The sequence below is a fragment of the Rhinichthys klamathensis genome, unplaced genomic scaffold, assembly GCF_029890125.1.
Source record: "Rhinichthys klamathensis goyatoka isolate OS25496 unplaced genomic scaffold, OSU_Roscu_1.1 h1tg000127l_1, whole genome shotgun sequence".
NCBI lineage: Eukaryota > Metazoa > Chordata > Actinopteri > Cypriniformes > Leuciscidae > Rhinichthys > Rhinichthys klamathensis.
Genome location: NW_026606664.1, coordinates 1,004,271 through 1,292,628, shown reverse-complemented (window position 1 = coordinate 1,292,628; position 288,358 = coordinate 1,004,271). Strand labels below are relative to the sequence as shown.

The 288,358-nt window shown below is 38.4% G+C and overlaps 2 protein-coding genes across 15 annotated transcripts; one reads left to right on the top strand and one right to left on the bottom strand.

Moving 5' to 3' along the window:
- Positions 1-23,120: 23,120 nt before the first annotated feature.
- On the top strand, positions 23,121-35,617 carry rgmd (RGM domain family, member D). The gene is made up of 5 exons (XM_056256427.1): positions 23,121-23,224; positions 28,824-28,861; positions 29,555-29,703; positions 31,416-31,927; positions 34,148-35,617. Exons 1-5 carry the CDS (start codon positions 23,174-23,176, stop codon positions 34,835-34,837), a joined length of 1,440 nt encoding a protein of 479 aa, XP_056112402.1. The 5' UTR covers positions 23,121-23,173; the 3' UTR covers positions 34,838-35,617.
- Positions 35,618-46,759: 11,142 nt separating this feature from the next.
- Positions 46,760-286,216, bottom strand: celf5a (cugbp, Elav-like family member 5a). 14 transcript variants are annotated; one of them, XM_056256413.1, is made up of 13 exons: positions 285,754-286,216; positions 271,199-271,281; positions 138,871-138,919; positions 89,756-89,881; positions 88,159-88,238; positions 78,569-78,742; positions 69,155-69,320; positions 53,985-54,197; positions 51,636-51,725; positions 50,935-50,961; positions 50,590-50,733; positions 48,993-49,159; positions 46,760-48,218 (listed from the first exon to the last, which is right to left on the bottom strand). In XM_056256413.1, the coding sequence occupies exons 1-12, from the start codon at positions 286,109-286,111 to the stop codon at positions 49,032-49,034; spliced, it is 1,638 nt and encodes a 545-aa protein (XP_056112388.1). In that variant the 5' UTR covers positions 286,112-286,216; the 3' UTR covers positions 46,760-48,218; positions 48,993-49,031. The 14 variants fall into 14 exon arrangements, with proteins under 14 accessions (XP_056112388.1, XP_056112394.1, XP_056112397.1 ...); XM_056256419.1 differs by having other exon boundaries at positions 78,569-78,715; XM_056256422.1 differs by having other exon boundaries at positions 69,176-69,320; positions 78,569-78,715.
- Positions 286,217-288,358: the final 2,142 nt, after the last annotated feature.

The window sequence follows — 288,358 nt, the reverse complement described above, 5'->3', positions numbered from 1 at the left end:
TTCATACATTTATGCATGAAGGCGCACGGTGTCACACGCTCACACACACACACACACACACACAGGCACTCGAACCTTTCTTGGGCAACCTGTTGTTTTCCTAAAGATGACCCTGACATTTTTTAGACTGCACTGCATTTGCAATTGCCTTTGGACTTGCAGAGTGAGCAGGTGTGAACTGATTTAAAGGTTATGTTTATACTGTTTTTTTTTTTATGTTTTTTTTTTTATTTATTTATTTATTTTGCTAGATAGCCTATTCTCCGAGTAGCCACACACAAATTAAACATATAGGATACGTTTTAACATGAAACTGTCGTTTAAAAAAGCATACTGACCTTTTCAGGCTGATATTTCCTCGAATATCCACTTTATTAATCGCTGACAGGATTGGCATTTTAAGCTCGCCCCCTACTGACGAGAATAACAAAACATTAAAAAGCGTTTCCATGCCGAGTTCACTTCTTAAACGGATAGTTAACCCTAAATATTAAGATATTTAGAAAAATATCTCAATATATGATAGCAGTCAATGGTCACCAATGTTATTTGGTTACTAATGTTCTCAAAAATATATTTTATGTTTCACAGAGCAAAGAAAGTCACACGGGTTTTGGAAGGACATGAGTAAATAATGGCAGACCATCACTATAAAAGAATGATGATGTAAACAACAAAGTTTTACGATTTATGGAACAGTTTTTTTAAAGGGAAAAATATTACAATATATGTGTATATTAATACAATAATATTTTAATTAAATAAAATCTTTTAAAAGTTAAAGACTACGTTTTTAAAATAAAGTAGATTTTGTGGATTTGAAAGTTTCCATGGATGTCAAAGGTTCTTTATGGAACCATCAATGCTAATAAACCATCAATGCCTTTATTTTAAGAGTGTATGCGTACAGCAAGAATGGTCAGTGATAAGAGGAACCTTCAGTACTGCAAATAGCCATTGCCGAAAATGGCAATTTTTGTAAAAACGTAAATGATCAGATCGCCAACTTGTTTGCAGATGGCATGGCACCAGGGGCGGATCTACCGGGGTGGCATAGGGTGGCAAATGCCACCCTAAAAGAAAGCCTTGCCACCCCTGCTGCCACCCCAGTTGGCGGCAACGAATTAAAAGTTATGGCCAATTTGACAATTTACGAACGCGAATCTCCAATGTCCGACTGCAGTGAATTCGCTCCGTGCATAATATGACGACCGTTGACGTTCGTACTTTATTGTGTGGGCAAATACTTCCGGTGATCTGACCGCGAGAGCGGGAGACAGCGAGAGCAAGAGACAACAGCGACCGAGTTCCATTACCAGAGAGATAAGTTTTCAACCCGACCAAATTTTTAAATGCATATCATTTTCAGTGTATTTCACCTGTGCGTTTCTATGCTTTATATTACTGCATTTATTTTGTGCAAGTGAGATGAGTAAAGAACATCTGTTTCATATATCATTATCTGTCTGGTGTTTATAAGCAGTAGCCTACAGTATTTTACTACGTGTAAAATATACACAAACTTAGCTATATTAAGTTGTTTGTGTACAGTTAAAAATATAAATGTAAAATATGTGATAATAATATTGATCGAGCAATTGATGTAAGTAAGTAAAAATACATGCGCAGAATTAAGAAAATATTATTTAATATTTATGGAGATAAATTGTAGCCTATGATAAAGCAAACGTGTGAATGTTCACAGGGTATTTTATTTAATATTATAACTATTATTATATAGTAGTGTAATGTAGACAGACACTATATCACAACTAAAAAGAGTTTTGAGGTTTTTTTTTGTTCAATTTGCACACTGAATATGGGTTGGAGCTCTTTATTTTGAACTCTCAAAGTGCACCAGATTGATGAATTTAACATTAAAAAGCACAAAATTTTCTTACGGGGGAGCATGCCCCCGAACCCCCAAAGAGGGACAGAGGTGCACTCTGCACTCACCACAGATTTCTATGGGAAAAAACGGTATGCAGCTTATAGCTTGTTTTAGGATTCATCACTGTGGAGTATAGTTCAACTGAGTATAGTTCAACTTTTAGTATAGTTCAACTCCCAACCCCCCCCCGCCCCCCCCCCCCCCCCACACACACACACAAAACAGATACAAATAATGCCCTTTTGTAGTGTGTTACACATACGATTTCTCATCAAACTGTGTTAACTGTGATTAAATTCAGTATATATACGTCTGCCATGTTGCCACCCCTCAAAAATTCCTGCCCCCCTCTTGCCACCCCATAAATATTTTCCTAGATCCGCCCCTGCATGGCACGTATATCCTCCATCTCAGCTGTGGCTTTGATGGCGGCACAGTAGCAGGGTAATCTCTCTGCACAGTAGCTACTGTTCCCCTCCATCCACCCCTCATGCCCCGCGCTCCCCCAGCCCTGGTCTCCTTCACAGCTTGCTGTGACCCATCTTGCACCTCCCGGAGTCCACAACAGACGCTTGGTGTGTGAAGAGGGTCAGGAGTTCAGTGCACGACTCTAGCCGCCCCCCCTCTCTTGGGGTGCAGTGAGCGCTCACGAGGTTTATAATTGTCTGCTGTTGGCATCCAGGGCAGGTTCAAGTGCAGTGCAGTGTCACTGATTAGATGCAACTAATTGACAGGGCCTTGTTTTTACTCTCCTTTTCCCAGCTATAGCTCCCTTCCTGACCGACATACACACACCTCCCGCTCTTCAATGTGCCCTTTTTATTCATTCTTTCTTCCTGGCATTAAAACGCTCGAAGCTGCTGAACTGTCAAATCTAAGTTTTTTTTTTCATTTATTGTTCACGCAAGTTTTTGTAATTTATATTATATATAAATTATATGTAATATATATATATATATATATATATATACACTCACCTAAAGGATTATTAGGAACACCTGTTCAATTTCTCATTAATGCAATTATCTAATCAACCAATCACATGGCAGTTGCTTCAATGCATTTAGGGGTGTGGTCCTGGTCAAGACAATCTCCTGAACTCCAAACTGAATGTCAGAATGGGAAATAAAGGTGATTTAAGCAATTTTGAGCATGGCATGGTTGTTGGTGCCAGACAGGCCGGTCTGAGTATTTCACAATCTGCTCAGTTACTGGAATTTTCACGCACAACCATTTCTAGTGTTTACAAAGAATGGTGTGAAAAGGGAAAAACATCCAGTATGCGGCAGTCCTGTGGGCGAAAATGCCTTGTTGATGCTAGAGGTCAGAGGAGAATGGGCCGACTGATTCAAGCTGATAGAAGAGCAACTTTGACTGAAATAACCACTCGTTACAACCGAGGTATGCAGCAAAGCATTTGTGAAGCCACAACACGCACAACCTTGAGGTGGATGGGCTACAACAGCAGAAGACCCCACCGGGTACCACTCATCTCCACTACAAAAAAGAGGCTACAATTTGCAAGAGCTCACCAAAATTGGACAGTTGAAGACTGGAAAAATGTTGCCTGGTCTGATGAGTCTCGATTTCTGTTGAGACATTCAGATGGTAGAGTCAGAATTTGGCGTAAACAGAATGAGAACATGGATCCATCATGCCGTGTTACCACTGTGCATGCTGGTGGTGGTGGTGTAATGGTGTGGGGGATGTTTTCTTGGCACACTTTAGGCCCCTTAGTGCCAATTGGGCATCGTTTAAATGCCACGGCCTACCTGAGCATTGTTTCTGACCATGTCCATCCCTTTATGGCCACCATGTACCCATCCTCTGATGGCTACTTCCAGCAGGATATGCACCATGTCACAAAGCTCGAATCATTTCAAATTGGTTTCTTGAACATGATAATGAGTTCACTGTACTAAAATGGCCCCCACAGTCACCAGATCTCAACCCAATAGAGCATCTTTGGGATGTGGTGGAACGGGAGCTTCGTGCCCTGGAAGTGCATTCCACAAATATCCATCAACTGCAAGATGCTATCCTATCAATATGGGCCAACATTTCTAAAGAATGCTTTCAGCACCTTGTTGAATCAATGCCACGTAGAATTAAGGAATTTCTGAAGGCGAAAGGGGGTCAAACATAGTATTAGTGTGGTGTTCCTAATAATCCTTTAGGTGAGTGTATATATATATATATGATTAATCGCATCCAAATAACAAATGCAAATATTTCTTAAATATATACATGCACATGCGTGTATTTATAAATACAAAATAATTATACACAGTACACACATGTATATATTATGTAAACTCAAACTTTTATGGATGCGATTATATATATATATATATTAATATATATATATTATATATATTGACCATTCTATATTTTTATGACATGGGGTACTTTCCATAAGATCATCTCTCAATGCAAATCAAACCAGCTATAAGGCTAACTGAAATAAAACCATGCCAATCTCTAGGTATGGTGAAGGGTATGTGATGATGTGGGGCTATTTTAATTCCAAAGGCCAAGGGAACTTTATCAGGATGCATAGTATCCTGGATCCATGAAATAACTGGCCTTTAAAAATAAAAATCTGCCTGCCTCTATGGGAATTTAACATAGGGGTGTCCTGACTTATGCACCCTGTATTTTAAGGAAGAACATTTATTTATTTATTATACATAATTCATTCACAAAGAAAATTGGTGTCCTTAAAGGTTGGAGTTTTCCTCATTTTTTAAAATTAAGGCATTAAGATCAATTTCAAAAAGATGATTTTTTTATTCCTATTTTTAGTCAACTTTAGCATGGATGTATTCACTTATGCTAAGCACTGTATATACATTATTTGTAAAAAAAAAAAAAAAAAAAAAATAGTTAAGTAATTATTTTGGATTTGTAGTAATAAATTCAACTTCCTGTTATTCCAGTTTAACTTCCTATGACCTTGGCCTCTTAATTTCAAATTCCAACATCTCTGAGTAAAATCTGAGTATTATTGGGTTAATTGATATCAACATTATTAATCAGCCACATGAGCACCAATGCTGTGTTAACCCCCTGGCTCTAATACATGTGACCATAACAATTAGTTTAAAGTAAATCTCTATTTTGTATACAAGTGTTAGGGAATTTCATTTTAAAATGTTAATTTAAAAAAAAAGACTATTTATGGAAAGTAAAGTATTAGTGGCTTACAGCTTCTAATAATATATACAGTACTGTGCAAAAGTCTTAGGGTGTATTCACACCTGCCTTGTTTGGTTCGATTGAATCGAACTCCAGTTCGTTTCCCCCCTTGGTGCGGACCTTTTGGGCAGGTGTGAATACAGCAATCGAACTCGGGTGCGGACCAAACAACCGAACCGAGACCCAGCTGAAGAGGTGGTCTCGGTACGGTTCCAAACGAACTCTTGTACGGTTAGTTTACGGTGTGAACATGAACCGACCCAATTGCAAGAAAGCACTGCGCCTTTGAGTTAACAGGCTTCCGTAGTCGGAGTTGCGTTATGGGTAAGTGATCTGTTGTAGCCTACTACATTACATATGTTGCGCGTCTTTCTGCGTGTCGTGTGTGTGCATCATTGGAATGGAATGAATGAATGAGTGTGTGCATCAGGACATTCACATACAGAGCGTTCTCTTTAGTCTAATCGTGCATAGATGCAAAAAAAAAAAACATTTGCAGTTCATATAATGTAACGATAGTTACAATACAAGGATGATGCTGCGTTAATTTACGTTAAGCCTTTTTTGCACTTCCTGATTTCCCTACTTGAGAATCCTTAGCACACGTGTGGTTTTGTTTACAAATTTTGGTTCACTTGCAAAAAGAGCAGTGTGAAAGCGAACCGTACCAAAAAAAAAAAAAAAAAAAATGTATTTGGTCCGGACCAAAGCAAGTGAACTATCGGAATTTCCTGGCGTGAATACACCCTTAGGCACGTTAGTATTTTCACACAAATAAAAAATGGTTTTAACCCAGTTATTTATATATTTGCTGTAGTGTATCAGTAGGAAATATCAGTTCACATTTCCAAACATTCCTTTTGCCATTATTTATAATAATCCAGTGAGATTTGAGTATGCACAAGGAATCTGACAACAGCCGGTATGATGCACACTGAGATCTGATTTTACCATCATTAAATCTGTCTGGGATGAAACAGAAAAAAACTGAGACTAAATCCAGAAGAACTCTGGTTTGAAGAAACCATCCTGTAAAGCTACCTGAAAAACTAACCATTTTTATCCTGTCATACCTAACCAAATCAGGAAATAAAGGAACGCCTTGGTTCAATTCTAATCCATAGGCAACGTGTCATTAGTGTCTTGCTAAAACCTAAAAAAGTGTGTGTGCTGCAAAAAAACGAGAGCAGTAAGTGTAAAAATACAAGAGAGAGAGAGAGAGAGAGAGAGAAGTGCAACAGCAGTAGAGCAGATGTGGCTGGAATGCATCCAAATTCAACCTCTCTGTAGTCCATAACCCTCATCTCAAGAGAACGCTGAGGAGACAATAAGAGCGAACAAAAGGATCAGAGAAGAAGTCTTTCATAGTCTTCCATCCTCGTTCCGTCACCCGAGCATGTCCCGATGAACTCGGTGTTGATAAAAGTCGCATATTTCTAAGAGCAAGCTTATTCTCTGACAAAACCGTCGCTGTTGTGTCCTCGGCTTTCAGCGTGACCTAGTTTTCATGCAAGCAGATGGTTTGGACTGATTACTAAATCAATAAATCAACCAAAGAATGAGTTTCCACATTTTATGCTCTCATATGAATGGAGAACAGCAAAGAGATGAGAAAATTGGGCAGCTGCCACCATCCGATGTTCTGATGTGGACTTTCTCAGGCGAGTGTTTGGTCTTTGGAGAGCGGCTATGAACATCCGTCTGCAGATGGCCAACACATTGCATTCCAGACAGGCCCTTCTGTCTGGACTGGACCAGGAACGGTGCAGTTCCGGCTTCATGGCTCTCCAGGGCCACATGGAACTGTGTCTCTCTCTCAAGCAACACCCGTAAGATCTTGTGTGCGTCACAGTGCAGTTTTTCCATCCGCACTGGAACAGGTCCGTGGACATCAGGTTGCACCTACTTGGTGTGTGTGAGCGCGCACTTCATCATATTGCCTAGAAACTAATCGTTTATAGTCTGATTATTCAAAGACTGCTGAAAACATAGTCACATGGTCATAAAAACGCTCTTGGCAAAGTTGTGGTTTTGCATGTACTTGTTGAAAGACATGGTGATGGTAGATGACCTCACTGTATAAGGCTCAGCTGCAGAGATTTAGACTAACCACAATATGACCTTTGTGGACATGCAGTCTCAAACCCTTTACTAGCCACTATCCTGAGCTGTGACATCAAAGATGGAGAAAATATAACCCATTTCACACTACAAAAAAGAATCAGACGCTGGGGGCGTATTACAGACACTTTCTATCTTAAGTCTTAAGTTAAGATCTAGTCAATTTAGGATTTTTCACAAATTCGTATTACAGAAGCAAATCTTAAATTGATTTAGGATTCTTATCCTATCTTGCAAAATCTCATCTGTAGTTAGGAAATCTTCCCCTCCATCGAGTTCGGTAATCAACTCTCAGGTCTGTTACCAAGCAACCAATGACGCGCAAACAGCTGCTGTGAAGTAAACAGAAAAACTCTAAAATGGAGAAACAAAATAAGTGGTACTTTTATTAAGTGAAGTTTTGATAAGCTTGGTAGAAAAGGCAAAGCCTAATGCTTTTATTTCATAGCTGTAATTATTTGTTAGAGTTTTGTCTTCAAAGTGCAGTACATCATTTGGGTGTTTACAAAGTCTTGTATTATTGTACTCATCTTGTATCAATAATACATGTAATGCCATTCTCAGACAGGGCAATGTTTTTGTGATTGGCTTTCAAATAATTTAGAAGTTGGGACACCATTGGGGTAGACAGTTTTGAGGATTTTTTGTGGAGTTAGGATGCTAATACCCTTTTCCCATCTGCATTTAAGATAAGATTATGCACTTAGGAAATGTCCTTTTGTAATAGCTTTTGTCCTAAATGAGGTCATGGTTACCAAACGGATAAGATAGGATTCTAAAGTTAGGATCTTTCTGTAACGTGCCCCCTGGTAAACATCTTCTGTGATATACGTCTCATCTTGTTCAGCTCTTTTTCCTGTTGTGGCGGTTAGCAAATAGCATTGCATGATAGATAGATAGATAGATAGATAGATAGATAGATAGATAGATAGATAGATAGATAGATAGATAGATAGATAGATAGATAGATAGATAGATAGATAGATAGATAGATAGATAGATAGATAGATAGATAGATAGATCTAGAAGTGACACAGACAGACACATAGGGCTTTAACCAACATAGATATGGACATAACAACTGGACATATATTGGATTTTTGCCATGTATATGCTGACAACTTTGGCCTTTCACAGTATTTCAGCCAGTTTACACGAAAAGACACTGGGAATTTGAGATTTACCAGTCAGAGTTACAATTTGCTCAATTCGTTCCAGATTATATTCCTGTTGAAACTGCCTCATCTCAGTCCAAATGCTCTGACGATGAGACCATTTGAAGAAAAAGAGCTCATTATTACATGTGCCGTATTCTTTCAGACAGTTTGTTGAGATGGAGATGGTTCCAAGTAGCATCTGCACGGCTCAAACGGACCAGATGTGTCTTTGGCACCACGGCCAAGTCTTTAAGCAGCAGCGGACCGTGCCTGCTGCCTCCCTAGGGTGCCTGGAATAAAAGCACAACTGTTAACAGGTAGCCCCCACCATTCCTCACACACTTAAAGACTGCACATAGGAACAGGCGGAATTGTTGAGGTCTGCTGAAACAAACAAAGAAGCAGATGAGAAAAACCGCCATTTTCTTGTCAAGGAGACTCACTCAAAACTATTCTAGACTTAGGCCCCCTCAAGCTTCATCCAGCTCGGACCCCTACACTTCGACAAAGGCGCGACAGAAAGTTATTTTCATAACCTCTTTTAAACGCAAATAAAACTCACGGGGAAAAGGATTTGGGCCAAATTTGTCTTTTACACTGACGGAGATCGCCAAAGGGGATCGTCCGGATTGGAATGTTTGACTCCTATCCTCCCAAAGATCAAGGGGGGTCTTAAGCTACTCAACCAGAACTGTAAGGATTATTGGCTTTTTACAAGGAGGCCACTTGTGTTATCCGAAAGACTGAGCTTGTTAGCTTCCTTGTCTGCTCTCAAGTCCAAAAAGCCATGCTTTCCAAGCGTTCCGAGATCACTGAGGTCAATGACGTGATGCTTTCCCCTTCTATGTATTCATTTACTAAAAATGCATTACAAATATTCATATAAACAAAAACTTGAATGCACTTCTTCTATGATTAGCATGCATTCATAATTTGTTTAATTTTTTGTTTTTGAGTGATTTAATCAAAACGTCATATGCCACACTTTTCCAATCATTTAGTCTGCTTAAACCCCTTCATAATTGACTGCAAGTTTGCATTAATTTTTGAGTGCAACTCTCACATTTCAAAATCTCCGCCCACATTTCGAAAGTATCCGCCCCCTACATTTTTTTTTCCTTTTTCAGTCATCTGTATGGCTGTGTCTGAAATCACATAGTCTCTTAAGTAGGTACTTATTTTGAATAAGTAATTACTTTACGACTGCTAAAAAAATATGGTCTATATTGTATGAATGCGTGTAGTATGAATGTAATCTGGACGTCATGTTGTCATTATCACGTGACCTACCAGCGTCAGTTGCGGCGCTTCACTGCCATTCATAAATCCTCTCCCGTGGCCTCATGGGATAGTAAAGATTTTCTTCTTTTTCTTTATTATGGACACTCCTATACATCATTGACCCACTAAACATAAATGAACATACAAACTACAAACCAACTGGAAGAAACACTTTCTTTTCTTGGGAGAATTAGCATTGCTAGGCGTCAATCAGCAATCTTGTTGCCTTTCAAACACATTCGAGTTTGAGAACAAAAAGTGTGATGAAATCCAAGAGGTGAGAGGAAGCTATAGGTTTCGTGTTGAAAGAACACAAGTCATCATTCAACTGCCCATGTTTTCAAATAACAGCCCTTTGAAAAACACACTAGAAGATACTGAAAGACATGCCATACCATTACAACACCAAACAGCGCTTAAGACTCGCCACCTTGGCTGCTGGCGGTCGGCTTTTATCGTCTATACATACCTGATGATGCAGAACATGTATTTTATAACTCAAAAGGAGATGTCACAGCAGCTTAAAAACAGAAAAATGAATGTGAATGGGCATGAAAACACACGTGTAATGAATGTGTTTTACCTCTGATGGTCAGTCATGCATTTCTGTTTTGAAAAGCCATGCCAGTTAGAGAGCAGTTTATATGTGTTGTTTTTTCTTTCCCTTCTTTTTTTGTTTTGGTTTCCTCCTCCCAAGCTGCAAGTCTTTAGTCAAAGTCTTGCTTTGACAGGTGAAGATCAACCGGAGCCGTCACTATTGGCAACCATGTGGGACTGAAGGGAAAAGGTCAGAACGGGGTCACCGGAGGCTCAGTCATTCTATACCTATTCAATAATATGCCCAACCCCCACCAGGTCAAAGGTCCCACACAACATACCTTACCCAAAGTTCTCCAATTAGCCCTGGATCACAGTCTGGAAATAAGATTCACAATGTGAGGGGGGATTAAAGAATTGCATGCTGGCTGTATAACTTTATTAGGCAGGTGATTGAAATGCATTTAAGGGCTTACGAAATTATTTGTGATAATCCAGAAGTTAGGGAAACAAGCACAAAATAAAATGAATTCCGACACAATTTTAATAATAGCAACAAGCTGGAAATTTGAAAGGAAAAAATAACAAATTTGAGGCAATTTCAAAAAGAATTACAATGAAGCCCATTTCACCTGTCAAAGATGAAAAATTTCATTGGAAAAGTAAAGTATACTTAACAAGGCTGTACTAAACACTGGGCATTTAGCAGCAATTAACACTTAATGCCTAGCACATGGTTGAACATCGTTCTAGCCAACAATTTTCTTCAATCACTCACTTTCACAATGCATACTAGACTAGCACACTAAACCACACTATCAGTCTGTACTAGTAACTGCATTGTGGATTCTAGAAACCCTGGTGGACGCTGTTTTTGAATGGGTGTTGTGTAAAGAATCAAGTCCAACGATACAGGGTTTCCTTCTGGTTGAGAAGTTGATTTTGAATATGTAGTAATATAGTATATAATTGTGCATCCCTAATAGAATACATAAGTTAGAACATGAAGGCCTTGTTTACACCTGGCGTTTTAATCCGTCTCTTTTATCCACTTTCAATCACTTTCCAGGGAAAGGTCTATGTATGGGGCGGGTAAATGTATGGGCCTTTTCAGATCTTTCGATCTAATGGATGAAATAAACTAGCGCAATTTACATATGAACACGAAAGGAGACGACGGAAAAGCATACAGAGAGCATCAGCTTTAATTTCTTCTCTGAGCCACAAGACCACGCTGAATGCGGTGAGTGAGTGTTAGAAATCAGGAATAGTGAGAGAACATTGTGCTTTGTGCGTTTTGTTTGTCTTCAAAACAGACTTGTGTCTTCAGCCGGCAAAGTTTTAAATCCCGCCTGGCTAACGCGCTTCCCATAATGTTTACGCATTAAGCAGAGAGTATCCGGTATTTTGTGGTTGTTCGAACACATTCGACCACATTAGCGTTTACACTATGAAAGCAATCCGGACAATGCGTTTTCAACATTATGAGAATTTATTCTTTAATATCGACAACTTTAATATCGTACTTTTGAGTTTACTCTTATCATAATATGACTTTAATCTTCTGATTCTATTTATTCTTGTAAAAAGGTCTATTATGAGATTATTCCCAAAACATTAAATTTTTGTGCAAAATATTGGCACTAAAGCACGTCGTAAATAAGAATGCTTGTTTCAAAAACTAGCATCTAGACATGACAGCAGACATTGTGCATTCCAGTCCACTTGTATTCGACTAGCGCAACAAACTTTCCATCAGGGCAGAACATGGGGAAGGTGTTAAAGGAAAATCCCACCATCTGTGCGTTCCTTACGCCAAACTCTTCTCCTCCCCCAGTCCAAGTGCTTTTCAAAAAGTCTCCAGGAATTCAACTTCAGGGACAGACACAGATAATTGGTCGCAGATTTTTATTGGAGGGACACAAAGGGACCTCCTATCCTCCCCAACGCAGCTGTCCCATTCACACCCCGCAACCGACCTCCAATGCATCTTCTCCCCCGCAGGGTCTACACAAACTAGGCCTCGAACACGGCCCCTTTCATTGGTACAATGAAGGCCTCGGATGCATCCCCTTCTCCTGACCCGCAGACCCTTCCTCTACCACCCTGTGGATCTATCAACTTCAGAGGACTGCCCTGAGCTACTATTTGTCCACCCTTTGATATCGTGAGAGCCATCAATTAGAGATCCCAGGGTGCGCTTTGGAGATGCACCTGTTGGAAGGGTTGCAATTCGATCTGTGACCGTTGGTGACGAGGGTCGTGTAGACTTGATTATATTTGTGGTGGAAGCATGACTTCTTTGATGAAAAGAGACCTCCTACTATTTTTGTAACCTTTGGAATGTCGCGGTCCGTTTTTTGAAGGACTCTGATCCAGATACTTGACATCAATTTTTAGGTCATCTAGACCACACCGAGAGATGCGTCTCCATCTGGTGGATTGATTAGTTGATTGATAGGACAAAGAAGACCTCCAAATCAATAATTATATATATCTTTGAATTGGTTGCATATTAAATAAACCCCAAGCTCCACCCACTTGGTTACTGCTGCTGTGCTGACTCACACAAGGCTGGAGTTGAAAAGCATCAATTTCTGTAAAAAGTTTAGTAAAAATATTTTAGATACTATTCTAACATGAACAGTAATGAATTGGGACTGCAAAGTAGTTTTATCTGCTATACTTCTAAATTATTAAATGACGCAGTTGCATGATAAAAACTCCCAGAATCAAGATAAACTCTTTACAGTCAAATGTAACAAGAGATGCTTAATTTAAGATTACAACAAGCGATCACATTAGTGTTTATGGTTGCGGTCACATTCACCGTTGCTCGGCGAAATCCAGTCATTTCAATAGGAATCTGCGCTGTCAAGAATTCTACGTAGGGGTAAAGATTTCCCTTTGCAGATTTCGTATCAGGTTAAACTTTTTAATGGGAATTCGCCGCGTTGACCAACAGAAAGCGGCTTGGTTTGAAAGTGACTTCTGTGTGAGCTGTGCTTCATGCAATCAACCTTTTTCTGCCGGTGAAATTGTGCTAATTTTGCCATTTTATTTATCACTAGTGACACTAAGAGAGCATGGATGATGGGACTTTGTGAATAGAATAACCAAGAACAGGATTTCAATCCTGCATGTTCTTCACCCACTATGGCTTGGAAGTAAAAGCACAGTGGTTGACCAATGCAATTCCTGATTCAAAATCATCAGACTTAAGTATGATTTGGATCACTAGGAACTACAATCTAATCGGCAGAAGATTTAAATGGACCACAAAAGATTCTAGCACAGCCCATGCAGAGCAATTTGAAATCGTTAGATGCATTATTTGTTTCAAAATAAAACCAAAAGGCATTCATCTGTTCCTGCCATTGCCTGACGTGCAATCTTTTTTTTTTTTTTTTTTTTTTTTTTATCATATTGTGAGGAAGTAGTGGGGGGCAATGGGGACACTCTGGAAACAGTTGAAAGGAGGGTAACACGTTTTCAGAAAGACTGTTTCCTGTGCTTTCTCCTGGCTCTACCTTAATGGATCACATGTGTTGAAATGATGTATTGTACAGAGAAGCAAAGTGTTGAAAAACTACGCAGGGACTACAAAAGGTAGAAAAAGATCCCTCTTTGTGAGAGCCATGAAGACATTGAGTGGAATTTTAGGGGGAAAGGTAAGATGGAAAGTGATTGTTATAGCAGTCACAGACAGTCTTGCAGTGCGCAGTGATGGTAGATCTCTTATGCAGCCTCACAAGGGCGTCTCAAGAGACTTTCGAGAGGCCAGAGGTCAACCACCCCTTTCCTGACGTGCCATATGTTAAAGGAATTTGCCAGTGCATTGTGGGAGTTAGACCCCTACAACTTTAAAATTACTAACACATACAGCTCCAATGTCTTTCCAGCCAATCTCTCTTTTCTGCCAAAAAAAAAGAAAAAAGAAATAGTCGTCTTTATAGCCGTCCAGAGCTCAGCTGCTCCGAACAGCCTAATTATTATATATACTGTATATAATTATATTGAATACTAATACCAGTACAAATATTAGTAGTAATATTAATATAAAACCACTTCCAAATAGATGTATAAATTATTTTAATATATATATATAATTGCTACACAAAAAATATTAATATAGAAAAATATATATATGTATACCTTAATAAAGTATTGTCATTTATAACTACATAACATAATAAATATTAATTATATTGTATTAAATGTTGACAATTATATTGAAATAATTTATTTACATATTTTTCTCAGTCCTAGTATACGCACTCATGAATAAGAATTAAATGTTTACATAATGAAGAGAGATACTGAAAGTAAATGAGAAAGAAGAAGAAATAAGTTAGAGAGAAGTCTTCAGCCATAGTGGGTCTTTTGTTTCTGTTACTGTCCCCTCCCCCTTCCTGTTTTTCAGAGAAACTCTCTGACAAGGCTAATTAACTGTTATTAGTAATAATACCCTCTCGTTATAGGTGGTGGCTGTCTGTTAAGCTAGTCAGACTGAGAGGCGGAGGCCGGGAAGCTAATACAGACATGGTGGTTGTGCTGCTAATAAGATAAATCGTGGAGAGATTAAATGCTCAACATGACATCATGACTTTGCGTAAACATACACGCCACTTTCAATTCAAGTGGCGTGCTATCTATACGCATTTTGAGCCATCCGCGTGTATGTCCACGCCGAAATCTTTTGCGTGTATGTCTACGCCATTAAATGTCCGAGTGATTCCGCGTGTATGTGTACGCCGTTAAATGTCCGAGCGAAACGAAGCAAAATCTATATCTACATCTGTGGAGTGATATTTCTTTTCCTAGGATGGTAGGAGAAGACTCATAAATGGTATTAACCCCAGTGACGGGTAGGTTTAGGGACGGGGTTGGGGTAGGTCATATATTTATATATACATAATACAGTAATATAACGTTAAGTCAAAGGCGTTGATAAACACGCTGAAAAGCGATTATGCGTGTTAATAGCACGCCAAAAATGGAAATACGAATTGGCGTGTCATACATACGCCATTTCATGAGATCAGTCTGAAATGCTAAATGCTAAGACACGGCAAGTTTAGAAGAAAACTGTAGTTTAACTCTTTCCCCGCCAGAGTTTTTTTTTTGGCCACCACCATCATTCTATGGGTCAATCCCATAGAGCCCCCATGTTAAAATGCCCAACTTTACAGCAGAAAAAAAAAATGTGTACAGCCTGGTACAAAAAGTGGTTTTGGTCTATATAGCTATTTGTGCCCTTAATGACAAATGAGAGGGGGTGAATTCTCTTTATAACTCATCTGTTTAAATTATATTAAGCCTTAAAGTTCTGCATAATTAAGGGAGTGGCCACTTGAGTGACAGGTGGATTGCCTGTCACGTCACCTCAGCTAATCCCGCCTCTTTGACGGAAAATTTCGTCAATGGCGGGGAAAGAGTTAATTAGAGAACAACATAGCCGGCTCCCCTAAAAAAAGGAATAGCCGTCATTTTTACAAATCACAATAAAATATGAGATGGTTTTGAAACCACGTAACCCGCCCAAGCTGATATATGTCTGTCAGCCAGCGTGTGGGAAACAAGCCAGAAGAAAAACCAACCTGTGGAGGCTGAAGAAATACCATTTCACATTAGGATTCAGGACAGCTATTGACACACAGCTCTAATTTACAATCGGTTTGCAGTTTCGAAAGTGTCAACAGCCTCAAAAACAGCCCGAGATGGCTGAAGTGGTGAATGGGATCAGTGGGCAAAAACCCTGAGCCCCCTGAGGGGCAATTAGACGGGGCCTTGAAGCAACAGTGGGTGGCGAGAGTCTTACGCCACAGATGGCACCAGTCAGGTGCTCTTGGTCCGCATGGACACAGTGGTATGCTGCCTATGCAAACACGCAAACTCAAACAAATGAAGGTATGTTCTTCACATTTTGCCCAGCCCGCACATACGCACGGACGCATGACCACACACAACTTATGAAGTCATGCTTGGCCAACGCCTACGGACACAAGTTCTCTTGTCTCTGAAACATAAAGCCTGCCTATGCATGTCCGGGAACAACAGTATGAGGACGGCCAAAATGGAGTCCCTCAGTTGGTCGAAGTACACTAAAAACATACCTAATGGCATAAACATGAACAACTGTGTGGAAAATGGGCGTAAGACTTATTCTCACGCTTACTCATGTCCCTGTACTACCTACTGCATTTACAGTGCAATAAATCCAGCGAAGGCACATATAATACAGAATATGTGGTGTAGCGCTGGGAATTTGCATTATCAGTCTCGAACAGAAAATACATTTAGTATGCACATTGAAACTGCATTTGTAGCACACTGTAGCTACACTGAAAACAGTCACCAAAGTACTTAACATCTGACCTTCGGAGTGCTTTTCAAAAAATGTATGTATTCAAATTACAATTTTTTTTTAAAATCGATAACATCATCATTTACCGCCCCCAAACCTGTATGAGTTTCTTTTTTTCTGCTGAACACAAAAGAAGATATTTTGAAGAATGTCGGTAACCAAACAGTTGATGGACCCCATTGAATTCCATATGGAGAAAAAAAAAATACTATAGAAGACAATGGGGCCCACTGTTTTGCAACGACATTCTTCAAAATATCTACTTCAGGTTTGGAACAACATGGGTGAATAATTTTTTTTCCATTTTTGGGTGAACTATCCCTTTAGAAGACTTGTAATTTAGTGTATAAGTGGTATGGACTACTTTTATGATCCTTTTCTTTTGTTTTTCCGACTTTTTAGAAGCTTTACAACTTCTGGTACCCATTCCTGTTCATTGTTTGGAAAAGAGCAGCTCAGACATTGTGCTTAACATCTCCTTTTGTATTCCACAGAAGAAAGGAAGGTGTTGTTGGAACAAGTAAATAATGACAGAATTTTCATTTAAGGTAAATTTCTTCAACAAATATTGTCCTCTAGTGGTGTCCTCAAAACGAGGCTCACGTACATAGACAGAAAAGAACTCAGTTTGCCTGACGACGTGAGCATTATTATAGACTACAGCTATATTTCTTGAAAATAATTTTGCCGAGTGATTATATAAGCAGTTGAATAGTGAGTGTGTGTGGCAAAAATCCTTTCAAGGCCAAAATTTGAAGGCTGGATTTACGATGTGCCACCAGAGGGATTAACTGGCTGTCGCTCATGTTTATTTATTCAAATGTTTGTTTTGGTTCAAGGCTTTTTTTGACGAATGTGCCGTGCGATGGATTTAAAGCGTGTGAAGACTGTACGGATTTCAACATCTCTGCTCCGCTGGGACGCTGACTGAGGGAAACGCTGATGAACATTTTTGACTTTGTTTCAGATTACGCAGGCTCAATGATTCACGTCGGAGGCTCGTCTTGTCACCAAATGAGCAACTGGGCCATAGATTGGCTCTCCGGGGGGTGCCGGCGTGTTTCGAATTATTGCATGGGCGTGGAGAGGATTTTATTTGTCTATCAGGTGGTATTGGGGGTGAACCCTTAAATCTGACAAATTGCTGAAAATTGCAGACATGCACTCAATCCTGTTTGGACGCTCTTGGCACATCTGGTTGTGATCTTGGCACAAAGGCTCCTCTGGAGAAGCCCCCACCCCACCTTCCTCCACAGCTCATTGCCATACTTTTTCCCTACCCTCGAGAAGAAAGAAGATGCTCTCCACTCTCTCACACGTTTGGGTTGGGGGTCGCGCCTCGTCGATGTGTTGTTCGCAGATGTCTCACATTGAACATTCCTCTATGTTCTTCTCAGCTTTGTGAGCAGTGGGTTTTAATTGAGAACTTGGGAGATGAACGCAGCACCGTGACACCGCTGAACATTTCAAAGGATCTCCGAATCTGGCAGCTGTAAACAAAGCAGATAAAAAGATAAATGTTCTTGCATTGGGCCCATACACAAATGATTAGTTGCCTACTTCAAAAGCGCCATGTTGGGGGGCTCAGAATGCTTTGCATGGCCCATTGGGTATTAGGCTTTCCTGAGTGTGCTAGATTACTTCATTTTCTGTGCTCCTACAGCTTGTATACTGCAGATTTTAAGAGTGAACTACCCTTATGCATAGATAATGACTTTTTAAGTGCAGTTGGAATTAAACAAAGAAGCTTAATAGCGGCTTCATAGGGTTTTCCTGAAGTTTCCATGGAGACAGTTTAAGTTTAATAGACTGTTCTTTCAAGTAATTGGAGAAACCACCTAACCACGACAACTTATATGTTGGCAATTTTTTTTAATGGTCTTTGACAAGATTCCAAACAAACAAATATACAAGATGGAGGTAGCCTATAGAATAGGAAAATGTATATTATAATAATATAATTGTAATTAAAATATACATTAAATGTCAAAACAGTTAATAAATAATATATTAATATCATCCAAATGTTTTCATATTAATGAATTAAATACATTATATTAATTCATATTTGTAATATAAAAATAACGAATTGATATAGTAAATTGGAATAACACAGAAAGCTTTCTTAAAAGGTCTTGTCTAATAACACCAGGTCACTTCCAGCTTCACATTGTTTGGCTGAATCTTTCGAACATAGCTGCTGAGTTCCTGAGCTCTCAAATTCCTTCTTTCTCAGTTTCCTGCCCTCAAACCAGCCGACCCCCTAACAGACCCCACCAACAACCCCCTCCCAACTGAGCCCATTTAAAAATGATGAAGTCACCACTGCTCTGTTTTCCTTAATTTTTGCACTTCCATTGTTTTTAAATATTAACAGGTGCTACACGGTCTGTTTTCCCAGCCGTCTCGGATACTGTCACATCTGCTTCAGTTTGTACTGTCCCTTTGTGTATTTGTTAACATACATGTGTGTTTCTTCTACAGACAGTTAGAGACATAAGACTAATGCCTTTAGCCTTTGCTTTGTTGCTTGACATAAGACTAATGCCTTTGGCCTTTGCTTTGTTGCTTGATCATTTAGATAGATAGACAGACAGACAGACAGACAGACAGACAGACAGACAGACAGACAGACAGACAGATAGATAGATAGATAGATAGATAGATAGATAGATAGATAGATAGATAGATAGATAGATAGATAGATAGATAGATAGATAGATAGATAGATAGATAGATAGACAGACAGACAGACAGACAGACAGACAGACAGACAGACAGACAGACAGACAGACAGACAGACAGACAGACAGACAGACAGATAGATAGATAGATAGATAGATAGATAGATAGATAGACAGACAGACAGACAGACAGACAGACAGACAAACGGATAGATAGATAGATAGACAGACAGACAGACATAAAGATAGACAGACAGACAGACAGACAGACAGACAGACAGACAGACAGACAGACAGATAGATAGATAGATAGATAGATAGATAGATAGATAGATAGATAGATAGATAGATAGATAGATAGATAGATAGATAGATAGATAGATAGATAGATAGATAGATAGATAGACAGACAGACAGACAGACAGACAGACAGACAGACAGACAGACAGACAGACAGACAGACAGACAGACAGACAGATAGATAGATAGATAGATAGATAGATAGACAGACAGACAGACAGACAGACAGACAGACAGACAGACAAACGGATAGATAGATAGATAGACAGACAGACAGACATAAAGATAGATAGACAGACAGACAGACAGACAGACAGATAGATAGATAGATAGATAGATAGATAGATAGATAGATAGATAGATAGATAGATAGATAGATAGATAGATAGATAGATAGACAGACAGATAGATAGACAGACAGACAGACAGACAGACAGACAGACAGACAGACAGACAGACAGACAAACGGATAGATAGATAGATAGACAGACAGACATAAAGATAGATAGACAGACAGACAGACAGACAGACAGACAGACAGACAGACAGACAGACAGACAGACAGATAGATAGATAGATAGATAGATAGATAGATAGATAGATAGATAGATAGATAGATAGATAGATAGATAGACAGACAGACAGACAGACAGACAGACAGACAGACAGACAGACAGACAGACAGACAGACAGACAGACAGACAGACAGACAGACAGACAGACAGACAGACAGATAGATAGATAGATAGATAGATAGATAGATAGATAGATAGATAGATAGATAGATAGATAGACAGACAGACAGACAGACATAAAGATAGATAGACAGACAGACAGACAGATAGATAGATAGATAGATAGATAGATAGATAGATAGATAGATAGATAGATAGATAGTAGATAGATAGATAGATAGATAGATAGATAGATAGATAGATAGATAGATAGATAGATAGATAGATAGATAGATAGATAGACAGACAGACAGACAGACAGACAGACAGACAGACAGACAGACAGACAGACAGACAGACAGACAGACAGACAGACAGACATAAAGATATATAGATAGATAGATAGATAGATAGACAGACAGATAGATAGACACACAGACAGACAGACACACACAGACAGACAGACAGACAGACAAACGTATAGATAGATAGATAGATAGACAGACAGACAGACATAAAGATATATAGATAGATAGATAGATAGATAGACAGACAGACAGACAGATAGACACACAGACAGACAGACAGATAGATAGATAGATAGATAGATAGACAGACAGACAGACAGACAGACAGACAGATAGATAGATAGATAGATAGATAGATAGATAGATAGATAGATAGATAGATAGATAGATAGATAGATAGATAGATAGATAGATAGATGAATTGATGGATTGATAGATAGATTCATGACAGACAGACACAGACAGACAGATATATAGACAGACAGACAGACAGACAGACAGACAGACAGACAGACAGATAGATAGATAGATAGATAGATAGATAGATAGATAGATAGATAGATAGATAGATAGATAGATAGATAGACAGACAGACAGACAGACAGACAGACAGACAGACAGACAGACAGACAGACAGACAGACAGACAGACAGACAGACAGACAGACAGACAGACAGATAGATAGATAGATAGATAGATAGATAGATAGATGAATTGATGGATTGATAGATAGATACATGACAGACAGACACAGACAGACAGACAGATATATAGATAGATAGATAGACAGACAGACAGACACAGACAGACAGACAGACAGACAGACAGACAGATAGATAGATAGATAGATAGATAGATAGATAGATAGATAGATAGATAGATAGATAGATAGATAGATAGATAGATAGATAGATAGATGGATTGATAGATAGATAAATGACAGACAGACACAGACAGACAGATATATAGACAGATAGATAGATAGACAGACAGACAGACAGACAGACAAACAGACAAACAGATAGATGAATTGATAGATAGATAAATGACAGACAGACAGACAGATAGAGATCGATAGATTCCATCATGTATAATACTGTTTTAAAATGCAACTGATAAACTTAAAGGGGGGTCATTCCTTCTGAATCATTCCGCTTTAATAAACTTTAAAGCGCAGAGAAAAACCTTATGGATAAAACTGCTGGACAGACCCCAGGGGGTTTTACAAGCCAGAAGAGACATATAAGGCATTAACTAGAACTGTTATGAACGCTTTGCTCTGCAGCTGTGCACTAGCGCTACACAAAGCAGAACGAACATGATACACATTTCCAGTCACATCGTGGGATGCATAGCTGTAACAATAGAAATTCTGTTCTCCGAAAAAGCCGTGCCCACTCCCACCCCGTCCCTCAAGGTCCACCCTACACCTGCTGCATGCAGTGAGGGCGAGGAACAGCTGGGGGCACAGTGGGACTGCATGTGTGTGAATGCATAAGTTTGTGCTGATGTATGTGCATGTGTTAAGCTTTACGTGTTTGTTTATCTGTTATTGCGCATAGACATGCCCGCGTGGAGACTGGCATGAAGCGCTTGCTGTCGCCAGAGGCTTTGGTCGGATGGATTCTTCTCATACAGAGAGATACGGAAAAAATGTGAAGCGAGCGAGAGATTACGTGGCTCCCAGCGGCTTCTCCGTCCAACAGCATCTCAAATCCAACGGTGCCATGATGATGCTGCTGTTCAGGCCCCTTTTGTCCGTAAAAATGTTTGTCGTGCCTTAAAGCATTGTCGTTATAACATGCGTCAAATTTGGTCCCTGGATTCATCAATGGATAAGAATGCTTGTGTCTGTGTGTGTGAGCAGGAACATGTGCATGAGACTGAGGATTACTTGTTGAAATAGCAATGGATCAACTCAAAGGCAACTCTGGCTTGATTTGTAATCACTGCCATCTGAATGAATGGCCAGAGCAGCTGTCTATTTGAACAGCTGCTTGTGCAAAAAAGATTTTATAGAAACAAAAAAAGAATCTGGACAAAGTTAGCACGCTCAAAAACCTTGAGTGATGCAGTTTAGCTTTTATAGATAGATAGATAGATAGATAGATATAGACAGACAGACAGACAGAAAGGTAGACAGGCAATAGACAGACAGACAAATAGATAGATGGACAATTATAAAATAATAGATGTACCATAAAGTATACCACCAGATGCCACTTGAGTTTAATTGCTGCATCAAATGCAATGCCAATCATTTTAAGGTGTGACTTAAGTGTCCAAATACTTTTCGCAGTCCCTATACATTTGCTGTAAGACTACAATGACCATTGTAGAATATGGGACTCTGGCCAAAGACGACATATGTTGTCAAATCCTTTGAATGTGTATAAATGTGTATGTGTGTGTGTATGCTAGTGTGTTCAGGATTTTTTCGTCTTTTTTTTCCCTACCCGCCCTTACCCGATATGTAGGAATTAGCGAACATTGCTTAACTACAAACCAACCCTAATCAAAGTGCCGATTCTTTTAAAAGACAGCTGTTGTCATGTGCTTTAATTCACAGCTATCTCCCTTTGTCAAGCAAAGCTGGACACAGTTGTCTGGTCGAGGCAGCTAGGGAACAGGGGTTAACAGACTTCTCTCGGTGAAATGGTGTTTTACACATCCATGCCACATGCCCATCAGTCACAAAAATCAGAGGTAAGTTCCATTTCATCTTTCTACCATTCGCTTTGGGACTAGCAATGCCATTACTCATGTCATTCGATACTTAGTGGCCCTTAAAGTGAACCCTTGGTTGTTACTACAGTAAAGCTGGTTTGCCTGGTGCTGTTTTAGGATTTTAAGCCTGAAACTTCTCTATTATGCATACTTGAGTTCAGAAAACAAATGCTTTGAATGCAAGTTTAGTCAATTTAGATTTTTTTTGTAGAGTAGTGTGAAAGATGTCAGTGTCAGGCATTGGAAAATCTCTGTCATCTGCTTTTTAGAGTTTAGACAAACTTATACTAGAAGTTAAGTCACCTAACTGACTCTTTTGTCTTAATATTACAACATCAAAACAATTAGAAATGGTATGCTGCTGTTTTCTTTGATTTGATAATCATTAAGGATAACCTTAATGATTTGTGATGAGTAATGTGAAATTATTGGTGGATTGTCTTCTTTACACAAGGAATGGCATAATAAATCTTTTTAAGAAATGTCTATCTATCTATCATTTAATATTTTAATATATTATTTTAAATAAATTGAATTTTATTTTAAATAAAATAAATGTTGAATCTTAAATTTACTTGAAACAATTTTAAATATTTTTTACTCACCCTCTTGTTGTTCCAAATCTGTGGAACGTGAAATTTTTCTTTAAAAAATTTAGAACATCCTGGTCGCTCTTTTCAATAATGAAGGGGAATGAGGACTGGTGCGGTCAAGCTATAAAATGCCAAAAAAACAAACAAACATATCATTAAAGGTAGTCTATATGATGTGTGGTTTTCTGAAGTCATGTAATAGCTTTATGTGTAGAAGCAATGTATGTTTGTTCTTTTGAGTCAGCTCTTTTCAACGAATCCGTTTACAAAACTGGTCGAAATGATTAGTTCACAAATGGGACTGATTCGTTTCTTGAATTCACCAAACTGACTCAATTATTTGGTTGTAAAGGTTAATAGTCCAATGGAGGAGACGATTATCCAACTACTTCAATTTTAGCCTGTTTCTTGTGCAAATCTACTATATGACAATAGAAGATTTGGAATATAGAGCTCAAGTTGTAGAGTACCACTTTTTGAAACTTGAAAATAAGTCATACAGATTTCGAATAATGAGCTCTTCATTACAGAGCAGTTTGTCCTTTCTCAAACTTGGTGACTGGAGCACAGCTGCCATCCACTGAGATGAGTTTGGTAGAGGTAAACTTCAGTATACTTTAGGCAATTTGAAAAATCATCGGCTGAGGCCAAAATTCTCAAAAGATGAATACCGCTCTATCGAATGTATTGTGTTCCCATGGCTTGAGCTCGGGGCTGGACTTGAAGGTCTGGGAGTGGGAGTCGCGTTTGATTCCACAGATTTATTTGGTCATAGAATGCTCCCACAGCTGAGAGGTTTGAAACGAGAGCCTGAGCAGGTGCTGTTGTGGGAGGGAGAGAGAGAGCGAGAGAACTTTAAGAGTTTTCATTGCTTCCCTCTTGCATTCTTCCCTTCTCGCATCAGTTATTGTGCCGTGTACTTCAGAGAAAATGTTTGAAAAGACATATGCACCTCTTAAGAGTCATTTTCGAACTGCATCAAATAGATTAACAAAAAATAGTGCATGTAAACATACACTGTAAAAAAAATTTTTTAAGTACAATCAATATTGGATGTTTGAGTCATTTCAACTTAAATTACATTTAAATTGTCGTAAATAAACTTGTAAAAAAGTTGAAAATTGCTTAACTTATTTTGATGAGTTAAAGCAATGTAAAAATATATGTTGTCGCAACTTAATCATATAAAGTTTTACAGTGTACTTGTTTTAAAAAAAATCAAAGTTGATTGAACAAATGTAGAAAACTTGAGTTTAAGAAAATCGATGTAGTCAACTTTTAGACCACATGGAATAAGGAACTAACCCAAAAAATGTTGTTCCAAACCAGTATGGCCTTCTTTCTTCTGTGGTACACAGAAAATATATTTTGAAAACGGTCTCAGTAGCCATGTTTCCATCCACTCAATCGAATTATCTGAAGTTCGGTAAAAAACCTCATGCGAATAAAGCTGGTGAAAGTGTGTTTCCATCAAACGGCTAAAAAAGCGGATAAAATCAAAGCGGATGAAACCCTGTGCGTAATGACGTCACATGCTGTTTTGCGATCAAATTGGTATATCGAATTGATTTGAGACATGTTAAGGTGTTTCCATTCATTTTCTCACCGAATTGCACAACATTCAAGCCAACATTTGCGAACAAAGTTTTACTAGGCAAAATGGATCGCACCATAATAACGTTTCCATCCGCGTTTATCGCATAAGCCGTATATCGATCAAGATAAAATCCGATGAGACCGATCGTATTTCATATGAGTCGATATTCATGAAATTCAATCGAATTTTACTGTTTCCATAAGGCATTTTTCATTCGATATCACTTAATGCGGATAAAAACGTGTGGATGGAAACATAGCTAGTGTTTTCGGTGTTGTTTTGGACCCCACTGATAATAAAGAGACCTTATACCATCAACAATTCTCTACATAGGACACATATCAGACCACACCTAGTAGGTTGCTTGAACTTATAACCAAAACGTGTTTGCGTTAGATAAAACATCTTGAGTGGAGTTACCTTGAAATGTTTTATGTTGTATGTATATGGCTGTTAATCGGAAACCTAAAGTTCAACAACAAAGTCTTTTGGATTCATCTATTGTCGGGTATGGATGGGAGCAGCTCAGCGTTGATCCCACAGATTGCCTTTGCTTAAGCTTAGCCTTTCTTAGAGACGAGATCTAAAGCTTCTCCTCATTCTGCCTTTGTTTACTTCCTCTATCTTTCTTCACCAAACTGAGAAGACCTTATGACCCTGACTCTAAGGTTACTTGTGTGTTTATCTTTTTAAAAAGAACTGAGCTTGACACTATGTCAACAGCATCTCTCGAGCAGAAGGAAACAGCTTTAAGGGGGAGTGAGGGAAAAAAAAGGATTTGGTGTTTAAGTAGTGTAGCACCTAAAATTAGGTGTAAATGCTTACTATTTTCAGTCTGCCAAATCTATTAAACCCAACAATGTCAGTGCACAGAAACTCTTTTCAAATGCAACTACTTTTCCAATGCAATTAAATGTACCTCAAGTGCAATCATTACAAATGAATACACAACAACTCTCAGGTAGAAAGCAATCCACTTAGGGCCCACATAGAACTTATCTTTCCGTACCCCCTAGGGCTCAGTTGGGCATCAATCAAGCCAGTTAAGTGGGATCCTTGAGCAGAGATGGTATCAGTGGCAGCCTCTTACAGGCACACACTTCTGTCCCTGTTATCTATGGTAATTGCTCTGAGACTCTGTCACCAGTGCAGCAAATCTCTCCTCTGTGACTCAAATGCACTACTGAAAAAAGTTTCATTTTAGCCTAACAGTGTGGGTAAACACATTTTTAGGCCTCATTTCTCACAGTTGCACAGTTGAAGGACACTAGACTCCACTTTCAACTGGTGGCTCACATACATGTTTTGGACAGCTGTGGAAAAATCGATGTAAAAGGCAACAAACTGTATCATCATGCAATCCATTCATATTTTTAAGAGGCTTCAAAAGCTGTGTCCAATCAAACCTTTTGATATTTTGGCTAGTACATAAAATAATATAATCTAGTCTTCGTTAATGATAACAACTCTGGTTGAGAACCACTGGGCAGGACCTGTCAGTGGCCCAATATTCCAGTGCCCTCCGCACCAAAATGTGATGGGCCTAATAAGAAAAACAAGCAGCGCGGTGTGGAGCTGCTCCCACAGAGTGAGCACCTTAATGAGGACCATATGGAGCTGCCCAGACATACAGTCAGTGGAAACCCAATGCCTCTTCCCCTTTTTCTTCCCTCTCCTACTCTCCTTCTGTCACTTCCCTGCTTCTCTGTCTCTCACTCTTACGTCCACCTTCGAATTTATAGATGAATAAAACTTCAGGCAATTGTTTTCTTAATGCCGACGTGTGCCATTTTTTCGCCGTTAAAAACGTTCGCCAGCTTAATATGCAGAGACAACTCTTAAGTTTGTAAGTCCCTTGAAAAGTGTAAACACCGGTTCGGTGGCGTAATGAAAACATTGCTATGTTTGTTTTAAATCTCGACTATCCAAACCAGCCCGACAACAGCAACAGCAGCTCAACCAATGGCGTGAGTTTGGGCTGGTTTTTTTCAGCCAATGACAGATGAGGGGAGTCTTTGGGAAACCTGTTTGAAAAGAATCAGTATTCAATTCCATTTTTTTTTCTGGTCTTACTTGGTCTAATGGTTTGTCTCGTTTTGTTTCACTTCTTTTTCCTAACTTACGCTGAGTAGGAGTTCTGGGCTTTTAGCAAATGACCTTCTTCTCCTCTCTTCCCAATACTTCATCTCACTCTCTGTCAAAAAAATTTAGTTTCTTTATTTCTCTGGTTTCTTAAATGGAGACTCTCCGTCCCCTCTCACTGGCCTGGCATTCAGTCCTGCCATGAAGCGGATGGCTAATTTTACCAGACTGACCTCATTCCACTATTGTATAAGAACAAGTGAGTCAGTGTCAGGAGAAATGTACTGGCTTATCCCTTCTTTTCCGTTCCTTTCTTTTCTCTTTCTCATTTTTCTTTTTTACCTGATTCATCTCTGTAATTGACTCCCTCCCTTCTTGTTTCAACCAGAGGAATATGTATATTCGCTGGGTCATGCAATGTAATATGCTCACAAATGTGGGGGAAAGAAAGAACCCTTTCTCCGCCCATCAGCCTTGTCAAGTCGTCTACTGGCTCGAGGTGCTTGTAAGGGGCTCACTGATCCATCCACCTGAGTGAATGAGGTATTTGCTTCAGTGGCCAGATTCTGAATGATGCCTCTGTAGTATCAATACCACTATAGGCCTGAGACAGGAATGACTTCATGGGGCAGCCAGTTCTCCAAAATTAGTATTTAGTAATTACTAGTACCATTGCCTATGCACAGATTGCTGTAAGGGAGACTGAAATGCAGTTAAGTCAGACTTCAAGTGACAAAACCAACATGTGAAGATACAAAAATGTAATAATATAATCTCAATGTATTTAAATATATTTGGAAGTATATATGTATGTATACTAGAGCTGCATGATTATTCGTTAAATAACTGATCCAGAGAGAGGAGTTGTCATGTATAGGAATGAAACAGCTTCACAAACAAGTCTTTTCAACCACACTGTTTCGTTATTTCTGTTACAAACATTCGAAAAGAATCATTCATTCAAGAGATTTGTTAAAAAATGCTGATTCATCCAGTAACGAAACAATTGAAGTCTTTACAAATGAGTCATTGAATCATTCATTCATTAAAAAAATAAAATAATAAATAAAAATTCAAATCTTTTTTTTAAATAGACTGCAGCACATTTTGTCAAAACCTGTAATAAATTACACATTAATTTGTTGTGTTGTCTATTCAGAATTGTGGGATAATTGTAATTGATCATTTTAAAACAAAAGAAATAGAGATTCTCAATTAATCCAGAATCACGCAGCTCTAATATCACACATATAAAAAATGAGCTATAATATCACAATTAATGTATACATTTTGTGTTTCCTCCAAGGGTACAGTTTCAATGGACCCTCAAAACCCTTTAAAACGGTAAGCAATATATTTTTGTTTCCATAATAACAATGTAACCTCATATCTCAAAGCACTAACTGCAAACATGATCAAACAGTAAACCAGCTCAAAGTAGTTCAACAAACCATATTACACTGGAGAATGTAGGATTAGCATCCTGAAGCCCATCATGAAACTGAACCCTCAGGCTAGGCTAAGCTATTTTCATTTCTTCAATCTTTCACTGCTTATTACATAGATCAGAATAAGCTTTGTAGACTTTAGCTGTCCAAAGACATGCTCTTGTGGTTTATTCCCATGCCTGTTTCGGTATGTTTAATTCTTTATCAGTTCATGTATCTGCGAAAAAGGCATTTTCTACTAATAAAAATCAAGTATTAGTCTGGATTTACTCTGATTTGACTAAAACCCAACTTCATACCAGGCATGTGTCAACATTTAACAAATGACAATACACTGTATTAAAAAAAACGAGACTTGTACTGTTGTACAACCTTAAAATGACATTTTCTCTTATAGACAAAATCGTTGATTCTTTGATGTGCATATATTGCACTGCATAACTCCTATAAAGACGTGACTGAGCACTTGTCAGCATTCATGGAGAGGGCTGGCGACTAGAAGCTCCTCCCATGCGATGCTTTTCAGCACTTTTCCTTTGAATGACAGTGGCTGGGGAAGGGAATGAAAAAGTTGTGTGATTTTTCGCAGCCTCAACGCCGATGAGCAGCAGTTGGAGAACTGCAATCAAACTGAATGGATTGGCATGGGGAGAAGCGGCACTCTCAACCTGGCTAAGCGGCAGCTTTGGGACTGGATTTGTCTTTTAGTGGTTTCTATGTGCCTGTTACTCCGACCAGGTAAATCGTTGTTTTTTCCTTCGCTCTTATTTTGCATGCACACATCACGGAACGAGCGATGCTGGGGAAAAAAAAAATACCCTGTCGTTTGGAGGGAGGTTGTTTAATCAACACCACTGAATGTATTTTTAAACTTTAAACGCATTATGCAATCGCTCATATTAATGAGCTATTTAATACGCATTTAGTTCTTCTCTAGGCCAAAGTTGTGCTGCTAACTCGCTAGCAAATCAGCGCCGTGTTTGTGAAAAGATGTAAACCCAGTATATTATTTTAAATATTGGCAGTGAGAACCAAATGTTATACTTGCCTTCTGAAAAGGTGTCCGACGTGAATCTTCACAATTTACTGGTATTTACGCGCATTGCAGAGTTTAGTTAGATATTGTATTAACGTTAGTTTGGCAAAACTTTGGCTAACCTGGCTAGCTTCTCGCCGTGTCGATTTTTAAAGCTGTTTACTTCGAAAGCCCGTGACTGTTGACGATGAAAGTGAGACTTAACGAGTAAGGAATAAGCTATGTGTGAACTTGAACAGCATATATGGGTTATTTACGCTTTACGTTACTAGCGCGTTTTAACCGCCTACGCCTCTGTGAAAAGCACGCGCAGGATGTTTTTTTTTGTGTAACGTTAGCTCGACAGTTTTTTAAGGTCAGTGACTTACATTTTTCTATTTTAGCGAGTGACTTAAATTTTTATCTACAGATTGTTATTTTGTTATTGTTAAGTAAATATTCATTAGACTACAATAATAAAACTAATTATTACAATTAAAACAATTATTCATTAATATTTAATATTAGTCATATATTGTGTATGTAAATGTATCAAATCTTAGACTGAAATACAACTTTGTCTAAATATAAAACACCTCATGATTTAAAGGGTTTAGGTATTGTTTACAAGTCAGTATGATGGCCCACGAATTCACAAAATATGCATACAATCTGGGGAAAGCTAGGCTATATCGAACTATTAATGTTTTTGTAAGCCTATGCTGAAGACATCTTGACAGATCACTATTTTACCATGAGCAATGCACTTACACTTAGTCTAGCTAACTAGCAGGAAAATGTACACCACAGACTATGCTCTGTCTCACAAATTTACATATCTTATCACATAGCCTGCATTTTGCATTAATTTCCACAGAGTTGTAGTTGCGTGGATGATGATTAATGTAGAAAGTAAACCGTATTTGGTATTAAAATGAACATTGTATTTACTCAGTGCTTCATTACTCGCACAATACTCTAAAGTCATGGAAATGCATTGGTCAAAAGGTGTGGAAACCCTGTAAAATACAATTACTGTGTCTTAGTAATGGGAGTTATTAATATTTTTTTACTTATGCTACCGAAATTCCATCTCATTTGTTATTGTTGGGCCTCTATTCAAAGCATTAAAAAGTCATCATATGAAATGAAGCAGTTTCACACCTTTGTTAGACCATAAAGCATTCCAGACAAGGAATGTTTCCTTGGTTTGGAATAGCAATCGCCAGCTTGTAGTTCATTGGTTGCCTCGCGCGCAAGTGTCAGAATGACAAAATACAGCAGTTGTGTAGCTGTTAAAGAGGTTTAGTGTATAGATCGCCAAGCCTAAGAACTTTAATTATGTATATCTCCATCACCAACCAACCATCAAATAATGCTTCTCTCAGTTTTAAATGTGCCTCATTAATGCCTAATTCCTCTTGATTCTCAACAGTGTTCTGCCAAACATGTCGAATTCAGCGCTGTAATGCAGAGTACGTGGCCTCATTCTCACCCTCCGGTGGCTTGCAAGAGGAGGTGCTTCCAGATGTGGACTACTGCATCGCTCTGAGGGCCTACTCGTTGTGTACGCGTCGCACGGCTCGTGGTTGTAGGGGGGACTTGGTGTACCACTCCGCTGTATTCCGTATTAAAGAGCTCTTTGCACAGCACAACTGCTCAAGCGATGGCCCAACGTCGTCGGCTAAAGCACCCAGCACTTCCAAGCCGCCAGTGGTGGACATCTGCAACTATGAAAGCAGGGTGCTCGCCTCAGGACCGGCGGCCCAACAGAAAAAGTACGGACATTGTGGATTATTCGGCGATCCTCACTTGCGGACTTTTCGAGATGAGTTCCAGACATGTAGAGTTGAGGGAGCCTGGCCGCTCATCCACAACCGATACCTTTCAGTTCAAGTCACAAACGTACCGGTGGTTGAAGGCTCCAGTGCTACAGCAACCAACAAGGTTAGTTGTATAAACAGAAGCGGAGTCCTGATACTCATTGTTTTATGAGAATGGGTTAAAGTTCTGAAACCTTGCCATCAGTGCCAAGATATAAAAATGTGAAAAACAAATGAAAATGGTCATTATTTCCCCACCCCTCATGTTGTTGTAAACCTCTTCTGCAGAACACAAAATATATTTAGAAGAATTTTTCATCTTTGTGTCCATACAATGAAAGTCAATGGGGTCCAAAACCTAAATTCTTTGGACCCCATTGACTTTCACTGTAAAGAAAAAAACACTTTATTTCAAAATATCTTCTTCCACAGAAGAACGTAAGTCACATAGCTTTGAAAACTGAACTTTTCATTTAATACTATATAAATGTGTACGCCAAATTATATTAGTTTATAATTTATTATAGAATTACAAATATAGATTAGATTACCAAATAAATGTAACTGAAACTAAAGGGGGAAATGTTATTGCACGGTCCAAAGAAATAGTTTAAACCAAAAGCTTGAGAGAGACAGTCAGTCTCTCTCAGCCTAAAATATGATGTCATTAGGGGGATATTTTTCTCTCTTCTATTAAGGGACGTGGAGTTAGACTCTTGAACCGTGGCGACTATGCAGGACCAAAAGACTATAATAGAATCAGCTGTTTCACAAAGAGTGGGGGGAGCTACAAAAAGAAGGAATGGAAATAAATTATTCAGCCTCCAGTTACGGTCAGTTAGTTCCTGGAAGGTTAACAGACATGAAGTATTATGGTAATATGGAAATGACAATGTCTGTATATTTTATTAAGTCATATAATACCAGGGGCACATACAACTTGTCACTTTGTTAAAATCAGTGGCCCCTGAAAGATTTGTGAAAAGTGTTTATGAGAATAATTGTTTAAGGATTTCTCATTTGGCCCAAGAAGAGCTCATAGGCCTCATTTTTATTCATTGAGTTCCATCAGTGCTATTTCTTTAGCCTTAAATGTAGTGGACATACTTGGACTGATCATGACTAAATCTTTTTGACAGTTGATGGTTTACAGCTCCATGACCTGAGCAGAGTTTTCTAAAATTGTGCAGTTGGATATTCCATTGATTAATCACTGACTTTTACATTAGAGACTGGCTGACGACCCCAAATAGTCTGTCTGGGGTTTTCTCTGTTCTTCTACTGCCATCATGTGGAGACAACTGTTTTTCCTCCTCCTTCTTCTTCACTCTTGCAAGCTCTCTTCCAGAGTTATTCTACTATTATTTATATACTGCTATAGTTTTTGTTAATATTTTGAATTTGCTGCTATTTTGTATATTCCTTTTCTTTTTATGTTAAATTTTTAATAATTTTGTTATGTGCTTTTGTCATTTTTATGTTTCTGTGTAGTTTAAAATATTACTATTGTTTTTAGGTTTAAATTAAATTGATTGATTATTGTTTTTAATTCAAAATATTTGTGGTCATTTTCTCTTCCACTCATTTTCCTCATCAAATTTAGTTGAGATTTTTGGCCTTTTCACCATTTTATAAATGGAGACTGAAAATAAGAAATAATTTGTCTGTCCACACTGCACAATGTGAGACGATCACAGCCAATCAGAACATTTTTGATGTTTAATACATTGGTATCATATAATTTAATAAAGTGATGCAGGATCTTGGACCAATGAGGTCGCTGTTGGTTTGGATGCTTCGTTTGGTTTATTTGACCATATTTGGCTCAGTGTTGTTATATTTAAGTAAAGCTAAAACTATTAAAAATGTTTATGTTAATATAAAGCTGAAATAAAATAGGTTTAAGTCAAAGTACTAAAACTGAAATTGAAAAATAAAAAAGCGAAATAGAAATATTTTCAGCTAAAAACTAATCAAATTTCAAAAGCGCATAACAAAATTACTAAGACTCAATAAACAATAAATAAAAGCTAATTCAGAAAATGAATCAACACTATTACAGTATAAATAATTTCAAAACACCACTGACCAGGGCTGCGTTTCTCAAAATCATTGTGAGATAAGTTGAGCATAGAGATCATTGGTGCCAATGGTTCTGAGATCTACTTAATGTGCTTTTGAGAAACACAGAAGATGCGTCACAACATATAGTTTTTAAAGCAAAAATCAGGCTGCACAAAAACACAATGTTGAAACAATCCTCAAGCCGATTGAAAGCAATTTCATGTATTGATTTTCCGCGTGTGCCATTACTCACCGTTTCCCTGTTTAATCCCCCCCGCAGATAACCGTCATCTTCAAGTCCTATCACGACTGCACCGAGCAGAAGGTGTACCAGGCCACCACCGAGGACCTGCCGTCAGCGTTCCAGGACGGCACGCGGAGCGGTGGGAAAGGAGACGGCTTGTGGATCGTGGAGGGTAGCGGAGGTCTAGGCATACGGCAGGTGAAGATCCACGCTCGCTACCTGGGCACGTCCATCATCGTGAGGCAGGTGGGCCGCTACCTGACGTTCGCCATCCGCATGCCCGAGGACTTGGCGGAGGAGAACGGCGGCCTGCAGCTGTGTCTGCACGGGTGTCCCCGCAGCGAGGTCATCAAAGCCCACGTGCTCAACCGGCAGCAGAGCCTGCGTCCGCCGCGACTCACGGGCGGCTGGTACGGGGAGGACGGCGGCGGCGAGCTTCAGCCGGGACTCTCGGCGCACGTGGACATGTTAGAACGCGCGACCACGAAGTGTCGAGAGATGCTGCAGGTGGAGGATGTTTATTTCCAGTCGTGCGTGTTCGATCTCCTCACGACAGGCGACCCGGAGTTCTCCATGGCAGCGTATGGCGCCCTGGAGGACCTTAAGGCACTTCCGCCCAGCACTCTGAAACAAAGTTTGCCTAGGACTCCACACATTTATAGTAGAGGAACGATAGTTACACCTTCAGTTTTCACAGCGCTGGTTCTTCTGCTGCTGTTGAACTGAAGGAGCTGGTCTAGACGCCAGCTTGAAGATGGATACCCAACCAGCCAGACCGTTCCGTCAACCGTGAAACCCTCCTGGAAAAACAATCAAACTGACTTCAAACTGTCTGCTGAGTTGAGAGACTGATCCGAACCGACTCATTTCCATTTAAACACGCAGCGTTTTATTTCTTCAGAACGGATGATGGCCACAGGCTTTCTGAATGTGAAATCGACAAAGGCGATCTCGAATCTGGAAACAATGAAGGCAGCTAATATGCATATCTATTAGGTTATCGCAGATTAAAAAGTGGAAGCTGTTGATACAGGTGTGACGATAATAGATGAAATTATCGTAAAAGACACGTAGTATGTCCTGTAATGCACATCTTCCAGAATCACACGAGTTTAGGTGCACTTCAAACTTTCTACTCGGACATGGGAAAATATATGTTATTTACACGGGATCCAACAACTACATGAAATGCTACCTATATCCATATATTTTTGGTTCTGGGTCCACACATCCACACATAAAGCTACAGTCACGGTAGAAAAGACCTCTTCAAGCTGCTCTGCTTATTAAGGAGAAAACAAAACAAATTCTTTATATAATAATATATTGAAAGAGTGTATATATGTGTTTTATATGTGTACATTCACCTGTGTATAGTTGTTTTAAATGTGATGTTTTGAAGCAGTTTCATCTAGTTAGATATTTTAGTTAGTATAAAACATAACTAATATGTGCTATATTGTGTAATCTGTTGCTTTCCATATTAAAAAAAAAGTTGTGACTACCTCATGGTCTTTTTTTTCTCTCTCCCTGAATTTGATGACGCTTTCCAATCCATAGAGGGTGCTATATAGTTGAAAGTTTGTGTAACTCGACATTTCTCAGGTTTTTGTCCTTAAAAACACTATTTCTTTACACCAGTGTTAAAGTGTCTTACTGGCAAACATTGAGAAATGTCATCAGAACACTTAGCGCGATTTATGTATGCAATAATGTGCAGTCAGCCATTTGTTATAGCCAAAAATACTAACCAAATAAATAACAACATGAAAAAATAATTCAAGTCGAAATAACTCTGTTATATGAGAAGAAAAAGGCTACGGAGTAATGTGATAGACCAAAAACTAGCATAGAAAAAGCATAAAAAATAGGTTGTAATGATAACCATTAAAGGGATACTCCACTTTTTTTGGAAATAGGCTCATTTTACAACTCCCCCAGAGTTAAACTGTTGAGTTTTACCGTTTTTGAATCCATTCAGCCGATCTCCGGTTCTGACGGTACCACTTTTAGCATAGCTTAGCATACATCATTGGAGTGGACAAGACCATTAGCATTTCTAAAAAAAAATTACCAAAGAGTTTCGATATTTTTCCTATTTAAAAATTGACTCTGCTGTAGTTACATCGTGCACTAAGACCGACGGAAAATGTAAAGTTGCGATTTTCTAGGCTGATATGGCTATGAACTATACTCTCATTCCTGCGTAATAATCAAGAAACGTCACTGCCGTACCATGAGAGCAGCAGGCGTAATGATATGACGCAGCGCCTGAAAATAGTTCCGTTGTGTTGACGGAAGGTGGCCTATTTTCAGGCGCTGCGTCATATCATTACGCCTGCTGCTCTCATGGTACGGCAGTGAAGTTTTTTGATTATTACGCAGGAATGAGAGTATAGTTCCTAGCCATATCAGCCTAGAAAATCGCAACTTTACATTTTCCGTCGGTCTTAGTGCACGATGTAACTACAGAAGAGTCAAGTTTTAAATAGGAAAAATATCGAAACTCTTTGGTCATTTTTTTTTTTAGAAATGCTAATGGTCTTGTCCACTCCAATGATGTATGCTAAGCTATGCTAAAAGTGGTACCGCCAGAACCGGAGATCGGCTGAATGGATTCAAAAACGGTAAAACTCAACAGTTTAACTCTGGGGGAGTTGTAAAATGAGCCTATTTCCAAAAAAAGTGGAGTATCCCTTTAACGTTACCTATCAGAATCAAGTATTCCAGAAGGCCATGAGACTGATGACGTGTGAATCCTGTAAAGGTTTTGATATTTTCATTTTATAAAAAATGTATGTACATTCATAACACTATACTAGGTATAATATTACCTTTGCATCAAAAAAAAAAAAAAAACTAGTTAATGCTGCTGTGAGGGTGTTTCTAATACAGCGGCTGTGGTAGTGACGGTAAAGTTGACATCTTTCTCTCTTACTGCCGTTATCAATCTCTCTCTGTAATTGTTTTTTTTACTCTTTTTGACAGTTGTGAAAACACTATTGTGGGAAATGGGAACACACACTCACACAAAAATACATTCACCGCTATAGAAGTTTACCCAACTATGATGACTTACGCTTCAGAGAAACCCGGAAATGTGAAAGTCATAAACAAATAAATCAACGCATTGCAACAGCTGGCAACCAATCAGAATCAAGATTTCAGTCAACATCATATATATCACTTTCTTAGGTCATTTTCAGTTAAGTGGACATATTTTTCTGGACTCGATTTATCAACGACACAAACAGAACCACACAAATTGATTGGCCGGTTAGCCATGAACACCGTTGACGTTTGCCCTTCACTTTTTCAGCAATGCTGTTTGTGCGTCCAGTGCTCAGGACCCTTCAGGCCTCTGGTATGAACTGGCTCATGGGGGGGGTCGCGTGACGGAGATTAAAACGTCGTCGGTTTAACCACATTCATCATGCTAAACTAAGCGTTTTCCAACACTGCCCTTCTCTTGTACTTCGCCGCTCTCGGCACTCCATCACTCTCGAGTTTTAACTGCGCCCGATGTGAGGAGAAGAAAAGAGGCAGGTTCTTCACGCTAAGAGCTGTCAGAAATCATCTCGTGCATTTAGTGCAGGCCTGTTGCTAACATGCTGACAGCTATGATTCTTTTACACCTGTACAACTGGTTTTATTGTGTTTTTATACCACGGTTAATGTTTGGTCTTCCTGCTTTACAATGCATTCCGTCTTTTAATTAGTCCTATTATAATGAGTATGCTCTTCTGTAGGCCTATATACAGTATTTAATGAGGTATATAAACAAATGTGTAAAAAGGAGAATCCACTTTGTTCTTCGCTCACTTTGATCTAATAAACAAGGACAATTATTGGGCTAATGAATTAAAATAAGCCTCTAGAGTGATTAATAATCACACTGGAAAAATTAATTTGACATTAATAGTATATTTGGCAAGATAAATAGACAGAACGGGACATGTCCGCACGTTGATTGATAATTGATAGATGGATGGCTCTCTTTACAAGAATGCCTTTTAATTAATAATTAGAAACCGTAACCGCGAGCATTTAAAGTCTCACTGGATACATTAAAGGGTCACTTCACCCATTTGCATTAAGGTTTGTATTGTTAGAAACCCTGTCATATATTATAATGATGGTGGAATTTTGCTTGTTTTTTTTCTGAGATGGGAGAAAAAAGGAATTAAGTGTTTTACTTCCGTCCTATCGTGACGTAAATATCGTCATTTTGCGTCACGATAGGACGGAAGATAAATTTCATTGCATATTAAGAAAACTACAGCCTTTAGCTCATTATTATTCAAGGGCGTGGGACCCACTCACCCCACCGGCCTATTACAGATCAGTGGGTGGGACTAAACCTGAAGAAACTAAACTATTAATCCGCCATCTTGCTTGGAAGACAGCAAGCTAAGCTAACAAGCGCTCAAGGAGTTAGATTTACCATAATGCCTGAATTTACGACACACGATATGGAAGACGAGGATTTTGAAAATCTTTTGCTCGAAACTGATACGAGCCACAATATAGTGAAGAGCAGCTGAGGCTGATGGAGGAACAAGAGGCGGCGTCGGCTGCGGCAGCGGCCGCCACAGGAGACCAGCCCGGCGCAGACGAGAAGCCCGGGCTTGCTCGCGCTGTAGCGAATTGGTGGTGCTCGTGCTGTAACTGTGCGCCTATGGACACCGAGCTAGAGTCTGTCTGCTGCAAAGAATCTCTAAAATGCCAATTCCTTCTAGAAGAAATGTCAGAGGCAGACACGGACATGGAGTTTTGTGCACACGGACGTTTGTGTTGTGATGTGAACCATCCTAGTGTCGCACCCCATATGCAGATTCCAGGTATCATGCAATAATTCACCATATAGAAAGAAATACAAACGAGGAGTAGCTGCTAATTCGCTAATGAGTTTGCCAATGTAACGGGGTTCGTTGTTGTGGGAAGAATGAGACGGGAATCGGCGAACATTTAAACATTTTAATAGTAAAATAAACAAATACATAACAAAAGTATAAGCCAGCAGCCCCGCACTGCTGGCCACACACAACAGAAACAAAACACACCATAAAATCAGGCCTGTTCCTCTCTCGATCTGCCCTGTCGCTCCTCGTTTTATGCGTCCGCTCCTCGGTGAGAGACGCGAGAGAGACCAGTGCGGCTCACAGGTGTCGTTCATTATCACTCACGCCACCGGCCTCGCGCCGCTCTCACGTCCCTTGTCCTGCTCGCCACAGCCAACTAACTATACATTTTGTGTGAAATGAATTTCTAACTCTGTTGGCAGCTAACGTTAGCCCCGTAGAGTAGACGGAAAAGTGATTTCTCTGATGTTTGCGACTTTGCGCTGTTCTGGATTAGTGGGAGTGGCTTGCGGAGCTGTGCAACGTGGTGCATTCTGGGAGTTGTGGTCTTACACACAAATGCGCCCTAAAGTTATTTTCTGTCTTTTCTCGGTCAAGAGGGCACCAAATTCAAAATTTCTTTTACATTTCGACTACATATATGACCCACTTTCAATAAAGATTAATGTTGAAATGGGTGAAGTGCTCCTTTAAAGATGCTGTGTGGGATTTTTGGGCTTTAAATAATGTTACTTTGTGACATACATCGTTGAAGTAAGTGTCCGAAAAATAAATCAATAAAAATCACGTTACCTGCACGTGTTACTAGCCAATCAGAAACTTGGGCGGGGATTATTGTATTGTCTTGTTTGGGAAACAATTGGCTTTATGCCACAGCTTCATACTTCCTGAATTTCAGCCAACCCTTTGTTTCCTGTCTGTCATTATTGGACAAACTGATTAATCCAGGTGTGCCTGGCCTCAGTAACAATAATCAGGCACACCTGGATTAATCAGTTTGTCCAATAATGACAGACAGGAAACAAAGGGCTGGCTGAAGTTCAGGAAGTATGAAGCTGTGGCATAAAGCCTATTTGAATCTTTTACAGCGGCTTCAAATTAACGCCGAATAAAAATCTTTAATAAAAAGTCTTTAATAAAAAAGACTTTATAAAACACTTTGTTTATTTTGCACGACTAAAACTTTTGTTATTTTGCTCGATTCACTAGTGCACGTTGTTGTGTTTGGGTATATTATCTATTACTACTATATTTTCACCCAATGTTGGATTCAATCTTTTTGTCAACTTGTTCTCTTTCAATTAGGACTGGTTTTATATTTCTATTTGCATCTGATTAATTGTAGGCCTCATTTATCTGAGAGAAGACATCTCATATTTTGAGTAAAAAAGCATTATTTATGAATAATTTTGGAAATATTAAATAAAATATGAAAATAATTTGCACTGTTGATCACACTAGTCTACTTTAATGTTTCACCAGGCAGTTTGTTTTGAAAAACGTTTATTTTGTACAAAATGGCACAACGTTTGTGGTGTTCCCGGTCAAAAATGGCCGGCTATTGAAAGTGAATGGGAGAGACTGAAACTAAGAGAAAAATGTACTTTTCAGGAGCATGTTCATTATGTTCATGTACACATATGTGCATGTGTGCTTGCAAAATCGAGCCCTTGGACATGTGGATACACACGCTACCCACACACACACACACACAAGACACACAATTCGTGTGTGTGTGTTAATGTCAGATGGATGAATGGATATTAGATGCAGTTCAGGGTAGGATCAAGTTTCTCTCTGTGAAAAAGAATGTGTGTAATACTCACAATAGTTTGTGTGTTTTAACTTCTGTGTGTGTGTGTGTGTGTGTGTGTTTGGGTAGCGTGTGTATCCACAGGTCCAAGGGCTCGATGTTTGCAAGCACACATGCACATATATGTACATAAACATAATGAACATGCATGCTCCTGAAAACTAAACGTTTCTCTTATTTTCAGTCTCTCCCATTCACGGGAACACCACAAGTAACTTTGTGCCATTTTGTACAAAATAAAAGTTGTTCAAAACAAACTTTCGTTTTCATGTTTTATTTAATATTTCCAAAATTATTCATAAAGAATGCTTTTTTTACTCAAAAAATGAGATGCCTACTCTCAGATAAATGAGGCCTACAATTAATCAGATGCAAATAGAAATATAAAACCAGTCATTATTGAAAGAAAACAAGTTGACAAAAAGACTGAATCCAATATTGGGTGATAATATAGCATAACAAGTGATTTATAAGCTACTTTTTATAGGCCGGTCATTTTTGACCGGGAACATCACAAGTGTTATATGGTTTTGAACACAACACAAGGGTTAAAGAAAATATGTTTGTATGTCTATGTAACCATTTGTCATCATAACTCTATGAAACAACTTTCCTTTTCGGCTGACGTAACTTGGGATAATTCCCATCATAATTTTTATTCCAGGTGAAATTGTAGTTTCATTTGGAAAAATTGTCACATTACTGAAGTCAAATGGCCTGCAGATGCATTCCATATTGATTTATTTCTAATATTTTTAATTGCGTGTATACTTCTACTCTAGACATTCAGGTTTCCACATTGCATACTATTTGTTAATAAGTCTGCGCTACAGAACTTTTTAACAAATGGCCCCTCTACACCTCCAAGCCTGGAAAACCAAGCCTGAAAATTAGGCATCTGTATCATAAATCTTGGAAAGTTATGATAATTTGCAATTCACTCCCTCATCAAAGGCAATATTACCCTAATTTATTATCTTCTCGCGTGTGAGGCGCTCAGAGGCCGTGGAGATAAGAGTCTATCAGGAGGAGGATTGATTTTCATTAACAGATTGTAATAAAGATGAACTGCTCGGCCCGCACGCTGACCAAGAGCCACACTTTATTGTAATTGGGCCAATTTATTTCATGAGCCACTGCCTCCACTTTTTTAGTCTCTCCCCTTTCTTTTCTTTTCTCTCTCTCAGTTCATTACTGTAATGTTTCAACCACATCATTTATTCTCTTCCCATATTTCAGCTGCCAGACAAATTGTATATTCACTATTTCATATATCTGTCTACACAGTATGGACTATTTACTTCTATAGACCTACATTATATTACAATTTGTGAAGTGCAAACTGTAACCATTTAAGCAATTAGCTAAATATTCTGCTATAAAAGCCCTAAATTACACGGAAGGACTCGAATTGGTGAATCTTTTCATTCTTTTATTTACAGAAAACATCTGATTGAACCAATTCACTAGAGGGAATCAGGCTTTCCAACACTACATTTGGAAAACAGAACCATTCGGGATGAACTAATTCACTAAAATGAATTGTTGGACCAAAGCTACATATAAATAAGAGAGATTCATAGTGTGAACCGATTTACTATGAATCATACCGGCACTACATGAATGAACCGTTCAGGACTAACCAATTCACTAGGACGAATCAGACTTCACAAGTCTATGGGAAATAAGAGAGCTGTGTAGTTTATGATGAACCGATTCGCTAAAATGACTTTCAAATCTTAAGGGCCGTTCACACAGAACGCGTTTTTCCATTCTATTGAATGTAAATTCTATTCTATGTAAATACACGCATGACAGACATGTTTTACCTTTGCGTACCCAGATAGCACAAGTCTATTTGATGTGATGTTTACATCTGGAAGACGTATTTTTAAGAGTGTTTGGGCCAGTGTTTGGTGTTTGGGTCATCTGCAATACGTCTATAGGACGTTTCCTGTCAGATGTCAAATAGACGTTTAGAAGATGTCTTTAAGATGTAATGATTTAGAATGCATGTTAAACTGACATCTTCTAAACGTCTATTTGATATCGGACATGAAACGTCCTATAGACGTATTGCAGATGAGAAAACACTCTTAAAAATACGTCTTCGAGATGTAAACATCACATCAAATAGACTTGTGCTATCTGGGTACGGATTACATTCATACTATATAGAAAGAACTTTTTTAACGGTCGTGAATTAAGTTACGATTACATGGCGGTAACGCAGCATTGCATGCGAAGTACAATCATGTGACATTAACAACAATCAACACTGTACAAATAATGTTTCAGTATGGGGTTAAGAGGATTTTGTGCTTACCTTTTCACAACCCTGTATGTTATGCTCAATACAATGCGATACATATACTGTAAGAACCAAACACAAATAGACTTCATACTTAAATTTAAAATTTTATTGTAAAATTGAAAAAAAGAGAGAGAAAGAGAGAAGCCCATTAAGTGTTTCTTTTCAATGCATACATTTTCTAAACATAACCAATAAATAGGCGATTCATAAACAGATTGTTGTCAGGAATAAATAAATAAATAAATAAATAAACGCTCATAAATTAATTGGCAAATCATTCGATGAGTAGGCATAACAGTAAAACAATGTAAGCAGCAAGTATTTGAGAAATGTCAACGGGATGTTTGGTTTCTCAGGCATTTGTCTTGGACATATCTTCTCTGTCTCAATAAAAGAAAGAAACACTGTCCATTTCAGTTGTTCATGCTGCACCAATCACATCGCAGAGACAGATGGTGCACCTCTCGTTCTCTTTTCTTGGAAAATATCAAACAAACGTTAACAAGGAAAACGAAAAACAACTGTAAACAGCATTGTCTCATCCAGGCTTTAAGAACAGCGCAGGGAGTGCCTGGCTCTCCCACTGCACATTTCACACAGCAAAATCAATACTCTTGATATATATTTCCTTATGCTTTGTGCTGAGAAAACCAGAACTTTAACATGATCTTTATAAAGCAAAAAAAAAAAAAAAAAAAACCGCCCCACCCCGAAAGCCACCCGCCCACCGACTACTCCCCCATAGAATCTGAGAAATGTGCTGCTGTTCCCTAATATACAGATTTCATATCTATAATAAGCTACTTTCCTTAGCATACAAACCATAGTTAAAGAATCATATCGTTAATATGAGTAGTACCTTTATAACACTTGAACCCCCCGAAGCTTTCCCACCCGTTCCCCCCTTGAGCATGCTCACAGATCAAAGTTCGGCATGACGATCTGAGCAACGAAACGTGAACGTGGTTTGAATGAGAAAAACGCAAGTATGAAATGCTGGTGGTCTGGTTTCTCCAAATACCTGTAGTGCATAACGCCCCCCCCCCTCCCCCTCTTGTTTCTTGCAAAACGCAATTTGTATTAACGCCGTCGGTTCACCTTTCAACACATCAAGTTTCATTTTATATGCCTTTCCAATCTCATTTTTTTTTCTTTCAAGCTGTAATGATATCATCCTTCAAACTTATTAAACTTCAGGCACTAGTTGCCATTTTTAATTTGTATTACACTTGCTTTTACATGCAGGCCAAATTTAATTTGATTTTAATAATTCACATCTGGCATGGAGAGATTCTGCGAGGAAGGCCCTTGCAACTTGAGGTTATTAGACCGCCGATGCCCGAGGGCTGCGTGTCTGTATATCACCACGTTCTGATATGCCACCACAGGACAGGAGAGGGGAGATGAAATGAGAGAGAGTTCAGCAGAAAAAGGCCATTATAACCTGTGAATCGAATGCGATCCATTTCGGCGCGACCTGAGGCTAAAAAACGGCTGTGATATACAGGCGACGTTAATGTTTTCTGACGTCCGGGAGATTAAACATTTAACATACAGATATATTTTTAGGCAAGACAAACAGGGTCAAATATCCACAGTGGAAATCAAATGAGGTCAAAACATGTGCTTTTCTGTCCTACCTAAATTCTAGAGCTCTGTTTTTGCATCTCTTTCGGTGTTATTTGTGAATTCCGTGAGGACCTGAACTTCTGTCAATATATTATCTTTCGTTTTGGCATTTCTATGAAGGCAGTGCGGAATTGACGAGTTGGCAAACGGCGGCGTAGCGTAACGGCGGCGTGTGGATAAAACTGGAAAAAAAAAAACTTTAGATGCATAGGAAAACAGGAACAGGGAAATAGTTAAAGACCCCATGAAATTGTTTGGCGAGTTGATGCATTTCCTTTTGAAGCAGGAAGTTGGGCCATGACAACTTGTTTTTAATAGCCGACCGATAGTTTACATCACAGCCACAATTCGCCTTTGGCTAAGCCACACCCTAGAATGTAGATTGACCAATCACAGCGCAGCCAAGAACGAGCTTCCACAGTGGTCCGACACTTTTTCACAGCGCTCCATTGACTTTAACACAGGCGTCTCATATTTTTGGTCTCGGCAGGCTATTACCGTCGTAGTTTTATCAAAAATATGGTTAAACGTTGTGCCTGGGGCATTTGTAACACAGATACGCGTTTCCCAGAGAGGTTGGAGGGGGGTGTGCGTTTTTTTCCCTTCCCAAACCGAAGTCAAATCCTGACAAGTGTCGTCTAGCACACCCTGCTAATAAATACAACGTTATACTCGCGTAGTCCGTTTGCTTTGTAATAACGATTATAGAAGTGAATAGAGACCGACCCAGCTTTGCATGAACAGTGTTGCTCCTTGATATTGTTAGTCCCAGCCTCCGTCTCGATTCGTAGGATATGCGGTGGTTCATTTTTTGACTGTGACCGGTATGCTTTTACCTCTATTTGGATGCCTTGTTGTTCCTTGCGTTTCACCTGTATGTCCTGAATATAGCCTTCGAACGTATATTGCAGCCCCTTTTGCCTACTTCTATCGGACACTTTATTTGCTGCTTTATAAAAGTTTTATAAAACTTCAGCAGGAAGAGCTGTCACAGCATAAGCCATGTTGATACCAGAGCCCAGATGAAGTTTGTTTGTCGGACGTAGCAACAGTAACTAAGGGGGGCGGGGCTTAGCCAAAGGCGAATTTGCAACACTACAAAATCCTACACTTAAGTATTTTGTCTAATTTTACACTTAAAAATAAATCTATTAAGGAGAGAAAATAGACATATTCAAGATGCAATTCAGTCTTAACTTATATATATATATTTTTTTTAGATATTTATAATATATATTTGAGATAATTTTACTGGAAATCAATAAAAATAAAAATAAACTAATTAAAACATTTTTCTGTGTAGTAGTTAGTTGCAGCAGAATTAGTGGGAGGAGCATTCTGACTCAAGAGCATCTGATTGGACAAAAATCGATGAGTCATCAATATTTTTGGCCCATTTCCCAAGCTTACAAACAGCCACCAATTCTGACCAAATAATATTTTGGTCCGTTTTCCCAGAAGACTGTAAATGAGGTAACATTCGCCTTTAACATTAACACACAAACTAAGCATCGCTAAACTCCAATTTTGATTTCACAGGGTCTTTAAAATTCTTGACAAGTGCTTCAGAGTTGTGTATATTTGTGACTTGTCTGAGAGCAAAGCATCAGCTGCGGTTAAGTACACGATAATGTCAGACTCTGCGGCTTTTTTTATTGATGGATCAGTTTGCTCCGACTGTAACCCCCCATGGATGCTATTTGCAAGCTGTTGGTGAGCTCTTTACAGGCTGCTCATTAGACCTTTGCAGACAGTTAGTGTCAAGCTAATCCATACCAGTCTGAGAAGCATATTCTTAGAAATACGGGTTCAACTAGTTGTCCCGCGGCGTTTTCTATATCTTAAACTCGTTTATTAGTGAAATGAACTCTAAAAAAATCAATGCGGAATTGATTGTGCAGGTTTCCGAGGCGAAATTCGATTTTTATTTTGAAGATGGTCCCTGTAAAATTCTGATGTGCTTCAGAAATTGTAAGTTTGTCCCTTTTGTTGGTCTGTTACGAACCTCAACCAGGACATTGTGTGGGCTGTGTTAGGGTTTAAGGCTTGGTATCTATGTAACTGCTTGTTCACTTACCAGTGTGCTTTATCAAGTTGATATTCAGCATTTGGCACCAACCATTTGATGAGTTTGTTCTTGAAAGATGCACGAAAATGGACGATATGAAAGCTCTGCTGGTCCCTCGTAATGGTAAAGTTGGCCGATACTTTACGAAGCACGATCGTAAACCTGATGAAATCAAACTAGATCCCCTTTAGTAGAAAAAGCACTAAATCGGCGCACAAAAACGAAAATGAACATTTCCCGTCACTGTCAAGCGTTAACTGTATTTTTCAGTTATTATTTACCTGTGCAATGGTACAGCAGTTATATTGCGAATAGTTTGCGTTGAAGCCACAGGTACTTATTCTGCTCGATAAGTAAAGCTTTCATTGGATAAATATGTTAGTTTATGTGTACTGAATAACTACCCAAGGTTTCGCTAAACCAGCAACACTTCGCACATGCATATATAGTTATACTCAGCATTTGCTCTCTGGAATGTGGCCTATTTCTGACATCGGAGTAAAGAAAAAGATGATGGATGATGGACCCTTCCCTCCCTCTTTTTTTCATCATGAATGAAAATGACTGAACATGCTCCTAACAATCTCCAATCCACATATTCTACTCCACTAAAATAGTATAGCTTTTAAAATACTTTTTTTTCTTCATTTTTTTTTCTATTTTGTTTAAATATTCTGAAACCCAGTAGCTATAAATGTAAAAGGAAAAGAAATCAAAATCCCTTTCCTCTTCCGACCTGAAGCGAATATTTATGCTTTTTTTAACTTTTTTTTTTTTTTACTTATGTCATTAGTAGTAGTTTGTAGTATTAGCATTGTTATTAATACCATATATTTCTGTTGAGGAATAAAAATGTTTGGTCCTTTGGTCCCTTTGGGGTGAAAGATTGATCAGTTTCACTGAGGGCATGAAACCTCGGTGACCACAGAATGTCCTGCGTTTGCTGAAAGACGGTGACAGGAGAAAAGGAAAGAGGGAAAGAGAAAGAAAGTCCACTAGCGGGACAAGAAGAACTTCTTTTTTTTCCACTGCATTTTTCCTTGGTCTTCAAGTTTAACCCTCATTTGTCCAGTGTAATAAGCGCCTCTTCCTTTAAATAGCATATGTGTGTATAATATGTATATAGAAATCGAAGTTGTTCTCGCTTTTTTTCTTTTTGTTTGTTGCTTGACTGACGGTTCGAAGCTCAGCGAGAGACAGGACATGTTGAGTTCTCTGTCTTTAGAGAGATCTTCCTCTTGTCTTTCGTGCGCTGTGCCGAGTGTGGTCTGTCCACTGGTGCCGGTTCACCCGCAATCCTCCTCTGTACCGAACATCTTCGTAAAATAAATGCTGATGTCTTCAAAAAAATCCATTCATGTTGTTCTTGTTTGTTTTGAAAGAAAAAGTTAAACTCCTTTTGAGATTTCACTCTTCAAATCCTGTAAAAGAAAAGAAAATTAGAAATAAATGTACAATAAAAGTATATATATATATATATATATAATAAAAAAAACTGTGTGTGTATATATTAAATTACTATAATATATAATAAATGTATTTAATATTGAATAACAACAAAATATATAAAGGAATATATTGTTATTTAAAACAAATATATATATAAATAACTATTATCGTTATTAATGCATCGCATTATATATATACACAGTATGTAATAATAGTTGTAATAATAATAACACATTAATAATACTTTAATTTTATATATATATATATATATATATAAATATACTCAAAGTACTATAATATATACTACATTTGTTTCATGTTTAATAACAACAATAACAACAGCCTACACATTTATTTATTTAAAAATACTATATATATATATATATTATATGCATTACATTTTATTAAAATATAATATATAGATTATTTAATTATTAGATGTTATATAAATATAAAAACATTTAATAATAGTAATACTACTAATAATAACAAACATACATAAATACACACAGACACATATTCTCTCTCTCTATTATAATATCATGAATTTTAAATTTTGAGTAATTAATAAAAAATCTAATGTTATACATTATATATTATATTAAATACCATTATTATTACATATATGTAATTTGAATAATTCTTAAACAAATTTAATATACTGAATGTTTAATAAATCATTGAAACAAGTCTCAAGTTTATATTTACAGGTCAAATATCGTGTGTGTTCCAGTTAAGAGTGGTACCTGTGCTGTTGCTGAGAGCCCTGTGTGGGACGGGCCCTGTCAGTACGGGCGGCTCGCATCCTTCGGCCGTTTTAACTGCACTTTCAACCTCTTCATGCCGATCTGAAAGCCGTTCATGGCCTGGATAGCAGCCTGTGCACTTGCTGGGTTGTCGAAGCTCACGAAGCCTGCAACGAGAACAGACGTGAACCAAGTCGTTCGGATACTAAAACTAACTATATGGCATCATATTAAAGAAACAGTAAAACATTCAAATCAAGCCAAAAAAAAAAATGGCTTTTTACTGAACATAACTCTGAAATCACCATATATGCTTCTGCGTGGGCTACTTTTGAGCATAAATAAGCCACTGGTGGTATAGAACAGGGACAAAACGCCCCATAGGACTCTGAAACGGGGCCACCCACAGCATACAAACCATGACAACCACAGCTTCCCGTTCGAAACCATCGACTTTTAAAAGCCAGTGACCAAAAAGCCGCATTAAAGCGTGGATGCACCATCAGGAACCGGTCGTGAACCGAGAAAAAAAACGGGTGCTTCCATCGGCCGTCAGCCACCTGAGAGCAGAGTGGCCTAGGCTCTTAACCGAGTCTGCAAATGCCCCCATTTCGAGGCTTGTGTCTATAAGACGAGAGGGTCCACGTGGAGGTGAAGCGGGGGATAAAGCCACAAGGCTGCTTAATGGGGAATCTATGTATGTCAGTGCTCTCAGCCAAGTCCCTTCGGTCCATCTCGGGCCGCGGCCCCCACCGCAGATTAATTACTCTACCGAGCGCCTGTTACCCAGACCTGACATTATGCAGTAAATGCATAGTGTATAAGTCAATACCGCAAATAGGTCCTACTTCACAGATTTATATCTTATTAACCTCCCCCAGGAGACGGGAGCTGCTATTAATTGTGGCTTGGGAAATGTCTCCCCCTGGAGCGGGAACAGATGTTGATCCATTATGGGCCTTTTTGCTTCACTTAGGACTTTTTTTCTGGCTCAGGGTTTTCTAAAAGGCAGCACTCCGCTTTGTGGCTAGACATAGAATACAGAATGGAGTGTGAAAGGGACAGAGACCGATTATTGGTTGAACTGGGACGGGTTGCACGCGGAAGCATTAGGCTACTTAATTCAATTACACAATACTTCCTAACTTGGAGGAAACTTTAACATTTTTGCAACTTTTTACTGATATTTGGTGCACACATTTGGATTTGTGGTGAGTTAGAGAAGATCATGAGAAATTCAGTGATGGTTAATTTTTTTTGTTAAAAAGTTTCAGCTTGTTCATTTTTATATATAGGCGCTCTGGAGAAAAAAGTGATGTCATCGTCCAGCTCAGTTCAGTTCTCATATAATGGTGTCAACGCAGGCAGATCAATAATATTGTTGAATATTAAATGTCCCCAACTAAGCAAGCCAAAAGCCAAAGCCGCCTTAAAGGATTTGTTGTGGAGTGAAGGAAACTAAAATGCATGTTTATAAAAAAAATCCATCATTTTGTACATGTACGGTATATATAATTCTATGTATAAATGACAAGATAATCATAGAACATTAGAAACAAATGCAACGTGGAAAGAAATGCATGCTGATTCGCCTCACCAAAACATTTGCTCTGGTTGGTGGCTCTATCCATGAAGACCTTGGAGGAGATGACTGTACCGAACGGAAGGAACATCTGCATGAGCTCGTTGTCACCAAATTCCTGCGGTAGATGGTAGATGAAGAGGTTGCAGCCCTCTGGTCCTGCGACACAAACAGGTTGTTATTCACCGTGAAGTTTCCATTCAAGACAAGTGAGTTTTTTTTTTAAATATAAGAACTTATATGTAAATCATAGACCTTAGTCAGGGTAGCGCCATATTTAATGTTTGTCAGGAAAGAAAACGAGACTGAGTGATAGAAGTACTGTGCGTTCAAGGGATTGAAGTGCGTTTAACAACATACCGATTGTCCAGCCGACGAAACGCCTTTCTGAAAAAAAAAAAATTCAGTAGACAAAAACTCCATGAAATAGTTTTGGACGGTTGTGAGTTATGAAATGTATGTGATCTAGGACCTTCATTCAGTGCACGTCATTGTAAATAATGTGGCTGCATCCGAAATCGCAAACCCTACTATGTAGTAGGCGAAAAACAGTGTGACAAAAGTAGTATGTCCGAATTCATACAACAGTAGGCAAAAAGTACCCGGATGACCTACTATTTCCGGCGAGATTCTGAAGTGTGCATGTGATGGACACTTTACTATCCCATGAGGCCACGGGAGAGGATTTATGAATGGCATTGAAGCGCCGCAACTGACGCTGGTAGGTCACATGATAATGACAACATGGCGAATATTATACGTCAGGATTACATTCATACTATATAGAACATACTTTTTAGCAGTCACAAAGTTATTTCATATTTAAAATAATTACTAAAATAAGAGTTTTTGCGATTTTGGACGCAGCCTATAGGTATATCCCTCATAGCCTCGTTTTCATCCGGGTTAAATTCAATATGGCATCTAACCTAACTAAGGTCTATATTGTTCATTTCAGGCATTTCATTCAGTGTGAAATATTTCAGCAAAATTACTATTCACTCATCATCATGGATGTCATATTGATGCATATGCATAAAAACGAATGAAAAATCTCTCACCCTCACCTTCTCTCTGCTGCTGCTGTTGAATGACTTGTGGCTGTGGCAAGCTTTGGCCAATAGGGGTCAGTGTGGTCGCTGGGTAGATGGCTGTACGTACAAAGAGAAATTTGTGAGCACACAGCCTGTATTTATGTGATACAGCATTGAACAAGGCTGAGAGAGAGAGAGAGAGAGAGAGAGAGAGAGAGAGAGAGAGAGAGAGAGAGAGAGAGAGAGAGAGAGAGAGAGAGAGAGAGAGAGAGAGAGAGAGAGGAGAATCAAACTAACGCATGGTTGGTCAAAAACAACCATCCATTTAAAGTAAGCAGCACAAAAAAAACAAATCATCCTTACCATTTGTGTGTGTGTGTGTGTGTGTGTGTGTGTGCTGTATATATATATATATATATATATATATATATATATATACTGTGCCGGTTTGTTTCATTTTTACAGTGATTATTTATTCTACGGTAACAACAACATAGTCTGTCATAATCTGTGTGTAAATAATTTCTACAAAATGAAGTGATGACAATGGAATTATATCGAGCTATAAAGGTTCAGTGTATCCTTCCCACGCATCATGTGACGGTGAAACTATTCCAGTTTTTTTTTTTTTTATATTTTTTTTTTTTATATTTAGTATAAATGTGTCTTGTTTAGGCCTATACCAAATAAAAAAATAAACAGAAAGTCGTTTCAACATTATTTCTGTCTAACAAACATTCGAATCATTGGATATAATATAGAATAATATACTTGGATAATACTATATAAACACTGATGTCTATAGTAGCGATCAAAATATAGTAGGCCTAAATCCTTTTGAAAGTAACTAGACATTTAACATGCAACATATTATATTGTTACACCAGTAGGTGTCGACAAGTGACTGTTAAAAATGTATTTTCATTGAATTATTTATTCAAGAAATTCGTTCAAAACGCTCATGCGTTCAAAAAGACAGACCTACTGTAACTATCCGAGGTCGTTAGTCGATAGTCTATGCATTTGTTAAAGTCATCAATTTGTATCTACTTATTTGATTTATTCTGCTTATATTTATTATAATTAGCCTATATATTACTTATATTTTATTTATAATAGGCTACTAATATTTATTATATTACACTTTTTTAAATTATTAATAAAAAAAAATGGTGTTTCTTATTTGTCGTCTCTTAGATAGGAGTCTTTCTGCCGATGCGCCGTACCGTTTAAAGGTGCGATATTAGTGGCACCTAGCGGAATTACAAGAACATATTTTGCAAACGCCCCTTTCTCAACTCAAACACCACAATCACAGCTCTCACGGGTGCTTGTGATGGCACGTCTCAACAGGTAAATGTAGGCTACTTTCAATAAAACATATTAACCCTCTGGGGTTGTTCGTTTAACAGTCACACTTGGGGTGTTCGGCTCCAAATGGACCCAAAGGGCAGGATTCATATTTTAAAAAAAAAAATCAAAATTTTTTTTTTTTACTTGTTTTTTATAAAAAAAAAAATCTTTTCTTTTTTGGTGTTTTGAGATAATTTCAAAAATAAAAATGATTTATAATTAATATTAATGCAATAATTATGACCCATTTTTTCCCCATTGAATATAATAGATTTTTTTTTTTTTTTTTTTTTTTAAAGCTGTATTTCATTTTAGAGTCAAGCCTAGGCCTCATGAAAGCAATTTTTGAAATGAGATGGATGCCATCTGGTGGACAAACTGAGCATTTTAAAAATTCAAAACCCATATGTAATCTGAATTTATTAGTGTGTATGTGTATAAACGTGTGTTTGTGTGTGTGTGTGTGTGTGGATGTGTCTGTTTTGCACTCTTGATGTTTTATAGATTCACCCCTTCACTGTTGTGTGCTTTTTTCTGGATCGTGGCTGATTTGTAGATTGTACGCACAAAAAAACTCTGTATTTTCACATTTTTGCCAACTTCCCATTCATTTCCTATGCGGGTCCTGAGTGTGACTATTTTTTTTACAACCACTTAGACTATTCAAATCCTGTCCCCAATTTTTGGGGGTGTTCATATACCAAGTACCAACAAAGTCACCAAATTTCGGACCATTCCGATAAAGCTATGATTTAAAAAAAAAATTTTTTTAAATGCTTTGGGTCCATTTGGGCCGAACAACCCCAGAGGGTTAAGAATACTTTTAGCTATGTTGCTATGTGTCATGAGTGTAAGCAACTGAGAAGCTAACACTCTTGTCTAGAGCGAACGTGAGCATTTCACTTATTATAAACCCATCCAACATATCTGAATTGGGCGCCTTTTTTTATATGACTCACCACCCAGGATACCTGGTTAAAAAAGTCACGGCTCACCACTGACACACATATGTCAAAAGTTCACCTGTATATTGCTGCACCCCGGTGAAGGCCTGCTGTAGGGTGTCCGCAGCTGTGGGGCTTTGGGTGGAGTAAGAGGGCAGTCCGTTGGTGTACATGGCCTCGACCGCTGGGTGTCCATTGGGCTGGTGAGGGATGCTGGTGAAGCCGTTGACGATAGGAGTGACGATGCTGGGGACGGCTGATGTGGTGATGTTGGCAGGTGGTGAGCTGAGGCCTGGAGCCAGGAAAACAAACATAGACAGCACATTTTAGGTCAGTACAGCTCCCAAAGAAAGTGTCAAAACGTCTGCAATTTCACATTAAAACATTAAATGTATATTCACATTTTAAAATGCTGTCGATGTGGGATGAGGTCATGTACAGCATTCTCTTTTAGCCAGTTAGCTTTGAGGCTAATGCTATTGTACTGATAAACGATCCCTAAATTCACTCGTAACATATATATATATATATATATATATATATACAAACAAACAGGCCCGCCGACAGGGGGGGACAAACGGGTCTGTTGTCCCGGGCCCAGGGTAGGGAGGGGGGCCCAGAACTGGGCCCTGATTAAATTATGGAATAATTGTTAAAGAAATAAATAAAATAGGCATATTTGTTGAAAAAATATCTAATATTTGAGTTACATAAAAGCTTTTTATTCGTTTTCTTCCTAATTGTCCTTGAAATAGTGGTCAAGAACACACCACCCCCACCCCCAAAACAAAAATGGTTTGGCCACTGATCGAAATATGATGTTGTCATTTGATTTGAAGTTCAGTAGGCTAACGTTACGCTCAAAATGTCCGGTCAGCACAAGTCCGGTGCTCAGAAAAGAAAAGAAAAGAAAAGAAAAGAAAAGAGAAGAAGAAAATAGAGGCCTTCGAGATGTCCTAAACAAATATTTTTAAAAAGGTGGTGACGGTGAAGCTGGAACTAACGTTAGTAAAGTCAACGTAGAGCAAGGTAAGAAACAGCGCAGCCAACAATTATGAGTGTTGTCAAAGACCCGGCACTTCGGTACCAAGTCGGTACAAATTTCTTTTTAAACGTCCCGGGATGCGCGTGCATGCCCAAAGCGCGTGCAGTTGCGTCCTCTTCATAAAAGCGCTGAGACATGGCGACCGGCGGTGCTGCTGCTGTGGTGGCTGTAAATCCACTTGTTGATAAGAAAGGAGGAAAGAGCCACATATGGAAATATTTTGGATATTAGCTCATAATAGCGACGCGGCGCGCTCGTTTTTACCAAGGGGGTAATCCATTAGCCGGAAGTTGAAGCCTCGCGGGAGCCGCCATTGTAGCAGACCATCACCTGCTGTTAGCATCCCATTGACTCCCATTCATTTTGGCGTCACTTTGACAGCGAATAACTTTACATCTGAGGTGTTTAAAGACTCCATTTGTCCATTATTTATTTCTAAAGAAACACGACAATGTATAAAATGTTCCATTACTTTGTATCTTACGTTACGGCCCCGTAGAAGCCGTTTTTTAAAAAATAGGCTAAAGATTGCGTCATAACCACGGGACTTTCTGTCGCACAATAGAGACATTACCGTATAGACAGGAGGAGAAGCTCGCTAGCAATCTTTAACTGTCTATGAGGCAATCGGGGGGACATGGAGGCACAAAGTCAAGGTAGAAGCTCATAAATAGAGAGTCTATAAAAGCAATGGGACAAAATATTTCAACAACGTTTTTGAGGAATTAGGTGATTCAGATTTGGCTTGGCACAGCTACAAGAAGATTTTCAACTGCCAGACTGTCGTCACGCTCAGTTTGAGCCTGCGCAGTCGCTCAGACATCAGACAGGAAGTGCAATAATCGGGCTTCAGTCTTCTCCGTTGAAATCAATGGGGTCGCTCTGTCCATTCCTTTTACTGTCTATGGTTTTTACAGGCGCGCCTAAGTTCATTGTTGCATAGCAACGACAGACGCCACGGGAGAGCAAACGCTTGTGGAAAGGAGAAAGCGGTGCGAACTGCGCTCTCCATGATGACGAGGAAGTATTGGCAAAGAATTCATTGATTTCTAGCCCTTGGATTACCGTAATTCCTCAAATAAAGGCCGGGGCCTTTATTTACCTGAACTGCAGATGGTATCCGGCTTTTATTTGAAGCAGGCTTTTATTAGAGGCAGGCCTTTATTTCTAATTCGCGATCCCCGCCCGCCCGCCAGCCAAGTTTCCATGGTGACGCGTCATGCTTGGCACGTGTTCACCACAGCCAAAATAGCGCTGTATGACAGATGTAGCGCTTTTATTTCTAAATATTAACAAACTTGCTTACCATGTCATCAACTATCTTCTATTCTGACTCTCAAATCCGTGTAAGTGAGTTTGTTTTGTCGTTTAAAACCCTTTATAAATTATCTTGATCTGTAACGTGAGATGGGCACCGCAGTTCGGAGATTCCTGTTGTATTTGTTAAGTTACAGCGCGTGAATTCTTCAGTTTCTCCCGAAATACATGAAAGTAAGTGGGCGGTGAACTGGGAGAAGAATAGAGTAAACATTATAGTTACTTACACTGTGTATCTGATATGAATAAAACACGTCGCCAAATATATTTGAATGGATTGTTATTGCTGCTTCCATAGACACCATTGTGTATTTTACAAACTATAAATTTATTGTTTTGCTATAAATCATATCTATTTAAATGTCTGAAACCTAAAATAAACATGTGGTTAAAAACACTTAATAGTTGTGATATATGACAAGCGCTGACTGAGCGCGTCCGTCTTTGAGTGTACATTCATTTAAAGTGTACCTATTCACACTATTTTTTCCCCGGCCTTAATTTGAGACCGGCCTTTATTTGTCCGCGTTGACCAGGCCCCCGGCCACTATCAGAGGCCCGGCGTTTATTTGAATACCGGTCTTTATTTGAGGAATTACGGTAGCTTTACTACTATTTATGGAGATGAGAAATAAAAAGCCGGCTGAAATGCATCACTGTCATCATCGGTAAACAGATAATGGGTCAGATCCGAGTCTATTTTTGCTGCGCTGCTCATGCTTAAAAGTGAAAGCACACTTTTGATGGACAAAAAATAAATATGATTTCACACAAAAAGTGCCCAAAATGCACAGATTTTGCATGTCTAGTGTGTTTTAACAAGAACTGCAGTAGGCTATGTCAGAAAAGAAAATGAAGACATTTATAGAAAATGTACCCATTTAAACGTGTTTTTATTATTCATTTTGGGTAAAAGTATATGGTGTTTTATAAAAATAAAAAAAATCGTGGGGGGGCCCCATCTAAGATTATCTTGTCCCGGGCCCAGGCAAGACTGTCAGCTGGCCTGCAAACAAATATAAAATTTACATCTGTCTGTCTATCTATCTATCTATCTATCTATCTATCTATCTATCTATCTATCTATCTATCTATCTATCTATCTATCTATCTATCTATCTATCTATCTGTCTGTCTGTCTGTCTGTCTGTCTGTCTGTCTATAGTACACACACACACACAGTGCAATCTAGGAGTAAGGTTCAAGGTTCATTGAAAGTAATGACAGTAATGATTGAAAGTTCTTTTATATTATATTATATGAATTAATTGTTCAATTATCATGTATTTATAATAATATTATTTATTTAGAATCTATTTATAATTTATACATTTAATTATATATTATAGATAAGATACAGATACAGTATTACTTATACAAGTAATTATAAAGTTTTATAATAACTCATTAAAAAGTCATTAACAATCATCATTAGACTATATTATGCTGAATTAATGTCCATGAAAACTAATGGAAATGGCATTGAAGTTTGATTAATATATCAAACTTTATATATAGATGAATGTAGATGAAGTGCTGAGCTGTCAATCATTCTCAGAAAAGTATTTCGCACCTCATCTGCAAAAGAATCCTTTAATAGACCCTTGCTAGCATGGGGTCGGTGTTTGATCCCAAGCTTTGAGCGTTTCTGAGCTGTGGCTGTGCGCATCGGTACAAACTACAAAACAGTTCCCATAGGATACCATTTCAATCTGGATCCGCGAACAATGCTGGAAGATGGTCGTCATGGAAACCCCCAGCATGCCTCAATTACAATGTGGCGAAAGGCCCTATAGGAAAGTCTTTATAGAAATATGACCGAGCTGATGGATTCGAAATATGGCCGTAGTGCCGTTCACTTACAGTATGACAGAGTGTGAACCAAGCTCTTATTGAACAGAGAGGTTCCCAAAACTGTACTCAAGCCTTCCACTGCTGTAACCTAAGGGAATTCCAGTGGGCCGAGGAGAGCTGTTCACTCTCGTTTGTGCCATTTCCTGTTCCTAAGCTTTTTCGAGGTTGTTTGCTTCCCACACAGCACATTGATGAATTAGATGACACCTCTGCCCCATTCTTCCCGAAGCCCAGGAGATCGGGTGCGTTCGGGGATGTCCGACAGGCAGCTTCAGCCCAACCGACCACACGTGCGGGCCGAGCGGCAGCTGCGTGCTGTTATAATGTTGGGAATCTATCATTGTGATGTGACACTTTCGAAAAGCTGAACGCTGACGGGAGGATCCAGCCCGCAGGAAGGGTTAGGAAACAGACTGAGCTAGTCACCGAAACTCAGATCATGTTCTGGTTGAAGAATAAGACTTCAGTAGGCATCAAAAAAAGCTAGCAAGACGAGACAAATCATACAACTAGAGTGATACGAATAGAGTTAGCTCTGAAAAAAAATGGGTGATCTCATACAGATAGTGTTGTTGAATTCCACTGCACTGCTTTTCAATTGTTCACTATGTAAACATGCGCTAGACGGACATGTTTGCTGCATTTGTTTTTAAAGCTTTGTGCATGATACAGCCTTAAAAAAAACATGATTCTCAAGTTACATAAAGTTCTGAAGAAAAATCTAGCATTTTTCCACACAAATAAAGCGATTGATTTCAGTAAAGTTTGATGTTAGCATGTTGCTAAGCTAACAAAGACGATTTTAACTAGATTGAGCTATTTTTACTATTACTTTTTGGCACTGAATAAAATGTATATTTAAGTTCTAACTTCCTTTTGTTTTCCCCTAATGTTTTCCTAACCTCTATGTTCTGATATATTTTATCCTGCTGTACGGACAAATAATTCGATGTTAGCATTAGCAAGTGGCTAAGCAAACCAAAACAATTGAACCCTCTGGTGCTCCGCGTAGTGGTCAAAAACAACAGATTATTATTTTTTATTTCGATGAAATGAATGTACTATATTTTAGTTCGATAATATTTTTATTGAATATTTTGTATTTTTAGGGGATTTTATGGTACTCAATTATATCTATGCAGTGTCCATTTATTTACTTTTTGAGCATAAACTTTCATAAATTTTGAATGCTTTGGAGCACAGACTTAAGTTAGGTCTCTTTTTAAAGACAACACATGGCAGATTATTGCTGAAGTGAATTGAATTAAAAATTGAACCCAAAATCTTACAGAATTTTAAATATGAAAAATGCACAAAATATCATTTTCAATTTTTGTTAAAATAGATTTAGCTATTTTTAACAGTTACTTTTTTGGTATTGAATTAAATATATATTTAATGTGTACAATTTATAGATTGTTTCCTTTAGGTTAGGGGAACGTTCCTATAACGTTCTCCTAAACACTATATTCCGATATATTTAACCTGCTGTATGTCATGTCTTGTTTGTATTATTCACACAAATCTTCTGAAGTTTTAAGTCTGTCAGACATAAAGTGGGAAACCTTTCTGGAATTCTCATTGGCCTATAAAAATATGCAAAAAAGATGGGTAACATACACAAGTTGAATAAACTGTTGACTAACATGCTTTAACTAGTATTTCTCCTACTATATCCACCATTTTGAAAGGCATACTGGGATTGTGTTTCATAAAAAAATTTACACTATGTGACCAGGTTTTGGAACAGAGCTAATGTTCATAATGTTTTTAAAACTGTGTTGAGAAAATCAAGTAAATCAGTTTACTATTCTATACTGTAAACATTTTTACGCGTAATTCACAGATCAAGAGAATCAATAGGCAATTCTTAGTGTGGGACCAATTACGCACTGTATCATCCTTCCCTTTGTGGTTCTGTGTGCTCCATATCATGGCAATTTGTTCCAGATGGAGTCTGTTTTGGCATCCAATTCCAAAAGTCCAGAATGAATCCTTCTGTTATTAAACAAATCTTTTATCTGTCACACCCGTTAGTATGTTGAGCACCACGAGATGTAGAGTATTCTGCAAATACTGTTATTTCATGTTAGGGAAGTGTAATTGGATTTACATTACTGCAATCTGCCCTCGGTGCATCATGCTGATTTTCACCCGATGGTGACTACAATGAGGAACAGCTTACCATATGCACCAAAAGGATTTATTATGCAAATTATACACTGAAATCAACAAGGAACGCTGGAACCGTATCGGTAAGCACTGCAGCCAAACCAATCACAATAACTAACTCCCATTACATCCATATTTTTTTATACAGAGGCTGGCTTATGTTTATTTACTCCTGCAGAGGTTTGCTCTGGTGTAATGCAACGCAATGAGAATATTTGGTTTCACTTTATTTTGATGGTCCCTTTAACACATTCTGTTGACTATAAGTATAGTTGCAGCTACATATCTACTAACTCTCATTAGTAAAGTAAAGTGTTAGTAAAGTACTAGTAGACTGGTAGGGTTAGGGTTAGAATAAGTTGACATGTAGTTGCAAAGTTACTTATAGTCAACAGAATGTTCAAAAGGAACCAAAACAAAGTGTTACCGAATATTTATGCTAGTACATATACTTTTATGGCAGTTTCACGAAATTTAGTCAAAACCTGTTCACCTATAAACTTGACCAGAATTTACTCGTTTCACCTTTATGGCTTTTCCTCCATTAAACTAAAAATCATAGTGCTTCTATGTTCATTTTGTTTGGAGCTCGACAGCTCCAGTCCCCATTCACTCCCAAAGAGCAGCATGAACATTCCGCTAAACGTCTCGTTTTGTGTTCAACGGGGAAAAACTGACACCACTCGGAACTGTTTTGCATTAAGTTTTTCTCACGTTTGGAGACAGAAAAATGGCAACATACCAAAAGAAATATAAATCAGTTTACATTCGAGACTATTTCATCCAAATGCTGCAGAAATGCAACTGGGTTTTAGTCTTTCACCATTTTTAAAGGTATTATAACAGCTCATTTAGCAAATGACAGATAAATGTCTCCAAATGATCTTCAATGTAGTCTAATGGCACTTTTAAGAACGCTTTAGCTTGTTACCAAGTCTTAAATAGACGCCAATGCAACTGTAGGCCTCTAAACATTAATTTCAGGTACTTTACCAAACAAAATATTCATAAACATCGTGATTTTACAACCAGTGTCTTCTTTAAACAGAAAAACAGCATCTTTAAAGGCACCAGGATGCGACACACAACTTGTGCAGCTGCTCCGTCTGAAGCGCTTTCAGGCTTTGGTACGAGCACAATCTCGATTTCGCGGCCCCCGCGAGACAGAGAACAAAGTCAATGGGTTTTATGACCCTGAAGGCACACAAGGTGAACTCAACCGTCCCCATCATGTTCCGCGCCTCTCGGATGGCTCGCAAATACTGCATCTGACACCTCATTAACTTCGTCCGCGGCTTTAAACACAACAGAAACATCCGACATATGCTTAACCAAAGTGTAGCCTCTCATCTGTCCGTGACACATCTCCATTTAAACCGAGAAAGAAAAAAAAGAAAGCAGGACTGGAGGTTTGCGAAACCCATCAAGCCCGTGTCAGGGTACAAACTTCAGGGCAGAGACGAATAACGCGACCAGCCTGGCTGCACAGTTTCAAGCCATTTAATCCCGCCGCTGACAATTAGACTGTCATGCCGTCGACTTGGAGCACTTTGTAGCTCAAGAGCTTGCACCTGCTGAACATTACTCTTATAAAAAAGAAACAAAACCGGGGAAAACATCACCATGCATCACGGTAGCGATACATCCTCTAATAGAGGGCGCCATCTGGCTGAGCTTGTATGCACCATCGCGCTTAAGTGCTTTACATCTGTTAATAGAGCGGCTGCGCCATTGTTTTCAGCGAGCGCTCTTAACCCCTCTGTTGCTCTTCTAAACGCTGCATGCACCGCGGGACGTCACCACGTTACCTCCGGATGACGACGCACAGGTTTCTAGGTTACTCCGGATACTGAAGCCACATTGCACTAATGTCATATCAAATCCTCTTCATTGTAAATACCATTTACTTTTTTGTTATTTCTGCGGACCAAGTTTTCTTGACATTGTATTCTCTGAATTACCTTGGGGTACTGAGTAAATACCATGTATATGAATAAGATAATCATTCAGTACCATGGTTTATATAGTATAATCTACTGATACTATCACTTTATCATTGTTCTGTCAGTACCTTTACTAAACTGTATAGTTATTATTACATGCTTAATAATAAACCATGTTAATGTACATTAAAAATAACAAATTGATTTCACATTTCAAAAAGTGAAAATGTATAAAATTCATAGAATGTATTTAAATTATAACAACATATTATTATTATTATTATTGATCATCAATCTTACATGCTTAATATTAAGCGTTAATGTACATTGTGAAAATGTGAATTTGTCAAATTACCTTTTTTTATAAGGAATTAAACATTTGATAAGGACTTTATCCCACATTTTAAAAAAGTGAAAATGTATGAAATTAATAGAATTCATTTATCGAAATAATTGAATAATAATAGTAATAACAATAAACAATAAAAAGCATAATAACAATGAACATTTTATTATTATGTATTATTATGCTATTATTAATATTATTATGCTTAATAATAAACAGTGTTCATGTACAATATAATTAATTGATTTCACATTTTAAAAAGTAAAAATATATTATTATTATTAATCAATCAATCAATCAATCAATCAATCAAATATGCTTAATATTAAACAGTGTTAATGTACAAAAAATTACAAAGTACAATTTTTTATATTATATATATATATATTTTATCTCATATTTTAAAATTTTAAATGTGTGAAATTCAATAAAATAGAATAATGCAAAATATGTTATTATAATTACTACTACTATTAATACTAATATTACTAACAATAATGTATGCTTGATAAGAAATCTAATAAGTAAAATAATATTACTTATAAGAATGTTTTTGATAATACTTAACACAGCGATACTTTATTGGGCCTGCTGCCATTAGAACTGCAATATTCCAAAAAGAATCCACATTGAATCCGAATCTAACTGAAACAACCTTGAATGAATCAGTTCAGTTCCCCTGGCCTACCAATTACATTTTAAGATTTCAAATGTAGCCAGGTTATGTCAGTCATGATATTGTTTATACACTACACAATGTGTTAAAATGGCTCATTGTGGTCAATATCATAATAATACTTACCAGATGTCGTCTATTTTATAATCCAGTATCGCAAATCTTTTATCTGTACCTCCATCTGAGCACAATGAGATGTTCTGCTAATACTTTGTGACTTCAAGTTAATGTTATTTCTAACACAGAGGATATTTCGCTCTAATAATATTCCACGCTTGTGCATTAACTAAAAGATGGGAAATCTGAAAGCGGCCTCAGATGATGTGACAGCTGTTCTGCCGTTCAATTGTACTCTCGACAGATGTCTTCAGATTGCAGCACAATTCCCTAAAAACCACTTCATGATGGAAAGATGGAAGAAGGCTTTTGTTGCATCACAATAGATCAGTTGTTCAGTCAATTTTAAGGCCTGATTCAAAAACATTTATTCTGTTTATTCAAGGCGGCACGCAATATTTCTCCGGCAACATTAGCTCTTAATATCGAACCAGATTCCAGTATAGTCTGTGCTTCCACAATGCTTTATACACAAGTCACAACCAATCAAAGCGAGTGTGTGCGCAGAGGCAGATGTATTGAATAAACCAGAGGTGCTGTGCCTGTCAGGGAGATGCAAATGAATGAATGAACGAGAAGAAAAAAAAAAAAAACGTATGAATATCTTATTTATTGTAGTCCTTGGAATATTTTTAACGCCAGCCGCGCTTTCTCGCCCAGGATTAATAATGCAACAGATTCCAATAGGTTCAATAATGGAAGGCAATCAGAAGAGCAGAGCTCACACGCACATACAGGAGCGTGTCCAACGCTGCGCATATTTCAGGACATCTCGCGCCCACAGGAGATCCGACAGTCTCTTTCAATTAAGTCAGTGTAAGAGAGGCCAATTCACCCCAGCAGCTGTATTGCATGTTAATATGACATTGATCCCAGTCAAAGACGATACAATCCAAACATAAGAGTGTGGTTGTTTTACACGGAGATGGATCATTTTTGCGAGGAATGAAGAAAAAAAAGGCGTGGTTAAATCAAGGTTTCATGGACACTTAACACTTGGTATTGTACAGCAAGGTACTTACAAGAATACCAAGGTACATGTCCAAAAAAAGAAAAAGAAAACATGGTTTTACCTTAGTACCAGTGTTATAGTATAAATGAGATTCTATTATAGTTTTTATTCATGTTTTTATTTTTATATTTTCATTTTAAGTAAAGTTTTAGTCATTTTGTTTTGTGTTTTTGTCAGTTTTTTTTATGGTTTTAGTTCAGAAAAAAAAAAAAACACATTAGTCCCTTGGTACATGTAAAAATACCATGCTAGTACCATGGTACCATGTCTAAAAAACATGAACTTATACCACGTGGTTACCATGATTCATTGGAATTGTTCATGGTAATACTATGTTTGTGTGAGACGTACTAGGTTTCATAGAGATTGTAATACTATATTTTGTGACATTTACCATGGTATTAACATAGCTTCATGGACATTTGCCATGGTAATATCATGGTTTCATGAGCATTTACGTGGTAATACCTTGTTTTGTGATGTTTACCATGGGATTACTATGGTTTTATGGACATTTGCCTTGGTAACACCATGTTTTTTTGACATTTACAATGCTATTAACATGGTTTCATGGACATTTGCCATGGTCACACCATATCTTTGTGACATTTACCATTGAAATATTGTGGTTTCATTAACATTTGCCATGGTCATACCATGTATTTGTGACATTTACCATGGTAATATCATGGTTTCATGAGCATTTACCACGGTAATACCATGTTTTGTGATGTTTACCATGGCATTACTGTGGTTTCATGGGCATTTTGCCATGGTAACAATTTCTCACAAAAGTGTGTACACCCCTCAGATTTCAGCAAACATTTTAGTACATCTTCTCAAGGAGCAATACTATAGAAATTAAACTTGGATAAATTGGATAGATAGACAAAGTGTCAATATTTTGTGTGAGCACCATTGTTATCTAGCACTGCCTCAATCCTCCTAGGCATGGGATTTACCAGAGCTGCACAGGTTGTTGCTGGGATCCTCTTCCAGTCCTCCATAATGACATCACGGAGCTGCTGGATGTTAGACACACATTGCTTTTCCACCTTCCGCTTGAGGACGCCCCACAGGTGCTCAATAGGGTTCAGGTCTGGAGACATACTTGGCCACTCCATCACCTTCACCTTCCTCAGCAAGGCAGTTGTCATCTTGGCGGTGTGTTTGGGGTCGTTATCATGCTGTTCGGCCCAGTTTCTGAAGGGAGCGCATCATGATCTGCTTCAGAATGTCACAGTGCATGTTGGAATCCATGTTTCCCTCAATGAAGCTCCCCAGTACCAGCAGCACCCATGCAGCCCCAGACCATGATGCTTCCACCACCATGCTTGACTGTAGGCAAGACACAATGTTCTTGGTACTCCTCACCAGTGCGTCGCCACACAAGCTGGACCCCATCTGAGCCACACAAGTTTATCTTAGTCTCATCAGACCACAGGACATGGTTCCAGTAATTCATGCTCTTGGAGAGGTTGCTTTCAGCAAACTGTTTACAGGCTTTCTTGTGAGCCAGCTTCAGAAGAGGCTTCCTTCTGGGACGACGAACATGCAAACCGACTTGTTGCAGTGTGTGGCGTATGGTCTGAGCACTGACAAGCTGGCCTTCCACTTCTGCAACCTCTAAAGCAATGCTAGCCGCACTCACGCGTCTTTTTTGAAGCCAGCTTCTGCACCTGACGCACAGCACGAGGACTCAACTTTGATTGACTCTTGCGAGGCCTGTTCCGAGTGGAACCCGTCTTGGAAAACCTCTGTATGACCCTGGCCTGTACTGTAACTCCGTTTCAGGTTGTTACCAATCTTCTTATAGCCTAGGACAACTTTGTGGAGAGCAACAATTCTAATTCTCAAATACTTAGAGAGTTCTTTGCCATGAGGTGCCATGTTGAACATCCAGTGGTCAGTATAAGAGAATTGTACTAAAAGCACAAATTTTAACTGCTCTAATACAAGATACACAAATTTGTATGGTCCTGTCAAGCAGACAAACACATGAACATGATGAATAGGACATGTGGCTTAGCATGGTTAAACGACGCACAGCTATTATCACTTAGGGTGTACTCCCTTTTGATGCCAGCTATTTTGACAATAATGGCTGTATGTTGAGTTATTTTCAGAGGACAGTAAATATATACTGCTATACAAGCAGCACTACTCTAAAATATATCCAAGTTTCATTTCTATAGTATTGTCCCTTGAAAGATATACTAAAATGTTTGCTGAAATGTGAGGGGTGTACTCACTTTCGTGAGATACTGTACCATGTTTTTAACACATACAATATACCATGGTAATAATATGCTTTGGACATATTAGAAGTAAAAAGTAAATACTATTTACATGCAATATATAAATACTATTATATATGCCTATCAAAGTACCATAATATTGACATCTGATGCTATAACTGTACCATGGTAGACCCTCAGTACTTTTTGGTAAGCATTGGCATTCATACCAAAGGAAAAAAATCAACTATGTAGTAGCATAAACGTTTAATTCTATAATATAAACAGTTGCAGTCCTGCAGTCCTGTGAATTTCAGGATTGCAAATACAATGGGTGATGATAAAACAAACATGCAGTGCGAGATGGATGATCCGTGATGGAAAACGTGTATTGCATTGTGTGTCTTGACAAAACAATTGACAAACCGTCCTGTCTGTCTGACTTAATATTTGAAGTAGCAAGTGAGTACATCTGCATGTAATGCCACACATGGATAACCTCAGCCTCGTCGAGGAGGAGTGTGGCTTGACAGCTCTGGAGCTTTAATTGGACGAGGCTTTTATGGGACTGGATGGCGGCTTGTAAAAGATGGAACCGTATTAAATCTATATGTGATGCCATTGGGAGCGTCTTGCTGTTCCAGCCCCTCAGGTAATAAAGCTTGTGTTTTAACTTTGCATGAGAGCGCAAACGGTTGGCCATTCAACGGTCAGTCAATTAGCCACGAAACTAATAATGTGCTTCGAAATCGTCTGGCCAGTTAGCTGCAAGCTACTCATATGTTGCCAAACTACGCGCTTTACCGGGAATGACAAATGATATCGTCCGGTGTCGTGGTGTACAGTGTAAATTGGTACAGCAGTGCTGTTGACAAAAGAGGAATGAGCTTTGTTAAAGCTGAGCATAATTCACTGGGTGGCATGTTTTCCGAAGAGATTGGAAAAGTGCAATACTGCTGCATAAGCAAATGCTGTAAGGTGGCCATTATCCAATAAGATCTCATTGTTTGTTTAGATTATATGATAACGGGGTGTTGGGAATGACAATCAGAGCAGTCGTGTGTCCTGATTATCAAAGCTTTCCGAGGACGGCTAAAACGGACAATCTGCAATTCTGACGCGAGTGCCATTTAGGAAAACTCAGCATTGGTGTTTTTGAAAGGTTAAGTGTGACATGAGATGGGATTTGCTTAAAATCAGAGCAAGAAATGTTAGAAAGGTTATGTAGTTTAACATTTTTTTTTTTTTCTAAAATAGTTTATAACTAGGCTTGATGAAGGCTATTCACACTTCAGCTAAGTTTAACGTAAAAGGTTGCACGGAAAACTGAAGACATTTGTGAAATTGTGTAGTTCAGTCAATCCAAAAGTAATACTTCACAAGTATGTTTACATATGCAGTTATCATCAAGTTTTTTATTGAACAAAATCTCAGGGTATTCACACTTCTGCAAATTTTCCCCAAAGTATCAGTACAAAAAACTGAACATTGTGTTGTCTTAACACAATAAAAACCATGTAAAAGACCGCAAGTTCACGTTTACATGCGCAGTTCTGTCCTTCCAAAAGTTATACGTACTGACTTCTAAATAAACTAAAAACAAACAGAACACGACTACGTTTAAATGCGTAGTTACACTGAAACTACAGCAGGTTTTTAAGTAGTCTAACAGTCGTCCAAGGATACATGACAAAATGCACAGTTGGATATTTGATAGATTAACTTTTTCCCCGCCATTGATAGAAATTTCCATTATTTATGAGACAACGCTTCCCCGCCATTGAAATAAATTTCCAGCTTTCTGTGTTTTTACTTTTATACGGTAGGGGGGGCTATTACACAACTTCTGAAAGAGTACTGAATCTCCTAATCAAAACACAGGTGAAGAAGAAGCAGAAACAAGCGATATCATGTGTAAGCAGATACTTATGTAAAATAACGTGATCATCAACATTAAACGGCATATAAATCAAAACTGCCTGTTACCGAATGAAATGTTGACCCAAGGCGAGCTATAGGACTGTGAAGCATTAGGGGTGTTTATGGACTCGATCTACTCCATCTATGTTTTGATCATCGTTCTGAATCCGATCTGGACGTAGTATATGACAAAAGACTTTTTTTTAATTAAACTTACACGCATTGAAGTGTTGATAAAAAAAAGAATGCATGAAGCTAGAATAAAACGGGTTATTTTGTTTAAAAGCAGAGGGTCTGTCCTTTCTTTCATTTTTGTGAAAATGATCATAAATGCTGGCACAAAAAAAAATGCTGGCGGGGAAAGAGTTAAAAATCTCTTTATTTTTTAGAGCTGGCGCACAACGCGGGGCATGTACACGTGCTGGGCGAAGCCGAGCTACAATTGCATTATATAGGTGCACTAAAATAATTTTTGGTCGCTCTACAGATAAATTATTGCTTTAGTCCAGCGTATGTAATCTTATGAACTGACTGTGTTTCGGTCCAGTTAACATAATGCTGTAAGAACGACCCCATCCCAGAAGAGAGGAAATTAAGCGCTTTTGCTCACCCAGTGTCTGATGAAACTCACCCGACACCGGGGTCATGGGAGTGGGCGGCAGACTGTTGATATTGAGCGCCCCCATCTGGTGGATCTGGGTGGTGGGAAAGGCCACGCTGGGCGCCAGGTAGCCTCCGTGACTGGCAGCCATGAGGGCCGCCTGCTGTTGCATCAGCTGCCGGATAGAAGAAACACAAAAGCAGAAAGAGAAAAAGAGAGAGAGAAAAGTTACTAGAAGCACACAGGCTACATGGGGGCATGATGGATAGGCAGTGCTTCGCAGAGTAGAGGAGAAAGTAGAGCGGAAAAAGAGAAAAATGTGTCAACCTATGTTTAGTGAAAGCGTCCATCTTCCCAGTCAGAGGGCTGTCAGAAGCCCCCTTGAAACATTTCAATAGCTGTCGGTCTGGCTCGTTCTAATAGAGGGATCGACGCACATATTATTGTAGTCCTTAAGGGACCTGGGAGTTCGGAGTAGGCAAATTGAATTGTATTCATTTTTTCCCTTTCAAACTTTAAGGTAATGCTTTCTTCATGGCCTTGACAGCAAAACTTCTTCCCCCCGCATTTTCCTTTATGATGTGACAGCTATCAAGGCTGAATATATCACAGTTACATTGAAGCAGATATTCTTAGATCCAAACCTCATGCATAAATTCTAGTTTTCATGCATCGTACACGAGAAACGTGTTTGTATGTCTCGTCACACACTATTTAATTAGTTGGGAATGAAAATGAGGCTGTACTTACAATACTTCTGAAAAACGTAGTAGACACCAAACTATTCCCATCCAGAAAAAGAATACTACAACTAATCAAACAGCATTCCTGTACATCACAACATTTACTCCCTGAAGAGGCCAAATGTAAGATGCAACCTCATACAATAATCATCAAACTTCCACTCTTCATTTGAATGCTGAGGATGATATTGTTCATGTCGGCACATAGTGCTTTGTTCTCTGCCGGTGTTTTATCCCTAGATAGTAGAAAAGCATTCATTTTCTCTCATCGGCCTCGTCACTGAGCCTGAAAGATGCCGTCCACCCACAAAACAAATCTATAAGCCTCAACTGCACTATTATCTATAAACTCCTCCTTTCATTTGCATAATTCCATCAACAAACTGTTGAGGATCATCGGTAATAATATAAGGTAAAGGTAAAAATTCAGCACAAATATGCTAAATAAACTAAAAAGCTTGGCATTCGTACAATGGGAACATTTTAATTCAGAGGTATTCACATTTTTTTTTTTTTAAATAACCATATTTTTTGCAGTCATAGGTTAGACCCATATTAAATACACAGCTTAAATAAATAAATTACAAAAAATATTTCAGAGAATCTATCTTTAACACAAGTGCATTTTGTCTTCCTACACGGCATATTTTTTCACTTGTTTTAAATAAATTAAAAATGGTGCAGTAAAAATACTTATTTTCAAGATATAGTCTATAAAAACTATAATACATTTATAATATGTATGAAAACAGTATAATCTTAGATTAATGTAATATTAAACCAAATTATCGTATATCGTAAGATTTTTGTAATAAAATATCCCAAAATCACTTGTGTGATATATTTGCAGTTGTGTACTTACAATATCCCAAAAGTTCCCAAAGATTTTTAATTTAAGAGAAATTCCAATTTAAAATAATGGCTCGTCCCTGGTCATTGTCGCCTGTCAATGATGTAATATCCGCGTCATCCCTGGTTTCCGCTCGTACTGCCATAGTAACCATGGCGACAGACGTGGACAACTGCGTTACGTCTAGCGGCACGCTCACGCTGTTGTTGTTTCGATTCAAACATTATGGACCATGGCAAGCAGACTTTGGGACAAAAGGAGAACTAAAACGAGGATCAACAATAGCGTGGCGTTTTCGAGATGCCGAGAGCTCCACGTCCGCGACTTCGACTTGACAGAGATGCCGCTCTTGCATGTACTTTATTAGAAAGGTGAGCAAATGTACATAAAACTAATCAATGTTATATAGTTCAACATGATGAAATGTTAGAATATGATCTGTATGTTATTCTAATGTTGATCTAGCTTACTGCTAGTCTCATACAGCCAACAAACTAACACATAGAGTAACGTTATAACTTTCAACGCACTCAAATGCCGTTTAGTGTGATAGTGTAACGTTAGACCAAGGGAAAGAGGGCTGCGTTACCTCACAAGTTTAATTCGTCAAATAAACTGACCTGTGTGAGTAGTAATTCGGCACTTGCGGGTAGTTCTGTAGAATGAAATGTCCTTATTCCTTTATATCCGCAGGACTCGCGTGTGGCGCTGATATCTGTCTCTCATTAGCAATCGTGCCCTGCTTCATACCACAGTCATGTTAAAAACATCAATGTATTCACTCATCCATAAACATTATTAGATCCATCAGCTTGACGACAAGTTCCATAATTCCGCTTAAAGTGGAGCGGCTAAGTGATATAATCGTTCAGTTTATGATACAAGCGTGAAAATTGGCATGAGCAGTCTCCATGGGTCACTTGACAAGAAAATTGTCCGAGCCAATTGAAATTTCAAGATGGTCGACATTTTTCAAGATGGCCGACACCTTAGTGGAGCAGTTGGTTTATTTGGTGATACAAGCATGAAAATTGGCACGAGCAGCCTCTGATGGTCACTAGACAATAAGCCACCCACAGCTACTTGAAATTTCAAGATGGTGGCCATTTTTCAAGATGGCCACCACCTTAGTGGAGCTATTAGGCTTAAGAAATCATTTAGTTGGTGATACAAGCATGAAAATTGCTATGAGCTGTCTCAAAGGGTTATTTGACAAGAAACCGCCCACAGCAACATAAAATTTCAAGATGGCGGCAATTTTTCAGGATTACTGCCGCCTGCCATGTGGATCTTTAAATGATACATGTTCTCATAGAAATCTATTGGGTTCCTCAAGAGACTCTGTCAAGAGAGTTAGTTTGACTGTGTTTTGTCTGACTCCTGACCCATGACCTGTCCAGTTTGGTAAAGCCTGGAGTTGCCTCCCACCGGCATAGCTCTCAGGGTTCATTGAGGTACACAAGCTCCCTTACCACGACAAGGTTACAGTCACAAGGGAGGTTGTTTTTTTTAAAACTAACAGTTATTAAACATGTCAAATTAACACGGAGAGGTGGGGAAACAAAAATAAGATTAATAAATTAGCACAGTTGTGGTGCTGAACAGACAGTGCACCAAACAAAAAATTGAGCAATGACTAATACTGAATGTCAATAAGAACAGATCCAGAGGCAACAGCGACTCTGGCTGACACAGCCATGGAACCATGACAAACAGAAAGTATCTATGAGAAAATGTATCATTTAAAGATCCACATGGCGGGCGGCAGTAATCCTGAAAAATTGCCGCCATCTTGAAATTTTAAGTTGAAATTTCAATTGGCTCGGACAATTTTCTTGTCAAGTGACCCATGGAGACTGCTCGTGCCAATTTTCACGCTTGTATCATAAACTGAACGATTCTGCCAAACATAAGCACTTAGCCGCTCCACTATTATGCGTCATCAACCTACGCCTTTGTTATTGTAAGGGATTAGCGACCCCTAGCGGCGAAAAAAATGACATTGTAGCTTTAAGGATTTTTTCAAATATATTCTTACAAAAAAATATAAAGATTATGTTGTAATATTTAGTTGTTATTCTTAAGAACGCATTTCGCCGCCTGAAGTGTGTGGCTAAATTGTTACGTAAGGGAGTTTGCAAGAATTTTGGAAGTTAAAAATGCGTCACGGACCACCGGTTTAATGCATTTGTCAACCTTCAAGACAGTCTTGTCTCTCTCCGCCATGTAATAGCCATGCCACAGTAATCAGACGCCTTTTTGCCCATCTCACGGCCTTCCTTCCTGCTTGAATGGGGAGTCAGAGTTAAGCTGGCTGGCTCTAGCCGGGTGACAGTTTACTAATGCCCTTTAAAAGCCAGAGGGACAGGCTTTGGGCAGAGCATAGTGCGGTGAGTTGAAGACTTCCATATTGTAATTTCCCTCCATGAACGGCTCGGATAATGTCGCCTTTCATGGCTGCCACCAGATTGCCTCAGATAACGATGTGGCATTCAGTTCTGCTCTTTAGGAATTAAAACAGAAAATTGGAGGCCCAAGCATGTAATTATGTTGGGGAGAAGTGAGCAACATCAATTTGTTCTTGGAGGAGGTGGAGGGGAGAGGAGGGGAAAAAAAGAAAAGAAAAACAAGGCCCTTCGGCTGTCGGCGGCCGAATGAGACTATTAAAAAAGCATCTCTTGTGTTATCTCTGTTATTTTCATTTAAAGGCGTAGTTCAGACACAATTTTACATTTTGTCATTATTCACTCACCTGTCATTCTAAACCCTTTATTTCATGCGTAGAATATAAAAGAAGTTTAGCAGAATGCTAGCTGATCCATTCAATACAATGAAATTTAATGATGACCAAAACTTTGAATGTTTAGCGCAAGAATGTATGATCTAATTTTATGGTGATTTTATGGCGTCTTTGTGAAAATATTCCACACAACTAAAGAAAATGGCGACCAAGATTTTCAGTGTTTAAAAATTGAATTACATGTTCAAAATTTACTAACATAAAGGTGTTATACGACTTTCTAAGACTTGGAATATAGTGCAAGAGTGGTATGACCTACTTTTCCTGTCATTTTATGGGGATTTTGTGTATACAATGAACATATTCCATACAAGGAAAGTGAATGATGACCAAGGTTTTTTTATGTATACACTGAATTTCATTTATTAAATGTATTAACATGAAGGTGTTGTACAACTTTTGAAAACTTCTAAGGAATTTGATGGTGTTTTTTTGTGTAGTTTTATGTCTTGACAGCCATGGTCTCCACATGCTACTAAGAAAAACTGCGTAAAATAAAATCACACAAGTTTGGAACGACATGAAGGTGAAATAATAATTATAAATAATTACATAATTACAAATAATTATAACAATTCAACTGGGTGAACCATCCCTGAACATTTCAGAACCAAAACATTACCCAGCATCCTGAATAGAAAGGAAGCATTCAAGTGCAAGCAAAAGGCACCAAATTGCCTTCAGCGAAGTCTTCATCACTGAGGTCGTAACCTTTTCTTCCTTCAAAATGGGGAAAAAAACAGAAGCGGCCACGGGAAGAGGTTGTCCGGGCCATGGCGTTCGTTTAGTGTCAGGCATGTGGGTTTTTTTATGGCTTGCCGGTGGCATTAGTCTCCCTCGGAGCCACCAGGCAATCACCTCTTTATCACTTGGCAATTATCTACCCAGAGCTGCTCTGTGTCTCTGCCCACCTCTGCCTGCATCACACATGACCCCTTACAGTCGGTCTGGCCCTGCTGCAGCGCAGGGAGAATGGCGGGATGACTGGAGAGATATTTATAGAGAGACGAGAAATGGAGTGAGCTGAATGCGAGGACCCTGGTTATTAAGGTCCCTGGCCCTGTAAGATTGCCTGAAAACGGCTTCGCTCCTTTTTCTGCTGTTTGGTGAGGCACATCTTCAGGACTAAACTCAGAGATGGTGCCAATTAGTTTTGGTTGTACCAGAGCTTGTTGTTGAAAAAAAAAATCTCTCACATTTTAAGAGAATATATAATTACTATAAAAATCACACTACCGTTCAAACGTTTGGAATCATTAATATTTTTTTACGTTTCTAAAATAAGTCCTTTATGCTCACCAAAGCTGCATTTAAAAAAAATAAAAATACAGTAAAAACTGTAATATTTGAAATATTACTACAATTTACAATTACTACAAATTACTACAACGTTTTCTATTTTAAATCTTAATTTATTCCTGTGAATGTTCAGCATCATAACTTCAGTGTCACATGATTCTCCAGAAATCATTCTAATATGTGGATTTGGTGCTAAAGAATCTTACTATTATCATTGTTGAAAACACACTATTTGTGCTGTTTTAAAATTTACGTTTAGTCAAATCGAAATCTTTTTGAAGTTGAATTGAAGTTGTATTAAGTGACAACTTGGATAGTTGAGTTGACTAAACTTAAAATGTTAAGGCAGCATGAACACTTACTTTTTTAAAGCTGCAGTCCGTAACTTTTGGCAGTCTTGCGGTTAATAAACAGAACTGTGTCTTGCGGAAGAACATTGTAGCCGGAGCTACTTCTCTCTGTTTATGTCTATGACGAGTCACACAGGTACTGGGCTACTCCTCAACGGTGGCGACCCGACCGGTCTAAAATAGTCAGAATATAAACACTTATAATAGGTGTACCGTATTTGAGAAGCACAAATAATTAATAAATATGGTACGTAGTTTTGCACTAATGTCCACTGCAGCGCCCCCTGTGGCAATGCTGAGAATGCAACATGTATTTGTTTTGTGCTATGAATTGCGTTGCATGAATTCTAAAAGCATATCTTGCCTATCTAAAAGCATTTACACACACACACACACACGTGTAGAATATGTTTAGGGCCTGAGTGCGCTTCCATTTAGATATTTTTGCCTTGTACATTTTGCACAAAAAATGTGTTTATGTACAGTACATAGTCCTATTTCTGCAAAGAGTCCATTTACAACTAAAAAGACATTTCAGGTGAAGCATACAAAGTTCTGCTGAGAAACGAGGGGTGAGATTCTATATATCTAAATAACACATCAATCATTTTGCCTTTTCTAGATTGTCCATAAGAATTCTTTTCCCAAACGATGCATTAAAACTACAATGGTATTTAGAACAGATGGATAAGAAAGAAACAAACACTTTTAACGCTCTTCGAATATTAAACAGTTATATTTCCCAACAACAGGGGGCAATGTAAGTCAATAGCAGAGCATGTGCCCCCCTCCTCAGTGCCCTCCTCCCCAAAATACCCAGACAAACATTTCCCTTATTAATGTTGGCTTCAGAACATTCTGAAGTGCTTTCAAGCAATTTGTGCGTCATATTAATCTAATGCACCGTCTCTGGTGATTGGCGTCAAGTAAAAGAGATCTTTCTGGCTTTCCATCAACAGCCGCGCTTTTATTCATCTTCCAAAAAAAAGCGAGAAAAAAAAAGCCGAAAATGAAGATGGCTCTGCTTAGAAAAAGGAAAAAGATCAAACATGAGGCAGCGGGAGAAAAAGACAGATAAAAGATGTTCGGCTTGTATTGACAAGAGCTTCTGAAAGAAAATTAATGTTTCTCGCTTTCATGGCGTGTTTATGTCACTCCCCCCCCATTCCACTCCAGAGATGAGGACGCATCTGATATTTTCAACATCTTCATGTAATACTGAATGATAAGCTGTTTGTCAGATTTAGGAGTTAGATGTACCTTTTTAAAAAAACGCATCTGTCTTTTGCCACGATGTTGTCAGCACTATTACCCCTCCAATTTGCGCTCAGATGCCCCCTCCTCTGCTCTGACTAAAATCCAATTTACTGGCTGTCAGCTCAACCCAGTAATCCTCTGCACAGCTGTGTTTGTGGAAGGAGCCTCTTAATTTGCTCGTCCTCCACGTTTCTAAATGTACCATTGCCATATCTGAAGCTAAACGTTAGCTTATGCTGTTTGGCGCAACGAATGCCTGTCGGAAACCCTTTCAGGCTCTGCTCAGGTGAGAAAATGAGTGAACAGTAGAACATGGAAAATGCTACTGGAGTTAGCGACATCCTAACTTGCTGCTACAATGCTAGCATGTCTGCGGCGCACTGCTAATGCACTCGTTTAGGTGTTTGAAATGTTTTTAGTTCATTGCTAGGTAGTTGCTATGGTGTTTTGTGTGTTTTCTGGTTGGTTACTTACTAGCCCAAGTCGAAATAGCCACAAAAAAGTGATATTTTGGCCACGATTTGAAAATTCTATTCAGAGTTTAGAAATATCATGAATGCATCTGGTCGCGGGAAATATGCGCTACCGTACCAGCCCTATATTAATGTTAAGGTTGAAGGGTAGGGTTAGGGGTAATACTTGTTTCAGTGTTGTTTAAGCAATTAGCACTGTGATTGACATGACCAATGAAAACTTTAGAATAGGCTGTGAGCCGGGTTTGCACTGGTTTAAGTTGCCTCTTAAATGCAGAATTTTTAGACTGTTTTATCATCTGCCAGACGAAAATTGTAAAGTAATTGCTTATAAAAGTTAAAGCTAACATCTACTGAACAAGCTGCACAATCTGAGGTAGGTTGTCATTTATATCAAATAACACACTAACATTTATTACATAGCATTTGCATTTGTTCAGAGTAACAAGAAAAGAATGGTTTCAGACACCACTACAAATGCCTATCCACTCAAATAGTGCCCTATTTAAGGGCGATTTTGGACACAGCCTACGTGTATATAAAGTCTTCTTTTCTGGCTATGTTGACAATGTCGTCCATGCCTTATACACACCACCTAGTGGTGTGTGGAAACAGCATTACACAAAATCATAAGTTGTCGTGTTGTTTTTGTTAACTAAAACTAAAGTCATCATCTCAGGCGATGTGCATATAACATTTTTAAAAAGTATATTTCATCACATGTAAAACTTGGAAATAAGGGGGAAAAAAATAGTGAGTGCCTTATTTCTATGTATCTGGTTTAAAATAATGCGCTTGTTTTAGACAAGTCAAAAACAGAAATGATAACAAGCAAAGAAGACGACCCACATAAAAAAGTCGCAAACTTTGCCACAAGCTGAATGCGATATCATAAGGCAGTCGGTTTCGACAAGTGTGGGTTGTGGCTTGGGCTGGAGCAGTGAATTAAAGAGAAAGTGTCATTGCCACCGCGCAGCACACTGCACCATCTCTGACACGGGAGATAAAAGTCACTGCCAACCTGTGGGAGCCACAGCAACCACCACACCCCCCCCCCCCCCACCCCCCCACCCCCCCCTGCCTTCCCGCACGCCGCTCTCGGACCATTTGCATTTCCCGCGGACGCATCGCATCTCATGAATGCTAATGAGGGTGTATTTTTTCAGCATCCCGGACCGGCCCCCACACGTCGGTCTTCTGCTGCCATGCCGCTGTCTTCCGTGGGTCGATGCCAACAATTAATCCTGGCATTTACAAGAAAAGATTTGTCTATGCTTATCAGTACATAAATATAAGTATATCTATCTACTCCATATGGAGGAACTAACTAGAAGGATAGTTACTCCCCAACAGTTTTATAGTATCTACCCTAAAATTGAACTCAGATGTCCCCCATGAATGAATATTAGGTTCTGACTCAACCTCTCTGCGGCTTTTCAACCTCCCACGCACTGAAGGAACCGATGCGTGCTATAAATAGCCAGGTGAAGATTTTCCTATGGAATATTCTGAGTCACTCCGGGAACGTGAGCGAGGACATGTGGGCGTGCGGGGACGGGGACGGGGAGGGCACATGGGCAACTATGAGATCATCAAAACGTGTCGGGCCTGGAGGTGTCCAAGTGCCCCAGAGAGGCAGGGGGGTACTCACCGCATGTGCGTAGGTGCTGTAGGTGCTGAAGGGCAGGGCGATGGCGGGGTTGAAGATGCCAAACTGGCCCACCATCTGCTGCATGCGACGGATGGTGCGCTCCTTGTCCGTGTCGGCAAACTTGACCACCAGGCTGGACGACGCGCCCTGAGGGAGGAGAGAATCGGAGCCAGTCTGAGGAGAGAGGGCAGGCTGCGTTTAACCTCCCGCTTTGCAAGCGAGACCCATGACCACCACACAAAATACAACTCATAATGTACATAAATACTTGATTCTGAATTAAGGTGCGGTCACATTAGCGATATTTCAGCAAAATTTCGGCGGGGGAAAGCCTTGTCAATAGTGTAGTGATGTACTTTCAAACCAAGCTGCTTTCTGTTGGTCAGCGTGGCGAATTCACATGACCAACTTGAACACGAGCAAAATCTGCATGGGGAACCTAATCACCCTCATGAATGTGTGGATTTTTATTAAAATGATTTTACGTGAAATTTTGCTGAGGAACAGTAAATGTGAACGCACCTTTACAGTAACACGCTATAGAATTCAGTGGAATTTTAGAGCAGGTCAACATGTTAACAAAGAAATCTAATGGACTTGTGGTAAAGTGATAGTTCCCAGAAAATTCTGTAGTTTAAGTCCCGTTCACACCAAGAATGTTAACTATAAAGATGTTATCGTCCACACACCAATGGACAATAAAGTTCTGTTTATTCTAAATGCACACTGCGTCTGCTGCTTTAAATGCTTGAACTCTTTTAAGCAAGATGGATGCTGATTGGCTGTCGATGTTTTTACCATTCATAAGCTGGAAAAAAAAAACATTCTGAAAGCGATTACAATGTTATTGTTCCTCTGTGTTGTAATTGTTTTAGTTGTGATGTGAACTTCCATATTCTCACAGAACTATAATAATTATATTATATTATATTATACTATACTTATCGTTCTTGGTGTGATCTGCCTTTTACTCAACCTCATGTTTTTTCAAGCCTGTATGGAAAACTAAATTTGAATTTTTAAAGAATATCCTGAAAAAGAACCATCAAAAAATAAAATAAAAGTGGTCCATACATCTTGCCCGCAACATATCAAATCTTTTGAAGCCATACAACAGCTTTGTCATAAACAAGTGAAATGGTAATAATTATTATAGTTCTGTACGAATGTACATACTATTATTATTATTTATGTACTATCTTGATATTTGCTGTAACTCTACTAAGCACAGTTGAAAGAGTAAAGATGCTTGAATGAATCATTCTTGTGTGAACGATTCATTCTTTTGAGTTGGGTCTGAAGGATTCGTTCATCAATTGGACTGATCTGAAACTCAAGTTCAATTTGCAATGGTTTTGCAGATATTTTTAAACTAATTATTTTATCACATGATTTGAAATGTAGCAAACAAGTTATATGAACTACTTTTATAGTGCTTTATGGCCTTTTTAAATCTCCAGTTTCCATCTACTTTTATTGTATGCAAAAGAGCATTTCGGACAACAATAATAAAAAAAAAACTTCTTTTGTTTTGCACAGAAGAAAGTATGTCATCCAGGTTTGGGATGGCATGAGAGTTAGTAAATTATGAATTGTTATGAGTTTTGGATGAATTGTCCCCGTTAAGAATGATCAAAAACATTGAGTTCCTTGTGAAAGGGATGACCATGACTTTTTGACTTCAACTCTTCCACCAAACACAAGGTGGTTGGATACATCTTAAATATAACAGTTCAACTCAAAAACGTTTTCAAACAAAGTCTCAACATCAAATCTCAGGCAATCGGACAAATACATCTACAAAGCTGTTAGTGGTATCAGTAGACTGACATGAGCCTTGGCAGCTTGACCGTTACATAACAAAACCTATTTCAGATTTTCGTACTTGATAGGTTATGATATTGCTCCTGAAATATCAAATGGATTAGCCGAAGAACGTGGGTGTGTTTTGAGATTGACAAGGCCACCGATGATCATGTTCTGACCTTGGATGTGTGGGTTTCTGAGTCCGTCTCACTCATTCTCTCCCGTACCGTGGTAATGAAACACCTGCTGCGAGAGCCGCGCTCACATTCATTATGAATCTCTCAATGATTCGATGCTACACTTGACCTTTATCAGCCTACAACATCCTCTGTTCCAGCACTATATAGTCAGAATAAAAAAAATAAAAAAATACAGAATTGATTTTGGCAAAAAGGCCGAAATATGACTGTGATCTGACGGTAGAGAAAGGTTGTGCATCAGACAAGATAAGAGGCTAGCTGAAATTGATGTGAAAATGTCGATAAGCAGCCACAATATAGGGGGAATATCAGGTGAGGCCACTAGCCATGTCTGTACAGCTGAATAGGAGGCTGTGCTTTAAGACCTTAACTGGTGGATCATGGCCCAACATGGGGTCGGAATTCAATATCTGGGCAGGGAAAACACAATGTTAAATATTGAAAAAAAGCATTTAATTACATAATTGTGCATAATTTTGGGCAACATTTATTATCCACTAAGATTTAAAAGGCATTTAGAAACTGAACATAAACCAATAATTTTATTTAGTAAAAAAAATATATATATATATTTTTTAAATGACTGATTCATTATCTTGCATTATTGTGTGCAGTATAAAGTCGCAATCTGGTAATTTTGTTTACTGATAAAATTGCACCATTTTGAAATACCTTTTAATCTAAAGGTACGGTATGTGAGATTGACAGCTAACGGTTGAAATGGGCGCTGCAAAATTCAAAATATTAGAGAGAGTTGTTTCCCCCACAACCTCCTACTCAGATTCGACGCTCACTTGGGTTGCCAGATTGAGGACACGCAACAGGAACGAGCGCAATTGACAATGAAATGCGAGGAGACTCACGTAAGTTGATGAGTTGATTTATTGATTTATGATGAGTTGACATCGCGTTTTAAAATGCTCCCGTTCATAGAGATTTTTAGATGGGTGCGGAGGCTTTTTAGGTCGGGTAGAATCTGTGATGTCTGACCCAGTTTGTTCGCTGGCTTCCATGGCTGCAATATACTGTGTTTTCCGCCAACTGGCAACCTGTGGTGGCGAAATACTATTGGGTAAATTGGCAATGTGCGGTATCGCACAGACCAAAACAAAAACAGACATTCCGACACGGAACGCACATTTCAAAGTAAAATAACTGGCTGTAGCATTGTTTTTCAGAGAAACGAATATGTGAACTATATATTTCCTAAATATCTGCAAACATATTATGGTATTTTTATGCTTTAGTACAGTCAAAAACTTACATACAGCACCTTTAAATCGAATGCTGCAATGTTCTGGTTTACCACAGAACTGGCTGATCCAGATTAAAACTCTTTATCAAACAAATGCCTATGGTGAATGAGGAAAAAAAACTGGAAAACCAGAACAAAGACTGCTGAAAGAGTAGGTGGTCAGTGTTGTGCTCTGTATTGTTTTCGGAACACTTAGTGAGGGCCGAGAACAAAGCAATCAGCCTGCACATCCAAGCTCAACAACTCTGGCTCTAGGCATACGGCACACATGTGGGCGTTTGAAGGGGTTGCCAGAAACGCAGCGAAAGCCAGTCGCTGGGGAGGATAAATGCAGATTTGATTTTCGATTTCACTCTGTTTGAACCCTCATGCCCTTAGCCTTCCCCAAACTGTTTTATTGTATTGTTTCCTCAACTGCTTAGTTAGGATATCATTACCAGGGACAATATCAATGCATTCAGTCACTGTTCATTTGGCGTTCTGCACGACTAAACAAAATGGAACTTTGCAGGTCAGGAATTGTACCACAAGATGCCCAAATGCAAGACAATCTCCACAAAAAAATAAAAACTCCTTATCTTCTATCCCTTCAGGGTTTTTTTATCACCAAAGCAGTTCAAATTATTTCTGGGTATAACCTCAAGGGAAACTGAGACATCTGTGAGTTGATATAAAAACATTTGGCGTTTAGAGAAGACTGGCGAGATACGTAAAAAGTTTGACGGTGGACAATGTTGGGACCTGCAGCATCCTTTTCCCCCTGATTAAAGGGATAATACAGACAAAAATTACAATTCTGTCATCATTTACTCAATGTCATGTCGTTCCAAACCTGTATGACTTTCTTTCCTCTGTGGAACACAAAAGAAGATATTTTGCAGAATGCCGAAGCTGCTCTTTTCCATACAATAAAAAGTGAATGGAATTTTCGGTGAACAACATAAATGTCACTCAGTTTTAAACATTGTTTTACTTCAGAAGACTTGGAATATAGAGTGCAAGTTTTTTTTTATGCTTTTTTGGTGTTTATTTGTACTTTTTAGAGCTCGACAGCCTTGTTCATCATCCACCTTCATTGTATTAAAAAAAACAACTTGTTTTCTCTGGAACAAAGAAAGAGTAAATGGTATAAAAGAGTAAATATCAATTTTTGAGTGAACTATGCCTTTAACGTTTTGAAGTACTGGTATTAAGTTGTATGTAAACTGTAGGCCTAAGCTGTCATTTTAATATTAACCTTGAATGCGATTATCTGCAGCGCTCAGAGTATTTATTGAAAACCTAGATGTTCTGTACATCACCTTAAGCTATTAAGGAGAACAAAATATTTACTTCTTAGTTCTTGGGCAATGCAAATATAAGACAAATTTCAATATTCTTTTAGTTTGAAGTGGCTATGTTTGGAGCTATGAATTTTCAAAATCTTTGGTATTTGTCCAATCCTTTCTTGACTGTTTGTTTGCTTTAGCTCTGAGGCATCCAGTGAATATCAGGGCCGAGGGCTTGTTGGTCCAGCAAGATATAGGCTTGTGGGAGAACGTGATAGAGAGAGAGGGAGGAAAGGGGGAGAGAGAGAGTGCTGGTTGATCTGTGAAGTAAAACTCTCATTAAATTTTAAGCCGCCAAGCACCCGGAGGAATTCCCATAGGTCCAGGACCCAGCGAAATGGATTCTGGAGAGAGAGTAAAACTGTGGGAATAAAAAGTGCAGCTGTTCAACAGAGGAAGAAGGAGGGAAACGAGGCCCTGGTATCAAAGAGAGAGGACTGCATCTTTACGAGAATGAGCAGCGCATGGGGCCACCGTGGTGCTTTCCCGATTCTTGAGGTCTCTTTGTGAACGTGGACCATAAAAGGACTAACTAAGCCATATATCTGATATAACTCTAACTCTACACATCTGTCTATGTGCATTAACTGTGAATGAGATAATAAGAAAGGATTATCTTGCGCATCGAACATCCAGCACTGGAGCAGCCGAGCAGAACTTCTTGTAGCAATCGCTTAACGAAATTGTTTGTTGTATATTTTCACAATTAAAAAAAAAATGCAGATATTAAAATGTGTTGACCATTGAAAACGCCATTGAAATTGGTGGTCATACATATATATCCTTGTAATATTCATGCTAATGAGCAACTAGATAACAGTGAGAATTGTACCCTAATCTAAAGTGTTACTAGTTTTTACATCAAAATGCATGTAAACCTCCAGCATCACATTCGAGCTCAGGCTGTGCGTAACCAGACATTGCTGTCTGCAATTTTGGGCCAGTATTTGTCCCGTAGTTGTTGCACAGATATCCACACAGTCATGAGGAAATGAAAATCCAGCTGAACACATTGCCATTCAACCATAGACAGTGGCAATTGGTCGGCGGCCCAAACTCTCCTAAACCAAGGAGATTGTAATATCAGATAGCAGCGGCAGTTTCATTTTCCTGTATTTGTTGAAATACCGTCAATCCCTGGCGTACACACTCGGCTGGAAATGAGACCGAAGCAGGGGGCTAGAGTTCCTTGACCCTTCCAACCTTCTCCGGGCGTAATTTCGTCCCTGGTCTTCCGTTGTACAAGGCCTTCCTGAAGTCTGGCAATTTGCTTTACCACACGGCAGTGTACATTTTTAATTGCCCCACGTCCGAAGCACGAAATGGGAAGGGCACTGGGGGGCAGCCGTGCACGGAATAAAGCAAAAGTCAAAACCTTGCCTCAAACCTGCTCGCTCTAACATTATGTGCTCTTCGTATTTGTGCATATGCATATGCACACCAAGTCCGGAAACATACAAGCTTCTAGAGCTGAAAAATTAGTTTAGAGTATGTAGCTCTGACCTCATGGCTATGCTAGCAAGCGAAACAGACAGAAAAGAGGGGGAAACATAGAAAGTGGACTGCATGTGCATGCATACTTGTGTGTGTGTGTGCATGAAGATAATGCACTGACTGTGATGAGCCGGGGGGATTTGAGATGAATATAAGATTGGATCGACTACAAGCATCAAGCATTTCTGCAATAAGGCCAGTTTCTTGCAGCCCACAAGCACATCATTAGCAGACTGCGTTATGCATGCGTATTTAAAATGAATTAGCACTCTTTTCTTCACTGGACTTCTTACTGTAATAACTACAAGCTGCGTTTGATTCTTGGAGAGTGAACTGAGGGTTGTGAGAGGCTGGCTGGTGTATAAAGCAACAAATGCTAATTTTTGCATGCTAAAGCAAGATTTTGTGTTTATCATAGCAACAACGAGCATTAAGACATTTTTATTTGGTTTCTAATTCTGTCATGAATTCTGCGTAGCCCCGCCTATAATTAAAACTGGTTGGTCCAAAATTGTTTTTGACACTGCTGTACGTTAAATCTGAAATATATTCTGATTGGTTGTCATTTGTTCGTCATTGTACTTTTAGTCTAGACAAACTCATTGCTTTCTTTTGCGTCACACCTATTTCTGCGGCGGCTTCTATTCCAATCACCTCCACAGTGAAATCCCATTGATTTAAAGTCTTGTTTTTCATAAACATTAAATATGTCCTGATTGGTCGTCATTTTGATCGTCATTGTACTTTTAAATGTCAAGTCAGACCTATTTCTGCTGCGGTTTCTATTACAATTGCTTCACGCAGTGTAGCTCCACCCACAGTGAGTATTCATTGGTTTAAAGTCCTGTTTGTCAAATTAAATTAAACATCAAATATGTTCTGATTGGTCATTTCGTCCATTATATTTTTAGTCAGGGCAAACAAATTACTTGAAGCAGTAAAGTTGTCGCGTCAGTTATTTCTGCCGCAGTTTTTAGAAGTACCACTTCACGTAATGTAGCTCCGCTAGTCAAAACGTTCTGATTGGTTCTCATTTTCTCTTTAAATCTGAATAAACCAATTACCTGAGGCTGTTAATTTGTCACGTCACACTTATGTCTGCCGTGGTTTTTATTCGAATCGCCTCACATGAACAATCTGATCTTGTTGTTCATAAATTAAACACAAAAATGCTCTAATTGGTTGTAATTACAGTTTCATGTTCAGTATTGTACTTTAGCCTGAACAAACGTATTACTTGACGGTGTAAACTTGACGCATCACACCTTTTTCTTTTGTGCTTTCAATTCCAATCACGCAATGTAGAAGCCCTGTTTGACATAAATTAAAGTAAACATCAATAATAAATTCTGACATAAAACATAATACATTCTGACTAGTTGCCATTTTGTCACGTCACAGAGCATTTTGCTTTGATGTATTAGTTATCAAAATGATTGGATATTTTTCAAAATCATGTGTTACTTTAGTAACTGCGAGCAGCATGAGATTCTCTGATGGGGGACCGAGGGCGTGAGAGGCTGGTGGGTGTTCGGTAAGTTCGCCATTGCTTCTTTTGAAGAGTTTGCAGATGGATGAGTGCTTCATCAAGCCCTGCCTTGAGAAGAACTCCATTATCTCGGCTAAACATCTCACTTTGGCACCTGGGAGCTGTGCGAGTCGTGACCCCTCCCTCTATAACTTCAGACTCAAGAGAATGGAGGCCGGTAAGGTTTTCCATAATCAATTTACCTTCCGAGATGACTATAAACCTTTTCCATCCCTCCCCTGTGAGCTTCCACCACTCTTCCTCTGTCTCTCTACCTCTCTCTTTTTACTTTTCTATCTGGCGTTCCTTCCCGCTCTCTCTCTCCTTTTCGCTCTTCCACTCCCACCTTAGTACATGCCAATGAATAATTCACCAGTCAATGTGGTGAAAGGTGAGGTAAACAAGTCTATTGCCTAATGTCCCGGGAGGATGGAGGGAAGGAGAGAGGAAAGGATGTCTGAGTGTGTGTGTGTGTGTGAGATGAAGATTTTAGAACTGTGGTTTATATTTCAGTGTCCCTGAATCATTTGCACCTCAGTTGACCCTAAAGGTTATACAGAGAGCGGATCACACCACAGATCCATCTATCTCACCGTTTCTCTGGCCATTTCATTCTCTTAAAGGGACGGTTCAACAAAAAATAATCACTTACATTTTACCTGGAAATAAAATGACCAGGACACTCTTCAAAACATCAAGTCATACAAGTTTGAAATAACATGAGGGTGAATGGAAAATAAAGACAGAATTTTCATTTCTGGGTCAACCGTTTCTTTAAAAAATGTCGCTGCGTTGTGGAAAATGAAAAAAAAAAAGCACTCACTAAAATGCATTTAGAAATTCCATAACTCGTTTGTATCCAACTGGAGTCTTTTAGCAAATAAAACAGCAGCGTGTGAGCTACTTCTGAGAGCCGAACAATGTGTGTGTGACTGAATAGCTGTGTGATTCAGACAGGCTGTGCTGAATAGCCCGCTTTTTATGGCTCAGCGTCCAGTCCTCGAGATTGAAACGGCCGGACAAAGGCCACTTGCTGATATGCTGGCAATGCAGCTATTCAACAAAACAATATGGCCAAATATGCAGTTTGGAAGTGGAAATGACTGATCTGTTCTTACTTGTCTGCTTGGAATTGATTTAATTGCCTGGTTCACCTTTTATGTTTATGTTTATATACATATATATATAAGGGGAAATTATCAAATTTCTAATTATATAGGTCAAATTATTCTATTTTAAATATATAACTGAATAATTTGACATCTATAATTTGATAATTTTGAAATGTGAGATAATTGAGATTTTTATGACGAGGCAAGATTAGTTTCGTTTGTAAAATGTAATGTGGTGTGACACATAAAAACAATTCTACATTTCTGAATTAATAAAAAAAGAAAAATCAAGAATTTTGTGGTCACACCACATGACTGATTGGCGGACAAAGTAAAAAAAAAAAAAAAAAAAAAAATATATATATATATATATATATACATATATATATAAAATTTGACCCTTTTATGATCAGGCAAGATTATTTTAATTTGTAAATATGTCATATGGTTTTGACTCCCCAAATCCTTAATAATAATAAATTCAAGATATTTGTATATATATAAAAAAACACGTTACTTTGGAAAATATATTCCAAAACAAAATAATGATTAAGGTGTGTACACATGTGTTCAAGGTGTAAGTAAAATATGTTTTTACTGTTCACTTGACGGTTACACCACATAACATTTTCAATAAAGTGAAACTTTAAATTTGAACATGTTTTTCAAACCCATATAAAACCACAAGATTTTTTCAATATAGCCCTTATAATGATACAGTGACCCCAAAATATATTTGGACAGGTGTATGAAAGTCATCGCAACCACTGATTGTCGAAGGAACATCAAAGAAAGAAAGCATCAGTGAAAATGAGAGTTTTTCTGTGAACATGTGTGTGTGTGTGTTATAGAGGAGTGTGTACTCACCGGCATGGTTTGACTGCCGTGCAGGGCGCTGATTGCAGATTGAGCTTCAGCGTGTGTGGAGAACTTTACAAAGGCGCAGCCTGAAAAAAAAAGACACACACAAAGGTACACAAACACTTTAGCCACAGCGTAGAGAAGCGCATTAAAACACTGGAGAGAGGCAGAAAGCCCTCCAAGGGTAAGCAAGCTTCTCTCTAGAGACTGTGCTGATGCAACAAGCGTGCTATTCACTGCCACATGCCCATCAATGCAAACAAATCTCAAAATACGGGATAATTGATATCGTTTTAAAACGCCGCCGCAGATATTCATCACGAGAATTCAAACCCATTTGGGATTCGAGAGCAGTCGTATTGAAAACCGTTGAAAAACCTGTCAAAATATTAAGGATAGGTCTTAATGTGCCTTATACAAGCGTAACGCGTTTTATGCAGTTTTTATTTAAGAATTAAGCATTTTTGGCAGAAACAGGCTTTGAAATGAAACACATTAGTAGCTAAATGAAATGTAGTTTTCTTGTCTTATTGTACAGGGAATGGTTTGACATCTATCCTTTTCTTCTCTTCCATAAGACTGGATATTCACGGATCCACCCCCTAAGTAGCAGAAATAATCCTACAGCAATTTTCGTAACACTGGCAAGAGGAAAACTCAGACTCCCACAGTGCTTTTCCAAATGCCAGGCTGTATTAGCGTCTTACAGTGTCCCTAAAGCCTCGGTGGGCAAACAAAGGAGTCTATAAAAAGTTTAATGTTCAAATATGTGCTTTTTCTCCATCTCTTAAGAGTCTTCAATGTTGAATGAGCGACAACTCAGAACAAATTGTTGGTTCTTGGACAGCATAAAATGTCTACATTAAATTGTAATATTATATTTAACAGAATATGAGAGTTTTGATAGATTATGAAAGTGGGTGTTACCAGTATACAGCATACATACAGGTCAAAAGTCAAAACTTTGAGATGATTAAGATTTTTTTGAATGGTTTTGAAAGAAGTCTCTTACTCTCACCATTTACTTGATCAAAACTGTAATGTTTTTAAATATTATTACAATTTAAAATAACTGTTTTGTATTTGTTCAATTATCAGAAAATGTCACTTTGATCATTTTAATGTGTCCTTACTGAATAAAAGGTTGTTGTTTTTATCTTACCCCGAACTGTACAACAGTTTCCACAAAAATATTAAGCAGCACAACTGTTTTCAACATTGATAATAATAAGAAATGTTTCTTGAGCAGCATATTAGAATGATTTCTGAATGATCATGTTGATGCTGAACATTCAGCTTTGATCACAAGAATAAATAACATTTTAAAATATATGAAATAGAAATCAGTTATTTTAAATTCTAATATTTCACAATATTAGTTTTTACTGTAATATTAATAAATGCAGCTTTGGTGAGAATAAGTAACTACTTTCAAAAACATAAAAACATATAGTGTATATATAATATACATTTAATATACATAATATATATATATGCCGCTAATCATTCACAATAAGACCAGAAATGTGTACAAGAAAGCTACAATTTCATGTTGTTGACTGATAATATAACATCATGCCATAAAAAAATGACGTAATCCCACCTTTGCTGTTTCCATCCGGACCTCTTAGCACAGTGCACTCCTCAATGACTCCGTAGGGTTCGAAAAGACGGTACACGTCCTCCTCCGTCTGTTGTTTGTTCAGCATCCCGACGAACAGCTTCCTGTCTTCTGAAGCAAAGAAAAACAGAGCGAATGGAACGACTGGCGTAACCTCTCACCTACCCATTACCCACATACATTACTATTGTAAGCACAACCCAAATACTACTCAGACTTTTGGTCCTTGGCCAGCATGGGCAAACAGGGACTGCTTTTGCTTGGCCCATTTAGCTTGTGGAATGGAGTCGCAGCAGTAATTGTTCCCCGTGCCAAGTCTGTTCATTTTAATTTGGGGGATAATTGGGTTCAACCCCATGTTGGAAATGGTGGGTAGGCCTGAGGTGATAGCGCTAAGCTGTCGTGCTTAGAGGCTCGCTTTAATAGGAAGAAGCAGACTGCGAAGAGACAGCGCTTTCTACGAAACTCTGGAGGGTATAGATAGACAGAGAGCGCCGCTACCGCTGACCTGGAATTCAAACTAATACGAGTTGTTTTTGTCCCGTTCTATGTTTAGTCTATGGTAACTGGTTGTATTCACGGATAATACTTTCTTTGATCGAGCTGAAATCTTGAATGTTATACAAAAATAATTATAAAGGGCACTATGCCAGGTGATACTGTCAAATCATTTCAAAACTTGACAACTTTTGCAAGAGAATCTCAGTGGAATATCCTATTGAATATTATAAGGGTTGAAAGCATAAATTCAAACTCATTATTTAAGCATTAAAAAGCAAAATTCTTGTAATAATAAAAAAAAAACGGTTACTAATTTGGTCAGTCAAAGTCAAAGTTTAAGCAAGCAGAACTGGGAGATTTTTATTTTGCAGTCATTTATTTTAATTGCTCTTAACTTGAAATATTCAGCCCACTTTCAGTTAAATTTAAGTCTAAATTAAAAGAAAAAAGTTCATAAAACTTAAAACAATGAAACCATTCGGATTTACTTAAAATGTGTCAGTTTGGTGAACTCAAAAGAAAAAGAAGGTTCTAAATACTCATAAAAGTTAATTCAACTGAACTAATTTGTTGAATTTAAGTTAACCCAACTCAAACCAATTAATTTTGAGAATTAGGAGATACAAATTTTGAGCATACAGATACAAAACAAATATTCAAAGTTTCACTCATATCCACTTTTGCCATGTACTGACATAATGAGGTAACCTGTAGAAAAGTATTCACTGAAACTGAATTATGAAAAATGAAACACTGAATTATTTAACTATTTAACACAATAGTTTTCAGTTTCTGCACATTTTCATTTTCCTCAAAAAAAAAACACAAGGTTGGGTAAAAAATTGTGGTAAGTGTGTGTGTCTTGCAGCCTCAACAGAAGTGTGATCCAACTAAACCTACAACTTTATCATTGCATTGATCTTTTTGAATATGTGTCAATGGGATGGATGTGTCTATTGAGTCTACCTCAGTCTTAGTCGTATTGATATTCCTTCATTCGCTCTGGAACCTGGTTGTCTCGCCGCGGCAATGACGTGCTCTAAAATAATCACGAGTGTCAGCACGTTGTCTGGGCCTCGTGCGCGCTCTTTATCGTTTGTGGCAGGATCAGAGGGTATGTATCAAAATAGAGGCGATGCATTGTGACATCTGTCACGTTACATCGGAGAGCATTTATCTGCAAAAAAAGAAGGCCCTGAACTGGAAAATAAAAGGGCGGGGATGGGCCCTGGGGGGATCTTCCGATCTGAAGGTGGACTGGTTAAGTTCCTGGACGGATTCGCATAGATGTGGCCTTGAGGTCTAGTCGTGCTTCTTGTGACGTCTCAGCTCAAGGAAACGGGTGATGGGACTCTGACCGGGCTGGATTAATGTACGAAGCTGACCTGTATGAATTTAATACCGCGTGTGCTTCACCTCAATATTTATGCCACAAGCGCTGCTGTAAAAATACACCCTTGCGGCTGTCCCATGGCTGACAGCTGAATGGAATAATACTTATGGCTGGAAAGAGTGTAACAGTAACACACACTATAAATCAGTATATAGCGTGACGACAACTTAAAAGAACGGTTCATACAAAATTTTAATTCTCACATCCTTCCTAATCCCTATGACTTTTGTTCTTTTGTGGAAAACAAAAGACATTTTGTAGAATGTGGTGATTGCTCTTTTTGACAAATTATATAATAAATGAAGAGTCTAAGTTTCAGTCTCTCAAAAATGACGATGAAAGTAGCCAATTTTAAGTTGCTATTCAGTGAAAATCATCTTCTGTGTCTAATCTTATCATTGAATCACAAAACCTGTCTGAAATTATGTCTGATTTGTGGACAAATCATTCTTTTGAGACAAAAGTCTGAATGATTTTTGGGTTTGTGAAATACATTTTTCTCAAATGATTTGTCAGATTTGAGAGCAAATCATTATGAGTCAAACCTTTTAATTGAATCACAAAACTAATCTGAATAATTAGTTCAAATCAGATCAAATCAGTTCAACTCTCTGACTTCAGTCTGTTTTCTACACAAATCCATCATATAACTATATATGAAGTTTCAGTCCCCATTCATTGCAATTGCATGGAAAACCGCAACCAGCAGTGTTCCCAATTTCTCTAAAGAAAATAAAGATGAGGGTGAGCAAATGATGACAGAATTTAGATTTCTGGGCGAAACACTCCTTTATTGCGTTTCCCTTTAAATCGTTGGATACTTTATTTATCACTTTAGCTATACTCTTGTTTTTCCATGATTCAATAAGCCGCAAAAGTTTTGAGAACCTCCAAGCCATTTATAAAATAAATCAGCCAGAGAATGTTTTCATCACTCTTTTTGACAGGGATGAGGGATAAAGCATCACCACAGGGCCGCCGTAAGAAAATAAAAACAGACACTGCGACTGACATTACACAGAAAAGAAAATCACACAATCACACACCAATCCATTTTAGGAAACGCTGGAATACAATACAGACTGCATTACAAATAAAGGAACGTATGGAATAGCATCGCAATCTTGCGTTATTCAACTTTTTTCTGTTTAGTCAGATGACAAAAGGTTATGAGAGTCGACTGCAGTCAATAATGCAGTCGCAGTCCATGAATAAGCAAGCAAAGTGAGTTTATCGACAGCATGACCACAACAGATTCATTAAAAGGCACTGGAGTGTAACACATGCTGTACAGTATCATATTAATTTCAACTATAAGTGCACTTTGATAGAGCGTTCAATCACTACAGTGACATTAAGGTGTTGCAGCGTTCTCATCGCACGTTTAATTGATTAGCACTCGTGATATTTGCATATTTTACTCCCCCGTGTCCTTCATACTGGGTCCGGCCCCACCAGCTGTGATACCGCCTCAAAAAATGACTCCTATCAAGCTTCATCAACTTCAGCGGCTGGGAAGAGTTTTGTTCAATACATCACACATTAAGGGGTGAACAAGATTGCTAGCTTCATGTCTAAGGGAATTTACATGTACGTCCTTGTGATATGACTGAGAGCAAATTCTTATTTGTTTAATATCATGAGTGATATTTGTTATCTTTATTATAAGAGGTATGCCGCTAGACTATAGAATCAAAGCTATTAGGCACTGACTATAGCTGGGCAGGGTTCCAGACTGCGACCAAATTGGTCGCATATGCGACCATTTTTTGAGAATGTGCGAGTTAAAATTGTATGTGGTCGCATTTGTGCGAGTGGACGCTCGAGCAACAGAACGCCGTTGTATCAGCTGCTGCAGTCCGTAACTTATGTTCAAAATGAACGAGTAGGCTACATCATGAATCCATTTTCCAAACCGTGTTTTTGACTTATTCTGAATCACTACGGTACGCCTATAATAAGTGTTTATATTCTGACTATTTTATCCCGGGGTCGTCTCGGCTGCGGAGTAGCCCAGTGCCTGCGTGACTCGCCATAGACATTAACGGAGAGAAGTTCCGTCTACAATGTTCTTCCGCAAGACACGTGCAGTTTATTTATTGACGAACGTAGACGTCACGCGCATTGCACACTGATGGTGAAACACGCCAATTACGAATTCACGAATTAAGGCATATAAAAATTAAAAGGTCTCACGAAAAACCGAGCCCCTTCTTCCTACGTCTTTTCAGCGGTTATATTTTCCTCTGTCGAGCGATTACTCTCATGATCGCTCGACAGAGGAAAAGGAAATTATTATAAAATGCAGAAGGTAAGGAGTGTGAGATTTCTGCTTTTTGTTACAACTATAAACTTTGATAACGAAAAATCTGTATCAGTTTATTATAATACTCTAATCTTTTAAAATGTAATGCATACATTTGAATGTTTAATGATTTTTAAAAGATAGAAAGATGATAATAGACAGACAGACAGACAGATAGATAGATAGATAGTTAGTTAGTTAGTTAGTTAGATAGATAGATAGATAGATAGATAGATAGATAGATAGATAGATAGATAGATAGATAGATAGATAGATAGATAGATAGATAGATAGATAGATAGATAGATAGATAGATAGATAGATAGATAGATAGATAGATAGATAGATAGATAGATAGATAGAATATAATTCAAATGTAAATAGATAGATTGTAATTCAAATGTAAAATGCTTAAAATTACAGATTAAAATTACTGTCCAAAATCCATGAAAATCCTGAAATTTGGCAATGATAATTAATATATTACAGGTATTTCTGCTGCAACCCAGAAAGCCTTTGCTAGCCTTGGTCCATTAAAACCACTATTCATCAGCATGCATTGATTAATCCCATGGCATGAAGCAAAAAAAAAAAAAAAAGTGCGACCAAAACATATGCTGGTGCGACCAACTGAGAAAGTTGGTAGCACCAGTGCAACCAGTGGAAAAGTTAGTCTGGAGCCCTGCTGGGAGTTTACTAGTAAATATCTTAAAGAGGACAGAATAGCCCATGGGATTTCACACATTTGATGCCACGGACCCACAAATATGTAATCCTATGGCTACGTTCGAGTTTCTGAGATTGACAACCACATTTTCTTACAGGTGTGAGTCTCGAAATGTACTGTGTTACCTGACAGACAACTAGTTGTCCAGTCTGGTTCCGTTCAAACAGCAAGGGTTTTTCCAAAAACGCGGTTGTGATTCCTGAAAATTCATGGGTGTAAGTTTGGTTACAGAATGCGGTTGTCACTCCCGTAAATTACCGAACTGGGGGTGAACGTAACCATTTTAAGGACTCAAATAGGCTAGTTTTTGGGGATTGACAACCACATATACTTACAGGTGTGAGTCTTGAAATGTACCATTCAAAAAGCAAATTATAGTAGTGCCTCAAATACTGTCTGTATGAATGTGCAATGAGTCAAACCCATATACTCTTACCAGTAATCATAGTGACAATGTGGACTATCTATATCAAAAACTATCTACATCTATATCAAAGATGGCGACATCCATAAAACTGAAAAGTCTTATCACTTTTGATACGACAAAAGTCCAATCAAGCCGTGAGTTCATCCGTCAGATCTTTAGCTTTTATATTTATGTGGAGAGCGGAGCGGAAACACAAAACTGAAGGGAGCTGCTCCGGTAGGGAACAGTGACTGGATCTAAAACCTTAAGTTAGTGTAAGTAACCGAAAGTGAAACGACACATGAAAACCTGCGCAAAAACTAGTTGTCCAGTCGGGTTCCGATCACACAGCAAGGGTTTTCCGAGGATGCGGTTGTGAGTCCTAAAAAATTCACAGGCATGAGATTGGTTGTAGAATGCGGTTGTCACTTCTGTAAATAACTGACATCCCACCATGCAAAAAATGATTTCCGGGAGATGGCACAACACCCCATGATATAACAAATTATATTATACTATTATATTCATTCACGAGTGTGATGAAAAAAGTCATTCATCTTGGCTGAGCAGTTGTGATCGGTTCACCGAAAACGCATCTTAACTCTTTCCACGCCTTTGACGGAAATTTCTGTCATTTGTGAGACAACGCTTCCCCGCCATTGACGGAAATATTCGGCTTTCTGTGTTTTCACTGTTATACAGTAGGGGGCGCTATTATGCATCTTCTAAAAGAGTACTGAATCTCCTGATCAAAACACAGGCGAAGAAGAAGCAGAAACAGGCGATATCATATGTAAGCAGATGCTTATGTAAAATAACGCGATCATCAACATTAAACAGCATATAAATCAAAACTGCATGAGTAAATTGTCGACCCAAGGCGAGCTATGGACTGTGAAGCATTAGGGGTGTTGATGGACTCGATCCACTCCATCTATGTTTTGATCATCGTTCTGAATCCGATCTGGACGTAGTATATGACAAAAACGCCATTTTCTCAGCTTTTTGCTCAAAATGTTGCTTCTTTTTTTTTTTTTTTTACTAACCCACATTCAAGTGTTGATAAAAAAGAATGCATGAAGCTAGAATAAAACTTTTTTTTTTTTTTTTTTCAATCAGAGGCTGATTCATACAACAAAATTTATGAAAATTATCAAAAATGCTGGTGGTGGCTGGCAACTTTTTAAAAAGCGCTGGCGGGGAAAGAGTTAATACCAGGCGGACACATGCATTCTCTTTTTCATCTCAAAATACTCAACGACTCAAATACAGGACTGACAACCTTTTATATATACAATATATTACTATATACAGTACAAAAAACAGTCGAAGTGGCAAGGTGAAAGACTTTTTTTCTGTAACTAAACTTATATATATATATAAAAAAAGAGAAATAAAACACTATAGGCAGATTTTTTGTTCTCTAGCACTTCATTTTCTGTCCATTGAGGCTCCCAGGAGCCCAGTTTGGACACTTTAAATACACCTAAACTACAAAAAAAAAAGATCATATTTGACAAAAAATTTATTATATAGATATTGATCCTTCTGAATAAAGGATGTAAACACATAACATTAACTGCAGGTTATTATCCGAAGGGCACTGATCTACCACTGAACGATTGAAACAGTAAAAGTGATAAGCCTAGACCGAATTTTTACAATCTGGATTCTGCTTGTTGTTTTGTCCGCAAAAAGCATCCGTGGAGGCTCTCAAAACATGCAGAGGAGATCCTGCAGCCACGGATAAGCCGGGATGAGTGTGGGAGGTGAGCGGTCGAGTTTGTAAATCATTGTCCTGAGAGAGCCGAACGATAGTGAATCATCACTTTTGGCTCTCTTTTGATTTTGCACAGGAAAGAGAGTTTGTGGAGGTTGTCATGAAAACGGGCTGTCAGTCAAGCCTAAATGGGGTTCGCGGGAAGCAGAGGGTCATTCCTAAATCTGCTGTCGGGCACGCAGTGTAAATTCCATTGTCTGAGGCGGTGATAAGGAGAAATGATGAACAATATTAGCATCTTGATAAAAAGCAACATACGAATGAACAAACACATTAACTGAGAATTACCAGGTGGGCGATTATTCAACCGGAGACTGAGCAAACCGAGAGAAAAGCGTTCGGGTTTACCGTGCAGATAAGTGATGCAGACAGATAGGATGGGCTGAGATAGATTTTGCTGCTATTTCCACTTGGCAGACCCCAGAATCGAGCCTTTGAAAGCGGCGCGCGGCCCCGGACACTAATTAAAAACAACACAACAATTACCGCATGCAACAAAACACAACCTCAACAAACAGAGAGAGAGGGTTAAAGTAATTAACCTACAGAACAAACCCGGTGGATTTTGATCCAATTCATTATATAGAACATATCTTGTTTTTGTACAAACACTGGTGGAATATTCGCATCCGTCAGGATGATCGGGGGCTTCGAGGTCTTTTGGCTGCCGTCAAACTTGAGACGCATTTTCTCAGCTCTTGGACTTTTACCTCCCGTGAGTTAATCTGAAACAATCAGCCTCGGATTAGTTCACCGGGTGTTTGGCCAAATAGATTAATCTACATACAGCCACAGACGTTTGGCAGTTTCTATCAAACAGACGGGCATCAAATTTTGATCAAGGGAGGTAAAAAAATAAGTCAACAACTTAATTTTCATAACATTGTGTGCCAGAGTTACATAAACCTAAACCGTTTATGTAACTTTGCCACACAAAATATCGCAAAGAGTTCACTTGCAGGCAAGCAGGCCTGCTGGTACAGTTCATGAAAAAAGTTTTTCCAAATATAAAGCTGTTTTCCTAACAATCATATAAATGATTTCACTTTACATTATAAAGTAATATAATAATATGGTAGGATAGGATTAAAGCTTTATATTTAAGTTTATATTTTTATATATAAAAAATTACAAAAATGCATTTTGAAATGTTAATTATTAACATAATTAAATATAATTAAACATATATAAATATAATTAAATATACCAATTATTAGTGCTGTCAAACCGATTAATCGTGATTAATCGCACCTAACATAAATGTTTATATACTGTATATGTGTATATTTTTATTACATATTTATGTTAATATTATAAAAAATATTCCATATTTACAAACTTTTGTTACTAATCACAATTGACAGTTATACAACTATTTTTTTAAAGACAATTTAATAATTTAAGTTGAAATGACTTACACATCCAAGTTGATTGTAATCAAAAAATTGAAGGCAGCAACTTTTTTTTTTTTTTTTTTTTTTTACAGTGTATGTGATTTTTGAATATATAGGTGATCCCACCTTACATATTTTGCTGTTTCATGAAGTGTTTAATTCACTATAATTGCTTGAAAAAAGTAATTGCCCGTTTCAAGACAGGTTCCATTGCAACTTACCCCATACAATTGTGATAAAATGCCCCCAACAGAAGGTCAACATCAGCTTTAATCTTGTTCAGTAGTTTTGTTTTGTTAAGACTTTAAAGTATGTGTCTACACAGAAAATAACTTTCAAAAATAAACCAAAACTGAAGAACAATCACTGGAGTAAAGTGTGACTACTAGCCTCTGTCTCCCACATAACAAGCTGTTACAATAAAATAAAATAAATGGAATGTATCGAAATAAATAATTAAAAAATATAAGTATAAATAATTATATAAATATAAAAATATTTAATGTATAATAAAACTGCAATACTAAAACGGTGTTTTTAACATTAACTATATGTTTACTATATAGGTAAACAATAACAACACAAAATAAGACCAAATAATGTTTTAGGAAATAATATAATTTAATAAAAAATGCTTAAACCAACTGCTTACCAAGTATTTGACTCAGCTATACTAAATCCTCAGAGCGTTAACTAAGTGAAACGAAACGGCGCATAGTTTAATCTAAATAGATTTGCGGTATTCTGGTTGCGCCTGCAGTTAACTGCTAGGTCAACACATAAAATAAAAACAGCCGGCTGCAGAGATGGCCTTCAGACTGCGTGTATAAATCACAGGGAGACTTGAAGCAAATGGCCAACACATTTTCCATGTCACCATTCGATCACAAACGACGTTGAAACGGTGGGGAAAATATCTGTCCGCTCTAATAGCACTCTTCGATGGCTTATAGCTCTCCTGTAAGGTCCTATTTTAACAGCGAGGGAGGTATAAGACATGGGTTGTTTAAAATTCAGCTTTTAGAATATTCTAGGTGTAATCGAAAGGAGTTTGTCCCTGGTTGACGCGTCATTCGCATTCAGTTGCGGCGGGAAACCTTGAACATATTATAACTGACCGCGCACATAAAACCTCTCGTGTGTAGGAGTCTCGAGGCTAATATTCGCTCTCGAATGAGGACGTGGGGGAGGAAACAGTAGAAGAAACGGCTTAAAATATTTTATCTCCTCTGTATACTTCACGGCAAATTTACACTCGATATGATAACACACGTGAAATATGACCTGCTACCTTGTCGGCTTCAACGTATTACGGCGGTGCCCATAAATCTCCAGACCGCCGCACGACGTCCACGCGAGCTGTAGTATATAAACATTTACAATACTGCAGGGCTATTTATACTGCCTACCTTCATAATGCCATTCGCTGGGCTCTTTGGAGTCGGTTATGATATGGATTTGGTTTTTCATTACATTTATGGCTGTTTCTATTACATAAACAAGTACCACTTCTTTCTTTCGTACAGTAGCTGTCTTTGATGTACATAACGCAGTTCCCAGCCCGTCTCTTAATTATTTTCTAATTTTTCAAGATTCACATGGTTGAAACCCCTTCACTATAACAGACAGCACACACACACTTTTCTCTCACAAGCACCTCACCCACATTAGTTTTGGTTGGGTAATGAGGTAGCCACATGCTGTAGTGCACTCTAATCATTAACCTCTCCTTTCTTCCTTTTCGGAGGACACGAGACAACAAACTTCATAAAGAGGTTAAAAGCAAGCAGGCATGAGTCTCAACATCACTCATAAAAGCGACAGAGTGAAGAGGCCGATACGGCCTTCTGGGATTCTTCAAGGAGCAAAGCGAAGCTGCTACAGAGGACGAGAGGTGAGTGAACAAGAGTGATAACTCATGGGGAATGATGGGGAGAGCCAGCATGGAAAGCAAAAGCTGGTCAGCCTGATAGCAATATTGTTTTTTTTTTTTTTTTTTTTTTTTTTTGACCAAAAACCTGTTTGGAAACAATCACTTCACTACACACTTCCCCTTTAAGAAATTTGACCTAATTTAATTAATATTAATGGACTAAACCAAGCCTAGCACAACTTCCTGAAGTGAACACTATATTATTCATAGGTGGTTCAACAATGTTTTAGGCCTAATTATTAAACTTTTATGACTAATAATAATGGTTATAATGGCGTTAATGGCGATAATTTTCAATTATGTTTCCATTACTTTTTGCAATTTTTGTGGACTAAAATGATTAGCAAATCACTCAGAGTAACATGAAACTAAAATGAATGAATATGACATGACAACTATGACTGAAATTTTTTTTATATATTTGGAAGTCAAAGCACTGCACACAGCAGCTCGTGAACACACCGAGATTAGAGAATGAATATGGATTAAACGATACATTCGGGATGCTCTGACCTCGTGTGTAATGAGGATTGCAGTTGCACCCCTGACCTGACTAGACCATAGATAACATCTGTATTATGTATCAATAGTAATATCTGCTGACAGCGGCATAGGAATGAGCTGGAAAGTGTGAATGGAAATATTACAAAGTATGACATGAGGGTATATTTAATTTGATTTAGATTTTTTTTTTTTGTCATATGGTTTGCCTGACATCACATACTGTCTGAATAGGTATCGCATTTGACGAGTTACGAACTTCGCAACTAAAATCGCATACTGAGTAGGTACTAAATTTGATGAGAAATTAAATTTGCAACCAACATCACATACTGAGTAGGTACTGCATTTGATGAGTTAAGAACTTCGCAACTAAAATCGCATACAGAGTAGATACTAAATTTTGATGAGGAATGACATTTGCAACCAACATCACATACTGAGGAGGTACTAAATTTGATGAGGAACAAACTTTGTGACTAAAATCACATACTGAGTAGGTCCTAAATTTGATGAGAAATGAAATTCACAACCAACATTACATACTGAGTCGGTACTACATTTGATGTGGAACAAATTTCGAGACTAAAATCGCATACTGAGTAGGTACTAAATTTGATGAGCAATAAACTTTGCAACCAACATCACATTTTGAGTAGGTGCTAGATTTGAAGAGAAACAAACTTGCGACCGAAATTGTGTACTGTCAGAGTAGGTACTAAATGTGATGAGGAACAAACTTCCAGAGAGACTCGCATGCTGTCTGAGAAGGTATTAAATTTGAAGAGGAACGAACTTCACATACTGAGTAGGTACTAAATTTGATGAGGAACGCATTTTGCAACCAACATCACATACTGAGTATGTATATATTTTTTATATATTGAATTGTAAATGTTTTTTACATATGTAAACTGGACGTACTAAATCTGCCATGCTGGCTTTGTCGTGTCCTACGGACCTACAGTTGCAACATTTCATAGCCATTCACAACTCGCAAGTTTGTACCTCATCAAATATAGTACCTATTCAGACAGTATGTGATGTCAGACAAACCATACGACTGAAAAAAAATCGCATGAAATATACACTCATGTCATACTTTGAATGTTTCCGCTCACACTCTCCAGCTCATTCCTACGCTGCTCTCTGCTGATATTTCTATTGACACATAATAGAGACATTATCTATGGACTAGTCAGGTAAGGGTTTGGGACTGCATTTAAGCAATCCTCATTACACATGAGGTCAGACGATCTCAAATGTATCTTTAAATCCATATTCATTCTCTAATCTCGGTGTGTTCACGAGCTGCTCTGTGCAGTGCTTTGACTTCAAAATCTGCAGAGTTAACAGTTACAGATGGGAAAAATGCTGGATAAGGTAAAGTGGCAAATACATAAATAAAAACATAAGCCCCCGAAAGCTAGTCCCATATCTTGGTGATTTCATAATAATGCAGGTTGGTTTCCTCCTCCGTACAGTATACAGACTAAAATTACAGTGTGCTGCAAACTGATAAACCTTTACTGTAACTCCTCACCTCCTCTCTCATTGTCATGCTGTTTAATGCAGTCCGGAGAAGACTGTAGGAAATTGGCTCGGGATAGTGTAGTAGCTGAGAGACCCGTAGGCCTGACATTGACTTTGAGCAGATACATCTTCACTCTCTGTGTGGGGTGTGTAATTTATAGAAGTAAATAGGATAACTCAGCTTGACAGAAACATCCTGACTCGGTTATGCCATTTAAAGCTTATTAGGATCAAGTCCAAAATAGAAGATGAACATTTCTGGGTGGTCAGACAGACATCTAACATAACCTGAGGGAATATCAACCATATTAGATTAATCAAGCAGATGTGGAAGGTGGATGGGCCAATTACTGTACAGGTGACGTTGTCTCAATCTCCACGAGATTTACGTTTACGTTTGCAACTTAAACATGAAAAAAATGGACGACATGGAATTGCAATGTCCAATGCTAAAACTTATACCAATGGAAGTCTAAAATGCAATAATTAAGTAATATCACATGAGAAAAATAAGTGTGATGTTGCTTTTGTACAGCAGTTCAATAAACAAGGAGTTAATATTGAGTAAATTTCATATTAGAAACAACACTGTAAAATATTTTTCTCCAAAAAGAAAATCATTCCCAAAAAAGCCAATGCAGAACCATTTATTGACAACACACAGTGGTGTTCCTGAATGAATCGGGGGTTTTGAACAAATCAATTAAGTGAATTCATTAACTCATGAAGACAGCCACGTGTTTAGATCTCAAATGAACACATTTTTTAACAAATCAATTGAGTAAATGATTCAATGACTCACTCAAAAACACTCATGTTTTGTTCATGAATAAATTGATTGAATAATTCATTGACCGACTCATAAAGAGACCTAATTGATTTATTCCAGAATGATTCAGAATTGAATTTTGAAGTGAATCGGTTGAGTGAAGGATTAATGACTCACTCAAAAAGACTAATTTCATTCCTGAATGAATCAGGTTAATGAACGACTCAATCCCTCATTCATTAAGACAATCACTTGTGGCAATTATTGGTGTAAATATTGGAATGTCATTGAATTAGACACAAAATACCAAACATATTTCTATATTTATTTGGTTTGATATTTTGTTATGTAATGACATATTTGTAACTATGGCTTAAGCATCTAAATGTGCAATTCCTACAAAATGTATGCCACACATCATAACTATGGACTTCAAACTGCTGGACTCCTGGCTTTGCACACACACTCACAACCACTGGTCTTTAAAGTAGCTAGGTTATGGAGGAGAGGTTCTTCACTGCCTCAGTCTTGTGGGGTTTTAACTAGCAAGAGTGGAGCTTCAATCCCAATGCTGCAGACCTGCCTTTCCCCTAACACTTATTAAAAATAGATTTGAGGGAGAGACACTCTCTCCCTCTCCTCTTTATAGGCTTTATCTGCAAGCTTTGACAGGCCCATTTGTTTTGATTTTTAGGATGGTGTGCTTGATACTAAATGAAATACTGTAACTATCTATACATTGACCGAAATGTTGGGTGAGGTGGCTGTAATTGGTCATCGGCTGTCATTTCCTACCACTGTTTTGCCTCTGTACCCTGGGGTAGTTTGATTACATTGTGGTCATAAGCATGGGAAAATATTGTCTCATATCCAACTGTCATTATGATTTCCGATGTACCTGAAAATGTTGAATCCATAATAATTAAATATTACAGTATTTTTTATCTTTATTGTAAGGGCAATGATATTTTAAATTGCATTCAAATTATCATCTATATCTATCTTCACATGATATTTTTGTTCATGAGGATACATGCCGTATTAAATCAAAGTCTGTGAGCCTTTACAATAACACAATGCACTTGTCTAAGCACTACAGCAAAGGAAAGTTTTGTGGCTTTAAGACAACATACAGTATATGCTAGTGTACACCATTCACTTTAGGCATATACACTGCCGTTCCAAAGTTTGGGATTGCCAAAGGCTGCATTTATATGGTCAAAAATACAGTAAAACAATTATACTGTGAAATATGATTACAATTTAAAGTAACTGTTGATTCTTCAGTGTCACATGATCCTTCAGAATTCATTCTAATATTGTAATTAATGTTGAAATGTTTTTGCTGCTTAATATTTTTGTGGAAACCGAGATAAGGATTTTATTCAGGAATCTTTAATGAATGGAAAGTTCAAAAGAACAGCATTTATTTGAAATAGAAATATTTTTCTAACGATGTACATTTTTATGTTGGTTCACTGTTTAAATTGATTGCATCCTTGCTGAATAAACGTATTAATTAACTTATTTAAAAAAAATGGACCAAGAATAGTGATGACTCATCCTGAACTACACAGATTTTCAATCCAATCAAATGCTGTCTAGAATGCCACACCCTCTAATAGCACCTGTAACTAATTAGCAAGCAGCAAATCAAAGTTCATGTCTGTAATGAAACTAAAACCTACCGGCCTTTAAAAACGAGACAAGCACTTATATACCCTGCCTCTTCCTGTAAAAAATTATAAATGAAATTGATCATTGTAGAATAAGCTAGCACGCTTGAAGAATAATTTTCCCCAGCCGTGGTTCTTTAGCCTCATCTAACCTTAACACACTAGGATTTGCTATTGCTCATGGCAAGCTCAGCTGATTCTAACGATAGCTCTCTCAGGTCCTTACGAGTAGCCCTCAATAAGCGTATGATGAAATAGCAGGGACATTTTCAGATTGTAGCATATTTTAGGATGAGAAACAGTGATTATGTATCTGCCCAGTGGGTACTTCTCATCTAATTTTACATATTTGCCAGGGATTTTTCAACCGCTGAGCCTCCAGGGCCTCTTTTTTTTATTGACATTGTCCTTCAGCATTCCCAGAAATTCTGATTAAAGTCCTAATATCCAATAAAAGTCAGACTTTCAACATTTCTGCACCGTGAAGCTGGCTAAATTGGGCTGGAAGAATCTCTGTCCAATAGCTCATTGCCCATTAGCCTCTGGGGGAAAAGTATAACATTATTAGTGCTGTAGGATTTAAAAATGCTAAATGCTGTAAAAATTCAAATAATTATGTGGATAGGTTAAAGTTTAAAAAAACAAACACTTAGACTTGCCCTTTAACAGTTATCTATTACTATCTATGTGTGTGCGAATGTGTGGAGGTTTGTTGCACGGTAATGGCTTGAGGAAAGTTTTAATCTTTGCAACGCAGAGTCAGCGCCTCATTACGAATTGCACCTCTTTAGCTGCAGAAGTGATACAGAGATGACTGACAGGGAGCAGAACGAGGGGCGTCTTGTATTTCAAATATCAATTGGCGGCGTCAGCGTTGCCGGGTAACGTGAGGGATTATCTGAAATTAGTTCAGTCAATTCATCATTACAAAGGGCAGTCCCTCCACTGCTGATTAGTTATTGTACACACTTGTCAATTAAATCTCCCTGGAGAGCACCACATAGAACAGACAGTCATAAAACACAGAGGAAGGAAGGAGACAGAGCGAGAGAGAGAGAGAGAGAGAGAGAGAGAGAGAGAGAGAGAGAGAGAGAGAGAGAGAGAGAGAGAGAGAGAGAGAGAGAGAGAGAGAGAGAGAGAGAGAGAGAGAGAGAGAGAGAGAGAGAGAGAGAGCGCACAAGAATAGCAAAGAACACGGGGAATGATGGGACATTTTTTTCTCTTTTCTCTTATGTTTTTTAAAGGTGAGGAAAAAACGCTTTTGGCAATGTGTGCATGAACTTAAATTACACTTCCAAAGTAATGCTGAAGAAAATGTATTTATATACACATACTGTTTGTATCATATACTTTAGCATTTTACAGGTACATATCAAATGCATGTTTAACATCCACAAGTAGCTTAAACTATCAATGCAACTAATTAAATTATATTTTTTTCAGTAGCATGACTGAAATCAAATGTGTGAAGCTTTTACAATAACAAGCTATGGGTTCAACAAGTCTCAGGGTCATATATCTGTTTTTCAATGTTATATTGTTTACACACACATCCTTACAGCCGAGCGAGACAATTAAATAATCAAACATGTTGAATAATTCCAAGATATTTCCCTTTTGCGTAGCTTCAATGTAGTTTGGTAGGCTACAAGCTAATAGAGAAAAGTAGCTAACTACATTGAAGCTACTTAAGGGGGAAATATCTTTTTAAATATTTATATGCAATGATAGAGTTCAAACAGAGCCCAAAACATTCTGTAAAAAGATACTGCCCCTTTATGTAGCCTAATGTAGCTAACTATGCTACAAGCTAGTAACAAAGAGTAGCTGACTACAGTACAAAGAATTTACAATAAGTGGGAAATGTCCTTTTAAAGAAACACATTTTTTTTTTACAACTTTTAAAGGAGTTGTTGAAGTTAACTAAGTAAGCTAGCAATCAGTAGTTTAAGTTATGAGTAGCTTAGCATGCCACAATTTTAAAATGGTACCCCCAAACACTAGTAACCACTAGAATTTGAGAAGCTGTGCATCGGAGGATCGACTGAAGAGCTCCATATCGGATGAGTTCAACATGTAACACCACATAATATGACAAAGAAAGTGGTATAAAAAAGGTGCCAACTGTTCAGAATTCGTAAAGGCAGCATGGTTATTCATTCTTGCATTCAATGCTCTCACCTTCTTGGTAAGCAACGGATGGCCTTTCACTATATTTGCTCTATAGTTCAGCAACCCGCTCAACTCAATATCACCAATATTTTTTTTCCCCTTCACTCAGAAGTGGTGATGCTCCCATGAGGGGGAGAGGGGAGAGGAGCTAGACTTCTATAAAGGCATAATGATGTGCTCTAAAACCGCAGGGGTGAGCGTAACCTTTCGCTTCGGAGGACGGCGTTATTAGACGAGGCAAAGTCAGCGCAGTCGTTTAAGTGTGTCCTGACGGTAACTGCTATTCCCATTAGTTTCTCTGCTGTCTGTTGAAATGCTGGCACTGGGGGGTGGGGGGGGGGGGGGGGGGGGTTGCGTAGTTGGGGAAGGGGGGATTTGTAAAGAGGGGGGGGGGGGGGGGGGGGGGGGGCACCAGAACAAGAAATAATAGACCTCTGTTTCCTACTATTTCCAATTCAATTTCCAGCCAGTGACCTGAGGTAAGGAGAGGAAATCAATGCGAGTTGGAGGGGGGTGAAGGATTGGGTGTGAGGGGGAAGAGGCAGGCCCTTCTCTTTAAGCCACAGCGCATCCATCAGCCCACAATGTCAAAGTGACAATCCTGCTTGTCTGATCCCGATGCGCCACATCCTCTTTGAGCGTAAATTAAACCTTTGAACCGTGGAGTTACCTGTGATTAATATATTCTCCATGAGAGCAAGAGGTGTGAAAGCCTTGATTGATCCCATACTGCTGCAGTTCAGATGGGAACAAAAGGGTGGGGTGATTCCCGACTGACCCTTCTTGACAGGGGCTAGAAGAGCAGATCTTCCTGCCCTTCAGAAGAAAACGAAGACTGACTAGCACAGCTCCAATCCACACTTTAATCAGTTCATTAAATGCCCCTGTCTGACGAGTAGCCTGGTTTATGGGCCGCGAGAGTACAGGCGGGCTCAAGATGTAGCAATAAGCTGAAAGTATGAGGCAAGAAGGCTAGATGTTGCTCTTAAATCTACACACCCTGGGTTGATGAGATGAAACCTAAAGCCCAGGGGGTCTGGGAATCAATGCAGGAGATGGTAGATGTACATCGGCTAATGATGAGAGCATCTACAGAGCAAGCTAGCCTAATGGGGCCTTGTTCGCAAAAACGTAGACCACTGTTTTTAATGAGTGAAATCGGTCTGCAGGATACATGCGGCAAAACTCTACAAGTTGTACTGTACTTACCTTGAAAAGTTTCACACTATACAGAGGGCATATATGAAGGTCATCACTGCATATACATGTTCAAACTCTCTGTGTATATACATTTATCACTGGGGCAGGAGACGGAGGCATTAAAACCCTCGGGGGCATTTGAGGGGCCTCAGCAGTAGAAAAGAAAAAAGGGATGGCTTAGAGGCTGCATAGTGTGGCACCAATGGCTCAGCCTAAATATGGATTCTTCTGTCTGTCACTTTTTTCTTCAAACAAGGCTTTCAAACGTCTGTTGTCTGAGGCGGTCAGAGTCGAGAGACCCCCGGCTCTAAAGTGGCAGTAAAGAAAAATGGGAGGGAAATTCACAAGGCGGCGCAAGATTGGGAACAAACAGTAGAAGGGCCAAACTTCTAAAGCATGAAAGGCTTGGGATTTGCTTCCTTTTATAAAAATACTAAAAGAAAATGAAAGGCTCAGGATTGGGCAATGTTATTTACTGTGTGTTTCTTATACTTGTTCTTTCTAAAGTTGTTGGGAACCTTACTAGAGTAACTAGACCTTGTCTAGTCTGAGTTTTGGAGAGTTGTCTACTCTGAATCAAGACCTAGAAAAAGTCTAACTTGCCACTGGCTTACAAATGTCTTTGTTGTCCTTTCCCTCTGTATAACTATTCTAGGTCTTAAACTAACTTTTCTTGGAGTTTGTATTCCCCTAGATGCCCTTTCTACATAACGGAGAGCAAGAACGTGTCTAAGTAGACTTGAGATTGAGTACATGTGCGTGTGCATGCTTGCATTAGATGGATCCCTACTGTTACTAATCGGCAGCGTATTAGCCTTGAGAGGCACACCACTGTCTCAGATACCAGACTGACTAAAGAATAACTGTTGCTGGGCTACAATAGCAGACTGCTGTTGAGAACACACTAAGACGAAAAACAAATGTTCCATAGAAACAGCTGTAAGAGGCATCTCCTGATTGGTTTTGAAACATCCTTTTAATGGCGTCAACTCTGTTGAGCAAGTTGAGCATGCTCAAGATGTTGCTTCCCTGTAACACTAATAATCTCCATTTCTGAAATGAATACTGCTGTGCTTACTCGTCAACGAACAGTCACAGACCTTTCGCCAATGTTGCCTATGTGAATGATTACGATCTCACTCCAGATGTGCATTATGGAGATGTTTCTGACACTCTGGCCAAAAATAAATATTTAATATTAAAGTCAAAGGCTCTGACCTGATATTCCCTCTTACCATGAGACAATTTAGGCTTGTCCTTGACACATGGGCAGCAATACTTGAAATACGTTTAGATTTGGAGCAAACATCAAAGAGACTGACTGCTTACTTTCAAGTAGTTTGCACCCGGAGGCTAAAACGCGGGTTCTGAGGCTACTGCTCCCTGTAAATAGTTTGGCTTTCAGGGCTCAGGCACCATGCAAATTTCATTCCAGCCGTCTCCTCTCCTGCCTGCATGCTGCGATCACCCAGAGGTGCCACGGGAAAATCGCCTCACATAATAGACCTGACGATTACTTTGGATTTGAGGCTACTGATCGACGCTGTTGCAAAGCGTTGCTGCTTCAAAGCACAGCTCGGGTTGAAATAGATCAAGACTCTGAACATATTTATTTTACAAAGTCAAACATACATCATGTAACTGCCAATGATAATAAGACAATTCCCTTTACAAGGCTAGAAAGCCGTGTAGCCAAAGCTACCACTTGAATTGCCGTTGTATTACTAGTCCACTATCAAATAAATACTCATTATATTTGTGCCGAAAGCACTAATCATAACGCAAAATAACGCAAATAGCACAATATTACTGGGCCATAAATATAATTACTTCTAGTGCATGAAAACAATAACAAACTGTCCTAACATGTTCATATTGACTTGGGGCTGCTAAATTAAGTCATTCCGTTCATCCATTTAGAATAGGGTCCATTTAGCTTTCATGTCATTAAAGATAATACAAAATTAAATAAATACCAACATGAAGGAGTTGCTAATTCCTCCCAAAGGCATGTACACACAGAGCCGGTCCATCGATAAGCGTGCCCTTTCAAGGAAATGTTTTTTTTCCCCCTCCATATTCCCACATATCACACTGCATTAGTGCTGAACAAATTTCAGTTAATTACAAAGCAAAATGCTCCCTAGACCTTTTCAATCCCCTTTACCATGCTCAGCGGGGACCTGAATATTATTTACTAGAGTAGTGCAAATACACCATTGACAGTTTTGCGCATTTATGTCCCACAAACCCTAAGCAACACTTGTTTCTCCAATCTTGACTTTGACCGATACAAAGGCAGCATACTATTCCAGCCATGGAACTTTAATGAAAGCTTTTGCAACGATGCATCCTCCGCTTGGTTGGTCTAATGAGATCCCTAACTGTTCCTGCCATCTGCCAAGCTGAAGTCATGACATTAGCAATGCAGCCAGTCTGGATTCATCCATTTTTATACACTCTTTTCTCTTAAGTCAACAAAAGCCAAGGAACAGACTTAGCAGTCTGCGTGCCAAACAAAAGAGCAGAATTTTTGCTTATATATCATTGCAACATAAGGTCATCAGTTTTGTAGGCAAATGCCCATTCTTTCCTTCCCACTGATGACTTCTCACATTTCAAAAATGGTTGTACCCCCCAAAAAACCTACTAGTGTGCAAGATGAAGATATTCTGTGTTTAACAAGGGCGTGGATATACTACATAAATTTCATATTTATGGGGTCTCATTACATCAGCATTTTCAGCCATAAGACACATAGCCTCAGGAGTGCAACTCTAATGTACTCTTAAAACGGTTTAGAATTATTGGCGGTTGTGTCCTGCCATCTGCACTGGTTTCTTTGCACTGAAATCTTAGATAACCTTTCCTAACCGTGCCTGGATTTCGGTCTCCCACTGAAGATTTCAAAACAGAAGCGATTCTTCCTCCTGACTCTGAATAAACATAATTTTCTTTAGAAGAACAGAGCTGACCGAGGCCATAAAGGATTAGATATTGTCTCCCCATTAGCATTAGCACTTTCCATACTGCTTAGCTCATTCCCTTTAATGGCGTCCCTTAGCTCAGGATTACCCTTTTCTTTTGTCTCTGTTTATTCATCTGTTTGGTTGGTTGCCATTTTTGGATTGGCACTCTTGAAATCCTCTTATCAAATGAATGCCTAAGGTAGCACATGCTAAAGTTTCCACCCCTCCCCCATAAGTCTCAGATCAATGTTCCCACTGGAGAGAAAATTGAAAAAAAAAGCAGTACGCCCATCGGAGACAGGATTAGGCCCTTTTCTCCCAACATGCTTAAATTGCTGTAATCTCCTATGCAGATCACATCTGCGGCTAATTGATGGATTTGCTAGAGGATCTGAGAGCGGCTCCTTCCAGTGTGTACTTGTGTTTATTTAGCCCATAGAGAGGCGGTTTGATAGCTGGGAGTGTTCTTCATCTGTATACCACTCTTTTGAGAAAAGGGGGCTGATCAACAGTGACCTGCTTGTCAAAGAATCTCCAGACACTTCCCAAGGCCTGTACATAATTACAATGTTTGTGCGTGCTCTCCAGTGTGAATGTTGGTTTTGCATGAATAATGCAATGGACGGCGGGTATATTGCTGTCGCCCGTATAGAGCGGATTGCTGGCCACCTCAGAGTGCACTCGTAAGTGAAATGCAGAACGAAGCATGGTAGCCGGAGAAATGGGTCCGATATACCTCCGCGCTTATGGAATAGTTACTAGCTGACAACTGCATTTTTACATGCGCTGTGTTTGCTATTATCTGGTGATATGGGTTCATGGTTCAAAATAGAGTGATCTGACATAACAGACAGCAACATTTCCCTCAACACTCTCAACATAAGAAGGCTTTTAGGCGGTGGAGCTGGTGATTATCGAGACAGTTGGTGGGAGAAATTTTGAGCAAGTAACATATAATGAGCTATTATTCTCGCGGGGACCTGGGTTCGAGGCTGGTTTGGGTTAGGTCCCAGTCCCGTTAGATCCCAGCTTTCATTTAACCTGTTAACCTTCACCAGTGCGTGGGCGCTCTGAAGCGTTTTTTTTTTAAATAGTTCAAAGTTACTATCATATTTAATGTTATTAACTTGACAAACTATACATCATTAAAACGATATAAGACTCAAGTTTCAGTATTTGACCACTATTGTATTCTGAGAAACTTATAGTGACAGTTATGTCTTAATTTGTGTCAGGAGTTATGAAATTAAAAAATGAGTCGTTACCTTTAATATGAATTATGAGCGTCAGCCGGTCTCATTCAGAAAAAAACTCCCGTGCGATCGTCATGACAGCGATTCACAAAACAACGTCCCTCAGGGCTTTTAGCTCAAACATGTGCAGATTTGGAGAAATATTGATAGATTATCATAGGTTTACATCAGATTTCTATAGACAGGAATAATATTTATTGAATTTATACCCAAATGCGTCGATGTAATCATTTTGAGCGCTGTATACTCTGATTTACTGTGTTATCCATTCATACTGAAGTCTGAGGGCGCTGTTTGCACAGTAAAGTCCATATATGGATCACATGAAGAAGAGCCATAATCATGTGACATTCAGGAAGTCCTGATACATAAACAAAGCTATCCGAGATCGCTGTAAAGTGCAGATAAAGATGTTTTGAAGACAATAAACATGATTGCAATGATATTTGATTTACCTGTGTTCTTCGAGTCATGTCAGGTATTTTCATAATAATAGATTATATGTATAATGTAATGCTAATCGAGATAGACTTTCAAATTGTGCAGAATACAATAAAATAATATATTTTCTATCTGATTTTTTTATCTGAAGCCAAATCAGATTACAGAAAGTTATTTAAAACACTCGACTTGCGCTATAAAGTAAGTTTAGAGCACAAACATAGTTTTATTCTCATAAATTGTCGTGTATTGATGGTGTGCTAAGCTAACATGCTAGCTAGTACTGAGCACCTGCTACCTAACTTCGGTGTAATTTTTATGATTTTTTTTTTCTAAATAAGAATGCTTACTGAAATGTTTCGTTTTTCAAAAAGGGCATTTGATACAGTTTCACTGTGAAGTGAGAACTTTTATAAAAGAAATGAGGGATTGAAACATTGTGAATTGCTAGTCGTTAGTGATTATAATGCAGACAAAAGAAAAGCATATTTAGAGCAATAATCAGGGTGGAGAGGTGTGAATATGTGCAGGGGAGACTGAGACTGAATGGGGCTCGTTTTTGCATCACAAAACAATAGAGGCAATAGACTGAATAGATGCTTATAAGATGACAATAAACCCCAGTCTAATCAAAATAAAGTCATATGACATGATCTTGAAAAACATTGAACTAAATACAGAGTTTTAGACTTATCATCTTCAGATTTTAAATATAACATGGCCAGACATGTGGCTTTAGCTGCAGTGCATTTCTAGATTGCTACAATGCCAACTTCAATTTTATTTTCATGAATATGTTTCATAAAAATAAATGTATAATAACTTTACAAAACTTTGAAGCTATTTATAACTATTTTTTTCATTATGACAATAATTAATTCTACCTTTACAATAAACTTCCAGGTGTCAGCTTTCAAATGAGATCTTACTTGTGCTTTTAGTACAAAGGGTTCATGAACTGTATCTGTTTCAGTTTGGGAATGCCATATCTGGGGATTTTTCAAAAATGGGGTTGCAGGTTAACAGGTTCATTTAAGTGTTTTGGTTTATACAAGTTCAAATATTCAATGCTAAAATATATGAAAATAAGTCTATTCTAACTTAAGAATAGTATTTTTTCTACAGTGTATAATAAAGTAAAAAAGCAAATCAAAAATATGAGGTAAAAAGGGTTGATTCCTCAACTAATACTTATAAAGACTGTACTTGTCCATACGTGGCAAAAAGTACACCAAGAGGCAAGTGGTTTGTGCATATGGGGAGGAAGTGTTTTGAAGATTTGCTGAAAAAGTACAAATGTGAGTTGGGGGAGGAGCTTGTGTTTGCGGGCAATGATCTATTTTTTCGCCATTATCCGTGCTGCATACGTGGGGCTCATTTACATTCATGGTTATCCAGATAATGAAGCTTTCAATCCAGGGGATCCTGCGGTGAGAACAATGAACCCAATTACCTCCTGCCGCCTGCGAGATGGGATGGCAGACTCTGAGACAGATGGGAGAGGCTGCGGTCGGCCAGCGATCCAATCACATTTATCTCACTCCCCTGTTTCTCTCCCCCCACTGTCCCCAACCTTCCTCCGTTCATGCTCACATCGCAACTTATCAACAAGCCAAGGCCAAAGCCCCAGGATCAGTATGTAGAACCAGCCCCTAATACCTAATCACCAATGCCAAAAACCTACAGCCTTGTGAAAATGCCAGGTCAAGCCTCTATACGGTTCACTGTTACCTCCGGGAGTTGTTGAGTATACAGACTTTCTTTATAATCAAGCATCAAGCATCATAATAAATGCTTCTGGTCATATTGTGAATAATTAATTGGTGCATGTTACTTCGAAGAAGCTCATATAACGTAACTTGCTCCACCTCTCTAATGACTTTCCTTTTCAGGTGACATCACCAAACCCTCCCTTTTTTAGCCCCTCCTCTCCAACCACCTGTCATTAAAGGTCACTTTTCACAATCCAATCAATTTAGCATTGTTTCACTATAACAAAAAAAGATATTACAGAATTAATATCAATTTCAAACATTTAATATTTTTTCATTTTCCCCACACTTTTGCACCGTAATACATGCAATGCAAACGTTAGAGAATGTGAGTGTTAGATCATTATACACAGCAAAAAAAAAAGAAAAAAAATTATTTCCAGTATAAAAACAACACTGCATAAGACTTGTTTTCACAGATTGTATTTTGTTTTACTTTTGTTTTAAGAATACAGTAAGTGAATAAAACCTGCCGGTGCATTAAGTATTCAAGTATTCATCAAGCATTTAAGGCATTTTAGAAAACACAAAAATGCTTTCTAAAAACGCATTAAGAAGTTATTGTTTTGCAGCGAATGAAATGTGATGATGCATTTTTCTATACAAACAAAATACATAAAAGCTTGAGTTTTTTATTTTAGGCCTCCTAAATTCTCTTTCAGTAACTCTTACAAGTTTTTGACAAACCATTTATAAGAAACCGCTAAAAAGCATCAAATCATGTTACAACATGAATATTTCATAACGAACACAACCTATTTACGTTAAACACTCCATCAAACCTTCCAAGCGGATCGTTAAAACCTCTTAAGTCTCCTCCGTATTATTATTGTGTCCCATGTGAGATCCTAATGTTTGACTAGAACTGTTACCGGCTTCACCTGTTATTTCATCACAAAAGCATCGTTTATTACATTACACTTATTCTCCTCGGCTGATGACAGCTGACTGGAACAAAGAATAAATATAGCCGAGAGAGTGGATGGAAAAGGGCCCAAACAGCAGTTTCCTGGCAGCACCGGTAGGCAGGCGAGGCTTGGAGGAGATGACAGAAGCCAAAGGATTAATGGTCCCACGGGAAGCCAAGGTAAAGCACGCCGCTCCATCCTGACATCTTTGTACTTGTAAGAGCACACAAATTAACCAGGCGACACGGTGAATAATGGTCAGGGCGCTTCCATCAGTCCTATTTAACAATGCATGCAAAAGCACTAAATGCGTTTTGGGAGGGCGGCGGGGGGGGCGATGCGGGAACGAAAATATAGAACAGCGAGAGGTTGAAAAGATCATGTTGATGTACGTCCCATGTTGAGTTGTAAAATCATCATTGGGCCTATAAACATTGAGCACTCCCAATATAACCCATTAGTGGCCGCAAACTATTTAATCTATTTGGCGCTTTATAAAAAAAACATTTGTTTTAAACGACTAAATCTTTCATTATAGTTGGTTTTTCATGTGTCTGTAAACACAGCAAATGATAATGGCCAGAAGAATATTTGCGAGTACTCCGAATGCAACACATTAGTGGGAAAGGCAGTTTACCACAAAGAAAACACATCAGATGTGTGATGTGCTCTGCTGTCTGATGCATTTAAGCAATATATGAACTGTGCTAAAGTGAAAAAGACAGCTAGGATGGATTAATTTAGCTTCTAGCTTCTAGCGTCTTCTGTGGGGTTGCCAAGTTCTCCCGGGAGACAATAGGCTGTGTTGCAAATTCAGTGTCCTTAAATTTGAGGTTAGGCCTCTCAATGTCCTTTAACTTCTGATTTTAATAATTGTCTGATAATACTTACTGTAAATACCAAAGCATGATCAACATTAGGAAACTGAATCAAGGTATATGAGTTTATAGAAGCTAATCAGTAGCATTTTCTACGAATAGGGTACAAATTAGGGTTTAAAACATTAAAAAATATATATTATAAATATTTATTAAAAGAGTATATAAGTATATTAAAATATTTTTCAATAAATGGTCAGTGAAAGGAGGAATTTAACATTCAGAAAATCTTGAATGTCAACCTCAGGACTGTTTTATTATATTTCTTTACAAAAATGTAGGTGTTTAAATCCAGTTTAAAACCCGTTTTCTAGCAATTAACATTAATATAATATAATGTGTCTTACAAATAACAGAATATCTTAATTTTTTGGGTGATTTGAATAATTTAACAAATTAAATTGAACAGAATATGAACTGTTTATATGAACTCTTTACTATGAATATGAATTTAATCAAATCTGTACAAACTTTTAATTGTTGGATACAGAAAAGGCGAGTGGGATGAGTCAAAATCCTCAATTATCTTAGTTTATCAAACATATTAGTTCTCACACAAAATAAATGAATAACTACTGCCTCTTTTGCTTAAAAAAAAAGGAATAAGATGAATAAGATTTGTAGAAAGTGCCAAATTCTTAGAATCTTTCTTTAGTTTCTGTGGCTGTCTCTCCTCAAACAAGTGAAACAAATAACATGACTAACTACCAGTCCAGCGCTCTAAGTAGCGTCTGACTACACGCAAACAACTGAAAGAGAAACTTCACCAAGGGCTCGCAGCTGTTTGCAGATGTGTCACTCTTCCGCAGCATCCTGCTTCACTCACTGTGTCTCCCACTAATGACCAGGAGGTCTGAATCCACCAACTCCCTATGGGAAGACAGCTGCCGCCCCACGCCATTCGTCTCCAGGCGTCTGTCGAGCTGCGGAGCTGGCTGTGATCCTGCCTGAACGAACTGCCGATCTGCTATATTGTGCCAGCATGGTGGCTAAGCCCATGGAAAGCCCGTCCAACCAATTTATTCTTCCCAGAATGCCAAGCAGTCTGTAATGGGGACACTGGGGAACAGAAGCACTGGGGTCGACTCAGAGACAGGGGGCGATGCATTACAAAAAGAGCATAACCCAAACATTCGCCTTAAATAATAGTTCACCCAAAAAATTAAGATTCTGTCATCATTTATTCTACTTTTTTTATTTTACTTTCATCTGCAGAACAAAAAAGAACGTATTTTTCTTAAGAACATTTCTACTGTTTTTGTCCATATAAATGTAAGTCAATGGGGTCCAAAACAAAAACATTTGGACCCCATTGACTTCATTGTGTGGAAAAAAATACGTATTTTTCAAATCTCTTCTTTTTTGTTTGGTTTCACAGAATAAAGTAAGTCACACAGGTTTGAATAGACATGAGGGTGAGAAAATGATGACAGAATTTTGGGTGAACTATTAACATAAATGTTTACAGCTATTGCAAATTATATAATATCATGAACAACATCAAAAACCTAAAATAATCAACACAACTCGCCCGGAATTTCACCATTTTTTGTTCCACTGGCTTTACTCTTATTGGTAGTTGTGATGGTATTTATTTGCATAAAGTTGTTTTCAATGCAACCGAATTATATGTCAATAACAGAAATTGCAGACTTTTATCGACCTCTGGTCACTTTAATGCTGCAAATCCCTGTCAGTGTGAACAGAAATATTACGAAGACAGAATATTACGAAGAAGAAAAAAAGTCCCAACAGTGCAATAAACTAGAATTAAATACTTACTGCCCAAAAAAAAAAACAGGAGGGTGAAAGGTAACACCTATAAAGCCAGATGTGAATTATTCACAGAAGAATAAAGTGCCTTCAGGTGGTATTTTTCATTAACTATCCTCATTCTGCTGAAAAAACCCCCAGCTTAAACCAGCGAAGCCTAACCAGCACCCCAAACCATCCAAATAGACTAGAATGATTAGGCTGGGAGCCTGGTTTAAGATGTTTTATGATTTAAAAAGAGTAAATGTTAATATACAAATAAATTAAAAGAAATTAAAATATATAAAAAGTGATCTAGACTAACACTGATGTTGGTACTTTTACATAAATTCCTTATTTTACATTTGCAGTGCTATTGCTGAAGTAAAGAAGCCCTACTGAACTTCTTTTGTTGGACTAACTAATCATGCAAGTCACGTACAGGCTTCTGATAAGCAGAGTGCCTTCGGAAATGTTTGGGCCAATGGCAAGCATGCTTTAACTGCGCTAATTTGCAGCAGACTGGCAAGGCTTTCACACCAGTTAGAGACGCACTTTAGATTTTACCAGCAAGGTGAGACTGTTTTTATGGGCTGCTATAGTTTCATGCTTTGCCTGATGACTTTTTCATTTGCTTAAAGAAATCGCCGGGGAACGGAAAATACAAGGAAATCATAATTAATGCCAGCCTGATAAATTGAAACAAATAAGCACGCCTTAAAAAAAAAGAGCTGATTTTAGGATGCATTTATCATCACAAGTGCTTTTTGTATTCATTTCCTGTGCACTTTCGAACCATAAAACATTCCCCCCCCCCCGCCAAAATACATCATTGTAGTTTGCTTATGACCCCATTTGACGTTTAAGCCCTGCAGATGGTCTTAAAGGCTGTTTATTTGTGTTTTTGCCATGTTAACACATGACTTGTAAGTATACCTGTGCCCGTGCCAATCTCAGGTTGGCACAGGTTTGTGCCAGAAAGCTGTTTTGCTGCATGTACGGCATACCTAATCCAGGTGGTGTTCTCCAGAGTATGCCAACATCTCCCGTTTCCAAACAAGCTTCTGATAGGTGGACAAAACCCCTGGCTAGCTAGCGTACATGCTAGTGCTAGTACATGTGTAAATGAAATTGGTTAAGGCCCTGATATACTCATGGCTAAGTTCTTTGCTTCTTCGCTTAGGGGTAAAAAGAAGTTTGAAATACGTAATAATTGATGTTAGCAAACATCCCGGCGTTTAGTTCAATATCAGGGCTCGACATTAACGCTTGTCCGCTTGTCCAGGGCAAGTGGATTTTTTGAAGGGGCAAGTAAAAGAGAATTGTATTTACCTGAACGGACAAGTAGCCTGATTAAAACTTCATGCAGTGACAAAAAATAACTAGGGAAGCATCGAAACGCGAGAATGATTCTGATTTTATTACATTCAGTGTAAACAGTGATTGATAATGAATAGTGTATTTATGGTAACAAGGTGGCGCTGCCTGTCTCTTTGTGAAAGACTTTCGTGGATAAATCAAAATGAACGGTTACAACACACAAGAAACTCACAGAAGAAGCATACTAAAGTAAAAATTCAAAATGTTGGGTTTTTCATTTATAGCATATGATTCAGTTAAGTAACATAACACAACCAAGGGAGCCGTTTTGCCGAATATGTTCACGATTGCAAATGTTACTTTGATTTTATAGTTCAATACTACTAGTTAATATTAAGTTACTTACATCATAGACACACTATCGACCGTTCTTGTTCTATTTCACCAACGGAAATGGTTCCAAACAAAGATCATAGCAGAACTACTGCGTATCTCAAAGCAACACTCAGCTGTGTTTTGTTACCGAACGATACATCGGTTTTAATGAATCGGTTGAATGAATGATTCAATGACTCACTCAGTAAGTGACTTGCCTACACCTACTGGTGGTTTTCATGTTTAAAAGTATTATTGCATTTTTCTCAACATTTCTTATTTTTTTATATTCAAAAATGTATTTGAAACAATAATCTCATTATGTATTACAGTTGTAATTTTGCAGTGTATATTGTTTAATTTGATTGGTAACAGCTCTATACTGCCTTATTATTGATCAAATGTAAGAATTTGACATGAAAGATGACGCATATATTTAACATAGTAAAAAAAAGAAGAAGGACTTTATAAAGGTAAATAACGCCCTGGGGTAAATATCAAAACTATGCAGATTTAAGTATCTAAAGGCTGAAAGAACACTAATGAAATTATTGCTTCAGAATAAATTATATTTACACCACCAAAAATCTAAAATCACCAAAAAAAGGAAAAGTAACTTCTTTACTCAGACAAGTGAATAACCGGATTTATTTGTCAGAAGGACAAGTACATGACGAGGCTTAAAGTCGAGCTCTGACTATGTAAATGTATTGTGCACCTTCCTCTCAACAACAAAATAAACGCGCAACAAAAATGACTGGTGAGAAACCAGCCGTTAAGAAAGCATCTGATCACTGTGGATATGTTTCACAACCTCTGCAATTCGGCACTCTAGTCAAGTCACGTTTATATACAGTATAGTATATAGCACTAGATTGCTTTAAAGCAGCAGCTATACAGTATTAAACTTGAAAAAAACGGTGTCAATGTCTCTAGAATTACAAGTTCAGTTTGTACTATAAGCGGCTCTTCAGTCTGTAAAATGGGTTTGGAGTTTGCTGCATGTTGCCTGAACAAGGTCACATAGTGGCTTACCATCTAATAAAGGAAGGGGGATTTTTCCCTGTAGCTACATGCCTTCTTTAGCTGTAGCTGTAGTCAAGAATAAATTCAGTGGTGTGGAAGTGAGATGAATGCAGACGCAAACGCTGACGGCAGAACATAGGAGCGTCCTGTGCGGAGGATGCTTCTGCAGCAAGTGGGAAATATTGTGATCTGTGATTATCTCCCTTTCACGTTTCATTAACGTCATCCAGATAGGGCCCGAACAGCGAGCCGCATCCCCCCTACTGAGTGATCATACCACAATCCTGTGATGAAACACCTCAAATGATCCTTTGCGATATCAAAGAGTGAGGCAAAATCAAGGAATCTGTAAGAACAGTTATTATTTAATGAGGTGGCAGGGTTTGATTTCAGTTGACGCAAAACAGGTTTTTCGTCAGAATATTAAGACATAACGCACTTGTAAATGTAACACCTCACACTACGGAGAAGCCCTGCTCAGATCTGTTGCACACCTGACTTGTGTGTCAAGCAGCAGACCTGTTTTTTTTAGTTGCCCTCTAAATACGTTGAACGAGTAAGAAAAAGATGTAGTAGTTAAATTTGAAAAACATATATGACAGTGGGTCTCATTCACTATCAAAACGTAAAGTAAGGTCACTTATAATGATTAATATGAAGCATATAAAAAAGATTAATATAAAGAATTACAATTATTCTTGATTAAACGAAAAGTTTATAAATTAATACTAAAGCAAATACGGCATATACGTATAATTTATAATATGAAGCATACAAATAATAATATAATATAAAAATAAAGAATTATGATTATTAGGGTACAACTATGTTTCACGTTCACAGCTGACAACACTGTCAAAAGTATCTCCGTTCACACGGATCCGCAAAAATGACTAAAAACGCTGTATTATTTTCAGTTTTTAGTTGAAAATGGTGTTGTGTAAACTGACCCTTATTATATAAATATATATAATTTATAAATAAATACTAAAACAATAAATAAAATACAAATAATTAAAAACAAATCAAACAATATAATTTTGAATAATTTATAACATATTATATAATATTGAACATTATTTGTAATTAGATATTTAATAGTTATAATTTATATTATATATATTATGCATGCACAATGTATCATATAAATATTAAATAATCATAATTACTCATATATAACTACACAGAATCTTTAAATAAATACTAAACCACATAAAAATACTCAAATATAATTATTTTTATTTAAATAAGTATTTTAAATATAGTCATTTATAATATATAGCATATAAAAATATTGAATTTATAAATAAACACTAAAACAATACAAATATTATAAATAATATTATATATATTGTTATATAATAATTCATTACAATTTCTAAGCTAAAACAAACAAATATTTTGGCCTAACAAAATAAATGTTTTTAAAATTGTGTAAATGTCTGTTTTATGTTGGTCCTAAAATCAGAAAAGAAAAAACTGTAGAACTGCAAACTTATTAATAAATCATAATTTCTGCATGAAAACATACATACCGAAGTGTGTAAGTGTGTGAGCACGGTTAGTAAATGAAACCCAATGTTTTTAAGAAGCATAAAGATTCCACAGTGCAAAATCAAAAATGCAGATTGTATTAAAAGTATCCAGAGGACACATGACCTACCAGCAGCCAAAGCTAGCGAACCAACTGACATTTGATTTCAGGGTGGCAACAGGCAAGACACTCGTGTTTCACAGCAAGGATTGTCCAGTCAGCCTGGGACAAGAACATTCCCACTGAAGCTTTTAGTATTGCCTTTGAGTTTTAAAGCCAGCAGGACTTATCAGTCCTTTCTAGCTTGATTTGATATATCGCAGTTTGATGCTTGTTGTCTGTACCTGTGAGTTACAGCAGGCATGCGGCATGGATTAAAAAGCCTCTCCAGATTGCATTGGCCTTGCCTATTCCCGCTCTAGCAGGGACTTCAAGGTTTCGTGTTAACATTCTGAATCAGTCCCAGCATTCCTCTAAATTAATTCTCCTTTAAGCATAATTTGCTTCACCCTTATTCCCTCGCAACATTAATAGGAGACAGATGTCCATAATGAAGTCCAAGTTTTTTGGTCCATGCAATGTATTAAATAGATTTTTGGCTATTTTTTCTCTCCAAAAATCCCAGGTGACAATAAAACAAAGTAATACTGAACTTCTCCATCCATGTGGAAGATAAACGTGATGGACTGGCAAATGCAATTCTGTGTCTCATAAATGCACAGGAGAAAAAATGATTGACTGTTTCAAACTGCTTTCAACCAGATTTATTACAGAATATTGTTATGCCATCTGTTGAGAAAAACGCATATGGGTTTTTATTTAATCTGTAGGCCTCTTAATTCTGAAACAAGTTGGTGCTTCTTCAATATGTAAAACTAGTGTTGGATATTCAGAATCGGTTCTTATTTTGAACCGGTTCCATTTTTAAATATATTCCACTGATGAATGGAACCAGAATTAAAACAGAATTTTATTTACTGTAAAAAATAGTTTCAACTTAAAGTATTTGTGTTGCCTTTATATGTTAAGTTTAGTCAACTTGAAATGTGAAGTTGCACTAAGTGACACCATGGAAATTTGAGTTGACTAAACTTAAAATGTAAAGGCAGCACAAACACTTACTTTTTAAAGTTGAAACAACACTTTTTTTTACAGTGTAAATATTTGAAGACCAAAAAATAAATAAAATACATGAAATTAAAATTCAGCATATATATTTTTTAATTGTGGTGTTATTAACAAAGATGAATACTGTGCAAAAATACAAACTTAATTTGTATAGGACGATTCTTGTGAGCCAGTTCTTTCAAAAAGATTCACAAATCAGTCTCAAATGTGGTGTTCGGATAGCATACTACTTTTATTGTTCTGTTTCTGCCTTATCTACACTGTAGAAAATGTTTCTCTTTCATCTAAATAATGGTTTTCCACTATAAACAACCTTTTGTGCAATGTAAAGGTTCCATGGATGTTACAGGTTCGTCATGGAACCATAGTTGCCAATAAATAACCTTTATTTTTAAGAGTGATGCTGCAGACTAAGTTTAAATTAGTATACAACTCCCTGCATCAGCCAGAGTGGACACTGAATGAACATCCAACTCACTTACTGAACCACAGGTGATACTTCTGACATGAATCAAAACTTCCTTTAAACTACAAAAAGAATTTAGTAGTTTAAACCAGAGTTGTTAAACTGAATCAGAATGAGGAACAGATTCATTCAATTCCCATCCTATTTGAAACGCATGCACACAACTGCTGCATCTCTCAAACTTTACACGTACTCACTGCCAGACCAAAAACATCATTTGAAAAAGATATAAAGGAACAGAGCTTCTTATCTCAAGCTAACCCGTTGTCGCCGGTCCGCGTGTGGCCGTTAGCACTGATTCTCCTACTGATCACGTAAGCTACGTCCTTTCCAAGACCGAGATCCCTGGTTCCTTTTTATGATAGTGCATCTCTATTATTAGTCATGAGCTCGCGTCAGGGAAGATAATCTAAAGTGAAAAGCCCCTCATGCTCTGATCTATCCAATAAGCCTCCTCTGCCATCAAAGTGCTCTTTGAAGTTCATGTTCTCCAGACAGATTGGTTCAGGTGTCAGGTCAGAGTTCCTGTAGCCAAAGGTAACGGCAGTCATTTGAAGCCTTCCAATACCTTTATGTTCTTACCCGTCCCATCATGGTTATTACAAGGGTCAATAAGAACAAGCTTTGTTCTGGTAGATTTTTTTTTTTTCTGTCCTGTCTTCATTTTACACACAATATTGAGAGACTTTTGCTGAACAATAGAAAAAATTGGAAAAGTTTTGGAAAATTCCAAAGGTGCTTTGAAGGACAAAGTCTACCTAATGATAGTTATGTCTTTCTAAAATGGCAAAATAGAATGATATAAATGGACAAATACGTTTCATTTATATATATATTATATGTGTGTGTGTGTGTGTACTATCTTCGGACACTCTCTCTTGCTTCGAGGAGCTGATGAGTGGAACCAAGACATGATCTAATACTATAACTCTAGCCAAAGTATGCCAGAAAAAGGGATGATGCATTAATTGCATGAAATACTTTGAACAGAAAATATGAAATGAATGTCTTATTTTTGACAGCCATATGAAACCGCTACATCTGCATCTGAATTGGTAGATATATTTACAGAACATTTATTGCAGCTCAGATGTGGCATGAATACATTTACACTGCAATTACAATTGCATAAATAACGGCATGAGATTAATACGCTTTAAATGGGTATTAAAGGCATAGTTCACCCACAAATGAAAATTCTCTCATCATCTGTAATCGTCCCTTGTGTAATATTGATATGATAACTATATCATATGATATAAATATGAGACAAAGGGCCAGATTTACTAAACGGCAAATTAGCGTAAGAGCGCAATTGATGGGAGTGGAAAGTTCTGCGCGTGATCTACTGGTGAAGCGCACATTAAAGAACAGATGCAGCTGGATGATTTTCATAATGACCAACGCAATCTACCAAGCGCAGCGCAAATTAGCGTCTGGTTTAAGATAAAAAGTTAAATAAGGGTGCACATATCAGTAAATTGACTAGCGCAAATCTTAGTAAATCAACTTGCATGATTCATTTAAACACAGACAGACAGACAGACAGATAGACAGACAGATAGACAGACAGACAGATAGACAGACAGATAGATAGACAGACAGATAAGACAGACAGACAGACAGACAGACAGACAGACAGACAGACAGACAGACAGACAGACAGACAGACAGACAGACAGACAGACAGACAGATAGATAGATAGATAGATAGATAGATAGATAGATAGATAGATAGATAGATAGATAGATAGATAGATAGATAGATAGATAGATAGATAGATAGATAGATAGATAGATAGATAGATAGATGTAATTTAAAGTCTATTAAAGTACAATTTAAAAAAGTGGCTAAAAATGAATAAATATATTATTGTTGACAGCCCAACCCTGTCAACAATAAAAAAAATCCTCAGTGTTGAGCCTTGGTAAGTGTGACAAAACCCTCTTCACAGCGAGTATTAAAATAAATCCACAGGTACATAATGGGAGAGCACAGTTATCGATGCTAATGTGCTGGACGTTTTGTTCACGCTTCACAGCAAAGGTTACAGATCTTCTAACTGCAAGGCTTTTACAACCGACTAGTGAGCACTTCTTTCTCCATTACCTGCACTCTCATTTGCCTTGCCTGGCGGGGTAATCAGCAGCCCATGCCGGACAACATGACACGCGCACACACACACAGTTCTCAGTTATAGTGAGCAGGCGTCGTTTAAAGCCTTTTTGCTGTGCCCTCTGAAGCAGCATGGGCTCTCTTTAATGGTGCATTGCTCCTGGAGTCCCCCGCCGTACCCATGTGTATCTGCCAAGGTCTGGTGTCTGTCTGCTGCTCGTGTATTTTTGGAGGTGTGGTAAGCATCATAAATAATGTACCTGTAAATGATACGTGTTTGGTCTAGCTGACAAATGGAGCGAAGGAGCAAAAAGGAGGGGGGGAGGGGGGGGCTTTTTGAGAGGGCAAGCCCCATCAAGGCATTTGCACCCTTTGGTGCGAAGAAGAATTACATCGACTTGAACCCAGAATTTCATAATTTCGGCTGAAACTGCACAGGAGAGCAGCGAGCATTGATTCCCTAGTGCTCGCTTTTAAGATGCTGATGAATCACATTATAGCGGCGGGACCGGTGCCAATTCGAGAAATGATGGAGGATGAATTGTTGCTAACGAACGACATATTTATATATAGCTATATGCTGTACAGACACCAATGGGGGAACAAAAAAAATATATTTTCATCGAGCAGTCTTCTCCAGATATCCATTAGTCTCATTTCAGACAGTTTTTAAGTATCTCTCTTAAAGAGCAGACAGCATATGCTGTCATTTGACTTTCTTTGAACTGTAGCATATTTCTTTTCCTTTGGCCTAACTTCCTTCAGAGTGTTTTAAAGGCTTTTCTAGGCTGAAATTGAAGCATGCTAAATTATAGAATAAAAGAATTACAGAAAAAAGTGCAGTTATTGAAAATCTTTCTTACTGATAGATTAGACGGTCCCCGAAACTGCCCATCGGATTGGTCTTAAAATCTCTCTCCATCGCTCCGTCGATCAGGGTCGTTTACCAACTCAAAAAGATTATACTTTAACAAAAAACACGTGCAAATGCAAGTATATTACATACTTAAGGTTTGTAGCATGCGGCACTAATGTTGTTAGTTTGTAATTAGTGTTTATACCATGATGAATTTATATACGTATACAAAGTCTATGAAGTTTTCAATTATTTTTAAAAAAATGGAGAGATCATTAACAGATCTAGGAAATATAAAAAAGCACACAAAAATGTGGCCTAATTTGAAATTGTTTGTTTATAGTTTGTATTCAGCTGACTTCATTCCAAGGTGTGAGAAAAGGGGCAAATATCATGTACAAATTCAGGCAAACACCAAAAAAAAAAAAAAAGTGGTTTATAGAAGCAACACACTGACTAAATCTGAATTCTGACTCGCATTATGTCTAAGGATGCTTGTGCTGTAATCCATCCTTGGATTTTACATGTAATATTCATCAGGCTGAGTTTGCTCACTTGCCATGGAAAAACCTTGAGGTATTTTCAGGCCTGCCAAAAAGTGTGTCTGTGTGTGTGATGTAAGACTCACAGGCAGTGTGTTAGAATGAGCTGGGTCTCAAAGCAGTTCTGGATGTAGTCTGTCGTAATCTCCTCCCATCTGCTAAAGGAGCTGCTCTCCCCGCACAGCGCCTGGGCCCTGGCCCGCCCCATCTGGGCTTTTCGGACACTCCAACGCACTACCCTGACCTGTGTGAACTTGTGTGCGTGTCTATTATGTGTCGGCACTGCTGTGTCTATTATATAGTTTTCTAAAGAACATTTCTCAATATTGTGAGTGTCTAAGTCAGGTTTTTACAGTAGCCGGTAGAGCTCCAACTGAAGAAAACACCAGCAAATTAAGAAAACATTAGTCAGTTTGACAACACATGTGCAGCAAATACTCACAATAGAACAAAATACAGAAACGCGCAGTAAATACTCACAACGCACATGCAATCAGGATGTTAAAATAAATAAAATACTCACCTTTCAGGTCATCGACAACACCACTGATGAGTAGACATTGAACAATAAGCATGTCCCAGCCAGGTTTGTCACTAGTGATGGGAAGTTCGGTTCTTTTCCACGAACCGGTTCTTTCGGACAGTTCGTTTCAATGAACCGGTTCAAAAAACCGGTTCACCAGTTCTTTTACGTTCTCGCGTAATGACGTCAATTATATCATCCCGGCGGATAAAAATACTTTAAATTAAAGGCATTTGTAATCATAACTTCACTTAAATAATAGTACTCATCGTCATAATCCTCTTGGATAAGTTTCTTACATTTACATTTTGCAAACGAACCCTGTAGCCTACAGGCGATGTGCAAACGCGGATGTTTTAAAAAAGTGCATAAGTGGTCTTCATCATTTTATTTGTAATAAACTTACATTTCGCCGAATTCGGCCCCTCATTTAAGTCCTCGGTTCACCCGTGCTGCGTGCTCATCAGCACATCATCAGTTGGCCGAAAGAAAGTTCTGTTTAGAGACGGTGCTATCACGCATGCTCAGTATCTCCAGCTCATCGGTTCTCCGTATCGAACATGTCCGAAAGAAACAGTTCTCGGTTCTGTACTGGTGATTCAAGAACTGCAACAACCAGTTCTTGACTCGAGAACCGTAGCATAGGCCTGTGTGCTGAGCTGAGAACTGCTGAAACCTGAATATACAGTCGACAAAACTAAAAAAAATCGATGCATGTCTTTCTTCTCCAATATGTTTAATACGTTATGTTTTAACACATTATAAACATTTACTAAGCAGTACTGTGCAGTGTGCACCATTAAAACTTTGGCAAGAGTTTACATCAACTATTTATATCAACTTACTTAGAAATTAAATGAGCTGTTCCTGAAAATATTATTTTAATAAATGTTTAGTTTGACAGTTTTTATGTAATTACATACATACATAATTACATACATTAGCCTAATTATGTGATAAACATGTTTCCAACATGTTTTATTTTTTATTACACTTACTGATGTTCAACTAAATAAATACTTAAGAAAGGTACATTTCGTCCCTCAGAAAAAAATTGCACGCATGCTCAGCGATCAGTTGTTCTCATTATGTCGAACGTGTCCGAAAGAAACAGTTCTCGGTTCTGTACTGGTGATCCGATAACCGCTGTACTTGTGCGTTCGGTAGTACGCGAATGCGCAGTATCAGCTGCTCGTGCTCATCACTTCTCTCAAAAACAACACGTTTCAAACTGTTGGATTTACTGGAGTGAAATATACTCCGGGATATTGGTTTATTTCGAGTCAGAGAGACTGTCAGGCATGTCTGAAAGTGAGTAACTTTAGTAACTTGTGTATCAGCACTGACGCAAGACGCGAACTGTTTCGAACGATTCAGTCCGATTTAGTGTACTGGTTCGACCGGTTCAATAAAAAGAACCGGTTCAAAAGAACGATTCGTTCACGAACCGGCCATCACTATTTGTCACTTGTTTGGGTCCCCTTGAAACATTTCCTGCTATTTGAGGTGTGTTTCTGTATTTGGTTTCGTTGTGGATATTTGCAGCGCATTTCTGTATGTGGTTGTGTTGTGAGTATTTGGTTTCGTTGTGAGTATTTGCAGCGCGTTTCTGTATGTGGTTGCGTTGTGAGTATTTGGTTTCGTTGTGAGTATTTGCAGCACGTTTCTGTATGTGGCTGCGTTGTGAGTATTTGGTTTCGTTGTGAGTATTTGGTTTCGTTGTGAGTATTTGGTTGCATTGTGAGTATTTGCAGCACGTTTCTGTATGTGGTTGCGTTGTGAGTATTTGGTTTCGTTGTGAGTATTTGCAGCACGTTTCTGTATTTGGTTGCATTGTGAGTATTTGCAGCGCATTTCTGTATGTGGTTGCGTTGTGAGTATTTGGTTTCGTTGTGAGTATTTGCAGCACGTTTCTGTATTTAGTTGCATTGTGAGTATTTGCAGCGCGTTTCTGTATGTGGTTGCGTTGTGAGTATTTGGTTTCGTTGTGAGTATTTGCAGCACGTTTCTGTATTTGATTGCGTTGTGAGTATTTGGTTTCATTGTGAGTATTTGCAGCGCGTTTCTGTATTTGATTGCGTTGTGAGTATTTGGTTTCGTTGTGAGTATTTGCAGCACGTTTCTGTATTTGGTTGCATTGTGAATATTTGCAGCGCGTTTCTGTATTTGGTTGGATTGTGAGTATTTGCAGCGCGTTTCTGTATTTGATTGCGTTGTGAGTATTTGGTTTCGTTGTGAGTATTTGCAGCACGTTTCTGTATTTGGTTGGATTGTGAGTATTTGCAGCGCGTTTCTGTATTTGATTGCGTTGTGAGTATTTGGTTTCGTTGTGAGTATTTGCAGCACGTTTCTGTATTTGGTTGCATTGTGAGTATTTGCAGCGCGTTTCTGTATTTGATTGCGTTGTGAGTATTTGGTTTCGTTGTGAGTATTTGCAGCACGTTTCTGTATTTGGTTGCATTGTGAATATTTGCAGCGCGTTTCTGTATGTGGTTGCGTTGTGAGTATTTGGTTTCGTTGTGAGTATTTGCAGCACGTTTCTGTATTTGGTTGCATTGTGAGTATTTGCAGCGCGTTTCTGTATGTGGTTGCGTTGTGAGTATTTGGTTTCATGGGGGGGATTTGCAGCACGTTTCTATATTTGGTTGCATTGTGAGTATTTGCAGCACATTTCTGTATTTGATTGCGTTGTGAGTATTTGGTTTCGTTGTGAGTATTTGCAGCATGTTTCTGTATGTGGTTGCGTTGTGAGTAATTGGTTTCGTTGTGAGTATTTGCAGCACGTTTCTGTATTTGGTTGCATTGTGAGTATTTGCAGCGCATTTCTGTATTTGATTGCGTTGTGAGTATTTGGTTTCGTTGTGAGTATTTGCAGCACGTTTCTGTATTTGGTTGCATTGTGAGTATTTGCAGCGCGTTTCTGTATTTGATTGCGTTGTAAGTATTTTCAGCGTGTTTCTGTATGTGGTTGCGTAGTGAGTATCTGGTTGCGTTGCGAGTATTTGCAGCATGTTTCTGTATTTGTTTGACTTGAGTATTTCCAGTGTTGTTGTCAAACTGATAGGCTTTACCTACATTGTGGGTATCAACTGGACCCACAAGGATCGTAAAACTTGCTTGCATTGGACAAAGTCAATTGTACTCATGACAAAAATTGTTTAGTAAACATTGTAAATAATATCTTAAAGAAAATAAAAAAAGCATACAGGTTTCTGTAAGGTTTATGTTCAAGGTTAGGGCATGAGAAATATTAGATATTACCTAAATGTGACCTAAAGGGACATCCTCACTTGCAAAAAGACTGAAGAATAATAGGGCAGTAAAAAAAAGATGTATAATTGAATTGTATGATAAAACACACAATTATACTGAATTATTAAGTATAATTTATAAATAAAATGTATTATTGAAATTTATTCATTTTTAATCAATGTATTAATTTTTAATTATTATATAAATATAATTAATAAATATTATATTGCAATTATCAATCAATATTTGCCCCCAAATTAATAATTTAATTTTGACAGATAGAAATGCACTAAATCAATGCAATTTAAAAATGTACAGCCCTCTTACCTTTTTTAAATGAAAAAAAAAAACTAATATTTATTTAGTTTGTATATATCATTAGCTTTATATAAAAACAATAGAAGCCTATCCACATATAAATATAATGTCTGCATATAAAAAGCCAAGTAAACATGCATGTGTGTGTATCAAGTGGGATCACAAATCAATCTTGTCCTTCATGTGTAAGAAGGTGAGACTGAATTTTTTTTGTGGAATGCTCGGGCATGCAAGATGAAATATGGCCTCGTGTGTCCTGAATATGACGGACGTATTGTGTGCGTGCATGAGTGTGTTTGGCACTGGAGAACATGATAGCTTTAATGAGACGGCTGCATATGAAGGACTGTCATTAGTGCTGAGAGAGGCAGCAGCCTGGTGATTGCAGTGATTTGGCTCCGCTCTTTTTGACCTGTCCGACCAATCAGAACACCTCAAGAGCTCGCTTCAGAGCCTATGCAATCAGCCAGGACATTGGCCCACTTAGCAACAGCCACCCAGCAAAATGAAGTACACATGTAAGAACAATGTTCTCCAGCAAGCATACAGTCTATGCAATAAATGCCGTAAGATGTGACCCATAGAAAAAAAATCCATTTGCATTCTGATAAAAATATATATATACAGTATATACTTCAAGTCCTACTTTATGCTAGTTAATGCTGGTTATGTATGGTCAAGTTAGAGAACCAATCGTGCAAAGTTTTGCTGGTGAAGATGATATGCCTGCAATGTCTTTCTGGCAAAAGCTCACCCTCATGTCTTTCCCAACCCGTATTACTTTTCTTTATTCCGAAGATCACAAAAGGAGATGTTTAGTCGCTGCACTTTTCCATACAATGAAAGTCAATGGAATCTGAAAAACTCAAGGTCCAAAATTCACAAAACGCATCAAAAACCAAGGTCATGGGTTCGATTCCCATTTCCATGAACTTGATAAAATGTATAACTTGAATGCAAAGTAAAGGGCCATTCACACCAAGGAAATAATTGTAACTACAAAGTTATGATAATCGTTCAAATACTGTGAGAATAGGGACAGCACAACTATAACGATAACACAAAGGAACAATATCATTGGAATCCCTTTGAGAGTTATTTTTTTCCAGCTGATGAATGATAAAATTCATTGACAGCCAATCAGACTTTTGAGCAATTAAAGCAGCAAATGACAATGTCAGTGCGCGAATATAATTAACAGAATAAGTCCATACAACTTGTGCGTTGTATTCCAAGTCTTCTGAAGTCATGCGTTAAATTTGCGTAAGTAACATCCAAAAAAGGCTTTGAAATCTTGTTCGAGCTTCAGAATATTCAAATTTAGCACTAAACAATTACTTACTGTAGACCCATGCAGCAACCAATCATTCACATCACTTGGCCTGACATGTCAATGTCCAGCTTGAAAAAGAACATGAAGGTGATTCAATTATGACAGAATTTTCTTAATATTTTTTTCAGGGGGATGAGTGAACAGTTTCTTTAAAAAAAACCTGGAAGCGACACCAAGGATTCCGTGTGTAGGGTTAATACTAGATGTGATGAGTCTTGGAAAAGGAAAACGTAAATAACAATATCTACGCTATTCAATCTGACTTGTATTTTCCAAACTCTTTAGTCCGAGATAGAGGAAAACAAGTTTCATCAACCTATCTCCATTCTTCCCACTTGATACAAGCAGATAAATCATTATGAGAATGGCAGACTGAAAGCCTACCACCTTTGTCCATGCCTTTCTCTAAGGAAAAAAGGCAAGAAGAGTTTGTTTCTCAAGGTGATTGTAGCAGTGATAAGGGAGCAGTTCTTATTAGGGGTGACAGCGAAGGGGCTGCGGCGGCAGTACTGACTGGATAACCTTGTGCCTGCTCGCCCTTCTGCGCCAGGCTCCTCTGCCTTGCCTCGGCGGGGACACAATCTGCTGGCTGGAATTACCTCGCAGCTGGAGGAAAACTAAACATGATTTCTGACCTTTACTTCTTGTGTTCAACAGTAACCTTTGGTGGTCCGCTTGCACAGACGGGCTGAAATTAAATCCCGACCGCTGCGTGTACGATTATGTGCATGTTGAGGCTGAGAATGACGAGAGAATCAGCGGTTGAAATATGTTCCTTCAATTGCCGTCCTCTGTCTGGGAACCGGCTAGCTTGAAATGTTAATTGAAGCCAATTTGTTTCTACAGTATTTGGAAACCTTAAGATACAAGCTACCTTATTCCTCCTCCCCAAAATGCAGCCACTGAAGCTAATGCAAACTTAGACTCTTTGTATGAAATTATTTAGCTATTTATGGAGCAGATGCCATATATCTTCAAGTGATCTACCTTATTTCTACTAAATGTTGATACTCTGCTTGAAATTACATTTCATGGCATCCACTATGTGAATATATCTTCCAGCAAAGTTGTATTCTTTGTCCAGGTGTACAGATGACTTAAAGAATACTCACAGCTAGGTGGATGGGTTCTTAAACATGCATCTTAGCCTATGCATGTGTGAAGAGGATTAACATGTATTTTTCAGACATTTGGACCAGCCAAGCGTAACTGAAAGCAGTAATCTAGACCCTTGTTTCCCTTTTCTGAGAAAAAAAAGCTACAATTACTTATGCTGTACTTGTCCTTCTTTGCTCATTACAGGCTTATTCCACCAACTTCTTCTTTTAGTGTGCAAGCTAGCATGCTTGTGCATGTTGTAAGAGGTTTCCATCCGATGAACTCATTATTCCACAGTGCTCACCCCACTCAATGACACACTCCACATCTTCCACAGACTGTCACATCCGAGCAAATTCATGCAATCGTGCCCACTATCCTTTAGACTGGAGATAATGCAGGCATGGTGAAGTGCGGCTGAATCTTAACCACGAGTGGAACCTAGAATTTAGTCAAGACGCTGAGGGGAAAATTGACCTGTTCCATTTTAGTTGAGAGGTTCAGTATGTGCATGTTTTTTCAATGTGTTGAAGCACACGTTTGTGGCAAAATTTTCATTTGAGACACATTGGAACTTAATTCCAAATGTATGGTAGGGTCCCAAACTAGTGCTGCACGATTAATCATATCGTCGCAATCGTAATCGCGATGTCAAGCCTATGCGATTATATGATGCAAAATACTGCGATTTTATATGAAATAAACAAATTAGGGCTGTTAACGCAGCATCTGTTATTTTTTGTCATCCTTTGGCTAGTGTTACATGATCCCGCTCTTATTCATGCGAAACCATTCCACGAGACAAGTCAAAAGAGAGCGCGCTGCCTGTGAATGTCCTGACTGAAAGACGCGCGCCAGTATCATGCGCATGCACAGACTGCGCGCCAGAATAGGCCATGAGACGGGACCCCAAATTTGGGCTACCGGTACCATTTTAAGGGGTTACATTTCTTTTTGATTTTCATGAAGGTACACAGCTCTAGTGTTGGAAAATGTGTGATAGCATCCGATCCATGGTAGCTTTCATTAGAAATCAACACTTATATCATCCTACCTCAAGGTAAGGTGTTCAGTGACTAGAAGAGAGAAAAATGTATCCTTTTATAATTTAAAAAATTTATTAAAAAAATATATATAATTTTTTTATTATAAAAATGTATAAAAATGTATAAAATGTATAAAAAATATATAAAATTTATAAAAATTGTATAAAATTTAAAATTTATTTAAAGATAAATTCATTTATCCTTTTTATTGACATATGTTTGAAAATCGTCCTCCGTAACCAAAAACTACCTTGAATCTAATGCTATCACAAATTTTTCAAATATAGGGTCATATACCTACACAAAAATCACCATGCGGTTTAATCCCTCAAAATGGTACCAATCAACCCTCTGTCTCACGGCCTAAAAGGGAACAGAGACAAACACTCACTGCTCTTGACCAAAGAACTTGTGTAGCTTTAAATAGGATTTTAGTCCATATAATTTATGCAGCGCAGACTGTTTGATAACTTTATTCAATTTCTGTATATGTCCTACCTGTTAGACAGGAAGAGCACAGGTAAATATGACATTTATTATGGGTTTATGTGAGGATTGTTTGAAGTTCACTTAAATTAAAATTACATTTTAATTTTGCTAGTTGTTAGTTTGAGTTGAGAAATACACATTTCAGAATTATCACTAATCTGTGTGTGCATTTTGCTTTAGAACCAAGTTGACTCATAAAAACCATTTGTTTATTATATCGCAATCGCATATCGCAATATGACATTTTCCCCAAATCGTGCAGCCCTATCCCAAACCCTTTCCCTAAAGAGTTAATAAATAAATAAACATTATATTTGAAAAAAAAAAAGGTTAATTATTACATAACTTCCACGTTCAAGACTAAAAACAACACAAAATTTACAAAAAAAAAAATTTCAGGGACATTTTAAACATGTCCATGATATGCACAGGAACATGCTAAGAAAATTTAGCAGGTAAAATATATTGTAGTTATTAATACTAACACACTACATTATTTCATTAATCAACCCCTAAAGGAGAATAGGAGGATCACCAAGAGAGCTGGCAAATTTCAAACAACTGCTTCCATGGACCAACTTTTGGAAAATTAATATACTGACGGGCCTGTGTGGGGCAATTCTTATTTCTAAGCTAGAGGGAAAATTAAGAGATGAAACCTGTCATCGGGATGATTCCACTCTGAAAAAGGACAAGATGGTTGGTGTTGGGGGTATCTGTTCAAGGGGGTGGGACTTTGGCGGGTAGAAGATCAAAGCGACTAAAGCTGATTTATCCTGTGTTAGGGCTCAAATGCCTCTGAGAGGCATTGAACAGGCCTTCAAAAAGCAATAGCAGCCACCTTTATATCCAGCCTGTGCCAGTCATCAGGCTTGCCTGTGAAGCAAAATCAATCTGTTTCATATAAGAGATACCAGGGGAGAAGGAGAGAGAGTGTGTATGTGAGTGTACAATCTGTCCCCAAAGCTCTTTTTAATGACACATGCTGCATAACAGAGCAAGGATAGAAAAGTGTTCAATAAGGCAAACATGCTGTTATCGGGAGATGAGGACTAATATAAAAAGGCTCAGATGATACAGAGGGAGTTGTCAGTCAAACATGCTTTAATTTCTATTTTCAAATTCCCTTCCTTTTCTGCTCAGCATGGACACACTTACTTGGGCAGAAGTCCTTCAAATTCTCGCTAACAAAAATGGTAAAAGAACCACCCAAGCTATGTTGTTGACAATGGTTACAAGCACTTAAGAGGCCCTCATAAATTAAAAAATTCACATTTCATCAGGCAGCACACTGTTCTTTTAATAATAACACATCACAATATTAATTTAACTAGGCAGCATGTCAATCAGGTGACCCAACCAGGAGATTCTTTCTAATCCATGACCGCATGCAGATTGAAATGATTAAAGAAATGCATCTAGAAGAACTATTTAATCACATTAGCTCTATAGACTTAATAACCAGTGACAGAAAGCCCTTGTGGAGAAGGTTTCTAGAGGTTTAGAAGATCTCTTCCTTTGTTTTTCTTTGAACAGGTGTGGTGACCTTTCAACCACTTAATGAGATTATGAGAGTAATTAGAACTGAAGCCACCGAGGGTCCCAACAGTCAACCCGCTTGAACTCGAGAGAATAACCAGTGTCCATCTGGGTGCCACCTCGGAATTAGAGTAAGAAACGTAATTAAGTCCTAATGCATGGATCCTCAACTACCCTAGGGACTGGAGGACGTGTCCATGACAAAAGTAGCATTAGCGTACATAGCGTACACTGCCTAAAGCAATACCAAGTCTGTCAATGCAGGACACACTCTAGGATTTGGGGTTGGGGAAGAAATCCCCTGCAACTATTAAAGTCACAATGGTGTTGGATTGCTCCTGTGGTGCTACTCTGAGCTGTTCATTTAGGATGATGTGCAACTATTGGGCCTGACCTAAGCACACTCTTCATCTCCAACATGGCCACCGAGAGGAAGGCAATAAGGGACCCAAGGAAACCCAATGGGCGCCTAGGGAGCGCTAAGGCTGGCCACTCACAGGGAAGCCCAAAGACAGCAAAGTGTCAGAGTCAATGCGAACACACACCTCTACAATGGCAAAATCAATGAGGCTTTATGAGGCATAAATCTCCTCTACAGAGGCCTGCTTGTCTACTGCTGCGATGGACCATTTGGATGTGGGACTTTGACATTCGCCATTTTCCAAAAATAGCTGGGGAAGGCTTTTTGGGATTTTGTTGACCCATCCCTGATGGTTTATCTGATTCCCTTACAGATTCTTTAATCTGCCGTGTGGTCAAATTGGGAGAATTTTTTTTGTTACTTAGGGTCATTGATTTTTTTAACGTCCTTTGGAATGACAAAATAATGTACTCTTAGTTGTCTGTTTAGATCAGGAATGGACAATTCTGCTCTTGGAGGGACACTGTTCCACAGATTTTAGTTCCAAATCTAATCAAACACACCTAATTTCCCAGCAATCCTCAAGACTTTGTTCAGGCGTGTTTGATTAGGGTTGGAAATTAAATATGTGGACCAGAGTTGCAGATCCCTGGTTTAGACCATTAAAAGAATCACAAGATTGACAATCATTCCCTAGAAAAATACCTATTTGGCTCTATTTTACACCTTTTCAAGTACAATAAATCCTCCACCATGTTTGTGTGGGTGATTTCAATAGACGGATCTATTTACAGTAAACAGCAGATCACATGCTAGAGACTCAGAACCAAGGTACTTGGCAAGTGTCCTGCAATATAATTGATTGTTAGGCAAGTTGTGCTTCCTCGGCCAACCTTACTCCACCTCCCCTCCTCCCTCCCCAACATCCATCTCTATGGCATTTACACCTTTTGTTTACAATACGCCCCTTGATTTGACCAGACATCAAATTGGGGGTTTGGGGCTCAGGGCTCCCGTTCCAATATCTAAGCTAATTACTTTTTAATTTACAGTGTGTCGTTAATGGTCTTGGCAGGGGAAGCAAGGTTAGACAGGCAGCAGAAGCCACTTCCCTTCCATTCACCAGCACCATGGCCTCCTTAATTAAAATGAATAATCTAGGCATCCATCAGTTAGATGGAGAGAGAGAGAAAAACAATTGTGAAGATAGGAAGGTAGGTAAAACCCCTGCTGAAAAGAGCAGCTTAGGCTAGCACCAATTTCAATGAATTGTTATGGTGGTTTAGCTGGTGGATTTTATCTCAACCATCCCGACTTTTACTGAAAATAATTGAACGAAAAAGTCTAGAAGCCTGGTGGGGAAATCAGTACACCAGGATCTCGTTAGGTAACAGCATTCAAAACAAAACCAATGCTGGCCAGTTTTGATGGTCTTTTCAGCAAGGAGAAAGGCGAATAAAGAAGAAATGTTACAAAAGTAGTTACAAAAGCTACAAAGAACAAGACAACTACCTCCACGGCTCTCGCTGTCAGCTGGCTTCACCTGGATGGGGCGAGTCATCTGGAAGAAGAAAAACAGTACAGACAAGACAAGGGGTTAGTTCAGGCACAGGAAACTGTTGTCACCGCAATAAGCCTGCAGCCTGTTGAGCTTATGTCCAACACAAAACAATCCTGTCTAAATTTTGATCAAATGCAAATATCCATATGTCAGTTTGCAGGGTACTCATTGTCCCTTAAACATACAAAATACAAGAGTGGTGATTTGTATCAGCATGCCTTCAGTTGCCTTGCACCCTATTTCTATTTTTGACGTGCTGCACAGTTCTAGACACTTTATTTTATCCATCTGAAATAAATACATTTACAAATGTCATGTGTGTGCATTGATTGCTATTTTATTCATGCCTTTAAAATGACTTCCGATCATTATGTCAGTGCCAGGTTCCATGCGCACCTCGAGTCAAAATCCTATAGCATGTTTGATTTATATTGCCTGGTCCACTCAGTGGTCATTAGGGTTGGGTACCTTTAATGGCACCGACCGAATTTCGCCGGTACTACCGAGTACCGATTCACATTAAATCAATCGGTGCCAAATTTCGGTACCTGAGAACGCAACGCATGACGCTCGCAGTGTTTTTCAGCCTCTGCAGTCTCACTATATGAGAACATGAATGCATTTCCAGAGCTGCTCTGAGAGTCACTGAAGTTCATTTTACATTTTACAGTTTCATTTAAGAAAAACTATCGTTATATCATTTACACATGGAAACTCAAAGGTCTTTTACAACAACCCGTCAAAATAAAAGTTCGTTATACTACATTACTAGCCTGGATGCCAGCCCGAACCCCGCCCACAACATTTTTTGGTCGGGAAGTTCGGTCTGGACTCGATCCATTGAAGAATAATTATGATCGGTTCAGAATTAGTCGGGCCAATCAAATTGCCAGGGCGGGCTTAATACGATGATGGACAGATGATCTGCAGTTACATAATCATCACGTTATCAAAGAGCGCTTGGGTTGAACTGGTTTCCCTCAAAGGTGACTGCAGCAGCTGGAGAATTGAGATGTATAGATCCGCTATCGCGTCTGTTGTAAAATAAATCGACAGCGCATTCATTTTAAAAGACGAACAGAGAACTGCAATCAAGGCATTTGTCGATCGGAAAGATGTGTTTTCCGTCCTTCCTACGGGATTTGGCAAAAGTTTATTTTATCAGCTGGCTCCGAAGGTCGCTAAGAAGATGGGACGTAGTGAAAACCCTGTGGTCGTTGTGGTTTCTCCTTTGGTCGCACTCATGGAGGACCAAGTAAAAGAAGCAACACTCATTATTTTACTACTTCTTCCAGCGTGCGTGTAGTTGAGTTCTGTTGTTGACAACTTTGCGTAGCTCATAAACAAAACAATTACTGCGTTGCTCTGATTGGTTGTAGGTCTATCCAATTGAGTGCAGAGTTGTTGTTTTTTTCTGGTTCGGTTAAGACACGCCTCATAATCAAAGCCCTATGGAGCAGTATCAGACTCACATTCTGACTAGAATATGAGTATGACGATGTCAGGCTACTACATTACTGTTGTACAGCACAATTTAGATTTCTCAATTTAATTATAATACTAACACTAATAATAATAGATTATTATAAAAAAAGAAGAAGAATTTTTAAGGAATAATCACAGATTTTCTTCTATGTTGTAATTGTAACAGTAGGCTATAAAGCTCAATTGTGCCGCATGTAAAAGATAAATGAAATTAATGTTTTATGTCTTCATTTGATTACTAGAAAATTCACAACACAGATTTATTTTTATTTTTTTACTAAAATTGTTGTTTTTATTAATATTCAAGCATCACAGACAATGGAAGACAGTGACCAAGGAAGCTCAGGCATAATGTCAATAACACTTCTACAAATGACTCTGTACAGTTATTAAGGTAAACATGCCTAAAGTCCAGAAAAAAAGTACCTTTGGGTACCGGCACCGAATTTCAGGTCAAAATGTGAACGGTACCCAACCCTAGTGGTCATATTGCTAATACCCCGGACAACTACTATACAGCCCCTCATCTACTTATAAAAAGGCTGAAATCTCAAATTTTTCGGCAAAAAATTGCCGAAAAGTTTTATTGACATTTCAAATCAGGAATAAAATACACCAACTCAAACATAAAATAAGATTTTTTTTTAATCTCAAAGTCCATTTACTCCTCTAAAAAAGTCTCTAGTCTGATCAGCAAGTTGTTTTATGTTTGCTTTGCCATGCTCGCTTGGTTACAGTGTCTAGCACGGAGAAAGTGAAATGCAACAACAATTAAAGTGGAGGCAGCCACAAGAGAGAGAGAGATCAATGAAGCCCTATTGATCCCTGCCCCTTAGGCTGTGGAGAGTGTCTGGAAAGGAGGGATTCTGTGGGTAGAAGGCTCACAGTAATCTACTAAAGCCTGATAAGAATGGCATTTGTTGGATTAGATGCCTCTGTCATCACAGTTTTTGTGCTCCGTATTTTGCTCGACAATTTTTTTCCCCATTATCCCTGCAAAGGTTGAAGCTTTCTCGACTGGTTCTTATTCTACAAACTTGAGCCAAACAGAAAGAATATATATATATATATTTTTGTTTGTTTATTTGTTTTTTTCCATCTTCTGCCCGTCGTTCAAGGATTCAAAAGGATTTCGCTGCAGGATCAAAGGATGTTCAAAAGGTTTTTCTGTGCTCCCATTTATTCTTACCTGGGGATGTCATGTAGAACGGAGTACTGTAAGTGCAGACTGTTTGATTATTGGAGCAGCACAGCAACTTACAAAGCGATTTGAGTATATATATATATATATATATATATATATATGTATATATATATACGCAATTAATTAATCGCACATTTTTCTGTAATTAATCGCAATTATCACACCAAACATTAAAAGTATTTTATATTGTAATAATTTCACATTTAAACTCCAAATTAATGTAGAAACAACGTAAAGACAGTAGCCTATATTTTAAATATTTGTTTAATAGCATATTTTTATGAATCAAGGCTGATGTCTCTGATGTCTCTATGAGATAGATTTTTTTCCCTCAATTTTAGCCATTAATTATACTATAGTCATTCAGCATTACAGTATAATTGAAAGCTATAGATTTTAACATTTATAAGGCTTTAAAAAATATAACAACTTTTAATGTAACATAAACCCACATAAACCCATTATAATAATTGTCACATTTACCTGCGCCCTTCAATACATCAGATTTTTAGATAGGTCCAACAGGTAGGATATATACAGAAATTGAATAAATTTATCAAACACTTCACAGTCTTCACTGCATAAATTGTGAATTAAATATAGATTAAACCTTATTAAAGCTATAAAAGTTATTCAGTCAAAAACAGCGAGTGATTTTATTTGTCTTTTGTTCTTTGATTAACATTAATGACATCACAGCAGCAGGTTTATTAGGCTGCTGTCACTTTAAGACCTGACGTATATCACGCGGATCTGATACACATTTTCTCACAACTCTTTACGACTTTTTTTAAGACTGTGCTTGCAGGGATAGGGCAGTTTGACATATTGTATGCGTTTTTGTCGGTTCAAGCGATGTCTTAAGCGTCTTTATGTGCACACGAGTCGTGTGTGTATCACACAGACAGGAGATTCACAGACATGCACCAGTACCGCACTGTGTTCTCTTTTGTGTCTTGTAGACCGTGAATGGTTTAAAAGCATTTGCATTGATACGGGTTTAATTATTATTAAAAAAAAACCTGTTTAGATGCTAAAAGATCCATCCTAACATCTATATCAGGGTTTATTTAGTGATATCACTGGTTTGAAAGTATATTAACCCATATATTACCAGTAATAAAAATAATAATCATAAAAGCTGATAGTGAAGTTAAGTTACATCCGAGAGAACTTTCTTTAATTGTAGAAAAACAGGACAGATCTTATCCTAAAGGCCTACTTTACACTATAACATCCATTCCCCAGCATCGTAATCCAATGGGAGCTTTCTATCGATCCAAAACAAACTGCTAATAGCAACACAGCAGGCCCAGTTTGGATGAAAAAGGGCCAAGAGCTGTGCAGAGATTTGCGACAAGATTACCCAAATTTGCAAAGCGCCCTTTGCAGGCTCCCCAACCATCTGTAACCTGAAATTAAGCCTTTATGAATGCTGCCGCAACTTTCGTCTCATGCAGACGCCAATTCAAAGGCCTGGGAAACGTTTAAAAGATGACAGGATCAACATTTTGCCTTTCTCCTCAACATATTTTCTTTTACTGTCCAACCGAAAAAAGGTCAGTTTTAAAGACAGGCCAGTCCCATAAAAGCATGACTTGTTCAAGGAGAAACACCATAATGGGATTTTAAAAAGCCTTAATAACATGCTGATATATGAGGAAGAGAGCCAGGCCAGATTCATTAAGTGTTAAACGTATCCATTTTCACCTTGAGGAACTGAATAACCTTCCTCTGAGAAATTATTCCATAAATTTATCCATCGTAAATAATAACTAGCATGGTCTAACTCTTTGTGCGAAGGGGAAAAGGCGAAAGATGTAATTCTTCTGAAGGTCGGAGTTCAGTAGCTTTGTCTTACACTCCGGTGAAAGAAAAAGTAAAAAAAAGGTCTATTTGAAATACAGTAATGCACTATGATGGTGTTGCACTGCAAGAGTTTTCTCCATTGCAAAGAACAGCATTTTTACTCAGATGATCTCAAGCGTAAAGACAAAAACAATCCAATAGACCTAACTGTGAGATATATCCATCTCAAACAAATCATTTGACAAACACAAACAGTTGCCCACATTAGCATTTATAGATACTTCGCAATATGCATGTAACACTGCGGACGCGACGTCTGGTAATAAAGGAGATTTGGTTTTGCAAGGGAACACATTCAGAACTACCTCATGTAAACTCCATCAGTGAGATGCATTTCTAACACGTTGGACTTTTGTGTAAGGTTTATGGATTCACCTCTCTAACTAGTCACTGTCCTGGTCATAAAATGCTGGTGTAATGGTCCATTTGTTTTCCTAAGAGCAATGTGTTTCTCCCTTGTACATTTAGTATCGACGGAACTCAGTTTATTGCATTTTTCTCACCTCTAATGGGATGCCTTACACTTGAGGTACACACATTTACACACACACAAATATTCTCAAAAATACTGTATACTATATGTCAGTTCATTTTAAACAAATGTGGGAACAGATGGAGTTATGGTTTTGAATATGTAACAAATGCTAAAGGCTTAGCCTGTGAATAATATTTAGATTATATGCAAATAATTAAAGTAAATTAAAATAAATAATACATTATAATATAAAACATATTATTATAAATAAAATATATTAATAATGAATCACGGTCGTTGAATGTTTTGACAAATAGTCTATGGTATCTGTAGTAGAGTATTGGTAAAATACTTTCTTACTAATATTATAATTAGGAAATTAAAAAATGTGTAGTTGTGAACTAAAATAGACTAAACTATTAAATATAATTTAATAGATTTTGAAAAAAAAAAAGTTTAAATAATTTTTGATCACAAACTGATCACAACCACTCAGCACAACATTAAATATAATTCACAGTCATCACTCAAATACAATGAAAAGAAAACGCATTGATGCATCACTGCTGCAAAAATTTTTAAAAAGTGGTGAGGACAAAATTGGAAATGGCAAAAAATAGGCCACCTATGCTGTAAACACACTCACTCCACACACTTTTACATGCACTATAGAAACAAAAAGACCAGCAGTTGACAAACTTGTACTGTAATCAGGGAAAGCGTTCATTTAGCTTCTGTCCTGAGAGAGTTCACTACGCCTCTCTGCTGCTTTTGTGCCTTTATTGCACAAGCGTTCTTCACTCATAAGATAAAACGAATTCGCCTTATGCTGTGTTCCTTGCAAAAAACAACAACAACACGTGTTCTTATTGTGATGGATTCAAGGAGGTTTCCACACTCGGAATGGAGAATGCAACGAGGTCCAAGACAAAAACAGAGGGATGGGGATGGAGGGGGTTGGAGAGGATGGAAGGCAAAGGAGAACTGCCTGCAACTGCCAGATAAGATTGCTTCTCAGTTGAGTGGCATTTCCAGAGCCGTGACTCCACCCTATTGCTCCCCCGCATATGCTGATAGACTCGCGCCGGCGGAAACGCGCGCTTATACGTTTCCCGCCCGCAGCAAACAGCACCGGCGTCCCTGTGTTTGCCAATCTGTTGTTTAAACTCAGCGGAACAATTCAAATCCCCACGTCCCAACAGGAGTGTGTCAGTTGCATCTCGTTTAGGGATGATGCACACGATTCGACACACCCCTCCGGTCGCCAGCATTCCAGACCGGGAATGTATTCTTCGGGATTTCCAATGTAGCTACGGGCGCAACTGTCTCTTTTGTCCTTGTCATCTGTTTCTTTAAGCACACAATACTCGATAATCACGCTGTTTGCTGTGCTGCTGTCTTTCAAAAGGGGGAGCTATCAAACAGGGTAAACAGAAAATACAGTGGGGGATATGAAACCTCCATTCTCCTGAGAGACAGTCTGTTCTCCTGTAGTGATGTTTGATTAGACACCGCTGTGCTGGGGTAGATAGAAATTCAGAACAAGCTGCTCCGAGCAAATCGGGACTGCGCCTTGTTGCCTCCGTCTATGATGAATGTGAAATAATTTCCTCTATTTGTTTTACGCTGTTCTGTCTTAAATTGCATGCAGGACAAAGAGTCAACATGGATGAAATGAATAGTTTGCAGTGGCTTTGCAATCAGTGAATGAGAAAAGCGTAAAGCACTCGTCATTAGATGTATAAGGATGTTTAAAGCACACTGTTTTTTTCCAGGTCAGTGGCGTCAGAGGAGTAACGGCTTACGGAATCCTGTTAAGAAACAGACTTTGAGCTTCGCTCACCTGCTGGGTGTAATGTTCAAAAGCCTTTCGCACCATATCGCTTTTTTTTTTTTTTAGGTTCACATGCAACATTAAAACGGCACACAACTTAAAAGAATTTCATAAAACGGATTGTACATAAGGTATATACTGTGTATATATATTGTATATAAGATACTATACAATGATAATGTTTGTTTGTTTAAAGGGTTAGTTCACCCAAAAATTTGAATTATCCCATAATTGAATCACCCTCAAGCCATCCTAGGTGTGTATATGACTTTCTTCTTTCAGCCAAACACAATCTGAGTTATATAGAAAAATATCCTGGCTCTTCCAAGCTTTATAATGGGAGTGAATAGTATGAGTGAATGGGAGTGCATCCATCCATCATAAAAGTAATCCATATGGCTCAGGGGGTTAATAAAGGCCTTCTGAAGCGAAGCGTTTTTGTAAGAAAAATATTCATAATTATAACTTTATAAACTGTAATTACTAGCTTCCGGTAATGTCCGTGCGCATTCACGAGAGAGTCGAGTTCCGACACATGACGTAGGATGTAGGAGTAGCGTAAGCTCAGGTGAGAGTCGACGCCTCTAGCGGTTCAAACTAATAGCAGTGGGCAACAAACTCAAGCTCCTCCAACATTTCTCTTTAAAACTTCTCGTTTTAGACTTTTAATTAGTGACCGGTGTTTTGTTTTGCTCAAACCTCTGCAGTTCCGCGTTCGTCAATACGTCATGCGTCGGGTCAGAGGTCACTCTTCCGCTGGAACTAGACTCGGATACTGCCATTACCGGAAGGCTGAAGCTTCAGGCTGAAGCCTTCACGTCGCTTGGCTTCAGACGTCGCTTGGCTTCAGAAGGCCTTTATTAACCCCCTGGAGCCGTATGGATTACTTTTATGATGGGTGTATGCACTTTTTTTGGGCTTGAAAAAATTCTCAGTTACTATTCACTTTCATTTTTGGGTGAACTAACCTTTTAACTATTAGAAACAATTACTATAAATTATTGGTGATTAATTATCAAATTATTGGAAAAGTTCATTGGTGGTGGTTTAGGAGATTCCCCTTGTAAAGCGCTTTGAGTGCCGAGAAAAGCGCTATATAAATGTAATGAATTGTTATTATTATTAAACATTTAAAAACAACTACAGTATATAAACAAAAAAATCTACATCTAAAAACTAGTGATAATTTCAAAAGCAACCCGGCTGTGAACAAGATTGTCTGATTAAGAGTCGGGCATCTTGTGTGCGTGCGTGTGTTTGTGTGAGCATGCCGATGGTTTGGCTGGAGTTTAACACTGAGATAACAGCCTATTCCCTGTTCATTATTTAGCATTAGCAGACCATCAAAGCCCCTTCTCCTCTGTTATTCCTAATAGGGAAATAAACACCTTTTGACTGGAGCATCCCAGCTGCGATAATTAATATTTCCAATTATTGATTTGAAAGTGCGCTGTGTGGTGACAGCCTTGGGCCTCGGCTCGCCTAATAAATCTACCGTACAGGAAGGTGAGAGCGGAAGAGAGAGGGAGAGTTATTCTCCAGCAGCCTGGGATTTTTACTTCTGTTTTCCACACAAAGCTACCTTATGAGTTGTAATATAGAGTGTAAATAATATGGACTACTTCTATTAAGCATATAGGAGCTTGACAGATATATGGAAAAGAGCGCTAAGATGTGGTCAAAACATTTCCTTTTGTCCTTGAATTTCCAACAACGTGAGGGTGAATAAAAGACAAAATTAGCATTTTAGCACGAGCTACTCCTTTAAAATGTAACTCATTTGGCTACCAGAGTCTCTAAGAGGAAGAAAATGAGACAGAAAATAGATGAGGAAGAACGAAGTGAAGAAGTATGTGCGTGTGAGGTACTTTGCTCCAAGCACCTCTGTGAAAGCCCTGATAAGAGTATCGACTGCACCGACTTGTCAATCGCAAGCGTCTGTGAAGTCGAAAACTCCAATAGCTTCCCTCCGATTCGCACAATACTGGAGGTCAGATGTAGCTCCGGTACCTTCGACCATTGACTCTGCACTTTCTGAGCCATCTGGAACGTCTACAGTCCTCTGGAAATGTCGAACGCCGCGCTCCAGCTAACGTCAAGTTATCTTACACCACATCAAGCTTGCGCTTTCAGCCTGACGTCCCTCAAAAGGTCAGCGGTCCAGATGAAATCGCCTGCACCCCTTAAAGTTCCTCGGCCTCCTAAGTTCTCACCACGAGACGAAGCTGCTGACCTTTCACAGCAATACAACCAGGATCCTACAGAAGACCGTCAGAAAGACAGTGTCTGTATGAGCGTGTACAACGGTTCCTGGAGTGAATTCAGCCTTGACACAGTTTATCTGGAAGTGGATGAAAGGTCCGAGCTAAAAGAATTTAAAAAAAAACTCAACAAGAACAAATAAAAAAGACTCTAATCCTACAAACGCTCGCAAGCCACCGGAGTGTCAAAGTGAGATAAAGAGAGAAAGGTGGTGCACAAGAGAGATTCCCTGACTTCACAGCTGCCGTGGTCTTTTATCAGGGGAAGGGCATCTTTCCCAGACATCTCTGGTAAAGGCGTTCGCAGCTCAAAGAAGCCATCTTTTTTTTTTTTGGGAGAGAGACGTGAGGTTTGTTAGAGGAAAAAAATCTCTGTCAACAAATTCTTAAGAAGCACCATGGTGTTTGTTTTGATCTCTTTTTATTCTCATTTTCGTTTCCAGCCCTGTCTCGTAGAACCCTATTTGAAGAGCAATTGGTGCCGTATCATGTCAAAATGTTGGCATTCACGTTTAGCGACTTCAAAAGTCTCCTGATGACAGTTTTAAAAGTAGGGGATGTCAGATGATAATGCTTCAACTTGCTTTACAAAAAGAAGTACTTACAAACAATCCTTTTTAATGGCTGAATGAGCTCCTGCTCAGAGGATTAGGCCACGCCTTCTCATGCATAATTAAGAGGAACTAAGTGCTGATGTATCTAAATACTACTACGCAACCTACGGAAGCCATAAGAGGTCCTTTCCTCTATCTCCGACATTCGCATAGGATTGTCGCATTTCACCCCCTAGAGGCAGTGGCATCGAATTTTCAAACTGGTCGCGAAGCAACTGTTACCTTCCGCTTATTCAACATGGTAAAATGAATTATTTTAATGAATTTCGTGCTTGTATGAATACATCCACACAAAGCAAATGATCCCCAATTCTTCTGAAATAAAAAAAATAGTTTTCTAGGGCTAATCAGCTTAATTATAAAATAATTATTTATTCCACCATTTTTCATAACCACCATTTTACAGATAGTGTTTTTGTCATGAATTTTCTTACGACCTCAATGTAACAACTGGCTGTGTTGTCTAGACAGGGCCGGCTCTAGCCCTTTGGTTGCCCTAGGCGAGATTGAGTTTTGCGCCCCCCCCCCCCCCCTTTGAAAGCAAGTTATAACCCAGCGCCACCAATTAAACAAAACAAAACGAATGGGCCGCCGATGTACGAGTTTTATGGGCCGTTCAGACAAAAAATAAATAAATATATAAAAGTATTCGAGATGTATCGGCCCAAAAAGCACGTCGGCCCACCGGGAATCTGCCGGTAGTCCCGATGGCCAGTACATGCCTTTGCACAATACTGAGTAAATTTATTTCGTTTGACACCTTAATGGCTGAGATGAGAAGACTTATCTCTATACTGGGCTTTCTTTTTATCTTGTTCCTTTCTCTTTTTCTTCCCTGTGCACCAGAGGGTTTAGACCGCTTAATTTCGAACAACGCGCCAGCACTTGCCTTGCCTAACCTAACACGTAACGCAACTCCCCCCTCCCCCATTAGGAAATGATCGACAATAATCATCAATTCAATCTAATAATCAAGTTGACAAGTACTTAAACGTGTGGCTGAGGGGCGCCTTATGATGATCATGTTAATAAACATGTTTTATTTCGCTTGTCATTCTAATTCTATGATTAATGGGAAGTAGGCAAAGGGCGACACTAGAGGGTGCCTGCGCCCGCAACACATTTGCCGCCCTAGGCGATCGCCTAGTTCGCCTATAGCAATCGCCAGCCCTGTGTCCAGATCTCATAAAAATTTTGCAAGATCTCGACAAATTAAAAGTGGTTCACGTAATCTTGACATAATCCGTTTTCTTGAGATCTCAAAATAAGAGATTGTTTATTGAGTTCTTGCCACAACAAAAGTTGTGATATCACCTTAATTGTCTCATGATTTTAGTGTAACAAAAGATTTTTTTTCCCCAAGAATCTGACTTTTTTTTTTTAAAGATCTAACCTAAACTTTCTTGTGCTCTTGACATAACACAAAATTTGTTTCCTCAAAGTCTTGACTAGATTTTCTCATGGTCCTGGCAAACCAATAGTTTTTTGTCATTGTAATCATGAAAACAGGATAATAATAAAAATAAAAAAATATAATAATAGAGGACCTCAGACACATCTGAAGGCATTCACTCAATATTGTTTTCAAACCTGAAAGAAATCAGTCCAAATAATCCCTAAATAAACCCCTTTCCCACTCATAATTAAAAATAGTGTACTATATTATTGTCTTCATCATGTGCAACATGTGCATATCTGTATTTCATGGCCCTTTCAATATCTGGCTAAATCCAGCACTATAAATTTCGGCTTAGAAACACATCAGACCATAAAGTATGATGTATACTAAGAAAGATGAGAACACACTGGAAACCTTAGCATTTCGACTACAAGATCTCTTAAGTATGTGCTAATACAGCATTCAAGGGTCTTCATGGTATTGTGCTCTGTGCTTGCTTTGCCCTGCCGGGGCGGAACGAGAGGGAAGCTCCCCGCGCTGTCACTGCCGCTACAGGATTGTGACAGATTACAGGGCACTTCTCTGACCAATGGGTGGCCAGCATCGCTTCCCGGTCAGTGACCCATAATTCCCTGCATACCTATGCCGAGTTGACGTTTCTTTAATGGGTTACAGACCTCTGGCGAGCCAACGCCTTCTCAGCGCTATGATAGCCTATTAGCAATTCACCACAGCTTGCAGTTTTTGCCTTTTTTTTTTTTTTTTTAAGCCACCCTGCACCCGTCCATGCCACGTATAACCTCTTTCAACCTCGTGGTCCTGAGGGGATGACAACAGCAGAACAGGAAAGGAAAGAGGCAGAGGAGAGAGGGAGGCAGCGATGCAAGTCGACCAAGTGTCAGGTGTGGACAGGAAAAAAGCCGGGGGGAACGACTAGGAGATGGGAGGATAGACAGATGGAAAGGGAAAAAGAGAAAGACCTGAAGCCAGAAGTGGCATTTGCTCAAAGCCATTCACCTATCTGCCATGAGAGATGATGCAATAATGGTAATACGCTCGACTGCAGCGGTTCTCGACTGGAGGGTCGCAACTCAAAAATGGGTCGCTGGTCTGTTCTGACAGGCTTTGGACAACATGGTGGGGAAAAAAAACTACGCTGAATGCAAATAAACCAATTAACCAAAGTAAATAGGTTTAGGCTTTTGTTGCTGTACGCCCAAACAAACTCTGATTTTGTCAAGAAACCAATCTTGTTTATCAACCCATTGTCCATTTCTCACAGCGTTCCATTGCACTTATCTCACATGCGATCTAATTCGCCATTGCCTTGACGATCGATAGTGAAACAACAGATCTTTGTGTGTTCACTGTTTTACAGAAGGGGCTCAGTGTCTGTCATTGAGAGTGTGTTTTGTACGGACTAGAACTCGACGAGGATCCAGCATGCTTAGTCCATCTGTCTGCAGTTCCAGTCCAAATCAACTCCAATAACACAACTCCATTCTGGCATAGATAAAGAGTATACCATTTAAAAAAGGTCCTCATTATCTGCTTATATTACCAGCTTGTATTTATATGAATACTGATGTGTTGTACACTGAGATATATATACACACACACACTGTAAGCCTAACAATAAGGCTGTTTGTCCTCGTTTGAAAGTAACTTAAATATATATCCACAATATATACATGTGAATATATAAACTACTAAATTGTGTAAAAATACCTTCAAATATATTTGTTGCATAAATAATATATAGCCTATTTATGATTTATTCAAAGTGACTTTCAAATGGGGATAAACTAGCAATTAAGCCAGTAATAGCAGCAGTGGAAGTTCAACGTTTTTATTGAAAAAAAAAAAACTTTTGAGAAACACATTAACAGCATTTTCTTACAGCTTTGTCAGTTTCTCTGTTGAATAACGATATCGTTTTGTAAGAATTAAATCTGCATCTTTTTTAAAATCTTTTTTAGTTACTAAAGTTACTAAACTGAACGAACAACCCGAATCAGTTCTTGGAGGTCCCCCTTAAAAAACGCATGCTAAGAAGTTCATCAATTACAGCAAAACATCACACAAGCTAAATTCCTTCTTATGCTATAATAGATTTAAATCCTACATGAAAAAAAAATGTGAAAGCTTATTTGTTAGTTTCTCCTCTAGAGTACCACTCCCTGCATCCTCCAATACATCCAGTGCAAACAAGCCAGATGAAACACACACAGCAGTTTAGACCTTGAACTAGCGTGACCTCAGTGCTGACAGGCAGATGAACTCCGGCATTTTCCATATCCCGCCCCGATGGACTCCAACTACGTGATAACACGGTGCAGCTATGCAGAAAACATGATGTAAGTGTCTGTCCATCTCAGAGTTCCTCTTTTCTATCAAAATCAGAAGAGAGGAACTCTGAGGAAGCGAGTTATATATATATACATATACATACACACACACACATCAGTCATTTCTGCAGAAAAAGTTCTTGCTGCTTGTCAGAATGCGTAAGTACATTGAGAGTGTGTTCATTAAAGTAAAAACAAGATAAGCGTAAGCATAATATTGTAATTGTACTACAATACAATGAACGCATTACAATTTTATTTATGAAAAAATTGTTTTTTTCACATCACATCAACTAAAATGTTATTTTCATTAACTACATTTAGATGCAATTTTAGTAAAAATGTAACTGAAAGTATGATTAGGAAATGATGAAATACTTTCCTAATTTCATTTATTTATTTTTTTACACCCTTCTGTACTGATTTTGGGGTAAATATGCATAATTTAAACAAGCTGAGAATACACTGTAAATAAATCTTTCAAATGTATGGTATAAAAAGTTTACCGTTAGTAAAAGATTATCTTTATAATATACTGACAACAACCAAAAACACAGGCAGTAAAGAGAAAACCACATGTAGAATGACAAATAGCTTTTTCAAGTGCACTTTCTATATTGCTATTTACCTCAACTTGTAGAAAATTGGCGTATAAATACAAAACGCCATCGTAACACACATGCACTACAATAATGCAATAAACATTAATTTAACAACATAAGATGTAACATAAAACTCTAATGACCATAAGAAGAAGAAACAGTTGTTTCAATGAAAACGCATTAAATGTGAAGTGTCACACAGGGACTTCTAGGAATGTCAAATTAAATTTTTATTCACTGTAAAGTATAAGATGGCGTTCCTTTTCACTTAAAAAAACTGTTTTAAATAACTAATAAAACTGATTTATTCGTTTTTCACAGGGGGGAAATATGCAGTGATAAACCAATTAACTGTAGTTAACCAATAAACCGTAATTAACTGATTTTTACTGTAGCATTGTACTGTTAAAAATTACAATGTTAATTTTTTACAGTGTACACTCTTATTGGTCTCTGAAATCATAATCCAATTAGCCAAAATATTTAACAAACACACCAGGGATTCTATTCCAATTCAACTCAACTGTGGGCGCGGATTCCTATGGTCATAGGTTACATAGACACATGGGGATCCAGCATGCAAGGAAGCCCGCAATGTATTTTGGGACATTTTCTTACACTTGGGATCTCACTAAGACACATCGCCAGGGTTGTGGGTTGATTTACCTCTCTCGACTTCCTTCCTTTCTTTAAGCCGTATCCCACTGAGAGACAAGGCCCTTCCATAAACATTTCCATAATCATTTCCGCCACCTGTGTCCATCCCACCACGTTGACAGATGCTCGCTTCCCGTCATCCTATGCGCACAACCATCCAGGGACATTTATTTTACCCCGGCATTAATTCAACGAGGAGCATCGCATTTAAAGGTGTCAACGGTGATGTCCATGACGCTGGAAGAAAGACGGCAGAATGAAAAAGAGATGAAGCGTCTCCCTCGAACGCACTGCACTCTGCGTGAACTCTAGCCTCCTGCCATGAGCTTTGCTTTGTTTAATAATTTATTCATTTTTCATAAAGTTCACACGCTCCCTATATTCGAAGTGTAAAGCTATGGAAACCTGCTAAATCACGCTCTTCGCTAGCCTTCTAGCTAATGCTTGAGCAATCTTGCGCGTACACATTGCGCTTGATATTTTTACCCACCGCCTGCGAAAGCGTGTTTACACATGCTAGTAATTCACATAAACCAACTCAAACGTGACAGATGATGTATCCATCGTGGTGTTAAGAAGTTAAGTGCAAAAAATAAATAAAAAAAATGTCTTTTCTGAAACTCCGCCTTGGCTGCACTCCACTGGAAACATGACAGCCGAGAATTATGGCAAAGGGTGGGGGGATTTCAAGCGAAAGGGAGAGAGAGTGAAAAAAAGAGGCCAAAGAAAAGTGATTTAGCCTCCTAGTTCATCTTCATCTGTGTCCTGTCCCAAAGACCTGGTTCATGAAATAAGTCCTGCTGAAAATCAATGCAGGGCCTGAGACTTATAAAGGTGACCCATTCGGAACAGGTGCCTTTTGTGGAGTGCTAAACTCCAGGCTTGTACCGCTAAAACCAAGCTAAGAAGAATTAATGGGGAGCATCGATTAGGTAGAGCGCAACTTAGGATTCACTAAGCAGGGAGTCATTTTAGAGTGGGAACTGTGGCGTCACAGATGGCCATTTTTGCCAATTCTGTGCTCGAAGATCATTTAGAAACCATTGGAAGGGAGAACAATAAAAGTGATTTTTTAAATAGCGTTTTCTCGCTCTATAACTTGGAGAAAAGAAAAAAAAACTTTTTTGATTTTTTTTCTACAACTACCTATTATTGAGCTTCAATCTATTTCAGACTTTTGCTGTACTTTATGCCCAAGTGGGAGGGTTTTGGCTAGAATCAGATCAGATTTGATACTATACACTCTTCAAAAAATATTTTTTCTTTATTGGCATCTTTGGTTCCATGGAGAAACTTTAACATTTCTTAGAAACTTTCCATTACACAAGTGTCTTTGTTGTGGAAAAATGTTCTTTAGATTATTAAAATGTTCTTCACACTAAGAAGAAAATGGTTCGTTTAAGAACTGTTCACTAAAAGGTTTTTTGAGGAACCAAAAATGGTTCTTCTATGGCATCTCTATGGGGCCATTTACACAACACCATTTACAGAAAACTTTTTATGTATTTTAACCAAGATTCATTTACACGACAACTGCGTTTTATGGGCCTGAAAACGCAAACTTTTGAAAACGGGATTCAAAGTGGAAGTTTTTGAAAACAATACCGTTATTGTCTCTGTGTAAACTACAAAAATGTGAATTTGTGAAAATGGCTATGCCAACTACTGGCCTGGCATGAATAATACAGCATTTGTAGTCGTTTTCGTGGATGCGTGTGAACGGAAATCACTTTGACAATGTTGTCGTCTGTACGCGAAAAACACAAAGGAAAATATTTTCCATTTTTAGGTGATTGTTGTCGTGTAAACACAACAGAAGGTCTACACCTAAGAGTACACCTAAGGTCTACACCTAAGAGTGTAGACGTGATGCTAGAAAAATTACAAAAAGAGCTCTGTGGTTGGCCAAAATGCTTACTTCAGAATGGAATCTGAAAACATGATATTTTAATTTGATAAATTTACAGCTAATTTAAATCAACAACAACAAAAACGCATAACAAAAAAATCTAACTAAACCGCCCCAAAAAAAAGAAAAAAAAAGATTTATTTTTATTAAAATGTAGACCTGCAAAATATGCCACTAAAAGTAAATTGTTAAATGCCTAAAATATAAAAAGAAAAAATCTAATTTTTTTGTCATTTTTAAGCTCTAAATTGTCCTCTCCAACTTCATCATTAGTTTTCTCGTCACCTGAGGCTTCTCATTTCTCAAGTATTTTTTCCACCTTGTTTAAAATAAATCAATAAAAAGTACAGGGGAGACGAATCAACGACACATGTGGCCAGGGGGCATGAGGTCCAACATATTCCCACCTCTCTACCCTTGACGTTGCATCTCTCTCTCTCTCTCTCTGTGTGTGTGTGTGTGTGTGTGTGTGTGTGTGTGTGTGTGTGTGTGTGTGTGTGTGTGTGTGTGTGTGTGTGTGTGTGTGTGTGTGTGTGTGTGTGTGTGTGTGTGTGTGTGTGTGAGAGAGAGAGAGAGAGAGAGAGAGAGAGAGAGAGAGAGAGAGAGAGAGAGAGAGAGAGAGAGAGAGAGAGAGAGAGAGAGAGAGAGAGAGAGAGAGAGAGAGAGAGAGAGAGAATTGAGGGGGAAGATGGTGACACAAAAATTTCTGGTCTATGACAAGCGTGCCGAATCGGATGCCTCATTTATAATGTATATCGTGGATTTGTGAGCGATTTTCCATGCATACTAAAGTGACACCAGAAGAGTCTCTCATGGAGATGGAGAGAGGAGGGGGGGAGGGGGTGGGGACAAAAAAACAAAAAACAAAAACGTGAGACATGGAAAAGGAATACCAAGATCTAGAACAAAAATGAGTAATTGCCTCCAGATACCAATTTCAATTTTCAGGTGCCATTTGTACTTCCACGCTAGCACGTCACACATGTTCAAGAATGCGACCCTTATAGTGTGAGTCACAGGGATTAGGCATCTCGCCACATAAACAGTTAAGATTATTCAAATCGGGATCAGACATAGCAGCTTTAACATCGTCATGTTTTCAAGTTAGGCCAGGAAGAATGTTTGGCGGATTTGCAGCATTTAACCGACACCGGCCGGTAATCTAATGACGATTAAGCCGGATTACGCCACTGTGCATATGGTGACACCTTCACCTGTTCTGTATTCTTTGGTTGTGCTGAAATAGGTTGTTCTCAACTGGTAGGTTGTGATCCAACAATGGTGTGCAGGTCTGTTCTAACAGTTTTGTGGACAGCATGGAAAAAACAATGCTAAATGCAATAAGATGCTAAACTAGCCATTTAGCTAAATAAATAGGTTTATTAACTTTCAAAAGGGAGGATAAAACATTTCTCATATATTGTGTATTGGTCGACATCAAAAGATGTGCATCCAATCAAACTCTAAAGAATTTTGAGCCTAATTCATCTCACTCTTGGTAAAAGATACCCAAATTAGCTAGATGCTAACATGGACAGATTGCGATGCTCAATGCTAACATTGAACACCCTGAAGAAAATTAAACTATACTAGGGCAATGCAAATATGCATTAATAGTAAAATTCTGTCCGATACCAATAAACAAGTTTTAACGAATAAATATAAAAAGACTATTACGATTTTTTAAATATTTGCAGTGTTATTAAATTATTAGTGTAATTAAAGATTAACTTCAAGTGAGCGTCAGATGACAGCAAAGGTAATCTTTCGTTACATGTAAACATTGGGGACATGAGCATGAAAAATTAAATGTCAGCAAATAGTAAAATTAAAAAGAAAAATCTCTAATATCAACTGATAACCAATATGGTACAAACATAATACACATCCCAATTAAATATGACCTGGATTACATTAAAGGTTTGCAACATGGGCAAAAAACACTGAAATTTATGTATGGTTCAGTTACTGTGTCGGAACAGCACTTGTAAAAGCAAAACCGGTTGAGAACCGCTGGTTTAAACAACCTAGACAGCAACCATCAGCAATGCAATCCTGCATTGCAAAATGAAAATAAAAAAAGAGAAAGAATGAAATAAATAAATAAACATGACAAGCGGCCACTTAACCGCAGACTCCCAGGCTGAAACCTGATGAGGCCCGCACCCCGGTGAAACTTCAACAAATGCTAAGTGACACGCTTAAGTGGGTTCAGGTTGTGCAACCAGAATAATTCACTAAAAATACAAATGAGGCCACACAACGGCTGCAGGGAAGAGAGAACCAATAACTATTCACCCATTCAAATGAACCTCTGGGTGGAGGGGTCTCCTTGGGTTCCCAGGTGCCACGCGGCGGTATTGACCGGCCTGCAGTCATCGAGCAAACACGTAAACGGCCTGTATAGACATCATGGATTCCCCTCATTGAGAATCAATATCAAATAACCCCACTGTTCACTGGCAATTATGGTCGGTATCCAACATCTCAGGCCTCTTTATTTTCCACCTCCATCATTAAATGTGACCTTCAGGCCACATTCTGGCTTTATTCTCCAGGTGGAGATGGAGGCACGGGGAGCAGGCTTTTGGGGGATTCAGCTGGGGCCACATGGGAGGTTGCAGGGGCATCTTCTATGACAGATCAATTATGGTTGTACCGCTGGGCTTTGGGCCAGCTCCTCTTCCAAGGCCACTAATAGAATCCCAATGTCACCAATGACATTACTGACTAGATAGGTTAGCCTCGGGTTCTAGAGGTCTCAAGTCACTGTCCCGGTCCTGTCTTGCGGTGACCACTTGACCTATTCTTACTGGAGACGGGTAAACACCGCTTGACAAGGTGCATAGTGATAGCGTGGACATTGACGTCCAGTTAACCTCCACGCTCACTCATAATTGTCCTCGCCATTGATTTCGTGGTGCTACTGATTGCTTCTTGCTCTGAAGAGACCCAAGATTATAGATACGCTAGGTGCACGGAATATCAAATAAATGGTATTTGTGAGGTCTTGCTGCAGAGATTTCTCTTCATTGCGGTTTGACAACTTTAATATTTCTGAACCACTGCTTCTCAGCACCCAGACTGAGTCAGGGTGGATTATTCTGGAATCTACTAGGAGAATCCAAAATTTTGGCCAAGACAAGAAAAGTTCCCCTCAAAATGCATGACTTGTGGAACACCAAAGATGACGTTTTTTAGAGTTCTTTTGTACATAGAATGAAAATCAATGGGGTCCAAGGTTGTATGGCGTTCATTGTATGTACAAAAACATCTTCAAAATCTCCTGTTTTGTGTTCTCCAGAAGAAATAAAGTTATACATGTTTGGAATGACATGAGGGTGAGTAAATTATGACATTTATACCCAAACTAAAAATAGTCAAAGTAGTCAAAGTAGTCAAAGAAACACTTGTAAACTTTAAAAGGACAATTTAGACAACATTACATTGCTAAAAAACTAAACTAAAAATAAATCAATAGAATTGCATTTTGTACTGTAAATTTCTAAATGTAAAAATTGAGTAAAAGTATTCTGTTTACAATACTACTTGAGTAATGTAAAAAAAATAACTAAAAGAAATACAATGGTCTATTATTTGATGCACCTAGTCTGCAATTAATGTAAAGTGTGCATCAGCACGACTGAAAGTGGCATTAACCATACAAATTAAAAAAAGACAACTGTTAATGGACCAAGTATGAAACAAACCAACAAAATCTCATTCTGAAAGAGGCTGTCTTACAAGACGTTAGCTAGATAAAGAGTTGTGACAGCTAAATGACAAAACAATCTTTTTCTATTCCAATTCTAAATCCCTGATGGGCTATAGTCTCTGAGGTATTTTCTACACTGTCTCAGTTTCACGCCCAACACAAAACCTCTCTCTCTAATTCAATAGGGTGGGTTGCTGTCCGGGTGCCTAGCACAGGCAATGACAGCCCTTTTAAATTCTCCATTGCCAATTACACTTATTCCTTCTGGGGGAGAGGGGGCTAGAGCAAGAAGAAAAAAGGAAGAGAAAACGTGGCGACGATGAGCACTTGTTTGACAGGGCCGATGTGGAGATGGAAATGTGGTAATTTGGAGTAATTCGGCAGTGCGTCGACGCTAGCCTGGCCTGCCTGTCCGTCCGCCAGAATAAATGGGGTCAGCTGCGTGTGATCGGCAACTTTCATTTATATGTAAATGACCCCCGTCACCGTAAAGCCAGCATGCAGCCACACGAACACACACACACATGCACTCAAATAGCACGTTAGCTACCATCCATCCTGCCTTAACTCTTTGCGCTACATTTGCAAAGCATTAATACGCACATACCTCATATATACCCAGTATGTCAAACAATACTGATGCACGTCTGTCATAATCGTCAATGCTAAGCTACAGATTAAAAAAAACAGAAGCTTGCAGAATGTCAACACCAGCATATGCTAACTATCCTTTAGCTTAGTTTAGTTAAAGTTTACATTATAATTGGCTAAATGTATGATCAGGCGAAACTTTAAAACAAACAAACAAACCAAAAACTCCACATTTGTCATCCCCTGACACACTGAAAGTAAAAAAAACTACTTTTACGAGACATAAGTTACATGTGACATACAGTAGAAGCCAAGTCATAGTTATTAATGTCAACATTTCAGACAATCGATGATACAGGATTCCATAAGAGATACAACCTCCCATACATTTGGCTAGCTGATGTATTATGTTTATTTACTATGACTTATTTATGAGCCTGGGCTTTTGAGGATGTATCGATTTAATTTTCAAATCTTTAGACGATTTTGGTGTCAATTAATTCATGTCCAACCTATCACTGGAATATGTAAAAAGTGCATAATTTAGCTCTTTGGGTCATGAATTCTTTAGATTTAGACACAGTAAATTATTTATAGAGCTGAGATAAATCTGTCTGCGATGTATCTGGCCAAACAGGGCAGCAAAATAAATTCTTTTTCCCCTCACCAATAAAAGGTCCCTGTTGTTAATATGAATGATATCTTTTAATAAGGGCAGTTTTTCTTGCATTCACGGTTGCGTTGTTTCTCCTTTAATTTAATATTAAACCTTTCCTGTTTATCTGGAGCATTAAATAATGTGGACGGATATAGAAACAATTTCCTTTCAAAGTTCTCAGAGGCATTCTTGTCTTAATTTTTCAGACTCTCGCGGCATAGCTCGGCATCTAAATTCCTGCTGCAGTTGATAAGGTGGAAAGCTGCATCCTCAGTGCATTCTGGGAAGGCATGGTCAAAGAGATGCTTTCCTGCTGAGCTCAGGCCCTGAAGAACAGAAGCTGACTCAAAGTCTGTCACATTGTATTGCGGCCCATTTCCCAGCATCACACCAACTTAATGTTATAGTTCTTCTCTAATTTTTTTCTGTCTTTCACACTAACCATTTAGGCCATACTCTACCCCCCCCCCCCCAAAATGCTGACGAAATCCAGTCATAAAAATGGAATTTACGCAGAATTTGTAAATCTTTTGAGGAATAAATAGAAAGCATTTCAGTACACTTGAAATCAAATCGCGATGTAGACAAGTGTTTGTGGATATTAAACCACAAAGACAATTTAAATACGAATCCTGCTTGTTCTGTGTAAATGAATGGTGCAGCCAACGCGCAGTTTCATTTACCACACACACACTGAAGTACGTGTGACGCTTGCGCTGTTTTTTTGCCTATATGAAGACACAAATGCATGAATTTCCTCTCCAGGCTCTAGATCCACTCTGAAAGTCACTTCGTGATCATTTAACCGCTTCATTTGAGAAAAACTATTATCATGACAAACACACAGAAACTCAAAAGGTCTTCACGGCAACCCGTCAAAATAAAAGTTCGGTTTAACTTGACAGAAATATATTACCGTTGTACAGTAGAATTTAGATATGTCCCAATGTAATATTACTAACACTAATCCAAATAAATTATCATCAAAACTGAATTTAAGGAATAATCCATGTTTTAATTTTAACAGTAAAGCTCATTGTGCAGCACATTATTTGACAAAAAGTTTATTTAATTTCATATGATTAAAATTGATGATAAATGATAAAATTTGTGTTTTATGTCTTCATTTTATTACCAGAAAAAACAACACGTAGTGAATTTTTTTTTTTTTTTTTTTAAATGTTGTATAAGTTTAATGATTCATAATTATTTCTATTAATTAGACACACTTTTTGATTGCTAAAAAATTTACACCATGTGTCCGTAACACGCCCGCTCCGCAACACTAGTAGTTTCACCCCCCCGGAAAAAAAAAAACATTACAGGTCAATGTTGCATCTTTCCTAATAATTCAAGGAGAAGATTTGTGAGAAAACCTCATTCATCATTTTTTCAAACAAGTCTTTGAACTTGGATAATATGGTCGAAAACACGGGGTATTTCAGGTTTTGACTTCTGCATATGAATCAAAGGCCAATCAAAAGCTAATCAAGGTCATCCAAAAATCAAAAGGTCTGTTTCTCACACAAAGCTATTGTATATACTTATTGATACAGCGCATAACTTATAATATAGTGCATGAGTCATACTGAATACTTTTATGATAATGTTATGGTGCTTTTGTGTCCTTTTTGCAGCTTGAAAGCATCCGTTCCTGTTCACTGCAATTGTATGGAAAACAGCAACCATCATAGAGGTTTGGAACAAAAAGAAGATGAGTAAAAATATTTTTTGCTGTAGTCTAACTATCCCTTTAAAGCTACAGCAGTGTCGTGAGGTGAATAATTTGAATAATTTTTACTGGGTTGAGATTCTATTTAGTACTTGTCATCTCTTCTTTTTGTTAACTTGTTTTTATAAGTCATTTTCAATTTGTGCAGGACGATGTGGGTGTACTCGAATCATTTGCACGATTAACAAACCTACTGTGTTAAGACTTCCCTCAGAGGACACCTTGGCCTTCAGTATTGAGGCTACCACTTCTCAGAAATTCACAAGATGTTGTACCCACACTGTAATTTGTATAACCTTGTGCTACCTACTACTGTCTAAAGTTAATGAACAAAGGGTCTACTATCTTTCCTGTATGTTTTGTATATACTAAGATAATACTTTGTTTTATGGACATTTACCATGGTAATACCGTGGTATTATTTGAAGTACTTTGGAGTACCATGTAACTACTGAACCATAGTATAGGAATAAGATAATCCAGTGTGATATACCAAAGGATCATGGTATTAGCATCTGATATCCTCCCCATACCACGTTACCACCACAGTAAATGTTTATTAGGCAATATAATGAAAGAAGCAGTAGTACTCAGGAAATAGACTAAACAAAAAGAATGTGCACGGAAAATCATAAATCATACCGAGTCCCTCAATATTTTTTTCACATTGAATGAATGAATGCATAAACTTAATTTCAACTTAACCAACAAAAGAAAAAAAATAGTGCACTAGGTAGCCCTGTCCACACTGAAATCTCATTGGTCCAAATTCATGCTGTATTCATTTTCAGTGTGGAAAGACGGGTAAATTACTATGTATCACATTGTGCCTTATTAGGACACAGTATAACTCTCAATGTGGCTTTAATCGCCTAAAGTCGGGTTGTGCTGACTGTGTCTTCATTTGGATCGCCATCCCCAGCCCCCAAGCCCCTCCTCTCCTGCACTCTTCCTACTTCCAGTCTCTCTCACGCTCTCTCTCTCTCTCTCTCTCTCTCTCTCTCTCTCTCTCTCTCTCTTTCTCGTTCCGTCAGGGTTGGGGAATGAAGACTTCAGGGCCAAGCAAACAAATTCTAATAAATTGATGTACCGTGACTGGAAAGCTCAAGTTCTAATCCTCCCAGTTTCTCCCACCTCTCTGCATATCGGCTGTTGCATTAATTCTCATCAATGGGCCGTGGTGGTGGTGGTACGGGGGAGTGTGGTCGCGTCCGTCCTGCCTGTTGCACCTTCACTTAAGCCCCCGCGTTCATGCCTAGTACTTTTAATAAAAACGTCAGCCACCGTATCGGAGGCCAAACATTGAAGAAAAACATCCTGTAATCTGTCAGGACAAGGGAAGGCGAGAAGGTTGGAGAGAGTGAGAGATAGAGAGATATAAAAGTGAAAACAAGTGGGAAACCAAAAGGAAGCTGACACAGATTGGATGGTTTAAAAGGGGTGGGGGGTTGGGGGTGTAACTGTCACCATGGCAACACCTGACCTTTAAAGGTGAAGCAAAGTTGGGCAAAGTTGTCTCTCTTTCTCACTTAAAGGGGAGTGACATTTAATAGTCCCCACAGGTCAAAGGAGGGTAACAAACACCAAATAAAGGCTGCCAGTTGATTAAATAAGGGACCACTATATCATCAAGATCTCCTAGGCTTTGGGCAGTGAGCCTATCTTTAGGAAGCAGGGTCATATCTTCAAGGACTAGGCTATAGGGAAGGTCCTGCAATGCATGTTAGCAGCATCCAGTGATCCTTTCAGACGTACGAGTCATCTGACATTCCGCTTGGGATTCTAGCTGGTGGACTTTTCTTTTTTACAGTTTGACTTCTCATGCATAAAAGTTACTACAGACTTAAAAGGTTGGAGACAGGTGGGGCAATCACCCCAACCCCAATTAACTACTCCTTCAGTACCAGTAAACCTGGCACGATAAAGATCAGTCCTCTCAATACCGTCTATCTTTATTGCTCCCATCTATATATCCCTCTATCCCTGTCTTTCTCCATGTCGCTGAACTCTCCGTCTTCTGTCCGTTAATTAAGCAGCACTGCATTCATCTCTAGCATGCCATTGGCCACTGGAACAGATATGGTTCCCTTGAGTTTTAAATGATTCAAACATTTGCCCTTCAATGTTCCTGTGGTGGAGTGAGTGTGTATGTGTGTGTGAGGGGATTAGACCCTCGCCTCCATCTGCCTCAGCCCACACGCTCCTCTATAGAAACTCTAGCTCCTCTCTCATGGAAATTTCCACCTCTATTTCAATCACTTCTTTTCCTGACTCATTTGCTCCAAATGTGTTTCACTTAGTCGATCAGACAAATGACTCAGCACTTTTACACATTCTCCATCACGATTTCAAAATGGTGCCACGAAGACGAAACAAGCGAGAGAGAAACTTTCTACACACTACACGAAGCAATCAGCACAAACCAAAATAAGTTTACACTATTCGGCTATGGTGTAGCTGTTGTGACACATATCACGTAAGCAAGAGGTGAGGAAGAAGGGGTGGAGAAAGTGAGGGCCAGAAAAACTGGAGCAGCTGTAACCTTGTGCCCCCGTTAGCTCCCAGTTGTAAATGCCCTCTAACTGAAGAGGAGCCGAGCAGGCCAGCGGTACATACAGTAAATACATTAATTACACACTCAATGTGGCTCCGAGCACCACTGTGGCAGCCGTCGAGTTGAGTGGGGGCGGAACGCAGAAGACTCTCTGGGGAGCATTGTCCACAATCCCCTTAGCTAATTACAGATGCTGCAAGGGTCCATTTCCCATCACCTTTATGCTTTCACGCCTTTTATTTCGAGCATAATCTCTTAGTAGATATTTCTTACATCCCATAATGAGCCAGTTATTACTTTAGACAACAAAGAGGGCGACGGGAAGGAGGGAGGGGAAGGTTGTTAACAACTCAAACTGTTACGCTATTACGACCCTGCCAAAATCAAATAACTTGTCAAGTTGGCTGTCAGTCTGTACCGCAACCTTCCCCGGAGGTAGACTGGGCGGTACAACTGCTGAGCAACTGCATCTAATAAATACATAAATAAACGCATACATAAATAGTTCATCAGACTAGGCAGAGACATCTGAGACAGTACCTGAGGCAGCAGAGAGAGGGCAAACAGTCTACTCCACTGGCCGAGGAGATGCTTGCCTCCAATGATTGATCAGGCGAAGCAAGAACCAGACTATAAACGGAAGAGGGGATTTAGTCTGTCAAGTCAAGACAGAAATGACGCTCTGTGCTGGGGCCAGACTGTAGGCCCACGGGTGGGTAACTTCTGTGCATCTGGTTCGCATGGATCCTGCAGAATAGGGCAGCTTATCTAAGCTCCATTAAGCACATATCTTAAAGAGATAGTTCGCTTAAAACTAAAAATAAGTCATAAATTACTCATCAAAAGGAGGGGTTTTTTTATGTCCTGCTTGCGCTCGTCCATATAATGGCAGTGAATAGCGACCAGCATCAAGCTTTTCATAATAGAAGCTAAAGTATCGCAGAATGATCCCAAGCGAAACGTGTCGTATATTCCAAGTGTTCTTTATACAATATGAAATTGAATGTATTATTTAACAAAAATCCTGACCTTGGCAGCCTTGGTAATCCTGACACGTGTCGCATAAAGATAATTCAATGATACTTTTGCATCTTAAAAAAAAAAAAAAAAAAAAAAAAAAAACTTGTTGCTGGTTGCTATTCACTGCCATTTTATGGAAGTTACAAATTACTGAAGATAAATGGGCGAATTGAACTAATATATGATCTGGATTCACTCCACCCAAAAACGAAAATTCTGTCATCATTTACTCACCCTCAAGTTGTTGCAAACCTGTATGAGTTTCTTTCTTCTGCTGAACACAAAGGAAGATATTTTGAAGAACGATTGGAACTTTGGCACCATTGACTTCCATAGTATGTTTTTTTTCTACTATGGAAGTCAATGGTGGCAAACAACTGTTTGGTTCCAATCGTTCTCCAAATATCTTCCTTTGTGTTCAGCAGAAGAAAGAAACTCATACAGGTTTGCAACAACTTGAGGGTGAGCAAATGATGACACAATTTTCATTTTTGGGTGGAGTATCCCTTTAATTCAAACCTGTACATGCACATGGACTGTTCCCAATGATATTTAAGAAAGGGCGAGTAAGTGGGAGTCAGAAGTGAAAGGAGAGATGGAGGTTTAGGTGGCTCTGCACATGGGCAATGTGAAATATTTCCTGTTATCAAGTTCGCTGGTCAGGGACAAGCATGGATTCCTGTATTGGGAAGATAAGTGGCTCTGATAAAGTAAGTTAGCATTGATTAATCCATGAAAACGTGGAACTGCAGAGTTGGGAGTTAATGAGCAGGGTTTTCAATTGCCCCTTAACACGTGCACTCACATACACGCACACACCAAAGCTCCCTCATTCTTACCAAAGCACAGGGATGCCAGCACTTGCTTCTATGTTATTTTGGTGTGTTGCTGTCGATCGATGGATCTGACATTTGTTAGCACAGAAGATTCATAATGCAATTGGACCTTAACAGTCCTATTGGACACCTCATGTACATCTGCACAAGAACAAAAAGGTCAGGACTAATTTGGGACCTGGATATTTATCTAAATGCATAAAAGAAAAAAGAGCTTGGAGGGGCGATGAAGCGCTCGATGAGCAGAGGCAGCAATGGACAATTCGACACTCTGGGGTCGGGTCGTTTGCTCTCTGTTGGCAAACTAGTAGCAGCAATGCAGGGGGCCAAGCATGAGATGGAATACATGAGCTGTGGAAGCAGTCAAGCTCAGGAGCTCGTGTTAACAACAAATGAGGCGGGAAAAATGAATTAAGGTACATGGGGAAAAAAGGTTACTGTTTCTTCCTGAAAATACGATGATGATGATGATGATGACGACAAGACCTTCTCGGTTCAGAATTTTCTACTTGGTTGTGTTACTACTGTGGAATTGCAACTCTTAATGAAAAGGTTCTGAAACATAGTGGGTTTAATGCTAAAAGTTTCTAGCACAGTTAATGCGACAAGCAGACTTCTGTACTGTTCTCACATTTAGTAAAGCCATGAAACAGACTAGGCCACAGCTGAGTCCCCGGCAATAAAGCCAGTGAGATTTCTTGAAATCCTTTTCAGGACAACATCTTCCATGCACATTTTCACACCCACTGCCTTGTCCAGTGGCTATACCAGTAGTTCTCAAACTTTTTATAACCACTGGGCTATACTATTAAAAGTGACAATTTTAACATTTAAGGATTGGCCCCATTCACTTCCGGTTTATGTGCTGCACTGTAACACATTTTAAAGAAAAGATGAGAAAAGTGGTGGTTTTCATTTTTCTATATTGCAACAAATGCAGTTGACTGAGCTTAACTTGCAGTGAACCCTAAATATTCCTCTAAAAACAAAACTAAAATAGTTACTTAGTTGGTCTAAGCTAGCTTAAACTGGTCAGGATAGTCTATAGCTGGTTTAGCTGGTCTCCAAACCTAACCAGTTGATAAGTGTTCAAAACTAGCCATGCCTATAGTCAAAACTAGTCTGACTATAGGCTTGGCGATCAGCAAACCAGTTTAGGCTGGTTTAAGCTGCTTTTCCAGCAAGAACTCAATGGAAACTGTGAAATTGGAGGTAGAACAATCTATCTGAATGTTTTCGGAGGAAAGCTAGAACTAGTGTAACCAGTCTTACTCGACCCGTTACAAGCAGAATTCGAACCGACGTCTCCGACATGGGAGGCAGGCGCACTAACAAGAACACTAAAGACCACTGTCTCTAGCATCAGTCGCTAGAGCGCTTTTTGAGATCAGGGGAGAGAGGTTTATCCGCACAGTTCTTACTACTTGCTACTGTTACACTCATTCCCCTGAACCTCACTCCCATCCAGGTCACGGCACCAACGTAACCGGTCCAACTCGACCCCCTCCAAGCGGGATTCGAACCGGTGTCTCCAGCATGGGAGGCGGGCACGCTAACAAGAACACTGAAGACCGCAGTCTCTCGCGTCAGTCATTAGAGCTCTTTTTGAGATCAGGAGAGTGAGATTTATTAGCACAGCTTTTACTAGCTGGCTTCTGTTACACTCGTGCTACACAGCATTTCTCTATTCACTTTTTTGGATAAGACAGAATGTGCTGCAGCATGCTTGCTAGTATTAGCACTTCATTATCCAAAGAGCAAAGGCAGGGAAAGTTAATCTCAGCATTGGAAAGGCTCCATCTGACTAACAAAAAATCACAAGCCCTTAAGTCAGGCACAACACTGCTAAGTCTCCCTGTGTCACTCGTGGGGGGCTTTTTCCATAGCTAATTTCCTAATTCCCCCTTGGCTTTCCTTAGAGTGTAAATCAAATGAGATTCAAGACCCTGTTCTCACCCCTTCTTTCCTCTCTTCTTCCTCCTCCTCATCTCTCCATACAGACATTTGTTTTAATGCCTTTTTCCAGGAGGGGCCCCCGTTATTCCGATAAAAAGACGGCACTACAAAAAAAGCCCCCCTCCCATGACAGCGAGTGTAAATCAGCACCCGCTGAGCAATCTAATAGCGCTGCATGGACCTTATATACCGCAGGGCTCCACCAGTCATGCATGGCTGTTATGCATGTGTGCAGAAGTGATCTTTCGAAAAAGAAAAGTCCTATATTGTCTAAAAGTAACTTCCTCTTTGTTTATCTCATGTAAAGTTGATGAAGGGCAATGAGCAAAGGCCCATAAGAGCAAACCCATTGCCCCGAGAAGTCGTAAAAAAGTCCAGTCTGGCTTTTAAATGGCCTTGGTCATTATCTCTCATGAAAAAGCTTCAGTTTATCCAGTCCAACAGGGTTTTAGTGACGTTTCCTGCTTTGGTTGACGGTGACGATGTGGCACAATCAGCAGGCTGGCAGGGTGAGGGGTGGGCAGGGGAGGGGCGAGGATTGGGCTCTCAGTATGTGGCCCCTCAATCCGTCAGACTGCCATCCAACCGGCTCGTCACATCAGGGTGTGTTGGAGATATGCCATCGGCACGCTGCGAGGCTCCGAGCCTTGGAAAGAGATCGAGAGATTTCTCCGCACAGCCCGGGAGCCTCAGATAGCGGAATGGCGGACAAGCATGAAAGCCCCTGAATGGGAGTTATTTGCTTCGTCAAACTCATTCCGACTGTGTGCGTCAATGTTTCTTCTGCTACTGCTTTGTGTGCGTGTCTCTTCTGACATGGCCTTTTATTGTTACGTGACTTCAGCTATAAAAGCACACACACCATGTTTGATTGCATTATGAATCTCATTTACTAATGGTTAAGCATATTAAGATTTTGTAGGCACATTCCGTTCTGGTAACAGCGGCATGTAGGGCGACTGCTTTCAGACTACAGGCCATAATGGCTTTCTATAAGATTTGATAAGATGTGAAATTACATTATTTAGCTACAAAATATATATCTACATGTACAAAATTTATTTTTTATGATGTTACGAGCCGGTTGGATGGCAGCCCAAATATCTTTCAAGCTCCCAGGCTGCTGATATTGTGCAACAATCATAAAGTCAACCAAAGCAGAGAAAAAGCCTGTTGGAAAATAATTAAATGAAATAAAAAAAAATGAAATAAAAGTATGATATTAAATACATATACTATATAATCCAATACAAAGTCCAAGCCTAAAACAAACAAAGCTAAATTGGGCTAAATCAAACAAAACAAAAAGTATGAAAAATGGATATTCATTTTGATATTTGCTAAAGACTATATTTAACAGTATTATGAAATTATTAGTGTTTTTATAAAATAGCTTTAGGTGAGTAAGGTAATATAAATGTAAAAATTGGGGAAATTAGTATGCACAATTAAAAATCCAATATCAAACAATAACAAAAAAAACAACAAACAAAAACAAAATCTGCCAATAATAGATCAGTTATATTGTGCATCCAGACAACACGGTATAGGTGACAAAATAATAAAAAAAACACTGGACAGATTTTTGCAAATATATATTAAATGCAATCTACTTTACAGGAATATGTGCATAGGATTTAACAGATGGTACACAGTGATCAGATTGATATGCAAGTAAGTTTAAGCATTTCATAAATCATTTAGTTTTGCCTTCATAAACTCATCTCCAAGCTGTTATTTAAGTCACGGCAGGAGAGCATGTGTAGATAGTAGCGCGTAAGGGTGAAAGTGCTTCCTATGGAGCAGAGCTTTACTGAGATGCCCATGATTCATAAACCCTAATACGTGACTCATAGTCCTACTACTGACTCACCCTGGAGCGAGGTAGGGTGTGTGTGCATATGTGTGTGTGTGCACGTGCATGCGTCACGCATGTGTGCGTATCTGCGGGAGATCCTCGCCTTCAGTTCATCAGCTGAAATGACAGCGAGGGTCAGTGCTGATGCTGAAACATACTAGCAGGCCTTTGGCTTCGAGCACTTCCCCTCTGGCAGGGGGTCATCACTGTCACTCCCTCTCTGACTCAATGACCAACACACACACACAAACATATATCCCAAGCAGGGCTGGCCAATACATTAAATATTCAAGATATATTCACGGTGGAATGCCTGATGTAAAATTAAGCAACTTTGTGAATGCGGCAATGATTTATTCATGCATTTACTTATATTTGGTCAGTAAATATGTCAATAGATTACTTTCACAATATACTGTGACAAGTGAGCATCAAGTCAGAGATGTTTGAAAAGCATATCTGATATTGGTACAGTTATGTTGTGCATCCATAATACAGTATACTGTATATGACAATTATTTCATGAATCAGTTCGAATGAATCCGCTATCAGCTTCAACTAATCATTTCAAAACACTGATTCAGTGATTTGTTTGCATTATCACTAAAATGTTCATGAAATTTTTCATATATTAAAATGTTTATGTAAAAAGTAAACCTTGACATTTAGGGTGTTATCTTTTCTCATATGTGCATATCAGTGTTGTTGTTAACTAAAACTTATTTTATATATATATATATATATTTTTTTTTTTTCATTTTAATTTAAATAAATCTGAAATAAAAAATTATATTAGATAAAAAACTTAAACTTTTTTACACACAAAAACCCCCCCCACAAATTAGAAATGTTGCATTGGCAACTATTTAAAAAAAACATAAGTTGAAGTTGAAGTAATAAAATTACTAAAAATAACCTGAAAATAAATTAAAGGCTATAAAATCAATTAATCCCGATAAATCGCATCTAACATAAAAGCCTGTGTTTACATAATATACGTGTATGTATTGCATATATATATATATATATTTCTGTGTTTGTGTGTGTATACACACACATATATATATATATATATATATATATATATATACACACATATAGGGTCTCATTCATGAAACATTCGTAAATATACGAGTAAATTTGCGAGTGATTTGCGCGTAAAGAGACCTTCGCGAAAACTCTTCTCCTGATTCACAAATACTTCGTAAACGTCAGATGTGATAGTCAGTGGCGGTTCTACATTGAATTACACCCTGGGCAAGAGCCCCTTCGAGCGCCCCTTCGAGCGATAATATTTTTTCAAAATGCTGTGCAAATATGTACCCGATTAAGGTGAATTAAAATGCAGCCTTATTAATGAGCAAAATTGTTCGGGTGTTAAGCGCACTATTTACGCGTGGCTGGGAGCAGGTGTAGATTTCTTGTGTACCAACTAACATTTGGAAAATACGAACATTTTAATGAATCCGAAAATTTACGCCAGAACCACTTTACACACGATTTACACAAAAATTCGTTCTGCTCGTGTTTCATGAATGAGACCCATATACTGTAAACTGTGTGTGTATATATATATATATATATATATTATATACATATATTTATATACGCAGATATGCACAAACAGAGAATATATATAAATATCATAATAAATATACACACACACACATATATATTTTTTAAACACAGACTTATGTTGGATGCGATTAATCGCGATTAATCGATTTTACAGTCCTAATTTTAATATATAATATCAAGATTTCCTGTAAGTTATCCTGCATACAGGCTCGCACCCTAACATGCATACATTAATGCACAAACCTTAACACACTTTCATAAACGCCTGCGGGCAGCTTGCCCTAAAATTAGTCACCCGGCAGGCCGGCACAGACACATCTCGAACGCATCCATATGATCTATAAATCACTCAAGGACCTTGTGACCTTGTTCTGCAGGATCACCAATCGCTCCAATACCAGCAGATTTTCTTGTCCTAAAAAGCACAAACCCTGGTCCTCATCAGTATGGACGAGAAAGGGTGTGCGCACTGGACGATTAACGCACAATTATCAGGGTGATATTTTATCCGAACAGCACCGGCTGCCATAGACCCTGAGTCGTTTGGCACCGTTTCAGCCTGGCTGCCACCAAGAGGGAGTTTTATATCAATTTACCAAGTCTTCAATGAATGATTTTGGGAGGAGAGAGAAGATTGGGTGAGGGGAGGGAGGTGAAAAAAAAAAAAAAAAGAAAGAAAAAAACTTTGCTCGCGTAAACTCGCAAAAACAAGCAGCCGCCATCCTCGGCTTTGTGTGTAATTAAATTCAATAAATAAGCAAAGGTGAAGAAATAAATCAAGTGGAAACTGATGAACAACAGGAGATTAAATGCCATTGAGGCGTGCAAACAAATATTTCAATACCGTTTTTAATAGAGGACGCGCACACACATGCACACACACATTCCGCCCTCTCGCCACAGCTGTTGAGCACTGCAGCAATGCACATTCACCCAAAATAATAATCACCATCATCATCATCATCTACAGCACCAGAGGCACAACACACACACAGTCAGCCTTCCATAGTGAGTGCGTCATCTCTTCCAAAGGAAGAACACAAGTCTTTATTAATGACTATCGAAGTTGCAATTAACACTGAATAATACATGAACTACAGCTGTGCAAAGCTGAATAAAGCTGGTAATTAGGTGCTAAAGAGGAGGGGGGAAAATAGCTCCAGTGAATATTAATGAGCTCATTAAAAGCAACAGGAACTAGTAAACTGAAGTAAGGACCGCCCACTTGCACCGTCCATAAAGTAGAGACTCTTTCTAGATTTATACCGTGGCTATAACATCTCAAATGTCGTCTTTTTGCGCTGCCTGCAGATTACCGTAATAATCATAATATGCGTGCACACTATTTTCATTGCGATTAGCTTGATGGGAGTTCTAGCTAGTGTTATGTCGTAATGCTTAATATTTGAAACAACCCAATAAGAACATCCTTGTCTGGAATTCAAATTGGTCTTACGTTTAGTCTTTAGAAACAATGGGAACAATAGGAAAACTAAATATTATTAACTTTAGTCTTAAGTTAGAAAATTAGAATTGTATTCGTATGAATGTTTCATGAATCCGGCCCCTGCTAGAAACTGAGCTCTTAACTCTTTCCCCGCCAGCGTTTTTGAAAAAAGTCTCCAGCCAACGCCAGCATTTTTGATGATTTTCACAAAAGTTTCATAGCCCCCAGGATATTTTGTTGTATGAATACCTGAACATGCAATGTCAAAAGAAAGAACAGAGCCTCTGATTTTAAACAAAAAAAATACGTTTTATAGCTTAATTTCTTTTTTTTTTTACCAAATGTGGGTAACATTCATTTAAAAAAGCAACATTTTGAGCAAAAAGCTGAGAAAAATCAAGATTTTTGCCAAAGACTACGTCCAGATCGGATTCAGAACGATGATAAAAACATACATGGACTAGATCGAGTCCATCAACACCCCTAATGCTTCACAGTCCTATAGCAATTCACTATTTTGATTCATATGCCGTTTAATGTTGATGATCGCGTTATTTTACATAAGCATCTGCTTACATATGATATCGCTTGTTTCTGCTTCTTCTTCGCCTGTGTTTTGATCAGTAGATTCAGTACTCTTTCAGAAGATGAGTAATAGCCCCCCCTACCGTATAACAGTAAAAATACGGAAAGCCGGAAATTTCCCTCAATGGCGGGGAAAGAGTTAAAGTCAACATGACATGATTTTTTTATTATGCAGTTCTCATGTGCACTGAATATTAACATGAAGCGGGGCTTCATTTTATCTGCCACAATTCACAATTTGAACAGCGTGCAAAGTTAGCAGAAAAATCATTTCAGGTGATGAATCATGCACAAAAAGACTAGGAATAGTTAACAGCTCACTGGAGACAAAGATTATCAGTAACGACTTCAATTATGGTCTGTTTATCTCACAAAACCACTGTATGGTTTCAAAAGACTTGTAATATAACAGACAAGTCATTCAAATCAGTTTGCTGAAACATTTATTGTACTTTTAAGTATGTTTTGTAGCCTGGAAGTTTGAGTGCCTTCTCACTTTAATTTCCACAAAAGAAAAAGTCATACAAGTTTTAACTGAAATGACACGAGGGTGAGGAAATGATGACAGAATTTTTATTTTTGAGCTATCCCTTTATAAAAATGAAAAGGGTACATTTTGAATTAATGTTGTCTTCAACTAAACCTACAATAAAATTCTTAAACAAACAACCACCAAATTTGGCTGAACTTTAGTTTTGGATCTGAGCTGAGAATCTATCAAAGATTGGCACTTTGAATGTGGGAGTCTTTATTCATTTCAACCTGTGGTGAGTTCTTACTGAATGATCTTTTGACACACACATACATTTCTTCTAAGGGTCAGCTTTTGCTGTCCTGCATGTGTGTAGAACCATTTAAGCGTTCCTAGTGAAAGGTTTTCAGAGAGAAATACAAGTTAATAAAAGGTAAAAGTGGGCTGCTTCTGAAGGTACTCCATTCAAGGCTTGATGATTTGTGGTGCCCTTATAAACGGCAAAGGTTTTTGGTTACTTGTGTAAGATTGACCTCATATAACTTTTATACATTTTTTAAGTTCACCATAACATCCCTCCTAAAAGTATAAACAGCCTGTAAATGACTACAAATGATTAGTTGAAGCTGAAGTGTATAATTTCACCATTGGAATTTCAAACCGGTTTCTCAAATCTGCCACTGGTTGATCAAAAAATAATAATAATAGTCCCGCCCCCAAAACTCACACTATTGGCTGAACCACTGTTGCAGAGTAATTGGTCATTATAACAGTCCTTTTAAAAGTGTGAATAATAAATAATTACAAAAAAATGTTAGTTGTAGCTGAAGTGTGTACTTTCACTGAATGGAACTGAAACAAATAATGACCGTTTTCAAACAGGTTTCTCAAACTCCGCCGTTGATACGCTGACATGATAAGCTGACTCTGAGTGACTGTTGCTATGTCAGGCTGGCCGGAAAACAGAAACAATAATTGTGATAACTGTCACTCTGAGACACGTAGGATAGGAGGAAGTGTTAAAATCCAACATGAAATAAAACAATTTTACTTTATTTACTTATATAATTCATGTTTTCAGTCTTAAAAGTCGGCATGAAATGAAAATCCACCCTATCTATTTTATAAACACATGTTATTGATCTTACGGCTCACATTCAGATCTGCCTCCATCCAATCAACTATCGATGGATTGAACCAAGCTCCCACCCTACATTTTTTTTCTTTTTCAATAATTAATTTCACTCAGATGTACGTCACAATATAGATAAAAAGATCTGCCGCTACTTCCATTACATTAAGACTTGAACATTTTATTGGTATGTTATTCCAAAGAAAAAAAGGTTGTCTTCGTAGTCTTAAATCAAAATACAACTTGCTTATTGCCTCTGAAACAATTTTTTTCCAACGATGTAACTATTGAATAAATGTTAAACAATAGCTAAATAGCATTCTAGTACAGTATATAACACCCAACAATTTCCAATTTCACTCTGAAATACATCAAATTAAGTAAGTAAAATGAGTTGCAAACAACACTTCACGAGTTTGAACATCAAATCTTTTTTGTACACTTCATCTTCAAGTGAGTTTTGACTACTTAACATGGGAGACACAGTGGCAGCGGCTTTACTCAGGTTACCACTTTAGGTTAAAAGTTATTTACTCTTACTCAGACCACAGGCTGCTCATTGCAGTCCTCTACAAAAAACATTCCCCTCACGTGCAAAAGTTCCAATGGGCAACTGCGCTGAGGTCTTCCTCAGCAACAAACTCGGACTCTGGCACTCTTGAGTGCGGTCATTGCAAAAACTTCCCGTTCATTTATTACTTTCTATTGCTTTCGATAGACTCCGCCAAGGCCTGGGATTGAAACTGCAAGGACGAAATCACTTTCCCTTGGCCCTCGGCTCCCGGCGGAGAACACAGATCCCTTGCTCCCCTCCTTCTCCCCACTTTCTTTTTCACCAGTCTCAGAACAGCTGCTCTCTCCATATTATCTATCCCCCCTTCGTTGGCCTGCCCTTTTCTTCTAATCCTCACTCCCGCATGTTATAGACGCTCCGCCCGCTTTGGCGGCTATACGGAGTTGTTGTTTTGCTGCTGGCTGGCATTTGTCTATTGTTCGACTAAGTTTTCAACTCCCTTGATACAATAAGATGGATTTTGACTTAGCGTGCCAGTTTGTTCAAAAGGAGGCTGAAGGCCGCATCAAGAGTTTGGACTGGTAATTGGCTTGTCCTTTAAATTGTGCCTTTTGGAGCCACTTCCCAGCATCAAACCCTTAAATGACAAAATACACAACAAAATTGAAAAACGGGGAATATAAAAATAAAATATAATCGGAATTATTACCAAAAACTATAATAGTATATTATTGATATGAAGGGTGTGTTCACACTTGGCATGTTTGGTTCGATTAAAACGAACCCTGGCTCTGTTAGTGCGGTTCATTTGAATAAGTGTGAACGCTGCCATCTGAACCCTGGTGTGCACCAAACAAGTGGACCGATGCCGCGGAAAAGATGGGTCTCGATCCGTTTCCAAACGAACTCTGGTGCGGTTCGAAATGAAATATGAACGCAACACGGCCCAAAGACATGAAAACGAACCAAAAACAGGAAGATGAGACCCTAAAAAGGACAGAATGCTCACGCTTACCTGATTTTTCTCGTCATAGTCGCGATGTAGCCTGCCACAGTTCGGTACCGCGTCTCCTCGCAGCAGATCTTCGTTTGTGTGTGTGACGGAGGGATTCCTGCCGCTGTTTTGACTCCTTTACACATCTTAAAAGCTCTTCACGAGTTCTCAGCTGGTCAAAATACCATCATATATAGACTACGCACATACAGCGAGCGCATTTATCCCAGAACACAGGATTGTTTTGGATGTTCGGTAAGTTCCGTCACGAAATATACGTAATAAAAGCCGACCAATCAGGTTGTGAACATATTCGTATGCCTTTAGGTTCGGTGTTAAAATGTCAATGTGAGCGCTAAGCGGATCAGGACTAAATGGGTTTTTTTTGGGTCCGGACCAAACGTACCAAGCGAACTGAACTGCAAGTCTGAACACAACCTTAAAATAACACTGATTCGGTTATCATTTACTCATTCTCAAACGGTATAAAAAAGGAAGTAAAGTCAAGTCAAAGCAACAGAGAACGTGCCACAAAAGCCACAGCTTGCACGGCCCTCCCACTTATTGCATTAATGAAGTGCACTCTGACCTCTAACACAATGGCCCAGAGCCTGGTAGTCCATCAGCTTTTATTGGACTCTGGTAAATCATGTCTTGCACTGGGCCCTTTGCTGATCTAAATCATTGTAATGAAATGCATGATGTCAATGCGCTGGCCAGAGCTAGGTATGAAGTAGCTAAAATAATGCTATATCGATTTGAAAGCGCAGAAAACATTCGTATCTTCAAAGCAAGAATTTAAAAGTGTGACAAACTGTCACTGTACTGTACTGATTTACAGTACAAGAAATAAATCTTTTAGCAGAGTTTTTAAAAAACAGTTAAATGAAGAAGTCTGGAGTCCTCATCAGCTAATTTGCATTCTGGTCAATGAAAACCACTGTAAATTTTCTGTTGGGTCATTCCGTGTCAAACCAACCAAAGTATTGAATGCCATGGATGAATATTTACTGCGTAATCCACTATTTTGTGGAGGGGGGTCAAAATGACAATTTACCCCTGAGATTTGGACTAACTTTATTTGATTTTTTTTACAGATAGATATTTAGGCATATGAATAAAATCTGTTGACCTAAGCAATCCTTGTAGCATTATATGCCAATGTAGTTGTGTTCTGATCTAAACGCATGGTCTAAAGCGCACGGCACAAGTGCACTTAAGTCTGAATCCACTTCTGCTAGTTTTTAACGACGGGGAAAATGGTCGGCGCGCGGCGCATGGTCTAAAAGGGTTGTCTCTATTCTCTTAATGAGTATTGGGTGTGTTTTGGGCGTAACGTGCAATAAACCAGTCAGAGTCTCATCTCCAATTCCCTTTAAAAGCCAGTTGCGCTCGCGCCATGGCGGATTCGCTATTTACATGGTGGAATTTGAAAGCGGAAAAACTGAACGCTTCTTTAGTGAGGAAACGGATCTGCTCGTGTAATAAACAGTGTGCGCACGTAGTGCACCCGCCTATAGGCGCTTGGTGCACAGCGTTGGTGCACAGATGGGTGCAAATGTATTTGCTATTTAAACAACGTGGCGCAGGACGCGAAAATGATAACTGCGTCGGGCTGAAACTAGCAAAGCACACTTGCGTCGCGCCTGGCGCTGCATTCCACCGAGTGTATGATAGGGCCCAAGATCTTACGGATTAAAGAATGAACCGCTTGTTATAAAATCTTCCTGGTCCACTGACATTTATGACATCGTTATAATAACATTCTTTAACTCTACAATATGTAAATCCACTTCACCAGATAATGCTCTTTGACAGCGATGCCACAGAAATATGCAGATTTACCGCAAGTTCAAACGCAAAATTCTAAAGATTCTTTTTGGTGTTAAATTACTTTCAAACAGGGCCTCATTTATCTTCTTTCACTCTCACAGTCTCTCTGAAGCTCTCTATGGGCTCTGATCACTAATCAATACAAGTGTCACATTGTGGCGGTCCTTCGCCTCTAGCAGCAGTTGACGATTCAGAGCTTCATTATGTAAAATCCATTAAACGCCTTGGTTTCAGCCATGTGGACTCCATAGAAGACACTTCTCAAGAAGGCCTTATATCACGATGGAATAAAAACTTAGCTTATCCAATTTATTCAGTTGCCACGATCAGCAACATCTGGAAACGCTGTGAACCAACACAACATATCTTGTTTGGTTTTGATTTGGCTTAATAACCCTGATCAGTTTGGGCATCAGTCATGGTGGGTTTTTCAGGCTCATCCAAGGCTTTTCCCTCAGGGAGTTGTTCACCTGCTTACAGGGTTTTCCCGCTGCTGCATCATGGTTCTAATTTGCCTGATTAGCTAAAACAAACTCCACGCTTCTTGATGTGCTCCGCCGATTTATCATGGTCAATCTGCATGTCATGTAGTTTACGGGGATAATCCAATATGAAGAATGTAAGGGAGTTGGTCCATACACTGCACATCGACGAGAAACAAGATACATCTGTGATAGTGGAGTCATTTAGTAAAGAAATCATTTTATCATCTCCATAGAAAATGGAGCCCTTTAAATTTTTATCTTTAAAGGAATATTCCAGGTTAAAGGGTAAAAATAAAATAAAATGTATTTAAAAAAAAAGTTTTTACAAAAAAAATACTAAATTAAATTAAAATTAATAATAATAATAATATTTCATAATGAGTTGTAAAACAGTCCACTTATTTTTTAACAATTATTTAAAATAAATAATACTAATAATAATAAAAATTAGTAATAATAAATAAATAATAATTATGATAAGTAGATTGTTTTACAACTGTTTTTAAAAACTGAGTCATATTAATACAAATAATAATAATATTTTGTAAAAAAAACTTTTCTTTTTTTGAACAATTATTAAACATAATAAGTATTATTATTATTATTATGACTCAGTTTGTAAAAACAGTTGTAAAACAATCTACTTATTTTTTAACAAATATTAAACATAAAAAAATACATACTAACAACAATAATTATTATAATTATTATTACTACTACAACTATTATTATTATTATTATTATTAGGAATAATAACAATTGTGATTTTTTTTAAAGAAAACTCAGTTTGTAAAAACTTAGTTTGTTAATGTTTTAACAATTATTAAATAATAATAATAGTTATTATTATTATTATGTCTCAGTTTGCAAAACAGTAAACTCTTTTAAATGATAAAATTATAACAATATAATAATAGAAGACAAAGGAGAATTAAAAATTATAATTAAAAAAAAGTATTCTCAGTTTGTTTTTACACCCACATAATAATAATAATAACAACAATAACAATAATTATGACTGTTTGTAAAAAAAACTAATATAATAATTATTATTACAACTCAGTTTGTAAAAACAGTTGTAAAAAGTAAACTTTATATTTAACCTGTTAAGCTTCAAGCCCATTTTTGAAAAATCCCCAGATATGGCATTCCCAAACTGAAACAGATACAGTTCATGAACCCTTTGTACTAAAAGCACAAGTAAGATCTCATTTGAAAGCTGACACCTGGAAGTTTATTGTAAATGTAGAATTAATTATTGTCATAATGAAAAAAAAATAGTTATAAATAGCTTCAAAGTTTTGTAAAGTTATTATACATTTATTTTTATGAAACATCTTCATGAAAATAAAATTGAAGTTGGCATTGTAGCAATCTAGAAATGCACTGCAGCTAAAGCCACATGTCTAACCATGTTATATTTAAAATCTGAAGATGATAAGTCTAAAACTCTGTATTTAGTTCAATGTTTTTCAAGATCATGTCATATGACTTTATTTTGATTAGACTGGTGTTTATTGTCATCTTATAAGCATCTATTCAGTCTATTGCCTCTATTGTTTTGTGATGCAAAAACGAGTCCCATTCAGTCTCAGGCTCCCCTGCACATATTCACACCTCTCCAGCCTGTTTATTGCTCTAAATATGCTTTTCTTTTGTCTGCATTATAATCACTAACGACTAGCAATTCACACTGTTTCAATCCCTCATTTATTTTATAAAAGTTCTCACTTCACAGTGAAACTGTATCAAATGCCCTTTTTGAAAAACGAAACATTTCAGTAAGCATTCTTATTTAGAAAAAAAATCATAAAAATTACATCGAAGTTAGGTAGCAGGTGCTCAGTACTAGCTAGCATGTTAGCTTAGCACACCATCAATACACGACAATTTATGAGAATAAAACTATGTTTGTGCTCCAACTTACTTTATAGCGCAAGTCGAGTGTTTTAAATAACTTTCTGTAATCTGATTTGGCTTCAGATAAAAAAATCAGATAGAAAATATATTATTTTATTGTATTCTGCACAATTTGAAAGTCTATCTCGATTAGCATTACATTATACATATAATCTATTATTATGAAAATACCTGACATGACTCGAAGAACACAGGTAAATCAAATATCATTGCAATCATGTTTATTGTCTTCAAAACATCTTTATCTGCACTTTACAGCGATCTCGGATAGCTTTGTTTATGTGTCAGGACTTCCTGAATGTCACATGATTATGGCTCTTCTTCATGTGATCCATATATGGACTTTACTGTGCAAACAGCGCCCCAGACTGTTAGTATTGATAACACAGTACATCAGAGTATACAGCGCTCAAAATGATTACATCGACGCATTTGGGTATAAATTCAATAAATATTATTCCTGTCTATAGAAGTCTGATGTAAACCTATGAGAATCTATCAATATTTCTCCAAATCTGCACATGTTTGAGCTAAAAGCCCTGAGGGACGTTGTTTTGTGAATCGCTGTCATGACGATCGCACGGGAGTTTTTTTCTGAATGAGAGCAGCTGACGCTCATAATTCACATTAAAGGTAACGACTCATTTTTTTATTTCATAACTCCTGACACAAATTAAGACATAACTGTCACTATAAGTTTCACAGAATACAATAGTGGTCAAATACTGAAACTTGAGTCTTATATCGTTTTAATGATGTATAGTTTGTCAAGTTAATCACATTAAATATGATAGTAACTTTGAACTATTTAAAAAAAAAAACGCTTCAGAGCGCCCACGCACTGGTGACGGTTAACAGGTTAAACAATTATATAATAATAATAGTAAATAAAGTTTTCAGTTTTTTATTATTATTTTCTATTATAACTCAACTGTTGCCTTTAAACCGGGAGTATTCCTATAAAAAAAACATGAATAAAAATGTCATTGAGCAAAATGTATAAATGTGACAATGATGATAAAAAGAGAAGACGGGGTGTATTATTATCTGAGACAACACAAAGATTTCGAACACAAAGGCCGATTACAAGACACATGTAAACCGCCTTTGACGAACAAAGGGCATAATCGTTCTTTTGGCTTGCCGATTTGCATTAATATCATTGTCATTAGTCATTATGAGGTCAAAAAAGACACGACTGTGACAAGAACCGCGTTTCTATCGTGTTCAATAAGACGGGGGGAATAAACAAAAGATAGAGGCCAGACACCTTAAATAGCGCGTCACATTCTTCACAAGAGGAAACAGAGCTAGTATTCAAGGGAGAGTCTCGCTGCAAAATATCATCAAAACAAAGAGATTCAGAGAATCCCTCGCAAGCCGTCTTTGAGGAGGGAGAGAAATCTCACATCTCTGACAGCCTTTGTGAGGGCAGCCTGTCTGTTTGTGGAGCGCAGGGGGTTTGGGGGAGGTGGGCTGATAGCAGCACGTGCTGCTGCTGCTGCTGCTGGTATCTCTGAACTCGGCTTCAAAGGCATGTTTTGGCAGAAGCTTTCATACCGTTACACGCTGGCCCACTGCTGCTCTCCCGAGAGGAAAGACAGACAAGGAACACGAGGAGTAGAGAGATGGGCCGTAACGCCTCATCTACACGCAAGTTTGAAAGTCCCGGCGTCTTGGAGTTAGTATAAATATTAGTTTATTGCAGTTTGTTTGCAAAGAGCCTACTTTTATATTTGAACATCACGAATGGGAATCATAACGTTCTTAATCTGCTTAAGGGACTCAAATCACGATTATTTTAGTATTGGAATTATTTGTATTACTATATATTATTAATAAGGCAAGACACCCCAGGTAAATAGGGTAAAAAAAACGAAAAAACTAATAGATATCACCATACTTCACCAGTTGATTGATTACATTCATAATTACAAAAAAAAAATGTATTACAAGTTTTCTGAAATGTTAAACATGCAAATGAGGTGTTATCTAATTAAATATGCACTAATTTGCATAAATGTATAGAACAAAAATCTGAGTCAGGTTCAAAATTCTTGTTTAATTTATATATATATATATATATATATATATATATATAATAGTCAGAGGTTTTTACAGATGGGATTTTGGATATCTCTATTTATCACTTTTTTCAGAAAATACTGTCAACAGCCAAAAAATAAATACAATTTCACTTTTTTTTAGGATTAAAATGTTGTATAAAATCAGGAAAATTGTAATTGAATAAACCCCTCTGTAAAAACCTTCAGAATATAGATAAGAAGTGGAGATTTCTGGCTCAATGTATAGGAATAAAAACTAATTTTGAGAAAACAGCCTTTAAAGATATATACTGTAATTGAAATCTACAGACGCAAATAGATCAAGTACTTTTAAAGATACAGTTAAAAGTGTATTTTGGATGTTTTCTTTCCACTAGTCTGAAAAAAACACTTTATGAAAAGCCAAAAAAGCCCAAAATTGACACATTTTGCCTGTAGTGTCTCGCCTTAAACTGCCAACTTTTTTTCTTTTTTTTTCAATGTATTATTATTAATTATGACTCGGTTTGATAAAACAAAATGTCAACTCATTTAACTCAACTTATTATATATTATTATTTATATATGTTTTAACTCTCGATTCTGAAACCTATCAAACTTAGTCTTTGAAATTCTTGATTTTAATCTAAGAACCCAAAGTTGATACAAAAAGATACTTTGCAAAACGCTGCGACTTTGAAAAACGGACAGACTTGTCCCATCACCGCACTCGATACATTTTCTTGCACTGTTCCCTGCAAAAAGCTGCAGGTTAGCGCGGTTGGGCGGATGTTTAAGGGGGTCACGTAGGAGTGATGGATTAAAATATCTGTACCAAATGAACCCTGTGTGGACACAGCTGTCTCGGCCAGAATGAAAGTCATTGCTCAGAGGGCCGGCGACTGGGCAGCGCAGTGCGGAAAAGTCTAAATGAAACCAGCAATCCCTTTGCTGGTAACTTGCCCTTTGGCCTCCTTTTCTTCTTTGACCACGCAACTGTTAATCATCATGCAAGTTCCTACAAGATTGAAAAATAATGGAAGGAAAATTAAAAAATGAGAGGGTTTGAGGATAGCAAAGGTGCTAGATGTGACGTCTCAGTCATCTTGTATGAATATTTTGGAGATTTTAATGGGGCAAATCACAAAGAATGAACCGTGCCTACTGATAGAGGTGTTTATTTGCAGACGTTTTCTTATGCAGATTTTTACCTAGTACAGACAAAACATAATAGAACTAAAAAACAAAACAAAACAAAATTAGCAAAACAAAATACCCCCCCAAAAAAATACATAAATAAATTAATCAACAAACAAAACACAAAGTAAAAAAAAAAAAAAAAAAAAAAAAAAAAATTATTAAAAAACAAACAAAAACAAAACAAGTTGTGTTTTAGTACTGGTAGAATAACTGGTCCTAACCGCTGAAACGTCTTTTCACTGAAAAATACGTGTCTACTGTAGTCCAATTCACTTTTAGTGAATCAAATTTTAGTGAAAAAATTTAGTAAAACATATAAAAAAAACCAGAAAGTAAAGTTTGTCAGGACAAAAGCCCGGTTTACACCTGGTTTAAGATGCGTTTTGGTCGATCGGATCACAAGTGGGCGGCGCTAAATTCAGGTGTAAACGGGGTCTAAAACATTTTTAGCTTGTCCACTTTCAACCTCTTCCAGAGGTTGTCGAAAACGCTTTCGACTCGATTGCTTTCAGTGTAAACGTTCCTGTGGTCGAATGAGTTCGAACAACCACAAAAGACCGGCTACTCTCCGCCTACTGACTTAATGCGTAAACATTAATAGACGAGCGCTAGCCAGACGGGATTTAAACTTTGTCGGCTGAAGACCCAAGTTTGGTTTGAAGATGAAAAACGTACCAAGCACAATGTTCTCTCACTATTCCTGATTTCTAACACACACTCGCAGCGTTCGGCGTGGTCTTGTGTTTGTCAGAGCAGAAACAAAAGCTGATGCTCTCTGTATGATTTTCCGTCACCTCCAGACACGTTTATATGTAAATTGCGCAAGTTTATTTCATCCATTAGATCAAAATATCTGAAAAAGCCCATACATTTACCCGCCCCATACATAGACCCTTACCTCAAAGAAATCAGGACAGAATCGGTTGAAAGTGGACAAAAGAGACACCAGGTGTAAACAGGAATCTGTCTCCTAAACTATTGTGAGCCGATCGACCAAAATGCTGTAAACAGGGCCTTAAGCTTCCTAGCATGTTTTAGCATGTTGTTAGCAAGTTATATCACATTGTTAGCATGTCTTCGCATGTGTCTAACATTATTTTGTAGCATGTTTTGATACATTGCTAGCATGAATTAGCATGTTGCAAGCATTTTAGCATGTTGCTAACATGAAATTACCATGTTAATAGCATGTCTTACCAAATTGTTAACATTTTGCTAACATGTTTTAAAACATTGCTAGTGTTTTAACTTTCTACTAGTATGTTTTAACACATTGCTAACATGTTTTAGCATGTTGCTAGAACGTTTTAACACATTGCTAGCATGATTTATCATGTTGCTAGCATGTTTTAACACATTGCTAGCATTGAATTAGCATGTTGCTAGCATGTCAAGCCTACATAAAAAAGCTGCCACTTATCTGATAGGTCAGGTATGTGGATTTCACACATTTGTAATCGCTTTCGAATTCGCTCACGTTCAGAGGGGAGGGAAGGGAGGGGAGAAGGGGGTCACAGTAACTCGTTTTGGGAGGCATGGCCCGTAAATGCCACCCCTTGGCGCCGGCCCTGAATTTATCCCTAAAGATATAATTATAAAATACAACCAGCAAATCAGATACAAAACACTGGAAGACCCCCCGTGAATCTTCCATTGCTTTCAACACCAGCTGAAACCCACAACAAAAGAACGACAGACCCAGCTGAGTCTTCATCTCGCATATTTCTTTTCCTTTCTCTGTCTCTCCTTCGAGACGCACATGACGCCGTCCTCCCCCTCCTAATTTGTTCCTGTTTCCTTTCTTCTTCCACATCTCTTCTCTTTCAAGCTTTCTCTTCCCTCCCTCTGCCTGGATATTTCTTTTTATATTTCTCCTTGCTCTTCTCTCTTTATCTCCGCTTCATACGGAATAACTGTGCGCTGGGGTGAGGATAATGAGGTTGTTCATCCAGAACTTCAAACCCGAGTCTCTCCGCCCGATTCTAAAAACAATTCTAATCCCGGAACAAATATTCTGACATACAGACGCAGAGGCGAGAAAAGGTGTGTGCGATTCCTTGTGTCACATTTTCCAATTCAAGCATTAACAAAACAAATGCAGAATACATAGAATAAACGACCAGCATTTATTTATGTGAGAAGTGTTGCGAATTTGAAAAGGGGGTTTCACGTACAAATGACTCGAAAGGTTTCCATCACAACAGAATTTGAACTACTCATTTATTGTTCTCCAGTAGCGAGCAGATGTAAATAAATATCTATACATAAAAATGAAAGGTAATTAAAAAGAGTGAGCGAGAAAGATTGATAAAAAAAAGAGAGTGATTTCCCATCATGCTAAATTGGCCGGCCAACATATTGTGCACACAGGCCCGTTAATAGTGGCAGGTTTGTAATTGTAATTGCAGTCAGTAGGGGGAAAAAACCATGATGCTACATTGCCCTGCCATATTTACCATAAAGCAGATTAACATGATGTAATTACCACAGCTTGGCCTGTTTAAACAGTATACATGAGATCTATCATAACAAAGAGGTCTAATATGCCTGGAGAGAGTAATCTATTATCATTTCCATGCAAAATGATAGTTGCAAGTACATTGCATGCTTTTTAGAGGCCATAAAAAAAGATTAATAAATGTATATATATACATATATTATATTAAGATAATATAATCACTAAAATGCAATATATATCAATGCAATAATAAATTAATGAATTAATCTAAACTATATATATATATATATATATATATATAATTCATATATTAAATTAATATATATGACATATAACATAATATTGATTACGTTAATGCAATACAAAAAATTATTTAAATATAATAATAATATCATATCTAAAAATATATTAATAATTTAATATAAACTGCATATTTACAGACAATATATCTTATTAAATATTGATTTATAATCATTTATAACTAATATATATATATATATATATATATATATATATATATATATATATATATATATATATATATATATATATATACGAATTATATTACACAATAAATAAATCGTAAGGGCTCGTTCTGTATTTATGGAATGGACCACCGGAGGAAAATAGGGGAGGGTTCATGTCTTTTTATTCTTTGTTGAGGGGAGGGTCATCCAACTTTTTTTTGTCTAAGCGGAGGGTCACCCAACTTTTGTATTCATGAAAAGAGCAACAATTCAAAGTGGCTTGTTTGGTGCATATTTTTCCATGTAGGTCCATGTAGCTCTCTCAGTCTCGGCCCCCCATCGCTAGCAGATTGGTCTGACCCAACAAATATCAGACGCGAAAGATAAAGTCCAGTTTGGGGCTGTTTGACAGTGCGCGCGCGGGACGTACGCGCTCAGAAAAACTGCATCATGTCACATGTTTACCCGGCAAAGCTTTAAAGTACGAGCAAATAATGAACTTTTGTGATTGCGAATAAGGGCAGTGTCCTGTGAGTGTAACTCTACCGCTGCACTAACATGTGCAAAACTACAAAACTATTTATTCATCGCACAGACCAATCTTTTCGTAGATATATGTCGCACTGTACAGCCCTATACAGGACCCTTTTTTAATGAACGTTTGGTGAAGGTCTACTAGGCATAGAGATATCTGAACATCTTTGCCAAGCGCAAACCAGTACAGAAGTAATCAATAAATTATCGGGGAGGGTCATGCCTTTTTTCCCAATCATTTTGGAGGGTCATAGAAAAATGTATTGCTGGCAAAGGGAGGGTCAAGTCTATTTTGACTATAGATCTCAAAACTCCTCCGGTAGCCCCTTAAATAAAAAACGAACAGTCCCTAACACACCAACTATTCCTCTCTTTAAAATAAAAAGTGATTTGGCTGGCGACAGTTTCCGAAAACCGGGATCAGGAGGGTGAAATGAAACAGACAGCTCTCTCTCCTTGTCATCACGTCCGTAATCACAACTCTTGTTTGGCTATCGACCGCGGGCCGCTGTAATTCTGCCGTGTGCGTCCAGGGCAGGAGGAGGCGAGCGCACGTCTGCCGTAGACAGGCCTTCTGCTGTAATGGGGAAGCTGTAGAAATGAGCCCGTGTGCTGTTGTACTTTAGGGCAGTTCATCTCTGCAATGAATAGTCCCCTATGGGCCGGATGCTTAATGGCATTTATTAATAGAAGCATGCAGCCAGTAGTTTGGGCCAGAGCCCTCTGAGAGCCCTTTATTAAAGTGTCTGGACATAAGGAGGTAGAGAGGAGAGAGAGAGAGAGAGAGGAGAGAGAGAGAGAGAGAGAGAGAGAGAGAGAGAGAGAGAGAGAGAGAGAGAGAGAGAGAGAGAGAGAGAGAGAGAGAGAGAGAGAGAGCAGAGAGAGAGAGAGAGAGAGAGAGAGAGAGAGAGAGAGAGAGAGAGAGAGAGAGAGAAACTGCAAATGTGCAAGTATATTGATTGTTCAGCAGAGGAGAGAGTGTGTAGATCGCTGTGTGTGTATCAGTGTGTGAGACGGCAAGAAAAATAGATAGGAAGGACAGCCCCAAGCATTGGTAGTGACAGAGATTAAGGTAAACTAAAGCCTGACTGTCAATCTCACTGCTTTTACTAATTGCCGTTGTGCTACCGGTCCAAAAGCTCAAATGTTAAAGGGTTATGTACGTAAGCCAACCAAAATAAAAATTCTGTCATCATTTACTCACCCTCATGTCTTCTAAACTCAGATGTTTAGCTGAATGTCCAAGCTGCAGTTTTCCATACAGTGAAAGTGAATGGTGACCACGGCTGTCACGCAAGACTTCATTGAATAATGCTTCTTCATACGTAGTTTCAGAAGACTGGGAGAATAGAGTATGACTTGCATTAAGTTCTTTTATAGTTTTTGTCTTTTTTAAGCTTGCCACCTCCAGTCCCAATCCACTTTATTACGGAAAGTCATACAAGATTGGAATGACATGAAGGGGAGTAAATGATGACAGAAATTTCATTTTTGTGAGAACTATTCCTTTAGTTCATTAATCTGAGAAAAATTATATGCATGCATGATGACTGTATATGAGGTGAAACATTGGTAGCTGGATCAAAAATGTACTAATGAAGGAATCCTTTCAAATAGGGATGCACCGATCCACATTTTTTCACTTCCGATCCGATACCTGAATTTGGATATCGGCCGATACCGATTCTATTCCGATACCAGAGCTGTGTTTGCTTTAATATTATTATTATCATTATTGTTGATTTTATATGATGTTGAAATAAACTCCTCTCAACAGGCAAGTATGATATGTACGTATGCATGTATGTCCCAAAAGGCAACTTTAGGTAAGTATAAGTCAGAAAAACAGGAAATCCTGTTCCAGAAAAAAATCCCATTCTGAAAACAAATATGGAACTGTAAGGGTTTCAAATTGATTGTCATGTCAATATTTATTACATTCACAAAATGTCAAATACTTGAGTCTTGAAATATAAATAAAGTGCAAGTGTAAACATCTCACACACACACACACACACACACACACACACTAAAACAGTGTGCATCTGAACAGCACAAATCAAGTACACTGGCTCTTGTAGCATCAACAAATCAAGGTTTTAAAATGTCAAATATTAGAAATATAAGAAAAGTAAACATCCTTGCACACTGAGTCCGAAATTTTCGTATGCGTTTTTTTGTATTTGTGATTCGGTGGCTCTGAATTGTCAAAACACCATTCAAACTGCTTGCTATACGGATGCGGAAAACGCAGAAAATCGGAGAAAATTTCGGACTCCGTGTGCAAGGGCCTTAACACACACACACACACACACACTATCTATCCATAAAACGGCTCCCGTTGTCTTTCTGCTCCCTGGCTAAAAATCCTTGTGCTCTTTAACCTGGTGCTTTTTTAAATGTTTGACTGCGTTCGTTCTGTGTTGACCGACGCGAGTCCACACAGCGGACATAATGCTGCTCAATGCTTTCCTGCTAGCTGGCTGCAAACTGCGGAATGGATTTCCTGAGCGGAGGCGTGCCTCATAACTCTGTCTCTCATTGAGCCACGCCTCCGTTCAGGAAATCTATTCCACATTTTGCAGCCAGCTAGCAGACTAGACGGCGGGAATCACTTTTGGAGTCATTTCAGCAGACAACGTTAAAGCGCAGACATGGCTCATGGATATCGGATATCTCCGCAGGTTGGATCGGGAAAATCCGATACGTGAATTACGCTGGTATTGGTTCCGATACCGATACTGGATCGGATCGGCCCCATCCCTACTTTCAAATAAAAAAAATTGACAGAAAAATCAACAAATTATTGCCAAGTAAGACTCCCAGAAGCAAAACAGAGCAAAACAAAACAAAACATAAAACAAAGCAAAAACACAAAATATTTACGAACTATTTTTATTTTTCCCAGGAGAAAATGTTTGAACTGCAGTGAAGCGACGCAACTGACACTGTAGGTCACGTTACAATGACAACGTAGCGCATGTGAAATGCCCGGGTTTCTTTCATACTACACGCGTTCATACTAAATAGAACACACCTTTTTAAATGCGAAGTACATATTTGTTTAAGAGAAACATATTTAGAAAGTATGCGATTTCGGACGCAGCCATGCACTATACAGTGATGTAAATGCAAATGTTTGGTCAACAAATCTAAGTTCACAATCCTGTACATACTTAATGATGCTCTATCCTCCGTACTCAAGGGGGAGATAGAGTTAACTTTAAATGTCTGTGCTATTAAAACAAACATTGCTAGCTATAAACAAGTTGATAGTTTAACATTAACTTTCTGAACGAGATTTTCTTTTAAACCATCGCTCCACTATGACAGTAGTCGACCTGAAAGGAACGAAAACGAACTGGTCTAACATACAGAAAATAAAAAAGTAAGCGTGCAAAAAAAAGTTTTTGATGGAAAACCCATCCACTATTGTAAATAGAAAATGTGTCTTACCTGAGTTGGAGAACATGGGAGTGATTTTGTTGAAAACATGGAAAAGAGAGAGAGAGAGAGAAAAAAAAAGTTAGTGATAATCTAAAAACAGTTCAAAGCATTTGCAGACCGTTTCATACCTTTGGCAAGAAATCACAGAGCAAATAACAGTATTTACACAGCGGATGAATCCTCATTGGTAATGCTGGCAGTGACATCACTTTGAATTTTTATTTTATTGGTGCCAAATTCGATGCCTCTGTTGGTTGTGAAGATCTAAGCGTGAAACACAGTAAGCCCTGGAACAGATAACTGTTTGATGTACGGACTCCAAATAGACACTCGAAACCGGAATGTCATGAAATTAGACGGCTTTGCGCGTGTGTGCGCATGTGTTTAGCGTGCTAATATTGCTTTCTAATGATGCCTTGCACTCTTGACCTCTGATCAGGGGGCGTTCGGGTTTACTTGGTGCGCTTAAAACATTAAATATTCATGGACGCTTCGCTTGACCCTCCCACCCACATAAGCCCCGCCCACCTGCCTGCGTTTATACCATCCGAGGCCATCTGCATTAGACCGAGTCAAGCTGTGCGCTCTCTCTCACCTCCTTCAAACCCTTCCATACTTCCAGCACGGAGCCAGTTCCCCATACTCTCATCCAAGGCAACCTACACTTGGCACGGCAGGCGGAGAAAACACACAGCTTGTGTCTCGGTGCTCAATCTCGCTCTCTCCCACCACCAGTGCAGAAAATAATCTACGCCAAAGATGATTTTCATACTCCTCGCCCATGCTTAATGTTATGGAAACTGAGAGGAGATTGTATAAGGCTGGGTAATACACTGGGACGTTTATAAAAACCATAGACAGTGAAAGAGGTGTTGATGTATGTATGCTATTGCATTCAAATAATGGCAGAGCTGTACAAATATTCTTGCCATATTTTTTTCATAATTTTTCAACAAACAAAATAAACTTACACCAATCATTAAATATAAATAAATTCAAAAAATTCAAAAATAATTTATTATTATAATTATTATTATATATATTTCTTAAATATTCTTGTCATCGTAAGATTTTTTTTTCATTATTTTTCCAACAAACACAAAATAAACCTACACTAATTATCATCAATCAATCAATCAGTCAACCAATTAAATAAATAAATAAATATTCTAACGGTTAATTATATATAATTTTATAATCTTTGTGTTAAAATATTCTTGGCATCATAAAATAAATTTTTAAAAAATATATATTTAAAAAAAAAAATAAAAAATCTACACCAATCATCAAATAAATAAATAATTCTGTTGTAATTATTATTGTTATACACCGATATATAAAAATAAAAAAATCATAATATTTTAGTCTATCATATATTAACATAAGGAGTTTATTTGCAAGTTATAAAGAATTTCAAATTAAATTAAAACTTCTACCATTATCCATTGGTTGACCTAACAGATAGCCCCGCCCCAAATTAGTTGAGCTAACGTTGCTCTGTTGGCCTGCTTGAGATGTTCAAACAAACAGCAGTTTTGAAAGCTCCACAGAGCCTAACAGTCTTCGGGGGAATCAACCTAGAAAGGGCTTATTTATAGTTGTCTCTGCATATTAAGCTGGGATACAAGGAAGTATTTTAACACAGTACAAAATTACACAAACCACCTTGAAAGAATAAAGCAGAGTTTGCGTTTCAGCACCGGACAGCTCCCAACGAGCCTCAACTGGGAAATGCAAGGGAGTGGCAACCGGGACGAGCTTACTGAAAAAATAAAGGGTTTAACCAACAGCGCTTCACTCAACTCCACCGTGCTGCAACATGCCAGGCCTGGAGCGAGAGTGTGCCGGAATGATAAACAAACAAGCGTTTTCTATTTTTTTCCAAAGGGTGGAGGAAATAAAGCTTGGGAGGAGGAGGGGGGGTGAGAAAATAAGACTCAGGGGCATTGGAACATGAGCTGATTTCAGCTGTGCACAAACGGGCGTCAGAGGATGAGCGCCGAGCGTCAGATGTTTGAGGAGGGCTGACGCAAGAGGGGGCGGATGAAGCTTCTGGCGACGTGACGCCTCTGAAAAGTTCCATGTGAGACGAGACGAGCGGAACGGGTGCAGGCATGAGCAGAAGCTGGAGAGGCTTATGTTAAAGGATTAGTTTGTCCAAAAAAGTGAGAATTCAGTTATCATTTACTCAGCTTCATGTCATTCAAAACACTTATTTGTTTCGTTTCTCTGTGGGATGCAAAATCTTCAAACCAGGCAGATTTCTGTCCGTCCACGTGACCAACTCGAAGCTGTTGCAGAAATTTTCACCCCCACGTAAAATTCCAGATCGTGTGGATTCCTATTGAAATTACTAGCTGTGAAAATTCGCCACACAACAATAGATGTGGCGTTCATGAACGATTCATTCACACTTTGTTAGTGAACCGAATTAAATGATTTTCTGAAATAATCTGGTTCAAAAGAAAATTTCATTCACAAATTCAACATCAGGATTTTTAGTGAACAACGACTTAAATGTGGTCCTCCATGCAAAGCTTCAGTCCTCGTTCATTGTAATAGTAGGGAAAGAGCAAGAGCAGATTTTCTCCCTTTTTGGTTTGCGGAGGAAAGTAAATCAAGTTTGAAACATCATAAAGCCCAATTTATACTTCTGCGTCGAACTCACGCCGTAGCTACGTCGTAGGCTGTGTGTAGCGCGCGTACCCTTCGGCGTACCCTTACGTGCACCTCTCCAAAAATGTAACAACGCGTCAATTCTACGCGTACCGCAAGCGCTGTGATTGGTCTGCTAGAACCGCTCCCCGGCTTTTACATGCTCCCTCTGCATGTGTAATTGCGCGTCAACGCGGACAACGACGCAGAAGTATAAATGAAAACCAACGCGTAGTCTATAGCGTAGAGGCTCCGGCGTAGGTCCGACGCAGAAGTATAAATCAGCCTTAAGAATGAGCCAATAATGAAAAAATTATTTTGCAAACTAATTATTTAAGGATTGTTTCAGGGGACTATGAGGAAAAGCGACAGAACATTTTCGGTTCACACAATGCGCTGGTCAGTAATTTCCACTCAATGAACAGGAACTGGAGCTTTCATGCTTAAAATAGGACAAAAAGACATTAAAATGTCCTTAAAGTGATATGACTTGTGAGCTCTATTCCGAGTCTGCATTTTAGCAGCTCTATTCACTGAAAATTTACGAAAATTCACGCCAAAAAATTCACTGAACATCTTCCCCTCCAGTGAGCTGATAACTATCACGACCAGACCACTGAGAATCAGTGAACAAATCATTCAGACTGGGTTTGAACCAACTTAAATGATTCAATGAAAAGATCCGGTTCAAAAGAAAAATTCACAAATCCGAGAGTAAGGATTTTTGGGTGAATAACAACTAAAAATGTGTCTTCTGTCCAAAACTTCAGTCCTAATTCATTGTAATTATGGAGAAATGAGCAACCAGCACATTCATCACAATTTCTCCATTTGTGGAGGAAAGAAAATAATGAATACTAATCGAACTGATTCAAACTAATTCTTTAAGGATTGTTTTGGGGGACTTCATCAACCCTGACCTCTCAACAACTACCAGAATATTTGGGGCCATATGTGTCCTTTCATTTCTCTTCCAGCAATTTAAAATTCATCATCTGCTCGATAAACATGGATACACTCCTCACATAAATAAGGATCCACACACACACACACCTCTGACATTTTAATCATAGACAGGAGCACTCAGAGTTCAAGACAAAGCCCAATCACTCGCAAGATAATTTGGGTCTCCACTTCAATCAGTGGCCTTGGTAATCGCATCAGCCCCTCTTTTCTCTTTCTCTCTCCGTCTATATCCCTCACTTTTGTTTCAGGCTTGCAGGAAAGACAATGGGCTCTTTCATTCTGAAGACATGTTTAAAAAAATGCCCCATTGTCCACAAGAGCGAGGTTCAAATCAGGGGCCACCTGTAATTAATGTTACTCCAATCAAATCTTAATCAAGCTTGTACATCTTGTAAACTTTGCCCGTAAAAATTAACCGCTCTTTTAAAATGTTAGCGGAATTACAAAAGCAGGCAACAAGTGCATGCACTAATAATGATAATAAATGTATAGTGCAGTGAGAGTTTTCAGTTGGGATGACATTTCCAGAGGTAGACAGTAAAATACTAATGTAAAATACTTTTCTTTTCTTTTTTTTAGCATATGTGTACTTCATTGTATTATGAAAAGAAAAAACTCCAAACTTTCATTATTTGCTACTGAAAATTGCGGAAAACAGCAGAGTATTATAAATAAGCTGGTTTCGTGGAAATATACTGTATATATATATATATATATATATATAAATAATGTTTAATATAATTGTATTATATGTTATGTAATTAAAAAATCCTGGAGTGGAAGAAGGATGGAGGGCATAGAGAGAAAGGAGTAGAAGCGAGGGATGAGATGGAGTGATAAGTAACTGTTTTGACAGACAGGAGCGGAGGGATGGAAGTCTTCTGTGATGTCTCATGAAGTGACACCTTGCTGACACGCAAGCGGTCGACCCCCTGCTGCACGTGTGCACATACCAAAATAAAGATACGAAAGCACACACACACACAGAGAGAGAGAGAGACCTAAACAGTTTTCCACATCTCTCTCCTTCTCCACTGTCTGACAGATCCGAGTTGGGCGACAGGGGATAACAGGAGACAGAAGGATCAATTTAAATGATCTATGAAAGATATTAGTAATGACATTTATGAATACTTTATGGAACCTAGAGAATGTCATCATAAATTTTTATATAGGGAAATGAGTCAAGAATATAAAACAAACAGCATTAAATTTTGAGCGAGACATCCATGTCAGAGGAATATGGTGTGAGGAGGGGAAAAAAAACGAGAGAGACAGAAGGAAGACGACGGTACTTTGTCATCCGCCAACTATTCTGGGCCTTGGAGACTCGCGGCGGACAGTATAGAGGCTCCGTCGGGGCTCACGGCGGCCTGTGGGGAAGGGAACTCCAAGAAAACACTGCCATCAATACGCTTATCAGACTATTGATCGCTCTCTGCAGGCGAAAGCTAAGTTGATTTTCCTGGATTAGACAAAAAGCAAAGAATCGAGTAAATACAAAATCAGCAAACGTCCTTTTAAATGTTCTTGACCCTTCAAATCTCATCGGTATCTCTCTTGATAAAAAAATCAATTAAAAAACCTATGGCTTTTCCAACCAAATGCAAGTACCCAAGATAAAAAACTAAAATCTGAGATAGTTTTCAGTTATATAATTAATAAACATTTATTTATTTATTTATTTTTTAATCAGTAATTTCATCTAACTTTCCAGTACAAATAAATAAAACAAATGCATGAATGAATAAATAAATAAATAATAGAAAAGTTTAAAGAAACTTTAGAAAAATGTATATATTTTTCTTTATTTAATCAGTAATTTCATCTTACTTTCCATTATAAATAAATATACATGGATGAATTAATGAATTATAAATAAATTATAGAAAATTTTAAAGTAAAAAAAATCATATATTTTTAATAAACGCAAGTACCCAAGATAAAAAAAATAAATGATGTTTGATGTTTTTCAGTTATAAAACATTTTTCATTTTAAATTTAATTATTTAATTTAATCTTATCTCCCAGTAAAAATAATACATAAAACAAATAAAACATAAAATGTAAAATACAAATACATAAAATGTAATATGTTAAAATATTAAAATATAAATTAAATTAAATCAATTTAAGTTCACTTAAATGGGGGTTGCATAAAAAGTTAGTTTTTTTAAATCACTAAAAGATTATTTGCTTCGAGCACCTCACTAAGTTTATTGATCAACAAGAAAACTTGATTAATTTTATGCAGTTATATTTTATTTAAAAAAACAAAATCACATGCACATTTAATATACAGTATAATGTTATAATTTGACCAAATTTGCGAGGAATAGTGATACCCCATCAGCTTTGACAGTTTGTGTGTTCCATATGCTGCGAACATCCCGTGCACCTTTAATTTTACATACAGTACGGCACAAAGATCTTTCCCGACAAGATCCTCCTTCACTGAAGAGTACGCTCTCTCTAGGGAACCGAATCTGCAAAAAGTTTCCCATCTCTGAAAGCTGTTATTTTTTAGCTTTCCCCATTTACATACCAGTGAAAATGCCTGTTTTTCTACGCACTGATGCCATGACAGGTGAGGGACTATAAAAAGCTTTACTGAACCCTGCGCAGATGGCTCAGCAGAAACACGAATCAAAGATAGAGAGAATACAAAACTCGGAGTTTTATCATTCCCCATCCTAATTAGAGGCTTTTTAAGGTTTGGCGGAGACTGGGCCAAGTTGACACAATCTCTCAAGTTTTTGGGTCAAAAGTCCAAGTATACAAATGTTTCTTTTCTGTAGCAATGGTTTTGATAGTTGATTTCAAACATCTACAACTGAAAAAAAAAAAAAAAGTAAAATGTACAAGTTTTTGCACGCAGATTTTTTATGTCCTGTCATTCAAGTAAATTTCACATATGGAATTAAGTAAACTCTACTCAACTAAGTTAAGTAAAGTCAATAAAGAAAATAAGTAACTTTAACTTGCCCAATAATAGTTTGTTGTGTAATTTTTCTACTTAGTTGAAGTTACAATAGATATAGTGTAGATACTCTATCTACATAATAGAAGTAACGCAGCACCTGAACACAGAGACCTCACTTGGTACACAATACACAATGACGGTAACATTCGATGGATCGTTTTTGAGCATGAATGTATCATTTTGAGTAGAAAATTAACTCCAGATATCACAAAATGGCAAGTTACTAAACCTAACAACAAAAGCAATGATAAAACAGCTGGAAAGCAGTGAAAAATCAACCTTATTAATTATTCAAGCACCAGAGTATGGTGGGAACACCAGTATCAGAAAAGTTGCAGACTGATCTCATGAAATGGCGTATGTATGACACGCCAATTCGTATTTTCATTTTTGGCGTGCTATCAACACGCATAATCGCTTTTCAGCGTGTTTATCAACGCCTTTGACTTAACGTTATATTACTGTATTATGTATAAATATATGACCTACCCCAACCCCGTCCCTAAACCTACCCGTCACTGGGGTTAATACCATTTATGAGTCTTCTCCTACCATCCTAGGAAAAGAAATATCGCTCCACAGATGTAGATATAGATTTTGCTTCGTTTCGCTCGGACATTTAACGGCGTACACATACACGCGGAATCACTCGGACATTTAATGGCGTAGACGTACACGCAAAAGATTTCGGCGTGGACATACACGCGGATACCTCAAAATGCGTATAGATAACACGCCACTTGAATTGAAAGTGGCGTGTATGTTTACGCAAAGTCATGATGTCATGTTGCAAGTTGAGTAGGTTTAACTCAACTTTTAGGTTTTTGAGCAGGTTCCCTGAACTATCTTTTTCATGTAGAAATTACATTTGTTTTTCTGTAGTATTTAATTCACCATAATCAATTTTTATCATTATAGTTCAAAACGTCCTTAAATAAGGGCCATTTTCGAAACTAATCTAAGACCAATTGTAATTTCAATTGGGGCATGTTGTCCCAAATGTCAAAAATGATTCACGAACCATATCTTTTTTTCCAGGGCAATGACGCTGGAAACGTTCAATTGCTGTTTTGTAGCCAAGATTTTAAGCTTTGTTTCGATACTAAAACTAACTTTTCAAAAATGAACCCCCTAAGAAATATTCACTAAAAGTGTGACATCTAAATCCACCAACCCTTATTCTGTTTTAAATCAAATGCAAAGTAGAAAAATTCAGCAAATATCCCAAATAACTCTAATATTCCACATCCTAACCGTATCCTCTGGGTCACGAGGAGCTTTGTATTCAAATAGCACCTGTTGGAAATAAGCACATCCAAACGGAGAATAATTACAGTGATTTGCGTAAATGCGAGGAGCGTGCGGTAATTGCAGTGTATTGCGCAAGCGGCGAGAACCCGAGCTTGCAATCTCACCCCACAGATTTCAGAGCGCCCGAGCCGGCCAGACTGAGCTGATCAAAAGAGGGCACGGATACCAACAGTAATTAAATCTCTGTTTCCACGGCAACAAGAGCGTGTGCGTTTGACACGGGCCCGATTCGGCTGCTTATTAGCTCTGGCTAAGACGAATGCAAATATTTTGATAATAAGCAGGCGCTAATGACTCTGATGTAAAGGTGCTGATATAACCATCAAGATGCAACACCGTTGACCGAACCAGGCTGCATTCATTATACAAACTAGAGGCCAGTGACAGTGTTAGTACGCCTAACTAGCCAAAAGTTGCAATGCAACTAACTTAACCTTTTCAGAGCCATGATATTATATTATATAGCCGTGCAACTATTTTTAAAATAGTTAATAAAAAACAATTTAAGAAGCTTTTCAAGTAACAAATGCAACCAAGTCGTTGTTTTTGTCACACTGTTAGCGCCTGTAGCTTTACTGCCGATGTAAGGCATTCTGATTGTTCACGTAAAAGAACAGCTTCGCAAAAATGATTCACAGATTCATGCAGAGCATTTTAGGTCTTATTTATAGTGCAACATTTATTTGAACGTTATGATGATCTCTGTTAGAGAAAAATATGTATATATATATTTTTTTTTCAGTACCGTGGTATTATTGCAGCTATGTTCAAAATGTATCAAAAGATTCAAAATAATAAAAAATAATAAATGTATGGTGGTAATAATAATTATAATAATAATATAAACAACAATACAGTAACTATTAATTTTTTCAATACCATGAAATTAGTACAGCTATTTTTAAAATAGCTTTGAAATAATAATAATAATAATAATAATAGATAATGAATTTATTATAAATAATAATAATAATATAAAAAACTAGTATTATTATTATTACTATTATTTAAAAAAAATAACAATAATAACAATAGATAATAAATGTATTATAAATAATAATATAAAACAATAACAATAACAACTATTATTATTATTATTATCGGTACTGTGATATTAATGCAGCTATTAAATAATAATAATAATAACAATAATAGATAATAAATGTATTATAAATAATAATATAAAACAATAACAATAATAACTATTATTATTATTATTATCAGTACTGTGATATTAATGCAGCTATTAAATAATAATAATAATAACAATAATAGATAATGAATTTATTATAAATAATAACAATATAAAAACAATAACAGTAATAATAATAACAATTATTATTATTATTATAAGTACCATATTAGTGCAGGTATTTTCAAAATGGTTTACAAATAATAAATGATAAAAAAAATATTTGTACTATAAAAAAAATTAAAAACAACAACAATATTTTTGTGAAAAAATTATTCTCAATTCTTTAAAATAATAATAATATAAAACGATGTCAATAATAATAATTACTATTTTATCAGTAGTTGATAGTGCACATTTTTCACAAATGTTTATAAATAATAATAATACAAATAATTTAAACAACAATATTATTAATTATTATTATAATAAATGCTGTTGTTATTCATAAATAAACAAATAAAGATCTTTTTTTTTAAAACATGTAACTTAACTACCCAATTATTCATTGAAGTAGCTTAGTATGTAGCAAAACTTTTAGCTTTGGTGTATAACTACTCTTTCAAAAGTACAACTTAACTGTAACCTAACTGACAGATAGATGGTTACGGTCCAGTTATGCTTTTTGAAATCCATTACGCTGTATGCCCGTTTGATTTCAAACTGACCCAGCTCTTTCCATGCTCTCAAAAGTGCACATTAAACAGCACTCTCTGTAAAACACTTTGAGCTTCCTCTAGCGTGCTCATGCCCTAAAAACTCGTACAGCATCTTCACCTCGTGCGCTCTCTTGCTTCGCCAACGCCGTTGCATATTACAAATGATGTTATTTAGCAAACGTCTAAACCGACACCCGTGGGATGCGGCAGTTGATGGGAGAAAATGCATAATATTGCATAAGGCATTAGCACAGTGTAAAGGCCCAATGATTGGTGTTAAGGTTTTCATTACATGAAGTGAGTAATTGCTTGTCACTCGGAGCTGGCTAGACCACAATCATCCTCACTTCTGTGTCATCAATCAGCCGTTAAACTGCTGACGAACCGGGCTCCCTGTTTAAGAGCAGCGGCGGATACCCTTTGTTCGCTTTGTTACCTTTGCGGGAGAACGCGAAGGAAACGCGCTCTTGTTGAGGAAGCTGATGGACAGGACAAGATATAGCTTTGACTTTGGATCTGTTTCAATGGAAGATGAAGGGGACTATGTGGGAAACTGGTGACTGTGATTTTGCCAAGTAAGCTATATGTTCCTGGATCGACATATTTTGTTGACCCTGAAACAGCATTCACAAAAATTGTGTCCTAACCCTATCCCTACCCCATCCCTAAAATCAGAGGGAAATGATAGGTGAATAACACTGATGTAGAAGCACCTAACCCTGGTTGTAAGCCTAAACTTGATACAAACTGTAAACTTGACCCTCAAATCTGATTGGTTGATTGGAATGTTGTACCAGGAAAAAACAAAGATGTTGATCCAGGAACATGTTGCACTTGGTGAAATCAGATATTTCAACTTTAATGCCGGGTACACATTGTACGATTTTAGGTTGTCCCAGATGAAAAATGACCAACCGTGGGGATTTCTGTGGTCCAAAACAGTGGTCCCACGTCGTACAGTGAGAGAGGTTCAAAGACGGCCGTTGTCACGGTCTTGCGACCTAAGATAGCCTGTGATAATTTTCTGACAGAAGTTTAGCATGATCATCTCAGTGTGTTTGCTGCTACGACCTATGTCTACTAACTAGCCAATAAAAACGCAATATGAAATGGCGTATTGATCAATGCGACATGGGGCTAAAACTTAAAACTATTACCTCAAAACTCCATTTGTAAGATTGTCATGCCAGGTTGGCCTCTTTTCCCAAGCCACGACCGCGTCCATATTCTCCTCTTTTGCTTATCCCACTTTTTTCAGCGCACATAAAAACCACAATTGCCAAAGTGCGATTCATCTTGCTCTATTTCTTTACCACTAGCGCATGTTGATGACGTTTTATTCTTAATTTATTATTCTATACTAACTTGCGTCGTAGCCTATGATTCAATAGGTGTCAATCGTACAGTCTACATACATGTCGTACAAGTTTATTAAATCAATGTCATACAGTGTGACTCGTAATGATCTTATAAAATTGCGGAAATCGCACAGTCTAGCAGGCATAAAAAGGAAAACCTGCTCGTCTAAGGAACATAGACATCCAAAACTAAAGTAAAACACAGGCCTATCTAAGATCATACTCATCAATAAAGTCACTATCCACCTATCTTTTAATTCCTCCAGCAGTGTTTACTTAGAGAACAGAGTATGAATCTCAATGCCTCCTTGTTACACGTGGCCAGTTGCCTAGATCTCGTGCACATCAGACTGAAAGTTGAGGCAGAGCGTGCAAGACAAGCTTTTTCATTCTTTTCTCCTTATTATTAATTTCTTTTTTATGTAATGAAGTTTCCCCCGTGAGAACGGAGGGTCATGTACACACTATTACTGATGTAAGTGCAATCAGGATAAAATGCCAGAGTGCCGCAAATGATGATGGCTGGAAGAAAGCGTGTGTACTCTTGCATGTGATGTATGAGTGCAGCCGTGCGTGACATTAGTATTAACCTGCATGTTTGATCTGGAGATTGACTACTAACACAACCTGTAATCATTCTATCTATCCATCAATCTATCTATCCATCTGTCCATCCATCTATCTGTTTATCTAGACATCTACATTTCCATCCGTTCCCCTGTCTATCTACTGTATGTCAATCTACTTATCTACCCCTCAGTATAGCCATCCAACTAACTATCCTTTTTTTAACCATTCATCGATCCATCATTACATCTGTCGACAGATCCATCCATGCCTGTCTGTCTGTCCATCCAACTCCATATCCATCTGTCTATCCATCCATTTGACTAGCTATCAATCAATCAAATCAATCAATCAATCTTTACATCTGTCTATCTATCCATCCATGACATCTACATATCCATATTTTGCCCGTCCGTCTATGCATTCAACTATTCATCTATCCATCTACCTATATATCCATCCATTTGTTGCCTAATCTGTCCGTCCGTCCGTCCATCTATCTATCTATCTATCTATCCGTCTACACATCTACATATATCTATATATCTCATTAAGTCGGCTAAATATTGCAGGCGGTTTGTTTACCGGCTCCACACCAACATCACACTCTGAGATTTCTGAAAACTTAATATCCATCATGAAAGAACCAGCAGGGTCCAGGGGCGGGGCTCAGTCTGCTCCTCTTGCCGGAGTAAACATTGGTTGGGCAGGCAGGCAGGCAGGCAGGCAGAGAGAAGAGCGGCAGCGAGGAGCGATGGGAGATCAATAGCTTAATGGAATTAGCCCGGCTTTGAAAACACCTCTGCCAATCATATTTACCGAGGCTTGCTTTTCAGCGCCAAGCCTGCTCAATATTTAAAGCCAGAGCCTATGAATCGCTATCAGTACCTTAACACGGCAGCTGCTGTCCGAGGTAGTTTACCTCTAAGGCTGAAAAATGCGAATCAAGGTCTTGTTAAAGTTGGGATCCGTCTATGGGAGACTGATTTCTTTTCACTTTTTAACATGGCCAGGGGTGTATTGTTGCCCATGCACAGAAGTATTTGGAAGAAAATGCGATTTGCGGTGTCCATGTACACATACGCTTGCACAAACACACTTACAGATTCCCAATGCACCCAGATAACTTGATTCTAAGTCTAGCTGCTCGTTTTGACATTTTAAGCCATTCTACCAAATTGTCTCTGCATGGCACATACTTAAATCTATTTCCTGCCTGGTTTACCTTCCAGCTTTCACCGAACCTTACCTCCTCGCTAAACAAGTTAGAGGATCCACCTAACTTGCCCAATCTGGGTGTGGGGTCAAAGCCATCAAAGACCCTGGAGATCAAGAGAGTCCAAATGCATGGGCAGGCCAAACGCCCAGCCTAAGAGTCATGTGGCTCGGCCCGATTACGGACGCAGAGCAGATGCCCACCTGCTCCTGCTGAACCTGGCCTAGAGTCGGGCACCCGGGGTCGCCCTGGGGCGCCTTAATACGCCTGCTCCATCTGTCGCCTCGAGAAGCGAAGGGCAGAGGCGGCCAAGAGAGCAAGCATTCCTCCAGATTCCATTCCATTCCGAGTCTGGCCAGGTTGGAGAACGGAGGGATGATTAAACTGCCGGTCTTCTGTAGTTACTCCGTTATCACCCACACACAGAGGCTCGTAGTGTCCCGGCTGACAAACTTGACATTGAACGCGCTAATGTAACAAGGGAACAGGAGCGGAGAGGAAAAGTTGACAAAGCCTTCTTGTCTACTCCGATGCAGCTCAATCTTTCTATTAAACAAAGGCGGCTAGTCAGGAAATGCTGTTTCCTGCATGGTACAACAGAAAAGGTAGGATGAGGGAAGTTAGCAGAGTGTATGAGGATTACATAGTAAATAAAACAAGATACGTCTTGTTTGATATAGTTACACGGGCCACAGAAAGCATTTGTCGATTCTACCGCGTCAAAAACAAAATAGTAAAAATGTTACACATACCAAAGTAGTTACAGACGTGACTCTGTAAGGCCAAAATTCTCTCACTCTTTCTCCCATCTCTCACTCCTGGTCATAAATGATTATTATCAGTTCAAAGGCTCCCTTTATTCTAATTGCCTTGTAAATAAACTTGCTTGTCATTATTTCTCAAGCCAATTACATGCTGTCTAATAGCAATGCTTAATTAGCACACACTCTGCCGGAAAAGAGTGCGGGCGAGAAAGACAAAGAGAAGAAATGAATGGAAGCACAAGACGAATGTTGGTTGGGGAGGGAGGGCGGTTTTCTGCGCCTAATTATATAGTCGTCAGTTTTTCTCAGAGAGCACAATGCCCGCTAGTCATTCCCTCCACTCCCCTGCCTCTCTCGGGTACCGTTCAATGGCCCCATACAATAGCCCTCTCCATGAGGTCTGACCCACAGGCCTTAACAGCAGGTTGGCAAGCCTGGCATTACAGAAAAGATGAAAAAAGACAGTTTGTATAGGAATTACACTCCATTTCCTTTCTGTAAGGATGGCGATTGACAGAAGTAATCTCTCTCTCCAATGACGCCGGACTATTTACACTGCACTTCAAGTCATTTTCCACTGAAGCAAAAATCATGGCTGAATGTTTCATTTGTACAACATAACTGCCCTTTTATTTCTTTATTTTTTTTCTATAGCTCTATAGTGATCAAAGTATGATGACTGAACTACTTTATATGTCAAATAATTGTATTTCAATCATGACAACTCTTGGAATGGGTTTTAGCATGTGACTGAATATGGCAATTTTAAAGGGATAGTTCACCTAAAAATGAAAAGCCTGTCATCATTTACTCACCCTCATGTCATTTCAAATCTTGATGCTTTGATGCTTCAAAAAGTTCATAAAAAGATCATAAAACGAATCCTTATGAATTGAGCGGTTTAGTCCAAATTTTCTGAAGAGACTCAATTGCTTTATATGATTGCATTTAGGCTTTTATTCACATTTAAAGTCCCCATGAATTCAAAATTGACCATACTTACTTTGTTTGCCTAAATTGATCGTTTTGTGGTGAACAATTCATCCATGCAAGTCAATCCACACAAAAAATTTTTTTGGCTTCGTAATCTTTAATCAAAATCTGAAATTTCCCCTCCCCTCTGCGTTGGAGGACCTTGCCTGATGACGTAGGTTTCACGGTTTGGGCGTCTGCTTAACATCCGTAACCACGCCCCTCCAACTGACAGTAGACAGGCTGAATGAAAACACCTACTTTTCTAGATCCAATCAGGTGCTAGTTGGGGAAAAAGCCACGCCCACTATTTTGCCTCATTTAGTATTCCGTTTCTCTCGGAAATACGTCACAACACTGGAGAAAATTCGTTTGCAACTTCCGGTTCACGGGGACTTTAAACATTTGATCAGTGAACATAAACAGAAAAAAATATCTTCATTTGTGTTCCGAAGAGGAACGAAAGTCTTACGGGTTTGGAATGACATGAGGGTGAGTAATTAATGACAGCATTTTCGTTTTTGGGTGAACTATCCCTTTAAAATTGCCATATTCAGTCACATGCTAAAACCCATGCATGTTTCACATTTCATTTTTTGAATAACATTTGAACTCAATAACATTTAAATAATAGTAGAGATGCACCGATTGATCGGCTGGTGACCGGAATCGGCCGATTTTCACGTGATCGGCCATGATCGGCGACCGGCCGGTCAGTCTGACATTTGCCGATTTTATGCCGGTCAAATGCACTCGGGCGCCGCATGATTAACATCGCGCAACATCAGCATCACACGTGCACACGGAACGCACATGTAGGAAACCTCGTGAATTACGACAGTTTCACACAGCAAGCGTGAGCAGCGGGTTTTTTTTTCTTCGGCGTGCATGTTAATCAATGAGTGCATTCACACCGGGAGCATGAGCAGCGCGTGAGCGTCGAGCAGGAGCGTCGCGTGAACAACAGTGAAGCGCGGGTTTCGGCGCCGAGTCTATTCTGCTCGCGCTCAATTAAAGTGAAAGCATACTTTTGATGGACAAAATAAATATGATTTCACCCCAAAAGTGCCCAAAATGCACAGAATTTGCACGTCTGGTGTGTTTTAACAAGAACTGAAGTAGCCAGGCTATGTCAGAAAAGAAAATTAAGACTCAAAAATATTTATAGAAAATAACTTGTTTTTATTCCCAATCGTTTCTCTGCACATGCTCCACTTGTCCTGTTTAGCCTGGCTGGACATGTGTCAGAGAGAAAAACTGTTTGAGAAATATAACTTGCAACAAGTGATTGCAATAGGCCTGTGTGTGTGTGTGTGTGTGTGTGTGTGTGTGTGTGTGTGTGTGTGTGTGTGTGTGTGTGTGTGTGTGTGTGTGTGTGTGTGTGTGTGTGTGTGTGTGTGTGTTGGTGCGTGTGTGGGTGTGTGTGTGTGTGTGTGTGTGTGTGTTGAGAAATATATACTGCAAGGGTAGGCTATATTTATTTTATTTTTATTTGTTATTTATATATTATTTTATTGCCATTACCTGTTTTCATACAAAAGTTTAGTTTGCTAAATATATCTTTTTTTTTAAGTTGGATATTGGATGTGAAAAGAAAGAAATGCTTCTTCCATAACACTGCACTTTAGATGTGTGTGGATTTCCCACACCAGGAGTAATTTATATAGTTCTATTTTATAGCGATTATCTGGTAAAAAAAAAAGTTCTATGCAAAATGTTCTATTAAAGAGAAGATAGAAAATAATATATGTTTGTGTGCGCTGTAAAGTGGTTTAAAAAAAGGAAATCGGAATCGGCTTAAATCGGTATCGGCAGGTCAAACTCAAGAAAAATCGGAAATCGGAATCGGCCTAGAAAATTGTAATCGGTGCATCTCTAAATAATAGACATAACAATGATAATAATAATAATAACTAGAATGTACATTTCCAGAAGAAAATGTGAAGTGGTGCTTGCAGTGGCAAAACTCGCCGCTCGGTTGCTAGGATGTTCTGGGTAGTTGCTATGGTGTTGCTAGGCGGTTGCTAGGGTATTGTGGGTGGTTGCTAGGGTGTTCTGGGTGGTTGCTAGGGTGTTGCTAGGCAGTTGCTAGGGTGTTCTGGGTAGTTGCTATGGTGTTGCTAGGCGGTTGCTAGGGTATTGTGGGTGGTTGCTAGGGTGTTCTGGGTGGTTGCTAGGGTGTTGCTAGGCAGTTGCTAGGGTGTTCTGGGTAGTTGCTATGGTGTTGCTAGGCAGTTGCTAGGGTATTCTGGGTGGTTGCTATGGTGTTGCTAGGCGGTTGCTAGGGTGTTCTGGGTGGTTGCTAGGGTGTTGCTAGGCAGTTGCTAGGGTATTCTGGGTGGTTGCTATGGTGTTGCTAGGCGGTTGCTAGGGTGTTCTGGGTAGTTGCTAGGGTGTTGCAAGGCGGTTGCTAGGGTATTCTGGATGGTTGCTATGGTGTTGCTAGGGTATTTTGGGTGGTTGCTAGGGTGTTGCTAGGCGGTTGCCAGGGTATTCTGGGTGGTTGCTAGGGTGTTGCTAGGCGGTTGCTAGGGTATTCTGGATGGTTGCTATGGTGTTGCTAGGGTATTCTGGGTGGTTGCTAGGGTGTTGCTAGGCGGTTGCCAGGGTATTCTGGGTGATTGCTAGGGTGTTGCTAGGCGGTTGCTAGGGTATTCTGGGTGGTTGCTATGGTGTTGCTAGGGTATTGTGGGTGGTTGCTAGGCGGTTGCTAGGGTGTTCTGGGTGGTTGCTAGGGTGTTTCTAGGTGGTTGCTAGGGTATTCTGGGTGGTTGCTAGGGTGTTGCTAGGTGGTTGCTAGGGTGTTCTGGGTGGTTGTTAGGGTGTTGCTAGGCGGTTTCTAGGGTGTTCTGGTTGGTTGCTAGGGCGTTGCTAGGCAGTTGCTAGGGTGTTCTGGGTGGTTGCTAAGGTGTTGCTAGGGTAATCTGGGTGGTTGCTATGGTGTTACTAGGTGGTTGGTAGTTGTCAAAGATGGTTACTATTGAGTTTGTAGCATTTTATTGGCTGATTTAGCACTTAGCTAATCAATATTAGCATGTAGCTATTCACTGCTAGCATGTGTAGCATGTAGCAAGTCCTGTTTGCTAGCATGAGTCAAAATAGCCAACCCCCATCTCTATACGATGTTCTGATGCAGAGATATTGGTCTTGCAAAACGGTTGCTAGGGTACTCTGTTTGGTTGCTAGGGACTGGCTTGGCAGCTGCCAATCATGAAGCTCCAAAGTCAATGTGTATGTATAAACCAACCCCCATCTCTATGCGATGTTTTGATGCAGAGATATAGGTCTTGCAAAATGGTTGCTAGGGTACTCTGTTTGGTTGCTAGGGAGTGGCTTGGCAGCTGCCAATCATGGAACTCCAAAGGCTGCTTGTCAGTATAAATGATATAAACCAACTGCCATGCATCTGTGACATTCAGAATGGAAGATATCCCTGTTTGGATTTTGGTTGCTAAGGTGCTCGACAATGGTTGCTAGGGCGTGGCCAGTAAGTGTTGAGGTGATTCAGGATTGGCTGTTTGCTGGCCCGAGTGAAACGAGCCCACCCTCATGTTTCTATGACACTTATATCCTGAGATATCCCTTTGATCTGTTTCAATGGAAGTCTATGGAACTTGTTGCTAAGGAGCTCTAAATGGTTGCTAGGGCGTGGCTTGATAGCTTCACAATGATCCTGAGAGACTGATTGGCCGTCTGAGTAAAATGAGCCCGCCCCTTTGTCTCTACGACACTGTGATCCAGAGTTATGTTCAATATAAAAGCGGTTTCTATGGTGTAGGACGGCCCATTTCATGGGCCGTCCTACACCATAGTAAGTCAATGGGGAAACTTTGGGCAGCTCCTGCACCCCAGGGGTGCAACTTTTACCCCATTGTGTGGTATGTTCTTACAGAGTCTGTCAGCCTCTTCAAATGTGGCAAATTTCACGTTTCTGCGACATCCTCGTTCCGAGCTACGACTCGTCAAAGTTTTTCGCAATGTTAAGTCTATGGGATTTTTTTGGGCCGTTTTTCGCCCCTGGGGCGACCATCGTACCCCCGATCCCTTATAAAAGTCATAGCACACCATTCCCGAACAGGCCGCACGTTTTGACACCTCATTCATGGGTCTGTGACAAAAACTGCGGGAGGAGTAGCGCGTCAAAAAGTGGCCAGAAGAATAAGAAGAATAAGAATAATAAGTATGTGAGATAACAATAGTGTTGCTTCGCCATAGGCAAGCACCACTAACTAGAATGTACATTTCCAGAAGAAAATGTGAAGTGGTGCTTGCAGTGGCAAAACTCGCCGCTCGGTTGCTAGGGTGTTGTTGGAGTTTGCTATGATGATGCAAGGCAGTTGCTAGGGTGTTCTGGGTGGTTGCTAGGTGGTTGCTAGGGTGTTCTGAGTGGTTGCTAGGGTGTTGCTAGGTGGTTGCTAGGGTATTCTGGGTGGTTGCTAGGGTGTTGCTAGGCGGTTGCTAGGGTGTTCTGGGTGGTTGCTAGGGTGTTGCTAGGCGGTTGCTAGGGTGTTCTGGGTGGTTGCTAGGGTGTTGCTAGGTGGTTGCTAGGGTGTTCTGAGTGGTTGCTAGGGTGTTGCTAGGGTGTTCTGGGTGGTTGCTAGGGTATTCTGGGTGGTTGCTAGGGTATTCTGGGTGGTTGCTAGGGTGTTGCTAGGCGGTTGCTAGGGTGTTCTGGGTGGTTGCTAGGGTGTTGCTAGGCGGTTGCTAGGGTGTTCTGAGTGGTTGCTAGGGTGTTGCTAGGTGGTTGCTAGGGTATTCTGGGTGGTTGCTAGGGTGTTGCTAGGTGGTTGCTAGGGTGTTCTGTGCGGTTGCTAGGTGGTTGCTAGGGTATTCTGGGTGGTTGCTATGGTGTTGCTAGGCGGTTGCTAGGGTGTTTTGAGTGGTTGCTAGGTGGTTGCTAGGGTGATCTGGGTGGTTGCTAGGGTGTTGCTAGGCGGTTGCTAGGGTGTTCTGGGTGGTTGCTAGGGCGTTGCTAGGCAGTTGCTAGGGTGTTCTGGGTGGTTGCTAGGGTGTTGCTAGGGTAATTTGGGTGGTTGCTATGGTGTTACTAGGTGGTTGGTAGTTGTCAAAGATGGTTACTGTTGAGTTTGTAGCATTTTATTGGCATGATTTAGCACTTAGCTAATCAATATTAGCATGTAGCTATTCACTGCTAGCATGTGTAGCATGTACCAAGTCCTGTTTGCTAGCATGAGTCAAAAGACCCAACCCCCATCTCTATACGATGTTCTGATGCAGAGATATTGGTCTTGCAAAACGGTTGCTAGGGTACTCTGTTTGGTTGCTAGGGAGTGGCTTGGCAGCTGACAATCATGAAACTCCAAAGGCTTCTTGTCACTATGAAAGATATAAACCAACTCCCATGCCTCTGTGACATTCAGAATAGACGACATCCCTCTTTGGATTTTGGTTGCTAAGGTGCTCGACAATGGTTGGTAGGGCGTGGCTAGGAAGTGTTGAGGTGATTCATGATTGGCTGTTTGCTGCCCCAAGTCAAACGAGACCACCCTTGTGTTTCTATGACAATTCAGTCCAGAGATATCCCTTCAATCTCTTTCAATGGAAGTCTATGGGAGTTGTTGCTAAGGTGGTCTAAATGGTTGCTAGGGCGTGGCTTAATAGATTTACAATTGCCCTGAGAGACTGATTGGTCGTCTGAGTAAAATGAGCCCGCCCCCTTGTCTCTATCACACAGTGATCCAGAGCTATGTTCAATACAAAATCCCTATGCAATTTACCATAGTAGGAAAAACGCATGCATTTCATGAGCCGTCCCACACCATAGTAAGTCAATGGGGAAACTTTGGGCAGCTCCTGCACCCCAGGGGTGCAACTTTTACCCCATTGTGAGGTATGCTCTTACAGAGCCTGTCAGCCTCTTCAAATGTGGCAAATCACATGTTTCTGTGAAATCCTCGTTCGGAGCTATGAGTCGTCAAAGTTTGTCGCAATGTTAAGTCTATGGGATTTTTTGGAAGTTTGTTCGCCCCTGGGGCGAACACCGTACCCCCGATCTCTTAGAAAACATATAGGACACTTCTCCTCAATAGGCTGCACGATTTGATGCCTCATTCATGGGTCTGTGACAAAAGCTGCAGGCGGAGGAGTGCGCCAAAATTTTTTCCCGAAATAGTAAATGCTCTACTAGAAAATTTCAATGGGAAAAAAATTTGGGCAGCTCCTGCCCGCCAGGGGTGCAACTTTTACCCCATTGTGTGGTATTTTCTTACAGAGCCTGTCAGCCTCTTCAAATGTGGTAAATCACAGGTTTCTGCGAAATCCTCGTTTCGAGCTACGACTCGTCAAAGTTTGACGCAATGTTAAGTCTATGGGATTTTTCGGCCGGTTTTTCGCCCCTGGGGCGAACATCGTACCCCCGATCGCTTATAAAAGTCATAGCACACCATTCCCGAACAGGCCGCACGTTTTGACACCTCATTCATGGGTCTGTGACAAAAACTGCGGGAGGAGTAGCGCGTCAAAAAGTGGGCGGAAGAATAATAATAAGAAGAACTAGAATGTACATTTCCAGAAGAAAATGTGAAGTGGTGCTTGCAGTGGCAAAACTCGCCGCTCGGTTGCTAGCGTGCGGTTAGCTAGTTTTTACCAAGATGCTAGCATGATTAGCATGTTGCTAACATCATGCTAGCATGATTAGCATGTTGTTAGCATTCTGTTAGCATTATTAACATGTTGCTAGCATGATTAGCATTTTGCTAGCATGTTGCTAGCATGATGCTAGCATGATTAGCATGTTGCTAGCGTGATTAGCATGTTGCTAGCATCATGCTAGCATGATTAGCATGTTGTTAGCATCATGCTACCAACATGCTAGCATGATTAGCATGTTGCTAGCATGATGCTAGCAAAAATAAGCATGTTGCAAACGTTTTAGGTAGATGCTAGCATGATTAGCATATTGCTAGCATCATGCTAGCATGTTTAGCATGTTGCTAAAATGATGCTAGCATGGTTGCTAAGGTGTTACTAGGTGGTTGCTAGGGTATTATGGGTGGTTGCTAGGGCGTTGCGAGGCGGTTGCTAGGGTGTTCTGTGTGGTTGCTATGGTGTTGCTATGCGGTTGCTAGGGTATTCTGGGTGGTTGCTAAGGTGTTTTGGGTGGTTGCTAGGCGGTTGCTAGGGTGTTCTGGGTGGTTGCTAGGGTGTTGCTAGGGGGTTGCCAGGGTGTTTTGGGTGGTTGCTAGGCGGTTGCTAGGGTGTTCTGAGTGGTTGCTAGGGTGTTGCTAGGCGGTTGCTAGGGTGTTCTGGGTGGTTGCTAGGGTGTTCTGAGTGGTTGCTAGGGTGTTGCTGGGTGGTTGCTAGGCGGTTGCTAGGCGGTTGCTAGGGTGTTCTGGGCGGTTGCTAGGGTGTTGCTAGGGTGTTGCTAGGCGGTTGCTAGGGTTTTCTGGGTGGTTGCTAAGGTGTTGCTAGGGGTCGCTAGGGTGTTTTGGGTGGTTGCTAGGGTGTTGCTAGGCGGTTGCTAGGGTGTTCTGGGTGGTTGCTAGGGTGTTGCTAGGCGGTTGCTAGGGTGTTCTAGGTGGTTGCTAGGCGGTTGCTAGGGTGTTCTGGGTGGTTGCTAGGGGGTTGCTAGGGTGTTGCTAGGTGGTTGCTAGGGTGTTTTGGGTGGTTGCTAGGGTGTTGCTAGGGTCTTCTAGGCGGTTGCTAGGGTCTTCTGGGTGGTTGCTAGGGTGTTGCTAGGCGGTTGCTAGGGCGTTCTGGGTGGTTGCTAGGGTGTTGCTAGGCGGTTGCTAGGGTGTTCTGAGTGGTTGCTAGGGTGTTGCTAGGCGGTTGCTAGGGTGTTCTGAGTGGTTGCTAGGGTGTTGCTAGGTGGTTGCTAGGGTATTCTGGGTGGTTGCTAGGGTGTTGCTAGGGTATTCTGGGTGGTTGCTATGGTGTTGCTAGGCGGTTGCTAGGGTGTTTTAGGTGGTTGCTATGGTATTCTGGATGGTTGCTATGGTGTTACTAGGTGGTTGGTAGTGTTCACATTTGGTTACTATAGAGTTTTTATAATGTTCATGGCATGATTTAGCACTTAGCTAATCAATATTAGCATGTAGCTATTCACAGCTAGCATGTTTAACATGTTGAAAGTCCTGTGTGCTAGCATGAGTCAAAAGACCCAAACCCCATCTCTATACGATGTTCTGATGCAGAGATGTAGGTCTTGCAAAATGGTTGCTAGGGTACTCTGTTTGGTTGCTAGGGAGTGGCTTGGCAGCTGCCAATAATGAAACTCCAAAGGCTGCTTGTCAGTATGAATTATATAAACCAACCCCCATCTCTATACGATGTTCTGATATAGAGATGTAGGTCTTGCAAAATGGTTGCTAGGGTACTCTGTTTGGTTGCTAGGGAGTGGCTTGGCAGCTGCCAATCATGAAACTCCAAAGGCTGCTTGTCAGTATAAATGATATAAACCAACTCCCATGCCTCTGTGACATTCAGAATGGAAGATATCCCTGTTTGGATTTTGGTTGCTAAGGTGCTCGACAATGGTTGCTAGGGCGTGGCCAGTAAGTGTTGAGGTGATTCAGGATTGGCTGTTTGCTGCCCCGAGTCAAACGAGCCCACCCTCATGTTTCTATGACTCTTATATTCTGAGATATCCCTTTGATCTGTTTCAATGGAAGTCTATGGAACTTGTTGCTAAGGAGCTCTAAATGGTTGCTAGGGCGTGGCTAGATAGCTTCACAATGATCCTGAGAGACTGATTGGCCGTCTGAGTAAAATGAGCCCGCCCCTTTGTCTCTACGACACTGTGATCCAGAGTTATGTTCAATATAAAAGCGGTTTCTATGGTGTAGGACGGCCCATTTCATGGGCCGTCCTACACCATAGTAAGTCAATGGGGCAACTTTGGGCAGCTCCTGCCCCACAGGGGTGCAACTTTTACCCCATTGTGTGGTATATTCTTACAGAGCCTGTCAGCCTCTTTAAATGTGGTAAATTTCACGTTTCTGCGACATCCTCGTTCCGAGCTACGACTCGTCAAAGTTTGACGCAATGTTAAGTCTATGGGATTTTTCGGCCGGTTTTTCGCCCCTGGGGCGAACATCGTACCCCCGATCCCTTAGAAAAGTCATAGCACACCATTCCCGAACAGGCCGCACGTTTTGACACCTCATTCATGGGTCTGTGACAAAAACTGCGGGAGGAGTAGCGCGTCAAAAAGTGGCCAGAAGAATAAGAATAAGAAGAACTAGAATGTACATTTCCAGAAGAAAATGTGAAGTGGTGCTTGCAGTGGCAAAACTCGCCGCTCGGTTGCTAGGTTGTGGTACATGATTGCATATGAGCCAACAACCATGTCTGTACTATGTTCTAGTGCTGAGATATGGCTTGTTCATGTGTTTGTATGGTTACTAGGGTACCCTATATGGTTGCTATGGTGTGCTTATACAGTTTATGAGATGATATTTAAAGACTAGTTGACAGTCTGAGTCAAAAAAGCTGAACTCCACGTCTCTACAATTTTCTGGAGCTGAGATATGGCTTGAATATGTTGTTTTATGGTTGCTAGGCTGCCCTAAGTGGTTGCTAGGGCGCGAATATGAAGTCATTATATCACTACTTATTGGCTGCTTTATAGGGCGAGTCAAAAGAGCCCAACCCCAAGTCTCTATGACCTTCTGGTGAAAAGATATGATATAACTAATTTTGTGCCAATGTTAAGTCTATGGGACTTTTTTCGGCCGATTTATCGCCCGCCGGACGAACATCATACAACCGATCGCTTAGAAAAGACATAGCACACCTCTCCTCAATGAACCGGTCGATTTGACACCTCATTCATGGGTCTACGACAAAAGGTGCGGGAGGAGTAGCGTGCCGAAGTTTTGTCTAGGTGAATAGTAATCACAACACTAGAATGTACATTTCCAGAAGAAAATGTGAAGTGGTGCTTGCAGTGGCAAAACTCGCCGCTCGGTTGCTAGCGTGCGGTTAGCTAGTTTTTACCAAGATGCTAGCATGATTAGCATGTTGCTAACATCATGCTAGCATGATTAGCATGTTGTTAGCATTATTAGCATGTTGCTAGCATGATGCTAGCATGATTAGCATGTTACTAGCATGTTGCTAGCATGATTAGCATGTTGCTAGCATCATGCTAGCATGATTAGCATGATGTTAGCATCATGCTAGCTATATGCTAGCATGATCAGCATATTGCTAGCATCATGCTAGCATGTTTAGCATGGTGCTAGCATTTTGCTAGCATGATGTTAACATGATTAGCATGTTGCTAGCATGATGCTAGCATGATTAGCATGATGCTAGCATGATTTAGCATGTTAGCATGTTGCTAGCATATTGCTAGCATGATTAGCATGTTGCTAGCATGTTACTAGCATGATTAGCATGTTGCTAGCTTGATGCTAGCATGATTAGCCTGTTGCTAGCATGTTTGTAGCTAGTTGCTAGCATGATTAGCATGTTTCTAGCATCATGCTAGCATCATGCTAGGGCGTTGCTAGGCGGTTGCTAGGGTATTCTGGGTGGTTGCTAGGGTGTTTTGGATGGTTGCTAGGCGGTTGCTAGGGTGTTCTGGGTGTTTGCTAGGGCGTTGCTAGGCGGTTGCTAGGGTGTTCTGGTTGGTTGCTAGGGTATTGTGGTTGGTTGCTATGGTGTTCTGGGTGGTTGCTAGGCGGTTGCTAGGGAGTTCTAGGTGGTTGCTAGGGTGTCACTAGTCGGTTGCTATGGTATTCGGGGTGGTTGCTAGGGCGTTGCTAGGCGGTTGCTAGGGTAATCTGGGTGGTTGCTAGGGCGTTGCTAGGTGGTTGCTAGGGTGTCCTGGGTGGTTGCTAGGCGGTTGCAAGGTTGTTCTCGGTGGTTGCTAGGGCGTTGCTAGGCAGTTGCTAGGGTGTTCTGGGTGGTTGCTAGGGTGTTGCTAGGGTAATCTGGGTGGTTGCTATGGTGTTACTAGGTGGTTGGTAGTTGTCAAAGATGGTTACTGTTGAGTTTGTAGCATTTTATTGGCATGATTTAGCGCTTAGCTAATCGATATTAGCATGTAGCTATTCACTGCTAGCATGTGTAGCATGTAGCAAGTCCTGTCTGCTAGCATGAGTCAAAAGAGCCAACCCCCATCTCTATACGATGTTCTGATGCAGAGATATCGGTCTTGCAAAACGGTTGCTAGGGTACTCTGTTTGGTTGCTAGGGAGTGGCTTGGCAGCTGCCAATCATGAAGCTCCAAAGTCAATGTGAATGTATAAACCAACCCCCATCTATATACGATGTTTTGATGCAGAGATATAGGTCTTGCAAAATGGTTGCTAGGGTACTCTGTTTGGTTGCTAGGGAGTGGCTTGGCAGCTGCCAATCATGAAACTCCGAAGGCTTGTTGTCAGTATGAATGATATAAACCAACTCCCACGCCTTTGTGACATTCAGAATGGAAGATATCCCTCATTGGATTTTGGTTGCTAAGGTGCTTGACAATGGTTGCTAGGGAGGGGTTAGGATGTGTTGAGGTGATTCAGGATTGGCTGTTTACTGCCCCGAGTGAAACGAGCCCACCCTCACGTTTCTATGACTCTTATATCCTGAGATATCCCTTTGATCTGTTTCAATGGAAGTCTATGGAACTTGTTGCTAAGGAGCTCTAAATGGTTGCTAGGGCGTGGCTTGATAGCTTCACAATGATCCTGAGAGACTGATTGGCTGTCTGAGTAAAATGAGCCCGCCCCTTTGTCTCTATGACACTGTGATCCAGAGTTATGTTCAATACAAAATCCCTATGCAATTTACCATAGTAGGAAAAACACATGCATTTCATGGGCCGTCCTACACCATAGTAAGTCAATGGGGCAACTTTGGGCCCCTCCTGCCCCTCAGGGGTGCAACTTTTACCCCATTGTGTGGTATGTTCTTACAGAGCCTGTCAGCCTCTTCAAATGTGGCAAATTTCACGTTTCTGCGACATCCTCGTTCCGAGCTACGACTCGTCAAAGTTTTTCGCAATGTTAAGTCTATGGGATTTTTTTGGGCCGTTTTTCGCCCCTGGGGCGACCATCGTACCCCCGATCTCTTAGAAAAGTCATAGCACACCATTCCCGAACAGGCCGCACGTTTTGACACCTCATTCATGGGTCTGTGACAAAAACTGCGGGAGGAGTAGCGCGTCAAAAAGTGGCCAGAAGAATAATAATAAGAAGAATAATAAGTATGTGAGATAACAATAGTGTTGCTTCGCCATAGGCAAGCACCACTAACTAGAATGTACATTTCCAGAAGAAAATGTGAAGTGGTGCTTGCAGTGGCAAAACTCGCCGCTCGGTTGCTAGGATGTTCTGGGTAGTTGCTATGGTGTTGCTAGGCGGTTGCTAGGGTATTGTGGGTGGTTGCTAGGGTGTTCTGGGTGGTTGCTAGGGTGTTGCTAGGCAGTTGCTAGGGTGTTCTGGGTAGTTGCTATGGTGTTGCTAGGCGGTTGCTAGGGTATTGTGGGTGGTTGCTAGGGTGTTGCTAGGCGGTTGCTAGGGTGTTCTGGGTAGTTGCTATGGTGTTGCTAGGCAGTTGCTAGGGTATTCTGGGTGGTTGCTATGGTGTTGCTAGGGGGTTGCTAGGCTGTTCTGGTTGGTTGCTAGGGTGTTGCTAGGCGGTTGTTAGGGTGTTCTGGGTGGTTGCTAGGGTGTTGCTAGGCGGTTGTTAGGGTGTTCTGGGTGGTTGCTAGGGTGTTGCTAGGCGGTTGCTAGGGTGTTCTGGGTGGTTGCTATGGTGTTGCTATGCGGTTGCTAGGACATTCTGGGTGGTTGCTAAGGTGTTTTGGGTGGTTGCTAGGCGGTTGCTAGGGTGTTCTCGGTGGTTGCTAGGGTGTTGCTAGGCGGTTGCTAGGGTGTTCTGAGTGGTTGCTAGGGTGTTGCTAGGCGGTTGCTAGGGTATTCTGGGTGGTTGCTAGGGTGTTGCTAGGTGGTTGCTAGGGTATTCTGGGTGGTTGCTAGGGTGTTGCTAGGTGGTTGCTAGGGTGTTGCTAGGCGGTTGCTATGGTATTCTGGGTGGTTGCTATGGTGTTGCTAGGCGGTTGCTAGGGTGTTTCGGGTGGTTGCTAGGGTGTTTTAGGTGGTTGCTATGGTATTCTGGATGGTTGCTATGGTGTTACTAGGTGGTTGGTAGTGTTCACATTTGGTTACTATAGAGTTTTTATAATGTTCATGGCATGATTTAGCACTTAGCTAATCAATATTAGCATGTAGCTATTCACAGCTAGCATGTTTAGCATGTTGAAAGTCCTGTGTGCTAGCATGAGTCAAAAGACCCAAACCCCATCTCTATACGATGTTCTGATGCAGTGATGTAGGTCTTGCAAAATGGTTGTAGCATATTTGTAGCATGATTAGCATGTTGCTACCATGTTACTAGCATGATTAGCATGTTGCTAGCATGATGCTAGCATGTTTAGCATGTTGCTAGCATGTTGCTAGCATCTTGCTAGCATGATGCTAGCATGTTTAGCATATTGCTAGCATGTTTAGCATGTTGCTAGCATGTTGCTAGCATGTTTAGCATGTTGCTAGCATGTTGCTAGCATGATGCTAGCATGATTAGCATGTTGCTAGAATGATGCTAGCATGATTAGCATGTTGCTAGCATATTGCTAGCATGATTAGCATGTTGCTAGCGTGATTCTAGCATGATGCTAGCATGATTAGCATGTTGCTAGCATAATTAGCATGTTGCTAGCATGATGCTAGCATGATTAGCATGTTTCTAGCATATTGCTAGCATGATTAGCATGTTGCTAGCATGTTACTAGCATGATTAGCATGTTGCTAGCATGATGCTAGCATGATTAGCCTGTTGCTAACATGTTTGTAGCTAGTTGCTAGCATGATTAGCATGTTTCTAGCATCATGCTAGCATGATTAGCATGTTGCTAGCATTATGCTAGCATGATTAGCATGTTGCTAGCATGTTTAGCATGTTGCTAGCATGATGCTAGCATGTTTAGCATGTTGCTAGCATTATGCTAGCATGGTTGCTAAGGTATTACTAGGTGGTTGCTAGGGTGTTCTGAGTGGTTGCTAGGGTGTTGCTAGGTGGTTGCTAGGGTGTTCTGAGTGGTTGCTAGGGTGTTGCTAGGCCATTGCTATGGTGTTCGAGGGTGGTTGCTAGGGCGTTGCTAGGTAGTTGCTAGGGTATCCTGGGCGGTTGCTAGGCGGTTGCTAGGGTGTTCTGGGTGGTTGCTAGGCAGTTGCTAGGGTGTTCTGGGTGGTTGCTAGGCGGTTGCTAGGGCGTTGCTAGGCGGTTGCTAGGGTAATCTGGGTTGTTGCTAGGGCGTTGCTAGGTGGTTGCTAGGGTATCCTGGGTGGTTGCTAGGCGGTTGCTAGGGTGTTCTGGGTGGTTGCTAGGGCGTTGCTAGGCAGTTGCTAGGGTGTTCTGGGTGGTTGCTAGGGTGTTGCTAGGGTAATTTGGGTGGTTGCTATGGTGTTACTAGGTGGTTGGTAGTTGTCAAAGATGGTTACTGTTGAGTTTGTAGCATTTTATTGGCATGATTTAGCACTTAGCTAATCAATATTAGCATGTAGCTATTCACTGCTAGCATGTGTAGCATGTAGCAAGTCCTGTTTGCTAGCATGAGTCAAAAGAGCCAACCCCCATCTCTATACGATGTTCTGATGCAGAGATATTGGTCTTGCAAAACGGTTGCTAGGGTACTCTGTTTGGTTGCTAGGGAGTGGCTTGGCAGCTGCCAATCATGAAGCTCCAAAGTCAATGTGAATGTATAAACCAACCCCCATCTCTATACGATGTTCTGATGCAGAGATATTGGTTTTGCAAAATGGTTGCTAGGGTACTCTGTTTGGTTGCTAGGGAGTGGCTTGGCAGCTGCCAATCATGAAACTCCAAAGGCTGCTTGTCACTATGAAAGATATAAACCAACTCCCATGCCTCTGTGACATTCAGAATGGACGATATTCCTCTTTGGATTTTGGTTGCTAAGGTGCTCGACAATGGTTGCTAGGGCGTGGCTAGCAAGTGTTGAGGTGATTCATGATTGGCTGTTTGCTGGCCCGAGTCAAACGAGACCACCCTCATGTTTCTATGACAATTCAGTCCAGAGATATCCCTTCGATCTCTTTCAATGGAAGTCTATGGGAGTTGTTGCTAAGGTGCTCTAAATGGTTGCTAGGGCGTGGCTTGATAGCTTCACAATGATCCTGAGAGACTGATTGGTTGTCTGAGTAAAATGAGCCCGCCCCCTTGTCTCTATGACACTGTGATCCAGAGTTATGTTCAATATAAAAGCGGTTTCTATGGTGTAGGACGGCCCATTTCATGGGCCGTCCTACACCATAGTAAGTCAATGGGGAAACTTTGGGCAGCTCCTGCACCCCAGGGGTGCAACTTTTACCCCATTGTGTGGTATGTTCTTACAGAGCCTGTCAGCCTCTTCAAATGTGGTAAATTACACATTTCTGCGACATCCTCGTTCCGAGCTACGACTCGTCAAAGTTTTTCGCAATGTTAAGTCTATGGGATTTTTTTGGGCCGTTTTTCGCCCCTGGGGCGACCATCGTACCCCCGATCTCTTGGAAAAGTCATAGCACACCATTCCCGAACAGGCCGCACGTTTTGACACCTCATTCATGGGTCTGTGACAAAAACTGCGGGAGGAGTAGCGCGTCAAAAAGTGGCCAGAAGAATAATAATAATAAGAATAATAAGTATGTGAGATAACAATAGTGTTGCTTCGCCATAGGCAAGCACCACTAATAATAATAAACCACCAATGGGGGTCAATGGGGAAAATTTGGGCCCCTCCTGCCCCCCAGGGGTGCAACTTTTACCCCATTGTGAGGTATTTTCTTACAGAGCTTGTCAGCCTCTTCAAATATGGCAAATCACACGTTTCTGTGAAATCCTCGTTCGGAGCTATGAGTCGTCAAAGTTTGTCGCAATGTTAAGTCTATGGGATTTTTTGGAAGTTTGTTCGCCCCTGGGGCGAACACCGTACCCCCGATCGCTTTTAAAAGTCATAGCACACCTCTCCTCAATAGGCCGCACGTTTTCATGCCTCATTCGTGGGTCTGTGACAAAAGCTGCGGGAGGAGTAGCGCGTCAAACTTTTTGAAAAAGCAATAGTAATAGTGTTGCCTTGCTTTCAGCAAGCACCACTAATAATAGTACTATTTTTTTCTCAAATGTTTTTATATAATAGTTGCTTTAATAAAATTAATAATAACATCAACTTAAAAGTAAAGAAATTATAAAGTATTGAATTTTTTCTTACTAAATAAGAAAATAAATTCTTATAAATTTATATTTTAATAAACTGAATACAATAACAAATAATCTCTTAATCAAATATATAATAATAATAAAATTATTAATATTGTTGTTCTTGTTGTTAAATACATGTTCTCACTGAGCACAGAAAACAGGAACCAACAAAGAAAGGAGAAAAAAGCAATACTGTCCCTCTCTCTAGGCTCTGTTATCAGGGCATTTCAACCAGACTCGGTGGAGGTGTGGTGATTACAACTGTGTTAAGAGCCGACATAGATCTGTACATGCCAAGATTAGACTCTGGCCATTTACAGGGTCCGTGAGCGTGTGTGTGCTTGCGCATGGCTTAATACAAGACACCTGCTGCAGTAATGGTGCTTCTCTTATCCTCATTCTGCATCAGTCCATTGCTACACTTTCACCCCGTTATCAGCTGCCACTCTCCCTCTATCCTGTCCAATCAAATTTGTCACGGCAATGCCGCGGGTGCGGAGGGGAGGGACACGCTGTGCTGATAAGAGCCAGACTCCCAAAGGCTAATTTATTTATTTTTATTCGGTATTTCACGCCTGACGCTCGTTTTTTTTTTTTTTTGCCCGATTTTGAAATTTCTCGCTCTGCTCCGTTATCAGTTTGGCATTAGACAGGTAGGGGGCGGATCAGGTGGAGATAATATTGGCCAGTGTTCAGCTTTGCGATGGGAAACAAAGTTACGGTTTTCAAGAGGCTCTGTATAATAACAGTAATTCATCAAGACATTAAGAATGAGAGCAGATATAGACCGGTTTACATACAGTGTCTACTGTGATCCTGACAACAACCTCAAGAATATTATATAAATGCACATTTACATTTAGAATTAATTCATTATTCATGAAAATGTAAATACTAATACATAAATACTACATTATGTGGGCTTTGTTTAAAAGGCCTAGACAGAGTAAATAAAATAAAAGCATCCATTAAAACCATTGCATTACTCTCAGTAAGTTTACGGTCTGAAAGTCTGTTATGTCTGAATTCGTTGTGTTCATGTTGTGTGCATGTTTGTTCTTAGTAAGCACTGAGCAGCAATAAAATCCTGCTTGTCAGACAAATAAATGTTATGAAATCAGTCCCTTTGAAACTGAATAAGCACATACACTGTAAAAAATTATATGATCAATAAGTTATGACAATATATGTTTTTAGTTACATTGTTTTAACTCATCAAAATAAGTTATAAGCAATTTTCAACTTTTTATGTTATATATTCAACTAATTGTTTAAGTCAGTTTAATGTGATTTAAGTTGAAATGACTTAAATATCCAAGTTGATTGTACTTGATCTAAGTGTATTGTTAAGTTAAACATATGGAAAAATCCAAGACATAATGGAAAAATAGAATGTTAGACAGCGTTCACTCACAGTGTTAACTAAAACTATTAATTTTTTTTAAAAAGCTGAAATAAAGTACAATATAAATATTAGATGAAAAGTTTAGCTTAAAGAAAAGTTACTGAAACAAATACGTTTAAGTTGAAGTACTAAATTTACTAAAACTAAAACTGAAAAGCTAAATAGAAATATTTGAAAAACTAATACAATGACAAAATCACACAATCACAAAAATCACTTAAACTTAAATTTAAAATGACAAAAATAAAAGCTAATTCAAGATATTAATAAGTACTATGATAAAACTACAAAAAATAATAATGTTGAGTCACAGTGTAGCTGTGTGAAATATATTAAATAATATAATATAAAAAATAATATGAAAATAAAATATAACTAGTACCTACTGTAAAAGCAACTGCAAAATGTTAGTAAATTTTAATAATTTACATGTTTTTTTGCTTAAAAGTGAATATTTATGTTTAAAAAATAAAATGGTTATTGCGACTTTTTAATCTCACAATTGTGTCTTTCTCACAATTACGAGTTTTTACCTCGCAATTCTTAGACAAATAGTCAAAATTGCTAAATATAAAACTTATATTTATTCCATGGGGGAAACAAGCTTCTATACTTTTGATATTCCTGCCAGCCTGCACAGCAGTCATGGCACTGCTACCGTCTTCATTTCAGCATCTCTTGCACCCGCAACTTCCTCCCTCAAACTTTCCTTCCTGCAATCGCTCTTCACTAGGCGCTTTCTTTGTTTCTCATCATTTGAAAAGCATACAGACCAGCAGGAGAACAACCCCCTGCTAGAACATTTCATCCCTCCTTCTGACCATTGCAAACTACAAATGCATTGCTTTTCCTTTTATTACATGCAGCTATATTCACAGTGAGGCGCTTAGGTTGTGCAACGAGAAATGGGGATATTTACAGCAGAGACTGCTACCAGAAACCGATGTAAAATAACAATGTGACTTGTTTGTTTTCCTTCCAGCTCCAAATAAAGCAGAACACAGATAACAGGGTGCAATGATCACTGGCACTGTGAGACGGATACCAGGCGAACATGATGGACTCTGTTTGAAAAGTGAGTTGACTACAAGAGGTATTTTTGTATTCCCCAACCGTCTCAGACAGATGAGAGATTTAGTGCATTCATTCACACTTCTACATGATTAAAATATTCTGGCTAAAATGATACATTTTTTCTTTTATATATATATATATATATATATATATATATATATATATATATATTAGGGCTGTCAATCGATTAAAATTTTTAATCTAATTAATTACATACTCTGTAATTAATTAATCTAAATTAATCGCATACACAATCTTACAATGTTTACATGGTACAATTTCTGGTAAGCTACGTTTTTATTGTTATTGCTTGACACAAATTTCACGATTTCAATTTAATTTAATTCTTGTGATTTGATGCAATATTGACTCATTTGGATAAATATACAAGATAGGCATTCATTTTTCTCAAGAAACAAAAAATCTCACCCAATGCTGTAAAAATACAGAGAGCCATATCAGCTGGTAATATTTAAGGTTAAAAATAGCTCAAATTAAATATAATGCGTGTTTATTACAAATAACAACTTTGATATAAGTAAAAAATATAATACATATGTAATATAGTAGTAGGCTACATTAATTTAGAAAAACACTCTCTATAGCTCTTTTTTTATAGCCAACTATAACGTGCTATCATATGGTCATGAAATGGCTTTCCTGAGGTAACTTAGGCTAAATGTTATGTGACATAATTGTTCTCCAGCTGTTTTATTGACCTCTTTTCGCGGTTGAAAAACACTGATTGATCGAGGAATATACATTTTGGTAAGTTTTAGGCTGCCCTACTTTATCTTTCAACATTGTTCATTCGTGTTTATTTACTATTAGCTAGAGATGATCGGTTCACGTGCCGCTATGGGATCTGTAATGTCACATTTACAAGCGCCAACGGTATTTATTGTTTGATTTTCGTAGTAAAATTGACAGAATCTGAGAGCTGAGATTTTTTTAATATCATATCGTCTGTCTTGTCTGTTTCCGTGTCCTCTCTTTGGTGCGCGATTTTTCTGTGCGTGAGAAAATGGTTGTGTGACGTGAGAGCGCGTGAAAAGTTACAACACACACACGCACAAGCGCGCTTTCTCTCAGACACACTCACCGACTCACGCACACACTCCTGGATGCTTTGCATTGATGTGGTACTTTAGAGTTGACGAACTCCGTCAAACAATGATCCAAGCAGCGCGTTCTTGTCTCCCTCCTTTTTACACGAATGGTGGCTACGGCTAGAACGGCTCTGCAAAGGTCAAAACGGAATGGATTAATCTGCGTTATTGTTTTGAACGCGTTATTTCTTCTCAGATTAATTAATCGAAATTAACGCGTTATTTTGACAGCCCTAATATATATATATATATATATATATATACACACTCACCGGCCACTTTATTAGGTACACCTGTCCAGCTGCTCGTTAACACTTAATTTCTAAGCAGCCAATCACATGGCGGCAACTACGTGCATTTAGGCATGTAGACATGGTCAAGACAATCTCCTGCAGTTCAAACCGAGCATCAGTATGGGGAAGAAAGGTAATTTGAGTGACTTTGAACGTGGCATGATTGTTGGTGCCAGAAGGGCTGGTCTGAGTATTTCAGAAACTGCTAATCTACTGGGATTTTCACGCACAACCATCTCTAGGGTTTACAGAGAATGGTCCGAAAAAGAAAAAACATCCAGTGAGCGGCAGTTCTGTGGGCGGAAATGCCTTGTTGATGCCAGAGGTCAGAGGAGAATGGCCAGACTGGTTCGAGCTGATAGAAGGGCAACAGTGACTGAAATAACCACTCGTTACAACCGAGGTATGCAGCAAAGCATTTGTGAAGCCACAACACGCACAACCTTGAGGCGGATGGGCTACAACAGCAGAAGACTCCACCGGGTACCACTCATCTCCACTACAAATAGGAAAAAGAGGCTACAATTTGCAAGAGCTCACCAAAATTGAACAGTTGAAGACTGGAAAAATGTTGCCTGGTCTGATGAGTCTCGATTTCTGTTGAGACATTCAGATGTTAGAGTCAGAATTTGGCGTAAACAGAATGAGAACATGGAACCATCATGCCTTGTTACCACTGTGCAGGCTGGTGGTGGTGGTGTAATGGTGTGGGGGATGTTTTCCTGGCACACTTTAGGCCCCTTAGTGCCAATTGGGCATCGTTTAAATGCCACGGCCTACCTGAGCATTGTTTCTGACCATGTCCATCCCTTTATGGCCACCATGTACCCATCCTCTGATGGCTACTTCCACCATGTCACAAAGCTCTAATCATTTCAAATTGGTTTCTTGAACATGACAATGAGTTCACTGTACTAAAATGGCCTCCACAGTCACCAGATCTCAACCCAATAGAGCATCTTTGGGATGTGGTGGAACGGGAGATTCGCATCATGGATGTGCAGCCGACAAATCTGCGGCAACTGTGTGATGCCATCATGTCAATATGGACCAAACTCCCTGAGGAATGCTTCCAGCACCTTGTTGAATCTATGCCACGAAGAATTGAGGCAGTTCTGAAGGCAAAAGGGGGTCCAACCCGTTACTAGCATGGGGTACCTAATAAAGTGGCCGGTGAGTGTATATATATATATATATATATATATATATATATATATATATATATATATATATATATATATATATATATAAGCTTGAAGGGTTACATCGTTGCCTTTTACTTTAGGATAGATTACTAACCCTAACCCGGTTTGCTTGTTTATTTCCAGATGGGCAAAGAAACCAAATACTTTCACACATGGCAGCATATAAAGCCTTTGTGCCAGCCAATCCAGCTATGCCTCAACATATTAACAGACAACACCTCTGGGTTAAGCACAGCAATTTGTTAGGAAAATAAATGACAAGATGGGTTACAGTAAATGAGGAGGAAAGGAGGACATGGAACATCAAGCCTGGCAGATATAAAAGGAAATTGTTATTTCAGTTTGCAGGTTGAGACTGAGAAAACACAACTCCTCAAGGTAGTAGCTGTTAAAACAGAAGATGACTAGAGTCTGTGAAAAGCGTGGGATGAAGTTCAATTTAGACACGATTGACATTTTGTCAGGGATGTTGCAATGAGTGATTTGCATTTGCAAAAACGGTCTCTTAAGCAAATGGGCACTAAGTTACAACTTAGGCACTACATTTAAAACAAAGTAAAATTGAAAAAAGGTGTTAAATATATATTTTTTTAATAAATAATATATAAATAAAATATAAAAAAATTTCAGTTAACGCTTCAATATATATATATTTTTTATTTTTAAGTATATATAATATCAAACACTAATGGTCCTAGAATAAAGCCCTGTGGGACACCATAGTTAAAAAAGTATCAGTTGGCAATTCTGAGCAAAAATACTTTCCCCAAAAACTGTACTTTCGAGTTTGTTGTGAATAAATACAGTGAAGTTCAAAATAAAGAAATAATAACTTAATAAATATTTAGGATTCTGCAATATTTCTAGGTTGCGAATCAAAAAAGCTAATATTTAAAGCTAATATTTAAAGCTAATATTTATATATAAAAATCACGCATTCACAATAACTTGAAAAAGGAGTGTTTTACTATTTTCATGGTGTGAATGGACCTTTCTGAACTGAGCAATTTTTGGGTCACAACCCAGCAGTTTGAGAACCACAGATCTACAAAGGCAAAAATACATAAAAACACATAAAAACACACAAAAACACGAAAACCTCTTTCAACATTGCTGCAGTTCCTCTGTAATCTACTTCAATGGATAGCAAGCTAGCAGTATTCAGGCCAGCGCCTGCATCAACACACAGATTCCTTTTGGCCTTAGACTCTGGCAAGTACCTTCCATCACACATTTCCAGTACGGAGGAGAAATGGGCAAGATTTCCTACGCCGAGCCTCCTCCTTTCCTATGCCTTTCATCAGCCGCCAATGTTCCCCACGCTTGAAACAAACAAAAAGGATGAGAGAGAGAGGGGGAGAGAGAGAGAGTGTGTGTGTGAGGGGGGGAGCAGGAGATACAGCTGATGCTGTAATCACCCTGGATATATGCAATACATTTTTCTGCTGGAGCGAAGCTGCCATCTTTCCTAAGACCAGATGGCGACATTACAACACTAAGGTTGAGTGATTACACCTTACAGACCGAGAGGTTCGGGAATGGGTGCGAAGACACGATACTACTACCATGAATTATTTTCCCCACTCACTTTTATGTATTCTAATATTTGTGTTTTAGTTTAAGGCTAAAACATGTGATATTCTTTGTAATTTAATAATACCATGGTTTATTGGACAATATATATTGGAAAATATCTTTCCATATTGAAGTAGCTTACAGTAACATTTAACACATTGGTGCGGTAGGGTCCAAAAGTCTGAGAGCACTAGTGAAATATTTTAATTTTTTTGTTTCATAAATTACATTTTCAGACAACCAATTTAAAGTTTAAATAAGACTCTGAATCCCAGCTCTTTTCTTTAAATAATGACACGCTTCTTGAAAGAAACAAAAAGTAATTATTCATTTTTATATATATTTATTTTACTTCTTTAATTTATAAAATGGACAAACTCTTTGAGAGGAGAGAAAAAATTCTAACAATTTAACAAATTAATTGTACCAAATGACACAGCTCTCTCAGAGAAAAATAATAATAAAAAAATAAAAATAATATATATATTCTTTTAAAAAAATTGTTAGAATTTTTTCTCTCCTCTCAAAGAGTTTGGCCATTTTATAAATTAAAGAAGTAAAATAAATATATATAAAAAATTAATAATTACTTTTATATGTATAATTATTTATTTTACTACTTAAATCTTTATAATATGTATAACTTACTTTAAAAAAATTGAATTATTGTAATTATTATAAAACAGTTTATTCATTCGATATATGAACTTTTTTTACGATTTGAATGGTGACCAAGCTCTTTGGGGGGGAAAAAAATAATTAAAAATGAATTTTCATGTTTCAAGATATTGTTCTTTAACTGTATTTACAGAAGATAGATTATTGTTAGTGGTTAATTGTACTAAAATTCCTAGTGGGGTTCAAACATCTGAGATCACTGATGAAAATGCTTTTGTTTTGTATTTTTCTCATTTGATTCAAAATTATATTATCAGCATAACAATATGAAGTTTAAATTAGATTTTGAATCCCATTTTTTCAATGAGGTCTCAGTTGTCCAATCTATATGAATATGGTAATCAAATATGCTAATCAAACAGTGCCATTGTATTACCATCTGATACCATCACTGAACCATGATACTCTTTTGTAAGGCCCAATAAGAAACCATCTGCCCTGTCCCACTCCAAAAACGACTCAATGTGCGTGCTCTCAAACCCATCTCATATAAGAGCTACACATGGGATATGCGCCGACAGACAAGTGTAAGCGCACCTGGGTGGCCTGGTCACACCAGAGAAACATATCCTATCAGAGCCAGGCAATCTTGTTGCTCCGTGGTGGGAACCGAGGATTCGTGAGCCGGACTAATCTTGAAGACAGAGGTCAACAAGTTTGGAGAGTGATGTGGAGAAGCATGACACACCTGTCACATTGCAGCTTCGCCGTGAAATCCAGGCATTACCCATTCAGTGGAATGAAATGGAAATGGAATGAAAGGAAGCGTTACCAAGACTACGCCTGGAGATGGAGTGCGGGGAGGTGAAAATCGGATGTGAAAAAGGAAGAGAAAAGAGAGGGAGAAGAGTGAGGAGATGTCGTGGTTACAAGAACAAAGGGCTGGAAAAAGGAAAGAGTGTGCGAGCCTGCGAGGGCAAAGTTGCCACTTCTCGTGGGAATATGACCAATAGCGCATGTATATACCGTAAAACTTCAAATAATTGCACGGGATTTTATTTTCCCAAATCGTCGAACTGCATCGGCTTGTATTTGAGACAGGCCTTTATAATTTAGTGTTGAGATGTTGTTCATTGAGTGTAGGCCTAGAGTCTCTAATCTCTAAAAATCTCTAAATGCTCCACGTGAAACTGCGGTCTTCCGACCTTTTACTATCGTGACAATTGATTTTGATTAATATACGAGGGAGAGAGAGCAAGACGGCGCTCGTGTTGTTTGAAGACGTGAGAGTGCGCCCGCGCGGCCGGGGCGCTCTCTCTTTCTCTCTCTCTCTCTCTGCTCGTTATGCGCCCTGTCAACCGCAGCATTCATTCTATTCTACATCACTCACCGATCAAAATAGGTTTTGGCGGGACAAAAATTTGCTTTGGCAGCCGCCAAAAAGCGGACGATCTGACGGGTTTTAGAAGATTAAATACACCCCGAAACTGAAAAACAGACCCGGCCTCTATTTGAGACGGCCTTTATTTACCCAAACCTGCAGCCACACCAGGCGTGTAAAAGAGACAGGCGTCTATTTGGGACTCGGCTATTATTTGAAGTTTTACGGTAACCGCTTTCTTTCCTCCATATTCACTGTCAGTGTGTTTTGGATATGTTTCTGGATAGCAAAAAAGCATCTAAAAACATTTAAACATTTCATGACAGACCTACCACGAGATTATTAAATGATATCTGCTATATATATTTTTTTTTAAGTACATTTTCAGAAATTTTCTGGTGAAGAACTACTTGACCCATAATTCTAAAGAGAGATTGTCTTTGAATTCACCAATCACAGAAGTCGCTGTGATTGGAAATGATAACTGTGTTAAAGCATTGTGAATGAACGTAAATAGTCTCTGCATACTTTCAAACTATTTTGTATGTATTTGAAAATTTCGCAGTAAAAAAAAATTGAAGAATAGTTTAATTAATTTATAAAAAAAATCAGGATATATATATGAATGAATGAGGCATTTATATAGCGCTTTCATATGTACTACTGTACACCCAAAGCAATTCTAATGGTCCAATAGTAAAGCCCTGTGGGACCCCATAGTTTAGAGTATGAATAAGCCATTATGCAAAAAAATTATCCAAATGTCAGGTTTTATTACCCAATATGTTCTTGAAGATATTCTTATGAAAAAATAAAGAAATAATAAAATAATTAATGTTTCAGAATCAGTTCTATTTATGAGAGTTTAATATTGTTCTATAGTTTACATCATCCACATCATTTACAATGCTTTATTGGATTAGTAGTTCATTACTTTATAGAAGACGTTTTTATATTTGTATAGCTTTAAATCAAATGTGAATCATCTCGAAGATAGTTAGCTTAGTTCATTGTTTTAGCACTTGAATGAGAATTCGTCCAAAATGAGCTACAATCCATGTCCATAAAGCATATTAAATGACGTAACAGTATCTGAAAACTAGTAGCAAATTATAATTTTTGTATGCATTTGAGTATTTTACAGTAGTTAAAAATAATAATTGAAATCAATGTTTAAATTAAATAAAAATGTAGGAATAATTAAAAATGTACATTTTCATTTAGGCAGCAGAACAAGCTGACATTCACTCACTATTAAAATTAGGCTAACAGATGAGCCAATCTTACAGCAACATCTCTTCAGTAAAGCAAACAAAAAAATCACAACAATTATAAAAAATAAAAAAAGACAAGCTTTCGAAGAATCAGGTCATCCTGACGAGTAATAATAGCAGCATCTTTAAATTCACAGCCAGGAACTCTCATTGGGCGAGCTTCAGATGATTAAGAACAGCGCGGAAGGGGCGAGTACATATTTGCCCAAAGGCGCGCCACAGCAAATACGACGACACACATGCAAGACACACCTCTGGCGTCTCTCACCAGCATCATTATTTTCTCTTTCTTTATCCTTACATCCTTCTCTCCCTCTCTGAATTTCTTAAAGTAATTCACTCACTTCCTCCCCTCTTCTGACATTCACCATCTTTCTCTCCGCTCTCAGCCACCCCTGGCAGGCTGACAGCCGCAACCCCTCCCCATCTCCCCAAACCCCTCAGGCGCTTTCTCTCGCACACACACTCTCCCTTTCTTTCTATCTCTCCCTCCCCCCTTCAACCTAGTGACAGGGAGTCTTACTCATCTCCAGCCATAGCCCACAGCGCTCCGCCAACATCTGCTTATATAACTTGGTTTAATTTGAAGTATCTATGCCCGAACTGTCAGGCATCTCTCTCTACTCTCCTTTCCTCTCTCAACATCTCTTCTGTCCTTTTGTTCTGTTCTGATGGGATCCAATAATAATGTGTTCCGAATACGTCCTTAGCATTGTGCTAGAAATGGCAAGGTTATGGGTTCTAATACTACCAGAGAACATAAAATAATATGCCTGTATTCAAATTTTTTATCAAATGTATTACTGTATATGATACACCAAATAATTAAGTACATGTACATGATACATCACATTCGACATCACATACACCACATACAAACTCGACGTCATTTGAGCAAAATCACAGCAACAAGAGTGTCACACAAATCAGGCAACTGCGAGATAACAATCGTTGCCTCAACAAGTTGTTACTGCGTAACTTACATTTGAATATGCACAGTTACTGTGTCTGTTTTCGCCTATGTAAACAGTTCGAAATATAAAGCAGAGCCATTGCATTTTTCTGAGCAACATGTTGCATTCCTGAATGAGTCAGCATTTTTGAAAGAATCGATTGAATGATTCATCGATTCATTTCATTTCTGAATAAATCCAGGTTTTTGAATGAATCAATTGAGTGAATAGGAGTGTTCAACTTAAAGCGGCACTGCGCAGACCGATCGATGTATGACATCGAAGTACCATAAGAGTGATTAAAAAGAAAAGTGTCCGCTCTCTAATCGCTCTCGCGGTACTTTGAAGTCAAACACCGATCGGTCTGCGCAGCGCCACATCAAGTCGAAGACTCCTATTGAATCAATGAATCACTCAAAAAGAATCATTTGTTTGGTTCCTAAATTACTTGGGCTGCATCCAAAATCACATACTCTCTTGAGTAGGTTACTTATTTTAAATAAGTAAATACTTCACGACCACTAAAAAGTATTTTTTTTATATAGTATGAATGTGTGTAGTATGAATGGTATCCAGACGTACTACATTCTCTATGTTGCCACTGTCATGTGACCTACCTCGCTGGAAATAGGTCATGCAGATACTTTTTTCCTACTGTTTTATGAGTACTGTGAATTCAGACATTTTACTCTACACTGTAAACCCGAATAAGTTGGCACAACTCAAAAAATTTAAGGCAATCAGTTGCCTCAAATTTTTTAAGTTAAGAAATTCAAAGTTTAAGTAAGCAGAACTGACATATTTTTATTTTGTATTTGTACATTTGAATTGGTCTTAACTTGAAATGTTTGAGTACACTAATTCATACATTTAACTTAAAATTTCATGTAATCTCAATGTGAACACTTTTATTAGTATAAACTTAGCTAGCTTTAACAAGCTAGTTTGCTAACATACTATTTTGTTAACATCTTAACAATAGTATGCTATACAGTAACACTTGCAGCAATATAAAGGTTTTATTTGCTCTCAAATCAAGCTCATGCACCACTTGTCACCATGATGGTAACTATCCTAAAACCAACATTAACAGAAATTCTTCTAAATTAGCATAACGAAACATTAATCATTATAAATCACCCGCTTAACATTAATCTTGCACAAAAAAACATTGTATTACACTTAATTTTAGCATTTACTCTCCCTTTCGAGTGCCATCGGCAAAGCATGCTGGGAAATATACATCCCAGCCGTTTCAGTTAAACTTAAGTTCGTCTAAATTAAAAGAAATAATTTCATAAAACTCAAAACAATGAAACAGTTCAGTTTACTTAAAATATATCCATTCTGTGAACTTGAAAGAAAAAGAAAGTGCTAAATACTCATAAAAGTTAATTTGACTGAACTAATTAGTTTAATTTAAGTTTTTCCTACTCAAACCAATTAAGTATTTTGAGCGTTAGGGTTTACAGTGTAGTCACAGACTGTTTCCTACTATATAGTGAAGTATTATATAGTATAAGTATAAGTACTATATAGTCAGGTGCAGCCTTAGTGTTTTTAAAACAAATCGGTTGATTGAATGATTCAATGACCCACTCAGAAAAGATTTTAGAAGTTTCTGAATGAATCAGTGTTTTGAACAAATCAATGAAGTGAATGACTCAATGAATCACCGATAAAAAGTCACTTGTTTGGTTCCTGAATGAAGCAGTGTTTTTGAACAAAACGGTTGATTGAATGATTCAATGACTCACTCAGAAAAGATTTGGTTGTGAATAAATCAGTGGCTGAATCAAAATCACCCCCTAAACCCTCATTCACTATTCCCTACGTTAGTCCACTAATACTGTTCACTTGAAGGAGTGAACGAAAAGGAGTGACCGAATTCGGACAGCCGTTGAGCGTACATTGGTTGTACATGGTGCAACGTAGGATTGAATAAGTGCATTCAATAAAGTCCACTATGGTTTTGGACACCACTACAAATGGCTGTCCCCTCAATTAACGCCCTATTTGAGGGTATAGGCGGCGATTTCTGATTCAGCCAGTGTTTTTGATTGAATTGTTAGAGCGAATGATTCAGTGACTAAGATACAGTCGCTTGTCGCCACCTATTGGTGTACAAATGTAACCTGCAGAAAATATCTTTCACATACAAATTGCGGGCTTGATTAATTATGCAACTTTTTGTAAATAATTTTGCAGTCAACGCACTAAATTCTTAAGTATATGGAGCGAACCCTCCACCCCCCAAAAAAATTGACCCAAAATGCACTTTCCAAATAATAATACATACCTAATCTTGTAGTATAGTGATAGTAATCGGGTTGTGGGCCTTACATTGATGGAGGACAGTAAGAATAGTACTTGGTGCACAAAAGCAAGTCCAAACCAAATTCACACACTAGTTTTTGAGGAAAAAATGGGTGCTAACTCACTGCGATCCAACCTCCACCGAGTCCTCTACTTGAGTTAATGTGGAATCTTGGTCCTCCAGTGTCGTGGCAGGATACCAAGGGTCCTCTGGCTGGATGTGGGCAGGCAGTGTCGGGCTTGTGATCACTAACGGACTTCCCCGGAGAGTACGCCAACACATGCAGCGGGAAGATAAGGCCTGCCTGGCTCCCTACTCCTGCTGCTCCAGTAAGTCTCCTTGTACGGGGTGCCAAGAAGCCTCCTTGACAATCTATCGCCAAGTGATGCCTCTATTACAATGGCTGCCCCACAGCTACAAGAGGCCCTGCACCAGCTGCAGCAGATTATAATTAGAGGAACCATGAAGTGCCCCGGACACTGGCAATTGATCTGCCTCTGACAGTCCAATATTTCCACCAGGGAAATAAAACCTTGCGTCGCATCGCAGGCTGAAGCAGGGAGAAAATGTGCGTGCGTATGTGTGTGCGCGTAGAGGGAAAAAGTGTTAAGATTCAGCATGGTTTTCACGACTTGTCTGTTCAAAACACGCCGTTTTGTTGATTGTGCCATGCAGCCGTCACTCTTTATCACATTGATGTTCAGATGGTCGGCTCTCGAGCAATAAGCACAGGCCCTTTTGTGTCCGACAAGGAAGCGGAATGGAATCGCGGCTTAACCGCGTCAATTGAAGTCATGTTTTTATTTCTCAAATGAGCTGTATGGGATCTTTTGTTCGCCGTTTGAGTGCGTGGCTGTTTAAGGGTAAAAGTAATTTTGTGTCAATTCAACAAATAAATTAGATTTTTTTTTTCTTCATCCCGGCATGTTGAAGCCATTGAAATGTTTCCCGGTCTTTTGTCTCCTTCCTGTTTTTCCATCAAGCTAAGCAGCAGATAAGTCTCAAACTCAAAGCCTATCAATGCTGAGCCACTAAAGACGTTAAGAAACTACAAGCAAACCAGTAAGCAAGGACCCGAAAAGTCTTTTTATGGTGAAACAACATGTAATATGGAGAGCACAATTCAAAATAAAATCTTTTATTCAGCCAAATCAATCTTCTCAAATCAAGAGAAAATTTATGTTGGCGACGTATGGGTGATTGAGGGTTCAAACCCGGCTTGCAACATTTCCCATTCCATTTATGTAGCAAAAAGGTCAAAAATAAAACTAAAAAATAGAATTATTAAAAGCCATATTATACCATATACCATATTATACCATATCTTTTGGTTTGAGTTCATATTAATTAGATTATCTATCAATAGCAACATTCTTAGAAAGATCCTTATCAGCCAGATCTAAATTGACAAACGTTTTCTTTCTCCATTAAAGCAATAAGATGTGAGTAATGTTGTATTCATCTCATTTCATTGTTCTCCAGCATTGTTCCATAAATTATTTGCCAATTACACACTAAATACCCCCCAATTATATATGAAGTCATCTAACCTACACGCTGACAGTCCATTATTTAATAATATAAATTTTGCATTATGACATCACAAATGAATAAACCATGAGCGGGTGTGAGGAGTAAGAGATTGAAATGAGCAACTGTCCTCTTAATTCTGATTAAGCCGTCAGTCAGACTAGCCTGGCTGAGCCGAACGATCAGAAAGAAGCTTCATCATAAATACTTGAAGACTCAGTAAAACAGACAGAAATGAATGAGCAAGAAAGAGAAACGAGAGGATTTTAATGGTGGCAATGAGGTTTTATCGGGTCCCCTTTTTCATCGAAATTCCTCATGAGACTTTTGAGGACAATGAACTCTGCTGCTGTCATCTTTCATTATAAAACACAAGCGACAAAAAGCTTTTGATCTGTTTTATAACGATCGACAGGAGCAGACAGTGGCGTTAGATGTGTTGTGTAGTTTGGGGGTGGCGCATCTTACCCCCATCATTGTCATAACTATATCACGCACATCCAATTTTAATATTTCTATATTTAGGTTAAATGATTAGTTCACTTCAGAATTAAAATTTCCTGATAATTTACTCACCTCCACGTCATCCAAGATGTTCATGTCTTTCTTTCTTCAGTCGAAAAGAAATTAAAGTCCCTGTAAATTCAAAATTAAGTATGTGTTCTGAGTTTGTCACACCACAAAAAAATGTGTTATTAGCCACCCAACTAAATTTGAATGATAAAAAAAGCCGGCAAGTACATAAAATCAGCTATCAAAATCTTGAAAAAGTGAGCATTATTCTCTGCTCTCAAACGCTGGGGGCGTGTCCGCTGGCTGCGCTGAAACCACGCCCACTCGCGGGAAAGCTGCCGACGGTGATATTAGGTGATACTGCTTTCGAGGCGGGAGGCGGGTTCGGCCCCATTCACCAGTAACAGCGGATTATCAGTGAATCCCAGTTGTCTCCGACGAAAGTTTATAAAACTATCCCGTGTAATATGATCACTACAGAGGCGGGTGTTGGCGGTGATCCTCAGCTTTCCATCAAGGTGGCTCTTCACAAAATTAATCCACCTCTTCTTGATGTGATCGTTTTTCGGAAATTTAAATAAGGACACCGATCTGTTTTGTACGTGATCGCATCCAGGTAGTACACATTTCCGTGACAAAGGCATAGCTAGCTAGCAAACGGAAGGCTCTAGTAACTAATAGTAATGACAGAGTAACTCGCGATTGAGCGGCGAACTGATGTGAATGTGCTCTATTGTTAGGGGAGGGGCCAGCCTCAGTGGCTCCAGTGCGTCATAAAGTAGGGGCGTGTCCAGGAGTTCAGGGGCTCCAGTGCGTCATCAAGTAGGGGCGTGTCCAGGAGCTCAGGGGCTCCAGTGCGTCAGAGCCCCCGTTTTAGCCCCGCCCAAAAAATCCGGAACACAGAGAAGGTGAAAAACTGTTTAACGTTCTAACTCCACAATTCAGTACTTCACAGTTCACAGTCTTTGTAATATGTTTTAGCAATACATTTCTAACATTTATAAATGTTTAGAATTTTTTTTTTTGAATTGCCTTTACAGGGACTTTAAGGTTTTTGAGGAAAACATTCCAGGATTTTTCTCTATAGTGGACTTCAATAGGGTCCAATGGGTTGAAGGTCGAGTAAATTATCAGGAAATTTTAATTCTGAAGTGAACTGATCCTTTAATATATACATTTATATATATATATACACTCACCGGCCACTTTATTAGGTACCCCATGCTAGTAACGGGTTGGACCCCCTTTTGCCTTCAGAACTGCCTCAATTCTTCGTGGTATAGATTCAACAAGGTGCTGGAAGCATTCCTCAGGGAGTTTGGTCCATATTGACATGATGGCATCACACAGTTGCCGCAGATTTGTCGGCTGCACATCCATGATGCGAATCTCCCGTTCCACCACATCCCAAAGATGCTCTATTGGGTTGAGATCTGGTGACTGTGGAGGCCATTTTAGTACAGTGAACTCATTGTCATGTTCAAGAAACCAATTTGAAATGATTAGAGCTTTGTGACATGGTGGAAGTAGCCATCAGAGGATGGGTACATGGTGGCCATAAAGGGATGGACATGGTCAGAAACAATGCTCAGGTAGGCCGTGGCATTTAAACGATGCCCAATTGGCACTAAGGGGCCTAAAGTGTGCCAGGAAAACATCCCCCACACCATTACACCACCACCACCAGCCTGCACAGTGGTAACAAGGCATGATGGTTCCATGTTCTCATTCTGTTTACGCCAAATTCTGACTCTAACATCTGAATGTCTCAACAGAAATCGAGACTCATCAGACCAGGCAACATTTTTCCAGTCTTCAACTGTTCAATTTTGGTGAGCTCTTGCAAATTGTAGCCTCTTTTTCCTATTTGTAGTGGAGATGAGTGGTACCCGGTGGAGTCTTCTGCTGTTGTAGCCCATCCGCCTCAAGGTTGTGAGTGTTGTGGCTTCACAAATGCTTTGCTGCATACCTCGGTTGTAACGAGTGGTTATTTCAGTCACTGTTGCCCTTCTATCAGCTCGAACCAGTCTGGCCATTCTCCTCTGACCTCTGGCATCAACAAGGCATTTCCGCCCACAGAACTGCCGCTCACTGGATGTTTTTTCTTTTTCGGACCATTCTCTGTAAACCCTAGAGATGGTTGTGCGTGAAAATCCCAGTAGATTAGCAGTTTCTGAAATACTCAGACCAGCCCTTCTGGCACCAACAATCATGCCACGTTCAAAGTCACTCAAATCAACTTTCTTCCCCATACTGATGCTCGGTTTGAACTGCAGGAGATTGTCTTGACCATGTCTACATGCCTAAATGCACTGAGTTGCCGCCATGTGATTGGCTGCTTAGAAATTAAGTGTTAACGAGCAGTTGGACAGGTGTACCTAATAAAGTGGCCGGTGAGTGTATATATATATATATATATATAAATGTTCCAATAGACAGCAGACACCATGAAATATAATTTGGCGTATACATTTTACCTCAGTCTCATTTCTATAAGACAAGTTAAATAGTGGCACATCTTACCCCACATCACCCTATCATGCAGAGTCAAGCTATCAGAGATGTATCAGCCTGTGAAACAGTGTATCTTATAGCCAAACATGGAGTACATCAAGGCTCTATGCTTACCCTCATGTCTCATCTCTCTGACAGAAAGTAATGTGCTCTCTTTTCATCTGGGGGCCATGCCTGTATTATCGGTCTATTAGATGTATGGCAAGGCAAGACAATATTAATGGTCTTTCTCCTCTGCAAAATGAAAGAGGACTCTTGGAAAAAGAAACCACTCTCAGTTTCACTCTCAAGGCCAATGATGGTGCGGCAGATGAAAGGAGATTCGAAATGACCACTCTCCTGCTTGAGTAGCTGCTTTGACATATTGTAGCAGGCCCCTGGTTAGTAAAGGTCTGGGTAATTATGGGGAAAAAATAGCATTTGTGCTGTCCACCATAGCAAATTGTATTGGCTATGACTTAGCAATGGTTTCATGGAGAACCTTTGGCTGTCAAGGCAATGGTTTATGATTTTGGTGGGACATATCTCCTTTCGATATGTCAGAGCCAAAGATTTCATATCAGAATGCAGTGGAGAGAAAACGAAAAATTAATGACGCTCCGAACAAGCTTCTTGCTTGATCTTTTCACCTCGTATGACTACTGCTACATTTCAGCGTTTACAATCAGCTTTGTCTTGAGTAAATTATTATTATTTATTTATTTTAAATCAATCAATCTTTGACAGTACTATATATATATATATATATATATATATATATATATACACTCACCGGCCACTTTATTAGGTACACCTGTCCAACTGCTCGTTAACACTTAATTTCTAAGCAGCCAATCACATGGCGGCAACTCAGTGCATTTAGGCATGTAGACATGGTCAAGACAATCTCCTGCAGTTCAAACCGAGCATCAGTATGGGGAAGAAAGTTGATTTGAGTGACTTTGAACGTGGCATGATTGTTGGTGCCAGAAGGGCTGGTCTGAGTATTTCAGAAACTGCTAATCTACTGGGATTTTCACGCACAACCATCTCTAGGGTTTACAGAGAATGGTCCGAAAAAGAAAAAACATCCAGTGAGCGGCAGTTCTGTGGGCGGAAATGCCTTGTTGATGCCAGAGGTCAGAGGAGAATGGCCAGACTGGTTCGAGCTGATAGAAGGGCAACAGTGACTGAAATAACCACTCGTTACAACCGAGGTATGCAGCAAAGCATTTGTGAAGCCACAACACGCACAACCTTGAGGCGGATGGGCTACAACAGCAGAAGACTCCACCGGGTACCACTCATCTCCACTACAAATAGGAAAAAGAGGCTACAATTTGCAAGAGCTCACCAAAATTGAACAGTTGAAGACTGGAAAAATGTTGCCTGGTCTGATGAGTCTCGATTTCTGTTGAGACATTCAGATGTTAGAGTCAGAATTTGGCGTAAACAGAATGAGAACATGGAACCATCATGCCTTGTTACCACTGTGCAGGCTGGTGGTGGTGGTGTAATGGTGTGGGGGATGTTTTCCTGGCACACTTTAGGCCCCTTAGTGCCAATTGGGCATCGTTTAAATGCCACGGCCTACCTGAGCATTGTTTCTGACCATGTCCATCCCTTTATGGCCACCATGTACCCATCCTCTGATGGCTACTTCCACCATGTCACAAAGCTCTAATCATTTCAAATTGGTTTCTTGAACATGACAATGAGTTCACTGTACTAAAATGGCCTCCACAGTCACCAGATCTCAACCCAATAGAGCATCTTTGGGATGTGGTGGAACGGGAGATTCGCATCATGGATGTGCAGCCGACAAATCTGCGGCAACTGTGTGATGCCATCATGTCAATATGGACCAAACTCCCTGAGGAATGCTTCCAGCACCTTGTTGAATCTATGCCACGAAGAATTGAGGCAGTTCTGAAGGCAAAAGGGGGTCCAACCCGTTACTAGCATGGGGTACCTAATAAAGTGGCCGGTGAGTGTACATACTGAACTATACTGTATATGTGTGTGTATATATATATATATATACACACACTACTGAATTTGTGTTGTGTATTGTTTATTTTTAATACTTTCTCATAACGTATTATTAAAAAATTATTATTATAAAAATGAAAATACAATATTATTAGAAGTAATCGTATAAAATATCAGTGTTATCTTGTGTTTTGTTCCTTTTTAATATTTTATTGTAAATAATAATAATAACAACAACAACAATAACAATACATTAATAACTCATAATCATACTAATCCCTTGATTGATCTTTGGCAGTGAGACAATCAAACAAATAAAATGTTATGATATAATAATACTTCTAAATTGTCTTTATTATTATTACGAGTCACTGTCTGGTCATGTGATCTCAACATAGCAGCATCCATTAATTGGTGAGCCAATATGTTAGTGTAAAACTTGATAATTAGCCAAAAATAATTACAGTGCACCTTTAACCTTTTCAGGAAAAAAAAGAAAAAAAAACACTTCAGTTAAAAAGCAACAACAAAAGTTCTAAAACTCTCCTAACAATAGCAGATTCTCGGAAGAGTGCAGCTATCAGAGATGGCATGGATGATTGAACTTAGAACATCTACTGCATGTAAAGTCAATACCAGGGCTGACACTGGCTTCAATGTCTGACTGCATTAAAGCAGAAATTGTGAGCTTTCTGCATGAATGCATGGGCTAGTGATCTAATTCCTCTTGCTGTGCAGCACATTGGGAAAAACTGGGGTGGACATGGTGTGTGTGTGTGTGTGTGTATGTGTACTGGGGTGGACATGGTGTGTGTGTGTGTGTGTGTGTGTGTGTGTGTGTGTGTGTGTGTGTGTGTGTGTGTGTGTGTGTGTGTGTGTGTGTGTGTGTGTGTGTGTGTGTGTGTGTGTGTGTGTGTGTGTGTGTGTGTGTGTGTGTGTGTGTGTGTGTGTGTGTGTGTGTTGGGAGGGGGTGATTATAAAGTGGAGTTTGAAGCAAAAGGGGTCGAAGGAGCCTTTCGGCTAATTATAAAGCGCAAGCATAATTGGAAACCAAAGCAGTTATTTCCTATCATAAGCCCAAGAATGTGTTGTTATCTTTTTTATCTGCTCCATTTATGCAGATAGTTTATAATGAGACCCCATTACAATTATGCACAAACCGAGAACAAAGGCTGACTTGCGCCAAAAGTACAGGACTTTTAAATTAAAATATCTTGTTTAAGTTTGAGCTACACTATCATGCTAACTCAGAGACCTTAGCCTGAGATGCTTCGTGAGATGCCTTAAAGGGACAGTTCACCCAAAAACGAAAATGAAAATTCTGACATAATTTTCTCTCACTCATGTCGTTCCTGACTTCTGCGGAAGTCAAGCCGAGTTAGAGGTTCGCAAATACAGGAAAATGGAATTCACACCTTTCATTGGCAATAAAGACTTCGGGGTGAACGTTCTATATTTAAAAGGCAGGCAAGGCCGGTTGGGTCATGCAGGGAGGCTGTTTGTAGGCTGCAAACTGGCTGTAGGGAAGCTTTAGGCACACCACTGCTTCCAATCTCTGGAGAAAAAGCATCGCCACTGAGCAAAAAAAAAAAAAAAAACCTTTGATGGGGACGGGATTGCAAGACGCGGGAAAATATGTAGAGCGAGAGGGGCGAGGGAGGGTTCAAAAGAAGCACAGCATTAAAGAGAGAGAGTGGGCACTCGAGCGAGTAAATCTTGGGAGTATTTTTGTCATATGGATGAACAGATTAGTACGGGCAAAGCAGTCATTAAATAGCCTGAAGGGTGTGTGCTCAGGTAAGAAGACGCTTCGGTGTTGAACAGAATGATTTGCTCCTGATTTGCATCCGTCGTTAATTGTATTGCGATGCACTGAGGTGAGGAACAATCGAGGAAGGCGATGCTTTTCAACAGGATGAGTTTGCTTTCACATGCGGCACGCACACGCTTTGGCACGCTGTCAAACGTTTGAATAACATGCAAGCTGAACCTTTTTTTCCCCATTTAGTCGGCTGACAATGCACGAGGATGGGAAAGCAATTATTTGTTTTCCTCTGAAAGTCAAATTTGTTAAAAGAAATGCATTTACAATCATCCAAACTGCTGAAGCAGTTGACTGTGTTCCATAATGGCAGGTAGGCTGTCTGTCTGAAGCCCACGGACAGATTTCTTCACTGGAACAAACTCAATTGAATCCAATGCATAAAATGCAAAAGCTACGCCAATTTAAAACAACACAATTGAATTTTCATCTGCTCTCAACAATCCCCTTTGGCGAGTGTGTTAAAGACAAGGACCAAATGGCTGAACCAGTATCAGCACCTTGGACAGCAACACTGACAGCCTGAAGACATGGGAACTAGCAATGACAAACAGACAATATGTGCAAGTGTAATGGCCTGTACTAATATTTGATTTGAAATCTAACAAAAGAGGACTATTCAAATGATTAATCCCCATATATAATAACATAATTGTACGAATGATCAAATAAATAATAAAATAAGTATAAATAATATAATTAATTATTTATTTTATTAATAAATTAAATATGAATATAAACAACAATAATAATAATTTATTATAATTATATAGTACTGTTATAATTATTATTATTATTATTATTATGGCTTCTTTTTATTGTCTAATTTATTATTAAATAAGTAACAACAAACTAACTTTTACAAAAACAACAAATATTATTATTATTACAAATATTAATAACTGTTATTGTTGTTAATAATAATTATAATTATTTATTACATATAAATAGCATACACATTATATTATATATAATATTACACAGTATTATATAAATATAATAATTATAATTATTGTTATAAATATTATTAACAGTTATTGTTAATAATATAATTAAAATAATTATTATGTCAAATATAAGCAACAATATGATAACAAATATTATTATTATGGCATATTTTTATTTATAATTTATTATAAAATAAGTATCAACAACAACAATAATAACAATAAAATATTAATAGCAGTTATTGTTGTCAATAAAAACCATACAAGTATTATTATTATTATTACTATACATACCTATGGCTATTACATATAAATATTACATGTTTATTATTATTACTATTATAAATATGAACAAGTTATTGTCAATAATTATTATTATAATTATTTTAATTTATTATACGATGAATACAATAAATATCATCAACAATAAAATTACATTTACAACAACTATTATTATTACTAAAAATATTAATAGCAGTTATTGTTAATAATTATAAAAAGTATTATTATACATATTTACTACATGTATTAATATTTATAATAATAAATATGCAATATTTATAAGTTATTGTTGTTATTATTACTTAACAATTAATTATTGTTATTACTATTATTATATATATATATATATATATATATATATTTTTTTTTATTTTTTTTATGATAAATTATAAAATAAAAATATATGCAACAATTAATAATAATACTGACATTAATAATAATAATAATAATAACTATTATTTTTATTTTTAAAAAGTTTAAACCACATATGAAAAACCTACAAACTATCTGACCAAATAATCCTAAAATATAAATATACTAAAGTGGTACTACACAAAGGCTATTACTAGCACCCATAATCCTGTCAAAAACGTCCTATTGAGCTATTTTGCGAAACCAAAAACACCTACACATGATAACAAAAAGCAAAAAAGAAAAGAAAAGAAAGAAAGAAACTCCATGAGGAGAACAAAGGCAAACCGACCAAAAAGAGGAAAGGTTCCCTTGTTAAACATGCGGCCTTGACGTATGGTAGTGCGTGGGTATGTGCGGCTACAAGCGGCGCTTTAAAACAGGATTTGTAATCTTCAGGCCGCTGCTCCCAGAGCTATGACTGCTGACAACTCACTACTGACTTACCAATCCTGTGGGTGGTGGGCTCACTAAAACCCTGGAATTCCTCATTCCAGAATAATGCATAGCTTTTATCGGAGTAAAAAACTTCTCATTCACTTGCACATCGATTAGTTCTTACTAAATCAAATATACAAGGAGCTGTGGATGAGCTAATGCAACATTTTGTCAAATTAATTCCATTTGCATGCAATCAATTTAAATTTGTAAAATGGACGTTTACTTAATACATTTGCAATGGGAATACAAGATATATATTTTTTCAGACCCAGACCAACAAATATCAGAAATTGATGCAATTATGATTTTAATCTAACATCCATCATGTAGTTTATTATTATTATTATTATGCTAATAAATTAAATTGTCTAAAACTATCAACAGCCAATGTTTGGTTAAAAAAATATGTAAAATTTCAACAACAAAAAAATAATATATTAATCATTTTTTGTAAAGGAAAAGACGGTCTAATTTGCAGCTCTCTCACTAGAAAATGTGTTTCCAACTCCGCCCTTACTTAAAGCACCGCACAGAGATTCATGGAGCACTTGTCTATTTTTAGCCCAGGCTAAGCCATTTAAATCTGTGCCATGATCTTAATTCGATACCTGAACTTAATTAAACTCATCCCCAGGACCAAAGGGGCTTGAATGTAGCCAATTAGTCTCATAGTGCAAATGACGACAGACTGCTTCATTTATTCTCGTGTAACTTCTCGGTAATGAATAATGCATGGTCTGTTTTCAGATGCGTTCCCTCACAGATAAGAATGAGGAGATCTAGCGGAGATGGCTTTTTGTTCGTTTTGGATTATGTAATCATTAAATGTACGATTATGACAACATCTTTTGAAAAGTAGTATGTTAGTTTTTTTTAATTATCATTTACTCACCCTCATGCAAACTGACTTTTTTGTCTTCATTGACCATAAAAGGAGAAGGGAGGAGAAGCTTTTGGAGTCTGACAGCCACTGATTGGACAAATCATTTTCACAGACTGAGATTATGCTTTGTGTTATATTACCTTGGCATTAAATCATAGAAAACTAGTTACGGCTATTGGGTGTTTCTAATACAACGGCTGAAGGAGTGGTGGCAAATTTGACATCTTTCTCTCTTCTGGCCAATGACGTAATCAATCTCTCAATATTTTTTGCAAAGTTATAGAAACGCAATCATGATCTTTTCGTTTGATATTAGAGCAAATGGGAATGCAAAATGTATATTTCATTAACCACTATAGAGGGTTCCGGAAGTAAAAACTCCATTCATTTTCTCCATAGGGAAATGCTTTTTTTAACGATAACTTCTGACTTCTAACGATAACGACAACCTTCTGTGAGGTGCGATGTTGTTAATCGTTGGTTTTTGCTTCTCCTGAAGCCGTCACCCCAAATTATTTCAACTTATTCTTAAAATAACAGAGTTTAACAGCAGAATTTGTGGTGAAAAACTACATTACCCATGATGCTGTACAGAAAATTCCACCAATCAGAGAGTCGAAACAATCAAAATGGCCAAAAGAGCTCATTAGCTCCGCCCACTTACATGATGAAGCACTGCGAATGACTTAATGGTCTCCCTATGCTCTCAAAATACTTAAACATTTGTATGTTCATATTTTGCAATAAACTTCAAATATATTTGAATTCAGGTAGAGTGGGACATCAGGTTGAGTGGGACACTTAAGCTTTTGGGTACTGTAAAGGGTTAATTTTGTAAGCCAATCACAACAATTGTTACTGTGTTGTAGCTGAATGTCTATTGGATATGAAATAAAGGTTGTGATAGGTGTGACATCACAGATGTGGTCAGGTTGTTATTTTGCAAATTGCTTGACTCCTGGGACCTCATGGTAAGCCACCCGGCAAGTGTAAATCTATTTTAGAATAATAAGGTTGATAATTCTGTCACTTATGATGTAACAATAACACTTTTGCTTTTACAGACATTTATACTATCTGTGTATTGGAGATTAATAACAATGAGCATCTAACTGTTAAAAATATTTATGAAAATTAGATTCACAGCACTGTCCCACTCAACCTGACAGTGTTAGGTTGAGTGGGACAGTGCATTTCAGGTTGAGTGGGACAGTTTTTAGGGCTAATGCTATCAAACACAGTGTAGCCATTTCATGAACAAAAGATAACATTTTAAAGGTATAAGTAATAATAATGTGTCTGAATATAAAATTTTAGGTTGGTAACTTCAATGCACAAGATAGCACCCATACAGAGAGGAGAGGGACAGTCAGAGAGAGACAGAAGAAACCGATACAGGACAGAACAGGGCAATACAGAAAAGGAAAAGACAGCAAAGTAGGAAAGGAAGAAAACTAAACCAGTGGAGTGAAGAGAGAATGGCGGGGGCTATTAAAGAATATGAGCAGGAGGTGACTGAAGGACACAAACCAAAATTAAGGTTTTTAGCCAGGGCATGGAACATCCCAAAATCAACACTGTAACGGCGAGTGAAAGGGCTGGTGAGTGGCTACCGCCATGCCTCAGGTAAGAGCCCCCTGCCCTCAGCTCAGGCTGAGAGGGAATTGGCAAGCCTTGTTAAACTATTAGCTGAAAGGGGGTTCCCTCTGGAACGCAGTGATATACGGAGTATTGCGTTCCAGTACGCCAAAATTAATGGCATCCCTGTTTTTTTAAGCAGACAAAAAGAAACCAAAAACAACAAAAGTGCATAAGCCTGCTGGTGTCCGCCCCAAAAAGCTGCCGTTCCTCCCCTACAAACAGTTCAGGGAACACTTAATTGGAATTGGGGTTGTATTTCTCATGTTCATTTTAACCATAAAATAGTGTCCCACTTTCCCTAACAAAGTGTCCCACTCAACCTGATTGCTTCCAGTTTGGTGAAGAGGGTGCCAGATGGTGTTTAAAGATGAACAGTTTGTTAATAAATACATAAATTGGGAAAATTTCACCATAGTGGCCTTCATTACAATCTATTTAAACAAAACACATACAATTTTAAAACATTCTAACTGATTTAGATTGTTTAAAATGCAATTTACCAAAAATTGTCCCACTTTACCTGACTTCACCTATATATATATAAAATCAACATTTTTAAATTAGTACTTCTTTTCGCAATGCTTCATGGGATTGTAGTTCTTTCCCTCACTAAAGTCTTTAAGTACACAGCCTTGTAACTTTGTATTTTTGTCTGATTTTCAAATACTTCTTTGCTTCAAATCAATATTTGTAATGTTATGAATTCACCTCCTAGCTGATTAGCTTGGTTAATGGCTTATAACGTCTTAAAGACTTATTTTGAAATCCCTATGGGAGAAATGAATGGAAAAAAATACTTCCGGAACCAGCGCCGCTGAAAAAATAGGTGGGCACTGTTGTACTCTATAGACGTTTACCCAACTATGACTACTTCCGCTTCTGAGAACAACAGAATTGTGAGAAGGGTCCTTTCACTTTCACTGTATGAAAGTTCAGAGCAATCTGAGGGCGAGTAAATTGATTGATAATTATAACATGCATTTATTTATTTCAAGACATTACTGTGTGTATTGTCTATTTGCTTGTTCATTAGTTGATTAATGATGGATCATAACTCGAAAAATGTAATTCTAAGCACAATTAGCCCCATCAATAAATGAGCCCTACACTTCATAAATGATTGCTAAAATTCCACAGAAATATACGGTCCTCCGTATTTTATACCTACACTTGAACTGCCAAAGTGATAAAGCATTTCATATGCTGCACACCTTGTGTTGTTTTCCCTAATGGGATACAATCTGGTCGCTATCACATTATAATGAGGGACATCTCTAGCGTGATGCACTAACAGACCCTGTCCTCCCTGACAGCAAATACTGTTTTCGAAGAGGAAAAACAGAAGCATGGCATATTTCTGTATAGCTAATTTCCTTCAAAAACACACTGTGGGATAAATAGCAATATTTTCTGCAATAACTGGATAGACAAACAATAACACCATAAAAGAGAATAGCCTACATTTCAAAAAAGAAGTTTAACACATACTATGGCCTACATAAATATAGGCAAACCACTTACATCAGCTTCGCCTAGCAAAAGATGAACACTGCAACGCTACTACACAGTCATATTAATACTGAACTCCTCTGAGGTAATTTTCATTACAAACTGAAACAAGATGGCGCTGTTGCGTTTATAGGCCTAGTGTACCATGTGTAGCCTACGAGAGAGCGCGAGTCCGAAGTGTAATATGAGAAGATAGAACAAGTTTACTGTTGTTTCATCGAATTCTCGCGGTTGAAATCTAACCATATACATCGGGAACAGCTATTTAGCAACGGGTTCAAACAGGTCATGCTTGGTTTGAAATTAACTTCTGTGCGAGCTGTGCTTCATATATAAATTTGGTCAATTTTTTAAGAAATGTAAACAATAAATACCTTTTTGTGGCTCTTTAATGTGTCGTGACTGATCGCCTCAGTTAAAGCTGCTCGTGAACCTATCATATCTTCCTTCTAGTTAATTTATAGCATCAAATAAACATGAATGAACCCATCAGAATGTTGTTTCAACCGTTGAAAGACATAAGTAAACCGCTTTTCAAGTTCAAATCCACTGACGGTAATCTCACTCTCCTGACTGCTTTATCGGACGCGGATGGTGGATTATGATTGGTCAGATCGCCTGTCAATCAAACTCCCTGCACAGGGTAAATTGCAATTAACCAATCAGAACCGAGTATATTAGAGAGCTGTGAAATAGTAACAACAGAAAACAATGTTTATCACAAGCTATAATCGTTGCCTAACATGTTCATTGTGTCCTCTTAATTGACTGCTAACATTTACATAACGCATTATATCTTATAGATTTTATTTATATTTGTTGAATATTATATATTTGACACTCATCTCTGACTGATAACAGAATACACACTGAACATTCAAACATGCATTTTCTGTGAAGCTGTTTTGACAATCTGTATTGTTACATTATTATGAAAAGCGAAATACTTATAAACTTGAATTAAAAATAATAATAATTTGTAATCTCAAGTAGTGTAAAATTTGAAGATCATGTTATCCAGAATGATCTAAAGTGCTTTAATAAAAAGAACAGCAAGATCAATGTCACTAAATTGATTATGTGATTAGTGACAGAATATTAAATATATCTAGCTCATTTTATGTTTCTTTGCTATTAATGTGTCAATAATTGCTTGATGTTCTGTCATCGAATTACCTTTCGCCTACCCTGAGAAACAGGGAGTGGAAACTCATATGCCTGCCATTTTTCCATTGCAGAACCCTGGGAAAGTGCCAAGTGACTTGGACAAACCCTGTGATGGGCTGTTGCTCTTCCTAATGCCACGATGGTGCTGCGCTGAAGCATGGATGGTCTCAGGATGGATGACCACAGGAGCTGGCAAGCAGGTGAAATTACAGTCTATGATGCCTCTCTACGGAGAACCCAAAAATAAAGCCTTGGAGGAAGCTGACCCTTAGGAGCCACTACTGCGCATCCACCCACGTACAATGAATGTGGTGTTATTAGACACCGGGCAGCCCTTAAACACAGACGAGAGCTGCAGGATGTGTGAACCGGGGGGTTCATGCAGTCTGTGGCCTTTTTAAAGTGAAATATAATAAGCTGGCAGCATATATCCAGTGTACATTGTGTGGGGGTTTGTATCTATTTATCTTTTCCTGTTTATGTCTGAAAATGATGCGGGTTGAACAACTCATTGGATGCATAACATGAACTCTTTTTTGTAAAAGTATGTACTGTGGTGGTACCATAGTACAGTGGTGGTAAAACTATGGAGCTTTGAAATATGGAGAAAATTAAATTCATGTACCATGGATGTATTTAAAAGAATACCATGGTAATACCAGTGTACATGTCCAAAAAGGAACTTTGCATGTGTTACAATGTTTGGCAGCATTATTGTTTTATGATATTTATATACTACAATATTTAAATGGCACCTACATATACAGTATCTATTTATATGGTACACTAAAAAAATTGTAAATTGAACAAATTTCAATTGTATGGTAAAATTACATCAAATTGAATTGAATAATCCTAACATAATTATTCATATTAGGAGTTTTAAATTAGTAAAAAAATAGAGCTTAATTAAACATTGTGTATTAATCTTAATGGAACAAGGGTATAGACCATTTAGTTTATGTGATTTGTATTCATAAATGTAAACATTTTCATTTTTTTAAATGTATGAATACGAATCAGAAGATTTATGTTTTAAGCTAATTTAAAGCTCTAAATTTAATTCATAATATGAATAATATGTAAGGATTATTCAATTCGATTTAATGGAATTTTACTATACAATTGAAACTTGTGAATCTTTAAAAAAAATATAATAATAATACAATGGAACAAAATATCATGGGATTTTTTTGTACTTTTTTGTATTATATACGAATAGTACAGTTTGTATGCCATATTCATATACCATGGTATTTAAATTATACTTAAAGGGGTACTTTCAAAGGGGAAAAACTTTAAGTTTTAGTCAAATTTAACAGTAACAGTACATCATTATGGTACATAATAGTTTTTTTAATACCTTGTCCAAAAAAAAGGGTAATACCATGGTGCATAATATCACGGTACCTTTTAATTACCATATTCATAACTCACTTTATTTATTATTTATATTATTTATTTATTCCAAGGCACCATGGTTTTTTTATCAGTGTTAACTAAAACCAATTGAAATATTTTTTGCTCATTGAAATAAAGCTGAAATAATATATATATATATATATTATTTTTTTTTTTTTTTTTTTTTTAAGTTGAAGTACTAAAATTACTAAAACTAAAAACGAACTAAACAAACTAATGCTAAATAGAAATATTAATAAAGCACACAACTAAATGACAAAAATTAACTAAATTTAAAAAGTCAAAATATGAATAAATATAATAGTATATATATATATATAACATCATGGTAGTATTAAAAAAAACATCCTATTGATCTGCTTGTAATGCCACAAAATAAGGAGGGTAAAATGAGGACATTTTTAAGTTGGGACCTTAAAAGATTCCCCTCTGTTGGGTGGTGGGTCGCTGCCGTATGCCCAAACTTGTGATTGAATCTTCCCTTTTCTAATCGAAGGGAACAAAGGATAGTATATCCATGTGGAAGACTGCCTTCTGCCCGACAGTGACACAGATCGATACATTGTAAATTATAAATAAGGGGAAAATAGGGTAAATAAACCCAGTAAATAAATGTGTGGTTGTCTTGTCTCCCCCTCCTCCCGTTCTCTCACCTAATGGATCGTGGATTGTGCATCGGTCTGGTATGTAGTTTTCCACTGTTGCCATGGCGACTGGCCAGCCAGCCCCGGAGGCAAGAGGTGACGGCGAGCTACAACTCAATTCAGCTCACAAACACATGCACACACAACTCAGAAACGGGCCTTAGAGCGAAGACACACACACACAGACAAAATATATACACTCTCATGCATGCAACAAACAGCTCGTTTAACCCCAAAGGGCCGATTTACAATAGAAGTATTGCTTCAAAAGGGTGTGTTTCAGCTACAGGCAATTTTATTGGCCCCTTTACAATTCTAAATTAATGTATTGACCCTCTTGGCCGGACAATGCGCCGCTATTATATGAAAAACATGTATCACCGTAAGTTTACGTGCTATCTGGAGGCAACAGGGCAGCGTGATTGCTTTCCTTTTTCTTTCCCCCTCAAAGAACACCACAATATTCAGTCTGTGCGCCGTATAGTGCCACGCTGACATCTTAATGATTATCCCCGGGAGGTTTTTGGTGTTCATCATGGTTCTCCATAATGGATCAGCTCGCCGTGGCACGCCGCTCAGCGCAGTTCACGACCAGAAGCCGCAGTAGGCTGTGAAGTTTTTCTTCCCCCCTCAGACAAAGACAAAGAAAAACAGTTTGACCAATGCGCTATTCATTTTTATCTAACTTTGGGCGGCAGACTTTCCTTAATGAGAGTGGACAACATGGCGAGCGGCTTTCAAAGATGTTGATCGGCTCGTCACACGGAGTGGTTGGGCTCTAAATTGCCTCCCCGACGCTCCGCGGGCGGATTGGCCCCAGCTGTGAGGCATCCGCGCTTATGCTTCGAGGAGGAGATCTCTAGATACCGAGGCCCACTCCCCTGCCAGCAGCGAGGCGAACAAATGACATTTGTGTCACTTGATGTCTCCTCGCAACACGGGGTTAGAGTTTGATCAGAATTTAAATATGTTTAGCCTTCGTTCCTCTAAACTTTAGTCTAACTTTACTTCTGCAATTCTACATTTTGTATTCTTGCAGGAATGACAGCAGCACAGTACTGACTCAATTATGCATTTCAGCACTGGACAGCGACTACGCGTCAGTGAGTGTCTAGAAGGGTTGATCATTTTGCTTACCGTTGAAAGGACGGTTCATCTAAAAAATGTATATTCTATCATCATTTACTCACCCTCATGCCATGTTCCAAACCTGTATGACTTTCTTTCATCTGTAGAACACAAAGGAAGACATTTTAACTGTTTTTGTCCATACAATAAAAGTCAATGGGGTCAAAACAACATTGAAGCCCACTGACTTTTATTATATGCACAAAAAAATAAATTTTTCAAAATAGATCTTCTTGTGTGTTCTATAGAATTTTCAGTTTCAGTTTCAATATAAGCAACTTTAGAATTTAGATGGTTTTGATTCAATTCCAGTACTGGACAGCAAGGCAATTAAGCAAAGTTACTCCATTTAAACTTTAAATGCAGGCTTGTAGCCTTGTTTGAAAGTTTGTATTATCATTATTATTAAAAAGCTTTGAATTTTAAGGTTTACACATCCTTATAGACCAAGAAATCTTATAGATTGTTAGATAGATAGAATGATAGACAGAATGAAATAACTTTAGTTAGAGCGACATAACTTTAGATAGAATGTTAAATAGAACGAAAGAATGATAGAACGTTAGATAAAATGAGACAGAATGATAGAAATACCACCGGTAGAACAATAGAAAAAAAGGATAGAAAGAACAATAAAAGAGCGAAAGATAGAAACAATGATAAAAAAGAATAGAGAGAACAAAAGAAAGAATGATCAAATATTAGAATAAAAGAGTGATATAATGTTAGATCAATATAAAGAATGTTAGATAAAAAAAGAGCAACAGAAAGAACACACAAAACGACAGAAAGAACAAAGGAACGACAGCAGAGCATCATGAATGTTTCCAAGCTGCACTCGTTCCTGAGTCAATCATCCATCATTTCAGCACTGGACAGCGACTTGCGGATCCTTGCGTTTCTAGCACAGGCGTTAACTACAGAAAACAACTGGATTTAAACTTCCTTTCCGGGAGAACAGAGACATCTAGTCACACTTTCCGCACTTCCATATGGCATATGTTCTAAACCGGCTCAACATGATCGACAAGAACTCAGTTCTCGAGGGAACGGGGACTTGAAAATATTCTAATCAACAGGCATCCACAAAATTGTGCAGCCCGACCAGGAATATCCCTTTAAATCCGGATCAGCGTTCAATGCAAATGACCTCGACTCTACCACCTACGATGCGCTTCCCTGTGTGCCCATGTTCAGAGTCACGACCTCACATGCTCCACGCGTGAGTGTTGGCGGCCCCGCTACCCTAATCTAACCTCCGGGGATCACGGACAGTCCCTTATCACGACTCCTGTCAATCAAATGTAATGACACAACCCACAGCGAATCGGACGGGGGGCCTTATATCCGCTGACAAATGCAGTGCCCTACCTTCTGCGTCCAGGGCAGATCTGCCTTTCAAATGAGAGAGGGATCGAGAGAGATAGAGATATAATGAGAGAGAGGAGGGGTTTCTCTCTGGTTTTAACGTGAACTTCTGCTCTCACACCCCGCTGAAAGTATGGCTTCAAGCTGTCGACATGACCCGATGTCCTCGCCTCCTCCTGATTTCTCTCTCCTTCCTCTTAGTCGTTCCCTCTAGCTAGTGCTAATCTCCCACTCCTTATTGCTCGATCTGTCTTCGCTGGATCCATTGCCTCAGAGACCCCGCTTCTTTTTGTTTGTCATTCTTTATCTCTCTAATTCTAAACAATCTTTCTAGCTCCGCAGCACCGGGCGTCTTTCATTCCCTCTTCGTCGTGATCGGAAGGGGCCACGTGTCGGAAACAATTAGGACCGGAAAAGTGTCATAAAAATCTTGGTATCTCAGTGATAACATGTCATGAGTTATTCTATATCACAGTGTCTGCTGAAAATTCAATGGGAAAAAATGGTTTATATGTTAATTAACCATGTAACTCATAATTTCCTTAATTTAACTTCCTTTGCCGTCATCTAGTTTATCTTTAAAAACAGTCATTTAAAGGGATAGTTCACTCCCCTTTTATTTACTCCCCCTCAAGTTGTTCTAAACCTGTATGAGTTTCTTTGTTCTGCTGAACACAAATGAAGATATTTTGAAGAATGTCGGTAACCAAACCGTTTTTAGGCACCATTGACTTCCATAGTATTTATTTTCCATACTGTGGAAGTTAATGTAGTGGGGCTATCACTTACCACCTTTTACAAGACAAGTAAATGAAATCACAACAGGGTATTACTGATGTATTTTATATCATAGAATAGCGTGAAAATATCTTGGGCTTGTGTTCACCACATATCTAATTTAAAGCATTTAACCACAAATGACCCATTGACTTCGGGACTATGGAACTGGAATTGCTAAAAATGCTCGTTTCCTGGTTTTGGCCTACAAAAATAAGTCACTCTATAGCTGTGTGGATATCTACCTCAATATACACTGACACATTTCAACAGTCACACAGTATGTTCATACCCAAACCTAACCCCAAAAAAACAACACTTCATCTTTTCCAGTATCGCGGCTCCAGCCTCCAAAAGCCTTCAGAAACCACTGGCCACTATTTGTCTTTCCCACATCCTCCCCACCTTTTCGCTCTTTCAAAGAGCTCGCTGGGCCGCACCTGCGCTCACAAACCAGCTAAGGGGACAGGAAGACAGATTGGCAGGCGCGAGATGTGGGTCTTCACCGGGGCCCTCGTTCAGCCCTCATTCCTCCTGTCCTGAAGCCAGACTCCTTCAGACAAGACCCCAGAGAGAGAGCACTGTGCCGTAAGTACAACCACTACAACTCCGGCTCGTGTACACACACACATACACACGCGTTACGCACGGCTAACCCAGATCACATCGTCACATGACTCAATCCCACAGACGGCTGCTCCCCGGTCCAGCTACAACCTGAAATAGACTAAAAATACCAAAATAAAACACATTAATATTTCTCTCTTTTTTTCCCCCAACAAAAAAAGTACTTGTGCCAAGAGCGCCTAACTACTAGCCCGTTCTGGAAGATTATTTTGTTTTCAAGGCATTTTACCATAACTACGAGGGTCATATTTGTAATGGAAGACAGAAATTGGCAACAGTCCGGGATATCTGGAGAACATTTAGGGCTCGAACAGGCAGCAGAACTCCACTTCAATATCTAGCGTAAATTGTGCTTAAGAGTGAAACAGAAGGTAAGAACAAGAAATTCCAGGCAAAAAAGTTGTGGTAACGGGACTGTTCTCCAATCTTAGTTAATTAAGAAAAGCCTTGTCGGCAGTGCAGATAAGGAAGCCATTAGCTTGTTTATGTGCTGTTTTTGTTGTTCCTTCTCAGAGGAATGTGCCAAAGTGCACTGCCAGCTTTTCACTAAATACCTTAAAAAGAGCAAATGGCTCATGGGAGGGTGAGGTTTGGCTAAACATCTGGCAAATGTAGTACAGGGAAAAAGAAAAGAAAAGAAAAGAAAAGAAAAGAAAAGAAAAGAAAAGAAAAGAAAAGAAAAGAAAAGAAAAGAAAAGAAAAGAAAAGAAAAGAAAAGAAAAGAAAAGAAAAGAAAAAGAAAAAGAAAAACATAGTACCATGGCACTTTTTTGTTAGTATACCTTAATATACCATGGTATTTACGGGGTTCTCCAAAGTACTTCAAGGAATTATAGAAGCTGCAAATGCTTTGGTAAATCAAAATTATGACATAAAAAGTGATAATTATGAGATAAAAGTTGAAATCATGAGATAAAGTCAAAATTTACATGACAAAATGTAGAAATTGGGATACAAAATATCAAAGTTGACAATCAAATTATGACAAAAAGTCAAAACTATGAGATTAAAAAGTCATAATTATAAGATAAAAAAAAACTGGATACAAAGTCAAAACTGACAACATAATTATGACAGAAAAAGTCACAATTGTGACAAAAAAAGTTAAAATTATGGAATAAAAAGTCAAAATTGGCATAATTACCTAAATAAATTGACAAAAAGTCGAAATTGGGAAAGAAAGTTAAAAAAATTCACAATCATGACATAAAAAGTGATAATTATGAGATAAAAAGTCAACATTTGCATAATACCATAATTATGGCAAAAAGTAGAAATTGGGATACAAATGTCAAAATTGCCAAAAAAATATAAATAAATTGACTAAAAGTCAAAATTGGGATACAAAGTCAAAATTGACAACATAATTATGGATAAAAAGGTCACAGTTATGAGATAAAAAGTTGAAATTTTGAGATAATAAAATCAAAATTGGCATAATACCATAATTATGGCAAAAAGTCGAAATTGGGATACATAGTGTCAAAACTGACCAAAAATAAATTGACAAAAAGTACAAATTGGGACACAAAGTCAAAACTGACAACATAATTATGATTTTTTTTAAAAGACAATTTCAACTTTTTATCTCATAATCATGACTTGGTATCACATTTAGACTTTTCACATAATTATGAGGGCTTCCGTAAAGAATACTGTGGTAAATGTATTAAAAAATAATCTTACCATTTAAAAAAAGTTTCATTCAGTGTCATGATATTTACACAAAGGAAGAAAGGAAGAAAGGACTATGTTAACCCAGCCTTTTCTCTTGTCTCAGGGTTGTGGGGAGTGAAATCCCTGAGGATCACTCTAGTGCAATGGCTTTTTACTATGTACATTACAGCCCTGTGCCATTATACACACACACACACACACACACACACTGTGTAACGCTGCAGTCATATGTCTGCATCTCTCCTCCATTGTGGTAAAGCCATAACAGCGGAAGCGGCACTATAAAAGTTCATGAAGTGAGAAGCACAGTCTCGTGTGCATCTCCGCTGTGATTTCTCATATGACAGCACTGGAGACTTTCTATTCATCACACACTGCTGGCCATGTAACTGCATCACCACAAATATCCACCGCAATCCACACGCTCACTTCATTGTCAAGTCAATGAATCAGCGGGTTTGAGAGAAACAGACAAATAGAGAAAGACAAGCAGACAGTGGGAAACATGCTCAAATTTTCCAAAATCCAAAGGCAAACAGATGTTGAAAATTATATTAGAGATTATCAGAGAAACGTAGAATCACTGTTTGCCTTGTAGATAAAAATCAACGACTAAACAAAGGCGATTTGCTGCGCTGTTGTTTGTGCATTGCTACTTTAAATCCATTTTCAATGCGGTTACATAATATTCAACAAAAACTGCTGTATTTATATTCTGAACACATTTTGCTTATGACTTTGTGTTCACTGAAAATGATTTTTAATTTTCTAGAATATATTTATTTGTTTTTTAGTCCGTAGTATCTTAGAGTTCATTTAAAAGTAATAATAAATAAAAAATAACAATACAAATAAAAATATTATATTATTTATAAAATATAATTATTTTAAAAATGCAGTGGGAATATGCAATTATAAAAATAATATAAAATAGTAAAACATAAATAAAATAATAAACTGTATTAAAATAATAATAATTTAATTAAAAAATATAAATGCATTATTTATTTATTTGTAGACAGTAGTATATATTACTGTTGCAACTATTAATTAAACTAAAAACAACAACAAAAATATAAAATAATTTTTAAAAATTATAATTAAAAAATACAGTGGAGTCCAAAAGCATTGCAACTATTAATAAAACTTGTAATTCGAAACATAATAACATTGAATTAAATTACAATTGTATGATTTATGTAAAGTAAATTTCATTTTTTTTTTGGATTAAATTAGTAAAAGGGCTTATATTATCAATCATCTGAGGTTTGATTTTCTCCCACTTTAATGCCAGCAGAACTGATCAGTGATCAAGAAATAGTGCAGAATATGAACTATTTATTATTCACTGTACATAATAACTTTTCTTTGTTGCAAACTTCCTAAAACTTCCGGATATAATTAGATTTCAGGCCCCTCTGTGTTTATAATAGTCATGCCCATCACGCTTCATTAATTTGATTTGATGTGAGCGGCCGTCAGCATCCTATCAGAGCGTTTGTTCTGAGAAAAACATAAAGCTTTGTCAGCACACACAGTGTTCACACTCAGGGTAACACCTTCTGCGTTCCTTACATATTCCATGTCCATCAAAAGCTAAAAATACAGCCTTGTTAGTTTACAAGAGTTAGTAATCACATTATTGCTGCTTTGCCATTATAACAAGACTTCTTCGGTTACGGATCCCAAAAAGGAAAGAGGCCATTTTGTGTTTCTCAAAGAATCATCTCACTGAACAGTTCTTAAAGGTATACTCTACTGGTTTTTCATATTAAACTATGTTATTCCCTTAACTAAGACGAGTTGATACATACCTCTCTCGTCTCAGTGCGTGCACTACATCGCTGTCTTGCGGCGAAACTTTGTTAGATCTTATCTCAGCCCTGTTCATTTAATACGTGCCAAGAAGAGAAGCGACCAAACACCTCCACGTTTTCCCTATTTAAATACAGTTACTAGAGTAGTGTAACTCAACCAAGAACGGTGACACAAAATAAAACGTTGCGCTTTTCTAAGCGTGTAAAATGGATAACTATATTGTATGGCAGAATACCATAGCAAGTGCTTGGGAGTAATATCATCACTCGTGAAAAATCATAGACAGTATAAGAAGTGGACAGAGCCATCTCATTGGAACTCAGTTGAAGCCCATTTTTAGCGATTTTTGAGCACTTCCGTTCCTGACGCGCAGACTCAAACCGACTCAAACTAAGCTTGATGACGTGAGCAACCTGTCTGACAGACGTTAATCTTCTAGTAGCTGTGCGTGAAAATTGCCAACGTTAATCTTGCAGAGACGGGGAACTTGAGCAAAGAGTTCTTTGGCGTAAGTGAGCCGGAGTAAGTATTCCGTTGCTTTTATGGACTCATTATCTATGGGCTTCTCCCTTGACGGGACGTCCCCCCGATTGCCTGTGAGCTTCTCCTCCTGTCTGTACGGTAATTTCTGTACAGCGCGACAGAGAGTCGAGTGGTTATGACGCAATCGTTAGCCTATTTTTACAAAAACTGTTTCTACGGGGCCATAATGTAACAAAAGGTAATGGAGCCTTTTATACATTGTCGTGTTTCTTTAGAAATAAATAATGGACAAATGGAGTCTTTAAACGCCTCAGATGTAAAGTTATTCGCTGTCAAAGTGACGCCAAAATGAATGGGAGTCAATAGAAATGCTAACGCAAGTGAAGTTCTGCTACAAGATGGCGGCACCCGGCCGGCTTCAACTTCCGGTCGATGGATTACCCCCTTGTTAAAAATCCTCTCCCCCCGCTTCCTCTTCTCCCTCTCATTTCAACTGGAGCGGACTTTTCACGAGAGATGATATTACTGCGCCGAGTCGAAGTGCTCCCAAGCACTTGCTATGGTATTCTGCCATACAATATAGTTATCCATTTTCCACGCTTAAAAAAAAAAGCGCAACGTTTTATTTTGTGTCACCGTTCTTGGTCGAGTTACACTACTCGTGTAACTGTATTTAAATAGGGAAAACGTGGAGGTGTTTGGTCGCTTCTCTTCTTGGCCCGTATTGAATGAACAGGGCTGAGATAAGATCTAACAAAGTTTCGCCGCAAGACAGCGATGTAGTGCACGCACTGAGACGAGAGAGGTATGTATCAACTCGTCTTAGTTAAGGGAATAGCATAGTTTAATATGAAAAACCAGTAGAGTATCCCTTTAAAAAGAACCATTCTTTCTAAGTGTGAAGAACACTTTAAAAATCGAAAGAACCTTTTTCCACTATAAAGAACATTGGAAAGGTTCCATGGACGCCAATAAAGAACCTTAAATACACCAAAAAATGAAAATTCTGTCATCATTTACTCACCCTCATGTTGTTCCCAACCTGTATGAGTTTCTTTCTTCTGTTAAACACAAAAGAAGATATTTTGAAGAATGTTGGTAATCAAACAGTTAATGAAGAAAGAAACTCATACAGGTTTGGAACAACATAAGGGTGAGTAGATAATGACCGAATTTTCATTTTTGGGTACACTTTCCCTTTAAGAACTGTTGACTGAGGGTTCTTTGGGAAACCAAAAAAGGTTCTTCTATAGCACTTTTGGACCCTTTATTTTTAACAGTGTGTTCTTTCCCTGGCAAGAACAAAATTGGCCTTTTCACAAGTCTTCCACGGACGGATGTGATAACAAGCAATGAATCTGGGCGTAAAACACACACCTTAAATTACACCGGATTTGCCGCGGCTCCAGAGGAGCAGGTGAATTTGCAATTCCAGCAGGGGTGTGGAGCCCCGCGGACAGCATGAGCTCATACACACATAGAAACATGGTGAAGCCGCTTTTTAATTTGCACGGCAGGGCTGAGAGAGGTGTTGTGTGTGTGTCGTTTTCTTCATCTTCACATTGGTTTGACTGTAAACACTGTAGACGGATGTATACGCTCCCATACTGCAATTAAGAGGAATATAAAACACTTCGTACTTTTTGTGCGAGTTGTGCCTGGAAGCTGCACCATAAATATCTTCGCATATTTGTCCATCTAGATCTTTTAATACATTTCGAATCTTCACTGTAACCTTGTTTGCAACTTATGTCTGGGAATTAAAAGTAATATAGATAGATTCTAAAAATGGTTAGCTGCTATAATGCGACGAATTCAATTTGCAGTTATGAATCATCTTTTTCACCAGCTGCTTGGAAACGAAGGAGCACTTTATATAAATACACTTAAAATACTGCTGAGATTAATTCCTTCTTGTTAGCACTTTACATCAATATGTTGAGTGACCTCAATTAAATTTTCATAAAATGAAATTTTGATTCATATTGGTACATTTGTTTCATGTTAGTCACACATACTTTAGTCACTTAGTTTATATAATGTGCATATATGTATACTGATTATAGTTGTCATTAGTAATAAATTATGCATTATTATTACTATTAAAGAAACTTACAGAAAGGCAGGGTTGAGAGAGGTGAAACATGTTTTATTTTTTATATAGTTAAATTTAATAATGTATTATTATTGTTGTTGTTGTTATTAATAATAATAATACATTATTACATTTGATGAAATAAAAAAAATATATATATATTGACAGCAAAAGGCTGATTGTATAATTTGGTTGTATAAAAAAGAAGAAAAAAATGAAAACTTTTGAAAACCACTGTAGGGATTTTGGTAGTTAACCATCAACAATAATCTAAAATTGTGGAAGACTATCTTTCAGTAATTGTATTATTTTTTTTATTATTTTTTTATAATAATAAGTAATAAAGCAATTTATTAATTGGTTTTATTTAAGGCAATGGCATAGCAAATGTATCCAACCCCTTTTTTTTTTTTTTTTTTTTATGTAAAAATACCCCCTATTACTTTCTGCTCAGTAAATTTTAAGTTTTAAAAGTTTTGTTTTGTTTGGTCGCAAACATGTAAACAGTAATCGTACTACTTATTCTGTTCACTTGCCAAATCGGTTGGCCGAATGTTACATCACCTAACTAAAATTCATGAAAATAAGGTAGTTCTCCACACATTTCAGTCCATTTCTATGAACCTGTTTTTAAGTTCTAACTTAAAATGTCCACCCTGACTCTGACCAGCCACGTACACAAACAAAATCAACTATCAATCCCACTATACACAAACATACACAGATCACTGCCGTTAGCCCTAGATGATCTTGACAAGCTGCCATGTATACATGGTGATGTTATCACCACATCTCACACATTGCAGAGCTGATGTTCCTCAGAGGTCACTGATGGGGAAGCGCACTATTGAGGCAGACAGCTGTCAGAACGCCTTCCTCGCCTTCGCCCAACTTCCTCCTCCTGCTCCTCCTCTGTCCTCCAACAGACACGGCCACTCCTATAATGGGGCTCACATGTGGCCTCCCTGTCATTGCGATTCTTAGCAGTACGTTGAACATGAAGGCTCTGTGAAATCCCAGCTGGAATTAAACTGGGAGGATCTATGTCGTTTGATCAATCTTGGCAGTTGCTACATGTGAGATGTGCTCTGGGAATGCTCCATACAGAAAAACACAGGCATTTACTCAGTTAGCTATTGTTTCTCGTGTACAACTGCTAGCTGAGCACAATTTAGCCCCCTACGATATTTTGTGACAATACAACGCACAATATATCGGCAGTGTTGGGGAGTAGCTAACTACAAGTAGTGATGCTACTAACTTAACTAAAATTTCCAGTAGCTTTTCCAGTAGCTCAGTTGCTTTTAAAACAGTGTAGCTTTTCTAGTAGCTAACTACTTTTTCCAGCAAGAAGCGGTGTAGCGTGACTAAAAGCTATATTCCGTTTCGCGTTTTGATGAGCCTGAAATGGATTGTTGCATTACCACCATCTATTGTTTCTTCACACATCTTGCAGCTTTACAATTCACTGAGAAGAGATCGTCTGATGATTATGTAAAGGACGTACAGTTAAGAATTCAAATGAATCGACTAGTAAAGTTTGCACTTCTGTATGAAATGTATGCAAGCCAAAGATTAAAACGCGGTCTGCGTCGAAGACTTCGAGCAAATACAGGTGAATGATAGACTTTTTTAAATTGATTAATTGTCCTGCTTTATTGCACTCTATATCAAATGTCTATCTGATTTTGTAATGACCCCGTCATAGTATAATCTCTCCCGTCACAGTATTGTAATGAACCTAAAAGATCACCAGCATTTTTTTTTTTTGCGCCATTGCTTTAGCAAAGCATCTGTCAATCGAAAAGAAGCTCAAAACAATTATTCAGTTATATGTAATATACAATGTCATTGTAAAAAAAAATATATATATAGCTATATATAAATATATAGATATAGCTTGTCTGTATCTTAACTACTTTAACTTATGAGTATAACTACAGTTTTTAGAGTAGCTTCCCCAACACTGTATATCAGTACCGTTTCGTTTACCGGACGACATTTTACTGTGATTTTTCAAGACTGTAATGAAGAATAACAACAAAAACTAAATTTACTAACTATTTTATAAAATGATATATGAAAAATTATCTCAAAATTATTTTTTCTAAATAAAGGTGAACTAAACATTACTCTTTTTTATTTTTGCGCAGCCCGAAATACAGTAACATTGACAGGAAACTATCTACCAAAGAGAATGCAATTCTACTTGATGCCACTAGGGATGCACAAAAGACACTTATTATTTAATTTGATAGATATTCATCTATTTAACAATATCTACCATTAAAGCCGACAACCATGTAAAACTGGCCTTAAGGTGTAACTAGCAGCTTTGGATATTTAATACCGTAATACTAATACTAGGTGCTAAGAGGGATGGGCAGTCAATACTTAAGGACAAAACGCAAGCATAAATAACTTATAGGTCAGTTCCAGAAGAACCCTTGTTTACATGAATTACTCTGTAGCCTCTGGCAATCTGCATATCAAGCAGGATTTAGCAAACAAACAACTGGCATATTTACTTACCATCAATGTAGCAAGAAGGGGGGTTGTTAGGGAAAGATTTAGAGACAGGCCGTTTGGCCAAGACTCACTGCACTGCAGGCCAGATCAATTTAGCAGCTGTACACGGAGGAAAGAGTGTGTTCTTTTCAAAATGAACTAGTTGTGGGTTGACTGAGTGGCTAATCAGTTTTAAAGAGATAGTTCAGCCAAAAAAGAAAATTATGTCATTATATACACTCCCCCTAATATCAATGGGATCCAAAACAACTCCATTGACTTTCATTGAATGGACAAAGAAAAATTAGACTTTTCAAAATATCTTCTTTTGTGTTCTGTAGATGAAAGGATGTCATATAGGTTTGGAACAACATGCGGGTGAGAAAAGAAAGACTTTTAGGTGAACTGTCTCTTTAAAGAGCATATTGCAGGTAAAAAAAAAACTAAATTAATATCTAACCTTGTATGAAAATACCATATGAAAAGGTAATGCAGGATTTAAAATGTTTTAAAACGACATAAGGGCACACATTTAGTAGATAAAGTGAGCGTTTCTTTGACTGCTCGTAAAAAACGTTTTTTTTTTTTCAGCATCGCGTCATTTTACGTCACCAGAGGGAGGGAGCCTCAGTAGCGCAGATAGGTTTATATTCAGTACGAGCGGGTAAATTTGCTTTTTTATACTCAGAATGACAATTTGGAATGTAAAGAACAACATATACAGTTATTTGTTTTATTAGGAAAATACCATATACATAAAAAGAATTGGGCTTTTTTTCACGTTTTATAAATGACTTCACATTATATGTACATCTTTTGGAACAAACAAACTAAAAACAAAAAAGCAATGAAAACATGTAATGCTTTGAAAGCACAGGCTTTTATGTAAAACTTTTTTTTGTATTTTTTATTTCCTGGCAGCTAATGTTAATGTGATATTGTGAATATGTAAAACCTCTTGTTCTTGTGGCATCGAATTTAAAAAAAAGTCAGTAGGGCGGTCGTGAATCAGTGTTTTCGGTAGTTTTTATATTTTAATTTATCATCGTCATCATTGTAAATTATTGTGTTTGTGGAGGTTGCAAAAACTCCGGCCTGTCAGGACATCGAGTCAGGTTTCCTAACAAGAAAAGGGACGGTGCTGTCTATCGTGCCTGTGTGCGGTGTGTGCAGCTGTAGAGACAGGATTTCTCTTCCGCATCGGCTTCCAAAAACGCGATCGTGTGTAGCGTACACCAGATCTGAGGAACAAAAACGTGTATATCAGGAATAAAAATATCTATCTGTCTCTCGATGAGAAGTTATATTACGTAACGTTAGTCTGGACGGATATTAATGAGCATGACATACGCGCCTGATCAAAGCTTATATAGCCCTCTGGGGTTCTTCGGACCAAATGGACCCGAAGAATTTAAATAAAAAAAAGTGTAAAATCATAGCTTCATCGGAATGGTCCGAAATTTGGTGAATTTGTTGGTACTTGGTATATGAACACCCAAAAAAATTGGGGACAGGATTTGAATAGTCTAAGTGGTTGTAAAAAAAATGCCCAAATGGACCCGCCATAGGAAATGAATGGGAAATTGACAAAAATGTGACAATACAGAGTTGTTTTGTGCGTACAATCAACAAATCAGCCACGATCCAGAAAAAAAGCACACAACAGTGAAGGGGTGAATCTATAAAACATCAAGAGTGCAAAACAGACACATCCACACACACACACACACACACTTTTATACACAAACACACTAATAAATTCAGATTACATAAATATGTTTTGAATTTTTAAAAATCACAGCTTCATCAGAATGTTACGAAACTAGGTGACTTTTATGGTATTAGGTATGTGAACAAACAAAAAATATTGAGGTCATGATCCAAGCATGCTAAGTGGTCGTCACACTTCTGCTCTTTGGTCAAAAATGACCCCCATAGGAAATGAATGGGAAATTGTCAGAGTTTTTTTTTTTTGCATACAATCTACAAATCAGCCAGGATGCAGAAAAAAGGACTCAACAGTGAAGGGGTGAATCTCTAAAACATCAAGAGTGCAAAACAGACACACACACATACACACACACACACTCACACACACACACAAATGAAAGCTAATTTTGGGAAATGTCTGAAATAAAAGCAATTATTCATCAATGTAAGACATAAAGTGCACAGCAATGAAAGCATGAGTCTGTAAGCCATCAAGGTTGTAAAATAGACAAACTCACACACACAAACAGACATAGGGTAATGTGAAACTGTAACAGAGAAATGTGAAAATATGTGAAATCAAATCAATGAATCAAATAAGTTAGAATTAAGTTAGAATTAAACATTGGGTAACAAAATGCTTTCCATTTGTTCTCTTTCTAATGCAATGTTCAGGTTTGACTGTATTATAAAGTAAAACTGGCAGTTCAAATTACCATTTAAACCAAACAAACAAACAAAAAAAAGACAAAAAATAGTCTTTGAGAATCTGTTATTATATTTTAAAATCAACAACCTGAAAAAAATTGTCAAAGATGTGGAAAACTCACAAGAATTCTGAACCCTTTCTACAGAGAGCTGTAAATCCACTAGTGGTAAAAATGTGCTATTGCGTGATAAAAATGCTCAGTGTGTCCAGCAGATGGCATCCATCTCATTTCAAAAATTGTTTTCATGAGGCCTAGGCTTGACTCTAAAATGAAATACAGCTTTAAAAAAAAAAAAAAAAAAAAATACATATTTATAAAAAAATTATATTATATTCAATGGGAAAAAATGGGTCATAATTATTGCATAAATATTAATTATAAATCATAAAATTTTCTCAAAACACCAAAAAATAAAAGAAATTTTTTTATAAAAAACAAGTAAAAAAAATATATATGATTTTCTTTTAATAAATATGAATCAAACCCTTCCGGACCATTTGGTCCCGAAGACCCTGAGTGTGACCCTGAAATGAAGGACCCCAGAGGGATAGTTTATTCTGTTATTGGTAAAATCCAATACTCCTAGATGACCAATAATAGCTTTGCTATTACGTAACTGATACGATGGTAATAATCGATATACACCTCACATTTTACCAAACAGAATGAACGATGCACTGTTAACTCTATTACACTATTAATTAAAACTCACAGTGAACAGCATTAAATATAAAAACACATATGCCTTACCTTTTTGTTGCAGTGCAGTTTTTATTGCAGTGGTATAATGTTTTGCCGACAGCACTACAGTCCTCATTTTTTTATTGCTGCTTCCATTCTCCTGATTGCTATTATTTAATTTCTTCTTAAAAAAACATCCAGGGAAGATTGAATAGGCCTGTTCTTTTAATGTTTACTCAGTATCTGACAGCTAGGCTAATCAAAAATATGCGCATTAAGTGATGCAATAAACTACGGCTGCGCACACTCACTCCACACAAGTTTTTTTATAATAGGCCTAATACTTTTGCAATAATGTGTGTCTCCTCTGACCGTTGTTCTGTCTAACATTTGATCCTGGCCTGTCCCTGCTCTCTCGGCAGCATAGCAGGCTCATAATTGTAAGGCTGTCGTCCGTGGTCTGTCATACGAGTAAGTCCGAAATGTCATTGCGATCCATTGTTTTCCTGTTGTTTGAATGGTTTGAATCGACCGCTCTCCCGCCCGTTACGTCACGCCCATTTTCAGATGCGGAAGTAAAATTCTCTCACAAAAACGACTCCAGAAGCCAATGTAACGTATTTATAAGTATATTTTAAAGAAAATCTAATTACTACATTGTTTTTCTATACATTTACTTGTTGGGTCCTCTAACCTGCAATATGCCCTTTAAGGAAAAGCCCTGAATAATTTGACTGGTTTCAGGTTCACCTGACCCAGATTGGACACGTTTCTAAGAGGTTTTTAAGATGTGTTCTTGTGTTCAGAGCGCAATTTGTGACGCATTTTTTTTTACTATTTAAACTTGACACACCCAAAAAAAAAAATTTGTGTGAGACATGATGCAACAGCCAAAGATGTCTGTTTAAAGTTGTATGGCTGTGAACGCAGTGTTTTTAATGTGATAAATTTAGGAGACGCACCTTTTCCTAAGAGGATTTTATAGTGCAAACTGTAAAAGCTAACGCACACAACACTGTCAGCATGCTAATTAAAGCACCACCACTAAAATATTAAACAAAAAAAATACATACGAAAAAAGAAAGAAAGAAATGAGTCAACCATCATGTCCTATTCCTAGCAGGCAAACATAAAAACATGCCTCTAGTTCTCAGACTCTTCAACAAACACCTACTACCTTATTCGCAGTTGTCTCAGGGGATGACAACACTGGTAAGTGAAGCTGATGCAATGATGTCACACATGCAGCAAGTCTGTGTCCATGTGCGCGCGTGTTTCTCTCACCCCACAGTGAGATGTATTCTCAACAGGTCTGGATGACATGTGTCACATTCTGAGTGCCCCCTCCTTCATATGTTTTTCTCTCCTTTCAGGCTCAAATGTTCTATTAGGGGTAAAAGCGTATGTGGGTGTGTGTTCGACATAGTTGCCCTGAATCCAACGTGGCACTAAATCAAACATTGGACACCACTTGTCATTTAAAAGTGTGATTTCGGCAATCCTATAAGATCAGTGTATGACTAACATGGACCATCATGTTTTGCACAAGCTTGTGGAGTTCGTGGCAACTGGAGCGCAAGAGGAAACATTTAAAATACTAAGAAATTCAGAAATTTCTATCAGTTTATCCCACGCTATCATTTGCCATAATTGCAATTGTGACGCAAAATATGTTGCTCTCGGTTCATCTGAGTTTCCTGCAGGTTACTCCAGGAGATGTCTGTCTGGACTGGCAGCATGACAACAATGTGTCATTGTCAAACCATTCACAATGGTTGTGTAAGGCCGTGCTGACTACTGTCAGACCTCCTTGGGAGTTTTGTGCTTTGAATGTCGTCGCAATTGCCAGCAAAACTCAGAAGCACACAACTCTCAATGGAAACACCCTCAATGCACCCCGCTATGTTTATTTTTGTGCATCTGGAATACTTTTGTGCAACTGGGCAACAATGACTCACTGGCTTTTTGCGTAAATGGAGCAGTTTGGAAAAATTGAGAGAACAAATTAATTGACATTTGCTATCACTGCATCCCCAAGCCCTGTGCTGAAAGCATCGGATCAATGCTTGCAAATGTCCCCGGGGAGAAGTACCATGAAACGGCTCAAAGCTTGATCTTAAAAGGCTGGGTTATCGACTGATTTCTGTTCCAAAGGCTTTAACTCTCTGTCTAAAACATACAGCTTTAGCTTTGGCATGGTGGTCCTCTTAAAGAGGTGAGGCGAAAGGCTGGAAGCGGACTTACCCCCGGCAGTGTCTTCTGTTCGTGGAGAGCGTTCTGGGCTTTGATGGCCGACTCACGGGCGCAGTAGGTGAGGAACGCGCAGCCTGTGTGACAAAAAGGAAAAGAGACTTTCAATGACTTGGATAGACAGTGGTCTTGAACTCTATACTGCCTGGTATCAGCGGGTGGCCAAAGTCATTTGAAGTAACCAAACAGTCTCATTAGGACAAAAACATCAGCATGACATTTACATTTATTCATTTAGAGCAGATTTTAAATTACAAATGAGTATACTATAAGTAGAAGCAATGGAGTGAGGAAGAAAACAATACAAATGCTGCTGGTTTGCTGTTCTTGGCTGGCTTAAGACAATCTCCCAGCCTGACCAACTAAAAAGTGTCCAAAAATCTTTTAAAACCAGCCAACAGACCAGGCTGGAAGACCAAATGAGACAAGCTTAGGCTGTTTAAGATGGCTTGTCCAGCAGGAACCTTACCAAATTAGAGCAGAGGTTTAAGTGCAGAAAAGTATCATTCACTACAAGAGTAATGTTAGTCACACATTCCACAGGTTCTTGTTTTCTCTCGAGTTTTACACAACTACCTTATTTCCCAGAAAACAAGTCGCAACTCATAAGTCGGGTCAAAATTGCATCGTTGAGAGAGAAATAAATACACAGATAAGTAGCATCAGTCAAATGTTATTATAGTGGCATTCGTTATAAACAAGATTCATTATAAATGCTAAGCATAAATGAATTAAAGTGAAACTGAAACTACGGACATGTGGGAAATGAGCTATACAAATAAAAACCGTGCTCACTTCTCTCATTCGGCACAAATCCAAAATTACGCAAGCTGCGTTGAGTGCTTGACATTAATAGCATTATAATTTGGGTAACACTTTATTTTACAGTGTCCTTGTTACATATGTTACATGTACTTACCATAGTAATAACAGTAAATTATGCATAATTACATGCAACTAACCCTAAACCAAATCCTAATCCTACCCTAACCCTATAGTAAGTACATGTAGTTAATTAATATTACTCGGTACTTCAATATATAATTACACTGTAACAATGACACCTTAAAATAAAGTGTAACCATAATTTGCTTTGGAATATAAACCGCAGCAATGTTTCAGATTATAAATAAAAACGTGACCGGAAAATATAGTAATAGCTTGTTTTCATATGACGTCACGCCACTGCGTTGCCATGGCGCGAAATGCAAATGGAGGGCAGGAAGTGATTTGCTGTAATTAGAAAGCACTATAACAAACTCAAAATGCCTATGTTTTGCGTCGTTTATGGTTACTTAAATCGATCAAACCACGAGGAGTTTTTATCGTGTACCAAAAGTTGTTGTTCATAAAGGGGGAAAATGCAAGAAATTGACCGAAAAACTCCGGAAAAACGGCTTGCAAACCTAAGTCTGCGGTCGGGAGGAGCCGAATGGGAAAATGCCCGTTTGTGCAGTGATCACTTCGTCAATGGTGAGTTAATACAACTTAAGTGGCTATGTTTGTGTAACGTGTAACATTTACGAACTTTGTAAAGTCAAAGTATGTCTGTAAGACGAGGTAGTTGCTGATATCTACCACCTCGATGGCAGGAAAATCTTTCAATTCAGTTGAAAATCGCTCCTCTTCATAACGTAAGGATCACGTCCAACATATGTTTGATTTTTTGTTTATATCTTTCTCTTGTAATAGCGTGTAAAGTAGTACAGTACGGACTTTCCTCCATCTCGTCCATTGCGCTCTTCACTCCCCTGCCCTCCATCTGAATTTCGCGCGTCATCATAATCACGTGACTGAAACCCAGCTATTGGAAAGTAGTGTCAATTACAAGGTGGCATTACTACAATCCCAAAATGGCATTAACTATCCAATTAGCTAATATAAGGACAATGAGTTTCAGTCTTGACTTTAGTTCAACTGCTTGAAGGAGGGGTTTATGTCTACTGTTTTATAAGATCATAATGTATTCTACTATTCAGAAGAAGGTTGGTCGGTTCCACCAAAGAGGAACAGTGAAAGTGAAGGTTTCTGAAAGCTATTCACTGACCAACACTGAGCAGGGAAGGAACATACATCTGGGGAAATAAGTTCAGGTAAGAGGCCCAAGATGTTTGCTTTGAATCAGACAGACTGGTTTAATTCGAGCAAAGCAAAAAGCATTCAAGATTAATTTCATTCAAGATTCAAGTCTAGCCACAACATTGTGTTCCCATCGAGTATCACTGATCGCCAGCACAGGAAAACGAGCCAGAACAAAGCCTCCGCGTCCCTTACAATGACAGGGCCAGAGGTGCTGTGAGGAGTCCCTGCAGACAGGCTAAATACAGATAGTCTATTTTCTAACATGGGGGAGCCTGTCCAGTCCGCTTTACACTGGATGTGCCCGTGTGCGTTTATCCGTATGTGTGCTTGTGTGTGTGTGTTTGAGCAAGTCCATAGATCAGCCAGCAGTCCCTGTCCGAGGATCACGGCTGGCTGGAATAAGCCCCGACTACCCTTGACACCCTGACAGAGAGGCGAACAGTGCTGGAGAACTAGTAAGAGAAACTTGAGTCTCTCGGGTTCCTAGACAGAGATGTGAATTCATGCACATATACACACCCGATTATATAACCCTTCTGCCGAAAGTATCGCAGAAAAGGAGACTTTGCAGGAAAAAGATCCCTGAGCCCATTCGTTTTTTGAGACGTTAACAGTGCTAACTGGTAGATGTATTTACAGTAAAGCAACTCTCAGATTTGCACGATAACCGACTCACTGCGATGCGGGGATCACACTTTTGTATGTGAAAGTAACTACTAAGCAGTCAGTCATATCGCTGTCTCTTCCTTCTGTCACCTTTTCTCTCTTAACCCATGTTCAACTGCACAGAAATAAACACTGTGTATTTATTCCTTAAAGGTGAAGTTTATAACGTAACCAACGTCACCAAACAGAATTACTACAATTTTCATTGTTTTCAAACAAGATTCCAAACATGTTTCCACTGTCCATCTGCTATTGGTCAAACAAATAGATAGTCCAACCCCAAACTCACACCACTGGTCAAGCTCAAACAAACAATCCACAATATTAACACTTTAAGAGTTTTATAGTAGCTTATTGTAAAACTCAGTGAACTTTTGTTCCTTGACTACAGATTTTAGAGTATATCTTCCATTTAATTCGATGCAAACACAAAAATGGTGGTGGAGAACGCGGGCAGTTTGGTATGTCATATTTTCTTGGTAGGCCACCTGTATTTTTCATAAATCATGTGTTTCAGAGTTTTCAATGTTTTGTCAGCTGTATGATCATCAACCAAGAACATAACGCTACAAAATGTTTGTATGGATTGGAGTTCAGCCAGACTTGTTTATTTGCGTCATACTAAATGAGCCATCTATTGTCACTAAGGTCAATAGAAGCCAATTTAACTCAAAAGACAGCAGATAATAATGAATAAATGCTAATAATTAATCAAAACCCACTATATGAGTACTTGAAGTGACTAAGGGTCATGAACAGGTAATGTTCATGTCTTCATGAAAACATTATCTTCACAGAAAGACTTGGACAAACAAACAAGTCAGTCACTTGTGTTCTTTTATATTTATTATTGCATCAGTCCCACTAACCCTGCATTGCTTTCAAATACATCAAAGCTTTATTATGTCTCAAATTCTCCCAACCAAGGTTCTTTTCAATTTGTGGCGAACTTTATCTTGCAAATGCTCAAAAACCAAATTGTATATATTCCCAAGGCATTCACAAAGAATATCCAGAGTAAATTAGTTGCCCCACTAATATAAGCAAAGGAATAGTGTGTGTGTCCATTAGAGAGAGAGAGAAAGTGACAGTAAAACAGATAGCAAGAGAAGCATTTTAATTCTAATCCCTTCACTTTAATGCATAGTGTTATTGCAGCCCATAGGCACCAATTGGAATCCAAACACGTACAAATTACTGCCCTGCTGTTGCATACCAGGCGCGCAATTTTGGGCTGCATGATGAAATTATTTGAAACTCGACATAAAAGTATCAGCCATGGAAATGGCTGACGCAGCTCCCTAAGGACAGAGTGTGGAAATGATCTACCGCATTGTTTGATAAAAATCTCTATTGTTTGATCAAATACGATTTTAAAATTAACAAAGGAAGCTGACAGTTAGTAGGTAATGGATTTTACTTTAAATTTTGAGCTCATATAATCCTTTTTCTATATGTAGCTGAAAGGTTCCTGATAAAAACACTTCACTGAATGGGAATATTAATAGAGGGTGGTTCAAAAACCTGACAAAACTTTGAAAATCGGGGATTTTTCCCCCCCATTTAAACCTTGAAAATGAAGATAAAATATTCTGCACTATTTCTAGTTCATTAATCAACTGTTTTTACTGTAATTACATTTCTTAATGTGTTATGCTGATATTTAAATTAATAAAAATTTGCACACAAAAAAAAAATTTAAATGTGAAATATATTAATTCATTAGAATTAAAATGAAAAATGTAATGCTTAAAATAAATTAAAATTAAAAGCATTGTCACTAATGGTCTCATACTTTGGTATGTTTTTTTTAAATCATTTCTCCTGAATCACCCAAACAAAAAAGTCAAAAGTAGCTACTGGCAGCAAAAATGTGCCTCTCTATTCCGGGATAAAAATGACATCTAACCCCCGTGCTAATAAGCAATCACACAGACAGAGGCCCATGAGGCCTGCAGGTCTGAGGAATGGCGTAGACTAGAGCTTCATGGGGAGGTAGAGAGGCTTAGCAGTAATTAAGCAAGCTGAATTGAAGGTGCCGCTCCCTCCCTCTGCTCCTGACAGGCCCCATTTGCTGTTTTTTTTATAGTAAAAGCCGAGCCATCACACCACTCTTCCTGCCCCCCTTCATAAATGTGTGCAAGCCCTGAACTGTGAGGTGCCTGTTAAGTGCGAAGGTCTTGGTGCTAAATCTGCTTCCGTGCCCCCATTCTCCACGTTCTCGCCTGAGCACTTTGCAACTTCGCAAACACTCCCGTCACTCACACCTCCTACTCGTTCCCGACACGTTCAAGTTTAGCTCTGAGAACAAAGGACTGAACTTAAAACTGTTGTGCAGTTACTCAGAAAATGTTTTTAATAAAGCTGTGCTGATTCAGTCATATATCGACATACAGTATTCCACATGTAGTGTACATATATAGACTTTTTCTCACTATATTGTAAAGATACTTTAGATCATTGTATATATATATATATATATATATATATAGCATATGAATACTATATATGTTTAGACAAAGCGTCTAAACAAGCACAATGAAACAGATTCCCTTTTGCATTTGGTTCGGTTTCATTCAAGATTCAATTACAAAATTGCATAAGAAGCCTTGTCAGTCTTATTTTGTTATAATCACAACATACTGTAATTTTGCCTTCACTTCTTTTTGTATTTGACTCTAGTTACCAAAAGTAATTTCTAATTGCATGGTCATTTTATGCGATATTATAAATGGATTGCGATTGAATCTATGGCGTTTTGAATCACATTTGCATTATGATGTGTAAGAGATTCTGCAGATTAAATGGTTAAGACCTTATTCACAGCAGCACCATCTTTGTTGTTTAATGTTTTTGGATTGTCCTGCTGACGAAACACTGCAAAAATATCTTTCCGAGAAATTTCAGTAGACAAAAAATCCCAAACAACATGAGCTGTGGAAAAGTATAAGTGGTCAAGGAGCTTTATTCAGCTTTTTACAGAAGATGCCATTGAAAACACGGTAAGTCTATCCCTCATAGCCACGCTTTCATACCTGTCATGGCGCTGTTTTTGAATACGGTCTATGGGACCAGAGAAAGAGTGAGCAACGTGTTTTTTGTCAAAAAACAACCTTTGTCATGTTGAGAGCAAGAGGAAAAAACACCGGAAAAAAGGTTTCGTAATATTATGATGCATCACAATTTATTGAATTGTATTGTCTATTTTTGTATTCATTCGTATTTATTAAAGTCTTTAATAATGTTAATATAGTATTAAGGTAAGATCATATTAACTAAAAAAGGTAATTTATCCAAATGTGTGCGCAATGTGGCACTTGCAATCATTGACAACATGTGAATGTTTCTTGTGAAATCTTTCGGCAAGCGGTGTCGCTTTCAGTGTCACTCGCAGTTAGCGCGTATCATGTAAAACACCTTAATGCGCTGACCGCCTCCCGTGAAAAAACGCATATGGGCTTGATTTCCTCCGAACCTCTCTCTTAGTCACTGTCCAGACAACAATATTGTCCCTGCCCTCGCCTAATTACTTTGTAATGAGTATTGTAATATAAGCGGTGAGCTAGCGTAACCTGTAAACCCTAATTAAGCCTGCCACCTTTAAATGTGCTCAACCTCCATGTACTATAAAAACCTATATGCACATAGTTGGCATTATTCAGCTTGTGAATTAAAGTTAAAAGTCTTTGTGGGAAATGATGCCTTGCTTGCACACTGAAAATGTATAGCAGTTCTGAAAAATGTGATGCAAACAAAATCAGCAACTGTATAAATAGTGGAAAATTGTGGAAATGGAAAGTGCATATGCATACTGAATAAAGTGGCTTCCTAATACATATGCAAGAGTTGTTTGTCATGGCAAGACTCAAATAGGTCTAGATCAGCGTTTGTGTTGTGAATTCGAAATATTGAGGGGTGACACTGTGTCTTGCGGCATGCTGGGAAGTCCTCAGCCAGAAAACTCTGATGCTGCACTGAGCGCAAGAAGGGTACGGCGGAACAAAGACACTTCCTCAGTAGGCTACATCTGTTTCTCCTCCTCTCCCTCTCTTTCTGTCTTCAGAGGATGGCTGGCATACGAGCAGTGATGCCAGCAGTGGCAGCTTAACCTATTTTCGGAAATGCCACAGATTTCTATTAATAGCCCTGCTGAGCAGCAGGCCTCTCCGCACATCCCCGACGGGTCCCACAAACCCACTGATAACATCCTCTCCCATATCACCTTTCAACCATGCTCATGTCACAGCATCACTTCTCAATACTAAAATAAAAACAACAAGAATATTCCGTAGCGGATATTGTGATGAAGCAATCTGGGAAAGGTTCTGGTGAAATTCTTCAACAATGCCATGGTAAATTCATAATATATAAAAATAAAAAAAAAATTAAATACATAAATGGGCTTACATAGGCCTATTTGTTATACCCAATAATTAAATTCACCTAAGTAGTATTTTCCATAATTGACTCTAGGGGGCGCTCATATTGTTTAAAAAAATATTTATGTTTGGTTAGACACTAATGCGTGTATAATATCAACATACGCATACGAGCAATCTTCTTAAACATAAACTCGAACAAATTTTTACGAATCCTCTTCGTTTTTCAACTTGAGTGGATTTCCGTATTTTTTGTTGTTGACGTCAAAGCATCAAATTGACATGCATCTAATCGAACGGTATTCTGCGAAAAATTATCTGCCATTGGTAAAAGAAAACGGAGTCAAACTGATATCGGACGGGTTTTGCAACACCCTAGAAAAACATGAACAAAATTACACAAAATAAAAGAACCTGGGTTAAACATAATGGGTTTTTCAGGTTGAAAACCACACCAAGTCAACACTGTAAAAAATAATATGATCAATAATGCTATGACAACGTATGTTTTTACATTGCTTTAACTCATCAAAATAAGTTAAGCAATTTTCAACTTTTTTTATAAGTTATACAAAATTCTATTCTTTTTTTAAGTCAGCTTAATGTAATTTAAGTTGAAATGACTTAAACATCCAAGTTGATTGTACTTAAAAATGTAAAAAAAATTACAGTGAATGTAGAAACCAAACTTTTCCGCTTATGTAATGTTAATAACTTTACATATTGTTAGACCTACTCAATACTAAAACAACCGTTACAATAAACAACTTTGGTACTGTGTTGTGTCGTCATTTCATGTCCAGCAAAACCAGTTCAGACCCACTGATAGAACTTCACTTTTGGGTACGAGTACCTATAAATACTAATGCGAACCTGATGTTTATGCACAGTCTCATCCTGTCGTACTCTCAACATCATGACGCCGTCGCCTGTCTGCCCCGCCACACCTCCCCTTTCATATTAAATCCTTTTGTTTCCACCCTCTCCTGTCTGCCGGAGTGGATCTGGCTCTCCCATCCTGTCAGAAAGGCCCGTCACTCCGCCGGTGCCTCCGGATTAAAGGCACCATTTGTTTTCAGTGGTTCTGACAATCACTCCATCTCTCTCAGTCTGTTCATCTATTGTGCTTAGCCCTTTGCCTTACTGTCATTTTTCCCTGTCCACTCGAGCTGCCTATGTGTGTGTGCATGGCATTTGTCACAGCTCTCTGACTGACATAATGGCCATGCCCTCCTTCCTGAGATCAAAGGAAGTGGAAAAAGGCTTTTCTGCTCAAATTCCAACAAGGCATTTACATATTTCCAAGCCGTTCTCATCAACGCCAACAGAATCTTTCTTTCGCTGTTCATTAGTCAACCGTGCTGAGTGTTGATTTATTTTCCTCTCGACAATAAATCTTTCGTTCAGGAAGCTTGAAAAACCAGAACAGTTCGACTGCAGGAAATGTCGGAAAGAACAGACAAGCCGGTGTATCATACGTTTCATTCTCTGTCATCATTTTCTTTTTTCCCTCCATGAAAAACAGCACCTCTGAACTGACCTTGTAAAAAATGTATTGCGCAAAAGACTAAACAGAGAAGAGCAACTAATAAGCTTTATCCCAAAAGAATTGACCTCCATTTTGAAATGGATCGAGAAGATTTTGCAATTTAAAGATGAAGTGAGTAATTAATGCGCCACTTGCGTCACTAAACAGAATAAATCAAGCATCTTAAACCAGCTGGTGTAGGCTGGTTTCCCCCGCCTGGCTGATATAAAACTGGGTTTCCAGTCTGACCAGCTAAAAAAAAATTGTCAAAATTTCTCTAAAATTACCACTAAGAATAGTCTGAGAGACAATCTAGGGGTACGTTTAAAACTGAGAAGTGTTTCCTTTAAGTGTTCCGCGTACAGACAACACCATTGTCAAAACGATCCCCATTCACACGGATCCGCGAAAACGACTAAAAACGCTGTATTTTGCTGCCAGGCCACTAGATGGCGATGAAAAATTATAGACTGAACACGTAATACGCATGTGCATGACGTCATCATCTTCAGAGATTCGCGTTTTTGTTGTTTACCCCGAGACCGTTTTTTAAAAGTTTGCGTTTTCAGGCACCCAAAACCCTGTTGTCGTGCAACTGAACGGCCAAAATGCATAAAAAGTTTGTAAAAATTTGTTGAAAACGGTGTCGTGTAAACAGCCCCCAAGACTCGCAAAGCAGCTTAGGCTGGATTTTTTTTTTAACCTGGTTAATAATCGTTTTCAAAAAAAAAAAATTTAAACACTTCCCCCATTTACCATTAGTTACCCAAAGAGATAGTCCCGCCCCCAAAGTTTACCATTGGTTGAGCTAATGTTATTATGTCAGGCTGGGGTGTGTTTCCCAAAAGCATTGTTGGTATGGTCGCAAGTTCCATCGTTAGAAACACAGTTCAACGATTCAATGTTTCCTGAGACCATTCCAACGAACATTTGCAAAAAGCATCGTAAAGTTGTGTAGTCAAAACTACAGCTCTGGACGTGGCTATAGTTTCTGAAAGTATAGTTTCTTGTTAGTACGATGTGGAATTAAAATACAAAATACACAAACTAACATGCAGTACTGTACAATCTTTCATTTTATGCATGTACATATTTCATTCTACGTCTTTCAGTTTGTCAAGACAATGAAAGCACTTTTTTTAAGAGATCTATATGGTTGAACCAACACGGTACAAACAATGGATATGCGAAAATGCAAAAAAAAAACGTTACATCATTCTACAGGAAAAGCAATCCAGGTCGAGAAACAAACAAAGAAAGGTTTTGAAATGAATTCGCCACACTTTTCACAGAAATTGAGTAACAAATGGTTTACTTTTAGTTGTGATAGAAGAAAATAGTTTAACATGGAAAAAGAATACACATACAAACAAATTATTTCACCTAACAGTAACATTAATTATATAATTTTCATCGCTTAAGTATAACTTAAAAAACGTAATATGCTTAATACGTTTATTTTCTTGGATCCTACAGCAGTGAGATTACAAATTACAGATCAATCTGGGAAGGGAGAGGGAGTCCGGTGGGCTTTCTATTAGCAAACACAGCCGACATTATGACACGTTTGAAGACCAGCTTATTATCCGCCGTAAAAACGGTCACAAGGGAGAGATTCACCGCATCTTAGAATAGCGCATCAATAATTTCGCTTTTGTGTTTTATGTTCGGACAACAAAACGGACATGTTACGTAAGGTCACTGAACCTCTTTCCTCAGAAGGATGTCTAGAATACTCTACTGTAAGTGCCATCTCCTGATGAATGGTAATGGCCTTAAAAAAACATTTTCCATCTTAAAAAAAGATAAATAACCCTCTTCGCATGGAGGAAAGTCCATCTAAAAGCAGGTAAAGGGGAGATAAGTGGCCAGGTCACATGAAAAGACAAGTAGCTCAAAGCAAAGCTCGCTGGTAAGAGGAAACATCTCATCCTGGCATTCAGAGCTACGGTTCCTGACAGTAGAGCTACTGAAGTGTCGCAATTTTTCATTAATCGGCTTTGTTGCATATTACAGAATTTACAGATGTTTGGGTCTATGGACTGTCAGACTAGTTTTAAGTCATAAAGAAGCCACAGGACATATTTAACTTTCAAAGCAGAGCCAATGACCTCCTGTTTAAAAAAAAAACATGAAAATCACTGGACAAGTGCAGTTTTCATTCCTTTCTACCGACAGCTGAGGGTAAGGAGGATATGATGTCATTGACAGGCGACGTAATAACATAGGCCGGGTCACTGGTTAAAATAGCATATTTCTCTGGATTTAAAACATTGTTGGATAAATTTGGGATAACATAAGTACACAAGTGAACAAAATATATAACATTGTTCTAGTGGTTTTTGGATATTTTAATGCAAAAATCTTACATATTGCGCCTTTAAGAAGGATACCCGTCCAAATGAATTACATATGCTACCAAGCTAACATTGGTTCCTTGTAAAACAGACAAAATAGGTTTTAACTTCGATTAATAGGGAATTTATGATGTAATTTGCTGAAAGGCAACAAAAACAATTTTAATCAAACCCTTTATAATAGTACAAATAAAACTATTCAAATCACTATTCAACAAGGTTACCTTTACATTTATATGTACTGAACCGTTCTATAGCCTGGCTTTAAATTAAAACGGTTAAATACTTTATAAGATTATTTCAAAAATGCATTAGCACAATAGGTCCCTTGAAAGCAAGTATTGACAATCTAAACTAGCACATGTGAAAGTGGCGGCATTAAGCACAGACATTCAGTCAGCATCAGGTTTAAGTCTAAAGAACCTTGCATATGTTTGTGTATAGTGTTCTCCATGCCTCTTGCATTGTAAGCCAACGCAAGCTTATCCTTGGACATCTTCACCTGCAGAGTGCAAAATGTGCGCAAGAGGCTTTCAAAGCAATGCAACAATAGTCTATTTATGCTAAACGCAGTTGGAGATCTATATACCACGCTCATGTAAGATTACAAATACAGCATAGCAAGTGTCTCCAGCTTTGCAGGCACATCTGTGGGTATAAAACCCATTTTCAACTCCATACTAAATATTAAAAACTTTAATAAAATGCTGAGCTCAACTGATCACAGGTGAAAAGCCTGAAGGGGAAAAGCTCACCTGTTAATACAAATCAAGAGACAGCAATTGTTAGGCCCATGGAACAGACCTCATAATAATGTTCATTTTGAACACCGCAGGCTAAGATGACTCCAACATGCTTTAATTGCATAGAAGCAGCCACTGTAGAGGGACAAACCAAGTGATCCGAGCGACAGCAACCTCAGACAATAACTACAGTTGCTAATCCTCCTCCGTCATTACGGTCATGGTTTATTACCACGCTTAGCAAACTAATGCTGTGTTTTCCTGTGTGGATTAGCGAGCTGACTTAGCGCCGAAACATGTTCCCTCCCTCTGAAACCTACATATGATCCCTTTAGTCTGAAGAACTGTTAAAAACAGATGCACAAATGTCTTGCTTTCACAGCTAAATCGCTTATCTTCAATGCAATTTTGCGAATTGTATTTATGCAAACTAGTACTGGCATCATCTGTTGCACTCCATCACGTTTTGAATGAAAAATTACATTAGCATCCTCAGCGACATTTTAGCCAAACATTTAAACAACCTTGGGGTCTACATCACCAATGCAGTCCATATTGAGAAGACTCGCAAGACTGCACAATCTCTATAAGCGGACAAAAAGTGTATGTAAATATTTGCTGACTTGTTCTTATCTTCACATCCCCTCATAGAATAATACATAAGATGAAAAGAAATTCCATCCTGAAGAACCAATTCTCTGTGCGATCCTTTAGAACTCATTTTCAGTTCCTGTCCCAAAGGCAGCTACATCACAAGCACAATCAGGTAGTTTAGGATGAAAAACATTGGGCCTATGATGTTGTACTCTGCCACAGACAGCAAGTTCAACTAATATGTACGCAACCAACCATAATATTCATTAAAACAACAGTGATAACGTCAATTTGTATAAGTCTTCAGGAATTACCTAGGTTTTAAGAATAATAGCTTTCATTTTATAAATTAAACAAGCCTGTAAACTCACATCCTTGTGTTTTATTGACCACCATTTTTGACACAAAACTCGCAAAATTTGCATTTGAGGTTATTAACCACATAGGCTACCTAATTTTACTTATAAATGGAAAATCACCATTATAAAACCATTGTTAATTCCTGAGGGAACCCAATGGCTCCAAAATGCAAATTCAATCCATGGGTTTGAAACTACAAACTGAAAAGCTCTATATTTTAGACGTCTAATTGATGGGACTATTCAGCCCACAGTAATGCACTAGATAAGGTGTATCCACATTAGCTTGACATCCATCAATGCCCAAGAGGACTATCCTTATTGAGAAACAGTCAACTCAGATTGGATGCTCCGTGTTTCTGTGTTGTATTATGTGCTACATAAGTTATTATTTCAAATAATAAAATAATTTACATGTCACTATTGATGCAAATTGATCAAAGAAGGATAGACGGGTGAGTAACTATATCTTGTCAGAAATGGCGCGCTTTCATAACGGACGACTGTTGTAATAAGCTACTTCATTAACTTCCCTCTAAAAGTTCAAATCCAATTTTGTCATGCAAATCCACCCTAGAGCTTATCATTTGTTATAGATACCTAAAAAAATTAAGAATAAATTTGACATTTCAGCTCGTTTTCTAAACCTAAACCGTTGGTTTAGTTCAATTTACCCAAATGAAAACGAACAACACTCGCACATTAAGTCAATGTATATTCTCATTATTCTGACATGTTCAACACAGTTAAACCCCCACATGAAGCAGGGCTTTTCACGGGGTAAATATCGTGGCTGAACGCTTGAGCAAATAGAGCCTTATTAGCATAATTATAAACACACCACTGATATGAAGCCAATAGTAACTGACACTAACGAAGACAAATGTGAATATTCTGTTTCCGACACATATCGCTTGAGGAGAATAAACGACAAGAACGAGATTATTCCAAAATAGAGGTTTAATTTTAGTCTTTGTCTTCTGGTTTGAGTGGGATATATGACGTATTCAGTGTCAGTTGTCCAGTGGAACGTCACGCCACAGTGTAACGCGTTCCGTGACGCACAACTGAACGTGTTCTAAGAGCAAATATGATCAGATAAGTAGTATGCGCGTTTTTCTGTAGGCTACTATTAATATTTTCGCGTGTTTCATTACTCTGGCACCTGTTTGGTTCATTTAACAGTTATATTTTGAAAAATGAGGTTCGTATGTATTGTGAATCAACATTCTTCTTATTAATATGCATAAAATCGTAATAAAAACGCCGGTTCATCTGCGAGAACTGCATATGTCAGATTGCACAAGGAAGCGTTGGGGGTGGTGGGAGTATTTCCCCATTGAAAAGGAAAGAAGACGCAAAGACTCTTTAATTATGAATTTTCTAAGCCTATTTGCCCCAGTTTCAAATGAAAGCGTTCAAAATCAAACTGCCATAGAGAAAGGCAAGGTCCCCAGACATGCTATATGAGGGACAATACATAATAGCATGCATGCGAGCAACAATGCAAAGGTTCAAAACTGAGAAGATAAGTTCTCTCTAAAAAACAATGCACGTGTAAAACAGTGGCTCGTGTAAATGGACCTTTCAGCAGGCTATGGGTTTAATGTTGACATGACAGACAGTGCCACAAAATTGCACGTATGATTTAGGCTATATTAAATATTACAATAATGCATGGTTCGTAATGAATAATGCAGAAGACAATATTAAATAAAAAAAAATAAAAAAATATGCACACGTCTAATTATGAATGTGTCACTAAGAAATAAAACATTATTAGGCTATAGTGTTAACCACCCAAAAATCACAGACTCTATTAAGGGGAATCACGCGTTTACCTTTGTGCATGCCGGTGTATCGGTCCTTTAATACTGTCAATTCGTGGATTTTCCCAAACTGTTCGAATAATGGTTTCAGATCTTTTTCCTCAAGGTTCCGCGGTATTTGCCCGATAAAGAGTTTTATGGCATCTTGGTCTTTCATGGTGCCGTTCTCCTGATGAATGGAGATGGATTCTGACCCGTTCATGGGATTAGGGAATGGGATCTGAGCGTACTGGTGCTGGTGCGGGATTAGGAGGAGTGGATGTTGGGTCGGTGCTGCCCCGGGTCCAGTGAAAAGCAGGCTGGAGTAAGCGGGATGGGGCGGCTGTGGGTGCTGCTCCCTTCTTGTCTCAGTCTGAGTGAATCTGGCCATTCTGAGCTGGGAGCAGACTGGATAATAATAATGACAACACACATACACACACAGGCACACACACACTAAGAGAGAGCGAGCAGTCAGCTGGAAACACAGACTTACTTTCTCGGCGATACACATACGCACACATACACACAGTCGAAGTGGGTGTTTAGGGGGTGGGGGAGACGCCGCGCCATTTGTTGCTCCAGAGCGACACCCAGTGGCCAACGCGTGCTATCGGGCCCACACTCAACGTGGATCGACTAAAACACTTCAGTTTTCGTCAGAGTACTTTCGTTCCGAACAAAACACACGACAACAAAAAGGATTAGACGTTTATGATCCAGTTGAGCCTCTGAACACGGAGTAAAATACGAGTGCTTAGGACAAAGTGGACGTTTGCAAAGCATCCGGGTAAATGAATATTATACAATTCTTGTCTTGAACCACATCCACTCCTAACGGAAGTAGGCGGTGCTGTTTTGCGGACATCATGTGGATTGACAGTCTATAAGTGATGGCATCTATCATTTAATTTTATTACCAATGGCAGTTGGAAATTTAGTTAAATATTTAAATGTAGAAATGTGTCATTCACTCAAAATAAAATGCTGGGTTGTTCTAACCCAATTTTTGGTCAAATATGGACAAACCCAAACGTTGGATTAAAAATACAATTTAAAAATTTAACCCAACGGCTTGAGTGTAGTGTCTAAATGGGTCATTGATGTTGTTAAAAAGGCATTTTAAAGTCACGAACAATAACTATTAAATGAATAAATATATAGACATGAAATAATGCAATAAACATTAACTAAACAACATAAAATGTCACGTAAAATAAATGCACATTATTTTATATCTATAAAAGTCCTGTTAAAAATACAGGAAATGTAAAAAAGAAACTTGGAGACGTGATATACATATAAGTACATATAAGTCTCCAAGTTTCTATTTTACATTTCCTGTATTTTTAACAGGACTTTTAACTTGCTTTATTAAATATAATTTATGTTCACAGTAAATTATGATTCATACTTTTTAGTCAAATTAAACATTTTTCACAGTAATTTAATTTATGGTAAAATTGCATGTTGTTTTCTGTTGAATATATAATTTTTTTCAGTTTAGTCTAACTTAGTAACTTAAGAGTATGCGTGACTTACTGTTTAACTGTAGAATTGTTACATTTTCTTTCCCTTAAAATTACTTAAAAGATATTTATAGAGTAGTGCCATGATATATTTTTTATAACTTTGAATACCATTTTTGGCCTTTTTTTATTAGGGTGCTTATAGTACAAGGCTTTCGATTAAATAGGTAGCCAGAAATATGATGGTAATGTTCACATTCTTATTTATTTTTTGCATTTTTATAAGTGAAGCCATCTGAGAATGAATTGTATATGCTGATGTTATCTGTCCCTATGGTTACAGGTGTTATTCAAGGCCATTCTGAGAATACAGACGGGAATTGACCTTAGTTGCCTGTCCATAAACATAGCTTTTGTCTGCTATTATACAACACAACTTGAAAGACTCATTAGTCAATGCAGTTGTCAGTCCCAAATACTGACTGTGTGAATGTAGCCATATTTTATAAACTAAATGCGAACAGACGCAACAGTGAGACTTGCATTTGTTTCTGTTCTCTTTTACTTAAAGGAGCTGTATGTAAGAAATGTATTTCAATTAATCATAAAATGGCCCTGATGTGTCTCTAGACATTAAGAAATCATGTTCATTTCAAATACTTATATCACTGACAACAGTAGTACGGCCACGATATTGTCATTTAAAAAGTGAAGTTGCAGCCCTCAACTGATGTTGATGTTGTCATCTTGTGTTTTGGCCTGAAGCACCCTCCACCTATCTACCAATCACGAAGTCAGTAGTGTTTCGGCATCCGGGTTGCCAGCTCTGCTCTAGTTGAAAGCTCCTTGTAGCAGCCTATGTTCCTGCTGGATCCTGCAGCCTATCTGGCAACCTCAGTCAGGGGGGAGGGGGAGGGGATACACAGCTCTACAGTAATTTGAAAGGGATTGCAGTATCAATTTTGGCCACAATCTTACATACAGCTCCTTTAAAACATAGGAGAATGGCCTTTGATCAGGTTGCTTTTATCTGTCAGAAGTAGCTAGCAGCATCTTTAAATAAATCTGTGGTTTAGAATTGTAGAAGGCCTGCTTAGATCCCGCCTCATTGACAAAACGCATCAAGAACATCCCTTAAAATGTCACTGCTCACGAGGAAAGATCTCCTT

Excerpts from the sequence above, each read along its gene's own strand:
- rgmd (XM_056256427.1), top strand. The coding sequence starts at position 23,174 with ATGGTGTTTTACACATCCATGCCACATGCCCATCAGTCACAAAAATCA. Across the intron at positions 23,225-28,823 it reads ATCAGTCACAAAAATCAGAG|GGTACAGTTTCAATGGACCC; the intron begins GTAAGTTCCATT and ends GTTTCCTCCAAG. Across the intron at positions 28,862-29,554 it reads CCTCAAAACCCTTTAAAACG|CCTCAACGCCGATGAGCAGC; the intron begins GTAAGCAATATA and ends GATTTTTCGCAG.
- celf5a (XM_056256412.1), bottom strand. The coding sequence starts at position 286,111 with ATGGCCAGATTCACTCAGACTGAGACAAGAAGGGAGCAGCACCCACAG. Across the intron at positions 138,920-271,198 it reads AACAGAAGACACTGCCGGGG|ATGACTCGCCCCATCCAGGT; the intron begins GTAAGTCCGCTT and ends TTCTTCTTCCAG. Across the intron at positions 50,962-51,635 it reads GCAGCAGAGAGAAGGTGAGG|AAAGGCGTTTCGTCGGCTGG; the intron begins GTGAGAGATTTT and ends TTTTTTTTTCAG.